The sequence below is a fragment of the Pleurodeles waltl genome, chromosome 3_2, assembly GCF_031143425.1.
Source record: "Pleurodeles waltl isolate 20211129_DDA chromosome 3_2, aPleWal1.hap1.20221129, whole genome shotgun sequence".
NCBI lineage: Eukaryota > Metazoa > Chordata > Amphibia > Caudata > Salamandridae > Pleurodeles > Pleurodeles waltl.
The window spans coordinates 73,875,634-74,163,991 of NC_090441.1; the positions used below are offsets into that span (position 1 = coordinate 73,875,634).

Consider the following 288,358-nt stretch of genomic DNA (forward strand, 5'->3'; position numbering starts at 1 on the left):
TATACGTAGGCAGTCACATCTTGTCCCTTTCCCACTTATGTGTGACAGGAACATAATGTACTTTGGGTGGGAATTGTTTATATAATTTCCACCCCTAGCATGCCTTCTTATCTATTGTTTGGGAATATACCTGTGTCAGGGGTCCTACAAGATCTGTATAAATACATCTCACGCAGATAGGGTAAACATAGGGATTCCTACCAGATGCCATCAACGCTATCTATGCTACACATCGCCTTGATGCAGACCCAGCCTTCGTGCCCCCACGGAGTCTGGTCTAGATACCTCATTCCAAGGTAACAAGGGTTGGGGGGCGCTTCTCATGGACATGGTACTGGCAGATTAGGTTTATCACACCTAGCACTCTTTAGGTTAGAGATTAGGTTCTCCATGCTAGGGGATTAGGGCCTATTTTACATCTCATGTTTATTGCAAGATGGTGGGGGTCTTTGTATGCACGACTCATTTTTACAATTCTGATTCTTGCATTGTTCATTATCCTAATCATTGCAGCTCATTCATTTTTACAGTAGATTGCAGTCTTGTTAATAAAACCTATTCAAAATTGTACTGCATCTCTTTCATTGCCTGTGTGTGACAGACTTGTTGCTCATGTGAGAAAAGGGTACTCTCTATTTAACCACAACTCCCCTGAGATGTTGCACTCTTGAGTCCATGTGTAAAGGCTGCCAGAAATCATCTTTTACTGTTTGGGTTTTGATGAGGTACTGCTTGTAAGCCGGGAGGGTTAGGCTGGCTTGTTGTAGGATTGGACTAGTCGCCTGCAAACAAAAGTGCTGTCATCCCTAAACCAGCAGTCTTGCCTAGAGCAAGAGTCTAACTACGACAGCTGCGTTGCATTATTCCGCGCCAGGGAGGCATTCCATGAGCATTGTGGTGGGTGTTCCCACGCAACACCCCTGGATTTTGACACTGCCCGAGATTTACAAAGTCACATAAACCTGGGGCAGCACCAAAACCTTACACCTCCTCAGAGAAGGCGTAACGAGGAGAAATGCTTTGATTTCTCCTAGTTTTTACTTCTTTCCATGTGTTGCATTCTGGAGCACAAATAGAATGAGGACAGCACTTCCATCGATTATTTTTGTGCGGGAAGGTGTCCTTTCCTCCATAAAAACAATCCTGCCAACAATGCGGAACAAGGGTGCTTGCATTGGCGCTAAGCACTAAAGTGTTCCATGGGTGCTGGCTAAAAGAACAGGAATGCACTGTATCTCGCAGATAGGGTACATTTCTGCCCTTTCGATTTGGTGTAGGGCAGCGCAGCAAAAAGAGCTGTGGCACTGCCCTATGCCAAATCTTTGTAAATGACGTCCTTAGTGCAAGAAAGTGTGGAGAAACCTTCAAGAAGAAGTTCATTGGAATTCGAACCAAGGATTACACTCCACCGCTTCTAAAGGTCATCAACCGCCACTGATAATAATGGGTCACAAACTATGTAGGAAGAGATCAATCTGTTGCACTACTAAGAGTTTGAAAACTGATAGGGAGGCAATTGAAGTTACATTGGAGGTGACAGATAAGGCCTCTAAGCTGAAATAAGTGCTACTAGACCCATTTGGGGCTGAGATGTTTGATCCTTTTTTCAATTAAACACCTTTTGTCTTCAAATTGGACACCACCTCCTCATGTAGCCAAAAACATCAGTGATTGGCTGAGAAAAGAGATTAAAAGAGATTTAAAAAAGAGGTCAAGATTAAGAATTGAGGGCCCACACCCCTCTTTACTAGGTAAAATTCTTTGACTGCCAATTTGGATGCAAAAATATTCGCTTTCCTTTGAAAAAACGGGAGAGACCTGAAGAAGGGTCTATTGCGGGAAAAGACTGAGCCCAACTTGAGAGATCTGGAAAATGAGGAGTTTTGCCAGGTTTGTCTTTTCAGAGATGATTTAACAAAGGAGATGGCTAAATACGTTGAGGTGTTTAACTCTATGCAAAAATCACAAAAAGATATAAAGAGGGTGTTTAAAGACAGAGGGCCCGATTTAGAGTTTGGTGGCGGGGTTACTCCATCACAAATGTGCCGTATATCCCGTCAGCTGTATTACGATTCCCACAGGATATAACGGGATCATAATACGGCAGATGGGATATCTGTCATGCTTGTGACAGTCATCCCATCCACCAAACTCTGAATCAGGGCCACAGCTTTTGGTAGGGTGGGAGAACAAAGGGTCGGCTCCCGGGCCAAGGCCAAGGAACAACCAGATCCTTCATGGGTCACTGCTTTAAACCTTCAAATGGTTAGACAATTCAGCTATAGATCCTCCCAAGGATTCCTTCCACAGAAGCAATGTCCCAGAGGGAAATTAACAAGAGGCAATAGGTCTCAACGAGGAGGATCAGCAGGTATGTGTCAAGACCATTTAGCTATCCCTGTAAAGGTAGGTGGCAGATGAACCCACTTTTAGGGGACAATGGATGGATGTGACGCAAGATCCTTGGGTTTTACAGGCTGTGAGAGGTTTCAAAATAGAGTTTTTAGACTATCAGGTACAAAAGAGAGATCTCTAGGAGATAACTTTCTCAAAAGAAGAAAATAATTTAACAAGCAAGGAATTCGAGGAATTGGCTGTAAAAGAGGTGAAAGTAGAGGTAACTGAAGGTTCACGGGGTGACATTTTAATAATGAGATAGAGCAGAGAGGTTGTTACCTATCACACATTTATAGCCATAAACATGATGCACTTCCTAGGATTCATTGTGACCAACAAGAAATCATGTTTGGTACCAAGTCAGGATACTCAATTAATTGGCTTTGTGGTAGATACAATTCAAACAGGACTGATGTTGTCAAGAAAGAAGTAAAAAAGATTAATAAAGTGAACTACAGAGGTTTTTGAGGTTAGAGGAAACTTCACTGAGAATGTTGGTAAGGATTCTAGGTTTATTGTCATCGACCATTGAGGTAATTTTCCCAGGTCCTCTTCATTATCAGACCATACAGATGCAGTGCATGATAACACTCACTTCATTTGAAAGTCTTCAGTATTCAGCAATATTGGTGCAGACAGTACCGCATATCTCATCTCTAGACACATGTTTTAGGATTGCTGTTCTTCCTCAGTAGAAAGTAAAAAGCCCCAGGCAAGGGCCTGCAAAGATGGCGAGGGCCCTTAACAACCGGTATACCCTTCTGCAGCGAGCTTTAAGGCTATTAGTAAGTTCCACACATTAAGGGTAGAATTTTCTAAATTGAAAAAGGGAAAAACATGAAGACAAAGATTGAAATGTTGGAGCTCTGGGCTTACTCCAGCCATTATAAACACAGAGCTACTCCATTGTCTTCAATGGAGCTCTCAACATTACAGTGTTCTAAAACAATTTAGATTTTCTGCCCATCAGACTATAGAAAATCTACATTTTCACACCTATTGTATTATCTGCATGTTCTCTGTGTTTATAATTTAATGTACTTTGAAGATTGAATTACTAAAACACACCAACAACATAATCTAATGCCAGGAGTGCAGTGTACCCATCCATGATAAGCTGTGGCCCTGAATTGATCTCCTTAACACTTGCAAACAAAACAGGTAAAGTTAACTGTTGCCAGGCAGTGAAAAGGAACTAAAGTTAAGGAGCATAGAGGGGTGCTTTTAAAGAGCCAGTATTTTACATCTAAGGATAAGTACCGGGCTCAGCATGCAGAGTTTTCTGACTACATAATGTTGTTTGCTGGAAGTGAGGGATGTTCAAGATGCTGTCTGATGCCTGTGGAAATTTAAATAAAATAGAAACCTGGATGAAAATGTATTACGTGGAAAAATATCTGTCAGTAACCAAACTGTTGTGAATCACCAGCATATATCAAATTGTGGGCCTTCTGTAAATGTATTAAAGACATTAGTCAGATTTCTCCTTACTCACATAGTGTGCACCAAATAAACAACTCCGTGCCAGTCAGACACAGCTAACTCGTGCTTCTCGTGGCTAGATACAAAAGGAAGGTGAAAATATTATTTCTCGTTGCAGGTAAAGGGAGGGCTGATATACTAATGTTCAGACACAGCTGCTGAAGCACATCATTTGAGTGGGTAGTTAGTGGTACGCAGGGTTATGGGCATGTCTTATTATAGGTATTAGGTATAGCATGGGCAAGGTAAATCATTTTCATGATCAGACATACCTGTAGTAAGATCAGTGGTTCAGGACCCGTTACAGAATGAGAGGATTCCACATAAAATAAGGAAGTCATTCTTGCTTCTCGTCTTCATATGCAGCACTATCAACATAATGGCTCAGAACCTGAAACTCAGACACACCATTAGCAAAGGTGAGGTTGTTGCTTCTCATGTTTGAGAACCAAACTGAAAATGGAGAAACAAATGCTGTGTGTGCTACACAGCTTGCAGAACTACAGTGATGAAGAAGTTGCTTTTAATTTAATGGCTCTGCAATGTAGAACTGTTACTTCTCATGTCAGGCACACTTTGAGGAAGATTGCTTCTAACGAAAATAGATTGCAGTGAAAGACAATTATGTTATTTGTTAAGGATCCCTAAAACACCAAAGAAATACTATGGCGGTCATAATGACTTTGGCGGTCTTCCTTGAAGACCACCAAAGCCACGGGCGCCAGAAGACAGCCACGGGTGCCAGAAGACCGTCAGTGCTAGTGGTCTTCCGCCCACCATATTACGGGTACTGCTGGATTTCCGCCACACTTTGGGTGGAAATCCAGTGGTAGTTGTGCTGGCGGGCGAAAGCGCTGGGGCGGTTCCACCACCGGCCACGCCCCGCCAGAAGGACACTGCCTGCCGTATTATGTGCAATAATGCCGCCTGGCGGTGCCCTGATGGCAGGATGCTGCCGGAGGTGGAAGCGCCTGTTCCCTGCCCGATGACCACCTCCCCCGACCAGTTAAGTCGATCGTCCGACAGGGGTGGGGGTGGGGAGTGCTGTGTTTTGTCTGCGTGTGTGCATGAATGTGTGAAAGCATGGTTGTATGCGTGTCTGAATGTAGAAGTGAGTGCGTGTATGGATGTAAGTGTGTATGCGTGTATGAGAGTTGTGGTGAAGGCATGTTTGGATGGGTGTGAGTATGCATATTTGGATGGGTGTGAGTAATCGTGTTTAAATGGGTGTGTGCATGCGTGGCTGAATGCGTGTAAGAGTGCTGATGTGAATGCAAGTATGGATCCGTGTGAGTGAATGCGTGTATATAAGTGTAGGTGAATGAGTGTATGTGTGGTGATTGTTGGTGTATGTGTGCGTGTGCTAAATACATTATCCTCCTTTTTGTAAAATGCAAGTATAAGATCTATACAAGTTGCTTTCTTGCACTGCTCAGACTAAATGACCCTTTTCCTTTGCCATTCTGGTTTCTATAATTCGGTCTCAACTGAACCCCACACACTGTACATTTCTACATAGCGTGCTCTAACTAGTCGCCAAGATAATCGTGCTACAGTAAACAGTTGTCTGCCGAGTGCCCCCCTGCTCCATGGAGTTAGGTCTATGCTATAACAAATGCCTAAAACAAATCAAGAGGACCAAGACTAAACCATCTATTTCTATTTGCGCACAGAAAGAGCCCCTATGTGCACACTATGAGAGTGCACTGTTAGTCTTCACGTGTTGTGGTAGATCACCTACACAGCTCCATCAGTGGGGACAGTCCTGTGTTAAGAATTGGTAAAATCATAGCATAGTGGGTTTCTGCATCTGATGCTCAAGTACAGTTCTAGCAGTGGGGTGGCTCCTGTATACCTGCTTTTCATGCGAGGCTTAGCTACTGCAAGAGTTTGCCTTTTACATGGATGCGTTGTAGTCAGATGGCAGGAGCTATTTTAAGAAACGGATATCTCTGGTGGCCTGAAAAGGCTCCTCTAGTGGAAGAGCAGTAGACTGGTGCTCCCAGATTTAGGAACTTATACGATCTGCCAGTCGTCTGTGAAAACACACAAAAACTGGGAGGATGGAGTGGGATCCCCCTTTCAAATCTCACTGTGTTGACCACCCCCAGACCTCCAGCTTCAGTGCAATTATGTTTTACCGGGCATAGTTTCTTTTAATAACTTTGCAGGCTCCTATCCGTTTTCGACAGACTCAATATGCATATTAGAAGCTGCCTCCTGCAGGATAATTCAATAAAAATGCTTAAACAAACAGATATTTGCATCTCAATGTTAAGAACAGCTCTAACAATGGAGGAGCTGTTGCTTTTAATAACCAGTCACCATTAGAGAAAGCGAGAGGTTTCCAAGGAACACAACAGAGAGGTTTTGCTTTTCTTGGAAAGGCTTTCACGGTCTCCTAGTATGTCGAAATTTAGCAACATTCAGCACGAGACATGAAATGCCTCCAACTCACTTTTCTTCGTACAGTTTTTCAAGTTCAAAAATATATATTATTTGCATTACAAAAGTGAATAACAATAATGAACCACAAGAGCAAAGGGTTGACATTGCAGTCAAGTGAAAAGACAGGTCAGGTCGATGGGCAGCAGAACTATACCAAACTTAGTTAACTCAAACCAGACATTGGTAAGCATGAAATATCAGCCATTCATAAAGTTTCAACGTTCTATAATCATAAAAAGAAGAATTATAACATAATGGAACTTTGAGGCAACAATCGGAATCCTACACAAAGTACAAGGCAGGTCAGAATTACCCACTAGCTCTTCCGAAGTGAACGTTTCACCAGTCTTGCGTCTAGTGAATAAACATTTGCAGCTGTGTCCAAGAAGCCCTGATAATGGCCCTGCTTCGCACATCATCTTGTATCAACCCGGTATGAGTTTTTAGGCATGGGCATGCATACCCTTTAAAGCCCATGTGTCTATTACTGTGCACAGAACAAGGAAAGGCTTACTGTAACATCTCAAAAGGTTCTAACGTAGTTCTATAGAACCACATTATGGAGATCTATGCGCATCCAAATAACGTCCACTACCACCTTACTGTATGAGAGTCTTGAGACTTCACATTTTTACTGTTAGATGAAGGGCTATGCGTCTTTTTTGTTCTTTTATGAGATGTATTTTGCCATCAAAGTCAGTTGGTTCATTAAAAAGAATTGTCCGACATATGCCTTCTACGTGGGCGATAAATGAAAAAATGGTAATGCTATGACTACATGGATGTGCTCTTTGACAAACAAGTGATGCAGTTAATGAGACAGGAGGAACTCCAACAGCTGGTTCTCTTCTGACTTGTCTTCATGTTGTCATTTGATGGAGAAAATAAAAATAGATTTCAGAGTTCCTGAAGGATGATCAGGTTACACTGTGCCTCTTGAAATTGACTGAAGTATGAACTATGACAGCTTGATGTTGAGGAGAATTGTTAGGAGCCCTCTTCACACCTGACCGGGTGCAACCAATTGATATGGAGAGGATAGTTTTCACACTCACAAGATTTTGTAAAAAGGATCTTTGTTGGCTTGACCCTGTGTTGTGGACTGACAAGCAGAAGTAAAAGTCACAGTATGATTCAAATCCTACAGTGTAATTCCTTCCAACAACAGTCAGTTCGAAAATCTTCAGGATTCTCTGTGCAAACTTCATCTCATGTTTTTGACTGAAGAGCAAATTGTTCAGCAGACAGTGCAGGAGACGTCACACTGGGTTGACACCACCATATTATCTGGGTGATGGGGCATGATACTGTGGTGCTAACCAGCTCACGCAGGAGGCTCTCCTTATACTTGACCTCATGCCACAGACTGATGTACAGTGGATGAGACAGAAGTGTTGAGCAGGTCCTGTGGGAGGCTCTCACGAGCTAACTGCATTCTCTTCCGTGCCCTTTGGAATGCATCTACAAATAAAACAAGACAACATCAGGAAGAATGTCCATATCATGCTGAATAATATTTCTGTACTGCTGACCACTAACACAGATATACACAAAAATCCCAGCTTCTCTCCTACATTCACAATTCACTATCTACACTATTGTAATATATTGTAATGTAAAATGGATTTGTAGAGCGCTGCTTGCCACATGTGAGGGTATCCAGGCACTGAGAAGGGGAGTGTAGGCATGTGGTGAGGCTGGGCCTGAATACAGGCTGTCCCAATGTTTCTATAAGAAGACCAGTAGAAAAACCAGGTCTCCCGCTTCTTGCAGAATTCAAGAAGTGAGGAGGAGGCCCTGATGTGCTGGGGGAGGTTGTTCCAGGATTTGACGGCTTGTTAGGAGAACGATGGACCTCCTCTTCTGCTTCTGTGGATGCAGGGTGTGTGCGAGTGAGGGTGATGTTGATCAAAGTTGTCTGGTGGGTTGGTGGAAGTGAAGCCAGTGATTGAGGTATGTGGGTCCCGTATCGTGTACTGATTTGAATGTGTGTGTGAGAAGTTTGAACTGGCATTATTATTGTGCCTGCTACAAGTTGAAATAGGCTCACATGAGGACTTTCTATTGTCGGACTATGCTCCCTAACTTTGTGCCCTATCAGCGTACTGATGTCCAGGCTCTTCTGCAACATTCAGAACTTGCCTTCCAATCCAGGTCCAGATACAGATCCATTTTGACTTTTGTGACATCTATGATGCTACACCTACCCAAAGCCTACATTTCCTGCATCCTTTACTCACTGCCCTCACCCCATTATCACAGATCAGGGATGTGGAAATGGAGGAAGGAGCATACCAGTAGACGAAAGGTATTAGGTGGCTCACACATTCTGTTTGCTTCCATACATCGATGTCATTCATTTACTATCCTGGCTTCTATGTCCCTCTGGGTCTACTGATTTTTTTATTCTAGTGTAACAGTGAGTCTTTATTTCCTGAGCAAATGCATGTTTAGCAGTAGAACCGTAGTACTTCCTTTTTCTATGAGCTAACACTATTTTCGGTATACTGTAATTTCTTGAGCTTCCAGTGGATTTCCTTTCTTTAATACTAGCTTCCATATTTCTGCTTCCTTAGTTTCCCATTTTTTAGCATGCTGCTTTCCGCTTTGTCGTAGTTAGCTTCCTAGAGCGCTGTGTTGGTTTGTTCTTTGTTGAGTGTTACCTACTTTTTCCCTTTGCTCCAGTTAGGCACACTGCCTCACTTGCCCCTTGCTTATAATGGCTATGTAATAAGTTCTCCACATGCACCTGTAATAGGATTTTTCCTGCAGTGGATAGAAAATGATGCAAAGTGGAACACTGACAATCTCAGGCATTTCGCATAAAAGGTGTAACATGAAATGCTGGAAACTATGCCGGCATTATGAACATTTCACCTGGGCCTAATATTTTGCAGATTATCTATGATAGTAATGGCAAGTGAGGAACTTAGTGAGCTTCAGGTTTAACGTCTGGAACTTTTTAGAGCTTTTACAATGACTCTCTTTCTTACCCTGCATAGGACTTCCTTATTGGTCCCTAATCACCTTTGACTGCCTGGGATCATTGGGCGCTCTCTCGCGCCAGTATTTTTTCTGTCAGATCTTTCACACCCCAAGCATTCAGCACTGTGAAACTAACAGCCAGAAACAACTAACAAACTGCACACCGACCAAAAACCCAACACATCACATCTCCCGTCATAAGTAGGAAAGATTTAACATCCATAAATACACAAGTACTTATCAAACCGTTAGCCCAAACTTTGAGAGGACTCAGCATCCTGTAACACTGTTTACTGTTAAAACATCCCAATAATCATCATCATCCTTGAAGCAACCGATAAGTCACCCAGGTACCTCTTTCTCCTTCGTTTATGGTAAGCCAACCAATGAGAAGCCACACATTATCATAGCAGTGTGGTGGAAGCAGTCAGATCTCCACTGGAATGAATCTGTATGGTGCAATTTATTGTAAAGCTCAAAGATTCCAATTGACAAACTGTGTCTGTGCGAAAATAAAAGGAAAGAAAGTATCGTCGTGGGACCGGCTGCGAAAAGAGGGCACAAAGGAAGAAACATACCCAGAACATTGTGAATTGAAGACTGCTGGCTGAAACCACCCAGCCGGTCCAAAACGCTTTGCATCCTCTTCTTCAGTGAGCTGGAATCCATGAACGCCCTGTGGAGAACATAACAGTGTTTTGAAGACTGAAATTTAGTCCGCTGCCTAGGGCAGGCAACAACTGTACTTTACTATTCAAAACCTATGGAATTAATGATGGAACAGAGATGGTCTTAGGGTTTGAAATCTCAAGATTCAGCCTTGGTATACAGAACAGACACCTCACTAGCCCTTTGTCCCCTCTAGATCAGAGGCAAGCTATTGGAAGAGACACAGCCTCAGATTTCTACATCTTAAAAGCTAAACTAAATCACCGGGGACAGATCCAGTGACAGCAGTATAGCCTTTCAAGAAAGATGCCAAGATTCAAGATTTTCTGAAGAATAATACCAATGCATACCATGCCATTGAACAAGGCATGAACAAAAAACAGAGATCCCTGTCCTTTCAAGACCTGAACCAACACTGGAGTGCCCGACTGCATCAGAGATGTAACCTCGGAGGATCTTAGGAACAGCACAGGTAGTGTAGCTTCCTAAGGTGCAAATACGGTATCCGAAGTACACACAAGCTCAAATCTTTGTACCTGGAAGAGATCCTTAAAGTTCTAATCTCACAACATCTAAAATCGTGGACACAGCTCTAGTGTTGTAGCTCTTTAAAACATGCACTGACCTGCTTGGACAAACACCATGACATACAAATAACTAGTTCTGAGAGATTACAGCAAGACACACGGGGATGGCTGAGAGAGAAGAGTATAATCAACATACCTGGACTGCTGAATACAATACAACTTGAAGGTCACACTTCCGGTTGTTTCAGTTCGAAACCCGTAACGGCTCAAGCGATCCCCCTGTAAATAAATAAAAGAGTATGTTTTCAATCTCAGTCCACAGTGCCCTACAAAACACTGAAAATTGAATACAAAATGAAAATCTGTGGGCTCGTAATCTAGGACTCAGTTGGGAATTTTCTTATTAAGTCCTTCTACACTATTTGGATGTGATGGAGTTAAGCTGTTGGAGCCTTGGATTCCTAAGAAATCCATATAATATTGATTAAACACCAATCCCAGGGCTCTTTCACTCTAGTCTTAGGCTCTTGTCGATACCAATACAACTTCGAAGGAGTTATGGGAAGAATAAAGATTCTTCATCCTACGTAATTAGCGTTCTTAACTTTCACTACATTACCTTTGCACAAATATACATACCTGGGAAAAGACAACTGGTAAATTGTGCTTTCCTTTAGCAGCCAATCGCCACCAAGTGCATTAAAAATACTGCGGCTTATATGCAAATTAGTTCTTCAGATAAATACTAGTTACAGTAGGTTAGCTGGTGTACATGGCACTATAATGTATTATAAGTACATGCTCGCAAATCAGGACAAATAGTGATATTGTCATAAATCCTGCAGTCCTACATGGACTACATAGGTGGGTGTTTTTCTCTATGTAGACGTCAGGCATTCTACATATCCATCATAGTTTTTGGTAGGTCATGCCTCTCCTCTATGGTTCCTCTTTCCAGCCATCTTTAAAGGACACAAGATCAACATGGGGGCCCGAGCAAAGAAGGATGATCTGATCAGGGCCCTCGAAGCTTGGGAGGAGGTCCACAGAGCTCCAACAGTGCTGGAGAAGGAAGTACCCGAAAGCAGAAGGGAAGACAATAAAGAAGAGAAGGATAGCAGAACTGCCATGGAAGCGAGGGGGGATGTCCTCGCAACTGACACCAGGCCAGCAGTGTGAGAAGCTCCTTCAGAAGCAGGACGTCACTGCAAGAGTAGATGGCAGCCGGTGAGATTATTTGGTGTACAATGGTAACTGGGATGCACCTGTGTTACTTTTTCAGTTTCATGGTGCAGTAGTTACATCCAAAAATGATTAACATTTCTTCAGGGGCTAGGTTGTTACTCATCTTCATTTCGATAGGGGGCAGACGTTCTCTGCTAGTATTTTACAATGCAGGATTGTTGCAAAAACACGCTTGTAAAATCATCATTTAAAATACACATTATGGGATACGCTGTGCTTTCTCCAGTCTAAGACTTTTCAAAAGAACTGGGTGTAACAGACGCTAAACTGTAAAAAAAAAGAAAAAAAAAAAAAAAAAAAAGAAAGGGGTGTTGAGTAGTTAATTGCTGAGATTGCAATTTGTGAGCTGTATTGCCAATCCCAAATATCGGTAGCATTTTGTATATAATCAGTCACTCTTTTGCTCATGGTACAAACAGTTTGGTAGATGGCCGCGTTTGCTTTTAAAAGCAGCTCACCAAACTTTTAAACCTTTTTTTGCTTTTCAGAAACGCACTCCTTAAAGTGGGACTTTGTCTCTGAAAGACAAAAAATAATAACCCCTACACATCTTGGAAGTCTCCACTCCAGGTGTTGGGGTCATTAATGTTTTCTTCTGTCCCTCTGTTGGTGATGGATAAAAAATAGGACATTACACTGTCCACCCAAAATAGGGTAGGCAGCGTAATGTCCTTTCTCTGACGGCCCCTACTGTGTTGTGCTGTTGGCAGAATCCATCAACAGAAAGCTTAAGGTCTTCCTATCTCAAAAAGAGGGGGATACTCAGTCACATTTGCAATGGAGTACCCGGTCTATCTAAGTCAGGTCTTTAAGTCATTTTCTCTGATACTACAATAGCCGAAGATAAGTAGTCTGGAGACATAGAGAACTTACAGAGAGATTAATTGAACAAAACCATTGCCAAAGTTCTTTGGAGCTTCAGGACACTGGCAGATTAATACAACAGTTACAGAAGAGGTGGGGCTAGAGGCAATATTGAAAACAAGGATATTTCTGCTTGCAAAGTATAAGAGAAACCTGGGACAACTTAAGGTGACAGCAATATTAACTGCCATAGTACACCATGTACCAGTGCTTAATTTTGAAATAAAAACGTGCTGGTAACCATAGCTCTCCTCTGAAACATGCAGCTGCTGCAATTACATTTTTGCATTTGTCGCCCCAAGTGAGAAGGGTATGCCCAGACGTGGGTCCTGTGCTTGCTATGCCACCAGATTCAAGCTAGCCTGGCTGATGAAGGGTGATACCCTGAAACCAGTCCCAGGATGCTTGTTTCTGGTTCAAGGAGGACCTGGCCTGGACGTTCGGGCTGGACTGTTCCCCTGGGGAACAGGGTCAAGACTGATTTGCATATGGCTGGGTCCAAACTGGAATGGCATGGCAAGCAAAATAACTGATGGATTAAACCCAGATCTGTGACTGGTGGTGAATGTTTGATTTGCTCTGCATTCCGTCCATCATCTGTTGTTTTTTTCAATTAAATGTGCAAGCACAGAATACTGAGGAAGCGTAATCCTGAATCCATCTTGGGCCTCTTTAATTCATTTACAGCCACTCCCTGCCCCTTCAGCTCACTCTTGCAGCTTTCTGCCTTCCCCTTAGTGGCGCCTTTTCATTTTTCTTATCTCCCATGTGTGTCTTTTGCTCGCAGTAAATGCTTGAGGCAGAAAAATAAGTGCTGCTGCCCGCACTGGAAATCACCACCTCAAATTAAGCACTGACCTATACTATTTTGAAGGTAAGAAGGAAGAACCTGAAAAGGACTCAGAACCTTGATAGCAATATCAGGTGCAGGGGAGGCAAAGATTTCATAAAAACATAAATCCAACTTCCACCCAAAATAAGATCATACATTTTTATAGAATGCTTAGACAGTGATCTTACTTTCGAAATGGCTGCAAAAGGGCAGCAATGATGAAGTAAAAGGCAAAATGGGATTTTTGTCTGGGAACAGTTTGCCCAAAGTTTCTAAGGTAATGAATTCAAGCCCTTTAAAAACATAACCACATTTGGCTGAATTCTGTAATCAAAGGGGTTCTGCAGTTACTAGACCAGACATAAATGAACACAGATAGATTTGCCTTTGGGGTGCTAATCTGATGACACTGTCAGTGCCTTAAAATAGTCCCCTGAAGGCCAACACTATACTGAAAGCTAGAATGCTAGCTGCGTTCTCTAGAGGTATGCAAAGTGTTCCAATGATGAGCTTATTTATAGGGGTCTAAGTGGAAGCAAAAGCAAGCATAAGACGCTCTCCCACACACTCAACCACCAATGACTAATCTCACCTGGAAGGACCCAGTTTAGATGTACAGCTAAACTTGCCTGAAAGGTCCCTGGAATTCGCACGTAGGTGATATCCTCCAGCTCCAGAGATCCACCAATGAAGAATCTCCTCAGCTCAGACACTGTACCAAGCACAGAAGGACGCCAGGTTCTAGCAGTCAAGATGTGGAGGCCTGTGACAAAATCAAAAGTACATGAGCAGCTGTCTTTTTTGTGCAGGTATAGGAATGAGTGTTTATGTGTGACAATGCATGTGAGTGCAAAAGAAGGTCATCATGCGGGAACTGAAGCAGGCCCCCAAAAACATCAAAAACAACAGTAAGCCTTCTTGGTCATTACAACCATGACCCCAGGAGACATTACCATATTATTTTAAAAGCACTCAAAGCTAGAGCTCTACACTCTTCAGCTGAAGTGCAGGGCCCTCTTGTGGTTATGGTCATTTTTTGGGCTGAAATTTTTTAAAAGAAAGACCCAAAGATATGTTAAGGCTTTTTAAAAATATAACTTTATACATTTTTTATAATTACTTTTTATTAAACATTGCGCTGTGTGAATTAATGAAATACACATTTGATTATTAATATTGGTGATTCTCTGACAAGGACAATAAGGACCTCATTAGGAGTTTGGCGGGCGACAGAGGCTGCCCGCCAAACTCTTTGGGTTGGAAGACCGCCACTCTGGTCTTCCACTCGCTGGCCCTATTATGAGTTTCCCGCTAGGCCAGCGCACGGAATTAGAGTTCCCGCCTGCTGGCCCAGCAAGAAACTCACCACAACATTGACGCTGGCTCGTAATGGAGCCGGCGGCAATGTTGCATGCGTCGGGTGCAACAGCACCCAATGCGCTTTCCACTGCCTGTAAGTCAGGCAGTGAAAAGCGCAACAGGGCTGTCCACGGGGGCTCCTGCACTGCCCATGCCAAGTGCATGGCCAGTGCAGGGGTCCCCATTGGGCCCCCAGAACCCCGTCTCCGCCAGCCTTTGCATGGCGGTGGAGCCACCATGCAAAAGCTGGCAGACACGGGAGTAGTAATCCCCAGAGCAGTGCCCTGCTTGCAGTGCTGCCCTTGCGGATTCAGGCCACTGGCACTGCCAGGCCATCGGACGGCCTAAATGTGCCAGTGCCAGCAGTCCGACTGTGTCGCTTTTGCCATGGTTGTAATGTGGAGTTCGGATCGCCACTTTGGCGGCGGTCCAATAGCCACTGCAAGTGTGGCTGTCTTAAGACTGCCACACTCGTAATGAGAGCCTAGGTCTGCTTCATATTTATTGATATGTGGACCCCTTCATAAAGCCATTAGGCTCACTTTTTATATTTTGGTGTTCCGATCCTTTGACAAAGTAGGTAGGTTTGTCTTACTTAAAATGACAACCTTGATATTGTAAAATCACAGTCAGCCATAAGCACCAGCGGAGGTTTAGGCATCAGGCCCTGCACCCAACCCCCTGCTGTGCACAGGTGTTGGACACAATACCTAGATTGCTGCGGGTTTGGGCACTAGGCCCAGTGCCAAACTTGCAGCTGCGTACAAGGGTTGGGTGCAGGCCCTGCGGCCAACCACATGCAGTGCATGACAAAAGGAGTGGGCACTGGGGGGTACTGGCAACTTGCAGAGGGTGGCAAGCAGGGCCTGACACAGGGTTAGCATTAGCTATGGTAATAAAATAATACTTTACATTAAAAAAGCCATAAAAAATGTACTAAAAAAAGTAATGTATTCAAGTATAGTGATAATATTGTACTTTGCAGTAATAAAAAATATCTTAGAAATTCAATGAAGAAACCAAAGGTTAAAGGGAGGTTATAGTTAGGTGAAAAAGTCCATTAAAACATACAGTTTTAACCTCACAAAACCACTGAAGTTCACAAGTTACAGTTACCTCAGGTAAATATAACTCATGCTCTAACGAGAACTCACTCTCTCACCATGCACTGCTTATGAACTCACATGATTATTTGACAAAGTATGTATGTCTGTCTTACTTAAAATGACACCCTTTATATTGTAAAATCACAGTCAGCCATGCCAACACTCATGACATGTTCTGTGACATCATTGATAACATTACTAATGACAACCGAAATTGCATCATTGATAACATCACTGTGCATGGCTGGGGCGGGAGTTATAGCTACCCTAGGGGACAAGTTATTGTTACTTAAGATAATTATAACTGGGGAATTTCAGTGATTTTGTTCATTTAAAACAATATGTTTTAACTGACATTTTCACCCAACTATAAAGGTCCTTTAACCCTTTGTTTTTTTCAGTGACTATACATGTATCCATGTACTTAATATTCTTAAGTTCGCATTTAGGTACCTTGACAATATATGTCTTCAAGTTAAGTATAAATAGGTAAGTACAGATTTACAATTCTAACTAGGTATGTAGATGTGGGGTTATGAATGGTTAATCTGTATTTACCTAAATATAGCTGCATTGATGATGTTGGTAGTTTATACTCTGAATACAATGGTATTGGAGGTGGATAATAAAAACACAGTATTTTGACATACAACTGTTATCAGCACAGGAGATTCCAAGACGTAATTGGATAGAGTTTCAATTTATCACAACAAGGTAACACACTTTACTATTAATAATCACAAAGTTTGGCCTCACATGTTGTGCTCACATGGTCCCCCACTAAGAGATCCCCTTTGAGCATACAGACAGGGGCAGCATGGTCGCTATGGTGTACTACTTGCTTGTAGCCACTGAACTCCAGTGGACGGTACAGGCACCAGTTCCTAGAGCTGAATGTTGGAGCCACAGTCCTCTCTACCACAATCAAAAGATATCTGCACTTTCACTGTGATGGTTTCTCAGGTATGGAACAGAAATGCTAACATCCATGTTCTCACAGCACATGTTTGAGAATCATGATAACCAGCTCTAAGCAGTGTATATAAATCCTCAGGGTTCACCGCTGCACAATAGGTTATGTTATGCTCAAGGATAATACCTGTTGTCTTGTTTCTCCTACCTGCCTTTGTGAATTCTTGTCCTCTGCTTGATATTCTGCTACCTCTGATCTTGGGTTGTGATGTTGGTTATGGTATTTGATTCCACTCATTTGCTGAACTTGGCTTTCACGTTTTACTTGATTCTGATTTGGTACCTCGTTTTAGTTCTCACTGTTATAGTCTCCGACTTCATTTTTATTGTTTTTTAATTAATATTTCTTTTTGCTTTTTTTTGGACTGTGAAACACCTTTGTTTTTTATCTTCCTGACTGGATAACAAATAGTTGGATGGTCTCCTGTAATTTATTGTGGAACTTTCATGGGATTGTTGTTGTTTTTTTAGGTTTATCTTTACTTCGGATTTCAAGAAGCATGGAAATGAATTCTTCTATGAGATTAGTGTAGCCTGTGGCCTGCCCGATTAAGGTGCCCCAGGACTGTACATCTTTTTGCAGAACATCTACAGACACTTTGCCTCATATTTGCTGGTCCCCCTGCCCTGGTGTAAGGATATCGGGCCCAAAAATGAGTGGAGGCATCACTTAAAAAATACAGCATGATTGCCCCAATTCTATCGCTCTGCAGAGCAAAACACATTGCGTCTCTATCTGGCCTGAATTAGGCATGTATTGTGCAGATCAGTTGATATATCTTGTGATGCTTTTTTTTAACAAATCCTCTGTCTTTTTTTTGCAACCTTGGAGCAGTTCATAGTTGCTGGCATAGTGCCTTTTTCTGGTAAACACATAGGCCCTCATTATGACATTGGCAGTAAAAACCGCCTACCGCCGCGGCGACGGCCGCCAAAAGACCGTCACCGCAGCTATAAGCCGTCCACCATATTATGACCACAGCCTGATTTCCGCCAGAAGGATGGCGGAAATCCGGCTGTGGCCGTGCCGGCGGACGGCGCCACACCAGTAGTCCGCCACCAGCAGTATTATAAGAATTAATACAGCCTGGCAGTGTTCTGCTGGCGGACGAGGCTGCTGGCAGCAGCGCCCCATCTCCTGCCGGAGGACCCTCTACACAAAGGCAAGTGGGTGCTCCGACAGGGGAGAGCGGCGGGGGTGTTTGTGTGTGTGTGTGTGTGTGTGTATGTCTGTGCATGCGTGCAGGTGTGTGTTGGATGTTGTATGTGTGTGCATGTTTGGGAGTGTGAGTGCGTGTATGTTGAGTTGTGTGAATGCGTGTCAGCCTGTATGTATGTGTGTGTGAATGGATGTATGCATGCGTGGATGAATGTGGGGATGGGTGTGTGTATGCGTGTGTGAAGGGAGGGGAGTGTATGAAGGGGGGGTCTGGAGAGGAAGGGGGTGTTGGGGGCACCTGTGGAAGGGGTGGGGGGTGGGGAAGACCCCTATCAGTGACAGGGAAGGGATTCCCTGTCACTGATAGTGTTTACCGCTATGGTTTTCGTGACGGTAAGGAAGCCACGAAAAGCATGGAGGTAGGCGGGGTCATAATCCCGTAGGTGGTCAAGTGACGGCCGCCGGGCTGGAGACTGATGTCTCCAGCTCAGCGGCTGTTACTGCTGTGGCGATCGGTGTGGTACATTGGCAGTTTGACTTCAGCCAAACCGCCAATGTCATAATATGGAGGAAAGTACCGCCAGCCTGTTGGCAGTACTTTCCTCCATATTACCGCCGGGGTCATAATGACCCCCATAGTGTTTTCTTAACTTATGTTTGTTGGCATTTCTATATAATAATACAGTTACAACAAAAAGTTACTTTCAACAGAGAAAAATAATTTTCAAATATACAATGATTGTACCACTTTGATGTAGTGCACTGGAGCCACATACACTGATATGCTATGCGCCCTTAAAGTACATATGCCACTGATCCCTCTTCTTCACCACGATAAAAAGCCCTACAAAGCCAGTCTTTATGTATCAGTCCTCCCAGCTGCGAGTTGGTGAGTCAACTGGTCCTGCCAATCGTTTAAGCATTTGGGCCTTTTTGCTAAGTCTAGTATATACCTGGGGTGACATTTTAAAAAGGCTCCCAGGGGTGTTTGTAGAGGCCCATGTGTTGAAACCTAAAGAACAAGAAGAAAAAAACATTCTAACTATGCTGTCCTGGGGGTCCATCCAACCCTCTCATGTTTCTGTCTTATAGGAAAGAGGTGTCTGGCGGAGCGCCGGCCGTTAGGGACTGAGGGGGTAACGAGGACAGAGGGCGGACGCCCGGTCAGCGGAATATGTCCAGAGGCAAGTCCCATGTCAGGAGGGGGGGGGGAGGGAGGAAGTGTGAGTTAGAGGGTTGAGCAGGGGTGCAGGCGATGGGATGAAGTTAACGATAACATGGGGGTGCCATCTTTCATGTCTCGTTCTTCAGCCTCCTTGTGCTAGATTATGTATCCCTGTAGACGTAATACTTAATTTCCTCATTAGGGCCTGTCCTCTCCCACTTCGCCGTCTCCTATATGACCAGCACTAGGGCTTCTGGCTGACATTACTGGGCGTCAGCGTATGCCGCAGGCATCTGCTCTAATTAGAGCTCTCTTTTCCGACTGTGCCCAAACTGTGACCTCCTTCACCCATGTTTCAAGTGTTAGCTTGTCCTGGACTTCCACATCAGGGTGATACGTCCTTTAGCTAAGCAAAGGCTAAGTCCAAGAATTTGGTGCCCATTTTCTGCAACTCTGGTCTGGGGAATAGACCTATCAGTCAAGTTTCTAGATTTCAGTTAAGAGTGAAACCAAGGTTTGTGTTGAGTGTGCATGTCACCCCTTCCTAGAACGATCGTAAGTGAGGGCAGCTCCAGGTCATATGTGCAAAGTCAGCGTCCATTATAGTATATCAAGGACAGGGCTTGGGCTCTCCACCACAGATGATCTGTATTCTGTAAGGATTCAAGTTTGCCATGTGCACATAGTTAAGTTGGTTGTACTCGAGTCCCAAATTTCTAGAGATTCTCTTAAGGTACTCAAAACCCCAACCCAGTCTGTGTCTGTGCCCTCCCTACCCAATAATGTCTCCCATTTCTCCCGGATCTTCACTAAGGGCCTTCTGAAAATTTCAACCTGTGACTTATAAAGCCATTTCACGAGATGTCTCTCAGAACCTATAGTTACTGTTAATTTCAAAACTTCGTGTGTCTTAGATTCATCCCGTCTGCTTGACCATAGGTCCCTGAAGGTCCTCACTAATGCTTCATATATTAAAAACTGGCCCGGGGTAAATGCTACCTGTCCAATACATCTTCCAGCGGTGTCAGCGTTCCCATCTGATAGCAGTCCCCTACTGTTGTCAGTCCGGCAACCATCCAGGCTGAGAGTTGGGTTTCTGTGAAGAAGGCAAGCGGGTCTTCGTAAGGAAGTCCCACCAGGGGCAGCGCTGGGGCTGGCAAGCCACCTTTTCCAGCACTTTAAGACTACTGCCAGTTATACACCCGGTTGGGGTACCTCAACTGCTGGACAAAGTAGTTTTGCCACTAATGCTCTCCACCCCCTGCGATTGGCCATCCCCACTGCACCAATTTCCTCTTGGTGGGTCGAGCCACTGGGTGACCCACTGCAACTGTCCAGCCAGGTAATCCAATTCGAAATCTGGGGTCTCCAGGTCTCCCTCTTCTGGGGGGTGCGTAAAAACCTCCAGCGACACCCTGTGGCGACCTCCGTCCCAGATCATTTCTCTCAGTAGTGTATTTTGTTGTCTGAACTAGGAATCCGTTATCTGGACCAGGAAGGGAGTAAATAAATACAGTAACATGACCCAAGCCATGATGGGTAGTTTCAGAGATCGCCAAAAGGGGACACAGGATGTACGGGAGCTAAGAGCATTCTCCAGCTTTTCTTCCCAGAGTTCTTCCAGTGAATGAAAGACATGAATGCCCAAATATTGGATGGTCGATAAAGACCACGTCTGGCTCCCTGGTAAATTTCCTGGCTTTGGAGCACCTGCCTTTAAGGGCAGTAGGTATGTCTTGGAGCTATTAACCCTGAGGCCCGACACAGTTGCAAATTTGCTTAGTAGATTCATTGCAAAGGCTGCTCTTATGATGGTATGTTCACTACCACCCACCTTTATCCCAGCCCCCACTCCCTCCAGTTGGAACAGCTCTGCTAATGTTTTGATGGCCAGGGCAAAGAGGAGTGGGGAACAGCAGGCACCCCAGTCTGGTGCCCCAGTAGACCTTGACTTGTGTGGGAATCAAGTAGCCCTTTTTAACCTAAGCAGTGGCAGCCAGAATATAGCAGTTGAACTAATTTAATAGAGGGTCCTCCAGTCCCAACTTGCACATGGCCTTGAAAGGGAAATTCTACCTCTCAGAATCAAATGCCTTTTCAAGGTCCACTAACATAATGATAGCACAAGGGCAGAGCAGGACATCTGAGTGGTAGAGAATGTGGTATACCCTTTAAAGATTTAGTGAGGTGCTCCGTTCCAGAATAAACTTGTTTTGGTCACTGTGTATAAATGTTGAGCTGTGGGGAAGAAGTCTGAGGGCCATGATCTTACTTAGGATCTTAAAATCCAAGTTTAACATGAATAAAGGGCAGAATGCACATGCGCGGATGCCCGTGTCCTTGGACCTAGGAAGTGAAATCACAGTGTCAACCCTGGAGGGTGCCAGCAGAGAACCCAGTCTCAGTGAACCAGCGAACAGGGCCTTTATCTTGGGAGCCAGGGTCCCAGCGAATGCTGAGCAGAATTCTGCTGGTGGGCCGTCAGGGCCCGGGGTCGTCTCAGTTGCTATTACCCTATTTGCAGACTCCTGTGCTGAGTTTGGGCCTCCTAGGGCTTCCTCAGCCCCTTGGTACAAAACCTGCAGCATGGTTTGGGCCAGGAAGTTGTACAGGGTCTTCGAAGCAAGGGGTTCCTGTTGTCTGTAAAGGGATTCGTAGTATTCCCAAAAAGATGTGATCGCTTTAAGCAAGTAAAGCACTGCATCATCTCCTGACAAATTCTGGGTAATGGGGGTCCCCCGGTTTTCTGGCCTTATGAGCTAAGCTAGGAGCCTGCCTGGTGTACCTTACTCATTGTGCGCCCTAGCAACATATTCTTTATAATCATGGCAGAGCCGACGGTCCAGTAAAACATTACATTGCCTTGGCGTCACACAGGTAGGCTCTTGCACCTTCCTCTGCCCCTACTGCCTTTTCAAGGTTGTGAACTCTATGCTCCAATGTGCTAATTTCTCCATGAAGCTTTCTTCTAACTACCACCAAATGTCCTAGATAGTGACCCCTGACCACTACCTTGAATGCTTCCCATTCAACAAGAACTGATGAGGCTGTGCCCTGATTGTGTGTAAAGTAATCCGTAATAACAGTATGCAGGGAATCCCAAATACTCTGTGTGGGTCACATTTTGGCTGAGTCTGTTGGAACATAGAAACATATCCAATCTGGTGAGTAGCTGATATATATATGTAAGAGAAATACAAGTAATCTCTTGCCTGCCCTTGCTAAACCCACCAAATATCCTATGCCCCCCAGTGTTCCAACCACTCTCTGAACCCTTCCAATATTTTATGAGTCAAGGCTCCAGGCAGGATGGGGTAGAGTGATCAAGTATAACATGTGCATGGTAATCACATAGTGGGTTGTAATGCTAAGCAGAGAGAAAGACTAGCTGATTACCATCATGCATGCTTGCCATATACTGTATAGGATTGTGATCCTTGGAGTCGGTTGCAATATGGGTGCAGGTGTGGCTGATTTAGCTTTAGGTTAAGATAACAGGCACAAAAAACCCTTATTGGAGCTTGCCATTTTTTGAACAGCTGAAAGCTTCACAAAGTCCACACACACACACACACACATTCAATACCCATTCCATTATGGCCATTCCCTTTTTAACATGGGCGTTTCATGATGACCAGAATTGAAGCATTCCCAGACCATAATCACATCTTACATTGTTCTTTTGACCTCACCGTATCCATTTATACATAAAAGGAACAACCTTGTGAATCAGTGCATTACTGCACTTTTGCTTCTCCTATTTGCCAGCAGGTCCTGCATGCATTTGCTTTGTCTTTTTGTACCCCTTTTAGATTCATATATTACACTATCAGTTAACCCCTTTACGGGATTGTTTGTTAAAGCTGTCCCCATTCCAGATTCTGAGGTAGCCTTAACGTGTCACTACTCCACACATCATCATCTTCAAAAAGGTTTAAGAAAAGGTCCTTGCCCACAGCCATTGACATGCTGTTTCATATGCAAACTGTCGCATTAGTGGCCATATGATAGGTGGTCCAGTTGACCTCTGAGAACTCCTGGGTCAGTCAGAGCGCTATTGCCAATTAAGTTTCTTTTTGTGGCTATTGATGGTGAGGGTAGGAAGACCGATTACCACTTATTTTTAATTACCAAGAAAACTAGACATACTACAGGTCTATGATCGAAGCACCACAGCCAACTGTAGACATTCTTCAATAGGTCTACACAACGTAAGATGATCTTCAAAACCTAGATCAATACTTAATGGCACTGCATAGAGTGGAAATGTGACTGGAACTTTGGAGTCTAGAGGCTCCCAAAATTGCAGTGATGAAGAAAAGCACGCTATAGCACCTTTTGTGCGCTAGCTATGCATGAATCAGAGGTACAGGGAGTGCTTAAGAGGAAGCAAAATACTCTTGTGTACCCAGCACACAGGGAAAAAAACACCTAAAAGGACAAGGGCAGAGAAACTAAAAACCGCTTTGTCACATGGTCATTATAGAGCACCCAGTGGCTTGGATTCCTGCCACTGAGCTAAGCCACCTATTGGTATAGCATTCAAAGTTCTATTTTAAAGAGGTAGGTTTTAAACATTTTACAAAATGTCAGATTGCCCCTTTGCATTAGCAGTACCAATGGTACAATCCTAGTTAATGCCTAAATTGAGAAGCCTAAACTAAAGCAAATCATGTGTTACCCACCCTATTGTGACAGAGTCAGGGGTTTCCAAAAGTGACAGGCACAGAGGGGAGAGCAATATTTAAAGTTCATGAAAAATAATGTGACAATCATGACAAATCCAAATTTTATGTCTAAGGTACCAACTGTTTTTCATTTAAGACAGAAGATAACTTTACCAACGTCCTTTGAAAAGCCTGTACCAGTAGCAGAAAAGGCATTACACTCCTTAGACATACAACTGAGTCTAAGATTTTATTTGCAAGCTACCAAGGACATCAGATAAACTGAACAGTTATTTGTTGCATACGGTTTAGGAAACAAAGGAAAGATGGTAGAGAGGTGGATTGGTTCATGTATTACTACAACTCACATGCTGATAACAGGCCACTGACAAGGAGAGTCAGGGCACACTCCACAAGCGCAATGGCAGCTTCAACTGCTTACTTTTCAGGAATGTCCTTGGAGGACGTGTGTAAGGCAGAGACTTGGAAGACAACTCATGCCTTTACAAGGCATTATGTGTGGATTTGCAAGTAAGCATCGGTGGGGCAAGTAGTTTTACAAAATGTAAGATAAGCCTCAGTATAAGGTAAGCCTAATTTGTTAACCCTATCCAAATGTGAACCTTGACACCTGCACTGCTATGTTAATCTGTTAGTCTAGCATGTGAACCTATGAAAGATCTAATGCTGAAGAAGGAAAAAAGTTACTTATCTGTAACTCTGGTTCTCCAGCATTGGTATCTTTCATAGATTCACATGTAGCTCTGCCTCATCCCTTTAAATGTCACAACAAAAATGGTAAGAACTGTGGTTCTGAAAATCTGACAGTTGAGAGGTTCAGTGGGAGATCAGCTGGAGGTAGAGCATTATAATTGGCTGAAGTTTCGGTCAAAGACCATACTGGGTTGCAAAAGATGCCTGTTAGTTTACTATGGTATGTTATAGGTGGAGTATGTGCTGATGGTACCCAGTCTGACAACAGGGAATTAGTCTAACATGTGAATCTATGAAAGATCCAATGCTGGAAAAAGTATGTTATGCCTTTGTTTGGTAGAGTACATACTATTGTTTCAAAATATCTCAGTCAGAAAACACTACCTCACAAATCATTTCTCACACTACATTTCTATAAAGAATGGTCTGAGATACTTTCAGGGTTCTTACCTGGTGATGATGGAAGCACAATGGATCCATAACCCTCCACACGATACCTTTGCCAGAAGTCTAGAGAAAGGACTTCAAAGTACAAAACGGGCCACTGAGGGAGCGAGCCTGGGAGCAAAGTGGTAAGAATAGGTACAGGTAGAGAGACGGAAGGGACAGGAGACACAGTAAAGGTGGATGAGAGCAAGAAAAAGAAGCAAAGTGGAACAAGACATGGACACAGACACAATAAGAAGGAAAAAAATGATTTGAGAGAGGAACAATAAAAATATGAGGATGAGGACAAAGGGTAAATGGAAAATGAATAGGGGAAATCAAAAGGGAAGAAATTAATTGAAGATGAGGACAGAGGTAGGGAAAGGGAAAGAGAATGATGAGATATGAAATAGAACAGAGAATGGAAGGGGAGAGATGAGGATAAAGGAAGGTGAATGTAAAAAGTAAAAGAAAATGGAGAAGCAAGATGAGAGTAGGAATGGGAGAATGACATGCAGAAAAAATAGAGAAAGAGAATTGTGGAAGGGAAATGGAACAGAACATAGACACAGAAGGATAAAATTAAAATGAGAGTAAGAAGAATGTGAAAATGAAGACAGAAGATGGATAAGAAAAGGGTATAGTGAGGAAAGAGGAATAAAGAAGAAAATATAAAATAACAGGTAGAGAAGATAGGAGGCAGGAGAAAAGAAGGGCAGGGCGAAAGCATTAAGAATGTTCAAATCCAGGAAGTGAGAGAGGTTGGTAGGTAAGGTTTATGGAGGAAGAGTGAAGAATGAGGTATAAGGATGAAACAAGCAGTGTGAGAGAGGAAGACAAAATACAACGTTGCTTATACATTATACAGAGGTTTAATACAATTAGGTCAAAGGTAACCTATTCAACAGGAAAGTAATTTGTCAGCTGTGATACAGTTCTTGCATACTCCATGTCCAAAAAGCCCCACATAAGACATCTACCAATTTAAAAAGACCAGAAATATTGCAACTTGACTTTTAGTAGTGACATGGACCAAGAAGCTGCAACTCACGCTAGATATCACTGTTATAAGTGTATGCAGCCACGGTTTGTTTGCTTAGTTCCTTTAAACAGATAACAAGGCCAACAAACTGGGACAAGTGAATAAAAGGAAAAAAAGAAATGGAAGAGCACAGAAGCAGTCAAGCGGATTTACTTTAAAGTCTGCAAACCAAGGTATCTTGTAAAGTATCTTTATTATAGACTAGGTTCCTTTTTTCAGCACTGACTGTCCCACCCCAAAATGTGTTCCCGACTGCAGAGCCAGAACAGTAGCTCTGAAAAGATGTACAAGATCTCAATGAAGGTCATTAGCAGATCTCTCCCAATGGCCCATGCCCTTTAAAAGAATGGAACGTGGTCTCCTGTCTTGGAAACACTGGTACTAAACCCTAATGAAAGAGAATCATACAAAACTGGAGTCAGCTTTAACTTTATAATTAAACTAGTAATTATGCATGGAACATGCCTTGTTTAGCAGTTCTTCTGACATTAAGGAATAGAGGTGGGTTTGGACAGTTTGATTATGGAAGGACTTCTGTGTAAGTCATGCTCTCTTTTGCATGTACTGCAAGCACCAATCAGAAGCCTGTTTCAAATGGTTTGTGCTTCTGAAGATCTGTGTAAACTCTGTGTTGTCACAAACCATTACAGAAAAGTGATATTCTGTGCAAAACAAAAAACAAATGTAGCATAAAAAAAAAGAAGCATGAACACCAGGTCAAATATCTACCTATGGTGATGGGTGCAGGCGGGGAGAATTGATATCTAATATGTAATAAACCCTGTAATCCTGCTTGAGTATCTTCAGGTTAAACCCTTGTATTATCTGTAATATCAATAAGGCACTGTTAATGCCAGGCCCATCTCGTACTCCCCAGCTCTGCCAATGTACCTAAATCCAGATGTGCAAAATCACATTATAACTCTAATGGCATTCAGTACCCCAACATAAACTGGTAGGGGGATGGCCAGGTGTGTCACTTACTTTCAGATTCATCCTGCTGTGTAAAGAAAGCCTCAAACGTGAATGGGTAGCAAAAATAGGACACATTCTCCTGGAAGTGAAAAAACAGAGAATTCTATGAAGAAATCAGTCACACAGCAGTGTTCTAGTTAAAGTGTGACAAACCTCATAACATTTGTTCACGGTGATACCTTATTTATCTAGCTATGCCTTAGTGTTTTTAAGTTGGATCATTTCTTCTCTGTACAGATTATAAGAAACAAAACAAATTGTTCTGTTGTTCCAATGCTCTACAGTACCAGAAACTGGAAAATGACACAAAGAAAACCTTATGCGAAGTACGGAAGGCTAGAAGTCTCTCACTTCAGTCTCAATTAATCAAGGAATACATGTTGGATAAGCCACGTTAAAAATATGATGTCTAAAACCGCATCATTGTTTGCTACTGAACAGGGCATCAAACACAACACAACGCACCTCAAGCGCAGCTAGAACACCACATAATTCCCAGCTTTGATCTTCACTAAGTTCCCAAAATGCAATGCCCTCATTCAGTAATCCCCCACAGTCTAATTGCAACCCCACTGGGAAACCCCTACGGCCAGACAAACACAGAGTAGTCAGAGTGGTAAGATAAGGATAAGTTGCTTACCTGTAAATCCTAGTTCTCTTCCAGGGGAATCGTCAAAAAAGTCATAAGCACTAAATAAGCACTGAATATTCCCGCCCACATGAGGGGATTCCGTTGCATATATAAACACACATGCATATATCTTAAATGTATATGTAAAAGAGAAAATTGCGTAGAGAATTTTAGTATATATATATATGTATATATATTATACACAATCATGCAGTCTACGTTGCCAAACAGGCTAAAAATGTCTTATTTTTGTAAAGTTTTTCTTTAATAAAACTCTTCAACTAGAGTTAACACCTTTCTGCAATCCAAGAAGAAAGCATAGAAAGTATTAGCAATCTCATAAAGAGGGACAAACTGCAGCAAAATTACAAAGGCATTATTAGCCAATAGGCTGCATGCCAATTAACATAGTAGAACCAAAAAACTGGCACTGTGCCTTTAAGGCTCTGAGAACCTCCAGTATCCCACCATGCCTCAGAGGCGAACGTGAAGTGACAGTTGGGCTACAGTTAGGTCAGTACTTTTTTACAGTGATGAGAAGAGTAGAATAGAAGAGTAAACTGCTGAACCTCCTGAATGGCGTCCGGGGTGGAAGGTGAGTTGCTTATGACTTTGATGAGGATTCCCCTTGAAGAAGACTAGGATATATAGTCATGAGCACTGAATAGATTTGCAAGCCCATCCCGCATCCCTGCGGACAAAGAGGTGGAAGCAGAAGCAGCTTAAATCAATTTCTTAAAGAAGCCTGACCCACTTGAGTGTCTGTCTAAGCCTCTGAATCTAGACAGTAATGCCTTGTAAAAGTATGCACCGATATCCATGTTCCCGCTTTGCATATCTCAGACATAGGAACATTCTTCAGAAGGGCTCTTGTTGCCACCTTGCCCCTTGTTGAATGGGCTTTTGGTCTTGCAGTCAATTGTTTGTTAGCCAATTGGTAAGTAAGGATTAGTTACTTACCTGTAAATCCTAGTTCTCTTCCAGGGGTATCCTCATCAAAGTCATAAACATTGAATATTCCCGCCCTTGTGCGGGGACCCCGGAGCATATATATATAAAATACATACATATTATCATGTGTAAAACAGCAATGCAGGCTATAATCATAAATAGGCTAAAATGCTTTATTTCTATGCAAGTTTTTTTTTTTTATTTTTTTTTTTATATTATAAAATCACAATAGATCATAAATATCTACCTAAGCCCCAAAAACTGGACTTAGGGAAGTAAACAGCAGTAAATATCAGAGAAAAATAGAAAAAAACCACATTGAAAAACAATGAAGCATTCTTAGCCAATAGGCTGCATGCAGGTTAACACAGGAGAACCATAAAAACTTTGGCACCGTGCCTTTAAGACCCTGAGCACCTCCAGTATCCCACCATGCCTCAGGGGTGAAGGGAAGGTGACAGTTGGTTCACAGTTAGGTCAGTACTTTTTTACGTGACAATCTGTGTAACTGATCAGAAAGATAATCTGTCCTGCACTTCTAGGAGACTTAAGTCCGGGGAGGAGGGTGGGTTGTTTATGACTTTGATGAGGATACCCCTGGAAGAGAACTAGGATTTACAGGTAAGTAACTAATCCTTCTCTTCCAGGGGATCCTCATCAATAGTAAACATTGAATAGATTAGCAAGCCCATCCCTAAACTCTGCGGACTGTCCGAAAGAAGTGCAGGAAAGAATACATATTCATGCAAATAGATTTCTAAGAGAGGCCTGCCCCACCTGGGCATCCGCTCTTGCATCCGAGTCAAAACAGTAATGCTTAGTAAAGGTATGCACAGACTTCCATGTAGCAGCCTTACAAATCTCGGAAATTGGTACATTGTTAAGGAGGGCAGCAGTAGCCGCTTTTCCCCTTGTGGAATGCGCTTTTGGCCTAGCCAGTAATTGCTTATTAGCCAGTTGGTAAGTGTTAACAATACAAGACACAATCCATCTTGATATCGTTCGTTTAGACGCTGCCTCTCCTGTTCTTAAATGACCATAATTCAGAAACAAATGGTTAGAATGTCTAATCGGTTTTGTTTTGTCCAAATAGAATTTCAGCACTCTTTTTAAGTCTAAAGAATGCAATGCTTTCTCAGCCGGAGTCTCCGGATTGGGAAAGAAAGTCGGTAAAGATATAGTCTGATTGATATGGAATTCTGACACCACCTTCGGAAGGAAAGATGGGTGAGTTCGCAGAACCACTCTATTATCGTGAAAAACCATGTACGGTTCTCTGCAAGACAGAGCCTGAATTTCGCTGACCCTCCTCGCTGAAGTAATGGCCACCAAAAAAGCCGTCTTCCACGTAAGGTGCTGTAAAGAGGCCTTGTGGATAGGTTCAAAAGGAGGGCCCATAAGTTTTGACAGGACTACATTCAGTTCCCATGGAGGAGAAGGTCTCCGAATGGGAGGAAAAACCTTTTTCAAGCCTTCTAAAAAATCCTTGACTACAGGTATCGTAAAGAAGGATTCCTGAGAAGGCGACTTACGATACGCTGTAATTGCAGACAAATGAACCTTAATAGAAGATACCTGCAGACCAGACTTCGCCAGATGAAGTAAATAGGATAGTATGACGTCCTCCTGAGCTCGTATGGGATTTATACCTTGTTGAGAGCACCAGATGTAAAATCTCTTCCACTTAAAAGCGTAAGAACGCCGCGTGGAAGGTCGTTTTGACTCTTTCAAGATGCTCATGCACTCCTGTGAGAGCCCTAGGTGCCCATACTGTAGGAATTCAGGAGCCATGCTGTCAAGCTCAGAGAGGGAAGGTTGGGATGTAGGATTCTGCCTTCCATTCTGCTCAGGAGATCCGGTCTGCACGGCAACCTCCTGTGAGGTCTTTCCGATAAGTTGAGTAGGTCCGTGTACCAGAATTGGCGGGGCCATTGTGGCGCTATCAGAATCATTCTGGTTCTGGAGTTGTAAAATTTGTTGATTACTGCCGGTATGAGGGGAATCGGTGGAAAGGCGTAGAGAAATGTCCCTGACCAGTTGATCAACAGGGCATTCCCTTGAGATCCCGGACGGCAGAACCTGGATGCGAAGTCTGGGCATTTCTTGTTTGTTTCGTCTGCAAAGAGAACCAACTGAGGTCGACCCCATTGACCGAAGATGTCCTCGACGACTTCGTCGTGTAGCACCCAGTCGTGCGCGTCTTCCAGATGTCTGCTCAGGAAATCTGCCTCTACGTTTTGCTGACCTGGCAGGTGTACCGCTGTGATAGATAGACATTCCCCTGGCCAGGAGCCAATGCCATATCGTTTGGGATTCTCGAGATAGAGGTAGTGATCTTGTTCCCCCCTGTTTGTTCAGGTAATACATTGTGGTTGTATTGTCTGTCTGAATTAGGATAGATTTCCCCTGAACCAATGGAGAGAAAGATTTGAGAGCCAGATGGACTGCTCTGAGTTCCAGTAGATTTATGTGATAGTTCTTTTCCTTGTCGGACCACAGACCCTGAGCTTGGAAGGAACCCAGATGAGCACCCCAACCCTGAAGAGACGCATCCGTTACCAGAGTGTCGACTGGAATTGTCTGGTGAAACGGAGAACCTATCGACAGGTGAGGTCTGTGCATCCACCATTGTAGTGATTGAAAAGCCACTGCTGGTAGTCGAACTCTGTCCTCCCAGTGACCAGTCTTTTGGCTCCAATTGTTCTCTAATGCCTCCTGAAGGGGCCTCATGCGTAGCCTGGCATTCGGGACAATGAAGATGCATGAAGCCATGGAGCCCAGAAGCGATGTCACCTGACGAGCTGTAGGTGCATCGGCTGTTAATAGATGTTGACACTTCCTGTGGATTGATAAAAGTCGTTCCTCCGAAGGATACACTCTTTGGAGCTCTGTGTTTAGTATCGCTCCCAGGTAGTGGAGGTTTTGTGTTGGAATCAAGGTTGACTTGTCGTGGTTGATTTGAAGACCTAGAGACTCGAAAGTTCTTAGAACGATATCTCGATGTTTTCTCGCCTGATCCGGAGATGAGGCCTTCACTAGCCAGTCGTCCAGGTAGGGATAGACGAATATTTTTTGTCTTCGAAGGTGTGCCGCTACCACTGCTACACATTTTGAAAAGACTCGGGGTGCAGACTTCAGGCCGAATGGAAGGACTCTGAATTGGTAGTGCTGTGACGCTATCTGGAAACGTAAACATTTCCGATGTTTGGTTGCTATTGGGATGTGAAAATATGCATCCTGTAGGTCGATGGAGCACATCCAGTCTCCCTGATGCAGTTGCGGGACAATCTGGTGAAGGGCTAGCATCCTGAACTTTTGTTTTCTTATGTACTTGTTCAGGAGCCGTAAGTCCAGAATTGGTCTGAAGAGGCCCTGTTGACCTTTTTTCGCCACCAGAAAGTAACGGGAGTACACCCCTTTTCCTTTTTGTGCCGGAGGAACCTTTTCTACAGCTTTCTTTTGTAGGAGTGCGAGAACTTCCTTGCGTAGCAGGCTGAGATGAGAAGGAAAACACCTTGCTGGCGGCAAGTGTGGAGGAGGTTTTTTGAAAAGGAGAGAATAGCCATGTTCGACAATATTGAGCACCCATCTGTCTTTTGTGATTGAGTGCCACTCGCGAAGATGATGCGTAACACTTCCCCCCACCGGAGTGGTGCACAGTGCTGAGGGAAGCAATGCCTCATTGCTTTGATGGTGTCTTTGCTGTAGACTGTTGAGGTCTACTTGACCCTCTGTCTCTTGTGGGTCTACGTGCCTGAAACAGGGGACGTCCCTGTCGTTGTTGTGGCCTTTGAGACCAGTGAGGGGTTTGAACCCTCTGCTGGAATGGTCGTCTGTCATACGGCCTGTACCTCCGCCTGAAGTCTTTTTTACGTTCCAGGCCCACTGCCCTCATCGTGTCGACCTCCGTTTTCATTCGGGCCATCTCTTCATCCGCGTGGGTACCGAACAATGAACTCCCGCTGAATGGGAGGTTCAAAATGCGCTGCTGTGCTTCCTGTTTCAGACCCGTGAGCCGTAGCCAGGAAGACCTCCTAGCGCAGATTCCGTGCGCATACCCATGCGCAGCCAAATCCGCCCCGTCCGCCGCCGCGCTTATGACCTGGTTAGATACTAGGCCCCCTTCCTGCAAGATTTCCTGGAAGTCCTGTCTATCTTCCCTGGGCAACTTTTCTGTAAATCTGTGGAGTGAGTCCCACATAGAGCGGTCATATCTGCCCAGAAGTGCTGAGGCGCTGGAGACCTTCATAGCAGATGCCGCCGTACCGCACATCTTTCTCCCCAGAGAGTCTAGGTGTCTGCTCTCCTTATCCGGGGGGACTGTGGAAGATGATGCCACAGAGTGTGTTTTTCTGGCTGCGGCTAAGATCACAGAGTCCGGTGGCGGATCCTTCCGCAGGAATAAAGGATCTTGTTCCGGAGCTTTGTATTTCTTTTGAATCCTAGCCGGGGCAGACTTGAGAGTGGCTGGAGACAGAAAAGTGTCCATAGTCGGTTGCAGCAAACCCGGTACTAGTGGCAGCAGTTTTCTCGAGACTGATCTGTGTTGTAGGGTCTCAAAGATAACTGAGGATGAGGTGGCCGGCTCCGGTACCTCAATATTTAGCTTCTGCGCTCCCCTTAGAAGAACCTCATTAAAAGTGGTGATATCATCCACCGGGGAAATCCTAGCAGGTGGAGAATCTGTGAGTGTGGGGGAGTAGCGCCCAACAGACGATCCTGAAGAAGACCAAGAAGGTGATCTTCTACGTGGTGTTCGTGACCTGGTTCTCCTTCGGGAACGGGACCTGCTCCGAGAGGCTGTAGCAGAGTGTGCAGGTCTTGTGGTCGGCTGACGAGAAGCAGAACGAGCCCGTCCTGCTCTAGCTGTAGGCGATGGCGTTCTCGGTAATGAGGCAGTAGGAGAATACATCCTAGAGTATTGTGAATCCGGGGATGCTGTGATGGGAGAAACATGCCCCGATGCTCTGGAATGGGATGATGCACTCCTTATAGAGACCACCGGTGAGGGAGCTTTGTCCGCTGGCTCTACTGCCTGTGACACAGCTGAAGGTTGTGTCGACGTCGATTGTATCCTCGACGTCGAAGGTTGCGATGGCTGATCTGTTCTCGACGTCGAAGATCTTGACGTCGGAGGTCTTGCCGTCGAGTGTCTTGACGCCGATCGCCTATCGCGGGACCTGGACCTACTCGCCGTCGTGTGTCTCGACGTTGAGTGGCGAGTGGTCGACGGCGGATGTTCATGCCGTCGAGGTGTTTTTGGTGTCGTGTCCATCGACGCCAAGGGGTGAGACGTTCTCAACGGCGAACGGGAGCGCCGGAGATGACTCGACGCCGAACGGCGGCCTGCCGTCGACGGAGATGTACCCCTGTGTCCATGCTTCGACGTTTTGTCCCTCGACGTCGGTCTGGTCGCCGTCGACGGCGATCTATGCCGGTGAGACGGTGGTGCCGATGACGTCGATGGAGAACAAACAGGTACAATCCTACCTGTCGACGTCGATCGGGCCATTCCTTCTGCTGTAGGTCTGGGAAGTGAAGAGGATGTTGACATTTTCCTCTCCTGAAGCCCATGTAGCCTGATCTTCTCTCTGTCTTTGAGAGTCCTCCTTGACATGTTCTTACAATACTTGCAGGTGTCAGGACAGTGACTCTGTGGCAGGCAGACAATACACAGAGAGTGTGGGTCTGACTGGGCTTTCTTCTTCCCACAAGAAGGACATTTTACAAAAAGAGATGGCATTTTCTGTCAAAAAAGACTTCCAAACTCAGACAAAAGATGTTATCTGTCGAGTAAATAGGAAAAACACTATTTTTAAGGATTTTTCTGAAGAAAAACTCAGAAAAACTGAGAGCTCAATGCTCCAGGATCCTCTCAGAAGAAGCCGGAAAAAAGAACTGACCTAACTGTGAACCAACTGTCACCTTCCCTTCACCCCTGAGGCATGGTGGGATACTGGAGGTGCTCAGGGTCTTAAAGGCACGGTGCCAAAGTTTTTATGGTTCTCCTGTGTTAACCTGCATGCAGCCTATTGGCTAAGAATGCTTCATTGTTTTTCAAAGTGGTTTTTTTCTATTTTTCTCTGATATTTACTGCTGTTTACTTCCCTAAGTCCAGTTTTTGGGGCTTAGGTAGATATTTATGATCTATTGTGATTTTATAATATAAAAAAAAAAAAAAAAAAAAAAACTTGCATAGAAATAAAGCATTTTAGCCTATTTATGATTATAGCCTGCATTGCTGTTTTACACATGATAATATGTATGTATTTTATATATATATGCTCCGGGGTCCCCGCACAAGGGCGGGAATATTCAATGTTTATGACTATTGATGAGGATCCCCTGGAAGAGAAATACAATACAGGAGACAACCCACCTGGAAATAATTTACAAACAATTGATCACACTGTCTTATATCTTTAGTCTTATCCAAATAAAATGTTAGCACTCTTTTTAAATCTAAAGTATGTAAAGTTCTTTCTGCTGGTGTAGCTGGTTTAGGAAAGAATGTCGGACGAGAGATGGTCTGGTTAATATGAAAATCAGACACTACTTTAGGTAGGAAGTCCAGATGGGTCCACATTACCACCCTATTATCATGAAAAACTGTGCAGGGTTCTTTGGAACACAGAGCCTGAATTTTGCGGACTCTTCGGGCTGACGTAATGGTAGCAAGAAAAGCTGTCTTCCATGTAAGATGTTGCAAAGACGCTTTGTGTATGGGCTCAAAGGGGGGACCCATGAGCTTAGACAAAAACAAATTCAATTCCCACGGAGGGGAAGGAGTACAGAATGGTGGGAAAACTTTCCTTAAGCTTTGTAACTACAGGCATGGTAAAAAAAAATGCTGCTTGTGAGGGTGATTTTCAATAAGCAGTAATGGCTGAAAGATGTACCTTAATCGATAAAAACTGCAAACCTGATTTTGATAGGTGAAGGAGGTAGGGTAGTATGACATCCTCCTGACCTAGAATTGGATTGGAGCCATTCTAGATACACTACATGTAGAATCTTTTCCACTTGGATGAATAAGACCGCTGTGTTGAAGGTTTTGTAGACTCCTTTAGGATGTTCATGCATTCCTGAGAGAGATCTAGATGATCATATTGCTAGAATTCAGGAGCCACACTGTCAAGCTCAGCGAGGGAAGGCTGGGATGAAAAACTTTCCCCTCTAGATTGTGGAGAAGATCCAGTCTGCACTGAAGCCTCCTGTGAGGTTTTTCTGATAGGTGGAGGAGATCCGTGTACCATCATTGACGGGGCCATTCTGGGGCTATTAGTATTATTCTGGTTTTGGCCCTGTAGAATTTGTTGATCACTGTGGGAAATGTCCCTGAACAGTATATCAACAGCATTCACCTTTGTCCCTGGTCATTAAAACCTGGATGCGAAGCTTGGACATTTTTTGTTGTTTTCATCAGCAAACAGGTCTACCGGAGGATACCTCCATTCTTGGAAAATGTTTCTTATGACTTTGTCGTGAAGCACCCAGTTGTGTGTGTCTGAGAAGCTTCAGCTGAGAGAGTCCGCTTGTGGGATCTGGACTCCTGGGAGGTGAATAGCTGTGATTGATAACCTTGATCGATCGATGGCCAATGCCAGATGGTCTGCACCTCTCGAGATAGGAGGAGAGATCGTATGCCCCCCTGTTTGTTCAAATAGTACATTGTGGTTGTGTTGTCTGTTTGGACTAATAGAGAGCTGTTCCTGATGCATGGATAAAAGCACTTGAGGGCTAGATGAACTGCTCGCAACTCTACGAAGTTGATTTGGTATTGTTGTTCTTTGTCTGACCACAGGCCCTGAGCTTGGAGAGAGTTCATGTGAGCTCCCCAGCCATGAAGCGATGCATCTGTTACAAGAGTTTGAGTAGGAGTGTTCTGATGAAAAGGAACTCCATCTTAACAGATGCTATCTGTGGGTCCACCACCGCAGTGAGTTCTTTGTTACTGATGACGGAGTCAATTTGTCATCCCATTTGCCTGTGAACTGACTGCTCTGATTCACTAGGTTCTCTTGGAGAAGTCTTATGTGTAACCTGGCATTTGGAGCAATGAAAATGCAGGAGGCCATGGAACCAAGGAGTGAGGCTATTTGTCTGGCCGTTGGTTGCAGGGTGTGAAGGATACTGTGACACTTCTGTGCTATTTATAATAGTCTCTCCTCCGTAGGATACACTTTTGCAAGGTTTGTATTCAACATTGCTCCTAAGTAGTGGAGCCTCCGGGTTGGAGTCTGTATCGATTTTTGTAGATTTACTTGAAGACCGAGATTTCTGAAGGTATTCAAGATGATTTTTAGATGTTGTGTGGTCTGAATTGAAGAGCTGCTTTTCAGCAGCCAATCGTTGAGGTACGGGTAAATTAAAATCTTTCTTCTCCTCAGGTGTGCTGCTACTACTGCTACACACTTGGAAAACGTGCGAGGAGCTGACTTTAGGCCAAAGGGTAGTACCCTGTACTGGTAATGATTGGATGCAACTACAAAGCATAGGAATTTACAGTGTTTCTCTGCCACTGGGATGTGAAAGTAGGCATCCAGCAGATCTATGGTGCACATCCATTCCCCCAACATAGTTGGGGGTAGATTTGATGGAGGGCCAGCATTCTGATTTTTTTTTTTGCAAATGTATTTGTTGAGATGTCTCAGATCTAAGATGGGTCTGAATTCTTTGTTTGGGTCTTTTTTCCACAGCAAATAGAAAATAGCGGTAGTACACCCCTTTTCCTCTCTGCAAAGGTGGTACTTCTTCGATAGCTCTTTTTCGTAGCAGAGTAAGAACTTCGTTTTGCAGGAGAAGTTGCTGATGACAAGAGGTTTTTGTTGGTTTTACTGGAGGAGGTGGAGATTTTAAAAGTAGAGAATACCGATTTTCAACAATATTTAGAACCCATTTGTCTTTGGTTATAGAGCGCCCCTCCCGTATGTGATTGGTGATACTTCCCCCCACTGGAGAGGGTGACAGGATTAGGGGAAGCGAATCCTCGTTGTTTTCCTGATGTCTTTGATGTAGACTGATTTTTTTCTACCTGTTCCTTGGTCCCTTGATTGTTTTCAGGAATGATAGAAGGGTCTTCCTTGCCTTTGTTGCTGCCTTGGGGCAGTGAGGGGTTTGAACCCTCTGCTGGTATGGGCCCCTGTCATAAGGCCTGTATCTTCTGTGGTATTCTTTGCGCTTTTCCAGCCCTACGGCTTTAAGTGTATCTAGTTCAGACTTCATCTTGGCCATCTCTTCATCTGTGTGGGCCCCAAATAGAGAATTGCCGGTGAATGGTAGGTTCATAATGCAATGTTGTGCTTCTGGCTTGGGGCCTGTTTGGCGGAGCCAAGATGATCCTCTGGCACATATACCATGAGCGTACCCATGTGCAGCTGAATCGGAGCCGTCCACAGCTGGGCTAATTATTTGATTGGCTACTAGGCCTCCTTCTTGTAAGATTTCTTCGAAATCATGTCTGTCCTCTTTGGGTAGTTTGTCTACAAATCTGGATAAGGAATCCCAGAGAGATCTGTTGTATCTCCTTAGAAGGACAGATGCACTAGACATTTTCAGAAAGGAAGCAGAGGTGCCACACCTTTTTCTTCCCAATGAGTCTAGATGTTTGCTTTCTTTATCTGGAGGTACTGTTGATGAGGACGCAACTGAATGGGTTTTTCTAGCTGCAGCAAGAATGACCGAGTCCGTAGAAGATCAGATCTGAGAAATAAAGGATCCTGTTCTTGGGCTTTATATTTCTTTAGGATTCTTGCAGGTGCTCCACGTAGAGTTGATAGTGTGAGGAACGTATTCATTGCTGGTTGTAAGAGCCCTGGAACCAGAGGAAGGAGTTGCCATGAAGAAGAATGATGGTGCAGCATTACAAATATTACTGAAGAAGACGCTGTGCGTTCAGTGATATCTATGTTAAATTTATGGGCTCCTCTGACCAACACTTCATTGAAGGTGGTAATGTCGTCTACTGGGGAAACCCTCGCTGGAGGAGTATCCGTTAAAGTAGGCAAATAGTTTTTAATTGACGACGAAGAAGCCAAAGACCATTAAAATGATCTAGGTCTTTGGTGATGAGATCAAGAGCTTCAAGATCTCCTCGAAGGAGAAGGTGATCTTCCGCTGGATGTTTGAGGTGTTCTGCTTCTTGTGCATGAACAAGGAGTTGTATGTCTTTTTTGTGCCGTTGAATGACCTACTGGGGTCTGTGTTGTCGTCATCCTGGTTTGAGGAGTTGGTGATGAGGTCCTTGGAAAGGATCTTGAAGGAGAGTACATCTGAGAGTATTGTGAGTCCAGAGACTGATAATGGGGGCCCTTGTTAAGACTCGCCAGCCATCTTGGTGACAGATTAATAGTGGAGACCTGACGTCTTATGTGAGGAGGCTCTTCAGGATGCCAAAGATGATCTGCTTGGTATAGTTGTTGCAGGATCATGTCTTTGAGCCATTTACATTGTTAAAGAACCAGCAGGTGAAGTTGTTTATGCTGCTGGATAATGTGCGTCGACATCTTATGACGTTGCAAAGAAACGTGATCTGTGTTGTTTCGATGTTAGAGTTTGTTTTTGCGTTGCTGGAGCAAGTGAAGTGTGTCTCGACGACGACGATGTACTGTTGCCGGCAGATAATGGGAATGGCTATATCTCAACATTGAATGTCTTGACGTCGACTGAGATGCCACAGGTAGAGTATGTCTTGACGTCGAGAGGCGTCTGATTGCTGTTAACAGAGAAACAGATCTGTGCCTAGATGTCGATGTTTGTTTGCCTGCCGTTGACATTGTGGTCTTCGGCATTGAGTGTTGTCTCGACGTTGATGGGTCATGCTGTGCCATCGATGGAGTATCAACATGCCGGTGCCAGCTCGATGCTGAGAGGTGAGTGCCCGTTGACAACGACTTCTCTTTAGACATCGATTGTGTGGTTGCCGTCGTGGCCTTTGACGTCAAGTCTCTTGACTTCACGTGTGTTGTCGACGGATGCAGGCTTCTCCATGTTGGTTGGTGACATTGACGGAGCTGTCGACTCTGCCGGAGAACAACTAGGTAATTTCCTACCTCCTGAGGTAGATCTTGCTCGCCGTTTCTCTATTATACCTCTTTCTTTCGATACTTTCTTGTGACAAGAGGTGGATGGTTTCTCTCTCTCTCGTAAGCCATAAAAAATTGAATCCTTTCCCTGTCCTTCAGAGTACTTTTTGAAAGCTTTTGACAGTAACTGCAGGTGTCAGGACAGTGACTTTCAGGCAGACACATTAAGCAGACTGAGTGTGGATCAGTCTGAGTCTTCTTTTTGCCACAAGCAGGACACTTAGGCGTGTCTTAGGCATTCTGCTTTCTCCACTGGAGCACTCTCGGTTGAGGGGCCCTGCGTGCAGAGGCAGCAGGTGGCAGTGAGTCCACATTAGGCACGTCCAAGGAGGGCAGGTGGACCATGTTGGCTCTGGAGGGCAGGTGGACCATGTTGGCACTGTTAGTCCACTTCAACTCAGGCTGGGAAGCACGGGTGCAGTGGTGCTTTCAGGTGTCGGGTTTGCAGCAGTTCAGTGTCCTCTCAGTTCTTCTTGGCGTGCTTGCAAGAGGCAAGGAAACAGCTTCACTGGAGTGCCTGGGTCTTTTTGAAGGCAGGCAGGTCTCCCAAGATTTTGGAGGCACAGCAGGCAGTTTTCCCAGGATGTTGGAGGCACAGAAGCTTGCAGGACGGGTCAACTTTGGTGCAAATTGACAGGAACAGCAGACAGGCCAGTAGGGAAGGGTCCAAGTCAGGTGTTTCTTCCTCGAGTTTGCTTTTGGGGCTCTTGGGTGTCCTACTTTTTCATAGGTCAGCAGGAATCTGAGTTCCTGGTGCCATGGGCTCCCCTAAATACTGAATTTAGGGGTGTTTAGGGGAGTGTATGGCAGTAGCCAATCAGCTACTTATCCCTGAGGTCATTATGCCCCCTATATGACCACTTCCTGTGGGAAGTGGGCATTACCCCGTCCCAGAGTTCCTACTTTTGCCAAAAGCAAGATAACACATTCCTAATGTGGTTTCCACATCTGGCAACTCACCGTAAGGGTGAGACAGACCTGCGGGGTGGACACACCTCTCTGAATACTAAATTTCCCGTCTGTCTCAGTGCCAAATGGGCCCTGGGGCAGGGGGTTCGGCATCTCTCCTTTGAGTAAAGTCAGATCTGCATACCAAGGGCAGTGGGAGTCTTCGAAGCCTCTTGCCTTGGAATGCAGATTTGCTAGTCATCCTGTTGGGTGGGGTGTGCAAAAAACCTCACCCAGGGGCGGCTTTGTTTCTGACCGTAGTGGGCCAGAACCTTGTCTGGTGGTGGCAGGCTGGCTAAAACTAGTAAGTCCCCACACTGGTAGATGGTAGTTTTTCAGGGGGCACCTCTAAGATGCCCTCTGGGTACATGTATTAATAAATCCATCACTGGCATCAGTGAGGGTTTATTCATATGAGATGGTTGATACCAAACTATTTTCAGTGAAGCCATCATGTAGCTGGGGAACACCAGTGTCCAGCACATGTACTCAAATGGTTTGTCTGTTTACTTACTAGGTCTAAGAATCGACAAAGTAAGTAGCAGGGGCATATCTGATCTTGCAGGTATGTACTCACATGCAATATAATGCCTTAGGGCTGTAAGAACTGCTGTAGGGGTGACTTACATATATTGCATGCAGTGTTAGGGGGCATGGCACACAGGCTGTGTGCCATATCTTGTTTTCAATTTTAGCTGCACCAAGACACGCAGCCTGCAATGGCAATCTGCATGTGTTTGGTGAGGGGCCTCTCAGGGTGGCATAATACATGCTGCAGCCCTTGGGGACCCTCTCTGGGTACCCATGCCGTAGGTACAAGGGGTACCATTGACTAGGGACCAACAGGGGGATCAAAGCTATTAGCAAAACAAAATGATGATGGACGGAGTGCTGACAATGCAAACACTCACCCCCAGTCACAGATCTGGGTTTAATCCATCGTTTTTTTGCTGCCCATGCCATTCCAGTTTGGACCCAGCCATATGCAAATCAGTCTTGACCCTGTTCCCTATGGGAACAGTCCAGCCCGATCTGCCAGGCCAGGTCTTCCCTGGACTGGAAACAAGCATCCTGGGACCGGTTTTGGGGTTTCACCCCTCATCAGCCAGGCTAGCTTGAATCCAGTGGCATGGGAAGCACGGGACCCACGTCTGGGCATACCCTTCCCACTTAGGGCGACATTAGCAAAACAAAATGATGATGGACGGAGTGCTGACAATGCAAACACTCACCCTCAGTCACAGATCTGGGTTTAATCCATCGTTTTTTTGCTGCCCATGCCATTCCAGTTTGGACCCAGCCATATGCAAATCAGTCTTAACCCTGTTCCCTATGGGAACAGTCCAGCCCGATCTGCCAGGCCAGTTCTTCCCTGTACTGGAAACAAGCATCCTGGGACCGGTTTCGGGGTTTCACCCCTCATCAGCCAGGCTAGCTTGAATCCAGTGGCATGGGAAGCACGGGACCCACGTCTGGGCATACCCTTCCCACTTAGGGCGACATTAGCAAAACAAAATGATGATGGACGGAGTGCTGACAATGCAAACACTCACCCCCAGTCACAGATCTGGGTTTAATCCATCGTTTTTTTGCTGCCCATGCCATTCCAGTTTGGACCCAGCCATATGCAAATCAGTCTTGACCCTGTTCCCTATGGGAACAGTCCAGCCCGATCTGCCAGGCCAGGTCTTCTCTGGACTGGAAACAAGCATCCTGGGACCGGTTTCGGGGTTTCACCCCTCATCAGCCAGGCTAGCTTGAATCCAGTGGCATGGGAAGCACGGGACCCACGTCTGGGCATACCCTTCCCACTTAGGGCGACATTAGCAAAACAAAATGATGATGGACGGAGTGCTGACAATGCAAACACTCACCCCCAGTCACAGATCTGGGTTTAATCCATCGTTTTTTTGCTGCCCATGCCATTCCAGTTTGGACCCAGCCATATGCAAATCAGTCTTGACCCTGTTCCCTATGGGAACAGTCCAGCCCGATCTGCCAGGCCAGGTCTTCCCTGGACTGGAAACAAGCATACTGGGACCGGTTTCGGGGTTTCACCCCTCATCAGCCAGGCTAGCTTGAATCCAGTGGCATGGGAAGCACGGGACCCACGTCTGGGCATACCCTTCCCACTTAGGGTGACATTAGCAAAACAAAATGATGATGGACGGAGTGCTGACAATGCAAACACTCACCCCCAGTCACAGATCTGGGTTTAATCCATCGTTTTTTTGCTGCCCATGCCATTCCAGTTTGGACCCAGCCATATGCAAATCAGTCTTGCCCCTGTTCCCTATGGGAACAGTCCAGCCCGATCTGCCAGGCCAGGTCTTCCCTGGACTGGAAACAAGCATCCTGGGACCGGTTTCGGGGTTTCACCCCTCATCAGCCAGGCTAGCTTGAATCCAGTGGCATGGGAAGCACAGGACCCACGTCTGGGCATACCCTTCCCACTTAGGGCGACATTAGCAAAACAAAATGATGATGGACGGAGTGCTGACAATGCAAACACTCACCCCCAGTCACACATCTGGGTTTAATCCATCGTTTTTTTGCTGCCCATGCCATTCCAGTTTGGACCCAGCCATATGCAAATCAGTCTTGACCCTGTTCCCTATGGGAACAGTCGAGCCCGATCTGCCAGGCCAGGTCTTCCCTGGACTGGAAACAAGCATCCTGGGACCGGTTTCGGGGTTTCACCCCTCATCAGCCAGGCTAGCTTGAATCCAGTGGCATGGGAAGCATGGGACCCACGTCTGGGCATACCCTTCCCACTTAGGGCGACATTAGCAAAACAAAATGATGATGGACGGAGTGCTGACAATGCAAACACTCAGCCCCAGTCACAGATCTGGGTTTAATCCATCGTTTTTTTGCTGCCCATGCCATTCCAGTTTGGACCCAGCCATATGCAAATCAGTCTTGACCCTGTTCCCTATGGGAACAGTCCAGCCCGATCTGCCAGGCCAGGTCTTCCCTGGACTGGAAACAAGCATCCTGGGACCGGTTTCGGGGTTTCACCCCTCATCAGCCAGGCTAGCTTGAATCCAGTGGCATGGGAAGCACGGGACCCACGTCTGGGCATACCCTTCCCACTTAGGGCGACATTAGCAAAACAAAATGATGATGGACGGAGTGCTGACAATGCAAACACTCACCCCCAGTCACAGATCTGGGTTTAATCCATCGTTTTTTTGCTGCCCATGCCATTCCAGTTTGGACCCAGCCATATGCAAATCAGTCTTGACCCTGTTCCCTATGGGAACAGTCCAGCCCGATGTGCCAGGCCAGGTCTTCCCTGGACTGGAAACAAGCATCCTGGGACCGGTTTCGGGGTTTCACCCCTCATCAGCCAGGCTAGCTTGAATCCAGTGGCATGGGAAGCACGGGACCCATGTCTGGGCATACCCTTCCCACTTAGGGCGACATTAGCAAAACAAAATGATGATGGACGGAGTGCTGACAATGCAAACACTCACCCCCAGTCACAGATCTGGGTTTAATCCATCGTTTTTTTGCTGCCCATGCCATTCCAGTTTGGACCCAGCCATATGCAAATCAGTCTTGACCCTGTTCCCTATGGGAACAGTCCAGCCCGATCTGCCAGGCCAGGTCTTCCCTGGACTGGAAACAAGCATTCTGGGACTGGTTTCGGGGTTTCACCCCTCATCAGCCAGGCTAGCTTGAATCCAGTGGCATGGGAAGCACGGGACCCACGTCTGGGCATACCCTTCCCACTTAGGGCGACATTAGCAAAACAAAATGATGATGGACGGAGTGCTGACAATGCAAACACTCACCCCCAGTCACAGATCTGGGTTTAATCTATCGTTTTTTTGCTGCCCATGCCATTCCAGTTTGGACCCAGCCATATGCAAATCAGTCTTGACCCTGTTCCCTATGGGAACAGTCCAGCCCGATCTGCCAGGCCAGGTCTTCCCTGGACTGGAAACAAGCATCCTGGGACCGGTTTCGGGGTTTCACCCCTCATCAGCCAGGCTAGCTTGAATCCAGTGGCATGGGAAGCACGGGACCCACGTCTGGGCATACCCTTCCCACTTAGGGCGACATTAGCAAAACAAAATGATGATGGACGGAGTGCTGACAATGCAAACACTGGGGTGGCATGGTGAGTAAAAGAACGATGGATTAAACCCAGATCTATGACTGGGGGTGAGTGCTTGACAATGTTCAGCATTCCGTCCATCACTTGCTGTTTTTGCTTTGTCGCCCTAAGTGGGAAGGGTATGCCCAGACGTGGGTCGCGTGCTTCCCATGCCACTGGATTCAAGCTAGCCTGGCTGATGAGGGGTGAAACCCCGAAACCGGTCCCAGGATGCTTGTTTCCGGTCCAGTGCGGACCTGGCTTGGCAGTTCGGTCTGGACTGTTCCCATGAGGAACAGGGTCAAGACTGATTTGCATATGGCTGGGTCCAAACTGGGGTGGCATGGTGAGCAAAAGAACGATGGATTAAACCCAGATCTATGACTGGGGGTGAGTGCTTGACAATGTTCAGCATTCCGTCCATCACTTGTTGTTTTTGCTTTGTCGCCCTAAGTGGGAAGGGTATGCCCAGACGTGGGTCCCGTGCTTCCCATGCCACTGGATTCAAGCTAGCCTGGCTGATGAGGGGTGAAACCCCGAAACCGGTCCAAGGATGCTTGTTTCCGGTCCAGTGAGGACCTGGCTTGGCAGTTCGGTCTGGACTGTTCCCATGAGGAACAGGGTCAAGACTGATTTGCATATGGCTGGGTCCAAACTGGGGTGGCATGGTGAGCAAAAGAACGATGGATTAAACCCAGATCTATGACTGGGGGTGAGTGCTTGACAACGTTCAGCATTCCGTCCATCACTTGTTGTTTTTGCTTTGTCGCCCTAAGTGGGAAGGGTATGCCCAGACGTGGGTCCCGTGCTTCCCATGCCACTGGATTCAAGCTAGCCTGGTGATGAGGGGTGAAACCCCGAAACCGGTCCCAGGATGCTTGTTTCCGGTCCAGTGAGGACCTGGCTTGGCAGTTCGGTCTGGACTGTTCCCATGAGGAACAGGGTCAAGACTGATTTGCATATGGCTGGGTCCAAACTGGGGTGGCATGGTGAGCAAAAGAACGATGGATTAAACCCAGATCTATGACTGAGGGTGAGTGCTTGACAATGTTCAGCATTCCGTTTTGCTTTGTCGCCCTAAGTGGGAAGGGTATGCCCAGACGTGGGTCCCGTGCTTCCCATGCCACTGGATTCAAGCTAGCCTGGCTGATGAGGGGTGAAACCCCGAAACCGGTCCCAGGATGCTTGTTTCCGGTCCAGTGAGGACCTGGCTTGGCAGTTCGGTCTGGACTGTTCCCATGAGGAACAGGGTCAAGACTGATGTGCATATGGCTGGGTCCAAACTGGGGTGGCATGGTGAGCAAAAGAACGATGGATTAAACCCAGATCTATGACTGGGGGTGAGTGCTTGACAATGTTCAGCATTCCGTCCATCACTTGTTGTTTTTGCTTTGTCGCCCTAAGTGGGAAGGGTATGCCCAGACGTGGGTCCCGTGCTTCCCATGCCACTGGATTCAAGCTAGCCTGGCTGATGAGGGGTGAAACCCCGAAACCGGTCCCAGGATGCTTGTTTCCGGTCCAGTGAGGATCTGGCTTGGCAGTTCGGTCTGGACTGTTCCCATGAGGAACAGGGTCAAGACTGATTTGCATATGGCTGGGTCCAAACTGGGGTGGCATGGTGAGCAAAAGAACGATGGATTATACCCAGATCTATGACTGGGGGTGAGTGCTTGACAATGTTCAGCATTCCGTCCATCACTTGGGAAGGGTATGCCCAGACGTGGGTCCCGTGCTTCCCATGCCACTGGATTCAAGCTAGCCTGGCTGATGAGGGGTGAAACCCCGAAACCGGTCCCAGGATGCTTGTTTCCGGTCCAGTGAGGACCTGGCTTGGCAGTTCGGTCTGGACTGTTCCCATGAGGAACAGGGTCAAGACTGATTTGCATATGGCTGGGTCCAAACTGGGGTGGCATGGTGAGCAAAAGAACGATGGATTAAACCCAGATCTATGACTGGGGGTGAGTGCTTGACAATGTTCAGCATTCCGTCCATCACTTGTTGTTTTTGCTTTGTCGCCCTAAGTGGGAAGGGTATGCCCAGACGTGGGTCCCGTGCTTCCCATGCCACTGGATTCAAGATAGCCTGGCTGATGAGGGGTGAAACCCCGAAACCGGTCCCAGGATGCTTGTTTCCGGTCCAGTGAGGACCTGGCTTGGCAGTTCGGTCTGGACTGTTCCCATGAGGAACAGGGTCAAGACTGATTTGCATATGGCTGGGTCCAAACTGGGGTGGCATGGTGAGCAAAAGAACGATGGATTAAACCCAGATCTATGACTGGGGGTGAGTACTTGACAATGTTCAGCATTCCGTCCATCACTTGTTGTTTTTGCTTTGTCGCCCTAAGTGGGAAGGGTATGCCCAGACGTGGGTCCCGTGCTTCCCATGCCACTGGATTCAAGCTAGCCTGGCTGATGAGGGGTAAAACCCCGAAACCGGTCCCAGGATGCTTGTTTCCGGTCCAGTGAGGACCTGGCTTGGCAGTTCGGTCTGGACTGTTCCCATGAGGAACAGGGTCAAGACTGATTTGCATATGGCTGGGTCCAAACTGGGGTGGCATGGTGAGCAAAAGAACGATGGATTAAACCCAGATCTATGACTGGGGGTGAGTGCTTGACAATGTTCAGCATTCCGTCCATCACTTGTTGTTTTTGCTTTGTCGCCCTAAGTGGGAAGGGTATGCCCAGACGTGGGTCCCGTGCTTCCCATGCCACTGGATTCAAGCTAGCCTGGCTGATGAGGGGTGAAACCCCGAAACCGGTCCCAGGATGCTTGTTTCCGGTCCAGTGAGGACCTGGCTTGGCAGTTCGGTCTGGACTGTTCCCATGAGGAACAGGGTCAAGACTGATTTGCATATGGCTGGGTCCAAACTGGGGTGGCATGGTGAGCAAAAGAACGATGGATTAAAACCAGATCTATGACTGGGGGTGAGTGCTTGACAATGTTCAGCATTCCGTCCATCACTTGTTGTTTTTGCTTTGTCGCCCTAAGTGGGAAGGGTATGCCCAGACGTGGGTCCCGTGCTTCCCATGCCACTGGATTCAAGCTAGCCTGGCTGATGAGGGGTGAAACCCCGAAACCGGTCCCAGGATGCTTGTTTCCAGTCCAGTGAGGACCTTGCTTGGCAGTTCGGTCTGGACTGTTCCCATGAGGAACAGGGTCAAGACTGATTTGCATATGGCTGGGTCCAAACTGGGGTGGCATGGTGAGCAAAAGAACGATGGATTAAACCCAGATCTATGACTGGGGGTGAGTGCTTGACAATGTTCAGCATTCCGTCCATCACTTGTTGTTTTTGCTTTGTTGCCCTAAGTGGGAAGGGTATGCCCAGACGTGGGTCCCGTGCTTCCCATGCCACTGGATTCAAGCTAGCCTGGCTGATGAGGGGTGAAACCCCGAAACCGGTCCCAGGATGCTTGTTTCCGGTCCAGTGAGGACCTGGCTTGGCAGTTCGGTCTGGACTGTTCCCATGAGGAACAGGGTCAAGACTGATTTGCATATGGCTGGGTCCAAACTGGGGTGGCATGGTGAGCAAAAGAACGATGGATTAAACCCAGATCTATGACTGGGGGTGAGTGCTTGACAATGTTCAGCATTCCGTCCATCACTTGTTGTTTTTGCTTTGTCGCCCTAAGTGGGAAGGGTATGCCCAGACGTGGGTCCCGTGCTTCCCATGCCACTGGATTCAAGCTAGCCTGGCTGATGAGGGGTTAAACCCCGAAACCGGTCCCAGGATGCTTGTTTCCGGTCCAGTGAGGACCTGGCTTGGCAGTTCGGTCTGGACTGTTCCCATGAGGAACAGGGTCAAGACTGATTTGCATATGGCTGGGTCCAAACTGGGGTGGCATGGTGAGCAAAAGAACGATGGATTAAACCCAGATCTATGACTGGGGGTGAGTGCTTGACAATGTTCAGCATTCCGTCCATCACTTGTTGTTTTTGCTTTGTCGCCCTAAGTGGGAAGGGTATGCCCAGACGTGGGTCCCGTGCTTCCCATGCCACTGGATTCAAGCTAGCCTGGCTGATGAGGGGTGAAACCCCGAAACCGGTCCCAGGATGCTTGTTTCCGGTCCAGTGAGGACCTGGCTTGGCAGTTCGGTCTGGACTGTTCCCATGAGGAACAGGGTCAAGGCTGATTTGCATATGGCTGGGTCCAAACTGGGGTGGCATGGTGAGCAAAAGAACGATGGATTAAACCCAGATCTATGACTGGGGGTGAGTGCTTGACAATGTTCAGCATTCCGTCCATCACTTGTTGTTTTTGCTTTGTCGCCCTAAGTGGGAAGGGTATGCCCAGACGTGGGTCCCGTGCTTCCCATGCCACTGGATTCAAGCTAGCCTGGCTGATGAGGGGTGAAACCCCGAAACCGGTCCCAGGATGCTTGTTTCCGGTCCAGTGAGGACCTGGCTTGGCAGTTCGGTCTGGACTGTTCCCATGAGGAACAGGGTCAAGACTGATTTGCATATGGCTGGGTCCAAACTGGGGTGGCATGGTGAGCAAAAGAACGATGGATTAAACCCAGATCTATGACTGGGGGTGAGTGCTTGACAATGTTCAGCATTCCGTCCATCACTTGTTGTTTTTGCTTTGTCGCCCTAAGTGGGAAGGGTATGCCCAGACGTGGGTCCCGTGCTTCCCATGCCACTGGATTCAAGCTAGCCTGGCTGATGAGGGGTGAAACCCCGAAACCGGTCCCAGGATGCTTGTTTCCGGTCCAGTGAGGACCTGGCTTGGCAGTTCGGTCTGGACTGTTCCCATGAGGAACAGGGTCAAGACTGATTTGCATATGGCTGGGTCCAAACTGGGGTGGCATGGTGAGCAAAAGAACGATGGATTAAACCCAGATCTATGACTGGGGGTGAGTGCTTGACAATGTTCAGCATTCCGTCCATCACTTGTTGTTTTTGCCGGATCAAAGCTATTGCCAATTGGAGAACAATTGCAAAATTTTAGGTAGAGATGTCTGGCACCGGGGACCTGGCTACCAGGAATCCAGTGCACTTTTAGTCACAATTGCATTGAATACCAGGCAAAAAGTGGGGGTGACCATGTCAAAAAGGGCCACTTGCCTAAAATGAGACTTTGCCTCTGTTTCACCTTACTCACCAAATTGCCTTTGTAACAGGAGTTGTTATTTACATGCTTGACTTTGGCCACACAATTTCCACGAATCGTCAAAAAATTACTATCCTGACACAGAGGATATCTGAGTCGGCCACGGGACACAGCACTGATGCAATGTGTTCAAAGAGTGCGGAACCATGTGACCTAGCCTCCTCCTTCATTTGTAGTGCCACAATCACAACATGCTTGTCTTAAAGAACCTACACTGGTTCCTCATCAAGAAAAGCATGCTGTTTAAAGACCATGTATCACTCACAGGGTTATCTACGATCAGATCTCTAGAATCTCTCTACAAGGTACTTCAGCCCTACCACTATGCCACAGACATGAGGGTGGCCACCCAAACCAACTCACCAACCAGATGTAAAAGATTCTTGGACAGATCACTTTGCATACAGCAGTGCTTGCCCGGAATGCCCTCAAAGCACATTTGAGACCATAAGGAGACAGTAATATGGAACAGAGCTATCTCTTCCAAATCACCTCGGATAGGAAGTATGCTAACTACGACAGGTCCTCCATCCTCTTACTACAATGCAGCTATTTATTCTATCTATTCCTGCTCATTTATTGCACAAGGTGCACAGTAAAATGTGGAAAACCAATGCATGCCACTCACTGACCTATATGGGCCAGTACACCATGTTCTAGGATTTTTATATCAGCAAGGGTCAGATTACTAAAATACTGGTCACAAAAAGTGGTTGCAAATTGCAACAAGTAAATAATTTTGTGAACTGACCTATGTGCTAACAGGTCGATTTGTCAAATAAAGAATTTTAGTGGGTTGCAGAACCACCTGCCTAATGAATATTAATTCATATTAATATTTAATGTTAGACCCCCTGTGACTGGCTATAATTCCGGGAATAGCGGCCTGCCAGGAAAACTGGCTGATTTAGAAAATGTTTTCAATGTTTGAAATGTCAGAGAGAGTTGACATTGGACCCCTGAACCACTGTCTATTCCCCTAAAAGTTGACACTGATACACAAAGGGGAAGGGGCCTCAGGGGGGACCCTTTCCTTCTGTGAATTAGTTACCATCCCAACTCTTTGAAAATCTGTTACCGTTCCAACTAGGGCCAGCCGCAGCCCATCCATACAGGTGGAGGGGCCACGCACCCCAAACTTTTTCCCAACAAGAGAGTGTCTCTCAGGCTGAGAAAATATCAGCCTGGCAGACATTCTTAATGTTCAGGTCAGGCAACCTGGAGGCAGCCATGCGCGGTGGGTGTGACCTCCTCTGCCTGGCAAAAGTTCTTTGCGGCCCTCCTCCTCGTGAAGAGGCGATCACATTGCCTAAGACATGGGTGCTTCAGTTTTAAGATCTGAAGTGCCCAGTGCCAAATGTCAATTTGGAGACACATCACAAAGCGGGGTGGGGTCAACAGTCTCAATTACACCATCCCACTCTGTGACAACGTGTGGGACTGCTGCCTCTTCTCAATGGCTGACCTATGGTTAGCAAACAAGAAGAGGCAGAAGTCCTAACCCTCCTGGGACCTCTGAGGAATCCGTCTCCAGGAGCTACAACGCAGGTAAGTTTTATGTTTTTGAATGTTTGGTGCATACTTGCAAGTATGAATTTGTTGTGAGGAATGTTGTGAATGGGTGTGAATGTGCACATGTGTGAATACAAGGATTTGAGTGAGTTTGTGTGTGTGTGAATGTGTGTGTGGCCCACCCGCCCCTTCCCCCGCTAAAGTTACCATACACCACTGATGTAGGCGTCAGTAACTGTTTAACGGTTTGCAAACCACTGATACATATGGAACCAATTTGTAATTTGGAAGGATCGCCCAAAACAAGACCTTGCAAATAGGTAACCATTTGTACACCCACTGTAAGGTATAACTTTACTGACTTGTAAAATAGGTTTGTTAATAAGAAAAATGGATTTTGCAGCTGGAAACCCTGCGATTGTGCTAATCGCAGGTTTTGCAGCCATAAAATCCATTAGTACGTCTGGCCAAAAGAATTCATCAGACCATTATTATGCAGTGATTCTCAAAGAATAATCAGAAAGGGATGGTTAGCACCCACCGGGCAGCATTTCTGAAATTCAAGTACCCGGTGCCTTTACAGAAATTGTAGAATTAAATCACTTGAAAATAGTGATACAAGGAAGCTCTGTCAAATAATGCTTTCTGAAAGAGGTAAAAATTATTATATGACCAGGTGTCTTCAACTTGCCATGGCTGTGTAAGGAAGCAAGGATGATTTCCACACAACAAAGCAGAGCCCCATGGCAGTGTGCCTTGATACCTTATTAACAGGAAAGTGGCAGAGGCCTTGTATTTGCCTATTAATCTTAATAATGGAGGTCAACATCTCCTTCATGATTGATGCACCCTTAATCTTCATGCAAGCCAAGATTGGTGCACCGTCCGCACATACCTTCCAATAATAGTTGCAAATAGAATGGAACTGTCCTCAGAGGCCTATTCCCCAGAGATGCAGAAGTTATCTGAGTCAGCTTCACTACACAATCATGAAGGGATGTACATGGTTTAAAGCTGAAGCATTGCACTGTATGTTACCCAAGCTGATAAGGCATGGGAAAGATTAAAAGAGGAAAAACAATAGTAAGAGACTCAATAGATGCAAAATGTATCAGAGCCTGGATTCTGCATAGGGACCTGCAGCTTGCAAGAAAAAAGTTTACAATTCATACTGTTAGGCAAACAAAAAGTGATGAGTGAGACTGCACATACCTGCAGAAAAAGGATGGGCATTGTGCTGTGCGCACACGCATCCTCTGTACCAGTGCAAAGCTTGGATTACTTGCCAGTCCCACTGCTAGGTGGCAAATGGGAAACAGCCAGGATGCAAACGCATACACGTGAATTAGTAAAAACAGGATAAATGGCATGATATTGGAAACATCCTAAATTGTGAAATTTGTGGGAAACTACAAGCCACACTTTCTTGTTCAACAGATACATTTCTCACAAAGACTCAGATGAGTGGTAGGGTAATGTCTTCACTCCATAATTTTTTTAATACAAAAAAAGAGAAACCGTACAGCTGTCAACCTGGTATTCTGCCTTATTTTCAGTATGTCTGTCCAAGAATTGCAAAAACATCTGACTTGAGAAAGAGGAAGTTCTAAGACAAAAATATACAATATGTGTTTGCAGCCAAATAAATCAGCATGATGGTAAACCCATAGTCACATCTTTTCAGAACCAGAGGCAGCCATCTAACTTTGATAAAAGTAATAATTCCTGGTTGCAGGAAGAATTGACACAAAGAAGGGAAAGTTATGTGGGATAATGAAGAGATGTTTGTCCCAAAGTACGAAAGCTCAACAAATGATTTTAGGGTGAATCTAGCCTGAAAAGCATTGTCAAGGTAAATGAAATCACCCTTCTTTACATTCAACTAAGCTAAATCTAATGACTAAAATAGTCCACCAGCTCCTACTTAACCAATACAGCACGTTCAATAGGTGTTTCATTTAAACTACCAGTCTACCGAGTGTAGTTTCTTTGGACACTGCACACAATATCATTAGTGCGATCCCAGCAAAATATTAGCAGAAATATTTCCTCATCTGCTTATGGAAGAAGACATAAATGATGATGGTTAAAAAGTAGAATGAAAGGAAAAATATGGAATGGAAGGAAGCTTCTTGGGTTCGGATACTGAGACGTTCCTGCATACTGTACGCTGTTCTTAATCTGGAGCATGAACACGCTGGTAAAGTAAACCAGACGAAGTAGAGAGGCAAGCACAGAAATACAATTAGGCACTTTAGCACACTAGTATGGCATGTCCTTTTCCCATTTTCATTATTTCGGAATATAACAATCTCTGGGTAATTCAAATGGGAAACCAAAAATAACAGAGAAAAAAACAGTTAGGATATAGATAAGAAGCTGGTTAAGGAAAAGGGCAGAATACCAATGGAAAGCCACGGTATAAGGGACAGGTTTACTTTAAAATAAAAATGGAAGGGTGACAGATGAAGGGAGAATGGAGGGAGTACAAGAGGTATCCTTCAATGGAGAAAAATAATACAAAGTGGGAAGGGTGGAGTAGAAATAGCTAAGGATAAAGTAATAGGCCAAGTCGAAATTAAGGAATGGTTTACTTTAAAACAAACGTGGAGAGGTAGAGGTCAGGAGAAATAGAATGGTACAGGGAGCTATCTACCTGTGGACAAAAAACTCGAAGTGTACAAGTGAATATTGAGTTTGAGGGGAAAGATGGAAAAATTAAATCGTGTACATTATGGGAAAGGAGGGAGGTATAATCAAGGAGGATCTTCCCAATAAATAAAGGTAAACAAAATAGAACTCTAAGATTTAAGGGGTCATTAAGAGTTTGGTAGCCAAAAAAGCCCGTCCGCCAAACTCCTGCGGTCAGGTTACCGCCAGTGCAGTCCCCTTCCCACGGGCCCCATTACGAGTTTCCTGCTTCGTCACCGGGCAGAAACAAAGTTTCAGCCCACTGGCCCAGCGGGAAACAGCCCACAACATTGACACCGGCTCATAATTGAGCAGCGGCAATGTTGGGGTGCTTAGGATGCACCAGCACCCATTGTGCTTTTCACTGTCTGCAAAGCAGACAGTGAAAAGCACGATGGGGCTGGCCATGGGGGCCACTGCATTGCCCATGCCATGGCTAGCCATGGGGGCCCCTTGCACCCCGTCTCCGTCAGCCTTTACATGGTGGGGCAACCACCACGTAAACACCAGCAGAGAGGGGGGTCGTAATTCCCAGCAGCGCTGCCCTGGCAGATTGGGACCTCCAGGCCATCAGGCGGCTGAAAAGTGGTGGGGCTGGCGGTCCAACCGTGGCGCAACTGCCACGGTCGTAATGTGGCTGCCAGACCACCGCATTGGCGGCGGATGTGGCGGTCCGACTGCCACCGCGGCCTGAAGACTGCCAACGTCATAATGACAGCCTTAGTTCGAAAATCCTGAAAAGAGAGTGATTAATGCATAATTAATCTTTCCTTGACTAATCAAATAGCACAGCATCACAAAATGATTTATCAACCAGAAACAAATCACATGGTCCAGTTGATAAAATTAAACCATGGCACAGTTTTAAGAGGTGGAAACAACGGGTCTGTTGAGGTTGAATGAGTGGATGTTGCAAAGATTCTCTTGGGTTCGGTATCAGGGGGCATCAAAGGTTATTTAGTGACAGAGTTTAGAGGACAGAAGTTGTTTATAGTCATGTATTTATGTGAATTCTTATAATGCTTTAACAGTGTGTATTAGGAGCACTAACAAAATCTCAACTTTCTGTATTTCTTCTAGAAAGGTCAAAGTACTCAGTGATCCTTCTGTGACGAGGAAACTATGGGCTAAAACACTACATGAAGAGCTGTACTATTTGTAGTCTGCATAATCGTGGGGATAGCAGACAGCTTCGCTCTCGCAGAAATGACGGTTCTTAAAATGTGATTGTTACTGAATGTTTTACTGCATACTCGCCTAAGCATGTGGCACTATGGACAATCTACTGCTGGAGAACCACGTTTGGTGATGTTGTTGATTGGTGCCTGATTTAGAGAAAAAGAAAACGATAACCTACATCATAATAACAATTGTGAAAGAACCAGCGAGCAGCAACAATGTTGAGCAGTCTGGTAGACTTAGTGTTACCTTGTGCAGACAAGAGACAGGTGTTGAACTTTTCGCAAGGTATAAACCACCTCTAACGACCCTTGCAAGAAGCCGATATAGTTATAAAACTAAAAAGCCTGAATCCGTTCTGGCTATGGAGATGCTGCACTTCTCTTTAGATCCCTTCTATAAAACATTGTCCTTTCCGTCCCTTTGTATTCTAACTCTTACCCGGCCCAGGGTCTTGCTGGCGCAGGTTTGAGTCACACCAGAAAGCTGCTGGAATGGCGGACTTGTCCAATCTGTCATGGAAGAAAGAAGGAGAGTGAGAAGGTGGGGAAGGAAGTGAAAGACGGGAAACAAAACAAAGACGCATAACAAACTGCATAGGCGGAAATCACATTTCACACCAGCATTATAATATTACTGACACAGAAGAAGACAATAAAAACATTACGATTAAGCAGTTGTGAAAGAACCATAAAAAGATTTTCTTCAATTGTCTTTTGGCCGGAGTGAGGGGAATGTATCTGATGAAAAGAAGTAATTTGTTTCCAGACATAAAATTAATAATTTGGGTGTCTAAAACCTCAGGATATGTTGTCAATTGCAAGTGTTGTTCTCCACCTACCCTTACTGAAGAAGGGTATCTGGGACCAACGTAGCACCAGCGGACAGATGACTTCCAGTAGAGGACAAACTGAGAGAACGAGTTAGAAACAAACTGCTTGTAATAGTTTGTAAGGCTGATCATATGATTCCCCTACAGAGGAGCAGATGATCCAGCAAGGATGCGAGGCAGTAGTGGCATAAATGCAAGGCATGTACCCTCTCCATAGTGGAGATCATATAGGATAAAAGGAAAGAGAATAAACAACGCCTAGAAAGAACAGTGGTTTAGTTGGGACAAACTGAAAAGGATGTAGTCTCTCTTATATAGTATGATAGCCAGTATTAACTTGAAAGTATGTGTCAGCCATTTTGAATTGGAGAAGATAATCATTGCCTCTCTACCAGGCAAAAAAAGTCATCTACATTATCTCCTGCATTGGTGTACTAGGTAAAAAAATATAAGGGTGCAGTTTTGAAAGAACACAAAACATTTTAGTACGGATGTGGAGGTTAGGGGTTATAGAATATGTTTGATATGTTTGTTATTTATGCAAATATCAACACTAAAAGAGAACTACAGGGTGGGTGGTGTTGCAGTTGTGATATTGAGTTGCCCCAAGTGGTTATTAAAAAGACTGAGAAAAAGCATATAAAGAGCTTTAAAAGCACTCGAACCAACAGGAATGCACCAGAGCATGGCATCTAACGTTCTTCATTTTGTCACCAGTCGCTCTGTCGTCTCAAATTTACTAAGAGACTTTGACTCCACAGGCAGACTGATGCGCCACTGTTCTGTTTCACATGGTAGATTTGTTTACACCTTTGCTTTTGAGCTACCTTTACTGCACTTAGGGGGTCATTCTGACCTTGGCGGTCCATGACCGCCATGGCGGAGTGCGGCGGAAGCACCGCCAACAGGCTGGCGGTGCTTCCTGGGCGATTCTGACCGCGGCGGTAAAGCCGCGGTTGGAAAAGGGGAGCCGCCGGTTTCCCGCTGGCCCAGGGAACCCGCCATGGCGGCGCTGCTTGCAGCACCGCCATGGGGATTCCGACCCCCTTACCGCCAGCCTGTTTCTGGCGGTGTCCACCGCCGGAACCAGGATGGCGGGAACGGGTGCCGTGGGGCCCCTGGGGGCCCCTGCACTGCCCATGCCACTGGCATGGGCAGTGCAGGGGCCCCCTAACAGGGCCCCACAAAGATTTTCACTGTCTGCGGTGCAGACAGTGAAAATCGCGACGGGTGCCACTGCACCCGTCGCACCCCTTCAACTCCGTCGGCTCCATTCCGAGCCGGCTTCATTGTTGAAGGGGCTGTCCCGCTGGGCCGGCCGGCGGTCTTCTGGCGGTTGCCCGCCGGCCCAGCGGGAAAGCCGGAATGACCGCCGCGGTCTTTTGACCGCGATGCGGTCTTTCGGCGGGAACCGCTTGGCGGGCGGCGACCGCCGACCGCCGCGGTCAGAATGACCGCCTTAATCTCTAGTTATCATTGCATTAACTACATCTATGTAGTTTTAATGAGGATAGGCACTTTTGCTAAACTGGAATATCCTCATTGCTGGAGAAGGATCATACTAGGGCCTCTTCTAACAGTCGTACGGACCATGGCGGCCACATAATTGACTAACCAACAACAACACCCCACATTGGTCATATTGAAAACCGCACACCTGAGACATATACATACACTTCACACACCGCTATAAAACACACGCCCACAATCCCTAGCTACGCCTACCTGCTGCCACACAACTTCTGGCCAACTGGAAAGGGACACCACAAACTGAAGTCACGTTTTTGTACACCCCACACGCCACATATAACTCACAACCACGCATCCCACAACTGCACTTTCAATTATCACCACACCTGTCACCAACTCACTCACACGCGCCACTACCCCAAACAACATCACCACATCACAGCACGCATCTCCTCACACAACCCACTATGGCACCCCCTAAGAGGCCCTGTTTCACCAACATGGAGTTGCAGACCATGGTGGACGAAATGATCAGGGTGGAGCCACAGCTGTTCGGTGTACACGTCGAGCAGACATCTATTGCCAGGAAGATGGAACTATGGCAGAGGATCGTCAAGAGGGTGAATGCAGTGGGAACCCATTCATGCACAAGGGACGACATCAGGAAGAGGTGGAACGACCTGCGGGGGAAGGTCTGGTCCATGGCATCACGACACCAGATTGCCATCCAGAGGACTGGCGGTGGTCCCCAACCACATCCCCCCAAGTTGACTGAGTGGGAGGAGAAGATCATGGCTATCTTGCATAGTGAGGGTCTCACCGGACTTGAGGACTGGATTCTGATAAGTCGATGACACACCCCTCCCACCACCTGCACCTGAAATGCATGTCACCCCCTCCCCTGTACCGAACCCAAGACACCCTATCCCTTATCAATCCCACCCCATCGACCACCCACACCCACGCCCTGCATGCCCACACCCCACTAACACCTACCCAACCAATGTGTACACAACCACCAGTCCCTGCATGTAATGCTTGAAACACAACAAGTCCCACAATGCATCACCCATACCACTAATTCAATGCTCGTCCCCCGTCCCAATGGAAGTCCTGCATACAGATGTATGGGGATGTAAGGACAAGAAACTGGTTTTAGATGCTGACATGCATATGGCAATAACAGGACAGAGGACAGAAACAGAAGGAAACACATGTCACTGCTAATGTGTGCTTACAATGCACATGTGCAATGTCCACTATGGACATCTAACTGACTGTCAATGCCATATCCCCTGAAACTATTCAACACTACTACCACCCAGATGACGCACAGTCAAACACTCTGCAGGACACACAATATATTTGTTGTTAAACTCCACAGGTACTACTACTCATGGCAGCTGCCAGGAGGTGCCAGGAAGTGCCAGTCCCCCAGCAGAAGAAGGCCCCAGTGAGTGAGTGGGATGTCTGGATCTGGACGACCTCCCCGTCCCATCGGGAACCTCTGGTCAGTCACCCTCCAGAAGCCCCACCTAGCCCACCAGCTACCCAGCCACCACCAACAGCTGTGGCCCAATACCCCCAAACCAGTGTCCCTGGTTCAGCCACTGTGTGCCCACCTGCACAGGGAGCAGAGTCACCACCCATCACCATGCAAGATGATGAAGGTCCTGGTGCAAGTGGGAGTGGGCACACTGTGATGGGGTCACAGGCACAGGGGGCCCGGGCCATTGGGAGGGCTTCTGTGGACCAAGGGGGGAGCCAAACCATGGTAGCGACTGGCCAGGAGGCCATTTCCCAAGTCCTGGCAGCATACCAGCAACCCCAGGACAGATGGGCCAGCTCCTGCCCACTTTGAAGGAGATTCAGAGGCTGCAGAGTGAACACCATCAGGAGGCCATGGTGCAATGGCAGGCGCACAATGCCACTATGGCCTCCATCAAAGGGGTTCTGCAGGACATGACTGCAGTCCTGCGTGAGATCTCCACCCGCATGCAGGCCCCATCCACAAGCCATCCCAGCCCTCCACTCTGCTGCTGGTAGTGGACTGGTGGATCTGCAATGGGAATCACAGGACACCAGCACCCCTTCCTCTGTTGCCCAAGAACCCCCTCGCAAACGTGGCTGGCCAACCAGACATCCCTCAGACACTGTAGCATTGACCAAACCCACTGCCATGAAGGGATCCTCTCCTGAACTGTCTCCCTAGTGTGCCACTGATGCACCTATCTACTGTCTGTGCTCCATGGACTCAGGACCTGTGCTACCAACAGCTGTGAACCCCAAACTGACTATTTTGTCCACCATCTGTCCACTCCTTTATATTTCCCCATCCCTTTTGCTTCACTTAATAAACACTGTACATTCACACCCAATGTATGTTTGCTTTATTCCTAATGCATGCATGTGATGAATAACTTTGTCAATGTAAAATGTTGAAACAGTACAAGAAATAGCCTATGGCAAAGGTTTGCAGGCATGTAACATTCCAAATCAGTGAAATGGTTTTCTAACACTTGCAGCAGGACTGTCCAAATCCTCCTTGTACACGGCATGGCAAAGGGTATCCCGCCATAGGAAGACCTGTGATGAACAGATATGTAGCATACATTTAGGTACAGTTTGTTTAATTACATACGTACCTGCTTTGTGTCCAAAGTTGGACATCATTGCCAGTGTACTGTCACTTCTTGACTGACCAGTATTACCATTTGTCAGTTGCACTACACACCAGTTATGGACTCAAATATGCTGCTTTGCAGATTAATACAACTGCAGGGCCACAACTTCAGCTGAGGTGACCTCCACCCACATTGTGAGGGACACTCGGTTAGTGTGCAAGTACTGAGGAGATGTCGTGTCACAAGTACTGTTAGAAAAACTGGCCCACACCCTCTAGCCACGCAACATGTCCAAACAGTCCATACATGTGAAGGCAGGAAACACATCCAGGAAAACAAAACATCTGTGGGTGAACTAACTTTGAGAGTCATCAAACACATGGAGCAGTAAGGGTTATGTGACAGTACAGACATTGCACCACACACACACACTGCTGTGTCTCCAGCACTGGTTGTACATTTGTGCAATTGTACACAAATCTACGTAGGCAATGCTGTGGGAAACATTAGGCAAAATTTACCTTCAACTCATTGGAAGTATAGCTGAATGAGCTGACTTCTGGAGTCTACATCATTCTACCCTTCTTCATCACTGCCCTCTGTCCCCTCAGCTGCCACCGGCGGATCAGGTCATTCCTCCTCTTACAGTAGGGGTACATGTCTCCTTAGTGCCTAGTTGTGCAGCATACAGCAGGCAACGATGATCTCCGCCTGACAAATGCAGGCACAGGAATCTTGCCTTCAGTAGGCCGAAGGTCCTTACGGTGACTCTTATTGTCCTGCCATGTGCCTCATTGTAGCGAATGCCACCCCGACCTGGGATACCTCACTGGTGTCAACAGCCAGGACAGGTTTGGATAGCCAGAATCACCTGGGAAGAGTGGGAATACATAGCACATGTCACCGCTGTGCAGAGGGTAAAGAGTAAGAAAGGCAGGTTGTTAACTACTGCACTCTCACATATCACTCACCCACAAGCCAGGCTCTCTCTCTTTCTAGTCGTGCCGTTGGGTGTGGGTCACTGCTGTTCCTCAAAATGTAAGAGTCATGCACAGATCCAGGGAATTCGGCAATCACTTGGGAGATGTACTGGTCTGCAAGACACACCACCTGTACATTAATAGAGTGATAGCTTTTCCTATTCCTGTATACTTGTTAATTTACCCTGGGAGGAATCAAGGGAATATGGGTGCCATCTATGGCCCCAATCCCATGTGGAATAGAAATCAGGTTTCACAGTAGGCAAGTCACCAGTTTGGGGAAATGTGATGTAGCTGTGAAGGTGTTTCAGCAAGGCAGTGAGGACATCCCTTAAGATGTTACTGAATATTGGCTGTGACACACCTGCTGCCAAGGCGGCTGCTGCCTGGAATGACCCACTGGCCAAAAAATGTAGCACAGATAGTACCTGCACAGTAGGGGGAATAGCATATGGATTACGTAGAGCTGGCAGTAGATCTGTCTCCAATTAGGCACACAGTTCACGTATGGCCATCGGTTCAGATGGAATGGTTTCTTACCTGTAACTCCAGTTCTCTCGTAGGGGTATTTCCATGATAGTCATAAGCATTGAATAGTTCCGCGCGCCTGCGGGGACCCCGGAGCACTGTTGTGAAGTATATTCTTAAGTGCAATCATCAGCCCCTTGACAAAAAAGGTCTGTGAAAAACACTTAAGAATAACAATGTGCAGCCTATGTGAACAGCTACACAGGCCAAATTGTTAGAAGAAAAAACAGTTGTAGTGTAAATTCACGTTTAAACCTCTATTTATTCTATAAATACATAAATAAATACATTCTCATATTTTATTTACACCTCTCATGAGAATAAAACAATGTAGGGCAGTGTAGCCCGTAGGCTGCCATTATACAGAATGAAAATAGAGCTGTGCCTTTAAGAAAGTAAAGTCTTCCTGTTTCCCATCATGCACAGCAAAAGGCAGTTGCCTCAGTTCTTTTTTGGAGGCTAGTAACCGGACATGAAGAAACAAAAAACATTTGTTGGAGTACCAACCTCAATAATACTCATGTTCTATGTCAACTCCACCGGGGAGGAGGGAGGGTTGCTTATGACTATCATGGAAATACCCCTACGAGAGAACTGGAGTTACAGGTAAGAAACCATTCCTTCTCTCGTAGGGGATTTCCATGTATAGTCATAAGCACTGAATAGAGTAGCAAGCCCATCCCCATAACCGCGGTGGAGTAGACAGAAGAGTACTGAGAAAACATGAATCATGCAAATAAATTCTTGAGCAAGGCCTGTCCAACCTGCGCATCTGCCCTAGCGTCTGTATCAAGGCAGTAATGCTTAGTAAAGGTATGGACCGACTTCCAAGTGGCAGCCTTGCATATTTCTGCCAAAGGGACATTTCTCATCAAGGCTGCAGTAGCTGCCTTCCCTCTGGTAGAGTGGGCTTTTGGCCTACCACCAAGGGATTTGTTTGCTAACTGATAACATAACATTATACATGAAACAATCCACCTGGATAAAGATTGTTTAGACGTGCCCAAACCTGTTCTGATTGGGCCATAGTTAATAAAAAGCTGTTGTGATTTTCTTAAGCTTTTTGTCCTGTCCAAGTAAAATTTCAAGACTCTCTTTACATCCAGAGAGTGCAGAGTTCTCTCAGCAGGAGTAGCTGGATTCTGAAAGAAAGTCGGTAATGAAATTGTTTGGTTCACATGGAAGTCGGAGACTACCTTAGGTAAAAATTTTGGATGAGTTCTCATTACCACTTTCGCAGAATGAAAAACCGTGTAGGGTTCCTGAGCGCAAAGGGCCTGGATTTCGCTGACCCTACGCGCTGAAGTGATTGCCACCAGAAAAGCAGCTTTCCATGTGAGATGCTGCAGCGATGCCTTATGTATCGGCTCGAATGGAGGCAGCATCAGACGTGATAAGACAACGTTCAGTTCCCATGGAGGAGAAGGCTTTCTAATGGGGGGGAAAAACCTTTTTTAAACCTTCTAGGAAGTCCTTAATAATCGGAATCCGAAAAAAGGAAGTTTGTGAAGGACTCTTTCTGTATGCCGTTACAGCCGCCAAGTGAACTTTTATTGATGACAGTTGTAAGCCCGATTTTGCCAAACTTAACAAGTATGGCAGGATCGATTGTTCTCCACAGGAAACCGGGTCAATGTTGTTGTGTAAACACCAAATGCAGAATCTCTTCCACTTGCTTGCATAGGCTGATCGTGTGGAAGGGCGCTTTGCTTCTTTCAGAATTTCCATACAGTCCTGAGGTAGGTTCAAGTGTCCATATTGCACTATCTCAGGAGCCATGCTGCCAAACTCAACGATGAGGGGTTGGGATGAGATATCTGCCCTCTGAACTTCGTGAGCAGGTCCGGACGATATGGTAGCCTGATGTGTGGTTTGAGTGACCGGTGAAGAAGGTCTGGGAACCACCACTGGCGTGGCCACTCCGGAGCAATTAGGATCATTTTGGTCTGAGCATTGGACAGCTTCTGGAGGACCGCCGGAATCAGGGGAAGCGGTGGAAAGGCGTAAAGAAATGCTCCTGACCAGCTTATCCACAGGGCATTCCCCAGTGTCCCTGGATTGTAATATCTGGAGGCGAAGTTTTGGCATTTTTTGTTTTCTGGGGTTGCGAATAGGTCTGTAGAGGGGGTACCCCAGAGTGCGAAAATGGAATGAACGACGTCGTCGTGTAGTACCCATTCGTGGTTCTCATCCATTACCCGACTGAGGGCATCCGCTTGAACATTCTGGATGCCGGGCAGGTGAGTTGCCACTAGTGACAGGTTCGTGGCTAGAAGCCAATGCCAGATTGTCTGAGCCTCTCTGGATAAAATTCTGGACCTGGTGCCTCCTTGTTTGTTCACGTAGTACATAGTGGCCACGTTGTCTGTCTGGAGAAGGAGAGTTCCTGTTCTGAGAGAGGGAAGGAAGGCTTTGAGCGCAAGGTGGACTGCGCGAAGTTCCAGCAGGTTGATGTGATAGAGACTCTCTCTCTGTGACCACTCGCCTTGGACTCGAAGATGTTCCATGTGCGCCCCCCATCTGAGCAGTGACGCATCTGTTACGATGGTTTGAGATGGAGGCCGTTGTTGGAACGGAACCCCCACCAAGAGATTGCTGGGTAAACACCACCACTTGAGGGATTGTAGAGTGTGAGGGGAAAGAAGGACTTTGTTCTCCCAATCGTCCCTCAGTTGACACCACTGATCCTCCAGATTTTCCTGCAATGGTCTCATATGGAGGCGAGCATTGGGAACAAGATGGATACAAGACGCCATCGAGCCCAGTAGAGAAGCTATTAGTCTTGCAGTGGCTTGAGGTCTTTCCTGCAGTTGTTTGCACTTTTGGAGAATCGATAATCGTCGTTCCTCCGAAGGAAACACCTTTCCTAGCTTGGTATCTACAATGGCCCCTAAGTAATGCAACCTCTGAACAGGTGTTGCTGTAGATTTCAGGAGATTGACTTGAAGTCCAAGTTTCTGCAACAGTTGTAGAGTCCATTTGAAATGTTGTTGCGCCTCGAGATAACTGGAGGCCTTTATGAGCCAATCGTCTAGATAGGGGTAGACGAATATTCGCTGTTTCCTCAAGTGGGCGGCTACTACCGCCATGCATTTGGAAAAAGTTCTCGGCGCTGATTTTAGGCCGAAAGGTAGAACTGCAAATTGGAAATGACGTTTTCCGACGGTGAACCTTAGGAATTTTCGATGTTTCTTGGTCACCGGGATATGGAAGTAAGCGTCGTAAAGGTCTATTGCACAGAGCCAGTCGCCCTGACGTAGATGTGGGTAAATTTGGTGCAAGGCTAACATCCTGAATTTTTCTTTGCGAATCCATTTGTTTGCTGTCCTCAGATCTAAAATGGGACGAAACTCTTGTTTGTCTTTTTTCGGTACAAGGAAATATCTCGAATAAATCCCCTTCCCTTGCTGGCTGATCGGAACGGGTTCTATGGCTCTTTTTTGCAATAGGATATTGACCTCTAACTGAAGAGCTTCGAGATGGCGGTTGGCTGTTTTGGGTGGAACAGATGGTGGAGAACTGGTGAATCTGAGAGCGTAACCATGTCTCACAATATTCAATACCCAGGCGTCTGATGTGATGCGTAGCCACTCGTCCAGATGATTTGAGATACTTCCCCCTACCGGAGTGGATAACGGAGGAGGGGGAAGCAAAGATTCAGGGCTTAGACGTGGGAGCCTGTCGAGTTGTCTGAGTTTGGGGTGTTGAACGACCCCTTGTCGACCTTCGCTGTGTGGAGAAACCCTTTTGATGTTGCTGTTGTTGCTGCTGCTGGGGGCGCGAAGACATCCAGTGTGGCGACTGATACCGGTGGGTGAAAAGTCGTCGTTGATATGGCCGGAATACCTTTCTTTGTTCTTTCGGTCTTTCCATGCCTACCGCTTTCAGGGTATCTAGTTCAGCCTTCATTCTAGCCATCTCGTCATCGGCATGAGAACCGAACAAGGTGGAGCCCGAGAAAGGTAAATTCTGTATTCTCTGCTGTGCTTCAGGTTTGAGTGATGTAAGTCTCAACCATGCATGCCTTCTGAGAGCTATCCCGTGAGCATAATTGTGTGCGGATAGCACCGAAGAGTCAGCTGCAGCACTTATAACTTGGTTAGAAACCATGGCTCCCTCACCCACGACCTCCAGGAAATCTTCCCTTTTGTCCTTAGGAAGATGTTCCGCAAACTGCATTAAAGAGTCCCAGAGGGCCCGGTCGTATCGCCCTAATAACGCAGTAGCGCTGGCTGCCTTCATCGTGACGGCTGCAGTAGAACATACTTTTCGTCCTGCAGCATCTATCTTCCTGCTCTCTTTATCTGGGGGCGAAGAAGAAGACGGTGAAGTTGAATGCAGTTTCTTTGCCGCTACTATGACCACCGAATCCGGTGCTGGGTCCGACCTCAAGAATAGAGGATCTTGTTCTGGTGGATGATATTTTTTAATAAGTCTAGAGGGAGCAGACTTCGTTGCGGCCGGTGCAAGGAAAATATCCATTGCTGGTTCAAGGAGACCTGGAACCAGTGGAAGTAAAGGTCTGGAAGATGTCCTGTGATGTAAGGTCTCGAAGATCACTGACGTCGATGGGGCAGGTACCGCCAGCGGGATGTTCAGCTTGGTCGCCCCTCGTACTAAGACCTCCTGGAACGTATTCACATCATCTATGGGGGACACTCTCGGGGACGGTGAGTCCGATAGGGTTGGAGAGTAGTCCTGTGTAGACGAAGAAGAACGCCTGTGATGTGAATGCTGAGATCTCTGTGATTCATGACGGTGGTGCAGAGAGGAAGATGAGCGTCTAGAGGAATGTCCAGAACGTCTTACAGACCGCGTTGGAGTCCTCAAAACAGACTCTGAAGGAGGAGCCGGAAGAGGCGCCGTAGGTGTTACCGGCGTCTGTGGCAATGCGATTGTCGTGGAGAGAGTTGTGGAGACGCTGGAAGTAGGATGAGTGAGGCCGAGGATTCTGACGTTGTATAAACCCTTCTAGGCCTTTTTGATTGTCGTCTCGACGTCGACACACTCCTCGACGTCGAAGTACGGTGACGGCGAGTGCCCTTCGACGTCGATTCTTCTCGCCGGTGAGAATCTCTCGACGACGAGTCTCGACGTCGCCGTGGTGACGGTGAACATCTACGACGTCGAGCACTCCCCCTCGACGTTGATCGCCCTCGCCGTGTCGACGGCGAGTCGGACTCAGATCTCCTCGACGTGGAGCGTCCTCGCCGTGTCGACGGCGACCCAGATCTCGACGGCGAGAGTCCACGTCTTCTCGACGGCGAAATAGTTGTCGACGGTGAGCGATGTCTCTTTCTCGCCGGCGAACCACTCCTCGCCGGCGAGCATGTTGGCGCCGTTCCTTGTCTCGACGTCAACGCCCTCGACGTCGTCGGAGACCTGTGCCGTTTTTGAGCAGGTCTGGTCAGAGTTATAGAGGAAACAGGGTGAGCCCTGGTAGAAGACTGACCTTCTCCTCGCTCTGTGGTAGAATGACCACTTTTCCTCCTGTCCTCTTTCGCCTGGAGTCGGATTTTCTCCCTGTCACGAAGGGTCCTTCTGGAGAAAGTTTTGCAGATGTCACACGACTCCGGTTTGTGGCTGGATGGAAGACAAATGATACAGACCCGATGTGGATCTGTTTTGGCCTTTTTTCTGCCACAAGAAGGGCATTTGTCAAACAGTGAAGGCATTTCTGAAGTAGAAAAACCTCAAAATTCTGTCAGAATTTAACAGAAAAAAGCAAAAAGTGATCACTCAATGTTAAAAACGTCGAGTGAAATTGAAATTCAAAAGATTTTAAATGAATTTCTGTCACAAAAGGATTTTGTGAGGTAGAGCTCAATGCTTCAGGGTCCTGTCAGAAAGGAGCCGGAAAAAAGAACTGAGGCAACTGCCTTTTGCTGTGCATGATGGGAAACAGGAAGACTTTACTTTGTTAAAGGCACAGCTCTATTTTCATTCTGTATAATGGCAGCCTATGGGCTACACTGCCCTACATTGTTTTATTCTCATGAGAGGTGTAAATAAAATATGAGAATGTATTTATTTATGTATTTATAGAATAAATAGAGGTTTAAACGTGAATTTACACTACAACTGTTTTTTCTTCTAACAATTTGGCCTGTGTAGCTGTTCACATAGGCTGCACATTGTTATTCTTAAGTGTTTTTCACAGACCTTTTTTGTCAAGGGGCTGATGATTGCACTTAAGAATATACTTCACAACAGTGCTCCGGGGTCCCCGCAGGCGCGCGGAACTATTCAGTGCTTATGACTATACATGGAAATCCCCTACGAGAGAAGGTAGGTCAGTCGTTCCTCCATGGTTGCCAGGTCAACTAGGGGGTGGTACACCAGTGCATTCCTTAGTCTCTGCCTGGGTCGGTACCTAGGAAGGGCGCCAACACACATATGTCACCACACCAACACATTACAGATGATGTCAAGGCACACGCAACTGCACAAACGTAGCCTTCATATAATGGAAGGGATGTATACAGATAACATTGTGACAATCGACAAGTGATCACGGTGCTATGCAACCTACAAATGCAGCTAACTGATGCCACACATCACATATGGCATGTATTGCCATGTATGACTGATGTGCCTAACATGTACAAGAAGATATGACAGCATGGACGGCGCATAGAGATTGCACTCAAATACATTTTACACTTCAAATGGTGGTCACCTGTTCTACATGCTGAAGACAGATGGCAGTGACATGATTCTGCTGGAGTAAGTTGTCATGGCGTTAGGCGGTCTGTACAGCTGTGCAATTTTTATTGGTTAACACTGGTGTCCATGGGAACAGGGGCCAATCATGATTGCCGCTGGCCGTGACTGTGCGTACCGCCGCGGTCGTCACCACCATTTTGATTTCCCTTTGCCACTTGACTCCTGCACTCACCACGGCCACAACTCCACTGCGTGTGCTGCTGTGGCCTGAATATGGTCACAAAGATGGCATGTGCTACAGGGGAGAGTGCCCCAGCCTTCCCACAGGAGGAGCTGACCAGGCTTGTGGACGGGGCCCTACCCAAGTTGAATGGGTGAACATAGGAGCAGGTGAATGGATTAAGTGTCCTAGCAGTGAATGCGATTGCTTGGGTGCATGCGTGTGTGAACATAGGATTACCAAGCATATAAGAGTAGTGGAGTAGGGTATCAATGTGGACCTGTAGGAAGATGATGGAATGTATGTTGGCCTACTGTTAGTACGATTGTACCCTATATGTCAGCATGCATGTGTTAGGTCTACATTAATGTGAATTCCTATGTGTCTCCCATGCAGGTCAGCGCCCATCAGAAGAAGGGGTTATGGCGAGCCATCGCCAATGACGTGCGGACCCTGGGGGTCTATAGCCGGTGGAGCAACCACTGCAGGAAATGGTGGGAGGACCTGAGACACTTGGCCCAGAAGACTGCAGAGGCCCAGCTGGGGACGGCCTCCCAACAAGGGAACCTGACCCTCCCAATTGCCCGCATACTGGTGGTGACCTACCCAGCCTTGGATGGGCGCTTGACGGCACCACAGCAGCCCCAAGGGGGTGAGTTCTCACACTGTCCTGCATGCCAACTGTATTGGGAGGATGGTAGGCAATGTGGCAAAAGGATGCTGTTAGTGACTCATCGGTGTCAGGGTATGCATGTTTTCAACTTCTTGACTGGGTTGCGTTACCTTGTTGTGTTGGGGGCATGCTACCCAGGTAAGGTGGAAATTGGGTAGTACAGTCATTCAGGTAGTGTTCCTGTTGTCTTGCAAAGTGACGTAGTGGTATTCAAAACATCTGAGCATTAAATGGATACCTCAGTTGGAGTTGCAGGACATGTCCAATTAATCTGTAGGGCACCACTGTCAGTATAGTGTACTCCAAAGAGGCATGTGTAATCCCTATCATTGGAACATTCCTGTAGTGCAAAGGCTATGGTAAGGTGAGGTCTGAGACTGAAGTGTACTGCATGTGTGCCTACCTGCATCATAGTTGATTTGCTCACAGCCTGCATCCCTTTCTTTGTCTCCCCACCTCTCTCTTTTCTTGTGTCCTTGTGTGCATCAGCATCATCAGGCGAAGGAGCAGAGGCACCAGTGAGTGGGGATGCTGCAGCCCACGGGACCCAGGAGGCACAGTCCACTGACGCCGAGGGAACCAGTGGGTTGGAGGGTGAGGGGAGCACCACGGGGAGCCTACTGCCACTGCAACATCAGACTCTGATTCCTCCTCCGATGGCAGCTCCCTCGTGGTGGCGGACCCCTGTGGGACCACCCCAGGAACATCTTCAGCCGCCACCCACCCACCAGCATTGCCCTCCCAGTAGCTCCCCACCGAGTTGTCCCTGCCCGCTCACCCAGGAGGGGGGCTTCTCCTTCGCTGCAGGCACCTCAGCCCTTGTCCCAGTCAGCCCTGCGGCCCTCAATGAGGAGGCTACTGACCTCCTGAAAACCATCTCTGTGGGACAGACAACCATCGTGAATGCCATCCAGGGGCTGGCATCCCAGAAGCAGCAAACTAATGCCTACCTGGAAGGCATTCATGGTGCCTTGTCTGGCCTACAGAGATTGTTTCAGGCTCTGGCCTCCTCTCTGATGGCAGCCAGTGTCCCAAGTACCTCCATCCCCCCTCCAATCACCTGTGTCCCATCCAGCACCCCTCTCCCCTCCCAAGCACACAAGCCAAACAGCATGCACCCAGAACAACACATGGACACACACAGTCATCACTAGTCACACCGCAGCCATGCACACACTCAACAGACAGATGCAAACACGACAACAGCCACATCCTCCACTGTCTCCCCCACCCCGTCCTCCCTTACAGTGACCTCACCACACACACCCAACAAGCACTGCATCCTCACTCCCAGATCCTGCCCCCATTGACACAGTCACCACAACAGCAGTCACCCAGACATGTACCGCAGACACCACACCTGCACTCACTACAACCATAACAGGCACCTGCAGCACACACACCAGACATGCAGACACCACCACAACTTCCATTCACACGACCTGTTTGTCCTCTCCCACCCTTTTCCTCCACCTCCTCCCAAAACACAAACGCACCCACTCAGGCACCCTACATTCATCCACCACACACAAGCAGACTGAGCACCCACCTGTATCCACGTCCAGCACACCCACACTTCCTATGATCACTCCCTCTACTTCTACTCCCAAGCCTGTTTCCACAGCCCCACCACGTGCTCCTAAAAACTTTTCCTTTCCTGTGTTGACCTGTTTGAACCTCTGGCCCACCCAGTCTTGTCCCTGCGCGTTCCTGTGGCCTCCCCAAACCCAGTACCTCCGCTTCACAATCTTCCTTAGACCTTCCTTCCGGTTCCCATGTCCCTTCCCACTCCAAGAACACAGCTGTGAAGAGATCTGATCCCGCTCCCACCCACCGATCAAAACCCACTCCCCCTCCATCAAAAGCTAAGCCCAAGCCCCCCCCAAGCCAAAGCCCAACCACCCTCCACCCAAGCAAAGCCCAAACCCCCTCCTTTCTAACCTGATCCTCACCACCAACCCCTCTGCCTGCACCCTGAGGTGCCTGCTCCATTGATGACCTTGCCCGGTGGAGGCCATTGTCGTGTCAGGAGTCAAGTTGGGGCCTTGTGGAACTGTTTGGCCGGGTGATCATGGACCTCTGAACTGCCCAGTGGGCCTCTTTGTAAATAGTTCCTGTTTCCCCTTTTGTTTTTCACAATAATATATATGGCGAGCCTGCACAGTTGGTGTACTTTGATCAAGTTGTCCTGTGTTTGACTATGGCTGCCTTGTGTGGACATGTATGTGCATCGTTGTCCCCATCTGTCCATGTGTACTGTGCTTGTGGGCGACATCACTTCTGTTCTCCACTTTTGCCCCTGTCTGGATTTGTGTGTGCAATGGTGTTTGTGTGTGATGGGTTTGGAAGTTAGTGTGGATGGTATGTGTGTGGGTAACTGATTGTGATGTGTTTTCAGTTGTGCATGGTGTGCGTAGAGTAAGTGGTATGCACGAAGGCGTGATGGTATGGTACCAGTGTATGTGTGGATGGCACTTGTGGTTGTGTGCCGTATGTGTGTCTGGTATGCTGTCTTCTGTGTCGGCCGTGGTTTTGAGATCAGTTTGTGTGTGGCTGGGTATGAGTATTGAGACGTGTTTACGGTTGGTGCTGTTTGGTGTGTGAGTGACGTGTGTGTAGGCCGTGGTGTGTGTTCTGGTTGTGCGTGAGTGTATTGTGAATGTGTGTGTGTGTGTATGTGTAGGGGTGTTGCTGTGTGTGTGTGTGAGCATGGCAGTTGGTGTTGGGTGGTTGTGTGTGGCATGTGGGTGTGTAATTGTCCCCTTTCCTCTCTTGGGTGGTAGGTAGGGTACTCACCGTTGTTGTCTTCAACGGTGCTGTATGTCCTGGAGGTGGATTGCAAGTACCAGCATTGGGAAGATCTCCAGTTCACGCTCCATGTCGTCGGCGGCCTCCTCTGGGTCCCTACGGTGAGTGTTTCCTTATATACTGTTCCTTTCCGCCAGGCTTTGAGTGGAGGCTGGCTCGCCCCGGAAATCGTGGCAGTGTGCTGATCTGTAATACGGTGGGCGGTAAGGTCCTTTCCGCTGCCCTGTTGATGGCATCCGCCGTCGGCGGCGGTCGACCCGCACTAGCGGTACAGGCAGTATACTGGGTGTGTTCCGGCCTGTTCAACGCAGCAGTCATAATACGGCGGTGTTGGCGGTTGGATCGCCACCGCCGGCGTGGCGGTCCTGTCAACGTCAAACTCACAATGAGGGCCTTAATCTTGTCATTTGCCTTGTCATCCAAATCAGAAACACCTGAAAGTCCCTGTGACCTAGAAGAAGTGACCTTTATAACATATTATTCTTCTGTAGCATGTGCGTCCCTTCTTTTCATTTCATTTCTGTGACTTAGAATATTGGCCTTAAAAATCTGGAGAACCTGCAGGCTTTGAATCATGTTACTGTAACAAGTAAGGCACGAATCATGTCATTAGTTGCCACCTTTCCCTGCAACAACAGCACCTGACCAAAAAACTAGGGATGCAAATTTAGCCACAGGCATTAAGGGAATACGAACAGTACCCTGACATGGCTTAAAACACCTATGTACAAAAAATGAAGGAATTTTCACACATTAAAAAAAAACATAAACAACAACTCTATCAATGGCCAAAAGCATTCAAAGGAGAATGTCCCACATAAGTATCAGGTACAAACACCTTGTTAGCCTTTTGAAAATGAGAAAACAATACAATGTACAGTAAAGTCAGATTTGGGGCAAATACACCCATAGGTCTACAACCCTTGTTCAATGGCTATAGCTTCTAAACGGCAGTCCATAACTGAGCATAGAGATTACCACTATCAGTGTTCAGTGGCAATGACCACACTAGAGTTGCTACTACTTGCAGTCCTGCGGTCAGTTAGCTTGAAATTCTCAGACTGTAACTCACTGTTAAGTAATTCACCCTCAGACCTCCAATGAAAAAAAGTAATTATTCCTTCTGATTCGTATCAATTCCATCAAACTGTTCTGAAGCACACTACTGACAAGTAGACTGAGTTAAGTTTTTATCTCGATTGGTTACCTGTCTTTTGTGTGCCTATCCAAAAAACTGTTTTGCATCCTAAATGAAGTTTTTAGAGTACCTTTGCAGTCTTGGATGTGTGTAGAGGTATAAAACATTAGAACAGGCTGCCCTGTACTAGGAGCAAGATGTGCCCCCAGTATAAGGATGTCCCTCATTTTTTTCCCTGTTAGTGAATCTTTAATACATATTCAAACATTGGAATGTTGAGAGCTCCATTGAAGACAATGGAGTATCTACTGGCTTATAAAGGCTGGTATAAGCCTTCCACTCGAACATTCCAGTGTTTATCTTTATGTTTCTCCCTTTTTCATTTGGAACATTCTACCCTTAGTGGGTGGAATGGTCTAATAGCCCATCTGCCTTGGGATATACCAGTTGTTAAAGGGCTTCGCCCTTTGTTATGGGTCCTTGCCTGTGGCTCGGGTTTCGGGCTTTTAACTACCCGGATAGTTCTTGGCTATAATTTTACTCATCAGTTATTATGTAATCGCTTTTAGGAAATGTCACAACATAGTGATTTGGTAAACATTTGGTGGTTTCTTTCACCAGTTGGAGACTATTCTTAAGAGATACATGTTTTTGCGGTTGCAAACCAGTTACTATCTAGTTTACCAGTCACAAAACATTCATTGATCTGGCCTTACTACAAAAGTGTAAGGTACTACAAAAGTGCAGTTTGGGAGTACCTTAAAGTAGTAAACTTGCCCTGAAGTGTGAATTTACTCATATTTGTAAGTTACCTTTATAAATCAGGCCCAGAAACCATATACAATTAATTCATTCTCATGGTTTGAAATCTACTGAAGTGTTAACAAAATATAAAATGCCAGACAGCACTTCTACAACAAAGTTTGTTCAGAGTATGTGAAACTGCACTGTTCCCTTTAAACCAAGTTGTACTCCATGAAAATATTTTAAGATCAGAAGGGAAAGGAAATGGACATGACAAGCAGAAACAAAGGTGGAGTAGGCATCACAGGTTCATTAATCCTTTAATCCAAGGTAAGAATATATGTAGGTGTGTAATTTCCCAAACAGAGACATTCGTTGGATGCATGTATTGTTATTTTTTACAGGAAGCAATGAAGTGCACTATGCTAGTTGGGTTGCTGGGAGACCATCTACAAGATGGTGCACATTAATTGGGGATTTGTGTGTTAACTTCAAAATGGATCATCTGTATTTAAAAAAACTCAATTTATCAGAAGAATTAAACCAAATGGGGAAATTATTACACATGCACATTAATGCAACCCTGAATTCTCAAATGTGAAGTACCCCATTGAGAGTATAGAAAGATACTATACAGAGCGGTGACATTTTCAGGTTCAGTTCACAGTAACTGGAAGACATTCACATGCCCAGTAACTCTCCACCTCGGACAAAGCAACTGTGTTTAATGCAAATGCAGAAGCAATCACGCTTACTTACGTTTAGGAAATTCAATAAAGAAGTGGACATAGAGGTTCTCAAATTCATATTCCTGAGCTGAAACTGAGGGAACACATGGCAATTAGGAGGAATCAGTGGCAAAAAATAAGATCCATTAGAGGCCACAATTTGGATAGTCAGACAGTAAAGAAAATGCTGTGAGGATGGATCACAGAAGAGTCACGGCAGTAGGAAATAGCCACATTGCTGAGAAGAGATAGGATCACTAAGGAATGGTCACAAAGAAGTATGAAGCTGACGATTTAATGAAAAGAAACCAGTTCCGAGGAGTTCTCATGTGAAGTTAATGAAGGCCCTAAGAAATAGGGAAAAATAGTCAAAACATTGAGGATAACTACCAGTCACGAGGAGGCATCCCAAAGAGAAGACAAGGAATTTGAGGACAAATCACAGAAGTTAGTGATGGGACACGAAGGACATAAGGAGTTAGTGAGGAAAGAGAGAGGCGTGAAGAGGAAAGAGGGACGTCTGGGAGGAGGAGTAATGGAGAGGACACAAAGAGTGACTCTGAATAACCACAATGAGAATACAGCAGTGGTGAGGAGTCTCTGAGAGGAGAAAGAAGTCGTGCTAAGAAGTCACAGAGAAGAGACAGTAGTCTTGATGGTAAAATAAAGAACAAAGAGCGGCTTCTAAGAATCATTCAGCAGGAAGAGGCAGGCTCGAAGGAGGATCTTCCTATAAATTCAATACCCAATTACTCTTTACAGAAACATAATAATAAAGAAGGGAACTCGAATTAGGCAATTCAAACACAGATGCATCATTTTGACCCACAGGATTCACAAACCTACTACACATGAAACAGGATTAAAGCATAAGGACATCATCCAGGATTCACACACCTCATATTTCACATCAATCAAAATAAAATGTAATTATTCAGATACTTACCTACTTCACCATTTATAAGAAGGCGCAGGGTGCCAGGCGGGGGCTGAAGGAGAAAGAGGTACCATGAGCAGAATGTATAGACTAGCACTTCATCATCTGTAGACCATCAACATTTATTCCGCCTTCACCAGCCACCACCACACAACAAGTCACTGAACAAACTGGCTTCCTGAGGCCTAGGGGAATGGTGTAGGAGCACGAGCTGAAGGGACGCAAAAAGGGATCAGACAGCAACGATGGATCATAGGGTGAATATAAATATTATAGGAGTGATAGTGGTTACGGACCTGAAGAGGACATAATTGCAAACTAAGAGAATGTTGAAGAACACTGGCTTTAAAAAACAATGAACGTTTCTGGGGTACTGTCTGTGAGGGTATGTAAAGGAGCAGTGAAACAGTGCTAGTCATGGTGAGGCTGTGAGGAATAATGACGAACTGCTGGTTCTTTGGGGATTCACAGGGGAGCAGATTGCAGAATTTGTGGCTAATGGGCCATGCTATAGTACTGATGGTGCTTGGAAAAAATTGGGAATTTTAGACAAACATGATGGTGGTGGATGAGCAATATGTGGGAAGGTCTTACGACAATGCATTTTCTGATTATGCGTTCCCTGGAGAACAATCCCCTTCCGCCACTGCTACACTGTATTATGGCTGTCCTGTGAATAAACATGCCATTCAAATGACTTCATTGCGGAGTATTGTATTAGAAATTCTCTTGGCATTCAGTCAGTTTTTCTGAATCACATGTGCCACAGAACATGACCATCAGAGTTATACATTATATATATATATATATATATATATATATATATATATATAAATATATGGAAAATGTTACTTACCCAGTGTACATCTGTTCGTGGCATGAGACGCTGCAGATTCACATGCTTTGCACATCACGCCATCTAGTGTTGGGCTCGGAGTGTTACAAGTTGTTTTCCTTCGAAGAAGTCTTTTCGAGTCACAAGATCGAGGGACTCCTCCCCTTTTGGCTCCATTGCGCTTGGGCGTCGACTCCATCTTAGATTGTTTTCCCCGCAGAGGGTGAGGTAGGAGTTGTGTATTATAGTAATAGTGCCCATGCAATGGAGAAAATATGTATGTACATAATGTGGTTTAAAGCAATATATTTACAAATTTACAAATGTTCAAGATCAACTTCAAACGGCTACAGGCTTCCGGGGAGGCGGGTGGGCGCATGTGAATCTGCAGCATCTCATGCCACGAACAGATGTACACTGGGTAAGTGACATTTTCCGTTCGATGGCATGCGTAGCTGCAGATACACATGCTTCGCATAGACTAGTAAGCAGTTATCTCCCCAAAAGCGGTGGTTCAGCCTGTAGGAGTTGAAGTTGTTTGAAACAAAGTTCATAGTACTGCCTGTCCTACTGTGGCTTGTTGTGCTGTAACACATCCACGCAGTAGTGCTTGGTAAACGTATGAGGAGTAGACCATGTGGCTGCCTTACATATTTCAGTCATTGGAATGTTTCCTAGAAAGGCCGTGGTAGCACCTTTCTTTCTAGTTGAGTGTGCCCTTGGTGTAATAGGCAGTTCTCTTTTTGCTTTGAGATAACAGGTTTGAATGCATTTAACTATCCATCTAGCAATGCCTTGTTTGGAAACTGGATTTCCTGTATGAGGTTTTTGGAAAGCAACAAACAATTGTTTTGTTTTCCGAATTTGTTTTGTTCTGTCACAGAATCTGGCTCTGGAAGGAACACTGGTAGTTCTACTGTTTGATTCAAGTGGAACGGTGATATGACTTTTGGTAAGAATTTAGGATTTGTTCATAAAACTACTTTATGCTTGTATATCTGAATAAATGGTTCTTGTATGGTAAATGCTTGTATCTCACTTACTCTTTTTAGAGATGTGATGGCAATTAGAAATGCAACTTTCCATGTCAAGTATTGCATCTCACAAGAGTGCATGGCTTCAAAAGGTGGACCCATGAGTCGTGTTAAGACAATGTTGAGGTTCCACGAAGGAACTGGTAGTGTTCTTGGTGGTATAATTCTCTTTAGGCCTTCCATAAATGCTTTTATGACTGGGATCCTAAATAATGAAGTTGAGTGCGTAATTTGCAGATAAGCTGAAATTGCGGTAAGATGTATTTTAATGGATGAAAAAGCTGGCTTTGACTTTTGCAAATGTAGTAAGTAGCTTACGATGTCTTTAGCAGATGCGCGTAATGGCTGAATTTGATTATTATGGCAATAATAAACAAATCTTTTCCACTTATTTGCATAGCAATGTCTTGTGGTTGGTTTTCTAGCTTGTTTTATGACCTCCATACATTCCTGTGTAAGGTCTAAGTGTCCGAATTCTAAGACTTCAGGAGCCAAATTGCTAGATTCAGTGATGCTGGATTTGGATGCCTGATCTGTTGTTTGTGTTGAGTTAACAGATCTGGTCTGCTTGGAAGCTTGACATGAGGCACTACTGAGAGGTCTAGTAGTGTTGTGTACCAAGGTTGTCTTGCCCAGGTTGGTGCTATAAGTATGAGTTTGTTTTGACTCAATTTGTTTACTAGATACGGAAGGAGTGGGAGAGAGGGAAAAGCGTATGCAAATATCCCTGACCAACTCATCCATAATGCATTGCCCTGAGATTGATCTTGTGGGTACCTGGATGCGAAGTCTTGGCATTTTGCGTTTTCTTTTGTTGCAAATAGGTCTATTTGTGGTGTTCCCCATCTTTGGAAGTAAGTGTTTAGTATTTGGGAGTGAATCTCCCATTCGTGGATCTGTTGGTGATCCCGAGAGAGATTGTCTGCTAACTGATTCTGAATCCCTGGAATAAACTGTGCTATTAGGCAAATGTGGTTGTGAATTGCCCAATGCCATATTCTCTGTGCTAGGAGACACAACTGTGTCGAGTGTGTGCCTCCCTGTTTGTTTAGATAATACATAGTTGTCATGTTGTCTGTTTTGACAAGAATGTGTTTGTCGCTTATTATAGGTTGAAATGCTTTCAACGCTAGAAATACTGCCAGTAGTTCTAAGTGATTTATGTGAAACTGTCTCTGCTGAGTGTCCCATTGTCCTTGGATGCTGTGTTGGTTGAGGTGTGCTCCCCACCCTATCATGGAGGCATCCGTCGTTATTACGTATTGAGGCACTGGGTCTTGGAAAGGCCGCCCTTGGTTTAAATTTATATTGTTCCACCATTGAAGCGAGGTGTATGTTTGGCGGTCTATCAACACTAGATCTAGAAGTTGACCCTGTGCCTGTGACCATTGTGATGCTAGGCACTGTTGTAAGGGCTGCATGTGCAACCTTGCGTTTGGGACAATGGCTATGCGTGAGGACATCATGCCTAGTAGTTTCATCACCATCTTGACTTGTATCTTTTGTTTTGGATACATGCCCTGTTTTACATTGTGAAATGCTTGTACCCTTTGTGGACTTGGTGTGGCAATCCCTTTTGTTGTGTTGATGGTCGCCCCTAAGTATTGCTGTGTTTGACACGGCTGAAGGTGTGACTTTGTGTAGTTGAGTGAGAAACCTAGTTTGTGGAGGGTTTCTATGACATACTTTGTGTGTTGTAAACACCGTTCTTGCGTGTTGGTTTTGATTAACCAATTGTCTAGGTACGGGAACAGATGTATTTGCTGCCTTCTTATATGAGCAGCCACTACTGCCAGGCATTTTGTAAAAACTCTTGGCGCAGTTGTTATCCTGAATGGCAACACCTTGAATTGGTAATGTACCCCTTGGAATACGAACCTTAAGTACTTTCTGTGTGAAGGATGTATCGGTATACGGAAGTATGCATCCTTTAGGTCTAGTGTTGTCATATAGTCTTGCTGTTTGAGCAATGGGATTACATCCTGTAATGTCACCATGTGAAAGTGATCTGATTTGATGTAGATATTTAATGTTCTGAGATCTAATATAGGTCTTAGAGTTTTGTCCTTTTTGGGTATGAGAAAGTACAGCGAGTAAACTCCTGTTCCTCTCTGATGGATTGGTACCAGTTCTATTGCTTCTTTTTGTAACAACGCTTGGACCTCTAGTTGTAGGAGATCTATGTGTTGTTTTGACATATTGTGTGTTTTCGGTGGGACATTTGGAGGGATTTTGAGAAATTCTATGCAATAACCATGCTGGATAATTGCTAGGACCCAAGTGGCTGTTGTTATTTCTTCCCAATGTTTGTAGAACTTGGTTAGTCTCCCCCCCACAGGTGTTATGTGTTGGGGATTTGTGACGTCGAAGTCACTGCTTGTTTGGAGGAGTTTTGGGACTTTGGAACTTCCCTCTACTCTTTTGGAATTGGCCCCCTCTATATTGTCCCCGAAAACTTCCCCGCTGATATTGGTTCTGATAAGTGGGCCTTGTTTGTGAGGTTGTGGGTTCTGTGCTTTGTCCTCGAAACCCCCCTCGAAACTGGGTTTTACGAAATGTGCCTCTGCTCTGTGGGGAGTAGAGTGTGCCCATGGCTTTGGCCGTATCAGTGTCCTTTTTAAGTTTTTCGATAGCAGTGTTCACCTCCGGCCCAAACAACTGCTGTCCGTTAAATGGCATATTCAGCAGGGCTTGTTGAATTTCCGGCTTAAATCCTGACGCACGCAACCATGCGTGTCTCCTTATAGTCACTGCTGTATTTACTGTCCTAGCAGCTGTGTCTGCTGCATCCATTGCCGAGCGTATCTGATTGTTCGAGATACTCTGTCCTTCCTCCACCACTTGTTGTGCCCTTTTCTGGAACTCTTTGGGCAAGTGCTCAATGAAATGTTGCATTTCGTCCCAATGAGCCCTATCATATCTCGCCAGCAATGCCTGTGAGTTGGCAATGCGCCATTGGTTGGCCGCTTGTGCTGCAACCCTTTTCCCCGCAGCGTCGAACTTGCGACTCTCCTTGTCTGGAGGTGGTGCGTCTCCTGAGGTGTGTGAGTTTGCTCTCTTGCGAGCTGCCCCTACTACCACCGAGTCTGGTGTTAATTGCTGCGTGATGTATACAGGGTCTGTTGGCGGCGGCTTGTATTTCTTCTCCACCCTTGGAGTTATGGCCCTGCTCTTCACAGGCTCCTAAAACACCTGTTTGGAGTGTTTTAGCATTCCAGGTAGCATAGGGAGACTTTGGTATTGACTGTGTGTGGAGGATAGTGTGATAAACAAAAAGTCATCCTCAATAGGCTCTGCATGCAGGGTGACATTATGAAACGGCGCTGCTCTTGACACCACCTGTGTGTAGGCTGTACTGTCCTCAGGTGGCGACGGTCTCGCCGGATAACAGTCTGGGCTGTTATCTGATACTGGCGCATCGTAAAGATCCCATGCATCGGGATCATCCTGACTCATTCCAGTATGAGTTGGGGACTGCATCAGTGGTGGAGTGGCTGCCGGTGATGTATGTGTTGAGCGTGGTGGAGATGGTGGCGGGGTTACTTATCTTGCCACCTTTGCCTGTGGCTGCTTGTCTTTCTCTTGGAAGGCAAGTCTTCTTTTCATCCGAATTGGGGGAAGAGTACTTATCTTCCTTGTGTCTTTTTGGATGTGGAGCCTTCTCTGAGTGTAATCTGGCTCCATTGACTCTAGTTCTTGTTCGAACCTATGTCCTTGCATTTGTGAGGACAGTCCCTGTTCCTCTGTGTAGGAACTTGTTTTCGGTTCCAAGACCGGATGTTTCGGTATGGAAACTTTTTTGGCAGTCTTTTTCGGCTCCGACGACACTTTCTTAATTTTCGGCGTTCCAGACTCTCGGTGCCGAGTCGTTTTGGTGCCGCCCTCTCGGTGCCGAACTTGCTCTGACCCGCTGTCTCGGGGTTGAGTCTGCTCTGTGCCGGTATCTCGACCGGAGTCGGATGCCTTCGACACATGCGTGCCCTTTTTCGGTGCCGATGTTCGGTCACCTATTTTTCGGGTTAAGCCATGGCCTGCTGGCGGTGGCGTCCCCTGGGCTTTAGTGGTCTTTCCGTGAGTTTTATGTGTCGACGTCTTACTCACGGTTTTCGGCGTCTGTTCAGGATCGTTCTCATCCGAATCCTCGATGGAGAAGGTTTCTTCCTCTTTCTCCAAGTGTCGTTGTCCTGTCGGCACCGACGCCATTTGCAGTCTTCTTGCTCTTTGGTCTCTTAATGTTTTCCTCGATCGAAACGCTCGACAGGCTTCACAAGTATCTTCCTTGTGTTCTGGAGACAAACACAAGTTACAGACCAGATGCTGATTTGTATACCGATACTTGTTGTGACATCTGGGGCAGAAGCGGAATGGGGTCCGTTCCATTAGCCTTGAAGAGACACGTGGTCGGGCCGACCAGGCCCAGACGGGGATGGAAAACCCCGAAGGGCCACCGGAGCTCTTCAAAATTAGGTGTTGATCTGTTGTAACTAACCCGATACCGAACGCAAACAATACCGTCGAATTTTCTGAGATTCTAACTATCTTTCCGAAACGAAACGCGGAGCGAAAAGGAACACGTCCGAACCCGATGGCGGAAAAAAAACAATCTAAGATGGAGTCGACGCCCATGCGCAATGGAGCCGAAAGGGGAGGAGTCCCTCGATCTCGTGAGTCGAAAAGACTTCTTCGAAGAAAAACAACTTGTAACACTCCGAGCCCAACACTAGATGGCGGGATGTGCAAAGCATGTGTATCTGCAGCTACACATGCCATCGAACATATATATATACATCTCCTTTCATGCGGAGAAACAAGCCATTATAGCCTTAGAACCGCTGTAGCGGGCTCTACCGGCTATTAAAGGCCCGCTCCCGAGTTAAATGCCCGAGCCGAAGGCAATATAAGTTAAGTATAAAAAAGGTGGCACCAGTCTGCATTTTTTCCGCATGGGGCCAGTTAACTCCCTTAAAAAAAAAAACAGGAGAAAGTTTGCACCTCCATAACTACTTCATACCGGACTATTGAGGGTGAAGTAACATATGATTGGGTTTGATCAGAGTAAGTGAACCTAATATGCAGATTAAAAAATCTCAAATGTAAAAAGTTATAAGGGGATCTGTTCTGTCCTGATAAAAGCCAGGTAATGTTTTGGGCACACATTAACTGGCTGAAACATGTTAATACAAGGATGTCAAAGTCAATAAGTAAACTCCCTGTGACATTCCGCATGTGTATTAAGCCTCACGGAAACTGAATCGCCCATCCATAAGAATTTTTTCCCTCTCCCATTTATGAGAGATCACAATCGGTTAGTGTCGACAGATCTTCTAATGACTAAGATTATACAAGGCTCAGTCATGGAGTTTTTGCTAAAATTCAGTGGATCACTGGAAAACTTTTCCTTATAGTCCGTATTATTTGTGTAAATGTCATCCAACATTCAGATCAGCAATTTGAGTATCAAAAGAATTAGCTTGGCTTGACTTCATGGAAGGTGCGATCCTTAAACCAACACTTGGCATGAAAAGTTCTTATTCCTAGCCAAGCTCTCAGACTTTAAGTTTCTCTCGGATTTGCCAGGCTCATACGGTGCACGGAATGAATAGACAGTGATCTGCTATCAAAAAGGCAGACTGGCATTTTACTTCATGTTCTTCAAATAAATGTGACAACCACTCCAGAGACAGCACACATGGTCTCACTGTGAGACTCTGAATAACATCTTGAAAAACTGAGTTCAAATTAAGCCACTCCTTGAGAAAACTATACAAGTGTGATTATATAAGGATGGCGTATATTAGCATGACAATCTTGTATTTTAGTTTTCGAACATACCCTTTGTGTGTAATACCACAGTACAAGACACAGGGACCGTGATTTCAGGGACTGATCATGCTATTTAGACTTAACCAGCTCTCGGTTCAGTCTTTGAAAGCAGATGGCATGATGCAACCTTGGATGATTATTGAGGTAGGCTCTATTTGAGGCGAGTGGAAACCAAACCACTGAGCATGTGTTGCTTGAATGTTATTACATGGTAGAAAAAAATAAGGTATTTTATCACCTCCTGGTTGCCTACTCACTCTATTGTTAATTCTAAGATCATGTTACATTACTTGTATGACCTAAAGAAATAAGTTACCCACATATAATATGGCAAAATATTTGTTCATTGCTTTGAATAAGCCAAAACTATGAATTTCTCATAGTTTATAAAATGTCTTAATCTGTAATAACTGCTTTTGGTGTATATGTATACCAGGTATTTTAAATGGTTTGTTTTTAAAACTAAATACAACTATTCATTAACTTGAAAATAAAATTGGAGCAACAATTTCCCCTATTTGTTTTTGATGTAAGTAAATGGTACAGAACTAGCATCTATAAGAAACGATGTAAAGATGCAGGAAACACTGGTTAAAACGAATGCCACTGGGTCCCACTGAATAGTACTGTGGGACAAAGTGGGATAGTTTTTAACAAGAAAAAAAAGAAACTATAAATATGTAACTAAAACTACCAATGCAACGCATACCAACAAAATTAGTCACAATAAAAGCTAGTAACATTTCAGTAAAGAGGGCAGAAGGGTAGAAAAACACTCAATGGACCCTAATCCATCTCTTCTACTTCTCTTCCTAGTAAAAAAAAAATTGATGTTTAAGGGATATTTGTGGGGGTATGTGAGAGTGGCGGGGCAAGGTTCTAGCATTCCAGGAAATAAATACAATATTAAATAAAACATAAAATGCTATAATAATTTTACAGTTGCAACGAAAAGGTTGCACTATTGATATATCCTATGTGGTTACAGGACAAAGTAGGCCAATGTTAAAGCTCTGGGCCTCGACAGAGTGGAAAGAAACAGTGAAGTAAACCTGGGTGTGTGAAAAACTGTAAGGAATGGCACTGAAAAGTTCACGGTGGTATGACTGTGGCAATAGCTATATGGAATAGTGAAGAAGCCCTGGCTTGGGGGCGAACTGTGTGGAGCGATGCTTGAGCAATGACTTCGGGAAGCTGTAACAGTGCTTACAATTGGCATATTGGCAGATGTAAGCTGTACATTGCCGTCATAGAGAGGTCCTCTTTAGTAGGACATCTTGGAATGTGTGATATAGTTACCAAATGCAAAAGAAACAGATAAGATTTCGAGGTTTCCCCTATGTTGGAACATTGAGAGTATAATGTGCTACAGTTTGCAGTCTGTGTTGTGCTGCACTGTACACACAGGATGTGACATGCTACATGAGCTGTACCCAGGGACACAGCTTGTGCTGAACACTGTCTATATATTTGTGAACATTATACTTCTTTGCACAGTACATAATCTACTATTACGTGGCCAGGGAGGAGGGCAGATGACCACTGTGCTTTCAGCATGTGAGGCTGCTGGGTCCATAAACAAATATTTCTCTAACTCTGTATTTCACCAACTTGCCAAAGTCCACATAACAAAATGAATGTCATTATTTCTACAATGCCCGGGGAGCTAGCTTGTTAAATGCACGCTGGCTGGCAGAAGATGCACTGATGTAGAGGAATGTTACCAGAAAGAGTAAAATGGGCCACTGTCAGAATGTAGTGGAATTCTGTGGAATTATTGCAAAAATGTTTATGGCTGAAATGACGAGGCATACCCCTGGAAAACATAGCGCGTAAAAGCAGTCTGTACACACCTTATGAAAAGCTGTGGCCATCTGTTTCTCTACATTGGCTGGAATTCATTACTAATGGAGTGGCCAAAGTCTTCAAAATAGCACATTACAGAACCATCATGCAAAGTGAGCCGCAATACATTGTTTTGCCTTTTGTTTAAATAATTCTTATTTTATCAAATTGCACATAACAATAGATTATTATGATTTACAAGCAAGCAGCCAATGGTGATAGCAGTACATGTTTAACTAAAGACGTAGCACAACAGTGTCTATTACATTATGATATGGCAATATATGGACAGATATTCAATTTGTAGCAAACACCATTTTCCACTTAATTGACAATTACAAGAAATGAAAGAGAGAACCATCGATACAAGTTAGACACTCACCATTTCAAAGTCGGTGCCCACCAGACTGTTTAAATATTCTCTGTGTCGATTATATAGCTAGAAAGAGAAGACGTAATGAGTGATGAGAATCAAACACTTCTTTAATCAGACAATACGAGTGGGCTCTAGTTGGGTTTACTCCGCATGGCCAGGTCTAGATGCAGGGTGGCAACTGCATCTTGTCTACAAATCAACAATTATGCTTTCAGCAGTGGCAGCACAATGTTCTTTATGCATCTCTAAGAGTTTCTAGTTCCTAACGCCCATTAGTTACTGTATATTCTATGGTGTAAAGATCACATCCGAACTCCGGGCGAGCATCCAGGAACACTCCATTTAATTCAGTGATGGCTAAGTGACTCTCAAGAAGGCTGAGTGCATAACAGCTCTGCTTGACAGTGATGGAGGATGAACATAGCAGGAATGAGTCTATAAACATGGCGGGTGATGGAACTGATAAAAGAAGCAGTGTGGCTTTGCTCTTTTTCTTTACGTTGGTTTGTCCCTTTCCTGGGTCCTTCTACTTCAACCTCCGTTCTTCAGTCTGTTGCAGATGATAGTATTGTCAAGATGGTAACACTGCTGTGTTATCCTGAAATAGTACCTCTAGTTCTACGGCCTTTGTCTCCGTCCTCCCTGATTCATTTTTTGCTGATGCCAGAACTATCAAGATGCGGACAGCGGGTACCATTCAATATTGATATTTTACCGTATGTATTGTAAAGTGAAAAGAAGGGATAATTGTAAAAATATATACATATATATATATATATATATATATATATATATATATATATATATATATAAATATATATGGATAAAAACACACACACACTTTAAAACTACCTCCCAACCATATGGCTTTTGCATGAAGCTATACTAGTGCTTTTCTGACTGACTTACATTAAGTGACCTCTATAGAACCACTTCTGCCTGTATAATTTGTGTTAACTAAACTGCCTTTCAAGCCCTTTGCTTGTACGAATGAAATTCCCTGTTCTGTAAGGTGGGCAGCAGTGAGCCCCCGGCGCAACCAGTGTACACTTGATTTACTTGACTGAATGAACAGTCGCCCAGCAGACAGCATTCACGCTCATTCCCTAACTCTGTGCTCTTTTATGAAGAAAAGGGGCTACTCTTCAACCAATAAGTCAGCATGGCTGCTATGACTGGCATGTGTCCTATGCTCGGAAGTCCCCAGGATCATTACTGGGGCAATCTGTATGTCTGCTGATGACATCGTGGCTTCTCAGGCTGATATTTGTGAGACCTTTGCTCAGTGTTATGGGCAGCTCTACTCTCTCCCCCTCCCGACCCTCCCTGTGAGCATCTCCGGCATTACATTGCTGGTGTCGCCCTACCCAGACTTGATCCCCTCCAGTCACAGGAACTTGAACAACCATTACAACATGAGGGGTTGCGTTACTATATGCCAGCTAGTCCGTAACAGGATTCCGTGCACGGACCGGTTTCGCGTTGATTATTATGCAACATTTAGAGCAACCGTTGCTCCCAAATTGCTCGCGTTCTACCAGGAGGCACATCAGCAAGGCAGGCTCCCTGCCTCCCTTTGTGAGGCTCTCATAGTAGTCGTACTCAAGGCAGATTGGTACCCCCTGGAGATGACTTCCTATCGCCCTCTGTCAATGCTCAACATTGACTTTAAAGTACCGAGCAAGGTGCTGACTACTCCTTTGCTCCTGATGCTTCACATCCTGGTACAACCAGACCAATGTGGGTTTTTCCCACACAGGGCCACTTTGCACAATACGCGCACTTATGCCACATCATGGGCGCATTTGCAGGTCTATGGAGCTCTTAGTGGCAATCACCCAAGACCAATAGTTCCCAATCTGTGCGCCACGGCACCCCAGTGCGCCATCAAAACTAGCCAGGGGCACCACGCACCAAGATCACAGTTTGGTAATCATTGATGCATCTGGGGGACGTGATCAACATGGCGGCCGGAGCAGACATGTGATACACTTATCACCGAAATCCTGGTGTCCCTGCAGTCGTCTAAAGACCAGAATCGGCTGCGTGGGGACCTCGGACACCAGTCGTCAATCTGACCGAAGATCGGGACAATCAAAGGAAGTGGCACGGCGCGCGAACTGTGCTGAAAGGCCTTCCCCCCTCGACGAGGCCCAGCGCCGTACCCCCGGAGAGGCCGAGAGAAGCCGCATCGGACCACAGAGGGGTGCAGAGTCGGAGCAGCAGCCCCACCCCACCACCTACAGGTATGGCCCCAATCTTGTGGACCACGAGGCGCTCGAGATGAACCCCGCGCGTGAACTGTGCTGAGGGGGGAGAGGCCTTCCCCTCCTCGACGAGGCCCAGCGCCGGACCCCGGAGAGGCCGGGAGAAGCCGCATCGGACTGCGGAGGGGTGCCGAGTCGGAGCGGCAGCCCTCCCCCACTCCTGTGGACCGTGAGGCGCTGGAGGCGAACCTCGCACCCGGCGGCACAGGGAGCGCGCGGCAATCGAACCGCTGCACCGCGAATGGGGATGCCGTAGCTGGAAGACAGAGGAGGATTCCCCCGGCGTATCCCCCCACTGAAGGGCGCGGCTCCCAGGAAAAATAGAAGAGCAGCGGCGAAAGAGAAAAAAAAGGAAAAATAAATAAATAAATAAAAACATAAAATGAAAGAAAGAAAATAAACAGCACAACTATCTCCCCTAAGGATAAGTGGTGCATTGGCACTACTTATAGGGAGAAGTAATTGGAAGGGTACCCGAGGAAGAGACGGCTGTTTTTGCAATCCGAGAACAGCACACTGAGGCGCAAAGACGTAAAAGGGCCCCACTGACATTTTCCTTCACCGGTGAACAGACTTCCAAACAAGCAACGGATGGAAAAGAGGAGAACACTGTAGCGCAGGAAGGAAAACGGGCAAAGCGAGAGGGGGAAGGGTGAGCGGTGAAGGAGAGAATAGGTCAAAAGCAGGGGAAGGGGGAGCAGCGAAGTAAGGAAAGGCGAAAGCTAGACGAGCGCAAATATGGGCAAAACAAAACCCCCGAAGACACATTCAAATACAGAAGCTGAGATCAACTCTCTCGAAGGAGAAACAGGAACTCAAACTGACGCTCTGCAAAAAATGGCTGGAACCTTGGCCGCCCACTCAACACAGTTCGACAAAGTATTGCAGGCGGTACTAGACACGAAGACCTCACTAGAGGGAAAAATAGACTCAGTGGTATTGGAAGTTAATCTCCTCCGCACAGACCAACGGAAGTTAACAGAGAGAGTCACCATCACTGAATCGGAACTCGAATCGGCCCTGCCGACAATAGTAGAGCTGAAGGCCCAAATCCAACAAATGGAAAGCGACAAAACATCGCTACAACGCAGAGCTGAAGAAGCCGAGAGCCGCTCACGCAGAAATAATGTAAGGTTCCTGGGGGTCCCGGAACGCACAGAACTTCCGAATGCTGAACACTACCTGGAAAACTGGCTCAGTGACACGATGCTACCTCAAGCCACACCACAAACGTTAGTAATAGAACGTGCACACAGGATCCCGGGGTGGACCGCCCCGACCAGGCGCTCCACCCCGTCCACTGATAGCAAGGTTCCTAAACTACAGGGACCGCGACCTAGTGCTGCAAAGCTTCCGTAATAAATGCCCTGTCTGCATGGAGAATGCCGAAATAACAGCATATTCTGATTACACGATGGAAGTCCAGCGCAAACGAGCCACCTTCATTAAAATGAAACAGATACCCCGTGACAAGAATATTGCTTACTCTCTTATGTTCCCGGCTAGACTGAGAGTAATAGATGGTGACAGGACTCTCTTCTTCCCGTCGGCAGAAGACACGTGGACATGGCTACATGCCAAAGGTCTGGTAGACCCAGTGACGGAACCCGATGGACATGGCGAGTGGTTGGTACAACGGCCTGGAAGAAAGAAAAAAAAAACAACTCCAGGATCAAAACTCGACCATCAAAATCTCAGGCTGCAGATGCGCAAGCACAGGTCCTTAAAGTAGCAACAACATTTGCATCAACGCAATCACCGACCAGAACCGAAAACAAAGACTTGGACTCAAATTCTTTGCAGGGTCACCCAAGTCCCCCCTCTTTGCCGCTCATGTTCGGCTCCGCTCTGACCCCACGCGCAGCAGATGACTTATGAAACCGTGCAGGCAAACTATGAAAAATCAAGACACTATACTAATAGCGACACAATAGAACAACTTGAAGCGCAATTAGAACACGACTGCCTGGGCTAACAGGACTCAATATGCACAGCACATACTAAATCCTATCGGAAGCAAGAATAGCAGATGATTGCCTGGAATGATAGGCAATAACAGACTGGCTTCAAGGTGTCGGAAGCAAATATGAGGCCGGATGACCAAAAGGAGCAGGGATACAGGAATATCCAGGTGGGCCACGGACAGCGGTAAGCCCGGGTCTCCCATGACCACACCTTCACATCCAGTAGGATTACCGAACGGACTTGAGATTGAGCAATGTAAAGAACGGCACAGGTTGTGCCACACAGTTAATCATAGCTATGGTTTTTGTTAGTATTAGTTCGCCAACACACACATTCTATAAGGGGTCACAGATAATGTGCCTAGGAGAGAGGGGAATCAAGGGGAAGATGCAGAATAGAAGGGGATCTATAATCATTGCAGTGAAGCCACTGTGGGAAGTAAAACTAACTCTATGGCCACTTACAATATCTTAACCTGGAACGTGCGAGGGATGGCCAACATAAATAAATGCAATAGAATTTATAGTTATCTTAAGCGACATAAAACTCATATAGCAATATTGCAGGAAACACACCTCACAGCAGAAGAAGAACTAAGCAAATTAGATAGGAAGTGGTCAGGAAAGATATACGGCACTGACATATCGACATACACAAGAGGCGTACTAATATGGATAGCTCCTAATGTTCCATACACAGTAAAGCACAAACAAATAGACAAAGATGGTAGATATGTCCATTTAAGAGGGGAACTAGACGGGAAACAATTGTGCATCACAGGTATATATGCACCTAATATTAAACAGACGGATTATCTACTGTCCACTTATGCAACACTAACATGGGACCCACTGATACCCAGCATATGGGGAGGAGATTTCAATTTCGTACCCGATGCAAACATGGACAGATCCCACCCCCCACTAGAATGCGCACCAAGTAGAAGGTTATCCCAAGCACTACGAAACTGGATGACAGATAGAAGACTACATGATGTATGGCGATGCCTACACCCCACGGACAGAGAGTATTCTTTCTTCTCCCCTGTGCACAAACTACATACTTGTATAGACTTGCAACTATACACAAGTGAGCTTACTCAATCACTAATAAAGGCATTCTATCTAGCTAAAACAATATCAGATCACTACCCCTTAGTAACTGTAGTGTGCTGGGGCAGAGCGCATGCACGCACACCCACCTGGAGATTACAGCCGTCCCTACTACGTGACCACCCCCTTCCGAGTAGAGCTAGCAAAGGGAATAGACTCATATTTTAAAACAAACACAAACACGGCATCGTCAAAAGCAATAGAATGGGACGGCCACAAGGTCGTGATAAGAAGCCTATGTATGGCTGCATCAGGCGGAGTCCGCAAGATATTACATAAAGAGTTATGCGATGTTGAGAGAGGACTTAGGGAAGCGGAGAGGACGGCGGGACAAAATGGGGAGGGCGAGGGAAATATCACTGAGCTGAAAAAACAATGGGCTGAAACTGATGCACGCTTACGAAAATATGATTACCGGCACTACACAGCGCGAATACACGCTGAAGGTGACCGATCCAGTAGGTTGCTGTCCTGGCTATTAAGAGGCGGACAACAACACTCCAATATAAATGCCATTCGAACAGAGGAAGGCAACATAGTTAACACACAGTTAGAAATCAATAAGACCTTCAAACAATATTATGCCACCCTATACGAAGCAAAAACTCCCCCGCCCGAACAGCAAATAAATGAATTCTTTCAGACACCTCAATTAACCAAGCTGACAGAAGAACAGCAGTCAGAATTAGACAAACCCATCGCACTGGAGGAAATCCAGCAGGCGCTGAAACAAATAGCGCATAATAAAGCACCAGGTGGGGATGGATTTCCAGCAGAGTATTACCAGGCGTTCGCTACGCAAATAACAGCACCATATTTAGCAATGCTACAAGAAGCATTAGAAAAAGGTCACCTACCAGAATCACAGCGTGAAGCAATTATAGTGGTCCTACACAAAAAAGGACGCGATCCACTAGATGTTCGATCCTGCCGTCCATTGTCCCTCCTAAACTCGGACTGTAAAATACTAGGGAAGGTGCTGGCAAACCGCCTTCTCCCACTAATGCCAATACTAATCCACCCAGATCAATCCGGTTTCATACCAGGCCGCAGTACACACACAAATATCAGATGCCTCCTTCGGCTAATAACCGAAACCCCAAAATTAGATTATACAAGGACGGCGGTTTCACTGGATATAGAAAAGGCATTCGACACACTGGGCTGGCCATACCTGATGAGGTCCCTAAACAGTATGGGCTTCGGTAAAATATTCATAAGATGGATAAAAACACTATATACAGATCTGAAAGCAAGAGTGAAGACGGGAGAAACTATATCGGAGAGTTTTGTAATAGGCATAGGTACTAGACAGGGATGCCCATTGTCACCGCTACTGTTTGCACTAGCAATAGAGCCACTGGCAGCACGACTGCGGCAAGAGGCTCCAAAGTGGGGCATCCCTGACGGAAACACACACAAGATCGTCTCTAAATACGCAGATGATGCACTGATATATTTGCGCAATCGTTCGGAATCCCTGTCAGACCTATTACACCTGTTAAATACATTTGGAGATATATCGGGCCTACAGATAAACTGGACGAAATCATGCCTATTTCCAATGCAATCAATACCAGACCCTCATAGGGAAATAATCTCTACACATAAGTTGCAATGGTGGTATACCACTTTCAAATACCTAGGGGTACAAATATATCACGATGAGAAGGACCTCAGAGAAGGTAATTTAGACCGAACGATCAGGTCCATAAGAAGTTCCATGCCCTTCTGGTGCTCACTCCCACTATCACCAATGGGAAGAGTAGCAATAGCAAAAATGATCATACTACCACGAATACTGTACTACTTCTCGGCATTACCACTCAAGCTCCCCAAGAGCTACTTTACACCCCTAACTAGCCTGCTGACGGACCTGATCTGGAACACAGGTCGCCGTCGAGTGGCCTTGACCAAGATCTATCTACCACTGGAGAGGGGCGGGATGGGAGAACCCCAATTTGAACTATACTATGCAGCGGCACAAATACACTGGGTAATGGACTGGTCAAGCAACCCAAATGGCTCGGAGGGGCGAATGGTAGGCACTCTGCTGGGACAATCGGATGCGATACAATGGCCCATTGGCCGGGACAAACCAGAGCATAACGGCAATATCTTGTTGGAAGTGGTGGACTGGATATGGTGCCGATACGTGACTTTGACAGGGCGGACACCACCATACTCACCCAGAATCCCACTACTAGCTATCCCTGGGCTACACAATATTACTCGACAATTCAAACTAGTAAACTGGGTTGATAAAGGTATCAACACAATTGGCGACATATTTAAGGAGGGACACGTCTTAGCATATGAAGCGCTAGCAGACAGGTTCAATCTAGGCAAGGGCGAATTCCTCCCATATAGGGCACTACTACAAGTGGTACGCAAAACATGGAGAAATGGCAGAAATGAACCTAAAACCGCTCCAGTACTCCATGACTTATTGACAGGGGCAGGCACACAAACAGACATATCCTGGATATACCGGACACTACAGGATCACCCAGAAGAGGCCCAAACACAAGCAAAAAGCAGATGGGAGGCGGCGCTACTAACGCCGTTGCCCACCAAAAAATGGAATACGGCACTGGCAAACACAAAAGATATATCGCGAAATGCCCGCTTCCGATACACACAATTAAATTATTTACACCAGCCCTACCTCACTCCAGCTAAAATAAAACGCATGTTCCCACATTCTAACTCGGAATGCCCGAGATGCGGGACACCGGAGGCAGACTTTCTACACATGACGTGGAGTTGTCCACCGATACATCGCACATGGCAGGAAGCAACAACACAAACAGCTAGCTGGTCGGGACTACCGCTCCTCCCCTCTCCAGAGTCCTGCCTACTAGGGATATGCACGCGAAAAGGGGAAGACAAACAAAAACACAGATGTGTTGATTTCGCGTTCATCTTACTCAAACGCTTAATCGCTACACAGTAGAAATCACCCTGCGCACCAAACATACACCGCTGGACGCAAGAGATGTTACACTGGACTAAAGCGGAAACACAAGTACTACGTACATTAAGCGACAGTGGAGTGGTAATTAAGGGGGCAGGCATATGGGACTCTATCATAGAACAGCTGGAAAAAAAGGATGACACCCGACCCCCCTGAGTCGGACATACATCTGCTCTAAGAGTAGACACACTTGTATACCATTAATTATGAAACCTAGATGACATAAAAACAGAAGACTCATCCCCACAACTGAACATGGCCCGCAGGCTTCCCTCCCCCAGATACCAGCCCCCTACCATCTTCCCCCATCTGGACAACCCCTCTCTCCCTCTGGGTTAAATCTTTACACTCGCTGGACATAGACCGTTACCACATATGAGCAATATAACTTATCCATGGCGTCATTTGTTATTGTTAAATGCTTGTTTTCTTTTTTCTCTTTGTTCTATTTTCTAATTGAATACACACACAGAAAGATCTGTTGATACGTCATGTACATACCGGTGATTCATCAAATGCAATGATAAACTGATGTAACAATATGGAGATATGATCAACCAAATGTAAACAACGATAAAAATTAATAAACAGATTTTTTTTAAAAATCATTGATGCATCTTATGTTGAAGGTTAGTTAGCTTCAGTTAAACTAATTAGACTTAGGTATGTGGCTTACAAATCATTGACATCATGCGTTTAACGCTGGAAACGTAGTGTGTAATTGATGGCATGTCGAGAGAGGTGACCTCCATAGTTCACTGGATGCCCACGTTTCAACACTCCCAAAGTAAGCAGAAGACACATGATTTATTTTGTTAGACTCGTTGATCGTTTAGTTTTTTTCCGAATGTATTTTACACCAATGCAAGTTACTAGGAAAGGAATGGTTTCTTACCTGTAACTCCAGTTCTCTCGTAGGGGTATTTCCATGATAGTCATAAGCACTGAATAGTTCCGCGCGCCTGCGGGGACCCCGGAGCACTGGTGTGAAGTATATTCTTAAGTGCAAATACCAACCCTTTGAAAAAAGGTTTGTCAAAAAACACTTAAGAATAACACTGTGCAGCCTATGTGAACAGCTACACAGGCCAAATTGTTAAAGAAAAAACAATTATAGTGTAAATTCACGTTTAAACATCTATTTATTTTATAAATATATTAACAAATACATTCTCATATTTTATTTACACCTCTCATGAGAATAAAACAATGCAGGGCAGTGTAGCCCATAGGCTGCCATTATACAGAATGAAAATAGAGCTGTGCCTTTAAGAAAGTAAAGTCTTCCTGTTTCCCATTATGCACAGCAAAAGGCAGTTGCCTCAGTTCTTTTTTGGAGGCTTGTAACCTGACATGAAGAAACAAAACATTTGTTGGAGTACCAACCTCGATAATATTCATGTTCTATGTCAACTCCACCGGGGAGGAGGGAGGGTTGCTTATGACTATCATGGAAATACCCCTACGAGAGAACTGGAGTTACAGGTAAGAAACCATTCCTTCTCTCGTAGGGGATTTCCATGTATAGTCATAAGCACTGAATAGAGTAGCAAGCCCATCCCCATAACCGCGGTGGAGTAGACAGAAGAATACTGAGAAAACATGAATCATGCAAATAAATTCTTGAGCAAGGCCTGTCCAACCTGCGCATCTGCCCTAGCGTCTGTGTCAAGGCAGTAATGCTTAGTAAAGGTATGGACCGACTTCCAAGTGGCAGCCTTGCATATTTCTGCCAAAGGGACATTTCTCATCAAGGCTGCAGTAGCTGCCTTCCCTCTAGTAGAGTGGGCTTTTGGCCTACCACCAAGGGATTTGTTTGCTAACTGATAACATAACATTATACATGAAACAATCCACCTGGATAAGGATTGTTTAGACGTGCCCAACCCTGTTCTAACTGGGCCATAGTTAATAAAAAGCTGTTGTGATTTCCGTAAGCTTTTTGTCCTGTCCAAGTAAAATTTCAAGACTCTCTTTACATCCAGAGAGTGCAGAGTTCTCTCAGCAGGAGTAGTTGGATTTTGAAAGAAAGTCGGTAATGAAATTGTTTGGTTCACATGGAAGTCAGAGACTACCTTAGGTAAAAATTTTGGATGAGTTCTCATTACCACTTTCGCAGAATGAAAAACCGTGTAGGGTTCTTGAGCGCAAAAGGCCTGGATTTCGCTGACCCTACGCGCTGAAGTGATTGCCACTAGAAAAGAAGTTTTCCATGTGAGATGCTGAAGTGATGCCTTATGTATTGGGTCGAATGGAGGTAGCATCAGACGCGATAGGACAACATTCAGTTCCCATGGAGGAGATGTTCTTCTAATGGGAGGAAAAACCTTTTTTAAACCCTCCAGGAAGTCCTTAATAACTGGGATTCGAAAAAAGGAAGTTTGTGAGGGGCTCTTTCTGTATGCTGTTAGAGCCGCCAAATGTACCTTTATTGATGACAATTGTAAGCCCGATTTTGCCAAACTTAACAAGTATGGCAGAATAGACTCCTCTCCGCAGGATATCGGGTCAATGTTGTTGTCTAAGCACCACACGCAGAATCTCTTCCACTTGCTTGCATAAGTGGATCGTGTGGAAGGGCGCTTTGCTTCTTTCAGGATTTCCATACAATCCTGAGGTAAGTTCAAGTGTCCATATTGCACTAGCTCAGGAGCCATGCGGCCAAACTCAACGATGAGAGGTTGGGATGGGATATCTGCCCTCTGAACTTCGTGAGCAGGTCCGGACGATAAGGGAGCCTGATGTGTGGTTTGAGTGACCAGTGAAGAAGGTCTGGGAACCACCATTGGCGTGGCCATTCCGGAACAATCAGGATAATTTTGGACTGAGCATTGGATAACTTCTGGAGGACCGCCGGAATCAGGGGAAGCGGCGGAAAGGCGGAAAGAAATGCTCCTGACCAGCTTATCCACAGGGCATTCCCCAGTGTCCCTGGATGGTAATATCTGGAGGCAAGTTTTGGCATTTTTTGTTTTCTGGGGTTGCGAATAGATCTATAGAGGGGGTACCCCATAGTGCGAAAATGGAATGAACGACGTCGTCGTGTAGAACCCACTTGTGGTTCTCGTCCATTACGCGGCTGAGAGCATCCGCTTGAACATTCTGGATGCCAGGCAGGTGAGTTGCTACTAGTGACATGTTCCTGGCTAGAAGCCAATGCCAGATTGTCTGAGCCTCTCTGGATAAAATCCTGGACCTGGTGCCTCCTTGTTTGTTTACGTAGTACATAGTGGCCAAGTTGTCCGTCTGGAGAAGGAGAGTTTCCGCTCTCAGAGAGGGAAGGAAAGCTTTGAGCGCAAGGTGGACTGCGCGAAGCTCCAGCAGGTTGATATGATAGAGACTCTCTTTCTGTGACCACTTGCCTTGGACTCGAAGATGTTCCATGTGCGCTCCCCATCCGAGCAGTGACGCATCTGTTACGATGGTTTGAGCTGGAGGCCGATGTTGGAACGGAATCCCCACCAAGAGATTGTCGGGTAGACACCACCACTTGAGGGACTGTAGGGCGTGGGGAGAAAGGAGGACTTTGCTCTCCCATTCGTTCATTAGTTGACTCCATTGATCCTCCAGGTTTTCCTGTAATGGTCTCATATGGAGGCGAGCATTGGGAACGAGATGGATACAAGACGCCATCGAGCCCAGTAGAGAAGCTATTACTCTTGCAGTGGTCTGTGGAGTCTCTTGCAGTTGTTTGCACTTTTGGAGAATCCATAATCGTCGTTCCTCCGAAGGAAACACCTTTCCTAGATTGGTATCTATAATGGCCCCTAAGTAATGCAACCTCTGAACAGGTGTTGCTGTGGATTTCAGGAGATTTACTTGAAGACCTAGCTTCTGCAACAGCTGTAGAGTCCATTTGAAATGTTGTTGTGCCTCTAGATAACTGGAGGCCTTTATGAGCCAATCGTCTAGATAGGGGTAGACAAATATTCGATGTTTCCTCAAGTGGGCGGCTACCACCGCCATGCATTTGGAAAAAGTCCTCGGTGCTGATTTGAGGCCGAAGGGCAGAACCGCAAATTGGTAATGACGTTTTCCCACGGTGAACCTTAGGAATTTTCGATGTTTCTTGGTCACCGGAATATGAAAGTAAGCGTCGCAAAGGTCTATTGCACAGAGCCAGTCGCCCTGACGAAGATGTGGGTAAATTTGGTGCAAGGATAGCATCCTGAATTTCTCTTTGCGAATCCACTTGTTGCTGTCCTTAGATCTAAAATGGAACGAAACTCTTGCTTGTCTTTTTTGGGCACAAGGAAATACCTCAAATAAATCCCCTTCCCTTGTTGGCTGATCGGGACGGGTTCTATGGCTCTTTTTTGTAATAGAATGGTGACTTCTAACTGAAGAGCTTCGAGGTGTCGGCTGGTTGTTTTGGGTGGAACAGATGGTGGAGGACTGGTGAATCTGAGAACGTAACCATGTCTCACAATATTCAATACCCAGGCGTCTGTTGTGATGCGTAGCCACTCGTCCAGATGATTTGAGATACTTCCCCCTACCGGAGTGGATAACGGAGGAGGGGGAAGCGAAGATTCAGGGCTTAGACGCGGGAGCTTGTCGAGTTGCCTGAGTTTGAGGTGTTGAACGACCCCTTGTCGACCTTCATTGTGTGGAGAAACCCCTATGATGCTGCTGCTGTTGCTGGGGACGTGAAGACATCCAATGTGGAGTCTGATACCTGTGGGTGAACAGTCTTCGTTGATATGGGCGGACTACCTTTCGCTCGTTCCATGCCTACTGCTTTCAGGGTATCCAGCTCAGACTTCATTCTGGCCATCTCGTCATCGGCATGAGAGCCGAACAAAGTGGAGCCTGAGAAAGGTAAATTTTGTATTCTCTGCTGTGCTTCAGGTTTAAGCGATGTAAGTCGCAGCCATGCATGTCTCCTGAGCGCTATTCCGTGAGCATAGTTATGTGCGGATACTATCGAAGAATCCGCCGCAGCACATATAACTTGGTTAGAAACCATAGCTCCCTCGCCCACGACCTCCAGGAAATCTTCCCTTTTGTCCTTAGGAAGATGCTCCGCAAACTGCAGTACAGAGTCCCAGAGGGCTCGATCATATCTCCCTAATAAAGCAGTGGCACTGGCTGCTTTCATGGTGATGGATGCAGTAGAGTATACTTTTCTTCCTGCAGCATCGATCTTTCTGCTCTCTTTATCTGGAGGTGAAGAGGAAGACGGTGACGTAGAATGCAATTTCTTTGCTGCCACTATAACCACCGAGTCCGGTACTGGGTCCGACCTCAAGAATTGAGGATCTTGTTCTGGTGGACGGTATTTTTTAATAAGTCTGGAAGGAGCAGACTTTGTTGCAGCCGGTGTAAGAAAAATGTCCATTGCCGGTTCAATAAGACCCGGAACCAGTGGAAGCAAAGGTCTTGAAGATGTCCTGTGATGCAAGGTCTCGAAGATTACTGACGTCGATGGAGCCGGCACCGCCAGCGGGATATTCAGTTTGGTTGCCCCTCGCACTAAGACCTCCTGGAATGTATTCACATCATCTATGGGGGACACTCTCGGGGACGGTGAGTCCGATAGGGTTGGAGAGTAGTCCTGTGTAGACGAAGAAGAATGTCTATGATGTGAATGCTGAGTTCTCTGTCGTGATTCATGACGATGGTGCCGAGAGGAAGAAGAACGTCTAGAAGAATGTCCAGAACGCCTTACAGATCGCGTTGGAGTCCTCGGAACAGACTCTGAAGGAGGAGCCGGAAGAGGAGCCGTAGGTGTTACCGGTGTCTGCGGCAACAGCGACTGCCGAGGCGAGAGCTGTGGAGACGCTGGAAGCAGGATAAGTGAGGCCGAGGATTCCGATGTTGTATAAACCCTTCTAGGCCTCTTTGATTGTCGTCTCCACGTCGACACACTCCTCGACGTCGAAGAGCGGTGACGGCGACCTCTGGACGTCGATTCCTCTCGCCGTGGAGAACCTCTCGACGACGACCCTCGACGAACGTCTCCGACGGCGAGTACTCTCTCTCGACGTCGATCGTCCTCGCCGTCTCGACGGCGTGTCTGGCTCGGATCTCCTCGACGTGGAACGTCCTTGCCGTGTCGACGGCGACCCAGATCCTTTCGACGTCGTGTGTCCACGTCGTCTCGACGGCGAAATGGTTGTCGACGGCGAACAATGTCTTTTCCTCGCCGGCGAACCACTCCTCGACGGCGAACATGTTGGTGTCGTTCCCTGTTTCGACGTCGACGCCCTCGACGTCGTCGGAGACCTGTGCCGTTTTTCAGCAGGTCTGGTAGGAGTTATAGAGGAAACAGATTGAGCCCTGGTAGAAGCCTGACCTTCTCCTCGCTCTGTGGTGGAATGGCCACTTTTTCTTCTGTCCTCTCTCGCCTGAAGTCGGATTTTCTCCCTATCACGAAGAGTTCTTCTGGAGAAGGTTTTACAGATGTCACACGACTCTGGTTTGTGGCTGGATGGAAGACAAATTATGCAGACCCTATGTGGATCTGTTTTAGCCTTTTTTCTGCCACAAGAAGGACATTTGTCAAAAAGTGAAGGCATTTCTAAACTGGAAAAACCTCAAAATTCTGTCAGAATTTAACAGAAACTAGAAGGAAATGATCACTCAATGTTAAAAACGTCGAGTGAAATTGAAATTCAAAAAGATTTTAAATGAATTTCTGTCACAAAAAACTTTGTGAGGTAGAGCTCAATGCTTCAGGGTCCTGTCAGAAGGAGCCGGAAAAAAGAACTGAGGCAACTGCCTTTTGCTGTGCATGATGGGAAACAGGAAGACTTTACTTTCTTAAAGGCACAGCTCTATTTTCATTCTGTATAATGGCAGCCTATGGGCTACACTGCCCTGCATTGTTTTATTCTCATGAGAGGTGTAAATAAAATATGAGAATGTATTTGTTAATATATTTATAAAATAAATAGATGTTTAAATGTGAATTTACACTATAACTGTTTTTTCTTTAACAATTTGGCCTGTGTAGCTGTTCACATAGGCTGCACAGTGTTATTCTTAAGTGTTTTTTGACAAACCTTTTTTCAAAGGGTTAGTATTTGCACTTAAGAATATACTTCACACCAGTGCTCCGGGGTCCCCGCAGGCGCGCAGAACTATTCAGTGCTTATGACTATACATGGAAATCCCCTACGAGAGAAGTAAAGTCTCCTATCTCATAAGTTCACTAAGTATTATCAAGTATTGATGCATGTGCTTGAACATAGGCAATTCCAATACACATTTCTTCCGGAGCACACACATTTCTAGACAGGCCTCCTCTCTCCGTGTGCACAGGGCAGTAAACCAGCATATGCATAATGCCAACATTTGGAAACAAGAAAGAGGGATGTGAAAAAAAAAAAAAAAAGAAAAACAGGAAAATGTATTTGACTTGCATTGTATTGGAGGCAATTGTAGATAGGAGACAGCCAAAATAAATCTTTATTTGGTTTAAAAAATCGTGAGTCACCCGGCTCAGACAGGTTTGTTGGCACATGACATGGGTACAAATGGAAGTGTATGCAAATATTACTCAAAAGCAGAAACGCGTTGACAATGGGGCCAACCTGAATATAGGTGCTAACTAGTAATGAAGGGGGGATGACAAAGTATGAAGGGGTGCTCTAAAAAGGCATGGGCAAAGAAGTGTATTTAGGACTGCTCTATTAGATGCGCTGCCTTAGCAATACTACACATCCTACACCAAACGTCCTTGACTGGGACACAAGCACTCAATAGACTCTCAAAGAATTACTCTGTTGTTACAAAACCTGCGGATAAGGGATGGGAACTCGTCAGCATGGACTGCTCAGCTTATGACAAAGAAATTCTGAAAGAACTCAGTAATACTTTACATTATCACGAGAGTCCTGCCACAGAGGCGAGCTTGTGCAGTAGGCATGCGTTCCGCTCACAGACTTGTTTGTTACTTTACCCAGCCTGTGTGTGAATCTGGGCTGTGCCTTCCGGTGAACACTGAGTGACCTTGTTTCTAATCAGAGAGGCACGCTGTGATTTGAGTGCCCCTGCCCCTTGCACATATTGTACGTTTGATTTGGACATGATTTTGAGTGCGTGCCTGACGCAGAGTAAGGGCCTGTGAATTCCACAATTGCACGTCTTGCATAGTCACTGGTTCAAGGCCTTGCTAATAGCAATGTAGCGCTGCACAGTTATCTGTTACATAAAACTTCAGTTCTGCCTCAGCAAAAGGCTGAAGGCATCTTTGGCAACATCCAGGGTTCTGTGGTCGCTGTGTTCTGTATGCAACACCTGTGTCTGGCAATTCAAAGCGACCCACCTCTTCCGGTGTGTCCTGTCAAATCACCTTTATTCTTTCTCTCCAAAGGCTGCCACCTCTTGCCAAGTCAACATGCACCCTATTCCAGGCAGGTCATTCTTTGCCACCCCCCATCCCACAGCTTCCCACCCAGCATGTGACAGTCACTCAGCCGTCCAACCACAATCCAAAGCCATGTACGTCTCCCCAGTACCCAACCTCGGCACTGCAGAGCGCTGGACAAAGAGTAATGGATGCTGTGGCCTAGAAGTGCTGCAGTGTTTTGTTTCTTGCCAATAATCAATGTTGATTGGTCTTCTCTAAGGTAGCTTTCATGGCTTTAGTAGTCCTTGCCTTCTGCATGTGCTTCAAGAATTTCTAAAACGCTAGACCACATCATAAAAAACAATTACAAAGGGAACAATATCCTCTGTGCAAGGGAAATTCCACTGGCCCTTGCTCTACAGGGTAGCAGCTGAATTAAATTGTGACAGCAGTGTTTAGAATGGCTCTTTGGCAAATAAATGTATGACATCAAATCATCATCTCATAGCCACACCCAAGCGTTATGAAGTCTGCGGCAGGTCAGATGGGAAACCTATGATCAACAGTAGCTTTCCAGCAACATCACTAGGCAGTGTCCTCCCTGGAGACACCGCAGTTGTTAACAACCGGCAGCGGAGTTTCAATGCTTGGCCAAGGGATAAAGGTGGCCCTGCTGTGCTGGCTGGTGATTCTTTAGACAACTCTCCTAGTCTTTCAAGCAAACGTGGACCAAGGATGCCGAACATCAAGATATTCAGAGGCAGTTCTTGCCAGGACCTATCCCAGAAGATCTGTGACCACCAGGGGCAAGAGTTGGGCAAGGTGGTGACCAAGATGTTCAGTAATCAAGAGACCTGGTAGTGCGAGAGCAAAACTGTGCAAACTGGGAGCTGCCAAGAGCAACTTGCTGTGTTATCGGGAAATGTAGCCTTTTTTTCTCCTCGCATGTACTGTCTGGAAGGAGGCAGCTGCAGCAGGGTACTACATGCAGGAGCTGAGAGGCGCGTAAAGAGATGGCTGCTGATAAACATAGGCTGTGGGCTTTTCTATCTTATATCACTAATTTAGGGTTTTACTGCCCTCTGAAAAAGCGCTTTGATGCCTCGTTAGGGACAATAAGCACTGTAGTATTTACAGTATAGCTACTACAAAGTAAACAACACTGACTTTGAGAAGACGGCACGTTTAAGAGGAGGCGGGACCAGGTGGATGGTTATCCAAAGAGCCACAGAATTGGGTGCTGTTGGCTTCTACTTCGTCGGCCTGTGGGTTGGACCGGTATAAGACTAGACACTAGTTTCCTGTGGGCGTGGTCTTAGATTTGTGTGCATAGTACTGGGGCAATGGGCATGTTTCTAGGCTTTCAGGCCATATATGATTATTATCGTCTTCATCCCAATTATTTCCATGGAGAAAAATGGAAGTACTCCAGAGGCCGGTCTTACATCTCCTTCACCCACCCAAATAAAGTAACATAATGGGGAGCAGCAGCCAATGGGCAATAGGTCAAGGCAGCTGCAGTCAAAAACGTTTGGGAACCACTGCCCTAGACTTGAAAGAAGAAAAAAAATGTTGACACCCTAGGGTGGTCGTATTTGATGTTGGAAGCCCTGGGGATGGGTCACTAATTCTTGAAGTGGGTCAAGCTACTCTTCATGGCACCACAGGTCAGAGTCCAGACGGGACATCAGAGTTCTCGATTGCTTGATAACGGCAGAGGCATGCGGCAAGGGTGGCTCCCTCTCGCCTGTGATTTTCACTCTGGCCATGGAGCTGCTGGTTGTCGAGTATCTATCTGGATACTCCAGCGCCCACTCACTTGGGTGTGCCAGACCTCAAGCTTTACTTTGTGGCACACAGTTGCAGTGCACCATGCGGTGGCTGGTAGGAGACGTGATGGGCAAAAGCCAAATAAACAGTGAAGAGCTTGACGGGATAGGAATGCTAGATTAGCTACTGCGGCCAGGAGGCCTGACTCAATACACAAGCAGGCTAGCAAGGGTCGCCGTGCTGTACTAGAATAGATGAATTCATCCTTGCCATGGTGCGCCCCCATACTCACCACAATTGCCAAACTTTAGCATGCACAAGATACGTCCTCTTTTGGAGAGGTATTATCCGGAGCCTTGGTGGGAATTGGGGGTGACCTGTTTAGGGGACGTGTACAATGATGGGGAGCTGCACTTCTTTCAGGACCTGCAGGATGGCAATGGTTTGGGAGCTTGCCAAATTTTAGCTTATAACGTCCTTGTCCTGGCAGTCAAGACCACCTGGAGGGTGGAGAGAGAAGACCCCACACACTACATCATGGGTTGCAAGGTATAATAACCCATGGTTTGAGCCGCAGAGCAATTACAGTACTATATGCAGCCTTACAGACTGCAGATGCGGACCTCGAGTTACTTGCCAAACCCATATGACGCATGTTTGGGGGCGGACCTGACAGTTAAACAATGGGGGATGGCGTTTGAGCAGGTGAAGCGAGTATCTCGCAACGCTCGACTGAAGTTCACCCAATTCAACTAATTACAAAACACTTAACACTGCACCGCCTCCACAGGATGTTCCTAAGACTGATTCCAGTGGGCCCTAGATGTGGGGACCATGACACCACTTTCCTATACATGTTATGGGATTGGTACATGCTTGCACGGATGTGGGGGCAGGTTATGGCACATATCTCGGCAATAGTGGATGTGCAGCTATCACGTGACCGCCTACTCTGTCTACTGGGTATTAAAAAATGCCAAAACACACTAAACAACTACCTTAAACTGTGCAACCGGCCTATGACCCTCTTCAAGCGCCTGATACCTGTGGTGTGGAAGGCAGCGCATCTGCCCTCCATCAATTGCTGGCTTCAGACGGTAATTCGTCAGCCGACTGCTAAGGACGACTTTATACAACACAAATTGGGAAGAGGAGGAGGGGCGGCGCTCCCACCACGTGGGACATGTATGTGCTTCACCTGCAGGAGAAAACAGATGCCAATGTATGATCAATAGTGTGAGCGGGAGGTGCTGCCAGAGATGGTCAGCCTTGGGTTGGTCACTGAGCTACTCGTCCTGGAAAGCCTAAATATGAGTCCCTATAATGCCCTCTACACACAGGTCAAGGCATTGCCCTCCCATATACAGTGATACGACAAATGGAGAACGTTTGCTCTTTGGTGGACCTGTATCACTGATCCTGTACTTTCACCTGCATTCCTCTCTCCCTGGTGACACCTAGATGATGCTTGCGAACTCGGCTACCGCTCTCACCAACCAGATTGTTTATTTAGGGTTTTTTGAATGTTTACTTCTTGTGCATTATCATGAGAATGACTTTATCTGATTGGCATCCTGTTGAAGAAAACTCACCCGCTTGCCTTGCAGAGCAGTTCATCCGATCAGGAGACATCTAAGTAACTCATGTGATATGTTTTCTCGCCCTGACACTTGCTACCTTGATGTAATGTTATTGTGTTCTGGACTCTGCTCCGAAAGTTGATAGGTTTGCTTTCATGCAATCAGGATCCTAATCACTAGTGTATTGCTCTGAAAACGCCAATAAAGATATATGGAAAAAAAGAAACAAAAGTCTGTATGACGTTAGATAAAAAAGGTATGAAAAGCAAGGAGCGACTCATAGCTGTCACTATCATTGAATTACTTTCACCTTCTTTCTCTAACCTACCACATTTTATTTACCACCCCCAGATCAATTCAGTACTAAGAATGCTTGTTGTAAAAGAAGATTTCCCAATGTGGAAAGCAGCTCTCTCTCAAAACCAACCTCTCTGTGTACCAAACTATGGCTTCGTTGAGGGGGATCGAGGGGTGAGTATGTGCTAGGGTGTCCCTATGTGCCACATTGGAAAACCCTGTTCTAGCTCTGAAGACTATCTGTTCACTGTAGGAAAGTACCATCTTGCCTGGCATGTTACCCCCATATTTCACTGTATATATGTTGTTTTAGTTGTATGTGTCACTGGGACCCTGCCAGCCAGGGCCCCAGTGCTCATAAGTGTGCCCTGTATGTGTTACCTGTGTTATGACTAACTGCCTCACTGAGGCTCTGCTAATCAGAACCTCAGTGGTTATGCTCTCTCATTTCTTTCCAAATTGTCACTAACAGGCTAGTGACCAATTTCACCAATTTACATTGGCATACTGGAACACCCTTATAATTCCCTAGTATATGGTACTGAGGTACCCAGGGTATTGGGGTTCCAGGAGATCCCTATGGGCTGCAGCATTTCTTTTGCCACCCATAGGGAGCTCTGACAATTCTTACACAGGCCTGCCACTGCAGCCTGAGAGAAATAACGTCCACGTTATTTCACAGCCATTTACCACTGCACTTAAGTAACTTATAAGTCACCTATATGTCTAACCTTTACCTGGTAAAGGTTAGGTGCAAAGTTACTTAGTGTGTGGGCACCCTGGCACTAGCCAAGGTGCCCCCACATAGTTCAGGGCAAATTCCCCGGACTTTGTGAGTGCGGGGACACCATTACAGGCGTGCAATATACATAGGTCATTACCTATGTATAGCTTCACAATGGTAACTCCGAATATGGCCATGTAACATGTCTATGATCATGGAATTGCCCCCTCTATGCCATCCTGGCATTGTTGGCACAATCCCATGATCCCACGGGTCTCTAGCATAGACCCGGGTACTGCCAAACTGCCTTTTCAGGGGTTTCACTGCAGCTGCTGCTGCTGCCAACCCCTAAGACAGGTTTCTGCCCTCCTGGGGTCCAGCCAGGCTTGGCCCAGGAAGGCAGAACAAAGGACTTCCTCAGAGAGAGGGTGTTACACCCTCTCCCTTTGGAAAAGGGTGTTAAGGCAGGGGAGGAGTAGCCTCCCCCAGCCTCTGGAAATGCTTTCATGGGCACAGATGGTGCCCATTTCTGCATAAGCCAGTCTACACCGGTTCAGGGATCCCTCAGCCCTGCTCTGGCGTGAAACTGGACAAAGGAAAGGGGAGTGACCACTCCCCTGACCTGCACCTCCCCTGGGAGGTGCCCAGAGCTCCTCCAGTGTGCTCCAGACCTCTGCCATCTTGGAATCAGAGGTGCTGCTGGCACACTGGACTGCTCTGAGTGGCCAGGGCCAGCAGGTGACGTCAGAGACTCCTTCTGATAGGCTCCTTCAGGTGTTGCTAGCCTATCCTCTCTCCTAAGTAGCCAAACCCTCTTTTCTGGCTATTTAGGGTCTCTGCTTTGGGGAATTCCTTAAATAACGAATGCAAGAGCTCATCAGAGTTCCTCTGCATCTCTCTCTTCACCTTCTGCCAAGGAATCGACTGCTGACCGCGCTGGAAGCCTGCAAAACTGCAACAAAGTAGCAACGACGACTACTGCGACACTGTAACGCTGATCCAGCCGCCTTCTCGACTGTTTTCCTGGTGGTGCATGCTGTGGGGGTAGTCTGCCTCCTCTCTGCACTAGAAGCTCCGAAGAAATCTCCCGTGGGTCGACGGAATCTTCCCCCTGCAACCGCAGGCACCAAAGAACTGCATCACCGGTCCTCTGGGTCTCCTCTCAGCACGACGAGCGAGGTCCCTTGAACTCAGCAACTCTGTCCAAGTGACTCCCACAGTCCAGTGACTCTTCAGTCCATGTTTGGTGGAGGTAGGTCCTTGCCTCCCCACGCTAGACTGCATTGCTGGGAACCGCGTGTTTTGCAGCTACTCCGGCTCCTGTGCACTCCACGAAGATTTCCTTTGTGCACAGCCAAGCCTGGGTCCACAGCACTCTAACCTGCATTGCACGACCTCCTGAGTTGTCCTCCGGCGGCGTGGGACTCTCTTGTGCAACTTCGGGTGAGCACCATTTCACTCCACTTCGTAGTGCCTGTTCCGGCACTTCTGCAGGTGCTGCCTGCTTCTGAGAGGGCTCCTTGTCTTGCTGGACGCCCCCTCTGTCCCCTCACGCAATTGGTGACATCCTGGTCCCTCCTGGGCCACAGCAGCATCCAAAAACCCTAACCGCGGGCTTTGCAGCTAGCAAGGCTTGTTTGCGGTCTTTCTGCGGGAAAACACTTCTGCACGACTCTTCACGACGTGGGACATCTATCCTCCAAAGGGGAAGTTTCTAGCCCTTGTCGTTCTTGCAGAATCCTCAGCTTCTACTGTCCAGTAGCAGCTTCTTTGCACCCACAGCTGGCATTTCCTGGGCATCTGCCCACTCTCGACTTGATCGTGACTTTTGGACTTGGTCCCCTTGTTCCACAGGTACCCTCGTCTGGAAATCCATCGTTGTTGCATTGCTGGTTTTGGTCTTTCCTGCAGAATTCCCCTATCACGACTTCTGTGCTCTTTGGGGAACTTTTAGTGCACTTTGCACTCACTTTTCAGGGTCTTGAGGTGGGCTATTTTTCTAACCCTCACTGTTTTCTTACAGTCCCAGCGACCCTCTACAAGGTCACATAGGTTTGGGGTCCATTCGTGGTTCGCATTCCACTTTTGGAGTATATGGTTTGTGTTGCCCCTATCCCTATGTGTCCCCATTGCATCCTATTGTAACTATACATTGTTTGCACTGTTTTCTATTGCTATACTGCATATTTTTGGTATTGTGTACATATATCTTGTGTATATTGGCTATCCTCATACTGAGAGTACTCACTGAGATACTTTGGCATATTGTCATAAAAATAAAGTACCTTTATTTTTAGTATATCTGTGTATTGTGTTTTCTTATGATATTGTGCAAGTGACACTAGTGATACTGTAGGAGCTTCACTCGTCTCCTAGTTCAGCCTAATCTGCTCTGCTAAGCTACCTTTTCTATCAGCCTAAGCTGCTAGACACCCCTATACACTAATAAGGGATACCTGGGCCTGGTGCAAGGTGTAAGTACCCCTTGGTACTCACTACAAGCCAGTCCAGCCTCCTACACTCACAAAGAGGTAGACATATCCTCCAACAAGTGGATCTTGTAAAAAGGCGAAAAGAACAAGTTACTTACCTTCGGTAACGCTTTTTCTGGTGGATACACTAGCTACCTGTGGATTCCTCACCTTATGAATTTGTCCTTGCATCAGCATCCGACGGAAAGCCTTCTTCCTAGCTATTCACGTCGACGAGGACGTCATAATGGCACGGCTCCACGTGACTCCGTCTGACGTCAACATGCCAATAAGAGGTCCTCGTCGGCGTACTGACGTCAGTTTCACCTCATTTTTTTCGTGCCTTTGAGGCGAACAGGTGAATACCGACCCATCAAAAACCATAAATGTATATATATATATGCAGACACAATAACATTGTCCATTAAACTCATATATTTACATAGTCACCTTAAAATACATGTATATACAAATATATAAAGAAACATATTTCCAGTTACTGCAAGATAACTGTGAAATCAGGCAGGCAACGGGGAGGCAGGAGGGACCATGAGGAATCCACATTGTAGCTAGTGTATCCACCAGAAAAAGAGTTACCGAAGGTAAATAACTTGTTCTTCTGATGGATACAACTACCTGTGGATTCCTCACCTTATGAATAGAGTCCCAAGCAGTACTGCACTCGGTGGTGGGTGCCTGCCTGATTACACCAAGAAATATTGCAATACCGAACGAGCAAAATGACCGTCCCTCCTCACTTCATAGTCTAGACAATAATGTTTTACGAAGGTATGGAGGGACGCCCAAGTTGCCGCTTTGCATATATCTACTAACGGAACTCCTCTCGCTAGGGCCGAGGATGCAGACTTAGCCCTAGTAGAATGGGCCCTGATACCTTCAGGAGGAACTTTGTTCGCCAGAGAGTAACAAATCTTAATACACAAGATGACCCACCTGGAGAGTGTACGCTTCTGGACCGCTCTGCCCTTTCGCTGTCCAACATACCCAACAAACAGCTGATCATCCAGGCGAAAGTCTTTAGTCCTCTCCAGGTAGAAGCTCAGCGCCCTTTTAGGATCCAGCCTATGTAGCCTCTCTTCATCTTTAGAAGGGTGGGGAGGAGGGTAGAACGAGGATAGGGTAATAGACTGCCCTATATGAAAAGGAGTGACAACTTTCAGCAGAAAAGCAGCTCTGGGTTTCAGTACCACTTTATCAGGGAAAAACATGGTAAAAGGAGGTTTAACTGAAAGGGCTTGAAGCTCTCCAATTCTCCTAGCAGATGTGATCGCAATTAAGAAAACAGTCTTTAAGACCAAATATCTCAATGGACATGAGTGCATGGGCTCGAAAGGTGAACCCATCAAGAATGTCAATGCCAGATTCAAGTCCCATTGAGGCATGTGAAAGGGCACAGGAGGAAATTTATTCACCAAACCTTTAAGAAACCTATTTACAATTGGAGACTTAAACAAAGAAGGCTGGTCCGGAAGGCAAAGAAACGCCGACAGAGCCCCCAAATAGCCCTTAACCGTAGTCACCGTACAGCCTTTCTTTGCCAAACTAAGAGCAAATAAAAGAATATCAGAAAGGTGGGCCTTCAAGGGATCTTTTTGATTCTCTCCACACCAAACCACAAATTTTGCCCACCTGCCGGCATAAATGGATTTAGTGGAGTGTCGCCTGGACGATAGAATAACATCCACTACATCAGGTGGGAGAGAAAACGAACTCAGGTTGCCCGGTTCAATCTCCAGGCATGAAGGTGCAGGCTCTGGAGGTGGGGGTATAGAACCTGCCCCTGTGACTGTAAGAGTAGGTCTGCCCTGAGCGGGAGACGGAGCGGAGGGCACTGCGAGAGTTGAAGAAGGTCTGTATACCATACCCTTCTCGGCCAGTCTGGAGCCACCAAGATGACTTGGGCCCGATCTTGACGAACCTTCCTCAGAACCCGAGGAATCAAGGGTATGGGGGGAAACGCATAAAGCAACTGGCCGCTCCAGGACATCTGAAACGCATCCCCCAATGCTCCTTGCAACAGATACTGGAGGCTGCAGAACAACGGGCAATGCGTGTTCTCTTGAGTGGCGAATAAATCCACCTGAGGAGTGCCCCGCATCCCGAAGATTTGGAGGACCAGGTCTGGATGGAGATGCCACTCGTGATCTATCAAGAAGTGACGACTGAGACCGTCCGCACGTACATTCAGAACTCCGGCCAAATGATTTGCTATTAAGCAAATCTGCAAGGCTTCTCTGCAAAGAAGGTACAACCCCACTCCTTCCTGCTTGTTTATATACCACATCGCGGTAGTATTGTCTGTCAAGATCTGAACTGACTGACCGCGAAGGGTAGGGAGGAAGGCCTTGAGCGCCAAACGTACTGCCCGCAATTCCAACAGATTGATATGCAACATCTGTTCCGCTGGAGACCAAAGACCCTTGACCTCCAGGTCCCCCAGATGAGCTCCCCACCCTAGAGTGGAAGCATCCGATATTACTGTGGCCACAGGAGGTGGTAGTGAAAACGGTTTTCCTTGGGAAAGGTTGCCGTCCACTGTCCACCAATGAAGATCCGCTACAGCGTCCTTGGAGATCTTTATTGAATCCCGGAGATCCCCTTTGTGCTGGAACCACTGAAGAGCCCTCATATGCCAGCGAGCGTGAGTGACCAACAGAATGCAAGAAGCAAACAGACCTAGCAGGCATAAGACCTTGAGGACTGGAACTGCCGCTCCAACCTGAAACAATGGAATCAGCGCCTAAATGTCCTGAACCCACTGAGGCGGGGGGTAGGCCCGAAACATTGTTGTGTCCAGTACTGCCCCTATGAACAGGAGGCATTGAGAGGGCTCCAGGTGAGATTTGGGTACATTTACTGAAAAGCCCAGATCGAACAACAACTGTGTTGTCATTCGCAGATGAGACAACACAAGCTCTGGAGACTTGGCTTTGATCAACCAATCGTCCAGGTAGGGAAAAACCGCTACTTCCCTCTTTCTGAGATGTGCTGCAACAACTGCCATCACCTTTGTGAAAACCCGAGGTGCTGAAGTAAGTCCAAACAGAAGGACCGCAAACTGGTAGTGTTGCGTTCCGACCACAAACCGGAGATACTTCCTGTGCGACTTGATTATCGGGACATGAAAGTACGCGTCCTGCAAGTCGACAGACACCATCCAGTCTCCTTCGTTCAACGCTAAAAGAACCTGCGCTAGGGTCAGCATTTTGAATTTTTCCTGCTTGAGGAATAAATTCAAAATCCTCAAGTCTAGGATCGGCCGTAAACGACCGTCCACTTTGCGAATCAGGAAATATCTTGAATAACACCCCTGACCCCTTTCCTGCAACGGCACCAACTCTATAGCACCTTTTGCCAACATGGTGACAACCTCCTGTTGTAACAACAGAAGATGGTCTTCTGAACAAAAGGAGGGATGGGGGGAAAGGGAGGGGGGAACTCCTGAAAGGGGAGAGCATAGCCCTTTTCCACAATTCCTAGCACACACGAGTCTGTTGTAATCGACTTCCATTTCTGCAGAAAAAGACTTAATCTTCCCCCTACAGGAGAAGAATGGTTGATAAAGTGGGGAAAACTAGGGCTGCTTCTGCTGTTGTCCACCAGAGGAGGATGAAGAAGATGACAGCTGCTGGGCTGGACCTCTAGCTCTACCCCTACCCCGCCCTCTAAAGGCACGATAGGGCGGATTGGCAGGTTGCTGGGCGTAGGACTGCGACCTCCGAAAGACAGAGCCTTGAGTAAACCCCCGAAACCTACGAAAAGGTCTATAAGGCATTGCAGTCGATGTCTGTAAGCCCAAGGACTTAGCTGTCACCCGACAGTCCTTAAACCGTTCAAGGGCAGAGTCCGCCTGGTCCCCAAACAACTTCTCTCCATCGAATGGTAGATCCATTAGGGTGGATTGAACATCTGAAGAAAAACCAGAGGACCTTAACCATGCATGCCTCCTAGTAGCCACAGATGTTCCCATGGACCTGGCTATGGAATCTGAAGTGTCCAGGCCAGATTGTATTATTTGCTGAGCAGCTGCCTGCGCATCCATAAAAAGGGAACCAAACGATTTCTACATCTCTTGTGGCAGTTCTTTCGCCATCGCTTTAGAGGAGTCCATAAGGGCGTGGACGTTTCTGCCCAGCACACAGGTAGAATTAGTAGCCTTAAGCGCCATACTACAAGATGAAAAGATCTTTTTTGAAGACTGCTCCATCCTTTTGGAATCCCTATCAGTAGGGACTCCAGGGAAAGTCCCAGGAGCAGACCTTGCAGAACATGACACTTGTACTACTAAGCTTTCCGGAGTTGGATGTCATGATAGAAAAAACGGATCTGTTGGTGCGCCCCTATGTCTCCTCGTCACTGCCCTGTTCACAGCCGGAGTTGTTACCGGCTTCTTCCACAAGTCTAGAATAGGCTCCGTTAAAGCCTCATTGAAAGGCAACAAAGGGTCAGCACTGGACGAGGAGGGATGTAGTATCTCTGTGAGCAGGTTAGTTTTCACCTCTGCCACAGACAAAGGTAAATCCAGGTACTCCGCTGCCTTCTTCACCACTGAATGGAAGGAAGCGGCCTCTTCAGTAAACTCCCCCGGAGACGCAATGTCCCACTCTGGGGAAGTATCCAGACCACTTGCAGTGGCAAGACCCTGAAACTCATCCGAAGGCTCAATCTCGCCTTCCTCCAACTGTCTATATTCCTCTTCCTCCAAAAGTCTCAAAGCCTTCCTCCGAGATCGAAGATGCGTCTCTAAGGCCGACGTCGACAAAGAATCCATCGACGCGACGACTTCGAATGCCGAAAGTGCCCAGGAGGAGATGGACGACTCCTAGACTCACCCGACGCCGGAGCCGGCGTCGACACGGAGTCGACCGATGACCTTCTCGGAGTCGGTTGGCAGGAAGGTGATGGAGCCGCTCTGGATGGGGACAACAACGACGTCGGATGATGCGGAGAAGCATCCACCGTCACCAGAGGAGGACTCCTGCCAGGGGATACCCTCGGCGCCGAACCGCCAGTCTCTGAAGGGCAGAAGGGCATGAATAGAGCAGCCTTGTACGGCGCCGGAGAACCCAAATTAAACGGCAATGGTCCCGTGGGACCCGCCGGTGCACCAGCAGGGGCCATGGATTGGAACATGGCATACATTGCATTCAGAAATGCAACCGGATCCGTCCCTGGAGCCAGGAAAGCCGGGTACTGTTGAGCAGAGGTCTGCTGTACATCAGGCTCCCTCGACGCCGGCGAAAACTGAGGGCTACCCTGAACGACCTCAAATACGGATGGCGCCGGCGACAACTCCGGACTCTCGGGTTGAGGCGTGACAGTAGGGCTCATCTCCCATGTCTTCTGACATCGAGAAGATCGAGACCTCGATCGGCTCCGCTCCGAACGGCGGCGAGAGTCATGACGGCGCCGAGAGTCATGATGACGCCGCTTTTTATGCCTTTTGGGAGAAGAATGGGAGGAATCCTTCTTATGGCCCTTCTTCTTCGCTTTTGCCAAGAAGAGCTTCACCTCACGCTCCTTCAGAGCTTTCGGATTCATGCTCTGGCACGAAGAGCATCCTTCTACATCATGCTCCGAACTAAGGCACCAAATACAATCCGAATGGGGGTCGGTCACTGACATTCGACCCCCACATTCTCTACACGGCTTGAAACCGGACTTTTTTGGAGTCGACATTGTAACCACCAAAAAGCGCTACAGTTATCAACGAGCCAGGAAGAAAAACCGTTGACGTCGAAGGCACGGAAAAAAGGAAAACTGACGTCAGTACGCCGACGAGGACCTCTTATTGGCACGTTGACGTCAGACGGAGTCACGTGGAACCGTGCCATTAAGACGTCCTCGTCGACGTGAACAGCTAGGAAGAAGACTTTCCGTCGGATGCTGACGCAAGGACGAATTCATAAGGCGAGGAATCCACAGGTAGTTGTATCCATCAGAAGTGGCATGTTTTAGATTTTAACTCCACTCCAAGACATTGTCCACAAAAAGACATATATTAGTGAACAAACTCCTTCGTCAAACAGAAAAGTGAGTGGTAATGCTCCTCTTAACTTTTGAGAAAGGTGGACAATCAGAGACACTAGGAAACAGAGCTTCTAACTCGCAGGGACTGAATAATAACACAAACCAAAATGTGATCGTTTTCAATCAGATGGTTCTAAACAAAGGAGCATGAATTTGTCTAAGCTGTGCCGAAAGAGTGTTCACAAACTTGAGGGCCCTGCCTGCTACTCAGTTTACCAAAATAGGAATTATGTTGTTTGCTTATTTGGATGAAAGTCTCCTAAAGATTCTTTCATTGGAAAAGAATCATTTTGAGAGCCAAGATGTGGTTTAAAAATTGAGACTACCGGTGTCATAATTGGGACTACCGGTGTCCAAACGGAAAGCTTCTTCATACTAAATTGCTAACTTTTAGTAGGGCAAGACTGGACACAACACTGGCAACACATTTCTTACAAAACAAGATATTCATTAAACAGTTTTAGAATGTTCGACCTAAAGGGCATATTACCTATTCCTAATGTTATCTGAACAAAGAAGTGATTATTTGTGAGACCAAGAACCTAAGGACATGGTCACAACAGAAGAATTTCAATAATTTCTTACATATAGTTCTCCTTATTGTAAGGATGGCAATAAGAATGATTTAGTATAGGTTACAAACATGAAGTATCCTCACTATATCATCATATAACAGATTTTAAATGCACTCTAGGGGATTGGCATAGAGTTGCTCTTGCCAAACTGCTTTTTCTAACAGACAAAGGGGGACTATTGTTCCAGACTTCCAAATATAATACTTAGAGACTCCACTCCAATGGGTGATATCCTGTGGTTGATGGCAGGCAGTAACCCAGAAGTACAAATATGTTATGCCCACCCTAAAAGGAGTGAGTGTGCCTTATTGTTCCTAGGAACGTGACACTTATACTCAGATACCCCACTTTTGCTATACACAGCCAAATACTGCTGGCATAGATACCTGCAAAAACCTAAGCAACAGGACGTGCATGCCTCAGGAATTTTTACTTGGTTCCTTCCGTTATTCAAATGTTCAAAGTTGTGGCTATTGTAAAGCAATGGCACAATGATGTGATCACACAGATAGATGTATGGTTCCAGATCATTTATGGCATTTCAATAACTGAAGCAGGCATACAACCTACCTCCTGACCAAATCATGACACACACAAAAGACTATGCAAAGCAGCAGGGTCGACTTGGGGTCAATCCCCAGATGAATCAGAGACTGACAGAACATCGTAAATACTGGTAATACCAGAGGCTGCTCCGCTTGAGGATCGTTTACTGGTGGAACCCATAATGGATAATGCAACCTCCACTGTATAAACAAAACTTGTTAATAACTCCCCTGACCCCACAAGTGGTACTGAAGAAGGCCTGGAAGGGAGACCTGGGAAAACTAGATGATGATGATTGGGCTGAAGCCCTGCAAAGTCCCCAGGAAGTAGTGGTTTGTGCCCATAGCTGGTTGATACAGCTTAGAATCCTCCATAGGTCGTATTAATCTAGGATGCTACTCCAGAAAATGGGGAGACCAGACTCTATACTGTGCGTCCGGAGATGTGGGCAAGATGGCACGTCATTCCTCATACTTTGGGAGTACCCAGTGCTGCAACTCTTTTGGGGAGAGGTGGTACAGAAAATGACTTGGAACTAACAGCAGAAGTACCTATAGATGCGGCAACTTCAACACTGTGTCCGTAATGTCCAATAAGGCAGTGTCTGTTCTGTGACATAGATGGAAATTAGATTGGCAGTGCTGAAGAAACTCATGTTTGCTAAAGTGAAGCTTGAGCAACTGGTGACTATTTATTCAAGCACTCTACTGGTAATATCTTCTTTGACTTTCTGAAATAACTCACACCCTCACCATGCACTGCTTATGACCTCACATCTTACATCACTCATGACATCTGAAATTCTGTTGTTTTTTTTTGTTCAAAATGTTACATGTAAACCACATTTTCACCTAACTAGATCGTCACTTTAACCTTTGTTTTTACCAGTGAGAATATATGTGTGTGTATCTCCCCGAAACAAACAATTGAAAACCATTTTAAAGTTGCACTCCAGGAAAGTTTATTCAGCATACACCACCACCTACGCGTTTCGACCACTTGATGCAAGACCGAGTGGTCAAAACGCGTAGGTGGTGGTGTTTGGTGAAGTACACTATTGGATGAAGTGAATAAATTCTCCTGGCGTGCAACATTACAATTGTTTGTTTTGGTGATTGAAGAGGAATGGTCCGTTCCTTACATGTGCACCAGTGAGAAATGTGCGCTGCAATTAGGACCGTTTGATGGATTATATATATATACCCCCTTTCATCATATATAATTATTGCAACTTCAAGGGGCAGAGAGGGGCTGTGTACCTTTATGTGACTGCATGCTATGCATTTCTGTGTACTCATTGTGAGGAGGGAGCTGCTTCTTATCCCCATAACTGAATGATTTGTTTTCTTCAAACCTTACACTTTCACAGTTTATGTGAATTTTTGTACAAACACTATGGGGGTCATTATGAAGACCGCCAGGGTAAAGGTGGCGGTCCCACCGCCAATAGGCTGGTGATGAAGACCGCCACATTATGAGTGTGGCGAGTTGGTGGCTGCCAACCCGCCACATCTCCACTCATACCGCTGGGCCAGAGATGATCACCTCCGAACTGGTGGTCCACAGAAGACTGCCGGCGGTATTAGGAGCAGCATTTCCACCAGGGTTTCTGCAGCGGTAGCACCGTCATGAAAACTATGGCGGAAAGGCTACCGGTGACAAGGAATTTCTTCCCTGTCACTGGTAGATGCCTCCCCCAGCAAGCCCTAATACCCCCCTCCCCTCCATACATAGCGCCCCCCTCCCCGCATACATGCACAGACACTTACACGTACCACGCATACACTTATTCACCTACACTTACATACACGCATTCACTCACACGCATCCATACTCACATTCACCTCAGCACTCATACATGCATTCAACCATGCATACTCACACGCAAGAACGCATACATGCAAAAAATACATGCACACACGCACTCACTTCAACACTTAGACACAAATACAACCACGCATACACACATTCATGCACACACGCAGACACCACACACTCACACACAACACCCTCCCACCCCCAGCATCGGACAATCAACTTACCTGGTTCACGGAGGAGGTTGTCCGGTAGAGAACGGGTAGGGCCGCTTCCACCGCCGGCAGTGCCCCACCAGCAGGAGACCGCCAGGCCATGTTATTGTACATAATAGGGCTGGTGGAGTCATACTGGCGGGGCGGGGCCGGTGGTGGAATCGCCACAGCGCCTCCGACTACCAGCATGACTACTGCTGGATTTCCGCCCAAAATGTGGCAGAAATCCAGCAATACTCTTAATATGGTGGTCGGAAGACCGCCAGCACTGCGGTCTTCTGGCGCCCACGGCTTTGGCGGTCTTGTAAAAAGACTGCCTAAGTCATAATGAAGGCCATAGTTTCTTAACACCATATATTTCCCCAACTAAGTCTTGCAATCCCTACCAGGTTGGTCATACCATGTAATGATCTCTATGAAGGCAATTGTTCGTTATCACCTTTCAGTGCAATCACTTCATACCGGTTCCAGCACTTTTATCACACCCCCAGTCAGCTCTTTCAACATTTGAACACACTGTAATCTCTCAGTGAAACAGTTTCATCAATAACTTGCAATCCATTCACTACTGCTTCATGCATCTAAATAAAGCCTGCAAATCCCTTTTCAGACACTAAATCTTCTCACACAAGCCCTTACATGCAAGTATGTTCAGTAATCCCTACTTAGACAGTAATCGTTGGTAAGAGCAGACACTGTACATAAACCAGTGTGCATCACAGACTGCTCTGAAATTACTGCACAAGCCTTACGGGGTGAAATCCTGCACTGACTATCTTTGTCTAACAATTATTATTGTACAATGTTTATAGAGGGGTAGTAGGGACAAGAGACAAGTGTCTGCTGGTGCCAATAATTTCTACGGTCAAAAATTATTATAGCTGTGAACTGGCACAATGATTGCTACCCTCAGTAATTAATGACATCAGTAGGCCTTGTTTCAGCAAGCCAGAGGAAACCGCATGAGCAATCACTGACAACAGCAGGCACTGTGCCAGAAATAACTGTCCTGAGAAGACAATGTGGGAGATACTCTTACCCTTATCACTGTGCTTGTAAGCACTGATACAGTAGACACAGTGCATCAATAATGATTACCCCCAGTAGCAATATTAGTAAACAGTCAGTAATGAATGTACCTCCTCAAACAGTGTCATTCAGTATAGCCCTAGTACTCCGTAATAGACTGGCAACAATTAGAACTGACCCAACACAGACCGTGCCAATACTTGTATTCATAGCAAACGTTAATCCCACCAATAAATATAATCGGGCACCACAAACATGGCTGCCTACCCTGTCCGACAGATTGCTGGCTCATCAGTGCTGTTTAGAGTTGGCAAACTGTCATGTTTCCACCAGAAACCTTTAACTTGCCACCCCACAGACAGCAGGCTATCGGTCCAAGTATCTCAGTTTATCGGCCTTATGTAGTTTGGCAGCCCCTAACAACAACAAATATAAATAAACTACTATTCTGTGAATTTGATATAGAAAACCAAAAACCTTCAGCAAAGCAACAGTGCCTTCAGAGGAGCCTGCTTGGAGATGATCTCTGAATATGGCAGGCAGTCATTCACCAGGGTGGTGAAGGACATCGCCGATTCATAAATAAAGCCCAATGTCTTCAACATGCATTGCATCGGTAAGCACATCCTGCTAGCGATCGCTATTCTGAAATCTGGACCCCAGCAGACATATCAGTAATCATCCTCCATGACAGCACCCCACCCTGGTATTACTGAGTCCCACTGTAAGACTGCACAGTAGTTGCTGCCCCCAGGGGAGACACTGCTCATTTGCTTGAGAGTACTGCCCCCTACTCAGAATAGGTCTCACAACAATTCATTCCTGCCCTCAGTACATAACGAGCACTTATATATGCCATTAGTGAGACAAAGAAGGAGCTAGCTATCTCGTGGGTATGCCTCTATGTGCAGGCAACTTGGATACGAACGAGGGGCTGTGTTCCTTGTCAAAATGCAGCAAGTGGAACAGACAGGCCCTCATTGTCCACCTAATGCCTTTGTAGACAATTTCCTGTTAGCTCCCAAATTAACCAAACACAGCTGCCTGTAGACAACAGCAGGGTGCTTAGGGCAGAGCCTCAGGTTACGAAACTAGGGACAGATGTCTAACCATGCATTTTTTTCAAGCCAATTAATGTAATTACTCATTAGGCTGAATAATTTATCTTCTTGTTGCTATCAACTTCCAAAGGTCACTCTAGAAAGGTACAAGGGTAAGGAGGCACAAAATAGTTACAGCAGATCATCTGCCGGATCCTAATTGACAGACTGCCAAGGCTGGCATTCATAGACAACACTTTGGGTGACCCGAAGACTCAGAAAACAGAAAATTCAGTCTTCAGTTCAAATTAACAGTTCATAGGAATGGTCATGATTACAAAATCCATGACTCATGTGGATGTTCAGTTAGCTACCTTATATAGTTTCTCTGTATTCGTCCTTAGTCTCATACACAGCTGAGTGGTCACTCTCTCATCACATATTATAATACCTTACAAGGGGATTCTTACATCCTTATATATGTGTTGCTCCCGCTCTTGCTCGTCTTTCTGCACTGCCACAGATGCATTTTCAAGAGTGTATTTCCAGAGTTCCCGCTTCTCACCTTCCGTCTCGATCCTGGTTACCAAGTCCCACAACAACATAGAAGAGCAAAAAAGTAAATTAGTGCAGTCTGCAATTAACGCAATATACCCTTCGTTTTCCAAATGCCCCTTTAAACACTAAGACTTGCAAGGCATTGTAAACTTCATAATAACTTTTACACATGCTCAAAGGTTCCTCTAATATTATTTCTTTCCAGCTGCAAGCAATCAAGTGGCATTGGTGTGTATGGAGTGACTGTGTCTTCATGGCGAAGTGGTTTCCTAGTAAGGAAGGTTGGGAGCCTAGGAAATGAAGTCGGTCTAGACATCAGTGGATGCATAAGAGTTTTGCTTTACTGGAACTAATAACCTGCTGATCTAATCTCCTGTTATATACTCGTCAACCCAAATAAAATAATAAACAGAAACGGAGTTAGACAGTTAAATCTGAAATTCTTTCATCGTCCTCCAAGGAGTATCAGGTAGGCATAAAAGGAGGAAGTGGAACCGCAGAAGGGCAAAAGAGTTTTTGGGCTGCATGTGGATGGGGTCATCGGACAAGGCAGAAGAGGACCACAAACGAGACAAATAACAGCTGAGAAATGTGGGCATGTTCAAAGGAGGAGGTTGGCAATGCCACAAAAAAGGACATGGAGTAGAATGAGCAGCATGGAATGTTAAAACAGGTAACACTTCCTGGTGGATATTCTAACCGTTGATTCCCCAGGCAACAGACTGGATCAGCTGTGCTCCCGCATGCCACTACATGGTGCAGAGATACTCCACATTGGCTTTGTTCTACCCCAGAAACGAGGGAGCACAGTCGCACATCAGCACCGCTCCTGCACGCCAATGGCAGTTTCTGAGTTCACTCTTTCCCCCTGAGATAGAGCACAAAATAATTGTCACCATCAGAGTGCAGATCGCTGATTTAGGACCTTTTTAGATAGTAAAAACAGACCATCTAAAGAATGGGGAGGTAGGAGGGCAGTGAGAAGTTTGCGGTTAGATAGAGCATTTACCAGAAAGAGCATTACAGTAGAGAAGTAACTTGGTCTTCTGATGGATACTTCTCACTGCAGATTCCTCACCTTAGAATAGATACCAAAGCAGTACTTCCCAACGTGGAGGAAGAGACCAAGAGGGCCTGCAAATCTGAACAGGCAAAATTCACTTTCAGGTGAACCTGGCTGTAAAGGCATTAGTAGTTTGCACACATATCCACTGACCTCCATGTCCCGGCCCGGCACATGTCAAGGACAGGCACTCCATGTGCTAATGCAGTGATGGTAGTATTAGCCCTGGTGGAATGAGTCCTCAGTGCTTCCAAAGGGGGCTTCTTCACCAATGCGCAGCAGATCTTAATGCAAAGGACTATCCAGCTTGACAGAGTTCTTTTCTGCACCGCCTTCCTTTTCTTTGCCCCAGAGAGTCCTATAGAAAGCTGATTGTCCACCCAATGCTGCAAAAGAAGGTCCTCTAGAAGTGGTTGTTTAATGAGAAGACAGATACTCCTGCCCAGATGTTCCAGGTGGCAAACTCTCCTGCTCAAATCCAGAGCCAAATGAATGACTTAGGCTGGTTTATTCTTGATTGTCTTCGGAACTCAGGGCAGGAGAGGCAGAAAGGAGTCTCATGCACACTCTAGCTGGAATGTGTCTATGGCTACCATCCAGTCGCCCAGGTTCAGGAGAGATAGAACCTTGTCCACCATAAGCATTTTAAATCTGTCCTTCCTTAACAAGGAACTCCGAGAGTGAAGATCTAAAAGAGAACAAAGGCCTCCATCCTTCTTAGGCACAAGGAAGTAGCCGAAGTAACAACCCATAACAACCCATCCCTATCTCCGAGGATTAAACCCTTCGATTGCACTTTTGGAAAGTAAAGCACACACTATTTGCAGCAAGAAGGAAAGGTGTTCCTCTGAAAGACACTCTGATGTGAGAGGAAGTGGTGGTGGGTTGGAAAGGAATGGAAGAGAAAAGCCTGAAGAACCTGTTTGTGATGGATTGCCACCCTGCGAGAAAGTGATGGAAGCAGTTTCCCAAAGAGTGGTAATGCAACACTAAGTACAAACTAAAGTGGCTTTGCAGCTGATGCCACGGGGTAGGGATCTGGGAAGATCTGTGCCCTTGAAGACCTGTATGGTACCTGCTTGCTCCCTTCCGCGGTCACAAAATACCTGGGTGGTGACTGCTGCAGGGGCGACGGGGCCTGATGTGACCTGTATTCCAACTCTCTTGAGTAGCATCAGAATGGCTGAAGCTGGTGGGAGGGGTGGAGAAGCCAGAAGAAGAAGGAGAAGAACCTCATCCACATATGGCAACAGAGTACCACACTGATGCAGACTGCTTTATTCCAACAATTAGTCGTATCCAGACCAGCACAAATTACGTATTTGACCACATCCTGAACACTTTGAGACACAAAGGCCCTAAATTCCTCCAGGATCACCAACAAAATTTTGCTAGCCATGTCCCAGAGGGCGGTCTACATCAGCTTAGTAGACACACTGTGCAGACTAACCTCAAGGCCAAGTACACCCAAGTGAACAATAGTTCCCCGAATACGTCAATCCTCTCTAACTCCCTGTCTTGGGTGAGGGAGGGTCCTAGGGAAAGATAGGGGGTTCATCTTGGTGATGGAAGTCTGGAGCACAAGACTATCAGGAGTAGGATGCTATGTCAGAAAGACCGGTCTGCATTACAATGGTTTGTGGCATTTGGCCACCTGTTTGTTTATTACAGGGCATCAGAATGATGGCTTTGTTAAATGGAAGTAAGGGCTCAGATGAAGCAGGAGAAAGCCGCAGAACCTCTGTGAGGACTCCATTTCAGGCTCAACAGAAGTCTGCCAGCTGTAGGTCCAAGCCCTCTGCAGCATGTCAAATAAGCACATCAAAAGAACCAATCACTTCTACTGGAGACCCAATGGGAGAGAAGAACCCTGCACTGGAGGAAGTTTCAATCCCACTGCCTCTTGTAGATATATATATATATATATATATATATATATACATATACTGTCACCATCATAATGTGGCAGACATCGTCCCCAATGTGATCTCCAGTGTAGGAAAGTGCCCCTTTTGAACATGGTCACCCCCACTTTTTGCTCACTGGTACCGAGATTTTTCGACTGAGGTGCACTGAGTTCCTACTAAACATGTCCCCAATGCCAGTGCTCTTTCCCTAAAACAAGGTCAAATGTCTGATTGTACACAATTGTCACCTACTCTAGTAACTGTAAGTCCCTAGTAAATGGTACCCCTGGTACCTAGAGCCTGGGTACCAGAAAGGGTCCCTGAGGGCTGCAGCATGTGTTGTGCCACCCTAAGGGACCCCCCTACAAATTGCACCTAGCCTGTCATCGCAGACTGCGTGTCATGGTGCAAACCATGAGTGAAAACACAACATGGCATACACATTGTGTGCCATGCCCCAGTCACTGCATCTAAATATATGTAAGTCAGCACTAAAGCAGAGCATGAACAGATATGCCCCTGTGATGTCTAGTTCAACACTGCAAGTGATCAGGGAAGACATCTTAGGGTACATACTGGGCACTGGTCAACACAAGTGACCCAGCAACATAATGGTTTCACTGAAACCTATGGTGTTTGGTATCAAACAGTCGTCTTAATAAATCCAGAATGATGCCAGTCTTGGACTTATTATGACATGCACCCAGAGGGCACCTTAGAGGTGCCCCTAAAACCTATTAATCCTCTAGTGTGCTAGCTGAATGGCATCAAACATCCTGCCACTACAGACATGTTTCTGGCCTCCTAAATGTGAGAGCTCACGCTCTTAGAAACCAGAAACAATGCATGCTCCAGAGGAAGGTGTTATCACGTCTCCCAGCAGGATGGCTAATGAATATGCATACCAAGGCCAGGGAATTCAAAGACCCTGCCGCCTTTGGTATGAAAGCCCAGCTTTCTCCAGACCTTGGAGTTGCCACCCCCTGCCCTGGGGCCCACTTGGCACAAGGACAGGCAGGAGATTAGCTATGCAGGTAGACGTGGTGCACTACCAGGCTAGCCACACTCCTAAGGTGGGCAGCCCGATGTGCTCCACGAAAAAATGGTGCCACAATCTTGTTTTTGGCAGAACTAGGAACTCTGGGACAGGGTTATGCCCACTTCCCACAGGAAGTGGTCATATAGGCGGTGTAGTCACCCCAGTGTTAAATAGCCCATTGGCTACTACCCTAAAAGCCCTTGAATTCAGTATTTAGGCGGCCCCCTGACACCAGAAGAACAGATTCGTCCAACAAAAAGAAGAAGAAGGACCACAAAGAGCTGAAAATGTGAGAACTATGGACATCTGGTGGACTTTGGCACAAAACCCTGCCTGCTTATCTGCTCCTGTCCCAACAATCATGACAACCCAACCTGTCCTGCATCTGTGCATCCTCCAAAAGCCTCAGAGAGCCTCCAGCACTTCGTCAAGCTGTGAGCATCTTCTTTGAACTGGAGGAGCCACTTCCCCACACCCTGAAGGCACCAACTGCAAAATTCGCTTCACTGTTCTATGGTCCACCAATGCAGCAGCCGCCCAGGAGGGGGTCACCAAGCTCCAGCAGGACCAACCCGTCTCCATACCAAGTGAGAAGACCCCAACACCTTCCGGAGCCGAACTGCCCCAATACCCGGGGCAGCAGAACCCTTGCAGCAACCAACGTTTGAGTCCAGACCAGACTCCAATGGCCTGACCAGAGACCAGCCGTTGAGGGCATTGCAGAGGCCATCACCAAGAGTGGACCGGATGCTCTGTTTTTGTCCCCTCTTAGCAGGTCCACCTAATAATTATGGGTGCCTTGATGCAGGAGCACCCAGCGACCAAACCCTGCTGCACCCGAGCTCCACAGCCCGGGTCTATGACAACCAACTGTGTTCATTTCCCCCAGGACCTCCACTGACTCAGCCGCCCGTTGGGAGCTCCTGGACTTGTACCCCTCTGCAGCTTGTTTCTAGGGGATTGGGTGGCCCTCCTCTTCACCAACTGTGCAGTGCGCAAGGCACCCGGCTCGTCCAGCACCACAGCACCCAGACACCCCAGGGCAGGTAAAACTGTACTACTGGTGGTGTAAATGACCTTGCTCCCATGGCACCCCACAATGAAAGAGGACACCGAGAACTCTCTGCAAGGAATCCCGTTGCAGTAAAAGTACTTGTAAGCCTTTACCGAGTAACAGCAAATTTGAGTAAAACTGCTACTTACTTGCAAATCAATATACAGCACAGTACTTACCTTCTTTGAAGTTTTTCTGGTGTTGAAAAAGTATTTGAATTTTTACTAAAATTGTTTTTGTGTTTCTTCATGAGTGTGTGTCTTATTTATTGACTCTGTGTTCAACAAATGCTTAACACTACCCTCTGATAAGCCTAGACTGCTCGCCTACACTACCAGACCAATAACAGTCGTCTGGACTATCTGCATATTGTCCCCTAACAATGGTACACTACATAAATAGCCAGCTTCCTACATCCAAGATGTAAACTTTGGTGTGAATCAGAGCCAAAAACGTGATGGAGCCTCTCAGAATAGCTCTGTGGTAGTGGTGTCATAAAGCTCTCAAAGCCAGACTCACCTTTGGTCCATATGATGCATGTCATTATCTTTCACAGGACTCTCGAAAGTGTCAATTTATCCAAACAATGTCTTGCTAACACCTAGAGTGGCCATGCTTTCTGATGTATACATTTCAAGGTATGATGAGCTGACTTATACTCATCATGCTGGTTCATACCGGTTATGTCTCGGATTAATGGGAAGACCCCCGTGTAGGGGAAAAGTCAGTGCTCAATCCTACATAATCCTCTGAAGGAGAAAGGTCTTCACCCTAGGTTATCTCAGAATGTCTGCCAAACTGCTGAAGCATCCATTTCTATGCTGAAAGCAGATTCAGAGCCAAGAGAGAGAGGAGGGGATGCAAGTCCAGCTTAGGTGTTCTCATTTCAAAGGCACACTCTCCCCTCGCTGAACTCAGATAATCACAGCTTCTCTGCTGTGAAAAGGTATGCAATGCGCTGAATTAAAAGAAAATCTAGAGGGAAGTCGGCTACTCCATTCTCTCATAGTGTAGAACACAGAAAACATCTTAAGGGTGTTAGGCTGCTAGGAATATTTCATTTATGTTAGAAATTTTCATATTATTGCTGCTGCTAGTAACATGCATCAATGCAGTTCTAATTATAACCTGTACTAAACAATAGGACGAGCCTGTTGAAATAAACACTTTAAATTATATATAGTGTCTTCTTAGTACAGTACTTGTGTGTGCTATACTAAAGAATGCAATTGGGTTTGAATTACCACTGCATCCCTGACCTCTTTTCAGAACTGTTGGTAATCCAGAAAGCACACCACATTGACAAGTATGTCGAGTGGGGTTGCATGGAGCTACAATAACTTGGACTTTCACACTCAAGCCCTGGGGCACTGAACTAAGTCCAAGCACTTGTGCGTAGGAAAGCAACCCTTGTACAACTAGGCCATAGCCTCAGTTTAGACAACATAGCGTCCAATGTGGGGAATTTGGATTTTTGGACCTTTGCATTGTCTTTGAATATGCACACTCAAGAGAACCATCATTAAATATATATGAAGAAGCATGTAGTAATCATGGTTTCCTCCTACAGGGAATAAGGAAGCACCTATTACTGTGGGTTTGTCAAGCGTGACTCAAAAGATTATTTCTATCAGTGGTTTTATATGTTTATGAAACTCATGTTTTATTGAGTTTGTTCAATTAAAATAGCAGCTCCTCCAGTTGTGATAGGAGTAAATTATCAAGAGACAGTTACACAACTTCAAGAATAGAGGTGTCCGTTATACTGGGGAGAGGGGGAAGTTACAATTTTAACACCTACACACACAGCGCATGCCTGTGACACATTTTACTCATGGGTGGAATTCAAGTCTATAGATGCTGACTCTGGGCAGTTGTAGAATTATACACCAAGAGCACTGCCTGCACACTACAGTGCAAGCTAGTATCTGGAATTCCCTTTAACTCACCAATAACACTAAAATCAGTTTGCTGGTGAGTTACCACACATACAACCAGGTTGGATTGGGTCTCTTGAATAATGAGAGGGCAACATGGGCAGTAAAAGCTGCATATACACCCCTTCCACGTCCTGAGAACCAACCACTTGCTGACGTTGTAGGAATCAAATTATAGTCTCCTTATACATGAAACTAATACAATAAGTGCTACAAACCATGAGCACTAGACTAGCAGGATCAGTAGTGCAGTTGCAGGTTACCATTCAAGTAATCAGTCCACAGACAAACAATAAGATAGGAAAGATGCCCACGAAGCGTGATGAAATTGTCTTCTGGACAGCTCGCAAGACCAATCATTTGGAAGTGGTTTACCTTCACACAACACCCCAAGACAAGCACAGAACAATGACTACATGTCTTCACCTTGAAAGTGTATTTGCATGCGTTAACACTAACATGCATGACACACCATCACTAGCAGTTCTTCTTGAGTTATTAAAAAAAAGTATAAAATGTGCGTGCGGTTGCATCGCCTCTGGATTTGGGTATGAAGTTAATGAGAACCTTCTCTACAGTTTTCTCAACCATCCTAAGTAACACTAATGGAGAAGTGACATCTCTGGCTATAAGAAGGTTGGACCAAGTAAGGAAGAAAAGAAGAATATAGCAAGCAAAAAGGTGAAAAAGGACGAGAGACTGAGATCAGCGTAAAGAGGGAAGAGAATGGTTTGGACTTTTAAAAATCAATTAACATAGTAGTCGTACTTTCTAAGAAAAATGCTGTACCAGTTACCTATACTTCTGCGGAACAGGTCTTGGGAGCGCGCGCTTCTAGACAGTGCATCAGACTCTACAAGGTTTCCTGTGGAGAGTCCAACTGATGATTTCATACAGATTTAGACTCCATATAAACATTTAAATCCTCCTGATAAGGTTTATAACTTAGGTATATGGATTGAGGGAGCTATGCCACGTACAATTAAAGCAGTCTTCTGGTCGCATTATTCTGAAGATTGGATAAGTTACTTACCTGTAAATCCTAGTTCTCTTCCAGGGGTATCCTCATCAAAGTCATAAACATTGAATATTCCCGCCCTTGTGCGGGGACCCCGGAGCATATATAAAATATACACATATTATACATGTGTAACAAACAGTCATGCAGGCTATCATGTTAAAAACAGGATAAAATGCTTTATTTCTATGAAGTTTTTTTTTTTTATATTAAATACTACAATAGAGCATAAATATGTACCCAAGCTCCTAAAACTAGGCTTAGGGGAGTAAGCAGTAGCAAACTCTAGAGAAAAAATAGAAAAAACTGCATTGAAAAACAATGAAGCATTCTTAGCCAATAGGCTGCATGCAGGTTAACACAGGAGAACCATAAAAACTTTGGCACCGTGCCTTTAAGACCCTGAGCACCTCCAGTATCCCACCATGCCTCAGGGGTGAAGGAAAGGTGACAGTTGGTTCACAGTTAGGTCAGTTCTTTTTACGGTGACAATTTGTATAACTGATTCCAGACACAGTCTGTCCTGCACTTCTAGGAGACGTGCGTCCGGGGAGGAGGGTGGGTTGTTTATGACTTTGATGAGGATACCCCTGGAAGAGAACTAGGATTTACAGGTAAGTAACTTATCCTTCTCTTCCAGGGGATCCTCATCAATAGTCATAAACATTGAATAGATTAGCAAGCCCATCCCTCAACCCAGCGGACTGTCCGATAGAAGTGCAGGAATAGATATGTCTTACGCAAATAGATTTCTTAGAGAGGCCTGCCCCACTTGGGCATCCGCTCTTGCATCTGAGTCTAAACAATAATGTCTTGTAAACGTATGGACAGACTTCCATGTAGCAGCCTTACAAATCTCAGATATCGGAACATTGTTAAGGAGAGCAGCAGTAGCCGCTTTACCCCTTGTGGAATGCGCTCTAGGCCGCGCTAGTAATTGTTTATTAGCTAGCTGGTAAGTATTAACAATACAAGAAACTATCCATCTTGATATTGTTCGCTTAGATGCTGCCTCTCCTTTCCTTAAATGACCATAATTTACAAACAAGCGGTTAGAGTGTCTAATCGATTTTGTCTTGTCCAGATAAAATTTCAGCACTCTTTTCAAGTCTAATGAGTGCAATGCTTTCTCTGCCGGAGTCTCCGGATTGGGAAAGAACGTCGGTAAAGATATGGTCTGATTAATATGGAATTCTGACACCACCTTCGGAAGGAAAGATGGGTGAGTTCGAAGAACCACTCTATTGTCATGAAAAACCGTGTACGGTTCTTTTGAAGACAAGGCCTGGATTTCACTGACCCTCCTCGCTGAAGTAATGGCCACTAGAAAAGCCGTCTTGCACGTAAGGTGTTGTAAAGAGGCCTTATGTATAGGCTCGAAAGGAGGGCCCATAAGTTTTGCCAGGACTATGTTCAGTTCCCATGGAGGAGAAGGCCTCCGAATTGGCGGAAAAACTTTCTTCAAACCCTCTAAGAAATCCTTGACTGCAGGTTTTGTAAAGAAGGATTCCTGAGAAGGTGACTTGCGATAGGCTGTAATAGCAGACAAATGTACCTTAATAGATGATACCTGCAGACCGGACTTCGCTAGATGAAGCAAATAGGACAGTATGACATCCTCCTGCGCCCGTATGGGATTATGACCTTTCTGACAGCACCATATGTAGAATCTCTTCCACTTAAAAGCGTAAGAACGCCGCGTGGAAGGCCGTTTGGACTCTTTCAAGATGTTCATGCACTCCTGCGAGAGCCCTAGGTGCCCATACTGCAGGAATTCAGGAGCCATGCTGTTAAGCTCAGAGAGGGTAGGTTGGGATGCAGAATCCTGCCCTCCATTCTGCTCAGAAGATCCGGTCTGCACGGCAGCCTCCTGTGAGGTTTTTCCGACAGGTTGAAGAGATCCGTGTACCAGAACTGTCGGGCCATTGTGGCGCTGTAAGAATCATTCTGGTCCTGGATCTGTAAAGTTTGCTGATCACTGCCGGAATGAGGGGAATCGGCGGAAAAGCGTAAAGAAATATCCCTGACCAGTCGATCAACAGGGCATTCCCTCGAGATCCCGGACGGTAGAACCTGGATGCGAAGTCTGGGCATTTCTTGTTTACTTCGTCTGCGAAGAGATCCAGTTGAGGCCGACCCCATTGCGCGAAGATGTATTCTGCGACTTCGCCGTGTAGGACCCAATCGTGAACGTCCTCCAGGTGTCTGCTTAGAAAGTCTGCTTCCACGTTCTGCTGACCTGGCAGGTGAACTGCTGTAATTGACATTCCTCTGGCCAGGAGCCAATGCCATATCGCTTGGGACTCTCGCGATAGGGGTAGGGACCTCGTTCCCCCTTGTTTGTTCAAGTAATACATCGTGGTTGTATTGTCCGTCTGTATCAAGAGAGTTTTCCCCTGAATTAGCGGTATGAAAGACTTGAGAGCCAGATGGACCGCTCTGAGTTCTAGCAGATTGATGTGGTACTGCATTTCCTTGTCTGACCACAGACCCTGCGCTTGAAAAGGACCCAAATGAGCCCCCCATCCCTGAAGAGATGCATCCGTTACTAGGGTGTCGGATGGAAGCACCTGGTGAAACGGAGCACCCACTGACAGGTGAGGTCTGTGCATCCACCATCTCAATGACTGAAGTGCTACCGCCGGTAGAAGCACTGTGTCCTCCCAGCGACCTGTTCTTTGGCTCCAATTGGTCTCCAATGCCTCTTGGAGGGGTCTCATGTGGAGTCTGGCATTTGGGACAATAAAAATGCACGATGCCCTGGAGCCCAGCAGTGATGTCACCTGACGTGCCGTAGGTGCGCTGGCTCTCAACAGGTCCTGGCACTTCCTGTCTATTGAGGATAGTCGTTCCTCCGAAGGATACACTTTTTGGAGTTCTGTGTTTATGATAGCTCCTAGGTAGTGAAGATTCTGCGTTGGAATCAAAGTTGACTTCTGGTAATTGACCTGAAGACCTAGAGCTTCGCAAACTCCTAGTACAATGTCCCGATGGCTTCTCGCCTGCTCCGGAGAAGAAGCCTTTAGTAGCCAGTCGTCTAGGTATGGATTTATGTATATCCTTTGTCTTCGGAGATGTGCCGCCACCACTGCCATACATTTCGAGAAAACTCTTGGGGCAGATTTCAGGCCAAAGGGTAGAACTCTGAACTGGTAATGCTGTAACGCTACTCGGAAGCGCAGGAATTTTCGATGTTTGGGAGCTATCGGGATGTGAAAGTACGCATCCTGTAGGTCGATGGAGCACATCCAGTCTCCCTGATGCAGTTGAGGGAAAATCTGGTGAAGCGCTAGCATTCTGAACTTCTGCTTCCTTATGTATTTGTTCAGCAGCCGTAGGTCCAGAATTGGCCTGAAAACGCCCTCTTGACCCTTCTTTGCCACTAGAAAGTAACGGGAGTAGACCCCCTGTCCTCTGTGTGCAGGTGGAACCTTTTCTATGGCATTCTTTTTTAGGAGGGCGAGAGCCTCCTTGCGTAGCAAGCTGAGATGAGATGGATTGTCTTTGGTTGGTGGCAAGCGTGGTGGAGGCTGTTTGAAAAGAAGAGAATAGCCATGTTCGACAATATTGAGCACCCATTTGTCTCTTGTGATAGAGTGCCACTCGTGAAGATAAGCCATAATACTTCCCCCCACCAGAGTGGTGTACAGTGTCGAGGGAAGCGAGATTTCATTGCTTGGTGGGTGCTTTCGGAGTGGACTGTTGAGGTCTACTTGACCCTCGCTCCCTTGTGTTTCTCCTTTGAAAAAGAGGGCGTCCCTGTCGTTGCTGTGACCTTTGCGACCAATGAGGGGTTTGAACCCTCTGCTGGAAAGGGCGCCTGTCATACGGCCTGTACCTCCGCCTGAAATCTTTCTTTCTTTCGAGGCCCACCGCCTTCATGGTATCCACCTCGGTCTTCATGCGGGCCATCTCTTCGTCTGCATGGGAACCGAATAGAGAGTTCCCGGCAAATGGGAGATTCAGGATGCGTTGTTGTGCTTCCTGTTTCAAGCCAGTGAGCCTCAGCCAGGAAGATCTCCTCGCACAGATACCATGTGCGTATCCATGAGCAGCCAAATCCGCCCCATCTGCTGCCGCGCTGATAACCTGGTTGGATACCAGGCATCCTTCTTGTAGTATCTCCTGGAAATCTTGTCTGTCTTCTCTGGGCAATTTTTCTGTAAATCTACTGAGGGAGTCCCACAGAGAACGATCATACCTGCCCAGGAGCGCAGACGCACTGGAGACCTTCATTGCTGAAGCCGCTGTCCCGCATATCTTTCTCCCCAGAGAGTCTAGATGCCTGCTCTCTTTATCCGGTGGTACCGTAGATGAAGATGCCACCGAGTGGGTCTTTCGGGCGGCAGCTATGATAACCGAGTCCGGTGGCGGATCCTTTCTAAGGAATAAAGGGTCCTGTTCTGGAGCCTTGTATTTTTTGAGAATTCTAGCCAGGGCAGACTTAAGCGAGGCTGGGGCCAGAAAAGTGTCCATGGTTGGCTGCAACAAGCCAGGCACTAGAGGCAGCAACTTTTTTGACGCTGATCTCTGTTGTAGAGTCTCAAAGATGACCGATGAGGAGGTAGATGGTTCTGGAACCTCTATGTTTAGTTTCTGCGCTCCTCTTAGCAACACTTCGTTGAATGTGGTAATGTCATCCACCGGTGAGACTCTAGCAGTTGGTGAATCTGTTAGGGTGGGTGAGTAACGCCCGACAGATGAACCTGATGAAGACCAAGAGGGTGATCTTCTTCTTGACCGCGACCTGGATCTTCGTTGAGAGCGAGACCTGCTGCGAGACGCTGTAGCCGAGCGTCTAGGCCTCGCGGTCGGTTGGCGAGGTGCTGAACGAGCCCGTTCTGCCCTGGCTGTCGGTGATGGCGTTCTTGGCAGGGAGGCAGTAGGTGAATACATTCGCGAATATTGCGAATCTGGGGAGGCCGCTGGTCTGTTGAGGCTCTCCAGCCATCTCGGAGATAGGTTGATGGGCGAGACATGCCCAGAAGATGCCGCTCTTGACCGAGAAGAGTCGCTCGGTATGGAGACCACTGGAGATGGCGCCTTGTCTGGCGTGGGGCGATGTTCTGCTCCCTGTGGGACAGGTAAAACCTGTGTCGACGTCGATGGCTGTTTCGACGTCGAAGGACGCCCAGCCGGTTGCTCATGCCTCGACGTTGAGTGCCTTGACGTCGAACGGCGATCCTTGGACCTCGACCTGCCCGCCGTCGTGTGCCTCGACGTGGAGCGATGGGAGGTCGACGGCGGATGTCTCTCGTGCCATCGTGGCGATTTCGACGTCGTGTGTCCTGACGTCGGGGGGCGCACAGCCTTTGGCGGCGACCGGGCACGCCGGCGATGGCTCGACGTCGATCGGCGGGCTGCCGGCGACGGAGACCTGCCCCTGCTCTGATGTCCCTCCGACGCCGTTCCCTTCGACGTCGGGCGTGTCGCCGTCGACGGCGATCTATGCCGGTGAGACGGTGGTAGCGACGACGTCGACGGTGAACAAACAGGTACTTTCCTACCTGTCGACGTCGACCGGGCCATTCTCTCCTGAGAATGGCCTTCTGGCTGTCTGGGAAGTGAGGAGGACGATGTTCTTTTCCTCTCCTGAAGCCCATGTAGCCGGATCTTCTCTCTGTCTTTCAGAGTCCTCCTAGACATGTTCTTGCAGTACTTACAAGTGTCAGGGCAGTGACTCTGAGGCAGGCACACTATGCACAGAGAGTGGGGATCTGACTGGGCATTCTTCTTCCCACAAGCAGGGCATTTGACAAAAAGTGAAGGCATTTTTCTGTCAGAAAAAACCTGCCTAGCTCAGACAAAGGTGTTATTTGTCGAGTGAAAAGTGAAAAAACGCTTTTTTAAAGAATTTTTCTGAGAGCTCAATGCTCCAGGATCCTCTCAGAAGAAGCCGGAAAAAAGAACTGACCTAACTGTGAACCAACTGTCACCTTTCCTTCACCCCTGAGGCATGGTGGGATACTGGAGGTGCTCAGGGTCTTAAAGGCATGGTGCCAAAGTTTTTATGGTTCTCCTGTGTTAACCTGCATGCAGCCTATTGGCTAAGAATGCTTCATTGTTTTTCAATGCAGTTTTTTCTATTTTTTCTCTAGAGTTTGCTACTGCTTACTCCCCTAAGCCTAGTTTTAGGAGCTTGGGTACATATTTTGCTCTATTGTAGTATTTAATATAAAAAAATAAAATAAAATAAAAACTTCATAGAAATAAAGCATTTTAGCCTGTTTTTAACATGATAGCCTGCATGACTGTTTGTTACACATGTATAATATGTGTATATTTTATATATGCTCCGGGGTCCCCGCACAAGGGCGGGAATATTCAATGTTTATGACTATTGATGAGGATCCCCTGGAAGAGAAATAAGATAATACTAACAGAAGATGACTGGCTCCCAGTCCTCATTAGGGAAGGACCCATAGGAGAGGAGGTAATGTGAGTAGCTTTTCCCTCCATAATGCCTGGGAATATCTGGGAAATGTACCCAAGCGAATGATATGTTAAGCAACATCCAGCATTATACAGAAACCAAATGGGGTGGGATACAAACTCTACTGCATATACCATTCGCTTACAAAGTGAACTTCAAGCAGGCTCAGATCCCTTGAAGCTAGAAACAAAGTACGATATAAAGGCAATGCGAAATCAATTACAATACTAGGGCATTATAATGCCTTGTCTTTCACATATAGAGACTGTTATTTTTCCTGTTTTAAAGCCAGATGGATCCTATAGAATAGTTTTGGGTTATAAAAACCTAAACAAACAAATAAATCAAACAAACACACACACACACACACACACTTCAAAATGCACAGAGCACAGGTTTAAAGCCAAACCTATTACGCTAAAGACGAAATAGTTACAAACTCGGAATAACAAGATGAACCTTGTATTAAGTCGTAAGAAGCTATTCGGGTAACACATATGTAATCTAAAATGAGGGCCAGATGATTCCCATAGCATACAAGTCACATTTGTATTCAACAGCTGAAGCCAGTTTTGCTTCCATAAAGAAAATTCTTGCGGTTGCGCAGACAGCTATTTGGAAAGAGCGCTCATTAGTGAAGGCAAAACAAATAAATGTGGTTTCTCCCTTTAATGCTCTACAGGAGGCAACTAAGGCAAGCATTCCCAATGCTCGAGCTCTATACCTGAGATGGGTGCAAATGGCCTTTTTGTTAAGTACAGTGGATGTAAAGTGTCAGTATCATTTGTCCTTTTGAACACAAGCTTTTCTTTAGTATGATCAGAATGTCACGGTTCTACACTAGCTATGACTGGGACTAAACAAATGTACTCCACAGCCTACGCAACAGTGCAGATTGTAGTTAAAGATGGTGAGTTCCACCAACAGCACAACCACACCACAGGCCTGAACGACATGCATAAATTCATGCCTTGGTACTTGCTTCAAAGAAAGCTGACCCGTCAGTTTCCACACTAATAGTGTAAAATTCATCCTTCTGTGTTCAAGTTTACAACATAGATCTAAGACACTGGCACCTAACTGGATTCAAGATTCAAAAGGGAAACTGATTAAAATAGCTCCGGGAAAAGGTAGTTATCTTACAAGATAAGCTTTCATTGGTCCATGTGATGCACACTTTGGGCCGTCAGCGTGATGGGATTCAAGCCAAAATGGGCTCTGTGGCTGACAGTTAAATTAGCAGTCTTAACCCGATCTCAAAGGAAGATCAACACACCAGTGATATAGAGAATAGTGAGAGCGAAACTCGGTGTTTACCATACCTGGAATGGGAGATAGGATAATTTCTAATTAATTGTCTAGATGAGACTTAATCAAAGCGGCCCATGAGGGGTTGGCATCAACCGTACCAATGCTACAACAACAATGGGCATGTTAATATACACAGGTCAAGAGAATATGTTTGACAATGAGATGTTTGGCATAAGGCTTCTAATGTTAGAAGACCAAAGCAGACTCCCCTTACAGTCTCTAATATACCATTTAGGATTTTATATTTGGATCATGTTGGGCCAATAAATTCTGTTAGCAGATATAAATACATATTGGTGGCAACTGATTCATTTTCTTGATTTCTACGGGTGTGACCTTGGAGAAATGCAGGTGCACAAGCAGTCGTAAATGACTTGCAGTGTTTAATAGCTATGTAGCAGTTTATACGTTTAATCAGACAATAGTCCTGTGTTCCCCTTAAAGGATGAAAGGGATGCTATGCCTTCTCTGGCAGAATGGCCCTCATTACAAAACTAGTACGCCATCTGACCACCAGTGCGGCCAGAACGCCACCGGCCCTATTACAAGTTTCCCATTGCCAGCCCAACAGGAAGCAGGGCCTTAACATTGACGCCGGCTTGTAATCAAGCCGGTGGCAATGTGGCACTGCGGTGGGTGCAGCAGTACCCGCTGCACTTTCCACTGCCCGTAATTCGGGCAGTGAAAAGTGCAACGGGGCTGTCCATGGGTGCCCCTGCAAGTCGCTGGGGTCCCCTGCACTGCCACTTGGCGGAATGGGGAGTCGTAATCTTAACACCGCCAGACTCATAATGAGGGCCAATGTCTGTAAATCAGCAATCCATTTTGAGCAGAGAGTAACTGGTTAATCGAGCACGCTAATGGCATGCACTAACAAGCCCTGGCTGCTTGGGTATTTAGTTCAGGTCCTAGTTGGTATCATCACCTCTACAGAGTTCAGACAGTTTTAAATAACTTGCCTAGATGAGTACTGGAGGGCGCACGCCATACAAAGTACTCTTTGGAGTACACATGTACGTACCTGGGCTAGATACTCCTGGGAAGGTGGCAGAACAAAATTAATTTGACCTGGATCAGTGCTTAAATGTCTTACAGAATGTCTGACTAATAAGCTAATTTATTGAGAGGAGTTTAATCATAATTTGGCCATATAGGAGCAAATATTGGCAAGTTGTGTTACATCAAACACACAAGAGGAGATTAGAGGATGCTTGCAATAAGTCTAACCACTGACAATCACTCGGGTATCATTCCAACCCATGGTTCTTTTGCCCAACATCCTACCTCGGTATAGGCCTAGCCTTAGGCAAATCAGCCTTGACAGTGGTCGGAATGCTACCCCGAGTGATTTACAGTGGTTAGACAAATTGCATTCCTCCCACCACCTTTTGTGTATTCTGTCAACATCAGGGCAGTGCGCGCTCTACGGGAGACTGGACTGCAAAAACCCAGCACTTATGAGATAAAGTAAATCATGCATTATGCTGATATGCTGTTGTTTAACCTTTTGCATTGCAGAGTTTAATCCTGAAGACTTATATTCAAGTTGCTTATAAATACTGTTCATTTGCAATGTATCGCTGCAGGCTTTCAGAGTGTGTCAGGGTGTGGTCCCTTTCCAGGGCTTTCTAGAAGCTTTCTCTGCAGCATGACTGGGTGTGGTTTGTGAGCTGGGCCAGACTCTATATGAGGGAGCCAGCCCAGCTCCACGTGCTCAATATTCAGAGGTGCCCATGCAGAGCAGCAGCAACTTCCTGAGCTCCTGTTCCTGAGGCCTACTTTGATCTGCCAGGCATTTGCCCTTCATTACATTGGTGATCCTTGATCAGGGCGGTAAGACTGAGGTCGGGCTGGGCCCCCAATCCCGTTTTCGAAGGCATTCGAGTTCCTGGGCCTAATTTTCATGTTGAGAGATTTGACCTTGTGCGTGTGAATGTGCTCTTGGTTTTTCTGGCATTTACATGTTGATATTCGAATCGGCAAGACGCACGATTCATTCCTCGTGGTTAACTCTTGATATTCATTGTGCGCTACCATTTCTTGGCAGTTACATGGTGGCATTCGAATCGGCGAGACGTGCGATTCATTCCTCGTGTTTAACGTTTGATACTCATTGTGTGCAACCATTTCTTGGCATTTACATGGTGGCGTTCTAATCGGCAAGACGAGCGATTCATTCCTTGTGTTTAACGTTTGATACTCATTGTGCGCAACCATTTCTTGCCATTTACATGGTGGCGTTCGAATCGGCAAGACGCGCAATTCATTTTTCCTTGCATTTAACTCTGGATACACATTGCGCGCAAGAATTTCTTGGCATTTACAAGGTGACATTCGAATCGGCAAGACGCGCGATTCACTCCTGCAATTAAAACTTGATGTTTCAGATCGCTTGCAGTGTACGCAATCATTTCATGGCATTTGCATATTCTTGTTGAAATCAGAAATGTGCGCGATTCATGTTTCTATATTTAGAACTAAGTGTTAAAATTCTAAATGTTACATTATATGTGCATAATAAGTCCCTTAATACAACTCCTATTGTGATCCAGAAAACGTTCAGATTATTTTCTTGTCCTCATGCAAAAAGACCATGTTTGATTTTGAAAACATCATTCTAGAGGGTTCCTAGTCAATGTGTAACATTTCATTAATAGGTTCATTGAGAAGTTGTATTAATCATTCTTGCTTCCTTCCCAGGTAACCAGACGTCTGGTTACAGTATGACATTGCTTAGACTCATAGTCTAGTAAAGATTAATATGATATAATCTTGATATTGTGTGTTTTAACCTTTTGCTTCCTACAGGTCTCCTTCCCAGCTGTTCCCTACCTAATCCCCTTTTCCCCACTTGGACTCTCTTAGACTCTGTGACATTCTAATCAGAGTATTGGAGCTGTCTTGTGGTGGACATGTTGGGAACGTGCGCAGACCCCGAGGATCTGGTGACTCTGACAATTCTATATTTGGTGTTTCCCTTGTTCTGGACATCATGTCCACTATCTCTTTGTTTAGTTCCCACTAGTGGACCATCCCTCTTTGTCTGCCTCTGTGTTTTATGTGGCTGCATGGGGACTGCTAATAGCCACATGTTTTTCTTGGTTGTCCTTATCCATATTTCTAGAGCGGGTTTCGAGAGCAAGCAGGATTTGTTAATCTCTGTTGATACAGATAACTGTGGTGCTGTCCTTTTTGGATTTGAACAGCCATCCCTTCTTCTTGTGAATGAAAGGCTTTCATATGAAGGAGGATGATGTGTTCACAGGCTCCTGTTGTGTCCACCGTTTTGATTTTGACTTTACCCATTTGTGCATCATGCCTACCCTGTGTGTGATTCACCTGTGATGATTGCAGAACCAATCCTATTCTGACAAAGTGCTTGCCTTTTGCCATATTTTGCTGTCAACACCATTTCAGCCCCTTTTGCACTACTTACATAACAACCACTTGATTATGCCAATCACTAGTTGACAATGGCCACTGATTTGCAAGCGTGTCCTGTAAGGATATCTGATGTAGTCTTGCCAATGAAGTCAAGGATATACAAGATGTTATTATACTCAGCATTTTCATTATTTTACTCACTTTCAGAGGCTGTGACTTATGGTAAAGGCAATCTTGTTCAGTCAGTGCAAGAGTCTAGTTCTGACCCAAGGGTGTTCTTTCTTGAGAAGGAAGGGGTGAAGATTTTTCCCTGCTGAGTGTGAAGCCCAGTGTACAAGTTGTTGATGACCTTGTTTATTCTGTTCTGTCAGTGTTGTAATGAGTTCTCCTTAATCAGCCTGTTGTCCAGAAATGGATACACACAGTTCATGTGGTGTCTCAGATGAGCTGAGACGACTGCTAAGCATTTTGTACAGCCCTTGATACTGATTTTATCACAAAGCGTAAGAATGAATTGATATGTTTGTCCCCTTCACAAACCCCATCTTTTGAGCTCTACTGTCACTAGGTAAACTCTTTGCTCCAGTATTGGAATGGCATCTGATAGAGTTGTCATCTTGAAATTTATTTTCATGAAATATCTGTGAAAGACCTTGGATCTGGACTGGATTTTAAAATTAAGCCTTGCTTTGGAATCAGATAGTAAAGAAAGTAAATTCCTTTACTGTGTTCCTCTTTGGGTACTGCAGCACATTTTGCCAATATGTCCTGCATCTTCTTTAGGAAAAGGTCCGTGTGGCATTTTTTGTACCACTGTTTCTTTGGTAGCATGGCCTGGGGTTTCTTTTACAATTCTATATAAATACAAGGTATTGTTATCTTTAGAACCCACTTGTCTGATGTTTGTCCTGGTTGAAAGTGTGATCACCCCTGACTTTTTCTATTTAGTCATAACCATTCTAAAAGGAGGGTTGCTTTGCAAGTCTTCCAGCTGCTCTGGCAGTGTTACTAGCTTTTTTATTTTTTTTCCTTAGTTCCAAAACCTGTTCGCCTCTGGATGGTTTATCGATAATGTTAGACTACTTCAGGCTTGAAGACAGATATTATCAATGAGGAGCGTCTTCTGAGTATTGTGCCTGGGCAAGCTGCATTCTTAATCAGGTATTTGACATTCCCTTCCCTCCTTGTATAACTGCTTGTGCGCTGTTCTTGAATTCTTCTGAAAGGTGTTTCATTATCTTCCCATTGCTGATTTCCATAAAGATGAAGGAGGGGGTTAGAGTTTACAATTTTCCATTGTCTGTTGGCTGACCTCTCCATTTCAATCAGCATCTAGTCGCTTGCTGTCTTCATCTGAAAGAGGGCCTGAACATGCTGTTACATTCACCTTTTTCCTGGCAGTAGAGACAATGACTGAATCAGCTGGCATGTTACCTCTAATGTAGGTTGGGTCTTGTGGAAATTGTTTATATAATCTGTCCACCCTAGGGGTCACTGCTTTTGATGATGGTGGCTCCTTGAAGCCTCCCTCCTGTGCAAGGTAGCCTACAAAGGTTTAGTTATTCCTCTGCATTGGGGATATTTCCTCAAGCAGAAAACAAGTTTCTTCCTGTTCTCCTTCCAACAACACCCCATATGTATTAGCAATCAGGAAAAAAGATGGCTTTCATGGATATCCTTTGGAGGAGAATCTGTATCTATGTCCTGCCAGATCTTTTCCAGGGTCAGAGTTCTCTTGAATAGGCATGCGAGAGTCTTCTTCAAACTGTGTCTGTTCCTCTTTCTGTTATAAGGCGATGCATGCTGTGTTCTCCTCCCTCCTCTGAGTCGTTTATTCGTTGTTTTAGGTGGTGCTTTATTTTTATTCTCAAAAGTATGTCATCAGATTCTGTCTTTTTAGTATTAGGGCTGCAACCTCAGCCTCAAGGCATTGTTTTCTCTTTGTGACACTAACAGATTTTTCTTTTTCTTCAACATCATGTGTAGACCTTGTCTTTTACTTAGGAAGTGCAGGAGTGTCCTTATCTCTCCTCTGATCATGATGGCCCTTTTGGGTCAAGACAGAGTCTGAAGGTTTTCTGCATCGTTGCCTTTTTCTATCCACTCAGAGGGCACAATTTTTTTCTTATTTGCTTCCCTCAATTGCCATGTGTTTTTCCTTTGGAGTTGAGTGAACTTTCTTCCCCACTGACTTGGATGATCCTACCCGCTCTCAGAGGCTTTTCCTCCGAGGTGAGTTGAGATAAATGTTTTAGCACCAACTCAGAGTATTGAACATCTACCAATGCTGAAACCGTGACTCACTGTTCCACCTGAGTCTCTTCAGGTTCTTCCAGCACATTTGAGTGTTCTCCCTAAAATAGCTACAGGTCCCTAAGAGAAACATCTTCAGTCGATGCTAAAGCATTATGTTCCAACCTTTAATTGTCCCTTGTTTTTAAGATCTTTGGTTGGAAAGCTGCACCTGCTAGGCTCCCTTTGGAACTATGGTCTTTGGGCAGAAGGCACAAATTACACACTTTATGCAAGTTGTTCCTAGCCACCTTATGATGGCACTTGGGGAAAAATCAAAAGACTGTTTTTTCCATCACACCCTTCTTCAATGTCATGAAAATACCCAGAGACAGCCTCCTAATAACTATTCTCTGTCCCCCTCAAGTTGAATTTTCCTGAGAATAACCTATTTCCTTTGGCTTTTGATAAAACGCAAAGTTCACTCCTAGTGGTGGTAGTTCTTTTGAGCTCAAACTCTGGTCATAAGTGGCATCATAGTCAATTCATGACAAATACTTTGAGTTCTCAGGCTCCAGGATTTCTCCTCAATGACATTTCAAAGGTCTTCTATGGCTTGGAGAATATCTTATGATTTCAATCCCAATGGCAGAAAAAAAGATTTAAAGATGGTAATTATGCACTAGGACAGTGTAGGCTTAGGTTCAATGTCATATTGAAATTATATGGGTTAACACACAAGGAACAAGTTTTAGTGTTACACACAGTTTCCTGTCCCAACTGTTATATTGCGGATGTAGGAAGTTGGCAATCTATGTAGTGTACATAGATTATAAGGGGACACTATGCAGATAGACCAAGGCGACCCTTATTAGTTGAAGGGACTAAAATAATAATCTCAAAAGCTCTCTTTTATGGTAGTGTGGGCGAGCAGTTAGGCTTATCAGAGGATAGTGTTAAGCATTTATTGCACACACAGAGCCAGGAATCAAATCAAATCAAATCATTAACATTTATAAAGCGCGCTACTCACCCGTGCGGGTCTCAAGGCGCTAGGGGGGGAAGGGGGGGTTATCGCTGCTCGAACAGCCAAGTCTTTAGGAGTCTCCGGAAAGCGGAGTGGTCCTGGGTGGTCCTGAGGCTGGTGGGGAGGGAGTTCCAGGTCTTGGCCGCCAGGAAGGAGAAAGATCTCCCACCCGCCGTGGAGCGGCGGGTGCGAGGGACGGCAGCAAGTGCGAGGCCAGCGGAGCGGAGGGGGCGGTGAGGACGTAGAAGCTGAGGCGTCTGTTGAGGTATTCCGGTCCCTTGTTGTGGAGGGCTTTGTGTGCGTGGGTGAGAAGACGGAAGGTGATCCTTTTGCTGACTGGGAGCCAATGCAGGTGTCTCAGGTGTGCGGAGATGTGGCTGTTGCGGGGTACGTCGAGGATGAGGCGGGCCGAGGCGTTTTGGATGCGTTGCAGGCGGTTTTGGAGTTTGGCTGTGGTCCCGGCGTAGAGGGTGTTGCCGTAGTCCAGGCGGCTCGTGACGAGGGCGTGGGTCACGGTTTTTCTGGTGTCGGCGGGGATCCAGCGGAAGATCTTACGGAGCATGCGGAGAGTGAGGAAGCAGGCGGAGGACACAGCGTTGACTTGCTTGGTCATGGTGAGAAGAGGGTCCAAGATGAAGCCGAGGTTGCGGGCGTGGTCTGCGGGGGTCGGTGCGGTGCCGAGGGCCGTGGGCCACCAGGAGTCGTCCCAGGCGGACGGGGTGTTGCCGAGGATGAGGACTTCCGTTTTTTCAGAGTTCAGCTTTAGGCGGCTGAGCCTCATCCAATCTGTGACGTCCTTCATACCCTCTTGTAGGTTGGTCTTGGCGCTGGCGGGGTCCTTGGTGAGGGAGAGTACAAGTTGGGTGTCGTCGGCGTAGGAGGTGATGATGATGTCGTGCTTGCGTACGATGTCGGCGAGGGGGCTCATGTAGACATTGAAGAGTGTCGGGCTGAGCGATGAGCCTTGAGGTACGCCGCAGATGATCTTGGTGAGTTCTGAGCGAAACGGAGGGAGGTAAACTCTTTGGGAGCGGTTAGCGAGGAAGGAGGCGATCCAGTCCAGGGCCTGGCCTTGGATCCCGGTGGAGCGTAGGCGGGTGATTAGGGTGCGGTGACAGACGGTGTCAAAGGCAGCCGAGAGGTCGAGGAGAATGAGGGCGACTGTTTCACCGTTGTCCATCAGGGTTCTGATGTCGTCTGTGACTGAGATGAGGGCGGTTTCCGTGCTGTGGTTGGTTCGGAATCCGGTTTGTGAAGGGTCGAGCAGGTTGTTGTCTTCCAGGAAGGTGGTCAGCTGTTTGTTGACGGTCTTTTCTATTACCTTGGCTGGGAAAGGTAGAAGAGAGATGGGGCGGAAGTTTTTCAGGTCGCTTGGGTCAGCCGTAGGTTTCTTTAGTAGGGCGTTGACTTCAGCGTGCTTCCAGCATTCGGGGAAGGTAGCAGAAGAAAAAGAAGAGTTGATGACGGTCTGGAGGTGCGGGGCGATGATGTCGTCGGCTTTGTTAAAGATGAAGTGCGGGCAGGGGTCCGAAGGGGCGCCGGAGTGGATAGAGTTCATGATGGATTTGGTTTCTTCCGTGTTGATGTGGGTCCAGTTGTTGAGGGTGATGTCCGGGGAAGTGAAACATACACTCAATAAAGAAATCCAACTCCAATTTATAAAAATAACACAGATTTTTTTATGAGTTTAGACACCAAGCTCATCATAATTGGGTAGGTACTTTTCGAGTTATCGATTTTTAATTCACAGTAATATACACTTATACTGTGAGCTTCAAGCAGTAATGTTATCCTAAGGAGGAATAAACATATATTGCATGGACCAAAGTTCAGGAGTTAAGATGAGCAAGGGGTAAGGTCTGATGCAGCACCAAGAATTCACTTCAGGAGGCACTGGGGCATCCGGGTGCAGAGGTGCGTTACAGTGTCGGGTGTTACATTCACTTTAATGAGAAACAGTCCTGGGGAAAGGAGGCTGTAACTGGGTGACCAGCCCAGCTGAGACCAAAAGGGGGCTCAGATCTTGAGGGTCTTGAGCATGAAGGGACACCGTCGGTCCACTCGAACTCGGGCTGTGGGGCTTGTGTGCTGTGGTGCTTTGAGGCGTTGGGTCACGTTGCTGAAGGCTCTCATGGTTCTCAGTCCCTGCAGAAAGAGGATGCAGTCTGCGACCATGGGACCAGTTTGGCCAAACCCAAGGGTGGGTTCAGCTTCAGACGGTCTCAGGACTCCATGGGCACTGTCGCCTCCCTCGGGCTCCGGCTGTGGGGCTTGGGTGCAGTACTGCTTGGAGGCGTCAGGTCTCGGTGGTCAGAGACTTACTCTGGGTCTTGGTGACGAAGTGAAGAGGGGAAAAAGGGCAGTGGGCCACTCTCCTGACTAGCCTTGTGGATTTTGATGTCTCTCAACAGTAGGTCTGCTTTGGTGCTGCTGGAGTCCGGACTGGACCACCAACAAGCCTTGATTGTTGCAAGGGGTACCCCAGGTGTAGGTGCAGGGAAGACTCCGGGAGGGAACAGCGTCTTGGGACTTCGTGAAGTGGTGGGGCTGAGCTCCAAGCAATCTTCTCCTAGCTCGTTGTTCCCTCAGTGGGCCCGATGGCCAACGCGACAGAGTACCGGATTTTGCAAACAGTGCCTGCAGATGCAGGGAAGCAGCTCCTCTGATCCAAGGGAGATCTTTCCCGGTTGTTGTGCAGCTGGGCAGTCCTCCAAGGGGTTAGAGGAGGGTGTCCAGTTTTTAGCAAAGTCGGCCCAGCATTGGTCGAAGTGCATGCAGCCTGGAGGGGTTTTGTGTCAAACTTTGGTGCAGGTCTTCAGTGCTCGCTGTCTTCGGTCTGTCTTCTTCCCTCTTTGGTTCCCAGTAGTCAAGTCTTGACTTGATATGCTTTCCTGGCGTCAAGGGGCCTGCCAAATACTCAATTTAGGGGCGTAAAAGGGAGTGAAGGTTAGTAGTCAATGGGTCACTTCCCCATGGGATCCCTACACCCTCTAGATGAGCACTTCCTTTGGAGGGTGGGCATCACCCTGTCCCAGAGTTTATAATTCCACCACACACAAGATAGTGGAATTTTCCTTATTGTGTTTACTTCAGGCTGCCCAACCTGAAAGTGTGACACACCTCCTGACTAGTTAATGTTCCTGCCAGTCCTGGTGCCCAATGGGCCAGAGGGCGGGGGGGGTGCCTCTCCCAGGTCTGAGGGAAGCTGGAGTCACAAAGGTGGAAAGGTATTTGAAGTCCCTGGCCTTGGTATGCAGATTCACTAGCCATCCTGCTGGCACAGATGACAACACCTCCTGCCAGAGCAGGCATTGTTTCTGACCTCTGAGATCAGGAGCTCTCACCTCCCGGGGGTCATAAATTTGTCTGTGGTGGCAGGCTACTCGATACCAGTCCAGTCACCCAGCACACTAAAGAAACAGTAGGTTTCAGGGGGCACCTCTAAGGTGCCCTCTGGGTGTATGCCATAATAAATCCAATACTGGCATCTGTACTGATTTATTAAGACATGGTGTTTGATACAAAACACCATAGGTTTCAGTGAAGCCATTATGTAGCTGGGTAACTCATGGTGACCAGTGCCCTGCATTTACCTTAAAATGGTTTCCCTGTTCACTTGCAAAATCGAACAATAGAACTAGACATCACAGGGGCATATCTGCTCGTGCAGGCATGCCCGCATATGTATGAAAATGCACCCTGCCTTAGGGCTATTTAGGCCTACTTAGGGGTGACTTACATATAATACATACAGTGCCTTAGGCATGGCACACAAGTGTGCTATGCTGGGTTCTCACTCAGGGCTTGCACCCTGACATGCAGTCTGCAATGGCAGGCTGTGTGCAATTTGTGCGTGGGTCTCTTAAAATATGCTGCAGCCCCTAGGGACCCTTCTTTAGTACCCATGCCCTAGGTACCGGAGGTACCGTTTACTAGGGCCTTGCAGGGATGCTAAAGTCCTGTGCTAATTGTAAAACAATCAGACATACTTTGTTTTAAAGGAAAGAGCACTTGCACTGAGGTCTGATTAGCAGGCCTCAATGCACTGTCAGAGTCGAAACCAGCTTCTAGTAGTTGTAAAGGGGACACACATGGGGGACATCTGCAAAGAAGTCCCGTTTCCTATAGTAGAATAATGGACATCCTGTGAATGTAGAGCAAATTTGTGCTGCAAAAATATCTTTGCTTGTGTCTGATCAAAAAACTAAAGTGATCGAGCTTTCAATAAAATGTTCCCAGGAAACTAGTGGGTACTTGTTGCTCTTAGTTTCTGATTTAGTATCCATTTCAATGGTGTGTAAGTTCAGCCACCTCACTGTGAGGAGGATTCAGCAATACTTTTAAAGAGAGAAAGAATCAGAGTGAATTCAAAGCACAGTGACATTATTTTTTATAACAGAAGGGGGAATTTAACCACATCTTTGAGGAACAGAAAGATATATTAGATGTAAAGGATTTTGTGGCACATCTAAAACTGACTCTACCCCCACATAATGTAGGTGCTGACAGTTAAAGAGATTACAACCATTTTCTGGATTTGGAGCACTTACCAAAAAGATGATGCTGATACCATCACGTATCAGAAGTGCATTATGAAAAGAATATTAACTTAGTTCATTAAATATACAAATGATATTTTTGTCTTCAAGAACCAAGCAAAAGCATCAATGACAAGTTAGGAGTTCTGTGTGAAAACTGTGATTAAGACGTTTAGCACGACAGAGTCTTACATGACAAAGTTTGAATGAGAATCAATGAAAAATGTTTAAAGGAAGGTCGTGTGCACAAAGAGACATTTATAGGGCACTGTGACCGCAACATTGAATAGTCAAAAAGCTGTGTGGATGAAATCTGTGGAAAGGAAGAAAGTGAAGTGTGTACTGAAGAAGACAGGGAAACAGAGAAAAGAGCTGAGACAATCTGAGGATACATCATGTTAACGTAGTAGTGAGCAATTCTTCCCTCCATCCCCAAGGGACCAAAGATCTTCACTATACTTCAACACTATAGTAGCTAGTGACTCAACTCAAAACACACACACTCACCACCCGCCCCTACCCCCGTACATCATAACACAGCACTGTATAAGCTACACCTTTACAAGCATATAAAGTGTCATGCCAATAACATGCTTGGGAGAAAGAGATCATGTTTAAGGATAGACACTGTAACAAGAAGATGTATTCTAGAATGGAAAGGTTACTTTTTCTAGGCATGTGTAAGGAAGCGGACGCTGGAATCAAATTGACACTTCACAAGAACTAAGTGAAAACAATTAAATCACTTCAGATGAGCTTTTAGGAACCAACTAGGAAATTGTAAAAATGTCAAATGACATACATCCTGCTAAAAGTAGTTGCAGTGCTCACGTGACATGTTGGGGAAGGTTCCACTACTACAGGTGGAAGTATAGCGAAATGTTCCAAGATATATGTAGGAAGGAGATCAATATTCCTGTTAGAATAGCTAGCACCAAGTTCTAAAATGCATGGAAATAGGAACTTGTATCTGCCTCCACATCAGAAATTTAAATGGAAATATATGAATGAATGAATAGCTGATATAGCCCACTTAAAATGCGGGAGACTGCAGTGATTTCGACATTCGACTTGAGTTGGGGTACAACATCACTTCGCTTCAGACAAAAAAAATAATCATAAATACACAAAACAGTGTTCGTAACTGCTGGTGGTTCCCGTTTACATGTATACAATCTGAGGTAGCCTGTGAGTTACCACTGTACCAGAAAATGTTTAATGTATCAGGTCAGTTGCTTCACAGGGCAAAATACTTAAGCACAAAAGCATCAAGCAGAAAAGGAATGCAGAGAGTTAGAGAACACACAGGAGCATGGCTATTGCTGGGACAATTAAGTCAACTGGGACTCCCCCAACCATAACAGTCTTCATTTTCTCCCTTACCTTCCACTCCTACCTCTCTTTTTACACTCTTTCTCTCCTTGCTCCTCCCTAATCATCCAACCTTCCTATCCATTCTACAACACACCCCCTTCCACTGTTTTCCTCACTCATTCTACCATTTTCTCTTTCCGATTGTTCTCTCCCTCTCACCTTCTCCCACCCTTTCCTGTCCTTTTTCACTTCTTTTCTTTATTTCTCACCATCCACTCCTTCCTATGTCTGCATGCCTCCTGCATCTTCCTCAACTTCTATATCGTTCATCATTCTCTATGCTCTAAACTTCTCCAGGTCTCTTATTGTCCCTCTATTCTCCTCCTCATTCTACATCTCTTTCATTCCATTCTCAGTTTTTTTTAGGGCCTTTGAGTCACCGCTGTAAAGCACATCTATTCCTGTCAGTACCAATGCCCTATATAATTTTGCTAAATTGCTAAATTAATAACGTAACTGTGAGAAAGCCACTGAAGATGCCAGGAGCTACCAAAAAGACAAAGCAAATTACTTTATAAACATTTCAGAAAAAAAAAATCTGTCACTAAAGCAATTGTTAAAAGCACAATGTGTGGTCTCTTTTGGAAGTAACATGATGTAAAAGCTTCTTTGGCACAAAGAAATTAGGCAGCTATAACATTAATCGATAACCTGCATTTTAAGGTCACAGGTAACGCTCACCTAATCCCAGGTCAGCACTGAAATACTAGCATGGACACAGGATGTAGAAGTGCCTCTTTCCCCCCATCTACTGGGGCAACCGCAAAGCTCCAACCTGCTCTCCAGGGTGGTGCCACATACAGAGACCCCTCAATGCACTCATGCCTCTATTCAGCCTGAGTACGGGCCAGACTCACCAGGTGCTTACAGCTGCCCGGTGAAGGGATGTTCCAGAGTATGAGTTGGAGTGCTTACACACAAGAACAGGGTATGCCCTTATGAGATGGTACTGCTAATCTGCTGCAGTTGTAATCAGCATGATCAGCCCAGTGACCCAAATTTATTGATCAATCAATAGGAGAAGGAAGTAACTTTGTGTTTCTGTGATAGAAGTGAGCTTAAGATTCATTTTTTTTTTATAAGTACCTTTTCATTGCCTTGTTGCTATCGATGACATTTTTGGAGGGTTTCAGAATTCCAACACTATTTCAGGGAAGATGTGGTTGCTCATATTTCACCTCGATTCTTGATTAAATCTCTTCTAAAGACTATTCTGCTTTCAGCATGCAGCTACAAGCCACATTAAATCATAATCCTTTACTCTGAATGTGAGATCAGCTGCTTGTTATTAAGATGTTGTCCCATGGATAAGTTTTTACCTGAACCTTGAGTTCACCTCAATATTACTTATTTATCCCTAATCCGAGATAAACGCATATCCTCCCTGTAGGAAGTTGGCTCTGTATGTACTATTTCAAAGTAAGAAATAGTGTGCACAGAGTCCAAGAGTTCCCCTTAGAGGTAAGATAGTGGCAAAAAGAGATAATTCTAATGCTCTATTTTGTGGTAGTGTGGTTGAGCAGTAGGCTTATCAGAGGGTAGTGTTAAGCATTTGTTGTACACACACAGGCAATAAATGAGGAACACACACTCAAAGACAATTCCAGGCCAATAGGTTTTTATATAGAAAAATATATTTTCTTAGTTTATTTTAAGAACCACAGGTTCAAGATTTACAAACAATACTTTAAATGAAAGGTATTTCACTCAGGTATCTTAGGAACTTTGAATCATCACAATAACATGTGCAGTTTTGGCAAAAATGGCAATAAGCTATTTTACAAATGGATACTTCGTGCAAAAATCAACAGTTCCTGGGGGAGGTAAGTATTTGTTAGGTTCACAGATAAGTAAAGCACTTACAGGGTTCAAAGTTGGGTCCAAGGTAGCCCACCTTAGGGGGTTCAAGGCAACCCCAAAGTTACCACACCAGCAGCTCAGGGCCGGTCAGGTGCAGAGGTCAAAGTGGTGCCCAAAACACATAGGCTTCAATGGAAATAGGGGTGCCCCGGTTCCAGTCTGCCAGCAGGTAAGTCCCCGCAACTTCGGAGGGCAGACCAGGGGGGTTATGTAGGGCACCTGGGGGGACACAAGCAGGCACAGAAAGTACACCCTCAGCGGCACAGGGGCGGCCGGGTGCAGTGTGCAACAGGCGTCGGGTTTGCAATAGGTTTCAATGGGAGACCTAGGGGTCTCTTCAGCGATGCAGGCAGGCAAGGGGGGGGGGCTCCTCGGGGTAGCCACCACCTGGGCTAGGAAGAGGGCCTCCTGGGAGTCGCTCCTGCACTGGAGTTCGGTTCCTTCAGGTCCTGGGGGCTGCGGGTGCAGTGTCTTTACCAGGTGTCGGGTTCCTGGAAGCAGGCAGTCGCGGTCAGGGGGAGCCTCTGGATTCCCTCCGCAGGTGTCGCTGTGGGGCTCAGGGGGTCAACTCTGGCTACTCACGGGCTCGCAGTCGCAAGGGAGTCCTCCCTGTAGAGTTAGTTTTCCGCAGGTCGAGCCGGGGGCGTCGGGTGCAGAGTGGAAAGTCTCACGCTTCCGGCGGGAAACGTGTGGTCTTTAAAAGTTGCTTCTTTGTTGCAAAGTTGCAGTTTCTTTGGAACAGGGCCGCTGTCCTCGGGAGTTCTTGGTCCTTTTAGATGCAGGGTAGTCCTCTGAGGCTTCAGAGGTCGCTGGACCCTGGGGTATGAGTCGCTGTTGAAGTTGAAGTGGGGAGACAGGCCGGTGGTAGGGCTGGGGCCAAAGCAGTTGGTGTCTCCGTCTTCTCTGCAGGGCTTCAGGTCAGTAGTCCTTCTTCGTCTTCAGGTTGCAGGAATCTAGTTTCCTAGGTTCTGGGGAGTCCCTAAATACTGAATTTAGGGGGGTGTTTAGGTCTGGGAGGGCAGTAGCCAATGGCTACTGTCCTTGAGGGTGGCTACACCCTCTTTGTGCCTCCTCCCTGAGGGGAGGGGGGCACATCCCTATTCCTATTGGGGGAATCCTCCAAAATCAAGATGGAGGATTTCTAAAGGCAGGGGTCACCTCAGCTCAGGACACCTTAGGGGCTGTCCTGACTGCTGGGTGACTCCTCCTTGTTTTTCTCATTATCTCCCCTGGACTTGCCGCCAAAAGTGGGGGCTGTGTCCAGGGGGCGGGCATCTCCAACTAGCTGGAGTGCCCTGGGGCATTGTAACACGAAGCCTGAGCCTTTGAGGCTCACTGCTAGGTGTTACAGTTCCTGCAGAGGGGAGGTGTGAAGCAACTCCACCCAGAGCAGGCTTTTGTTTCTGTCCTCAGAGAGCACAAAGGCCCTCACCACATGGGGTCAGAAACTCGTCTCTCAGCAGCAGGCTGGCACAGACCAGTCAGTCCTGCACTGAACAATTGTGTAAAATACAGGGGGCATCTCTAAGATGCCCTCTGTGTGTATTTTTTGATAAATCCAACACTGGCATCAGTGTGGGTTTATTATTCTGAGAAGTTTGATACCAAACTTCCCAGTATTCAGTGTAGCCATTATGGAGCTGTGGAGTTCGTTTTTGACAAACTCCCAGACCATATACTTAATATGGCCACACTGTACTTACAATGTCTGAGAATAGACTTAGACACTGTAGGGGCATATTGCTCATGCAGCTATGCCCTCACTTGTGGTATAGTGCACCCTGCCTTAGGGCTGTAAGGCCTGCTAGAGGGGTGGCTTACCTATGCCACAGGCAGTATTTTGTGTGCATGGCATCCTGAGGGGGATGCCATGTCGACTTTGCCTTTTTCTCCCTACCAACACACACAATCTGCAATGGTAGTGTGCATGTGTTAGGTGAGGGGTCCCTTAGGGTGGCACAACATATGCTGCAGCCCTTAGGGACCTTCACTGGTCAGAGGGCCCTTGGTACCACTGGTACCTTTTACAAAGGACTTATCTGTGTGCCAGGGGTGTGCCAACTGTGGAAACAATGGTACATTTTAGGTGAAAGAACACTGGTGCTTGGGCCGGTTAGCAGGGTCCCAGCATACTTCTCAGTCAAGTCAGCTTCAGTATCAGGCAAAAAGTGGGGGGGAACTGCAACAGGGAGCCATTTCCTTACACTCCCTTCATCTGGAGGTAGAGGTGTCATCATTGTTAATTGAGTTCCCAATGTAAGAGCTAGCCTGAAAATTAAGACTTGCATTCTTTGAAAAAATCTGTGGAAATGAGCACACCTACCTGTAGGGTCCATTAGTGCCTGTCATATCTGGTTTCATGGTGATGACCCCATTGCTATCAATCTTGATTGTGCAAAGAACCTGTTCATTTTCCCTGTGGCCGACCCTGAGAAGGGAACCAAGGAAGGAAGGAAGACATCAGAGGTATCAGTGATGGAACCAATGAAAGTATGACAACTTTAACAAACCTTCTGGTGAAAAAAGAACATAGTGATTGCATAAACTGGAATTACAGGCAACGCCATAAATGAAAAACATTAATGAATGAAGAACAACTTTACAACATCCTGAAGGGAAAATCAAATAAGCAGGATCTTCCCATGCGCTAAAGTTCAGAAAAGAAATGGTTATTAGATTCTCATCTCTAAACTAAAACAAATAAAAATAAAGGCTTCTTAAGGAAAGAGCAAGGAAAGAGTAAAGACACTGTTAGTGTGATCAGAAAAGAAGGAAACCTTTAATGAGACCAAGGCCAGACACTGCAGGATACAAACAACTGTAAACACATTACAGGAGCAACAGAGAAAGTTAAAGAAGGAAGGAAGACATCTGACAACTTGTGTTGGAGACCAATTAATGCAAAAAGAAGTTAATTTGGAGATACAAATGAAGGAAATGAGTGAGATGTGATGATAGTCTAAAGAACATATGAAGATTATGCACAGAAGATTAAAAGGCGAGCGGTCAAAAAGGCTGAGAAAAAACCTTTGCGGTGATTTTGTGAACAAACCATTGTACTAATAGGCAGTTCACAAAATTCCAGATTCGTAGTCCAACCTACCTCATCAATATTAATTAGGTAGGTAGCAAATTGAGACTTAATCTGGAAGCCATCACAGGGATAGTGGCCTGCTTGAGTCAGCAGAACATCATGTCTTTCAATAAACAAAATATATATTTTTTATGAAATGCAGCTTGCTTTCCTTAAAGACAATAGGGCTGCATTTAAAAAGAAAGGTTTACCTTTAAAAAAAAAAAAAGGTTTGTTTCAGAATTGGCAGTGATCATTGGTCCCGTGGACTTCTACCTAATCCCCTACAAACCCTCTTTGTGATGGTTAAAAAAAAAAGAAGGGGCCCCAAAGAGAACTCCCTCCCTTCCCTTCTGCGAATGAGTAAGCATCTTCTTTGAGTGTTAAGTTTTCAATGGTTTTGGAATTGCAGTTGCAAACCACTAATACATCTGATACCAAATGGCAACTTGGAATAGATGCCCTAAACACAGCCTTTCCAAATTGAAATTCTATATCAGTTTGTAAATCTATTTTGAGATTCGGTAATCCCTTTCCAAATCACAAAATGGGTTTCATGAATACCAGAAAGCAATTATACAGTTGAAAATATGCGGTTTGCAATTGCAAAATGTCTTATAACATCTGACCCTAAATTTCCTGGCCATAGTCTATCTTGCTGAAGGTTAGAAAACACTGAAGTAGAACATTTTAAAGAGAGTGTCATTTGGGGTGTGGAAGGATCAGTCGGACCAACCCCGGGTCGAAATGCATAGTTTACCCAAAAAAGGGTAACACTGAACCCAAGGAAAAGTTGGAGGTTGAATGGGTATCTTGAAATATTTGGTCCTTCCCAGGCAACATCCAGCACTCTTGTGAAGAAAGAGAGGCTAAGCGTTGTACAAGGGCCACTGAGTCTTTAGAGCATCCCTGTAGGTTGTGCCCCTGAGATCTGAAAGGTCAAATCTAGGAAGGGGCAGAGCCAGCTGGGCCCTGAGACAGCCACATGCCTACAGTACTCTGGCACAGCTCCATTCCGTGGCTCAGTGGTGGGACTGGGGTTGTGTGAAGTCCTGTGAATGGGGTTTTCCTAGCAGCCTGCCCACTGAGCTGTGGGGACCACTACAGATCATTACTGTAATAGAGAGGCCCCAAAACGTATGGGTGTCCTGGTAAATGGGTCGGGTTTTCCCAACTTCTAGTGGTACCCATACCAGCGATACTGGAGACTCCAGGGATGAGTAAAGCCAGCCCATTACAAGTTGGACCACTAAGAAAGGAGTAATTACCAGGGTTAATCAGTATTTATGGGTCCCATTCAGCCAGGAATTCCTCATTTTGGGATTTTAGCAGCTGTCATCTCCGGGATCTGCAGTCTTTCTGCAGATCTCATAATTCAAAATGGAATTAAGAGTCTTGAAAAGACAGAGGCCCTTATTACGACCCTGGCGGTCGGCAGTAATATGGTGGAAAGTACTGCCAACAGGCTGGCGGTACTTTCCACCATATTATGACATTGGCTGAAGCCAAACCGCCAATGTACCACACGGTGCTAAAGGCCGTCACTGTACCACCTGCGGGATTATGACCCCACCTACCGCCATGGTTTTCATGGCTTCCTTACCGCCTCGAAAACCATGGTGGTAGGCACTATCAGTGACAGGGAATCCCTTCCCCGTCACTGATAGAGGTCTTTCCCGCCCCCAACCCCCTCCCCAGAGTCCCCCCACCCCACTTCCTCTCCAAACCCCCCTACATTCATGCCTCCCCTTCACACATGCAGGCACGCATTCACAGAACACAACATACACGCACTAACACCTCCATACATGCACACACATTCAACACGCAATGCACACACATTCAACACGCAACACACACCCGCATACACGCACGCACAAACACACCCCCACACCCCCCCACACAACACCCCCTGCCCCCCTCCCCTGTCGGAGCCCCCACTTAGCTGTGTTTAGGGGTCCTCCGGCAGGAGATGGGACGAGGCACTGCTGCCAGCAGCGGCGTCCGCCAGCAGAACACTGCCAGGCCGTATTATTGGTCATAATACGGCTAGCGGCGGTCTATTGGTGTGGCGCTGCTGTTGGCAGCACGCCACCTTACCGCCATCTGCCGGCATGGCCACAGCCGGATTTCCGCCAACCTTTTGGTGGAAATCCAGCTGTGGTCATAATACGGAGGATGGCTGATAGCTGCGGCCATCGCCACGGCGTTAGGCGTTTTTTACCGCCACTGTCATAATGAGGGCCAGAGTCTGAGGGTCCCACTGATGTTGGGTGGAGTGTGGCAGGAGAAGAGCTAGTAACCACCTGCTTTGCGGGTGCAAGAAAAATTAATATTAATGAGCAGTTAGAGAGAGTTTTTGCAGTGACAGCTAATGGAGTAACAGCGATGAAACATGCTGAACCTTACCAATACTAACATTCTCACCCTTAGAAGAAGGAGTTTATTTGCTGTGCCAGCCTGAGCAGTAGGTTAGACAAGGAAAAACTGGACCTATGAAAGTAAAGCAGAAACAGGAGAATGCTGAAGATGACTTTTTTAAAAGCCAGCAGCTGAGGAAATGCGTGAGGGGCTGGACTTACAATGGTGAACCTTAATAAGTGAAAGGGTATGATGGCGGCAATGATGCATAAATTATAGTCCAGTGAAGAGTGCCCAGATGACATTATGGTCCAAGTGAGAAAGAATGAAGCAGACACCGGAAATGAAGCTCAACAATAAAAACATTCTTTATCCAGCCTGGAAAGAGGAAGGCATTTTAATGAATAAAGATATAGAACTCAAGCGGTGGGTCATTTTCCTTTCTGGGAGTGCAAACTATGCATTCACTTCTCAATATAAAGTTCTACAAATTCTTTCAACTAAAAACCAAAGTTTCAAATCTTGGTAAATAGAAAAGCACACATTCACCCAACCTTACCCACCTTTCGCCACATACTAAATACACCTGGGTCCCTACTGTAAAAAATCTGTAGGGTTATTACTTGGACAATAAACAGTCTCCCCTGCATTCCAAGTAAAACAAAGAGCCTTTTGCCATAAACAGATACTCCTTATCGAATGAGGACTGGTGGCTGGCTGTGAAAATACTAGCAACAATAAAAATTCCACTACTAACCAAACATAAGCTTTTCTGTGTGCATCTGCTAAACTAGCCAAATTAGGTCTGGCCTTGTCAGAGAAATGTTGGAACTGTAACGAAGGAATAGGCTTTGCTCCAACGCATTCTCTTTAGTTGTAAACTCATATGTCCCTTCTAGGGCAGTGACTGCATGCATCTTAATGACAAATTTAAAGTTAATTTTGATACCAACTTTGTGGGATATATGAAGCACCCCAAAACCTGTTTTGAATTCCACAGGCCTGTCACTCATACAGCTCATGTTAACTAACCCTAAATAAAATCATCCTCTCAGTGTCGAAATCTCTGCTGCACATATCTATCCATAGTGGTGTGCTTGGCTTACTTACCTAAGAGTTGCCCACCAAACAATACACTCTGTGTAAGAGAAATCATGCTATTCAACACACATGTGATAAATATTGTCAGAAGATATAATTCTTAGGACTCCAACTACCTTAATAAGTTTTAACATGCTCAACATTCCCCACTCTAATTGCCAACTGGTTGTTTTTCTAACTCCGTTCAAAAAGAGTACCAAAAAGTGGTACACAAAAAAGGTACCAAAAATGTCATTTAGAGGCTTGCCAATGATAATATTAATAATGTTAATTGGCAGGTTTCGTAAATGAATTTATGGGTTTTTCCACCAATTCATGTTGGTAGAATTTAGAGGTAAATTGTGTGTTTTTGTGCAATTGTAACAAAATGTGGTTGAATTTAAATGTCTGTATTCACTGATATTTATATAACAACAAAACATGGTGTCTTGTGCACTACGGAGACTTCTCTTTGAAGTTTGCCTACTTCAAAGGCAGAAGTACTGGACCTCTGACACCACATAGTCAGATCTCTTCTGGGCTGAGGACATTCTGCCAGGAAGATGAGCTGGAAGCTGTAGGAGGCACTGCCACTCTGCCTACTGCTTTGTTGCCCTGGCCTGCTGCTTGCTGCTTCTGTCCTGTGAGTGAAAGGCCTGGACTTTGATTTCTACATCCTACTTTCCAAGGTTCTCCCAGGGCTTGAACTAAGCTTGTCTTCTGTTGAGAATTCTCAGGGCCATCAAAGACTTCACCTGTCAGCATCAGGGCTCTTTTGCTGAGAGTCCTGACTTGCCCATTGGTGCCTTGGAAGTGAGTTCTGGTGATTCTAAGGAGAAAATCCATGCATAGATTCAAAGTGCCCTGTAAATTGACACATCTCTGGAATGGTCTGATGCAGCCCCTGCTTCACCACTGGGGGTCAACACATCGCTGTACAGATCGGGCGCAGCGCTTGCTCTGCCGCTGCAAATCGACGCAGTGCCTGCATCATTTATGCAGCACCTGCTTCACCTGGTGTAGACTAACACAGCATGTCTGTATTTTTAACGTGTCATCCCTGGGTGCCACTTTCTTCATCAACATTGCACCGCAGTAAGAAACCGAGGCTGGGTGTCCCATGTAAGTCTGTGGGGATCAGCCCGGTCACAAAGATGTTGCAGGGGTGGGATGTCAGTCCAGTAGAACCACCAAGGGGGTTTAGTTCTTGCGATGCTCTGGGACATAGGAACACCAGTGGTCCTGATCTCCTCAGTCCGGGGTGTCTGGGTGCAGAGGTGGTTTGGACTGTTGGGTCACCATGGCAGTTGCGGTGAAGGGGGCCCACAGAAACAGTCTGCAGGTGTGGACTGGGGTCTGGGCTGACTGAACCAACAAGTGGGCTCAGGTCTTACAGCCTGGGGAACATATGGACACCAGTAGTCCTCTTCTCATTAGTACGGGATGTTTGGATGAAGAGGTGCATCAGACCATCGGGTATTCGTCACCAGAGGTAGTTCAAGTGATGGGGCGGTCTAAAGAAACAGGCTGTAGATGCTGTTGGGAATTCCACAGTGGGCGAACTGAAGGTAGGCTTTGCTTATATAGGGCTTGGGGACCACGTGGACACTGTTGGCCCACTTCAATTCGGACTAGGAGGCTTGGGTGCAGTAGTGATGTCCGACGCTGGCTCACAGTTCTTTCTTGGGTTGCCTGCAGAAGCAGGGAAGCAGCTCCTCTGCTACACGGGTATTCTTCTTGGCAATTTGCGAAGCACCAGCAGTTCTCCTGGTTTCTTGAAGGCTGCAGCGGCAAGACAGGTCAGTTGTTCCTCGAGGGTCAGGTGCAGCAGGCAGGTTGGCAGGGATGGCGCCAAGTCAGTTGTGCTCCTTGGTTCTTGGGTTCAGCAAGCTTCTTGTCCACTCTTTCCTTTCCATGAGGAATCCACAGGTAGCTAATTTATCCACCAGAAAGGCGTTACCGAAGGTAAGTAACTTGTTCTTCTGATGGATACAACTACCTGTGGATTCCTCACCTAAAGAATAGAGTCCCAAAGCAGTACCACCTCTGGAGGTGGGTGCCTGAATGGTCAAACCACGACATCCTGCAGCACTGAGCGGGCAAAATGGCCATCCCTCCTGACCTCAGAGTCCAAAGGATAATGTTTGACAAAAGTATGGAGGGACGCCCAAGTTGACGCTTTGCAGATGTCAACCACAGGAACACCCCTAGCTAAGGCCGATGTAGCAGCCTTAGCCTTGGTGGAATGAGCTCAAAGCCCTACAGGGGGTTCTTTCTTTGCTAAGGAATAACAAAGTTTGATACAGAGAATGACCCACCTGGACAGCGTTCTTTTGTGGACTGCTCTGCCTCTCCTCTTCCCCACGTATCCAACGAAGAGCTGGTCGTCTTGTCTGAACTCCCTCGTCCTGTCGACAAAGAAGCTCAATGCTCTTCGTGGATCCAACCAGTGAAGCCTCTGTTCCTCCTTGGATGGATGAGGTGGAGGGAAAAAGGAAGAGAGAGTAATGGACTGCCCCAAATGAAAGGGTGTAACAACCTTCAGGAGGAAAGCCGCCTTGGTCCTTAACACCACTTTGTCTCTAAAAAAGGAAAGATATGGGGACTCTACACTAAGAGCCTGGAGCTCACTCACTCTTCTAGCCGATGTTATGGCCACTAGAAACACAGTCTTTAAAACTAAGAACCGTAAGGAACAAGAGTGCATCGGCTCAAATAGCGATCCCATAAGAAAGGTCAATACTAAATTAAGATCCCACTGTGGCATAACAAACGGATTGGGTGGAAACATATTAGTGAGACCCTTAATGAACCTCAATACCAAAGGTGACCTGAACAGAGAGGGTTGGTCTGGAAGGCACAGAAAAGCCAACAGCGCTGATAAATAGCCCTTAACTGTGGCAACTGCACAACCCTTCTGTGCCAAGGTTAAAGCAAATAACAATACATCAGACAAATGGGCCTTCAAGGGATCAATTTGGTTCTCTCCACACCAACTGACAAATCTGTCCCACCTGCTTGCATAGATCGATTTGGTGGAGTGTCGCCTGGCCGATAAAACAACATTCACCACCTCCGGCGGGAAAGAAAAGGTACTCAGATTGCCCGTTCGATCTCCAGGCATGAAGGTGCAGGCTCTGGAGGTGGGGGTGTAGAACCTGCCCCTGCGACTGCGAGAGGAGGTCTGCCCTGTAAGGGAGACGGAGCGGAGGGCACACAGAGAGTTTGAGAAGGTCTGAATACCACACCCTTCTTGGCCAATCCAGGCTATCAAGGTGACTTGGGCCCGGTCTTGGTGGATCTTCCTCAGAACCCGAGGAATCAAGGGTATGGGGGGAAACGCGTAAAGCAACTGACCCTTCCAGGACATCTGAAACGCGTCCCCCAAAGCTTCTTGCACCGGATACTGGAGGCTGCAAAACAACGAGCAGTGTGTGTTCTCCTGAGTGGCAAACTAATCTATCTGTGGATACCCCCACATCTGGAAGATGTAAAGAACCAGATCCGGATGAGGACGCCACTCGTGATGGGTCGAGATGAGCCGACAGACCGTCCGCACGCACGCTCAGAACTCTGGCTAACTGATTTGCTACCAAGCAAATCTTGTGGTCCTGAAGCCAGGACCAGAGTCGAAGAGCTTCTCTGCAGAGAAGATATGACCCCACTCCTCCCTGCTTGTTTATATACCACATCGCAGTAGTGTTGTCTGTCAGGACCTGAACCGACTGACCGTGAAGGGAAGGGACGAAGGCCTTGAGAGCCAGACGTATCGCCCGCAATTCCAACAGATTGATGTGAAACCTCTGTTCCACTGGAGACCAACAACCTTTGATCTCCAGGTCCCCCAGATGAGCTCCCCACCCTAGAGTGGAAGCATCCGTCACAACTGTGGCCACTGGGGGAGGCAGCGAGAACGGCCTTCCTTGCGACAGGTTGCCGACCACAGCCCACCATCGAAGATCCGATGCAGCGTCTCTGGAGATCCTTATCGAATCCTCGAGATCTCCTTTGTGTTGAAACCACTGCCTGCAGACATACCACTGAAGAGCCCTCATGTGCCAGCGTGCATTCATGACCAGCAGAATGCATGAAGCGAACAAACCGTGCAGACGAAGGACCTTGAGGACTGGGACGACCGCTCTATCTTGAAACACTGGAATCAACTCCTGAATGTCCTGAATCCGCTGCGGCGGAAGAAAGGCCCAATTCAATGTTGTGTCCAGTACTGTCCCTATGAACAGGAGGCGTTGAGAGGGCTCCAGGTGAGATTTGGGCACATTCACTGAGAATCCCAGGTCGAACAACAACTGAGTTGTCAACTGCAGGTGACACCGCAAGAGCTCCGGATACTAGGCTTTTATCAACCAATCGTCCAGATAAGGAAATACTGCTATTCCCTTTCTTCTGAGCTCCGCTGCTACCACCGCCATCATCTTCGTAAAGACTCGAGGTGCCGAAGTAAGACCAAACGGAAGGACCGCAAACTGATAGTGCTGCGACCCCACCACAAATCGGAGATACTTCCTGTGCAACTTGAGGATCGGAATATAGAAGTACGCATCCTGCAAGTCGACAGACACCATCCAATCTCCTTCGTTCAACGCCAAAAGAACCTGTGACACAGTCAGCATTTTGAACTTTTCCTGCTTGAGGAACCAATTCAAAATCCTCAGGTCCAGGATTGGTCTCAACCGACCATCCTTTTTGGGGGATCAGGAAGTACCTGGAATAGCAGCCCTGACCCCTCTCCTGCTCTGGAACCAACTCCACTGCACCTTTTGACAAAAGGGACATCACCTCCTGTTGCAATAACAGAAGATGGTCGTCCGAACAGAAGGAGGGGCGGGGAGGGAAGGGAGGAGGAAATTCCCGAAAGGGAAGAGCATACCCCTTCTCCACAATGCCGGTGACCCAGGAGTCTGATGTTATGGATTCCCACATGCAAAGAAAGTGAGTAAGTCTCCCCCCTACCGGAGATGTGTGACCAGGGAGTGGTGGAGGACTAAGGCTGCTTTCCCTGCTGCACCCCTCCGGAGAAAGAGGAAGAGGCAGAGTGCTGCTGGGTGGCACCTCTAGTGCGTACTCTACCCCTGCCCCTGAAGGACCTGTAAGGAAGAGTTCCTGCAGATTGTTGTCCTGCCGCATGGAGCCTGCCACGAAAGGAAGTGTCACGACCAAAACCTCTAAACCTCCTAAAAGATCTGAAAGCAGAGGAAGTGGCTGCCTGTAGACCAAATGACCTCGCCGTGGCTCTACTCTCTTTAAAACGTTCTAGAGCAGAGTCGGCCTTTGATCCAAAAAGATTGTCTCCATCAAATGGCAGGTCCAGAAGAGTAGTCTGAACATCAGGGGAGAACCCTGACGATCGCAGCCAGGCCTGCAGTCTCGTCGCTATGGATGTGCCCATAGCTCTGGCCACCCAATCCGAGGTGTCCAGCCCAGATTGAATTACCTGGGTCGCCGCCGCCTGAGCGTCCGACAACAGGTTCAACACCTCCTGTGATAAACCAGGGTGGCCCTTAGCCTCATCCATAAGGGCATGAATATACCGGCCCAAAATGCAAGTCGCATTGGTAGACTTTAAAGCCATGCTACAAGAAGAGAAGGCCTTTTAAGCTGCCTGGTCCATCTTCTTAGACTCCCTGTCCGCAGGGGCCCCGGGGGAACAAACCAGGAGCAGAACGGGAGGAGCACGACGCTTGGACAACCAAACTCTCCGGAGTTGGGTACTTGGTCAGAAAGCCCGGATCACCTGGTGCTACACAATAGCATCTTGCCACCGCCCTGTTCACGGCCGCCGAAGTCACTGGCTTTTTCCAAATGCCTTTAATAGGGTCCAAAAGAGCCTCATTGAAAGGCAAAGAGGCTCCGCCACAGCTGACGCTGGATGCAGCACTTCAGTCAGGAGGTTTGTCTTCACCTCTGCAGCAGGAAGTGGAAGGTCCAAAAAGTCTGCTGCCTTCCTCACCACAGCATGAAAAGAAGCAGCCTCTTCCGTATACTCCCCCGGGGAAGCCAGGTCCCATTCCTGGGAAGTGTCCAGGCGTCTTGCCGTACCCAAGCCTTGCAGGTCCCCTGAAGGCTCCACGATTTCACCTTCCTCCAAATGCTGCCTCTCATATTCCTCTTTTTCCAGCACCCTTAAAGCCAACCTCCTGGATCAGAGCCTGGACTCGAGCCCCGGCATCGATAAGGCATCGGCCGACGCCGAAGATCTTCGATGGCGCTGACCCTCGGAGCCATCCGACGCGGGACCCTCCGGCGCCACAGGTAATTTCACAGTCGAATGGATCTGTGGCGAATCCATCGGCGCCGGAACAGTGGACGTCGTCGGCGTCACCGGCCTTCTGGGCGACGCCAAAGGCATTGGCGCCGAAGCAGTACCTCCAGAAGGAAGAAAGGGCATAAAGGGTGTCGGCTTGTAAGGAGCCGGAGCACCCAAGTCAAAGGCCAAAGGACCTGACGGACCTGCATGCCCACCACCAGGCGCCATGGTGGCAAACATATTAAACATAGCATTCAAAAATGCTGCGGGTCCGTGCCCGACGCCGGGAAAGCCGGATAACCTTGAGGAACCAGCACCGGAGGGGAAGCCGATGACGGCCCAGGCATCTCCTGCTCTGGAGAAGCCCTCCGCTCCTGATGTGGATCCACTTCATATACCAACAGTGGAGACGTCGGAGAAGCTGGAGTCGTCGGAGGAGGAGGCGAGACAGTCGAGCTGATCTCCCACGTCGGTCGGCGCCGAACTGATGGCGACCTCGAACTGGAGCATTCTCTGCTCGATCGGCGCCGTGAGTCATGAGGACGCCGAGAGTCCCGATGGCGCCGATGAGTCTTCGAGGACCTTGAAGAAGACTCTCTTCGATGATGCTTCTCCTTCCTCTTCTTAGAACAAGCAAGAAACAATTTTGCCTTTCGTTCTTTCAGGGCCTTAGGATTCATGCGTTGGCATGAACCGCATGACTCGACCTCATGTTCGAAACTAATGCACCATAAGCAATTTTCATGGGGGTCCGTGACCGACATGCGACCTCCACACTGTTTATAGGGTTTAAAACCCGACTTCCTCGGTTGTGACATCGTTACACCGGAGTGAAACTGTAGCTCCCTGGTAGCCTCGAAGAAAAACCGTTGCTTGAAGGCATGGAAAAAAGGGAACTGACGTCTGCACGTCGGTGAGGGCTTCTTATTGCCTGGATAACATCATACAGCATCCTGTGGAGTCGGGCGATTGTGACGTCATCGTCGACGTGCAGAGCTAGAAGAAAATTTCCATCAAGGCTGGCGCGTGGGGGAAAATTCTTTAGGTGAGGAATCCACAGGTAGTTGTATCCATCAGAATACTCAATTTAGGGGGCACTAAGGGGAGTGAAGGGTAGTAGCCAATGGGCTACATAAGCTTGGGGTCACTACACCCCCTAAGTTACCACTTCCTGTGGGGAGGTGGCATCACCCTCTTCAGAGTGCCTAAATTCCACTACAAAAAAAACATGGCAGAATTCCTGAGGCTGTGTCCACTTCTGGCTGGCCACTGTAGGGGTGTGTACAGCCTGGAAATGCGACACACATCCTGCATAGCTATTTTTCCCGCCTGTCCAGGTACCCTTTGAAGCTCCCTGCTTTGGAGTGCAGATTTGTTGGTCATCCTGTTGGGAAGGGTGGGTTAACACCCCTGCCAGTGCCGGCTTTTGTTTCTGACCTCCACAGAGCAAAGACTCTCACCCTTGGGGGTCAGGTTCTTGTCTGTTGGTGGCAGGCTGGATGGAACTAGCCCAAGAGCCAACCAGCAGTTGGTAAGTTTTCAGGGGGAACCTCTAAGGTGCCCTCTGGGTGCTTGTATTAATAAATCCATCACTGATACCAAACATCCCTAGTTTCAGTGAAGCCATCATGTAGCTGGGGAACTCGTACCAGTGTCCAGCACATGTATTAAAATGGCTTCACTGCGCACTTACTATGTCCAAGAATCGACAAAGACATAGCAGGGGCATATCTGGTCTTGCAGATATGCCCACACATGTAATATAATGTACCTTGCCTTAGGGCTGTAAGGCCTGCTGTAGGAGTGGCTTACAAATATTACAGGCAGTGTTTTAGGGTACATGACACAGTGTGTGTGTCACGTCATGTTGTCAAGGAAACACCTTGTCATGCAACTTGCAAAGGCAGTCTGCATGAGGTTGGTACTGGGTCCATTAGAGTGGCACATGTGCTACAGCTCTTAGGGGCCCTTTTCAGTATCCATGCCCTAGATAACAGGGAGGCCTTTACAAAGGTGCTAAAGGGCCTGACCACTTGGGGATCAAGTGACACAGTGTCTTGTTTTGGGGAACGAACAGTGGCACTGGGGACCTGGTTAGCAGGAACCCAGTGCACATCAGCCAAAGTTGCAACAAAAACCAGGCAACTGGTGGTGGTGTTTGGGGGTGGGGGTTAGAGGGGAGTACTGCAACCAGAACCTGGCTTCCTATAATTGTGATACATTATGTATGTTATGACTAAGCCATGTATAGCAGAAGTATGGTATTGTGTCTCAATAAATATATTTTGATAATACCAGTTGACTCCAAACAAAATAGGTCTATGGTAAGAAGCAGGTGTTAGTATACAATGACTGTATGGCAAGTCTCATTATTTCAAGGGGAGGCAGGTTGTTTTTTGTTTGTACTGGGATTTATACAGCACAACTCTAGCTGAGTGCATTTGAATTTCACAATAACATTACCTGTCACATGTTTAATTCACTTATATTTCGCATATATTTACAATTTTCGGAACAGGGAGATTAAGTGAATTACTGAGTATCACACTATTTCCAAACAAATATTGTAGTTAGGATTTGAACCCAGGTCTCTAGGTTACAAAATCAGCATCTTAGCTACGAGACTATGTGAGACAACTATGGCCAGCATGGCTGCCACAAACCAATGTTTTTCAAAGGGTACATAGTATTTACCACAAGTATGTACAATAAAAAGATTGTCACAATGTATGTAGTGGATCAATAGAACAGCATTGGCAATAGGACTCTAAGGGTAACAAAAATATGGTATTTCCTGTATGCAGTCAATACATTTTCAAGGCTCAAGTTTCATAATGTGTATATTCACATACTCCACCCTGGAAGCTTCAGTAATTAAAAATGAAGTGTAATTACGCCTGCATACGCAGCACTTTACACGTTTTCCAAGAGCCTTTATAAGCATGGTTTAAGTTTCTGGTATCCCCAGCTAATAGGCTTTGCAGTTTTCGTTATTGCCTAATTTCAATAATTCTAAAGTCAACAAACTTTATTTTCAAGTTCCATAGTGTGTCATCTATCACATTTTGCTGTTTTCCATAAAGCTGCTGGTAGGCACGAGTGGCAAATTAAAAAATGATGCAGTCAACAGAACGCAAGAAAATTGAGTAACACTCCTTGAGGCTTACATTCATACAATCAGTCAGTCAGTATCAGTGACACATATTCTTGTTTACAGAGAGACATGAAATGGAGCATCATAGTCTTATTGGCTCCGAACTGATGGATCTTACTAACATTATATGATTCTTTGAAAAGTTTTGGTTCCCTTAAAACGATCACAATTAACCACTATAAAGGTTGCAGAATACTCTCAAGAGCCCAGTGATACTGGAAAACTGTTTCGGCCTTGCCATGCACCTTGGGAACAGGTATTAGAGAGGCCATTGAAAGGACGAAATCTGGAAGGCTCCCTGTTCTCACTTTCAGAAAACACATCTGTCCTCTGTAGCACTAGCAAAATAAAGCTGAGTTATGGAACCACAACATTGTAGGGTGCAGAGAACAACATGCTGCTCACATGTAACAGGTTGGGGACCAATGGTTTATAAAGTGGGGCCTTTTTTGCTAGCAGTAAACGTAGTGCAAACAGTAAATGTAAAGAAGCAGGTAATACTTACTGTTATTAAAAAAAAGAGGTAGCTGGAAGAAGAGAATGGGACTTCCTACTAAACTCCCTTGAGACCCTTTAAATAACAAGAATAAAACCAAAATATCACAAGACAATACAGGATTAAATACTGGTCCTTTTTCAGGGAATGCCAACAGAGTATTTCTCCGAGTGGACATTGTGACCCAAATTGCTGCTGAAAGTGCCCAATCTGTTACGACTCTGTCGTCCCATTTCTAGGGGGCACTGTAAGGGGTCTCTCAGTAGCCTGGGAATCACCTTGAACACTTATCTAGAGTCCCTTGCCGACTCCTGTTTGTTTCTCTTTTCATCATGGTACACTTGTGTAGTACTACATTTGCTTCCTGGGACTGCAAATCCCATAATGCACAGCCTGATAGTCAGGAAAGCCTGGATTCTGTTTCCCATTGTTTTCCATGGGAAAAGTCCAGTTGCTCCTTTTCACCTAATCCTCTCCTCCAGGACTTGCAAGTGTCTGAAACTACACACAACTGAGACCTCTTCTGTGCAGCCCAGCTTGGAACTGCTTATAAGCAGCCATTTCCTCAAGATCCTCATTGTGCATTGGAGTTTGATTCCTTTGTGTTACAGACCCTTTATCAGACGGTGTTCCAGTTTTGTTCCTCTTCCTGTTCCTGATCTGTTCCAGCTTGAACCGGTTTCCTGTTTCTCTGCCCTGCTTCTGATTGTTCAAGCCAGTGTCTGCTCCCTATCTCTTAGCCTTGTACCTGTTTGTTTCCTCCAGAGCCTGCTCCCTGTTTCTTTGTCCTGCTCCTGCCTTATTTCAGCCTGAACCTGCTCTCTGTTTCTCAGTCCTGTTTACTGCTTTTTCCTACTCCCTGTATTCCAGCCCTGTCCTTGCCTGTTCCAGCCAGAGCCTGCTCTCAGTTTCCCAGTACTGTCTCTGTTTGTCCCACCCAGAAGTTTGCGCCCTGTTTTCCAGTCCTAGTCCTGCCTTTGCTTCAGCCTGAGCCTGTTCCCAGTTCCTGCCTCTGTCTCTTAGTTTGTCTCTTCTGTTTCTGTTTCCTCTCTGTATTTGTGTCTGGTGAGTGTTCTATCAGTCTTCACCAGTGTATAAGTGTCCTCCTTTGTACTGGGGTTGGCTCTTGGTTTCCAGGAGGCAATACCAGCCCCCATCCTTGTCTAGTGTTATATGTTGTCTTTCGTGCCTAACAGTGACAGTGTGCTATTGCTGTTGTTTCAGGAATCGCCACTGTGTTTCCAGCTGGACCCACAAGAGCTTGTTGTGTGTATGTAAGTACTATCCTTGTTTGTGCTCTAGGGTCCGGAGGCAGAATCACTTCTGCTGCCTCCTTTCTATAGGGCTGGCAGGGTGACTATCTCTAAGAGCAAACTGCACAGAGGCATTGATATTCCCTGTCACTGTGGGAGGTTCTGCGCCCTACTCTGTGTACAACCCCAGCGTGTTTGTCCATTAGTAATCCGTTTCCTGTTGTTCACACAAGGGTTGCTCTGCTTTTCCTTTCCTGTTTCCAGTGCCTGTCCATAGCTGTCCTTTCCGTGTATGCCTTTAGCTGCTCTTCTGCCCCAGTACACTACCTCTTTAGGATATTCGGTGACCTCAAAGGGTATCCCAGCCAGAGTCCTGATCAGACCCGCCCAGAACCGTGACACAATCATCTTGGGAGGACTCAAATCATTTTATAGCTGATCCGGGAGAATGACTGCAGAGGCTGGGTGTAACAAGAGTATGGAACAGGAAGTTCATGGGGCACAAAAAGAAGTGAAAGACAACCGAACTCTAGAACACTGCATCAGAGTTCTGGGTATTCGGTGTCCATCTGGCGGACCAAAATGAAAGGCCACTTAGCGACCAGAACAACTGACACACAGGCAAGCACTGTTCATCTCCAGGGTCTGCATAGTGGTGTAATCCAGGACCTTTGTGCAAAGCATGAAACACCAGAGAATTCCTCGACACTGGGCCCTTGACTTGAGAAATTAGGCAATGCAACACAGTCTTGGGAAATCAATGTGGGCTGCTGCCACAAAGAAAGGGAGCTGTAGAGGGCACAAAAATAGCTGGAAGGTAGTCACATTTTCCCTCATTTTGCATTACAGATCAACAAAGAAATCTCAACTGAACTGGCAAACTTTGTCATGTCACACATTTTTAGTCTACAAGTAGACTGGTGCACACAAGTGGGTGCATTGGGGACAATGAAAGGGAGAAAACACTGGTGGTGAGGATTAAGATTAAAGAGTTGATTAGTCTCCTTCTGCACCTACAAGAGAATGGATTAAGGGCAGTGGAAAGATCTGGCATACAAATTGATAACTTGTCTACAATGTAGGGGTAAGGTGAATTAGTGAGTGGCAAGTGAACAGTTGAAGACTGATGTTGTGGATGTTATCAAGGCTGCAGTGTTTGCATCTTTGTCAGATATGCACAGACTACAAAAATGCATCACTGAAGAGTAGACATACTGAAGCCATGGCAAGCATTACTACTGAGAAGCCCGCACAAGACTCACAAAAGTGTAGGATAGATGTATGAACATTGGAAAATGCTAATTCTTTTAAAGTTCATAATGCCTTAGCAAATAAATTAAAGCAAGAAGGGGTATCAGCAATCTCCAGAGGACATATACTTGAGGAAATACAAAACAGTCGGCGGCCATGTGAAAGATACATATAAGAGGTGGGATTGAAAACTGAGCTGCAAAGACTAGACATGCTCATTGAAACTAGAAATAGAACAGTGACAAAAGGAAGAATTGCTGAAGTTTAAAAATAAATAAAGACCTTGATACTAAACCTATATGTTCATACCATAGAAGCACCTACAATAGGGCCGAAGACATGGAGGGGAACCCAGAACATTTAAGTGGTACACATACCAGAAACAGCCAATAAGAAGAAAAGCAAACAATTTCTAGAAAACTGACTAAAGTGGATGGATAAAGAACTGACATCCACATGGTTAGTTGTAGAGTGCCTACCACAATACCCTGCTGCCACCCAATCCTATCTGGGCAGAACAAGTAAGTTGTAAGACAATGAATTACCAGGACAAAGTTGTCATTCTGAGATAAGCAGTGGTAGGATAATCTGGGTTGTTTACAACTCCACAGGGACTTGGGAATGGGCTGAAAAAAGTGAAACCACAACATGGCAATATGACCACAAAATTCCAAGGAGGAGACCATATAAATTTTAAAGAATTACATATCACTCAACCGATATGTGGAGAGGCAGATCAGCCAAATTGATCAAAGTACAAAGATAACTGGAAAATGGCAATGAGCAACATATCGAGTTGCAGAGCCATATGTCTATAGATGTGCTGGACAAGGTGTCACTGACCAACTTGGGTAAGCACTGTTGAGTCCGGAAGTGGACCAAGTTCACTGAAGTGGCATGTGGCAAAGGATAGATCCACAAATTCAGTTTACCTGGGTGATCTACAAGCTGAAGAACGGCTAGAGGAACTACCTGAACATTTATTTTGTTCCTAACCAAATCGAGTTGTGACAGAGAGATGCGTAGAGTGCATAACCAGTTTGGGAAATCTACATGTCATGTTTGGGACGTCTACATGTCAGGCTCAGTGACATCACAACCTGTGCTGGACCAGGTGCTGTACTGTGGGGTTAGTTGCTGGAGTAGATGAAAGAGAAATGGAACCTTTACTTCACCAGCAATGTTATAATGTAGATGCACACTTTTAGGCAGAAATGTTATGTGTTAGTCTGCACATCCACAAAACCAAGGGGCACTGTAACAGAATAGAAAATGAGAGGCAAAATCTTGCATAGTAAACAGGCAGAAGCTAACCACAATACCAAGACTAATTAGAAGCTTTAAAGGGTGGTAAGGGTTTCTACGAGAACTATTGCCAAGGGAGTTTACAAATGTGTTATAAATGCACTAACCGGTGACTGGGTAATTAAGGGAGCTACAGTGTAATAAATCCATGAGGAATGCTCATAAAAGTTACCAAGCATTGGCACAGCCAATAGGTCTCAGCAATCCAAGAGCAATAGGCGTTGGCAATGTTAATGCATTTGTGTATATCAGTAGAAACAGCTCCAGAGTGGTACACAAATACATTTACTTTGCGAATGCCTATGGCGTGCGGATTGCTGAGTTCTATTGGCTTTGCCAATGCTTGTTTGCTCTGTCATGGTTACACTCTGCTGCGCAGTTAGTTGCTTTAGGGCGCTCCGCCATCTCCTCCTGCTAGGTTCTGGTGCACTTCACAGGGCGCTGGTTCGCGGCCCGCAGCTGGCTCATCAGGTATGGCTTCTCTTTAATGAACCGCGAGGGAGAGCGGCCCCAGCAGCCCTGTGTCTCCATCTGTCTTCAGACTCATGCCTAATTAAGGCACCTGTTTTCACTCAACTGTCTGTGAGCCAACAGCACGTCTTAATAACTTGCAGGAAAATGAATTACACGCATCCCCAGGCACATGCAAATAACAAATCAAATTTTTCATTTCTATACCTATACCAAACACCACTCTGCAAGCGAGAGAAAAGGGCTTCGCTCAATGATTAGTGAGGTGGGGGACGGCTGAAGCCCAGGACTCAATTGCCCCAGACAGGGACCCCATCCTGCCAAAAAACAGTACAACGTTTACAGTCGTGAAGTAGGCAAACAAATTGATAGCGAGAAGGCGGGTGAAGAAATATGGCATTGCAAACATGCCTTTGCAATGTGACTGGGCTGAAAGTGCACATATAAATGAGTCTTTCTAAGCAACATGTTTTTTGGTTGAGGGGAGGAGCAGACCGAATGGCCCGCTCAGTTTCATGTGCGAAGTGCACTCAAGAATACGGTGAGACCGCAGCTAAATTATGTGCAGTTAAAAAACAAGGAAAAGCATGACTTGCACACTGACTGATAGACCGGAGTGAAAATATGGAGTGTGCTGTAAATGAACCTTCTTCCCGGTCAAGTATGAGTACAGATTACTTGAGATTCTAGGTTATATATATATATATATATATATATATATATATATATATATATATATATATATATATATATATATATATATCCGGGGACAGCTTTGCCTTGTTTACTTTAGCAGATACCTGTTACTTGGGCAGATACACGCAAGGTCACTTATTAAAAAAAAAAGTAGTCCTGAAACAATGGCTGAAAAGGGCTGCTGCTAAGGTTTACAAGTAGTTGGGTGGTGCTCTCGGGGAGGGCTAAATACCGGAAGAAGCATGACGTTTGCATGCAGTTGACAAATGGGGAGAACCAAAAATGGAGCGACGATATTGCCAACAAATGGGAGCCAATGGGCCAGTTGTTAACAAACAGTAGATGCAGCATGTCTCTACTGAAGACAGCGCATGCGCCGTCTAGATCCGACACCTGATAAAAAGGAAAAGAGTCATAAGCAGTTAACTTTTGAGTAACAATACCTCGCAGACACAGTTTGCATACCGATCGCAGACTCGAGTTTTTTTGCACAATGAGTGAGAAGGTATCACAAAGGTGTAGTAGAATGTTGATGTAAACCGCTATTTTTGAAAACAGATGGTGAGCGGGACAAGCATAGATCACACCAAGCAGTCAGTCGCTGGCAGAAGACAGTTTGAGTCAAGTACAATCAGCGGTAGTACCAAATCCAGATGAGAATGAAATGAGCCAGGCACGAGCAACAAGATCCAAATTAGCAAGTGGACTAAGGTATGGAATATTTCTGGGCCAAAAGTGCATGAATACGAGTCCAAGTTAGCAAGCAAGCAGGTAGGGAACAATTGTAGTCTCCGGTACCAGAAAACCCCTTCAGCAAAAGAAATTAAGCAGTACTGAATAAAAGTAGTCTGGTTTTTAGGTCGAGCATAGCAGCGCGCAAGTGCTGCGCTTCTCGACATGTTGTAATCTATTCTGTGGGCTTTAACCATGCCCATCACTTATACTGGTCCCTGGGCCTGCCTTTCAAAAATCCCTTGATGTCATTGGAAATACTTTACTTTTGTCCCGCCTTGAGCCTGGTTTATTTCCGCCTTGGAGACTGACCCTGCTACATGGATTACTGCACAATCAGGCATGTAACTTAGTGTGGAACACTATTTTTCTCTTTGCCTTGCCGCTTCACGCTGCATGGCAATATGTTGTTTCTTCCTCTTCCTTGTTTTAGGGCATAGTGCTGTTTCTTTGCGATGTCTGCGGGGTCATTTTTATTTATTTTTGGAAGTTTTATGTAGCATGAATTCAACACAAATGTATTACATTGTTTTACATGAGCACCGTTTACATTACACAAGAACACCTTCCTTTTTGGTTGCAAGGGGAGATTAAGTGATTTGCCCAAAATCACAGGATGTTGAGCAGGCACCGAGACACTGATCGAGTTCCCAAGCTCCAAAGTCAGCAGCTCTTGCCCTTATGCCACATCCTCTCCCCCGGGGTTCTTTGTCTGGTGCATGTTTAGGCAGTCTAAGAATAACTTGCAGTTTTTACATAGCACTTCGTATTACAGGTTCTGCCATTTCATAGCGTTGCAAAGCAGGTGCCATTCTTAACAAAATAGTTATAATTCATTTGTATCGACCTTGCAGAGATGAAGAGGTGAAAAAGCGATGTCAGGATTGTAATCTGTGACATTCTCGTTCTGTCAAGACCTCTGCAGTGGATGCATTAACCAAGTGACTAGAGTAGAGCTTTACAATAGGCGATAACACGTGCTCTTGATAACCTCCGGAGGGTTACTCACCAAGCACATAGGATAGTTCTTGGCAAGAAGATGGCAAAAGATGTTGTCTCCAAAATGGTGAAAAAGGAGTTGTGACTCCAGACCCAAGCACTTCACAGCCTCAAGCTTGATAGCATACAACATCTAGCCTTTGGATGTAAATTGGGCCTCTACAAATAGAGTTCAGTTAGCAGAGGCAGCCATTTTCCTAACCCGGTAGCACAAAGAAGCAAATACAAGGCTGCCACAGTGAGAGGAGCAGTGTATCATAGGGCACAAACGTGAAGCAAACTCCATCACTTCCTCCTCTCGGAAGTCACTGGTGTCATGCCTTTGACAGTCCCCTCACAGCCACAGTGACCTAGCAGATGCCACTTCTGGAAGTGCTGTCTAAAACAGTGCTCAAATAGCACTGCTTCCTGTTTGAAGAGGCCCCACTCAAAAAAAAAACAATGGTTGTATCACAGGTGCAGAGCGCCTCCCCATCACTCTCTGGACTCCTATGTCTAATATCAGAGCCAGTCTGTAGAAATGAGTCAAAAACACACCCAAGATAGTGGCCTTGTTGTGTCCTATCTCCTGCAGCGACAGGCCTGGTAGGGTTGCTGTGGCACCTGGCATACATCCACTACACTCCAAACCAAAACACATAGGTTAAAGACGTCGTCATTTACAACGCCAATAGTGCTAACTCTCCCGAATGCAAGACCTATTGCATTGCAAATGCTTGTTATCTGCTATGCTGACTCAACTCGTCTGGCATCACCACTATCCCACGTTGCTGTGAGTTGTAATCCTCTGGCATGTGGCCCTATCTGATGCCCATGCTCACCTACCTAGTGGCATCATCAATAACCTCTGAGGGCACACCAGCTAATTGGACAATCATAAAGGTGTCTCTGAACAGCTGGTCACAACAGAAACTCCCTTTAAAGTCACAGACCACATGAGGTTGTTGAGGCGTGGAACACCCAAATTCCTTCAGCAGCATTAAAAGAACCCCATGAACCTTGTCAGGACAGAGAATGACTATGCTCTTAGTCTTTGAGAAGACAAGCTTTATGAGAGAGACACAGACAACATGGTCTCATAGGCGATGGACCTAGGATTGCAGAGGTGCTGCAGCACCCCCAAAAAACATTATCAAGTTCTGAAGGTGAATGAAGAATAAAAATGCCTTTAAGTTTTGTTCTTATCGCATCACATTTGCTATGCTTCAAAGACAGAAGTCAAATGTCAGGCAGCATCATGTGGCAAATTGCTGCTTATTCTTTTATCATTGGGAAGGGTATTTACTTTCTCTGACTGCAAGGTAAGAGGATTTTGTAAAGTGAACTATGTGACACTCTTGCAGGAGTACAGGAAGTGTGAAAGAAAATACTGTATGGTTATTTTTTGTCTAACACACAACAGAATTTAAATACCTGTAAATTAACTCTACAAGTATTTCAGAATATATCAGCAGTTAGGAAAGCAAAAATGAAGCTTATTTGTTTGTAATTATGAATTGTGAAAGAAAGAAAAAGATTTAAATTGGATCAACACAAATTAAGGCACTTGTGTAAATGATAAAACTTGCTAAAACATTGTCGTTTGGGTGCTATATCGTATCAGTAAAACTGTACATTTGTTCAAATGTAGTGGCCATTTCAATGGAAAGCATGCCGTCTGTTAATAACACTATGGGGGTTATTACAACTTTGGAGGAGGTGTTAATCCGTCCCAAAAGTGACGGTAAAGTGACGGATATACCACCAGCCGTATTACGAGTCCATTATATCCTATGGAACTCGTAATACGGCTGGTGGTATATCCGTCACATTTGGGACGGATTAACACCTCCTCCAAAGTTGTAATAACCCCCTATATTTTAGTAATGTATTTTTAATAATATCTCCAAAATGTACAACCAGCTATATACTACACCTGTATCACTCTCTTGCTGAAAACATTTACTACGCTTGTTTTCCGTAAGATGGTTGGAATTTTCTCAATCTCTAGGACTTCTGTGATGCAACATTCCCACTCTGAAATGTGTTCCAGAACCACTGCATGGTCAATGTTCTTTTGGCCAAAACATCTAAGTAGACTAAGTCTAAGTCTAAGCACTTCAACTGAATGAGATCCTTTGTATCCAAGTAAGAGTTACTCAGATCCAGACAATTTAAAGTCATTTGTGTACAATTAGAACATGACACCATGACAATCCACTGGGCTTATGGTCGTAAATGGTTTAGGACACCTTTTCTGCCTCCAACTAATCTTTCAGGAGGAATGCATAAAAGTGGTGTAGTTTTACATCATACTGAGTAGTAGCTGAAGCAGCATAAGTGAAAGGAGCTCTTCATGCACACCATACCTAGACCACCCAGAATTGTATAGGTGTTGTGTACCCAGGCACAGCTACTACATGACCTGCTGCAGTGACCCAATGGCGGGCTTCTACCATATGGCGTGGCAGGTCCCAGAGATAAAGCATTTTTGGGAAAACGTATTCAGATATGTAGGAGAAATTATTAATGGCCTCCTCCTCCTCCTGGACCCCAAACAGTGTCTACTAGATGTGCAACCCATTCCGAAAAAGAAGAAACACACTTATAGGCTTATTAGTTGGACACTACAAATGGCGAATTGTCATGATCTGGAAATCAACTTGCATCCCATTGCTGTCAATTTTTGGTCTTAGGCACAGAGGGATGGGGGGGGGGGGGGGGGGAATGAAGGCATATGCAAAATGGAGTGAGATCATTGAAAAAGTGGAGGCTAAATTAGATGTATGTCCACCCTAATTAGAAGACCAGTGAGTTAGGTTGAGTCCTGGGTCGGATGAAGATGTGGCCGGTGACTGCATGGTCGCTGAGAGGGAAGGAATGCGCCATATGTGCCATCCCTTGGACAGCTGGGAATCCCACATTCCTTTGGATCCAATGTAGAAAATGAACTGTAGTATTGTACTTTGCACTACACTGAAAGACAAGATTGTGAATTACGAAGATACTTGTCACGTTACTCATCAGTTTACTTATACTATTGTTTGCACTGCTGTTTCGAATGATGATTTTTGTATCTCTCTGTCCTACTACGGCTCCCAGGTAATAACGATCACTATGTCACAGTATGCCTTCATCAGGCCTTGAAAGGATGGCAATCAATTACTCTGTGTGGGGCGGGAAGGCAGGCACATTATATGCCTGTGTAAGATGTACAGAGAAACAGACAATAGCGATTTGTAAGTTTTGTGCACAAACCCAAATAAGAAATATATATATCAAAAAAAGAGGGAAAGGGGTTCTTCCAGCAACATTCATAGGTCAATGCCATAGGTAGCAAAGAAGGACAATATGGATGATGAAGAGTGTGGATGCCTCATATATATATATATATATATATATATATATATATATATATATATATATACACGTGTATGTGTGATGTTTGAAGCACAAACATAGCCAGAAGGCAGCAGAGCTCTGTATGAGGTCAAAGGCAAAATTATAGTCATCATGTCCTAGGAGGGGTAGCTAGTTTCTAACAGCAAACATGGACTGTTACAGCATCATGATGTAGTGTTTTTAAAGAGGCACGTCTTCAGCTTCTTATAAATTGGAGTAGGGTTGGTGCAGTCCTAATGGATGTGGGTAAGTCATTTCCAGCTGCATATGTGTCAAAAGCCAGCAGAGATGGTGAGTTTGACAGCCAGGTTAGAAGGCATGTGGGCCATGGTGGCTTTGTAGATGATGCAGCTGGTTTTGAAGATGGTGCAGGCTGCCGCTGATGTTCAATCAGGCTCGGGTGATTTGTCATATTTCTTCAAGCTCTTGACGAGTGTTGGACCATGGAGCAGTGTACTGCCACCATCCATATGGGAGAGTACAATGGCCTGAACAGCAGCTCTGTAGTCCTTTTCTGTAAGGCAGGGTTTCAGTTTCTTTAGTACAGAACTGGTACCAGGTCGTCTTGGGCTTCCTTGGTGATGAGGGTGCCCAGGAAAAAAATCAAAGACTTGACATTAGGTGAAAGTTGGAGTTCAAATCCATCCACGTTTATGTTGATGAACTAGTAGGATTGGACTAGCTTTTGCTTGTTCTTGGTGAATAACAGGAATTCTGTTTTGGTTAACCATATGGTAAGTGCTGGACATATGGGTGGCTGGTCGAAATGTGAGCAACGTTTGCAGCGTTGGATGTCAGGAGGCGATGGTATCTTTTGATGTCTTTATCTTTAAACTGAATTATAATCAAATTCTACTCTCTTCTGTAGAGGATATCAATTATCTTCATAGAGGCAATATATTGTTTTGTAGTAGGATTGGGTGTTCAATCTGACTGTCAGTTCCAAGATGGTATTCAGTTTAAAATTAAACTGCAAAGGCCAATTACTTTGTGAAGGCACACCAAAAGTGGGATACGAGTTGTGTTCGTGGATACACTGGAGGCCATATAATTCCAAAACATTGCACATAAAAAATGCAGTAACTCAGACTTTCTGCAGGATCAGTTTGGCCTACTGGTGCATAGAAGAAATCCCTTTAAAAGAATAAAATGACCCATTTAGGTGAAGGAATGGAATATGACTAATCTGTTTGTATTCCCGGGCTAGGTAGAATTCAAGAATAAGGTTAATTACTGCTGAATGCCACAGGCAGAGTGTCTAGGGCATGCTGAAGGAATTCAGCTGGCTTCATGTTGCGGTTCTGACACTGGGCACAGATTACAAAGCTTCACACATATTACTGTTGTTTCACATGGAGCAACATACACTACAGCTTCAGTAGCAGTGGGATTTTGAGTTGTCTTGACTAACTGGCTAACTTGTTGTCCTTATACCATTGCAATGCTTCCGTTCGACCACTGATAAGGGCAGAAACAAATGATAATCATGAAAAAGGAGAATGTGGTAATTGTCACATTAGATGACAGAGTCAATATTCCATGACTCAGGACATCTGAAAGCACGTTTCCTTTCTGCTGCTCACCTTGTACCTTTCTGGGGCTCTGAACGTTTTAATACGAGTACTATTTTATAGTGCATATCTGTATTCCTTTTCTACAGGGGTTAGCTGCAGGATTCCAGGAGGAAGCCGCTGCCCCCATCCTTGTGTTACTTCCAGGTGGACATAGAGGTGCTTGTCTCCTATATGTAAGTACAATCCTTGTTTGTGCAATAGAGACCAGAAACAGAGTAGCTTCTTCTGTCCTCTTTATACAGGGGCTGCAAAGTGAATATCTGCAAGAATAATATGCACAGAGATATTATGTTTCTCTATTGCTGTGGGAAGTTCTAATTCTTACCTGGGAACTACACTTGTGATAACCTAGTACGCTAGTACAGTTTGTGGTTGCTTTCTCAGTATGTACATACTAGAGTTGCTTTGCGTTCTCAATCTTGTTCCTGTTCACTATCCTGCTTTTTTCCTGGTGTATGCCATCTCCTCCTTCTCTGCCTCTGTACACCATCTCCCTCCTTCTACTCTCATAATTCCGGACCATATGGAGTGCTCCACTCTTACCCCATAACACTAGATGCCCATTCTTTTAAAGTGACATTTTCATGCACAGTGTCAAAGAGAGTGAAGGACTGTTCTGCTCTGTACACAATCCATATGATAAAAGGTTAAACCTCATGATCTTCTAATTACACTTGCTTTCGTCTCACTAATATATAAATTTGATCTTGCAAACAAGCAACCTCCTAGTGGATATGGCAGCATGAGCAAACACAAATACATACATACGCATACACTTTCATTATTTGATTACATTATGGACTGGGCTCCATGTTATCATAGTCTTACTCTACAGTTACTTTCCTTAGTGATGGATTCATATGAAACTGTCTAGATGTCCAACCCAGGACGCAGTCAGAGAGGTTCAGTTGCCCCAGGATGCTGCCCAACAAGGGTCACTTACTTGCCATATGGTGACAGGTCCGCCATGATATACATGGTCTGCACTGGTGTGTTGATCACATGGTTGTTCTTGATAAACTCCTCTGATGGGTTCCAAGTGATGATGCGAGATTTGAATCCACCTCCATCCCTACAAACAATACATAGGAGACACAAGAGAAAGGTCATGGCAAGTGTTTTGTAGTGATGAAATGTTAAGTGGAGTGTGAGTGTTTAGGAGAAGATGGTATAAGGAACTGAAAATATGGAGAGAGTGAGAAAGACCAACACTGAAGATTGAATCTAAGTCAATATACCACAGGAAGGTAACAGCAGCATACACTATGCTTGACAGGCTTCTGTAGTGTATTCCTTACATGCCCCCATACCCACTCACCCACCTCACCCATCCTGTGCTGCTTTTGATTTTGTTTTTATCTGCTGCTTCGACCCCGGTATACTCTGCCCGAAGGGAATGAGTGTGATCATGGAAGTGGGTGATGACCAAGAAACTCCAGTGTGCACAACTGTTTACCCCCACTGAATGAGTGCGGAGAGAAAAAGCTGATCAGAGTCACAGAGAGTGGTGTACAAGTGTAGCAATTTGTGGCTACTCCATTTCTCCATCATGAAAGAATACATCACACTGCACCAATAAACCTGTGCACCTAGAGATTTCAATGAGAACTGGAAGGTATTTCAGCAAGTGGCTGCAATCATTTACGAGCTAGTATCGAGGGTGGCCAATTACTACACACTGCCAGAAGCCAGCTATTCATATCATCACAAAGCCCTACTAAAGAAGTAACCTTAATTTTAACTTTTTTAAATTGTTGTTTAAGAGCTAGTTATTTTTAACAGGATACACAGCATTTTCAAGTACAAAGAAAAAAACCAGCCTCATTCTACATAGCACTCAAAAGGCACAGAGTTATCACTGTGATATTGTCTAATGCATAGATCACAGCAAAAAGGGTTTAATTAAAACAAACTCAGAAATATTAACTTTCCCAGAAGGCATATTCCAATTTCTACAGTTGACAAACACTTTATGGCCCTCATGTATAAAAATTCCATTTAAGGAATCGGAAATTGTAACAACTAACAATTTGCAATACCTTAAATGAAATGTACAACATGGATGTTAGAAGTGGTCGCAGTTTGCACACTGACTTTTAGCGAACCCATTGGTATTTTGAGAACCAACCTAGGTATTAATAGGTAGGTTCGACCTACCTTCTTTATATACATGAGGTAGATCGTACTTTGATACTCGCTATGATTCACTGCAATGAGTGGCATGGTGGCCTGCTAGGGCCAGCAGACCACCAGCTCGGTGACTGCTTTTAAATACATCAATCTTTAATAGGATGCATTTAAGAAAACATTACCCACACCTTTTTATAAGCAGATAGTAGTTTCACGGACCACTGCCTGCTCACAAAAAACTTTTTTGTGAACAGCCGCAAAAGGTAAGGGGTCCCATGGAGATCCATTCCCATTTTCAAATAGCTTACCATTTCCTTTGAGGAGGTGGTAAAATACTAATGTTTTGCGACCGGATTTTGAATGCAAAACATTAATACACCTCTAAGGGAATCAGTATTTGGAATGGGCATTCTTAACACGCCCCTCCCAAGTACCGATTAGGTATGTATTCCCAAACCCAATTAACATATTACCGAAACACTAATTGGGTTTGGTGACTAATAAAATGTCATTTTGTGGTCTGAAAGGCATTCTACAGTCGGAAGAGCTCAGATTTTACAAATCAGACCCTTACCGACTGTAAAATGGCACGACAGAGGAGGACCTAACAATTTTATCAAAAGATGTTTGTTTTTGTTCATCAATGGAAACAACATAGCTGTATATTCAGCTACAGCTAGAGAAAGACAGAACACTGGATTGCCTTTGAAGCTAAACTTGAGACACTGTTTACTGAATAAACCTTTTTACCCCCACAGTATTTCTTTATCCTGCATGTATAACAATTGCTACCTACAGTCAAGAATATTCGCCATAAGAACAGGGTAAATGGATGCAGCTTTTCGGGTAATGCATTACTGTTAACATTAAAGATAATACCGAGGTGTTGTATTTCTTAAATATTTGTAGCCAAACAAATCAAAGTTAGATAATCCGTGTGGAATGAAAGAGATCGGATGGGTGAAGGATGATGACAGTGCACTGGACGACATTTTTAGGCGTGCCTTCTTCACATGTTGTTATGATGAGGCTCTAAGCTGCTGCCTGACAAATGGGAGGGGTAGTGTGGTGAGTGGTATCTATGTGGCGAGAAGCGGCAACCGCCGCAAATCTCAAGGTGTTGGTCGGGGGGATTGGGATTGGGGAGAAAATAAAAAACAATAACATTAAACAAATATATATATATATATATATTTTTTTTTTTAACTTTCCTTCATGGGCGTCGCCTCCAGCCTCGTGCTCCACTTCTCTTCTGGAGTCCCAGCATTCACTGGGACACCAGAACAGGCTCCCCAGCAATCCTGGCACTGCTTTCATGCTAAACCTAGCATGAAAGCAGCGTCAGGATTGGTCTGAGTGGCTTGGACTGCCGCTCAGACACAACCCTGGGGTCTTCGCAGTTTCTCCAGCACAGCTATTCATCACAGCCGGTTTGGAGAAACCTAAGTGCGCATGTGTGTTTAGCCAGCCTAAGACAGCTGGCCAAACACACATGCACACTTAGGTGCACTCTCTCCTCCTCTTTCTCCCCTTCCGTGGCCCAGCTCCACCCCTCCCCTGCACTGCTGATGACTGAGTCAACAGCTGTAAAATCAAACAATAATTTAAAATCGTTTTATTTTACAGCTCTTGGCTCTTAGCTAGGGGGGTAATGCTCCTTCTCCATTGGGAAGGAGCTGCCCCTGGTGGCGAGCATAGTATGAGACAGACAACAGTTGTCTGTCTCGGCGCAATGTCTCATCTGTTATAGCCTTTAAGGCAGGGGTCTTCAACCTGGGGGCGGGCACAACTTAGGGGGCCCTCAAGTGATCACAGGGGATTTGGGGGGGGTAGTTCCAGGCTCTGGCCAAGAGAAGCATTATGCTGATAACAGGACTTTGTTTTAGGCTGAAAAACTGAGCAGCAGTAAACTGTAATGGGCCATCACTAACATATTTTGTCATTTATATCCAAGTTGGGGAGTATGTGTCAAAAGGGAAGGGACTCTAAATACTCTTCAAAACCCCCACCACTTCTCCTAATAATCACACTGTGGATACTTTCACATGTTAGTAAGGCCTGCCTGATCAAAACAGTGTGTTTGGCGTCATGTATTTGATTGGATTTTTAAAACTGTAACAGAACTTAACTGCAATTTTTAAATAAGTCTAGACATATTTAAACAATGGCAATTTAAGAGAAGAATTGTGAAAAAGTCTGAGGGGGTCCCGATATTTTTTTTCCCCACAGAGGAGGGCATGGCATTAAAACGTTTGAAGAACACTGCTGTAAGGTGTTAACTACCCTTCCCATGGCAGAGAATTTGGGTCTATACAGTACTGTGGGTGCATTGAGTGGGCCTCAATTTCTGCATATGCGCCTTTCTTTAAGTCATGAAGCCAGGAGAGGACTTCCACGTCATGGAGATTCGCTGTTTGGCAAGTGGCAGGGCATATTTTGGGTACGTTGCGAGCACTTGGTTAGCTCTAAGAAGAATGTGGTGCCACCCGGGGGAACTGCGTCACCACTATGTCGGATTTATGGCCCATGGCCACCTCCAAATAGTCTGAGATTATCGGGTAGTGCCACACTATATAAAGTCTGCGCTGCGGCGAGTGGGTATGGACCCCAGAAACATACGTTCTATCCGTGTAAGCAAGCATTGTGCCCACTGGGTGTTGATGAGCTCCAGGCCAACATCGGGAGCTCATCAACCATTAGGGCTGAGACTGGTGGGTCTGTCTTGAGTATAGATGCGTGTCACTGCGTGTCTGGCACGTCCGTGCGTGAGAAGTGCTTTTAATGGTTGAGAAATGTTTGGCATATTGCGTGTGTTCTATTCCAAAGTGTGTTTAGTAGGTGTGCCTTTGATGCATAGAAGAAATAGTCTCAGTGTGCAGCCCATTGGTTTCGACTAATTTGCTGTTCAGCCTTAATAGGCCATCTGCAAACAGGTCCCCCAGGTGAGAAGGATGGCTTCTGTCCATGGTCCAGTGTTAACTCTAAGTCAGAAATTCCTACAGCCAGGCATCACCCGCAGCAGGAGGCCAGGGGCATACGGTGCTGGTACCTTCTCAGTGTAGATGCCCCTCGTCCAGTTGTGTCTAGCTACCACTATTACTGCACTGCCCTCCATTGCTGGGGCGCTCGGATTCGATCCCAGAAGCCATCCCAGAATACGGTTTGGATGTGTCCCCAGAAATCAATTTTCTAGTAACTGAAAGCAGTCACTACTGAAGAAATATTTTTCATTAACCAAATGACTGGTCTGTTTAGTTTCTTTATGATTATGGAACACATTTAGAAAGAATTAGGTTATTTAAGTAAATATTTATTTTTCTGCATAGCTGAGCCAAAAGCAACCTTATCTATGACTGGACAGGAAGCCCAGCAGGAGACAAAGGTTCTTATCCATTAAACACTTGTATTAACAGTGGATGAAGACTATGTGCCTCCTCCCTCCTGGTCCTTCCCAAAAACGCCACAGCCCGCACTTGTATTGCTGATTATTTACATCCCAGAAGTTATTTATGGAAAAGGTAGATCATGCTATAAAATGAATCATTTGAAGACCTTAGTTTAGGCACTTTACAAGCTGGGGGGTCTGGTTCGATATACCAACAGTCCCATAACCCTAATTTTGTTACATCACTTCTAAACCTAGGATTGACTTTCACCACCGACCTACTTTAGTGGTAGGATACAATATATGGTGAAAGGGTGCTAACAGAATATAACAGAGCAGTTAGCATTCCAGAGGGGAACATGGGGAATGACAGTATTTCTGTAGGGGAGTGGATGGAGAGGGAATGTTACTTGCATGTCACAAACATTCGCCCACATGAGCATAATTTTTAAATTCACAGTTCTTCAAAACATTCAATGAAGCTGGAGTGGATCTCCAACAGCCAGGAAAGATGGAAGAGCTGTAAATCGGATAAGGATACCCAGAAAGGAGTACTGATAAATGTCTTGGAAAAAATAACCATCTACACATCACCACTGAGGTCGAAACGCATCATCTACACCCTTAGAGTTAAGGAAAAACACAATGAATTTGATCCATTGGATCGTGAAAAAGAAATGAGGGATAGCTAAATAGATACTAAGGGTTGAATGAAATGAAAAGAGGATGGATGGTCTTGCTGGAATAAAAGTGAGCCCATCTAAGCCTTCAGTACCTTGAAACGGAGTCAGTTGAGGCCACAGTGAGTTAAGCCACAGCCACCTGGCACCCCAGTACTTTAAATTAGAATCTAAGCACTGACTGCCTCAAAGTGGAGCCTGCCGGAGCCTCGTTACATGATGAACTGTTAGTACTCTCCACTCACATGGGCTTGCGCTCCTGCCGTCGCCTCCTCACATTGGCCATTCTTTCTGCAAGGTATGAAGACGTTTCTTGGGTGGAACTGGTGACTGTCTGGCAATGCTGGAAATCAGAGACGAGATATTCAAAGGTTAGCAGTGAAGCATGGAATCAGGGCACAGCCTGAGTCTCTGGAGAACACATCTACGACGGCTAAGTATAGCGGAATCAATGTGAGGCTCGCCACCCCATGTCGCGAGAAGTGGAGAGCCATACACCCTGACACTGCCAGCCAAACACTGACCTCCCGCTCAAGCCTCCTTACTGAGAGGGTGGGGGGAGCAAGCAGTGAATATATGGCAAGGGTCACTCCGGCTTCATTGGTAAATGCAATGGCCCAGAGATACCAGAACGATGGATGGAGGAGGTGAATTAGCTACAAGTATAAGTAGCATTCCCAAAGACAAACAATGATACTCATACACAGAGGAGGACTTGCTTCTTTGCCAGGAGATATTAGCTTCTTCTAGGATGAAAGCGAGAAAGCAGCTGAACATCTCAAGATGGAGGGAGCTGCTAGGGTTCTTCCTCCTGCTTAAGGGAGCAACAGCAGTTGCAGACATAACAACAAGCATGTAGTCCTGGAATCACTGAACAGACCCTCGCTCGGTCGCTATACATATAAAGTGCCATAAACAGAGTGCCATTGTTTTGCAACGTTTTGTCTACATATAAAGAATGGCATATAGCCAATCCACTGTTTTCTATGGAAATAACCAAGCTTGTGTTAGCTACCTCCCTCCATGCCATCACAGGCATCGTTTCCAGTCCAGGGCTTTAATGCACTACCCAAATGTATTATGGATGTTGCAGGATATGTTTGCTTCCATTAAGTTAATTAGACTACATAGCTGAGACCAGTGATTTGTGGGTTTAAAGTGCAGGACTGCAAACAATGTCCTTGACAACATGGAACGAGGCAGTCACCAATAAAGAGATATTTGTACGTATATTTACTACCCGCAGCCAAAGAAGTACATCTAAGAATAGGTTTATTTATCCAGGGACATATTCAAATGTTAAAGCATTTCAATAACAATAAATGTGACTCTTCATTTTGACTTCAGACCACTGAAGTGGAATGTACACACCCACTTTAGGCATTCAGTTGTTGGGACTTGGTTAGATTGTTTTCTTTTCTTTTACTACTTCAAATGCCAGTGAGGAGCCACTCTCCTGTACTAATATTCTTCATTTTGCCTGACATCTTACTGCCAGCCACGAGGTTAGTACCCTCTACCTTTTAATTAACAAATATAGGAGAAATTTACTTTTCATACTCATTTCACAGAACTCTGTCTCTCCACCTCTGATTGTGGATTCCCCTCCAAGAGGAGTGGGAGGCGGGGGAGAGGCTTAGGGGGTGGAGAGAAGGTGATGGGGCCCTGCTGCCTTCTGGGGCTTACCATTTTGCTAACATCGGTTGTTCTGACAATTAAGTGGCATGTGACAGCGTTATATGGCTCAAATGGAAATGCTAATGGCTGCAAGTATCCCATCCAACATTTGCCACCTCTGTCTTTTCTTTTGTGTAAATCATAAACTGCAAACTCCAAGTCAGAAAAAGGGCCAAGCTGCAACCTAACATTGAAATACAACGGCCTGAAATGACAACGATAAAAGGTTAAACGAAGAAAACATGACACGTCTTACCATTATAAATAGTGATAATTGAAAGGTCATTTTACATCCTTTCAGTTAGTTACTTTACTGAGTGAGTAAGGGCTGAGGAGAGTTGGAAAAGGCAGTGGATCTAAAGGATCTAAGGGAAAGCTTTCTTGAAAGAATATGTATTCAATTTATTCTAGACCAAATGAGGAAGACCTATTGAAAGCAAATGTCTCTAATCAATCATTTTTTTTCATTGGGAGGCAACATAGCCTCCTGCTGACTCTAGGTGATCAAAGAGCGTGACTTCCAGGAGTAGTCAGGCTACACTACTTCATGAGGTGCAATTGATCAACTTAAAATAAGGAGTACTGGTCTCAATCAGCACTGTGATTATGGTTTGAGGGAATAAGGGTGTTGTGTTTACTCACTGAAAGGGACCATTTACCTATTGGACCCCAGACCTGCTGCCTGTAAACACAATAAGAATTTCCAACACATCAGAGACTGATTTAGTTTATCTACACAATGACAGCCACAGAACCTTCAATTAAGGCTTCTCTGTGACCCTATTTGACAGAAGACTAGACTGATACCTAATCCTGTTCATAGACTAGACACCCTTATTTAGCAGCTGAAGAACACGCCATTCTACTGGTAAAAATACTAATGTCACACAAGGTAGTCTCTAAAACCTGAATAATGGAGGCACAAGGAGACAGTGATCTGCCCACGCCCCTAAAACTTTAAGCAGGTGAGGACTTGTTTCTTATAGAACCCAGTGCCTCATCATATGGACCACACCTACTGGAGTGATTCAGTAAGAACACGTCAATCAACGAACTAGCAATAAGCTGGGCACGTTTGGAGCCAACAGGTGTGGTAGAGGAAGGAAGCAGCTAGCCAGGTACAGACATGAGGCGAGAACAAGAAATCACAAAGAAAGTGAAACCCAGGCAGAAGGCCCAGGACCTTAGGTGTTTGCAGACACCAGCCTCCTACAGCCATGCAGGTACCTCCTCCAGGTTGGTGTAGCGATCGTAGTCTGTGTAAGTGAAAATCCTGCAGTTCTTCCTCCCACCTGCTTTTTCCAACTTCAAGATTTCCTGGTGGTACTGGCGATCCAGTGGGTTCTGGCATACTGCCTCGTTCTGGTATAGGTCAAACTCAAACTGCAACAATAGGAAACAAGGGAATGTAACCACTGAGCCAAATGAGTAAAAGAAAAATGACAAAGAGAGATGGTCCTTAACATCCACGGACTGACCTAAAGAGAAAGATTGGCATAGCAACAAACTACTAAAGAAAGGAAGATCTTGTCATTGATGAAATGTCAACACACAAAGAAAGCACTTTCCTTCCAGAGCACAGAGATGATTGTAGTTGTCTGCTTGGTACTGTGCACTCACATGAAGGGTGTCGCATCAGACAGGAAAGAACCTTCCAACCTAGTAATTAACTAACCAGGGAGAAAGCATGTTCTTTGCAGGCTGGCACTGACCAGGGAAAGAGAGAGAGAAGGAAAGAGTAGAGAGCAAAAAAGGCTATAAATGGGGGAAGAGACAGGGGAGGACAAAGAGAGAGGAAAAGAGAAGAGTGAGCGGCTAAGAAATGAAAGAGTAGCAGATGGAGAAAAGAGAGGAAAATATATAGAGAGTGAAAAACAGGAGGAGGCAAAGCAAAGATATGTGCAGGGAGAAAAAAAGGAAATAGCCTGAAGACAAAGAGTGAGGGGATGGGAATGTTCCCTGTGTGGTGTACAGACGGGTTCCACTACCCAGAGTAACCAACATAATCTGAGCTCCTGGTTTTGTAGCATGTATGCAAAAGCCTAGGTTTGTTCCTTGAGGTCCTGGGCCTGTTGTTTGACATAGAGGGGTGTACCAAGCATGCCCTCATTTGACTGACAGTGGACTACTATCCCAGTCATGTGGTTAGCATGTAGATCAGTGATGGCAACACACTATGCAGGTCCTAGAGTTAATATCTCAAGTGTATGTCAAAGTGAAACATGAATTTATTCAGTTGTATATGGCAACTATAAAAATACATTAAAAATAAGTTCACCAGTGCCAAAACTATCACAACATTCTCATAAAAGAGCAAACAGTAAGTGAATAAAATCTCATCCATCAATTAATAACTCATTGATCATTCTAGCAAACAGTTCATTCGCAACAATTCAGTGAGAAAACCTGGTTCATCAATAGCATCACAGTCTTAAAGTGCATATATAAAAAAACAAAATGCAAAGAAAGAAAATTGGAAGCATTGGTGGATACATGATCAAATAATTTATAAACACTCTGATGAAGAACTAACTAAGTGTTTTCTTTAGATTAATGGCACGCTGGAGAAATCTCGCCACAGCCCAGCAGAAATGTGTTTATGGTAAGGTTTGTATGAAAATCAGAGCTTCCTTACATTGCCTACAGTTATAATGTTTCAAAATAGGCAACAGGAAGCAGCATCTAAAAAGTACAAAACATTTACAAAAAAACTAAAATGCAGTGTGGATTGAGTGGATTGATGATCACAAGAACAAAGTGGTACAATCACATGATATAAAAAGAGAAACGGGAAAACCCACCATAAAATACACTATTTAAGTCTCAAACGTTTCAAGAAATACCCATGGTAGGAAAAAGGAATCCAGACAAGCTATGAATCTGTCAGTGGACTGGTAGGCTGCAGAGTAAAATTCCTCACTGAAACTTTCTTAATTTCTTTATGCATTGTCAGAGATCAGCACAATTCTAAAAAGTTCTCATTGGGATCATGCTTAAAAGAAGCAGACAAACCTCTAGGGTTATCAAACAATTCAGGGATACCAAAACAACAGCATAATTCCATCATACGTCAGCTATGGATTTTGTTCACCAACACATAGGCAGTCTTCCAATATCAGTTGTGTGAGAGTATTCTGAGTATTAGACCAAACAGACAAACCTAATAGGGCCAGACAAAGTCTAATAATATCATTAATAATGTAATCCAACCCCAATTCAGTGTGACACAAAAAGGTAAAGGTACTGTGGGGGGCTGATAACAGACATCTCATAGGAAAATGTTATTTACCCAGTAAGCATCTGTTTGTGGCATGCTGTGCTGTAGATTCACATGATTTGCATACTCCTGCCATCTAGTGTTTGGTATGGTGTGTTGCAAGTTGTTTTTCTTTGAAGAAGCATTTTCGAGTCACGGGATAAGTGACTCTTCATTCTCAGTGATACTGCGCATGGGCATCAACTCCTGTGTTAGATTATTTTCCCATTGGCAGGTGAGAAAAGAAGTGTAGAGAAAGTATAGAGAAAGAGATGTCCATGCACATGTAACAACATATGTACAAGAGTTTATACAAATATAAAGTAACTGGAATGGCTACAGGCGTCCGGGGGAGCAGGAAGGGTGCATGTGAATCTACAGCACTTCATGCCACAAACAGATGCTTACTGGGCAAGTAGAATCTTTGGTTCGCTGGCATGTGTGGCTGTAGATACACATCCTCTACATAGACTGTAAAGCAGTCTCTCCATAAAAGTGGTGGCTAGCCTGTGGGAGCTGCAATTGACTGGAAAAGTGTTTGTAGCACAGCTTGAGCTACATAGACTTGCTGACATGCCAGTACATCCACACAATAATGCTTTGTAAATGTATATGGTGTAGGCCATGTAGCTGTCTTACAAATGTCAGCTATAGGTATGTTTCCAAGGAAAGCACTGGTGGCTCCTTTTTCTCCTAGTAGAATGTGCTCTAGTAGTAACAGGTAACTGTCTCTTTGCTTTAGCATAGCACGTTTGTATACACTTTACTATCCATCTAGCTATGCTGCTTTTGGATATTGGACTGCCTTTATGAGGTAGAGAAAAAGCTGCAAAGAGCTGTTTAGTTTCTCTAAATTCTTTGGTTCTGTCAAAGTGCGTGTTTAACATCTAGAGTGTGGAGAGCTCTTTCTACTGCTGAATCAGGCTGCGGAAAGATGGCAACTCAATGGATTGGTTGAAAGGGGATTGGGAAACCACTTTAGGAAGGAACTTTCGGTTTGTGCGAAGGACCACTGTGTCTCTATGAATTTGGAAGAAAGGTTCTTCTAAGGTTAGGGCCTTGAGTGCACCAACATGTCTGAGTGATGCAATGATGGCTAAGAATGCCACTTTCTAAGAAAGATACTGAAGAGGGCATGAATGGAGTGGCTCTAAAAGAGGGCCTATGAGCCTGGTAAGCAGAATATTGAGGTCCCAAGATGGTGCAGGAGGCACTCTGGGTGGAATAACCCTTTTAAGGCCTTCCATGAAAGCTTTAATGACTGGGATTCTGAACAAGGAAGTATGTTGTCTGTTCTGTAGAAATGCAGATGTAAGCAATAGGAAGTGTAAGCTAAATTTGCTTTCTGTAAATGAAGCAAATAACAAACAATGTCTTGGACAGTAGCTTTAATTGGAATAATACATTAGGGTTGGCAGTAGCATACAAAAGGTTTCCATTTTGCAGCATAACATGCTCTGGTTGTGGGTCTGTGAGCTTCTCCGAGGATGTCCATACATTCCACAGGCAATTCTAAGTAATCAAACTCAATGACTTCAGGAGCCATATCGCAAGGTTGAGTGACTTGGGGTTTGGATGTCTGATCTGTCCTTGATTTTGAGTGAGGAGGTCTGGCTTGTTGGGGAGCTTCTTGTGGGGCTACTGAGAATTTCCGAAGTGTGGTGATCCATGCTGATGCACCCAAGTGGGAGCTACAAGGATTATGGTGAGAGATGTTTGCCTTATCCTCAGAACCAGACGTGAAATGAGAGGGAGAGGTGGAAAAGCGTAAGCAAATATCCCTGATCAGTTCATCCTTAGAGCATTACCCGAGGATTGAGGGTGCGGATACCTGGAGGCGAAGCTTGGGCATTTTGCAATTTTTGCTGTGGAAAAAGGTCTATCTGAGGAGTTCCCCAATTTAAGAAGTATTTTTGATTGACTTGCGGGTGGAGTTCCCATTCGCGGACTTGTTGCTGCATCCTGCTGAGCAGGTCTGCAGCCATTCACTGTTCATGGGAGATACTCTGCCACCAGGTGAATGTGGTTGTAGAGAGCCCACTTCCATACTGTCTGATAGAGTTGTGACAATTGGGATGACCACGTACCCCTTTGTTTTTGTAGGTAATAAATGGCTGTCATGTTGCCCGTGCGGACTATGGCAAACTTGTGAGAGAGGTGATGGAGAAATGCTTTCAGGGCTAGAAAGGCTGCCTGAAGCTTGAGGTGACTGATTTGTAGGGACTGCTGTTGGACATCCCAAAGGCCCTGTACTGTGAGGTCTTGAAGATGAGTATCCCAGCCAGTCAGTGATGCATCTGGGGTCAGAATGACCTGAGGCACAGGGTCCAGAAATGGCCGCCATTTCAACAAGTAGGTAGTATTCCACCATTACCGAAAGTAGCGAATGTGGCGGTCTAACAACACTAGATCTTCCAGGTTCTCTGTGACTGACACCACTGACGAGACAGGCACTGCTGTAGGAGACGCATGTGGCGTCTGGCATGGGGAACAATGGCAATGCAGGAGACCATCATTCCTAACATGTGCATGAGAGCCCCGACTGTGTATGTACAATTCTCCTGAAACTGGGGGAGAAGAGAATGACAAATGGAGCTGGATTGGGGTATACTAGACCCAACTCTGCATTGAAAATAGCTCCTAAATAGGACTGTATCTGATGAGGTTGAAGATGGGATTTGACAATGTTGACTGTGAATCTCAGCATGTGAAGCAGGTCCACTGTCACCTGAGTGTGAGATTCGCACTGTGGTAGTATGCTGGTTTGATGAGCAAGTCATCTAGGTAAGCGAACATGTGCATGCTTTGTCTTTTGAGGTGTGCAGCGACTACTGCTAAGCACTTTGTGAAGAGTCTGGGAGCAGTTGTGACTCCAAAAGGAAGGACTTTGAACTGGTAATGTTTGCCTGCAATCACCAATCGTGGGTATTTTCTGTGTGCAGGGTGGATGGAAATAGGCGTACTTTAGATCTAGGGCGGTCATAAAGTCACTGTGTTGTAGAAGTGGAATAACGTCTTGAAGAGTAACCATTTGAAAGTGTTCTAAGAGAATGTTGTAGTTTAATGGTCTGAGGTCCAGAAAAGGCCTGGGAGAGCCGTCCTTTTGGGAAGGGAGAAGTATTGGGAGTATACTCCTGATTCCTGGTGTTGTAAAGGTACAGGCTCAATGGCCCCTTTGAGAAGAAGTGATTGAACCTCTTGTTTGAGAAGGGTGAGGGTCTTGTGGGACAGTCTGTGAGATCGAGGGAGAATGTTTGAAGGAGTGGTAATGATTTCCAGACAATAACCATGTTGGATAATGGAAAAGACCCATTAGTCCGTGGTGATGTTGACCAATTCTGAATGAAAATTTTGAAGTTGTCCCTCGACAAGTGTGGAGTGGGCTGGGGGACGATGGAGGTAGGTAGTCACTGCTTTGCTGTGAAGGTAGAGCCTCAGGAGGCTGTGCTCTTACCTCTGCCCTTGTTTTGAATGCCTCTGTAGGACTCCCAAAGAAACCCCCTGGAGTAGAAGGGTGAAGGCTCTCTGGGTTGGGAGGTAGACTACTCTGAGGTTGTGGATCCGTAACCACCTCTGAAGGTGGGGTGCTGAAAACTGCTCCTTTGTGCGGCATCCATGGCTTTTGCTGTGTCTGTGTCTTTTTACAGCTTCTCAGGGGTAGAATCCACTTGATGGCCGAAAAGATGCTCCTGTCCAAAGGGCATGTTAAGTACCGCTTGCTGGACCTCTGGTTTACACACAGAGCATCAATACCACACGTACCTCCTTATCAAGACACTGGTATCAATGCTGAAAGCAGCTGTATCTGCGGCATCTAGGGCACAGTGCATGGAGTTATTAGTAATGGTTTGACCCTCAACAACAATTTGCTGCCCTCTTTTGCTCTTCTAGGAGAAACTGGAGGAGCTCCTCCATTTCATCCCAGTGAGCCTGGTCATACCGGACTAGTAAGGCCTGTGAATTGGCGATACGCCAAAGGTTAGCTGTCTGTGTAGCCACCCTTTTGCCAGCAGCATCTAACTTTTTAGTCTCCTTGTCAGGAGGAGGAGAGTCCCCCGTGGCCGGACTATTGGCACATTTTTGTGCATTGATTGCTACTATAGAGCCTGGAGGCACCTGTGACCTATGTAAACTGGATCTGAGGGAGCAGGCTTATATTTTTTATCTACTCTAGAAGTGACAACCCTAGAGCAAACTGGCTCTTTGAAAATTTCATCAGCGTGACAAAGCAAGCCTGGGAGCTTAGAGAGAAACTGGATATCCCTAAGGGTAGCTGTAAAAGTATCGAACAGGAAGTCATGCATGATGGGTCCCTGTGTAGCTCTACATTGTGGAGGGCCGCTGCCCTTGCCATTACCTGCAGGTAGGATGTACTCTTGTGGGGAAGGATGTGTGGGGTACAAATCTGGGTCATTGATCAATATAAGGTCAGGGTCATGTGTGTCCCATAGATCTGGGTCCTGCTGTGTCCCACCCAAATCTTCCCAAGTATATACAGGGGATTCCTGAGGTGTCAAATCTCCTGTAGTAGGCGAGGCAGGTGAATGAGGAGGGGAGGGAAGTGGAGGAGAAGCAGGGGGTGGAGGAGGTGGAGAAGGCTTGTGAGATGTGCTGGTAGCCTTGTCCTTGGTAACCTTCTTTGGAGGTGAAGGGTCCAAAGCCTCTTGGAAGGACAGTTTCCTCTTCAAAAAGTACAGGGGGAGAAGCAATAATGTGCCCTGTATCCTCCTGGATATGGAGGCCGCACTGCCAAGTGTCCATTGTCTCCAGAATAGGTTCTACAGGTGAAGGCTGTGGTTTTTGGCACCACAATTTTTGGTCGGCACTGAGGCAGAGGTGGTAAGTGGTCGGCTTGGAGCTGAAGTACTCAGAGTCAAAGTTCGGACCAAGATGGCAACGATGTCTCGAAACAAGGTGCCGGAGTTTGAAGCCTAAGACATTGTTTTGGTCTTGGATATTTGTGGGCCGAGCCTGTGGGCAGGGCAGCAGAAACTGTTTTTCAGATCCGCCCAGTCCGGTGACCTCCGCAAGGGGCTTTTTATTAGTCTTAGGGTGGGCATGAAGGGGCCAAGGTACTCACGGGTTGAGCAGATGTTACCTTGTGTTGTTCGATATCCAATTGCACGTCAGAGTCCTGGATCAAAAGGCCTCCTCTTGTTCCAGCTCCTCATGGGCGTGTTGCTCCCCAAAGATGTCTGGGGTGTCGTCCAGAGTCATCTCCAACTGACAAGCTCTTCAGGTCTGAAGGGCCTTCTTCAACCAGAAGGATTTTCAGGCGTTGCAGGTAGCTTCCTAATGAGCGGGGGAGAGGCACAAGTTACACACCAGATGCTGGTCAGTGAGGGGAAATTTTGCGTGGCACAGAGGACAGAAATGAAAGAGCATTAGTTCCATCAGCTCAGCATAATGGTCGGTGCTGCATGGTGAATTAGGCCAGAAACTGGCAAGGACACCTTGGAGGGCACGTGGTCGGGGCCCAGACAGACGAGTTGAGACATATGTGAAGATGGAAATATGGGATCAAGAAACAATACCGTCGATAAAGAGAAGACGGAAGATTTCGCACTGCAGCGAGTCAAAAGACGTAGCAAAGACACACACCTACAAACCTGACGGCGGAGGGAAAACAAACTAACAAATGAGTCAATGTCCATGCACAGTATCACCGAGAAGGAGGAGTCACTCGATCCAGTGACTCGAAAATGCTTCTTTGAACAAAAACAGCTTGCAACACTCCAAACCCAACACTAGATGATGGCAGGAGTATGCAGAGCATGTGTATCTAGAGCCACACATGACAGCTAACATCTATTTTTCATTTTCTGAATTGCATCATACTCCCCCAGGTCCCATAGCCCTTCACCATATATGGCAATACAAAGACTTAGATTTATACAACAAGACAAGTTCTCTAATTGGTTTGTTGCCCGGCTTTAAAGCAAATTTAAAAAGCACCTCTGTGCTTCTAGCAGACAAGCCTACCTGACTGCAGCCTACAACAGACCAACCACAAGAGTCATGAAAGAGGACTCCCAAATAAAGAAAAGGTAGGGACAGGGCTAATCTTGGTATGGTTAACAGTAAATTACTTATTCTTCACCTTTTTGGACCGAAAGCCATTATGTTTGCCTTTGCCTGATTTATGGGAATAGCAAGATTTGTCATAAAATTTTCAAATCTATCCAGCAGGCTATGAAGACCAAGCGGGGTCTGAGTAATGAGGACAAAATCATCTGCATACCATAGTGCGGAATAGGGCGGGTGCCAACATACGGTACATTAATGGGGGAATTAGGAAGATGTTTTTCCAGCTGTTGATGCACATGATAAACAAAATGGGGGCCAGGACACAGCCTTGTCTGACTCCCCTAACGATTTGAAAAGGATTGCTTGTCTCCACATTTTTGCCATATCTAACACTGGCCATTACTGCGCTATGTAGTTGCCTTAAAAATTTAATAATATCAACCTCAACCCCCAAACTAGTCATAATGGTCCAGAGTTTATTACAATTCACAAGCCCAAAGGCCGAACTAGGATCCATGAATGCAATATATACAGATCTGCTTTTCTCCACCGAACACTCATTTATTAAAAGATGAATGTTGAGACATTGCTCCATTATGCACACACCTGGCCTGAAACCAAACCGTAAATCAGAAATAATCTCATTGTCCTTTTACCAATATTCAACCTACCAATAGGATTCTGCCTATCAACTTTGGCAGTAGAATCAATCAAAGAAATAGGACAGTTACATTTCAGGGCGCCTTTGTCACCTTTTTTAAAATCAGTACAATTATGGTGTGTAACCAAGACCTTGGGGACCTGTGGTGATGACTGACCACAATATGTTGGTAAGGAGGGGTGCCCACAGGTCGATATTTGCGTTTAAAAAAAATCAGCCGGGACCCCATTCAGGCTGCGAGCCATGCCCAAGCATTTGTATCCATTTGTGTAGCCTGTGTGAGGCATTTTTTTACATGAACGAGTGAACCAAAATAATGGAGACCTGCGGATTCCGTTTTGGAAGGCCCTGGCCTACCCATGTGCACAAGATGGAGGTGAGGTTGTTTCCCCAGTGGAAGTGTATTGCTGACATTCCTGAAGCTGGAGCAAGGAAACCAAGACACTAAATGGAGAAAACGGAGAAAGGGATCCCTTTGAAAATTCAAATAAGCCCTTTTGCTGAGAGGGACTTCTAAATTAGTGTTCTTGAGTAGTGCCTTTTGTTAGGTGGTGGGGTAAGGGGTGGGACTATTGGCCCTGTTATTCAGAGGGTGGAGGCTCCTTTAGGTGAGACCAGGCTTTTGTCTATTTACTGATTACTGCCAGGTGCAAACTGTACATGTCTCTTTGTGTCTCTGTTGTGGGTGCTCCTAACTGGAAATTACCCTGATGAGGAGCATCACTCTACACAAAGGCTGTGTCTGGAAGACAGCCTGGAAAGGACACAAGAAAGGCGGACCCGCCCAACCAGTTTTGAAAGCACAGAGATTACATATACCTTATCTGGTTTGAGTGTATAAAAGTGGGAGCTGTGGACACTCTTGTTCTTCAGTTCCAAGTACCTTTTGGTTAGGGAAGGAAGTGCTTCACAGAGTACTCAGAGAATTGCTAAGAAGTCAGAGCCGGTACATGTTCGACATCAAGCTTTCCAAAGGTGAGCGGATCTGTAAGGAGGGGCCGTCTTCCTATCCCAAAGTGTCTGGAGGCGGACCTGACTGAGGAGGTAGGAAAGCACCATCCTACAGGAGGTGGCATCGACCATCGCAAGCAGAAGCGCCCGACCCTGGAGCTGAGAGTCCAAGGGAGAGCAATAAGTGTTGCACCCATAACTGGAGCACAGACAGTTGCTCCTGCCCATGCGGCCTGCACAGTGGCACCATGACCCGGAGTGTGCCCGAGAAGATGGGGCCACCATGGTCCTTAGGTTCCCTACACTGCGGCACAGTCTGTAGGGAGCCCAAGTGGACTGTGTCACTGTGACCATGAACACTGGGCCCAAGTGGGCCGGGCGACTGTAAGTCTGCAAGTTGTTGCCGAAGCAGATTGCGCCGCTGTGAGGACTGCCTAGACCTGTGCGGGTTGCACTACTGCTGCGCTGCTGTGAGCTGAGCCTATAATAAAGTGCCTGCAGTGGCCCTGTGACCTCTGACCCCAGAACTCACTGCCTAGCTCTCCCAAAGCCCAGAAGCGGGCCTGTGACGAGCTACAAAGCACTGATGCCGGAGACTGCCTGCCAGAACAGACTCTGGGTGGCGGCCACGGCTGCTGCTCACAAAGGCAGCATCTAAGTGCTGAAGCACTCGCACTCGGCGTGTCAACCCGACTGACGCGCAGGTCCCAGCCACTACACCCGAACAGCTTGCGTTGGTGAAATATGAACACTGGGACTGAAGACTGTTAACTGAGCTAACACTCTAAAAGAAGGAGGTACAAATGCAACTGTGCCTGAAATCGACTATACCAACCACTAATTTAGAAGAAGAGAGAAGATGGAAGGGAAATGGTGGGAACAAGGAAACCCTTATCCCAGTAGATGCCCGTATATTGTGGCGTGTAGTAAGACAAGCACTGTGCTGGATAATCAATTATTGAGTTACTAGGCGATGGTGACTTCTGAGCTTGCAGCCCCCCCACTCTACCTCCCCAATAAGCCGGTGACTGCTCGCATCAGACAGTCAAGTGGTGAGGGGGTTGAAGTGGCCCAGTTTGCAGAGCTGTTTGCAAAGCTACATTAGAGTGGACCCCATAATATCAGGTGCAAAGGACTCCAGCTCCCGCAGCTGAGATCCAGCACCCCCTGCTTGCCCCGTAGCCCCCGTTATTGGGTTTGGAACGGGGGTGGCATAGGGAAGAAGAGATAAGGAGTAAAAGATGAAGGAAAGAGGGTGACAGAGGGGGTGTGGGAAAGAGGACAGGGACAGAGAGAGGAGATAGAATATTTTGGAGAGAGATAGGTAAAGTAAACTTAACAAGAGCTAAAGAGGCAAGGAGGGAATAAAGACAGGTACAGATTTAAAATGAAAATATGTACTTTGAGGGAGGAAGTCAAAGAGAGGAAGCAGAGGGAGGCAGGGGGAAAACTGATGACTACGAATGCCTTACTGTTGCCTTGGGACAAGTTAATGTTCACATTCAAAAAGCAGTTGTAGTGCATTGAATTAAAGAAGCGGCAACCAGAAAGCAACACTTATCGGCTGTGTAATACTCCTTGTGTAATTCTAAGTACTCCTGATAAGACCTAGCAGAAGTCACCTGCTCCATGTGTGCTGAATACATGGGAGAGAAAGACAATTCCTTGATGAGTTGGTCATTCAACCTTTTCCATAGAACCATATAGTCAGGCCGAATGCTGAAGGAGCGAGTTTTAAGGATGGATGAGTTTCTCACTACTAATATCTCTAACGAGTACCCTCTAGTCTTATCACTGTTATTCACATCAAACAACGAATGTCGAGAGGATGTAAAATATCTTATTACTCTGCATATCAATTGCTCAAGAACCATCAATTGAGAAAACCAGAAACATAATTATATCTTAACACCAAAGGTCTGTGGTGTGGTGAGGTGTGGTGGAGGGCAAGAGAAAGAGTTAGCTGATGGAAACCCGTTTTCTACTTATTTTACCAGTAACATGGGATAGTGCTAGAAAAAATATGTTTTCTATACCCTTAATAGTCCTGCTGTTAAGGATTCTCATTTTGATCTTAATCTTTTGGTGATGATGCCATATACATATTGTTGCAGTAAATAGTGATGTGCTATACAATTGGCATAACTGTATTTTATTTGATCTATAAGCATAAATTAAAATAAGTATACGTGTGTGTGTGTGTGTGTGTGTGTGTGTGTGTGTGTAGATTGAATAGCACTATGAAGATGATGCATTATCATTTATTTGATTATTATGTATATATTTGTAGTAGGATTGCCCCTCTGTTAACATGCCCCAAAAATCTATGTGACACATTTGTCCGTATGATGGCTGCTGAAAAATGTTGTACACTAAATAAAAGAAGTTAAGTATAAAGTGGGCATCAATAATTGTAATTTATAGTATCTGATAGGTAAGAGTTTTGTCATTGGTAGAAAATATCAAGTTGTAGCTAATTCAATGGGCGGGAAACACAACTGAATATATTTTTATGCATGTACACATATAATTATATGTATTTTGAGAATGTTAGGCTTACAAGAGTAAAATGAAATCTGATGAGAAGCTTTGAATTGTAGTCCGACACATTCAGCAGTTTTTTGTTGTGAATGACGGTGACAAGAGTGTGCTAAATAAAAGAATTAACATCCTTCACCATTCAAGTCAATTCAGGAGTAGCCTTTATTATACCAAAAAAATTCTCACTACAAAAGGTGGGTATGTTTTACCAGACTTACGTGGTTTATTGATTGTAGCAGTGTAGGAGGCTGGCCTGGCTTGTAGTGGGTACCAGAGGTACTTACACCTTGTGCCAGGTCCAGTTATTCCTTATTAGTGTAGAAGAGGTGTTTCTAGCAGCTTAGGCTGATAGAAGGTAGCTATAGCAGAGCAGCTTAGGCTGAACTAGGAGACATGCAAAGCTCCTACTATACTACTGGTGTCATATGCACAATATCATAAGAAAACACAATACACAGATATACTAAAAATAAAGGTACTTTATTTTTATGACAATATGCCAAAAGTATCTCAGTGAGTACCCTCAGTATGAGGATGCCAAATATACACAAGATATATGTACACAATACCAAAAACATGCAGTAATAGCAAAATGAAGTAATGCAAGCAGTGTAAAGTTACAATGGATTGCAATAGGAGCACATAGGTATAGGGGCAACACAAACCATATACTCCAAAAGTGGAATGCGAACCACGAATGATCCCCAAACCTATGTGAGCTTGTAGAGGGTCGCTGGGACTGGAAGAAAACAGTGAGGGTTAGAAAAATAGCCCACCCCAAGACCCTGTAAGGTAGGTGTAAAGTGCACCTGCAACCCCCAGAGAGCACAGAAGTCGTGATAGGGGGATTCTGCAAGGAAAACCAACACCAGCAATGCAACAACAGTGGATTTCCGGACCTGAGTACCTGTAAGACAAGGGGACCAAGTCCAAGAGTCGCGACAGTGTCGAGAGTGGGCAGATGCCCAGGAAAATGCCAGCTGAGGGTGCAAGGAAGCTGCCACCGGATGGAAGAAGCTTTGTGTTCTGCAAGAACGAAGAGGACTAGGAACTTCCCCTTTGGAGGATTGATGTCCCACGTCATGAAGAAGCTTGCAGAGGTGTTCCCACGCAGAAAGACCGCAAACAAGCCTTGCTAGCTGCAAGGGTCGCGGCTAAGGTTTTTGGATGCTGCAGTGGCCCAGGAGGGACCAGGATGTCGCCTCTTGGATGAGGAGACAGAGGGGGCGCCCAGCAAGTCAGGGAGCCCTCACAGAAGCAGGCAGCACCCACAGAAGTACCGGAACAGGCACTTAGAAGAGGAGTGAACCGGAGTCCACCCGAAGTCAGAAAAGGGAGTCCCACAACGCCAGAGGACAATTCAGAAGGTTGTGCACTGCAGGTTAGAGTGTCGGGGACCCAGGCTTGGCTGTGCACGAAGGAAATCCTGGAAGAGTGCACAGGAGCCGGAGCAGCTGCAAATCACGCGGTACCCAGCAATGCAGTCTAGCGTGGGGAGGCAAGGACTTACCTCCACAAAACTTGGACTGAAGAGTCACTGGACTGTGGGAGTCACTTGGACAGAGTTGCTGAGTTCCAGGGACCACGCTCGTCGTGCTGAGAGGGGACCCAGAGGACTGTTGATGCAGTCTTTTGTTGCCTGCGTTTGCAGGGGGAAGATTCCGTCGACCCACGGGAGATTTCTTCAGAGCTCCTGGTGCAGAAAGGAGGCAGGCTACCCCAGAGCATGCACCACCTGGAAATAGTCGAGAAAGCCAGCAGGATGAAGCGATACAAGGTTGCAGTAGTCGTCTTTGCTACTTTGTTGCGGTTTTGCAGGCGTCCTGAGCAGTCAGCGGTCGATCCTTTGGCAGAAGGTGAAGAGGGAGATGCAGAGGAACTCTGGTGAGCTCTTGCATTCGGTATCTGAAGAATTCCCCAAAGCAGAGACCCTAAATAGCCAGAAAAGGAGGTTTGGCTACCTAGGAAGGAGGATAGGCTAGTAAGAAAGGTAAGAGCCTATCAGAAGGAGTCTCTGATGTCACCTGCTGGCACTGGCCACTCAGAGCAGTCCAGTGTGCCAGCAACACCTCTGTTTCCAAGATGGCAGAGGTCTGGGGCACACTGGAGGAGCTCTGGGCACCTCCCCTGGGAGGTGCAGGTCAGGGGAGTGGTCACTCCCCTTTCCTTTGTCCAGTTTCGCGCCAGAGCAGGGCTGGGGGATCCCTAAACCGGTGTAGACTGGCTTATGCAGAGATGGGCAGCATCTGTGCCCATCAAAGCATTTCCAGAGGCTGGGGGAGGCTACTCCTCCCCAGCCATCACACCTATTTCCAAAGGGAGAGGGTGTAACACCCTCTCTCAGAGGAAATCCTTTGTTCTGCCTTCCTGGGCCAGGGCTGCCTGGACCCCAGGGGGGCAGAAACCTGTCTGAGGGGTTGGCAGCAGCTGCAGTGCAAACCCTGAAAAGGCAGTTTGGCAGTACCCGGGTTCTGTGCTAGAGACCCGGGGGATCATGGAATTGTCCCCCCAATGCCAGAATGGCATTGGGGTGACAATTCCATGATCTTAGACATGTTACATGGCCATGTTCGGAGTTACCATTGTGACGCCATACGTAGGTAGTGACCTATGTATAGTGCAGACGTGTAATGGTGTCCCCGCACTCACAAAGTCCGGGGAATTTGCCCTGAACGATATGGGGGCACCTTGGCTAGTGTCAGGGTGCCCACACACTAAGTAACTTTGCACCCAACCTTCACCAGGTGAAGGTTAGACATATAGGTGACTTATAAGTTACTTAAGTGCAGTTATAAATGGCTGTGAAATAACGTGGACGTTATTTCACTCAGGCTGCACTGGCAGGCCTGTGTAAGAATTGTCAGATCTCCCTATGGGTGGCAAAAGAAATGCTGCAGCCCATAGGGATCTCCTGGAACCCCAATACCCTGGGTACCTCAGTACCATATACTAGGGAAATATAAGGGTGTTCTAGTATGCCAATGTGAATTGGTGAAATTGGTCACTAGCCTGTTAGTGACAATTTGTAAAGAGAGAGCATAACCACTGAGGTTCTGGTTAGCAGAGCCTCAGTGAGACAGTTAGGCATCACACAGGGAACACATACATATAGGCCACAAACTTATGAGCACTGGGGTCCTGGCTAGCAGGGTCCCAGTGACACATAACAACCATACTGACAACATAGGGTTTTCACTATGAGCACTGGGCCCTGGCTAGCAAGATCCCAGTGAGACAGTGAAAACACCCTGACATATACTCACAAACAGGCCAAAAGTGGGGGTAACAAGGCTAGAAAGAGGCTACTTTCTCACAAGCAGATCAGTATTTAAAACAATGACAAGACATATTAAGCTCCACTCTACCCTATTAGCACCGGAATTCAGACATCAAACAGGTACACGTATAAAAATATATAAAAATAGGAAATAACTTTGAAAAAGAGATTGGGATTAATATGGATGCAAATGCACAGTGTTACACAGCATGTGTTCCAATAACAATGCAAGACTGAGCTGTTGTGCATGGCTTTCAACACACGCCTCTATACTCAATCCCAGCTCTGAAATCCCAATTTCAATGCCCTGACATAAAGGCAGTGAGAAACAATTTGCTATCACTGTTCATACATCTGAGATCCTGTGATCTGTTGAATGACACGTGAATGTACTCTGTGGAAAATAACCTATAATTGATAATTACAATATAAAATTCCGTCCATATATTTACATGAGGTGTTTGGGAAACAATAGAACAAGAGTCTTGGAAGTGCTGCAAATAAGAATACAAGTATCAAAGATAATAAAAAGCAAAGTTGTCACCATTATTGATTTTACCAGGTGTTTCTTGAGCCCTTGGCTTATTAGGTTGGCAACACTCTAGAAGTGAAGGTGGGACTTTGAGCCACCCACAATCACCCATACCCAACATTAGTAAATAGGGTGATTTGGCAACATATTCACAGTGAGTTGTTTACCTGGCTGAAGAGCTTCTCCTGCCAACCGATCACAGCCTCCTCATCTTCATCCGGGCGGTATCCACCTGAAACAACACATGTCAAAACGCTTTACAGAGAGTCGCGCCATCCGACTGAATGATCGGGCGGAAAGGCTTTTTAGAATCCTACACCTTATGCATTGCACATGGTTATTTCCACCAGAAGGTCCCGCCTTTCTAAATCTCCCAATCTCGTGCTTATATTCCAGATCTCCAGTATTTTTCAAAAGCATTAAAGGTACAGTGTATTTTAAGCACTTGCAGGTAATCTTTCACATTTCCATCTTTACACCAAATGTAGAACTGACGGTGATCTGGTCTTAGTAAAGCAGCTGGAAGTGGGTTCTGTCCGAACAGAACTGAATATTCACAATAAATGTGTGTAAAAGTGTAATGTTTTACAGTGCCAAACGGACATTTAGGTGGCAAACATAACCTTAAGAAAGAAAGAACGAAAAAAGAAAGAAATACCACGCAATGATGTGGGGAGGTCTGTACATGTCCTAGAAAAACGACAGGAGTGTTTGCTGTCCTTATTGGCACAATGGGATGCTTGTTTGCATCCATGGTCACAGGTTCAAATCCATTGGATCTACTCTGCCTTTCAATTTCCGTAGAAGATCTATAAACCCTAATTGGGGAACAATAAACATCCATTTTCTGTAAGCAGAACCAGATGAGTTCCAAAGGGTTGAACGTGCACTCTACAAATATACTTGTCATGCTATGTAATGCCAGGCCAGACATCATGCTGCAGGAAGCAGATCTCGGGGAAGAGCTCTTGTCATACTGCTGAACACCACACAAGAAGGGTGTCCTTGACACCACTCTTTCAGTGAGAGCGGCCCAAGTGCACACACGTACACCCCTCCAACGACAACCCCAGAGCAGTAGGGGCTGCAATTAGGAATGCAGGCTCCTGACAACAATCAGAATGTACACTCCAAAGTTCTTTACTATTCTAAATTAAAAACCTACTTTGTAGATCTCTTGCTAAAACACGGAATGTAATATCTAGACTATCTCTCCTAAACGGTAAATTACATGATTATTTAACTTGTGTTGAATTATCCTACTAACACCTGAAATGTGACACGTTCTCTGTAAAGCACACTTACACCAGCACGTGCAATAATGCTATATTAAGAAGTTGGTGCACCTGGGAAGTGCACATCGTTTCTGCAATATATCCATTAATATAAATCCAGACATATTATTGTTAAGTGGTCACTGCATGCCCTAGACAGAATCTTAAATTCGAGTTTAATCTTTTCACAACTGCTTCTATCACAGTTTTCCAGACACTGATTAACGAATAACATGACATTCAGCAAGAGTGAATTCAGCATGAGATATTCATTTACACTCACCGCACATTGTATGCCACCCACTTTCACCCAGAAGAGTAGGAGCTACGAAGGTTTTGGCATTGTGAGTCAGTGCTGTCCGGCATCTAGAGGGCTCAAGAGCCAGTGGTCACCCCTGACTTTCCAGTACCTGGTTCCGATTTATATTTCAGCGGATGGCCCGTTGTTACGCCAGGGGGACGGAGTAGATTACTCTTTGTTTCTTGTGTAATGTCTGGAATAAGCCAGGGAAATCATGTGTGGCTGAAACTAGTCAACAGTCATTAAAGAGGTAAAAGGCTAAAAAGGGATTATTACCAAGATCCCTCTCCAGATGTTGTGGAAATGTACTGGGTATAAGGACATACATGCCAAGTTTTGGCTCACCCTTTCGAAAAGCTTTTCCAAAATCCGATTCTAATAAATTAGGTACTGTTGCTTAGCAATGAATATCTTTAAAGATGTTTGACATTATTAATCGAGGTAATATATATCTATATACGTATACATTAGATACAATGTACAATGTTTGCATTTAGAGGGTTATATGCTTCATGGCAAACCAAAGGACAAAATTGTGTCTAAAGCTTCCAAATATTTTTTTCAAAGAAATGTGTAGGTTGCAATACTGACTTATTGTACATTGTGTATAACAAATTGTGTCTATCCTAAGAGGAGGATTTTTAATTTGAGATAGTTTATACTCAGGTCTTGATGGGTATTTCTCTTTGTTCTATAAAAAGGCTATACCAGCGTGCTCACAGGTCTAAGAAGTAGTGGTCACTGCATGAATATTTATCTCTTCCTCTTGCACGCATGCTTATAATATTGCATTCCTTTACCCAAGAAATATGACATTACTACCAGTCCTAATAAAGAGGTGCTACAATATTAAAAATACTTGGCTGTACAATGAGGCTATCCATTTAATTGTTTGGGTGCTTCTAAGAAATTGGATTACTACCCACTTCAAAGAACAATTAGAACCCTTGTCAGGGTGAACCCTCAAAGTCACTAAATTTACCAGAGATGAACCATTTGGTAGCGATGGTACAGAGCAGAAAGGCTTAACTTAGTGCAATGTGTAAGGTATTTATGCAGTACCAAAAACAGCAATAAAGTCAAAAAACAAAACAATAAAAATCCAAAACCGAATTAGAAAAATAGAGTAAAAGTTAATTACAATATTACACCAAATGACATAAATCCAGGAACGAGAACCAGAGATGTGTTTTTTACGTTTTCAGTCGAAATAGTGCTATAAAGCAGATGCGGGTGTGCGTTATGATAAACTATGTGCCCTCTCACATCTATCACTAAATTCTAGTTTGAGGCAGCCACTGTACTCACAACAAAGGCAGAGACATAAGTCTGGGTAGGAGAAGTGCAGAGTCCTTCAGCAACCAGACAGTGGATCTACAAGAATCGTTTTAGTGTACTGTTTTCTCCCCTTTCAAGTATGCCCAATTGTTGCATGTGGACGCAGAATACTTGCCAAGCAGGATTTGACCCTGTAGTGTCAAAAAGGATGCCCTCAGCCCCCACCCTGTATATTCTGTGAGGTTCAGAGGAGTCATCTTTGCCAGTTCAGATCAGCTTATTGTTTGCTCCTCAGAGGCATTTCACACCTATTCAAAGGCTTATTACTGGCTGGGAAATGCTGGAAAGCCACTGCAAATTAGCCTTCAGGACTTCAGGCAGGAAAAGGTGGTTTTCTAACAGGTATTTTTCCTTAACATTTAATACAAATTCAACTTCACCTTTGAATTAGATTCTGAATAACTATTATTAATAGCTGTTTCAATTTTTTGTCTAGCTAATGTCCTTCTAGAGATACAGTTTTTCAACCTGTACTCTGGTTTTCTACATAGGACAGCTAGGCCTGCCACAGTGAAAATAGCTTTTGGGTACGAATTACAGTAAGAACATGTTAACAATACATTTCTATATGTCATGCACCCTGAATTATGAGCTACAATGCCTATAGAGGGGTGAACTACTAATATTAAAAGGCCTGAATTGGCTGGGTCCAAACTGGGGTGACAGGCGAGCAAAATAACAATGAGTTAAACCCAGATCTGTAACTGGAGGTAAGTTTTTGCAAAGTTTCAACACTCTGTCCATCATTTTATTTTGTGGTGTTGCTATGTTCGCCCTAAGTGGCTAGGTATGCCCAGACATGGGTGTCTTGCGCGTTGTGCCACTTGGATTCAAGATAGCCTGGCTGAAGAGGGGTGATACCCTGAAACCAGTACCAGGATGCTTATTTCTGGTCCAGGGCAGACCTTGGCACTTTGGGATGGACTTTTTTCCATGGGGAGCAGGGGTGAGATGGCGAGCAAAATAACAACGGATTAAACCCAGATCTGTGACTGGTGGTGATAAATTTTAAAAAAGCTCTTCATGCAACCAGTCATGCAAAGCATCACAAGAACGTTTTTAAAATGTGCCTACATCCTACCAGCGTGAACAACACAGGAAAAAAATCTGAGACAATGCTCCGGGGAGCAGAACACATAAGTCAAGCATTATCAATAGATTACAGTCTTGTCGCATTCAATTGCCCTTTTTTGCTTAACAAAGCAGACATTTGATCATTCGAACACATATTTTAAAGTCTTTTTCACATAATAAAAGGGGGTGATGGCATAGTTCTAGTCTGAACTTCTTTGATACTAAAGCTAAAACAACCAACATAGAGACCCAAATCAAAATCTGGAGATAAACGTGCCGACTTATCCACACCTCATCTCAGGCTCTTGAAAAGATATCAAACAGTGGCTGCACTGTTAAACAGCAATAGGATTCAGTGTTCTATTCCATAAGAAAAAACAGTCATAGCCTCTGGGAATGCAAGAAGAGTTGAGCCAAAGTAAATAGCTATTCTATGCACAGTCCATTGCCCTAGGTTATACTACCTGCCTGGACTATTCTTGTAGAAGCACACGTTGCCTTTAATAAAGTCTTGAGATTTAGTCTATGTCAACATTCAAAAAAGCTAAGATTCGGGGGTAACGTAAGCAGCACACCTACTTGCTGCATTGGGGTGGGAGGTGAAAGTAGAGAGTTCCAGCATGCCCTTCCCATGCTGCACCACTGGCTCCTGCACCTTCTTCAGAAGGATGCTTGTAGACGTTACACGCTGCAGGTGAACCCTACAAAAAATTAAAACAACAATAAGAACATATATCAAATCTGCATTATAGGATCCCAATGAATTTAGCAAGTCTGATTATTATATCAACAAAACTTCAAAATCTAGAGACTTAGGGCCTGATTTAGAATACGGCAGAGGGGGGTTACTTCACCACAAATGTGACTGATATCCTGTCTTTCTTATTATGATCCCATTACAGTCTATGGAAATCGTAAAACGGCGGACAGGAAATCTGTCGTGTTTGTGACGCAGTAACCCATCCACAAAACTCTAAATCAGGCCCTTAGTCTACTTATATCATCAGCACATGTTGGTTTGTTTTGGCTAGCTCACAGTGCCACATATAAAACTCCAAACCTTTTACGGTGATAGATGTTGTCGGTAACCGCAAATATGACCACTCTAATTCCCAAGGACTTTGTGGAAACAAATCTAACGTTTTCGTTTGTTACTTTTGCATGCCCAGGCATCAACAAGAAAAGATATAAAAATACATTTTCAAATATTTACTGAAGAGATCATATTCTTCTAAATAAAACAAAAGCTGTGATTATTAAGCAGATGAGACACAACATTGTAATAAGAATTATTAGAATGGTGAAAAATACAAACAATTCAACATGTTAATTGTTTCTAATGTTACTTTTAACTGTCACTAGTACCTATACAATAAAGAGAGCATAGTGGAGCATCCTTCTGCCGGACCTGTTGGAATGATCTAACCCACATACCTTGGTATTATGTGTCAGGAAGTCAGCCCCAGTGTATTCCCAAATGTACCTGTCTAAGCATGCAACCTATCTTCCTTCTCAGAATGAAGGTCGGAGGCTGCATCTCAGTCACAGCTCACAGCAGTTCCATGATAATCTCAGCATGAAGCGCTCTTCTCACTGAGCTCAGCATGGGCGATGTTTATATAATAAAAAAACACCATCCTTATCGCTCTGTGCCAGAGGTACAGAACAGCGTTTTTAGTTTGTCTAGGTGTCTAGGGAGAAGGAGTTGTCTCCTACGAACACAGAAAATATAAGTAGGGCATTGCGTTCCAACTGTCCAATCTTGGAACTAGATGTGCAGAGTACAGGGTGAAAATGCCTAAATGTTTCTTTCATATTCTTGTGTTAAAGAAAAACATGTAAAAATCACAATTAGAAAAATATGTAAAGTTAAAAAGGAAAGCTAAAATGGAGACTAAATGCAGGCCTTACAACAGCTTAAACACATGACATACAACTTGGCACATCACACTCATACCCATCCCTGGTGTCCAACACACATCTCTGCCATTTTGCATCTACCACCTGCGCCATATTAATCACAAGTAATCTATAACCATTCAATCACAATTTGGTGACCCACATCCATTCTAGTCTCCAAATCCCTCATTGATGTCACAGTCATCTCCCCATGTCTATTACGGACATTCTGCATTCATCCCCATTTATCATAGCATCCAGAATTAATCAATAACCACATCCAACATGCTTTACTAATCTACCCCCAGCTCCACCTCCCTCATTGACAACTCACCTCCACCTCCCTCATTGACAACTCACATTGTGGTCTGACTCTATGCAGTTCTGCATAAATCCCACTGCAGGAGGGGTAGGGAAGTTCATATCTTGGGGTGACCCTATCCCCATTTTTCCAACTGAATTATCTAGTATGTTTGGCTTTGGGCAAAGGTGAACTGTTAAACCCCTCCCAGTGCATGTGCTCTGACCCTTAAAACATGTTTTCACTGATTAATTCTAATTGGCATACACTGCTTAGTAAGGCAATGAAAATACAGCACAAAAGGTACCAGCAACATAATGGTCAGATGATACATGTAGACTGCAGTGTGCCCTTACCCCCAGCACGTGTGATGATAAAAGCACGGTTACAGGACTTGTACAGCAGGCTTGAACTACCGTAGTCATAAAGCTGCCATTAGCACAAGTCAAAATAAACAGTTTCTGACACGCTCAAAACTCAACTTTATTGTATTAGGAAAGGCACCCATAAGATGTGCTTGAAGCCCAATTGGCCCAATGGATAAACAGGAGTGATGTAAAATATGGAACTGGCATACCTCTGCACTAGGGTGCTAAAACGCCTTGTCTGCAAAAAGCTCAAAAAAGGTTTCCAATTGAACCATGGCCTATTTGAAGTTTAAGTCACTCTGTCAAAGGTTGATTTTGGAGAGAGCTACACAAACCAGCTTTGCAGCATGGTAATATTTATAAAACATGCAATTCATTGGTGACAAATGATTTTAAAAAACAAAGTTAGTTTACAGATAAAATGGGAACAAGTGCTGGGAGCCTGACAAGTCTTGAAATTGGTTCCCCTATGCTTTCTTTCCTTCAGTGAGTGATCACGCTGCACCCCCAGCCAATCCAGAAATGACCTGGAATTGGTTTAAATGTCCCTTTTCAGGGCCCAATGGAAAAGCAATGGACCTTTGCAGGTTGCTGGCTTGCTAGGGATCTGGCAGGAAACAGGGCTAGGTGAAGCACTGAAACACTCATAATTCTTAACCAAAGAATGTGAGGGGAGGGGAGAGCAGTAGAGATTAATTGGTAGAAACAAGCACAGGAAGGAACTTTGGAAGGTTCCATGATTATACTGTAATAGAGTTATAGTGTGGGACTGCCTTTGAGGTGGGCCTGGTCTTGGCCAGGTTAGCATCTCTTCGTCAAGGGAGTGCGACTGGAACAGAACCTTTTTAGATGGGTTGCCCAGTGGTATGCCTGGAAAGGTACATCATTTTAATAGACTTACCTGTACGTAGACTGACAGAGCACCTACAGTAGAAGCAGTGTGTTGCCATTTTGAAACCCCTCTGGAATAGGGAAGCCACGCTTCTTTATTTACCATAAATTGGGAGAACTGCTGAAAAGTAGGAAGAGCTGAGTATGATATTGGCTAAGGGCCCTCCACCATCACAACTGAGGGAGTGAGATATTTGAGTTAAGATCGAGTGTGTTCACTAAAAGAGGATAGGTTGGTGAGCCATTGTATTTAATGTAAACCAAGCTGGTTTCTGTTATGCTGGACATTCCAGGACCTTCATGCACCTCTCTGGTCTTGCAGGAAGTTGGTGGACTGGGGAAGGAAACAGCCCTCAAATGTTTTCGGCTCAGGCTTTCCTTCTGCCAGGTGATGGTCAGGACCACCTGGCCCTAGAGTTAATAAACATTCCTCCCTCGGTATATCAAAACAGGTACCAAGAGACAAAGGAGAAGGGCAGCAGGCTCACCTCAAAAGCTGCTCATGCAGTGAACATGTTGGAAATATGCCCCAGGAGTGGAGCAGTATCCATGATGCACAAGTAGCAGACCTCCTGAATGAATCAGCCCATCCATCAGGGAATGATAAAAGAGTAGCTTCATCAGCCAGTGGATTATTCTATATTTCACCTGTCTTCGGAGAGGAAGCAGATATCTAGGAGTGGGAGCTCTTGGATTGTCACTCTCCCAGTCAGATCTAGGAACAGGGTCTAGGCTTCAGAAGGTGCATCTGTGATGGATTGCCTGTAGAAGAGATTTACCAGTCCGACAAAAAGGAGTTTGGCTTCGGCACATCAGAGAAAAGATTTGTGGCATCCCAGCAGACAGCAAGCTATCTGTGAGGATTACTGAGGGGGTTGGAGAGGATCAAGTACTTTGAAGCACAAGGAGACTCAAGATAAGGGAACTTGCTGTACATCAACAACAAGGGAGACAGGGGAAGTTCTTTACTGTTATTTCAGATGAGACCCTCCCCTGTGCTGTGGGAGCCAGAGGGTGCTTTCGGTTACCATCTGCAGCTGGCAAAGATTGCCCTGTTGAAGAACTTACCATTTGTACTCTTGGTCCCTGCCCTGGGACTTGCATAGTCTCCAGCTTTTGTCCTTGCTTCTTCTGCACTAGTAACAAGTAGCGCGTTCCTGTGGGCGCCCTACTATTATAAACTCTAGACTGCAAAATGTGGATGCTGTAGTACAGGTCTCATCCCTTTTGTGCTATCTAAAGGTATCATGGTGTAATGGCACCTTGGCCAGCCACTACCTTACTACAGCAAGCCCAGGGGCTACTGGACTTAGTGGGACTCCAATAACTTTACCGAGATACCAGGCAACCTTATCTGGTCCTGATCTCCTCTCCAAGCAAGGATGAGCAACTCTGTTACTTTGGGTATTGTCTTCCTTGGATTTGGAGGGTAAAGACTATCTCCAGACCTGACCCCATTCTATGCTGCCAACCAGAGTTTCTTTTTCTCAAGGGCTATCCACACCTTCTTAAATTCCCTATCTCCCTTTCTCCTGCCGCTCCCTCTGCAGTTCCTTCTCTTTCCAGGGCCACCTTTCATGTCTGTCCCATCACTGCTCCTCGTCTACCTGTCGGGTCATTCTTAATTTCCGTCTCTAAAATTCCCTTGCCTTCGCCGCTGCTAAACCCTTCTAGAATTGTCAATTGGAGTTTCAATGTCTTTGAAGGTCTGTAGCAACAATGTTTTTTTCTGAGTTTTCTAAAACTTCCTCCCCCAAAGGAAACTATAAAAAGCCTAGGAGTATGGCTGGAATCCCATCTATCAATGGAACAGCATGCAAAAAAATTAGCAGCCACTTGCTTCAATCTTCTGGAGATGTTTAGAAACAATTTCAAATCTCTCCCCTATCTTGCCAAAAGACTTATCATTCAAGGCCTCATACTATCCCGCTTAGACTGTGAGAATGTGCTGTTCCTAAGTTCTCCCATCTGAATATTAAGGAAACTGTAGATTGTGCAGAATATGGCAGCCCGGCTACTCACGGCCACCCCAGAATTGCATCGGTCAAACCAGCCCTAGCCTCACTCCATAGGCTTCCTATCCAGCAAATTATGAATTTCAAAGCTCTGTGTACGGTAAATCAAGCAGTTCATGATAGGGGATCCTCTTTTATTAAGGGCATGATCACACCCTACACCCCCAAAAGAGCCCTCAGATCCTTATCTGCTGCTCAAATTAACACCTGCTGTGGTAAAAAAAAACAACAAGATGGGAGGTAGATCCTTCACATTCAAAGAAGCGAATCTATGGAATTCCCTCCCCCTGTCACTTCGAATGGACAATTCCGAACTCTCTTTTCAAGGTAAATTGAAGACTCTACTCTTTCCAGCATAAATTCTCACTGTGATGAGCTCTTCCTCTTTCGGCGCTGGGAGGCCTTTGGGCAGCTGTGCGCTTTATAAATCTATTAAACTAAACAAACTAAACTATTGCCTCATCACCCTATGGCTAATTGAGAGGTCCCTGTCCCTAAACACTGAAGCCTTCCACACCCTGTCAGAAGACATCTGCTTTAACTCATCTGGGGTCAGGTCCTGCAGTTAAGTTTCTTCCCCAGTGTCCAATTTGTTTTTAGTATAAGGTTTGATCCCTATATCATATTTCCTTCATGTTTGCAACATCATTTACATTTTTGTGGCCAGGTTATGTGGGTTTTTGGCAAGCTCAGTCACAGCTCACGGCAAACCTGTGGCCTCTCTCATATAGATTAACAATCAGATTTCTTGCACACACCACTCACATTACTCTGGTGCTTTCCTCCCCAGTACACCTCAGGCCCTCTGTGGTTCTTATGCAGTTTCAGTGCCTCTCAATTGTTCTTGGGCACTTCTTATCGGTCTTCCTCAGGAACCCACACCTATTTGATCCTCATTCCCCCAGACACTATTTATTTATTTTTATTTTATTAAAGTGTTATGTAACTGTGTAAGGAAATGCCACCTTGGCATGGTTACCCCCTGACTTTTTGCCTTTGCTGATGCTATGTTTTGAATTGAAAGTGTGCTGAGGCCTGCTAACCAGGCCCCAGCACCAGTGTTCTTTCCCTAACCTGTACTTTTGATTCCACAATTGGCACCCCCTGGCATCCAGGTAAGTCCCTTGTAACTGGTACCCCTGGTACCAAGGGCCCTGATGCCAGGGAACGTCTCTAAGGGCTGCAGCATATCTTATGCCACCCTGGGGACCCCTCACTCAGCACAGACACACTGCTTACCAGCTTGTGTGTGCTGGTGAGAACAAAACGAGTAAGTCGACATGGCACTCCCCTCAGGGTGCCATGCCAGCCTCTCACTGCCTATGCAGGTATAGATAAGTCACCCCTCTAGCAGGCCTTACAGCCCTAAGGCAGGGTGCACTATACCATAGGTGAGGGCACCAGTGCATGAGCACTGTGCCCCTACAGTGTCTAAGCAATACCTTAGACATTGTAAGTGCAGGGTAGCCATAAGAGTATATGGTCTGGGAGTCTGTTTTACACGAACTCCACAGTACCATAATGGCTACACTGAAAACTGGGAAGTTTGGTATCAAACTTCTCAGCACAAAAAATGCACACTGATGCCAGTGTACATTTTATTGTAAAATACACCCCAGAGGGCACCTTAGAGGTGCCCCCTGAAACCTTAACCAACTATCTGTGTAGGCTGACTGGTTCCAGCAGCCTGCCACACTAGAGACATGTTGCTGGCCCCATGGGGAGAGTGCCTTTGTCACTCTGAGGCCAGTAATAAAGCCTGCACTGGGTGGAGATGCTAACACCTCCCCCAGGCAGGAGCTGTCACACCTGGCGGTGAGCCTCAAAGGCTCACCCCTTTGTGCCAGCACCGCAGGACACTCCAGCTAGTGGAGTTGCCCGCCCCCTCCGGCCCCGGCCCCCACTTTTGGCGGCAAGGCCGGAGAAAATAATGAGAAAAACAAGGAGGAGTCACTGGCCAGTCAGGACAGCCCCTAAGGTGTCCTGAGCTGAAGTGACTTTAGGGATGGGACCCCCTCCCCTTGGGAGGAGGCACAAAGAGGGTGTACCCACCCTCAGGGCTAGTAGCCATTGGCTACTAACCCCCCAGACCTAAACACGCCCTTAAATTTAGTATTTAAGGGCTCCCCTGAACCTAAGAATTTAGATTCCTGAAACTACAAGAAGAAGAGGACTGCTGAGCTGAAAAACCCCTGCAGAGGAAGAACAGAAGACACCAACTGCTTTGGCTCCAGACTTACCGGCCTGTCTCCTGCCTTCCAAAGAAACCTGCTCCAGCGACGCTTTCCAAGGGACCAGCGACCTCTGAATCCTCTGAGGACTGCCCTGCTTCGAGAAAGACAAGAAACTCCCGAGGACAGCGGCCCTGCTCCAAAAGAACTGCAACTTTGTTTCAAGTAGCAGATTTAAAGACCCCTGCAACTCCCCGCAAGAAGCGTGAGACTTGCAACACTGCACCCGGCGACCCCGACTCGACTGGTGGAGAAACAACGCTTCAGGGAGGACCCTCCGGCGACTCTACGACTGTGAGTAACCAAAGTTGTCCCCCCTGAGCCCCCACAGCAACGCCTGCAGAGGGAATCCCGAGGCTCCCCCTGACCGCGACTGCCTGAACTCCCTTTCCCGACGGCTGGAAAAGACTCTGCACCCGCAGCCCCCAGCACCTAAAGAAACGGAACTCCTGTGCTGGAGTGACCCCCCAGGAGGCCCTCTCCCTTGCCTAGGTGGTGGCTACCCCGAGGAGCCCCCCCCTTGCCTGCCTGCAACGCTGAAGAGATCCCTTGATCTCTCATTGAAAACCATTACAAACCCGACGCGTGTTTGCACACTGCACCCGGCCGCCCCCGCGCTGCTGAGGGTGTACTTTTTGTGCTGACCTGTGTCCCCCCCCCGGTGCCCTACAAAACCCCCCTGGTCTGCCCTCCGAAGACGCGGGTACTTACCTGCTGGCAGACCGGAACCGGGGCACCCCCCTTCTCTCCATTGAAGCCTATGTGTTTTGGGCACTTCTGTGACCTCTGCACCTGACCGGCCCTGAGCTGCTGGTGTGGTAACTTTGGGGTTGCTCTGAACCCCCAACGGTGGGCTACCTTGGACCAAAAACTGAAACCTGTAAGTGACTTACTTACCTGTGAAAACTAACATTACTTTACCTCCCCCAGGAACTGCGAAAATTGCACTAAGTGTCCACTTTTAAAACAGCTTATTGTGTTTTATATGAAAAGTATACATGCTAATGAAATGATTCAAAGTTCCTAAAGTACTTACCTGCAATACCTTTCAAATGAGATATTACATGTAAAATTTGAACCTGTGGTTCTTAAAATAAACTAAGAAAAGATATTTTTCTATAACAAAACCTATTGGCTGGATTTGTCTCTGAGTGTATGTTCCTCATTTATTGCCTGTGTGTATGTACAACAAATGCTTAACACTACTCCTTTGATAAGCCTACTGCTCGACCACACTACCACAAAATAGAGCATTAGCATTATCTCTTTTTGCCACTATCTTACCTCTAAGGGGAACCCTTGGACTCTGTGCATACTATTCCTTACTTTGAAATAGTGCATACAGAGCCAACTTCCTACATTGGTGGATCAGCGGTGGGGTACAAGACTTTGCATTTGCTGGACTACTCAGCCAATACCTGATCACACGACAAATTCCAAAAATTGTCATTAGAAATTGTTTTTCCAATTTGAAATTTTTCTAAATTCTTAAAAGACCTGCTAGGGCCTTGTGTTAGATCCTGTTTAGCATTTCTTTTAGAGTTTAAAAGTTTGGTAAAAGTTTGAATTAGATCCTAGAACTAGTTTTAGTTTCTTAAAAAGTATTCTAACTTTTAGAAGCATAATGTCTAGTGCAGAGATGAATGTGGTGGAACTCGACACCACACCTTACCTCCATCTTAAGATGAGGGAGCTAAGGTCACTCTGTAAAATAAAGAAAATAGTAATGGGCCCCAGACCTTCCAAACTACAGCTCCAGGAGCTGTTGGCAGAGTTTGAAAAGGCCAACCCCTCTGAGAATGGCAACTCAGAGGATGATGAGTGACTTGGAGGGTGATTCCCCCCTACCAGTCCTATCTAGGGAGGACAGGGCCTCTCAAGCCCTGACTCCAAGCATAATAGTCAGAGATGCTGGCTCCCTCACAGGAGGGACCAACCTCTCTGAAATCACTGAGGATAACTCCAGTGAAGAGGACATCCAGTTAGCCAGGATGGCCAAAAGATTGGCTTTGGAAAGACAGATCCTAGACATAGAAAGGGAAAGACAAGAGATGGGCCTAGGACCCATCAATGGTGGCAGCAACATAAATAGGGTCAGAGATTCTCCTGACATGTTGAAAATCCCTAAAGGGATTGTAACTAAATATGAAGATGGTGATGACATCACCAAATGGTTCACAGCTTTTGAGAGGGCTTGTGTAACCAGAAAAGTGAACAAATCTCACTGGGGTGCTCTCCTTTGGGAAATGTTCACAGGAAAGTGTAGGGATAGACTCCTCACACTCTCTGGAAAAGATGCAGAATCTTATGACCTCATGAAGGGTACCCTGATTGAGGGCTTTGGATTCTCCACTGAGGAGTATAGGATTAGATTCAGGGGGGCTCAAAAATCCTCGAGCCAGACCTGGGTTGACTTTGTAGACTACTCAGTAAAAACACTAGATGGTTGGATTCAAGGCAGTGGTGTAAGTAATTATGATGGGCTGTACAATTTATTTGTGAAAGAACACCTATTAAGTAATTGTTTCAATGATAAACTGCATCAGCATCTGGTAGACCTAGGACAAATTTCTCCCCAAGAATTGGGAAAGAAGGCGGACCATTGGGTCAAGACTAGGGTGTCCAAAACTTCCACAGGGGGTGACCAAAAGAAAGGGGTCACAAAACCTCCCCAGGGGAAAGGTGGTGAGACAACCAAAAACAAAAATAGTAAAGAGTCTTCTACAGGCCCCCAAAAACCTGCACAGGAGGGTGGGCCCAGAGCCTCTTCACAAAACAATTCTGGGTACAAGGGTAAAAACTTTGATCCCAAAAAGGCCTGGTGTCGTAGCTGTAGTCAGCCTGGACACCAAACTGGAGACAAGGTCTGTCCCAAGAAAGATACCACTTCTAACTCCACTCCAGCTAAAACTGGAATGGCCAGTCTCCAAGTGGGATCAACAGTGTGCCCAGAGCAAATCAGGTGTCACACTGAAGCTACATTAGTCTCTGAGGGTGGGGTGGATTTAGCCACAATGGCTGCCTGGCCCCCTAACATGCAAAAATACAGGCAGCAGCTCTTAATTAATGGGACAAGTGTAGAGGGCCTGAGGGATACAGGTGCCAGTGTCACTATGGTGACAGAGAAACTGGTTTCCCCTGGCCAATACCTGGCTGGACAAACTTATCCAGTCACCAACGCTGACAATCAGACTAAAGTACATCCCATGGCTATGGTAACTTTAGAGTGGGGAGGGGTCAATGGCCTGAAACAGGTGGTGGTCTCCTCAAATATCCCAGTAGACTGTTTGCTTGGAAATGACCTGGAGTCCTCAGCATGGGCTGAGGTAGAACTGAAAACCCATGCAGCCATGCTGGGTATCCCTGAACTGGTGTGTGTCAAGACAAGGGCACAGTGCAAGGCACAGGGTGAAAAAGTAGAGCTGGAGTCTGGAAGAAAGGCCCAGCCTACCAAGAGAAAAGGAAAGTCAGCTGGGAACCCAGCTGCAACACAGCAAGAAAAAGAGAACCTCTCTTCTCAGGAAGAAGTTCTGCCCTCTGAGGGAACTGAGCCTATGGAGCTGGAACCTTATCAGGTTGAGCTCTTAGGCCCAGGGGGACCCTCAAGGGAAGAGCTGTGTAAGGGACAAGAAACCTGTCCCTCTCTTGAAGGCCTTAGGCAGCAAGCTGCTGAAGAGTCCAAGCGCAAGAAAAATGGAACACATAGGGTCTATTGGGAAGATGGACTCCTGTACACTGAGGCAAGAGATCCCAAACCTGGTGCCACTAGGAGAGTGGTAGTGCCTCGGGGTTTCAGAGAGTTCATTCTGACCTTAGCCCATGATATTCCCCTTGCTGGGCATTTGGGACAAACCAAGACGTGGGAGAGGTTAGTCAACCACTTCTACTGGCCCAATATGTCCCAGAAGGTTAAGGAGTTTTGCCTCTCCTGCCCCACCTGTCAAGCCAGTGGTAAGACAGGTGGGCATCCAAAGGCCCCCCTCATTCCACTTCCAGTGGTGGGGGTCCCCTTTGAAAGAGTGGGTGTGGACATAGTTGGTCCACTAGAACCTCCCACAGCCTCAGGAAATATGTACATCCTAGTAGTAGTGGATCATGCTACTAGGTATCCTGAAGCCATTCCCCTTAGGTCGACTACTGCCCCTGCAGTAGCCAAGGCCCTCATTGGTATCTTTACCAGAGTGGGCTTCCCTAAGGAGGTGGTGTCTGACAGAGGTACCAACTTCATGTCAGCATACCTAAAACACATGTGGAATGAGTGTGGAGTGACTTATAAATTCACTACACCATATCATCCACAAACTAATGGCCTTGTTGAGAGATTCAACAAGACATTAAAGGGCATGATCATGGGGCTCCCAGAAAAACTCAAAAGGAGATGGGATGTCCTCCTGCCATGTTTGCTTTTCGCTTACAGAGAGGTGCCTCAGAAGGGAGTAGGATTCTCACCCTTTGAACTTCTGTTTGGCCACCCTGTAAGGGGACCACTTGCTCTTGTTAAAGAAGGCTGGGAGAGACCTCTTCATGAGCCTAAACAAGACATAGTGGACTATGTACTTGGCCTTCGCTCAAGGATGGCAGAGTACATGGAAAAGGCAAGCAAAAACCTTGAGGCCAGCCAACAGCTCCAGAAGTGTTGGTATGACCAAAAGGCTGCACTGGTTGAATTTCAACCAGGGCAGAAAGTATGGGTTTTGGAGCCTGTGGCTCCCAGGGCACTTCAGGACAAATGGAGTGGCCCTTACCCAATCCTGGAAAAGAAGAGTCAGGTCACCTACCTGGTGGACCTAGGCACAAGCAGGAGCCCCAAGAGGGTGATCCATGTAAACCGCCTAAAACTCTTCCATGACAGGGCTGATGTAAATCTGTTGATGGTAACAGATGAGGACCAGGAAGCTGAGAGTGAGCCTCTCCCTGATCTCCTCTCATCAGACCCTAAAGATGGCTCAGTGGATGGAGTGATCTATTCCGACACCCTCTCTGGCCAACAGCAAGCTGACTGTAGGAAGGTCCTGCAACAGTTTGCTGAGCTCTTTTCCCTAACCCCTGGTCAGACACACCTGTGTACCCATGATGTGGACACAGGAGACAGCATGCCTGTCAAAAACAAAATCTTCCAACAGTCTGACCAAGTTAAGGAAAGCATCAAGATGGAAGTCCACAAGATGCTGGAATTGGGAGTAATTGAGTACTCTGACAGCCCCTGGGCTAGCCCAGTGGTCTTAGTCCCCAAACCTCACACCAAAGAAGGAAAGAGAGAGATGAGGTTTTGTGTGGACTACAGAGGTCTCAACTCTGTCACCAAGACAGATGCTCATCCCATTCCTAGAGCTGATGAGCTAATAGACAAATTAGGGGCTGCCAAATTCTTAAGTACCTTTGACTTAACAGCAGGGTACTGGCAAATCAAAATGGCCCCTGGAGCAAAAGAAAAGACAGCATTCTCCACACCTGATGGGCATTATCAGTTCACTGTTATGCCCTTTGGTTTAAAGAATGCCCCTGCCACCTTCCAAAGGTTGGTGAATCAAGTCCTTGCTGGGTTGGAATCCTTTAGTGCAGCTTATCTTGATGATATTGCTGTCTTCAGCTCCACCTGGCAGGATCACCTGGTCCACCTGAAGAAGGTTTTGAAGGCCCTGCAATCTGCAGGCCTCTCTATCAAGGCATCCAAATGCCAAATAGGGCAGGGAACTGTGGTTTACTTGGGACACCTTGTAGGTGGAGGCCAAGTTCAGCCACTCCAGCCTAAGATCCAGACTATTCTGGACTGGGCAGCTCCAAAAACCCAGACCCAAGTCAGGGCATTCCTTGGCTTGACTGGGTACTATAGGAGGTTTGTGAAGGGATATGGATCCATTGTGACAGCCCTCACAGAACTCACCTCCAAGAAAATGCCCAAGAAAGTAAACTGGACTATAGAATGCCAACAGGCCTTTGACACCCTGAAACAAGCTATGTGCACAGCACCAGTTCTAAAAGCTCCAGATTACTCCAAGCAGTTCATTGTGCAGACAGATGCCTCTGAACATGGGATAGGGGCAGTTTTGTCCCAAACAAATGATGATGGCCTTGACCAGCCTGTTGCTTTCATTAGCAGGAGGTTACTCCCCAGGGAGCAGCGTTGGAGTGCCATTGAGAGGGAGGCCTTTGCTGTGGTTTGGTCCCTGAAGAAGTTGAGACCATACCTCTTTGGTACTCACTTCCTAGTTCAGACTGACCACAGACCTCTCAGATGGCTGATGCAAATGAAAGGTGAAAATCCAAAACTGTTGAGGTGGTCCATCTCCCTACAGGGAATGGACTTTATAGTGGAACACAGACCTGGGACTGCCCATGCCAATGCAGATGGCCTTTCCAGGTTCTTCCACTTAGAAAATGAAGACTCTCTTGGGAAAGGTTAGTCTCATCCTCTTTCGTTTGGGGGGGGTTGTGTAAGGAAATGCCTCCTTGGCATGGTTACCCCCTGACTTTTTGCCTTTGCTGATGCTATGTTTTGAATTGAAAGTGTGCTGAGGCCTGCTAACCAGGCCCCAGCACCAGTGTTCTTTCCCTAACCTGTACTTTTGATTCCACAATTGGCACCCCCTGGCATCCAGGTAAGTCCCTTGTAACTGGTACCCCTGGTACCAAGGGCCCTGATGCCAGGGAACGTCTCTAAGGGCTGCAGCATATCTTATGCCACCCTGGGGACCTCTCACTCAGCACAGACACACTGCTTACCAGCTTGTGTGTGCTGGTGAGAACAAAACGAGTAAGTCGACATGGCACTCCCCTCAGGGTGCCATGCCAGCCTCTCACTGCCTATGCAGGTATAGATAAGTCACCCCTCTAGCAGGCCTTACAGCCCTAAGGCAGGGTGCACTATACCATAGGTGAGGGCACCAGTGCATGAGCACTGTGCCCCTACAGTGTCTAAGCAATACCTTAGACATTGTAAGTGCAGGGTAGCCATAAGAGTATATGTCTGGGAGTCTGTTTTACACGAACTCCACAGTACCATAATGGCTACACTGAAAACTGGGAAGTTTGGTATCAAACTTCTCAGCACAAAAAATGCACACTGATGCCAGTGTACATTTTATTGTAAAATACACCCCAGAGGGCACCTTAGAGGTGCCCCCTGAAACCTTAACCAACTATCTGTGTAGGCTGACTGGTTCCAGCAGCCTGCCACACTAGAGACATGTTGCTGGCCCCATGGGGAGAGTGCCTTTGTCACTCTGAGGCCAGTAACAAAGCCTGCACTGGGTGGAGATGCTAACACCTCCCCCAGGCAGGAGCTGTCACACCTGGCGGTGAGCCTCAAAGGCTCACCCCTTTGTGCCAGCACCGCAGGACACTCCAGCTAGTGGAGTTGCTCGCCCCCTCCGGCCCCGGCCCCCACTTTTGGCGGCAAGGCCGGAGAAAATAATGAGAAAAACAAGGAGGAGTCACTGGCCAGTCAGGACAGCCCCTAAGGTGTCCTGAGCTGAAGTGACTCCAACTTTTAGAAATCCTCCATCTTGCAGATGGAGGATTCCCCAATAGGATTAGGGATGTGACCCCCTCCCCTTGGGAGGAGGCACAAAGAGGGTGTACCCACCCTCAGGGCTAGTAGCCATTGGCTACTAACCCCCCCAGACCTAAACACGCCCTTAAATTTAGTATTTATGGGCTCCCCTGAACCTAAGAATTTAGATTCCTGAAACTACAAGAAGAAGAGGACTGCTGAGCTGAAAAACCCCTGCAGAGGAAGAACAGAAGACACCAACTGCTTTGGCTCCAGACTTACCGGCCTGTCTCCTGCCTTCCAAAGAAACCTGCTCCAGCGACGCTTTCCAAGGGACCAGCGACCTCTGAATCCTCTGAGGACTGCCCTGCTTCGAGAAAGACAAGAAACTCCCGAGGACAGCGGCCCTGCTCCAAAAGAACTGCAACTTTGTTTCAAGTAGCAGATTAAAAGACCTCTGCAACTCCCCGCAAGAAGCGTGAGACTTGCAACACTGCACCCGGCGACCCCGACTCGACTGGTGGAGAAACAACGCTTCAGGGAGGACCCTCCGGCGACTCTACGACTGTGAGTAACCAAAGTTGTCCCCCCTGAGCCCCCACAGCGACGCCTGCAGAGGGAATCCCGAGGCTCCCCCTGACCGCGACTGCCTGAACTCCCTTTCCCGACGGCTGGAAAAGACTCTGCACCCGCAGCCCCCAGCACCTAAAGAAACGGAACTCCTGTGCAGGAGTGACCCCCAGGAGGCCCTCTCCCTTGCCTAGGTGGTGGCTACCCCGAGGAGCCCCCCCCTTGCCTGCCTGCAACGCTGAAGAGATCCCTTGATCTCTCATTGAAAACCATTACAAACCCGACGCGTGTTTGCACACTGCACCCGGCCGCCCCCGCGCTGCTGAGGGTGTACTTTTTGTGCTGACCTGTGTGTCCCCCCTGGTGCCCTACAAAACCCCCCTGGTCTGCCCTCCGAAGACGCGGGTACTTACCTGCTGGCAGACCGGAACCGGGGCACCCCCCTTCTCTCCATTGAAGCCTATGTGTTTTGGGCACCTCTGTGACCTCTGCACCTGACCGGCCCTGAGCTGCTGGTGTGGTAACTTTGGGGTTGCTCTGAACCCCCAACGGTGGGCTACCTTGGACCAAAAACTGAAACCTGTAAGTGACTTACTTACCTGTGAAAACTAACATTACTTTACCTCCCCCAGGAACTGCGAAAATTGCACTGTGTCCACTTTTAAAACAGCTTATTGTGTTTTATATGAAAAGTATACATGCTAATGAAATGATTCAAAGTTCCTAAAGTACTTACCTGCAATACCTTTCAAATGAGATATTACATGTAAAATTTGAACCTGTGGTTCTTAAAATAAACTAAGAAAATATATTTTTCTATAACAAAACCTATTGGCTGGATTTGTCTCTGAGTGTGTGTTCCTCATTTATTGCCTGTGTGTATGTACAACAAATGCTTAACACTACTCCTTTGATAAGCCTACTGCTCGACCACACTACCACAAAATAGAGCATTAGTATTATCTCTTTTTGCCACTATCTTACCTCTAATGGGAACCCTTAGACTCTGTGCATACTATTCCTTACTTTGAAATAGTGCATACAGAGCCAACTTCCTACAAACTGCATTTAAATAGCGCTTACTACCCCCTCACAAGGCGTTGAAACACTTTACAACAAGTAGCACGCTGCACCAGAACCAAGACTTAGTGGTTAGTCTAGTGTTATTGGTTGTGTTACTGAAATTAATATTAGGCTCTCTGGGGAACCATTCCATGCATTTTCCTAAGTTTCTCTGTGGTAGGTGAAGTTAATATGACTTGGTTGAAATCATTAGTAGAGGGTATGTGAATTCATGCAGATGATTGGTGGGGTTAATAAGTGAGTTAGGACAAATTAGTATTGATCTTCGAAAGGAGGTGTGGGCAATTTGCAGAAATGGCAATTAAACAGATTAAAGCAGATGTGTTTCATGAAAGAATGTGTGCATGTATAGAAGGTAGGAAAGTGCCACTGAAAGAAAAAAGAGAGGTGACAGAAGTTTTGAGAGAAGGTCAGTTGTCAGGCAGGGTTTTAGGAACACAGAGGAGGCTTTTTCAGACAGCATGCAATCTGGGAATGCAACACTGTAGAAAGAAACAACATTATTTGCATATGATATAGTGCTTTATTAGATAATTTTGATTGGCACTAGACTCAAATGAACAGTATGTCCACTGCTCTTATACCACTGCACCAGCAAGGGCAACGGTTGGAAGTGTAAAGTAAAGCCTGGCAGCATATGTTGCGAAATATCAAAGATTTAAAGGCAGCGCTTGAAAAAACTGTATTCTTGTGAAAAAATAAAGGAAAATAATAAAGGGAGAAATAATGCAAATGCTGAAAGGATATTATGCACGTGCTTAATCAGATTTATTTTAATGTTCACCCTTGACGTTTGGCTCACAGAATTAAAGGGGATCCATTTGGTTACCCCTCGTTTGGCATGGCACAAGATGAGGGAGAGATGAGACTTCTCGGATATTGAAAATGTATTGCCTGCATTCCTGTGGGTGGAAGGTGGTGATCCAGAAACTGAAGAGGGAGGGGTGGCGACAGGACTGCCTTTACAAATTTCTTCTGGACCTTGTTAGCGAGGGGCTGCAGGTTAGTTCTTCCTGAGCCCTGCCTCTCTTTCCTCCCTTGTATGTGCAGGGATGAAGGTGGTGGGGCAGCAGTTTCCATAGCTAGAGGTGAGGAAGTTTCCCCGGCCAGGCCTTTTCGCCTGTCTGTCCCCAACTGCTGTGTCAGGAAGGTTGGGATGCAGATATTTTGCACCTCCATGTGGCTCTGTTGTGGGCACTCCTGTCTGGAGCCAGCCCCAGCACTCCCCGCTGTGAGAAGCATGTTCTTCACAAAGGCTGTCTCTTTGGGATGAGAGGCACCCAAAAAGGATACCAAAAGAGAATACTACCAAACGTGTTCAGAATTAGGTGACAATGGGTGCAATCTCCACTGAAGAATCTGCCCGATTAAGAGGTTTTATATGGCATGTGTGATGATTCACCTTGTATTCCACAATGTCTAACCCCTCCTTGTGAACGTGAGGCCCTCTTATGCTCCTGTGCTCCTTAGATCTCCTTGCCCCTCCTCATTTCTCAGATTTCCTCAGCCACACATACTCCTCAGACTGCCTACACCACCCATGCCATTTGCTCATCACAGTTCATGACTGTTCTGGCCTGGTCCGCCTGGGTCTCAGACCCAGCAGCAATTAAAAACGGACATTGGAACTGCTTCCTATCATAATGTCTTTAACCTTGCTACTAAATACACTGATCGATTTCTAAACAATGAATGTAAAAAAAAAAGTTTAGCTGATCTATGTCATCCATTTAGTTTCTGATTATATTTCAAATGTTTAACACTTTTAGGGAATGCGAGCTTAAGTAAGCTATTTCCAAGCTTTTGTGATCCTGTATTTGTTAATGTGGCATATTGCTCTAGTATAGCACGTACTCTGAACTAGGTTGCCAGCAGGTGGTTATAACAGGCCACAATTGAGAGATCTGGAGATGAGGCTGAAGGCATTGTCAGTTTCTTCCTCACAGTGCACGTCAGCTATCAAAACAGCAGTTCAGCCTACATGATCCTCCAATCCTTGGCCTCTCTGCAGAGCTCACAGAGCAATGGTCACCAACTCCAGTTCCTATTGTGATTCTGTGCAAATGTGTGTGAAGAAAGTAAAAGAAAATGCAGCGCGTGTAAGTGAGTAGGTGTGTTGTGTGTCTGCGGGGTGGTGAAAAGAAGGAGATACGAGGAAGTGCATTCAAGAGAGAGTGAAAAGAGGGTGCTGAAGAGGAAAGGGGTGACGTTTAAAATTTACAGGTAGAAGAGATGTGGAGACAAAATGATGTACATGTCTAACATTACGTGAATACAACATGAGTGACTGAAACACTTAGAAGACAACTACCCCCTCCACAGATCTCAGTAATGTTTAAATCACAGTTCCAATTTCCCAATTGAAACATTTTCTATATTATTTACAGCAAAGTTATTGTTGTTGCTCATTTATCTTAAACAGCTAGCAACCACTGATGAAGCTAATGGTCCTGGCTATTTTTATTGTGTTACATATCTGGCTGCAATAATGGAAAGCTTCAGAAAGGCACCAAAATACTGGTCAGGTGGTTGGCTACGGGTAGGGCCACTGAAATTATGAGGTTTTGTGGCCACAGCAATTTTCGCATAATTGTAGTTTTGCCACATTTGCAACATAATCCATCATCTGCCGCATAATCGGCAGTTGTTAACAAAATTAATTTTGTTTCTAGCTCAAACAGTTCTAAAGTTAGTAAACACGCAGCAACACGTTGCCGTGCAGAAGAAGGGCCTTTGGAAAGGTTAACTGATTACCTTTCTGTAGCTTATTGCTATATTTGGGTGTTATACTGGTACTAAAGAGATACAATTAAGGCACAGTGTTAACAGGATTGAAGAACTGGCAAAATAATGAAGTAATACTATCATAAAATGTACTGCATAATGCCACAAAATGTGCCTTTTCTTGTTGCATAATTTACTCAACCCTGCCGCATAATTTGACTCTCCTCTGCTGCATAATTTTAGTGGCCCTGGCTATGGGAATCACATAAACATTTTGTGTTTAAGCCACGCTCTTACTTACACGAGCCCCTCTCCATTTAGAGACCCTCTATTTTTTTCATCCCACGGAAGCCCTGCTTGCATGGCTATTCTTTATTAACATTATGCACCTCTACAGGGAGTGCAGAATTATTAGGCAAGTTGTATTTTTGAGGATTAATTTTATTATTGAACAACAACCATGTTCTCAATGAACCCAAAAAACTCATTAATATCAAAGCTGAATATTTTTGGAAGTAGTTTTTAGTTTGTTTTTTGTTTTAGCTATGTTAGGGGGATATCTGTGTGTGCAGGTGACTATTACTGTGCATAATTATTAGGCAACTTAACAAAAAAAAATATATACCCATTTCAATTATTTATTATTACCAGTGAAACCAATATAACATCTCAACATTCACAAATATACATTTCTGACATTCAAAAACAAAACAAAAACAAATCAGTGACCAATATAGCCACCTTTCTTTGCAAGGACACTCAAAAGCCTGCCATCCATGGATTCTGTCAGTGTTTTGATCTGTTCACCATCAACATTGCGTGCAGCAGCAACCACAGCCTCCCAGACACTGTTCAGAGAGGTGTACTGTTTTCCCTCCTTGTAAATCTCACATTTGATGATGGACCACAGGTTCTCAATGGGGTTCAGATCAGGTGAACAAGGAGGCCATGTCATTAGATTTCCTTCTTTTATACCCTTTCTTGCCAGCCACGCTGTGGAGTACTTGGACGCGTGTGATGGAGCATTGTCCTGCATGAAAATCATGTTTTTCTTGAAGGATGCAGACTTCTACCTGTACCACTGCTTGAAGAAGGTGTCTACCAGGAACTGGCAGTAGGACTGGGAGTTGAGCTTGACTCCATCCTCAACCCGAAAAGGCCCCACAAGCTCATCTTTGATGATACCAGCCCAAACCAGTACTCCACCTCCACCTTGCTGGCGTCTGAGTCGGACTGGAGCTCTCTGCCCTTTACCAATCCAGCCACGGGCCCATCCATCTGGCCCATCAAGACTCACTCTCATTTCATCAGTCCATAAAACCTTAGAAAATCAGTCTTGAGATATTTCTTGGCCCAGTCTTGACGTTTCAGCTTGTGTGTCTTGTTCAGTGGTGGTCGTCTTTCAGCCTTTCTTACCTTGGCCATGTCTCTGAGTATTGCACACCTTGTGCTTTTGGGCACTCCAGTGATGTTGCAGCTCTGAAATATGGCCAAATTGGTGGCAAGTGGCATCGTGTCAGCTGCACGCTTGACTTTTCTCAGTTCATGGGCAGTTATTTTGCCCCTTGGTTTTTCCACACGCTTCTTGCGACCCTGTTGACTATTTTGAATGAAACGCTTGATTGTTCGATGATCACGCTTCAGAAGTTTTGCAATTTTAAGAGTGCTGCATCCCTCTGCAAGATATCTCACTATTTTTGACTTTTCTGAGCCGGTCAAGTCCTTCTTTTGACCCATTTTGCCAAAGGAAAGGAAGTTGCCTAATAATTATGCACACCTGATATAGGGTGTTGATGTCATTAGACCACACCCCTTCTCATTACAGAGATGCACATCACCTAATATGCTTAATTGGTAGTAGGCTTTCGAGCCTATACAGCTTGGAGTAAGACAACATGCATAAAGAGGATGATGTGGTCAAAATACTCATTTGCCTAATAATTCTGCACTCCCTGTATGTCCTACGTAGCACTGCACTTCTCATGTGTTTACCTGCCCAAGTGGTGATCCTAAAGGCCTCTCACCTTATGTGCGCTTGAGCTTCTTATGCCCTCTCAGTGCTCCAGAATGTCACGCGCTGTGTTCTGTAGGCCACCTTAAAATTCCCTGAATCCTTCACGCTCACGTTCCGGACTTTGTTCTTCGGGCCCCATTACAACCCACACACTTTAAGTCTCATCCTCCTGTTTCCTCGGGTCTTCCCAGACTCTACGACTGTGCTTCGCAGGCTTTCCAAGCCACCTTTCCTATTTAGTCACCCCTTCTGTACTGCAACTTCAACAGACTCATCCATGAGTCCGTCGAGCTGGCTAAACCTCTTCACTTCGCAGTGCGATAAGTGAAATAAAAACCAAGTTTGGAGGGAGTGTTCAAAAAGGCCTATGTAATTAAAGATGTGGTTTAAAACATGAAAACTAAAGCCTGTGCTTCACAGTGTGCCACCGGGACAGTATGTGGGTGCCTCTCTAGAAGTCTTCTGTCGTGGAATTCAGCTATATCACACAAAACAACAAACAAAAGCCTGAAACAAGCCAGACCTATCTGGCTTTGCCAGTGATTGTTAGCAGTTTGACCTAAATAAGTAATAGCGATTTTGTTGTGAATACTTACAGTGTTGCACTTATAGATGGCACATATGCCCCTCACTCTGCAGAGAAGGCAAACATGTACGAGCATGTAGTTTGAACACTATTTTGACCCACTGAAATGCACTGTGAGAAACTCGTACTGCTTTCAGCCTCAACTCAAGCGATCTCAGGGGTGATCGGTCATAAACACCTTTCCACTAGTGTATTCAACCAGACACCAGATGGAGACAGTACACTATACAAGAGGACTAATGTTGCATTAAAAACCCGACAATTACATAACAACTTTAAAAAGATCATACCAGCGGAATGCAAGATTGTAAAGCATGCGAAATGTGAACTGGGATTACATTTTGCATGCTTCACAAGGGCATTTACAGTCATTGCTGAGGAATCGGTCAGTGTTTTTCGTCTGTAAAGTTAAAGACCGGAACATAGGGCCCAACTGTGACCCTTTTTAAAAGTCAATTACTGCGGTGAGTGTGACACGTCAGTAACAGATCTATTTAAAGCCCTGCGAGTACCACTACCCCTTACACAATTTGTACTCTTTGGTCCTCTGAGGCTTATTCATATACCCCGTGCTCAACTCCTTGCACTTATCTGTCGCCACTTACCCCATGCTCGTTTGGTCTCGTATGTCCATTTCTCCTCATGACCCTGCTTTAGCCCTTTGTATTTCTAACATTCAAGTTCCCTCAGACCACAGCACCAACTTCGCATCTCAGGCTCAGCCTCTTAACGCCTCCTAATCTCCCATCACTCTGTGCCCCCTTTGCCATTACGCTCTTCAGACGCGCTCTGACGCCTGTTGTACTTCTCAGATGAGCGCATCATCCCTATCTTTACCGAATTTTTAGATTCTTCACGGGATCCCTTGACCTGTAGACGGCCTCCCCGGTGTCCCGGCTCCATTGCTCAGCCATCCCGGGTCCACGACACTACCGTAAAGTGAAATATCGACCCTCAGGGCAACAGCGTCCCATGTTACCACAGCAACGCACGAGCCACTATTCTCTCATTAGAAAGGGACAAACGAAGGCGGGATTAAACTCGAGACGAGGCTTGGAACGCGATACTCCTTCCAGCCAGTACCTACAGTTTGACCATGCGCGCGCGCGATATTTGCCCAATTGTACAATTCCATGTCAGAAGAGGCGGGGATTATGCATATCTTTCCTCACTCTTTACTAAACAGACAACACCGCGTATTGTAGGCTTTTTTTTTTTGCCCCAGCGCAGATTCAGATCACGGTGACACATCGGGTCCACCAGAGGGCGCTCTTCTGCACGTCTCACATCGCTTTTCCTTCGTGATTCGAGCCTGGCTTGTGCTGGTTGCTATTGGAATAGCACAACAGGGGTTCTAGCGTTTGGGCTCCTTTTGTTAATCCCTCCAATCCCCCTTTTGTTAACCCCCGTGAGACACCGCATTTGCGGTGAGGTAGACTCCAGGCTTGGGAGCAGTGACTGCTGGGTTTTACTCAAGACACAAACGCGTGGTGGACTAACCCTTATATTATTTCAGGGTGTTTTCCTGTCTTGTGCTTGCCTGCTGTGTCCACCCTAGACGCAGTCCATGCAGGACCACGATTTCTTCCCCACCCTGTCCCCGGGGGAGGGCCCTTCTCAGTGCACTCTGCCTCCTGAGGTGGATGTGCTAATCTCACAGGCCATTGCCAAGGCCCTGGCTCCCCTAAATGAAAGAGTGGCAAAATTATCAGAAGTTGCTAAGGGGACAGGTATGTTTGGGGGGACAGGAGCGAACTCAAAGACATCAGTGAATGTCATGGCTCCCAAGAAATTGCGCAAGCGCAACGCAGGGCACCTGGAGGGTTTTGACCATCTTACCAAAACCTTTCATAAGAATACGCGTGAGCTCAAGCGACTACCCTTCCAGGAGGGACTTTTGCCCAGAGAGACCGGTGAGGAGGCTCATCACATATGGGGCCCAGATGTGGGCTTACCCAAGTGGGTTGAGGGGGACACAGAGGGGGATTTCTCCTCCGGCAAAGAGCAGGAGTCTGGTCAACCATGGCATCCGGTTCCCCCCCCCCCAGACCAGCAGGAGGCGGAAGATTCCAGTTCGGATATGTCTGATCCCGAGGGATTCTACCATCTGAGATCCTCGGAATGGCGACCAGAACAGAAGGTTGCTGAGTATGTTGCCAGCAAGATTCGGCAACCTCTTGATAAGTTGGTTTGGGCCCGCCTGAAAGCTGAATGCCCTCGGCCTACACTACCAGGCAAAGTAGCGGCAACTCCGGAGTTAGATCCGAAGATGTGTACCTTCTTCGCAAAGTACGTGAAAGATCCGAAAAAGGGCATCGATCGGTCCTGGAGGGCATGCCAGGACAAATTGTTAGATGTGTTAGGACCCCTAACTCAGATTATTCAATTGGCTGAGCATGCAAGGCGTACAGACACTCCTCTGCCGACGGATATCGTGGCGGGATGGGCCCAGAGGGCGGTTTGCCTTCTTGGCAATGCCAACTGCGCTATCTCTACTGAGAGGCGCCGTTCTCTTCTTATTAAGATAGATCCCAATCTGGAGGAACTCTCTGGCTCGGAGGCAGGGGCGGTCGCCCAGGGAAACCTGTTTGGCGACCCATTCTTTAAAAAACTGGGCAAATTTGTGGCCACTTTATCGGCTCTTGATAAGGCACAGACTTCCATTAAAAGAATCTTTCCACAGAAGGTTTTCGGTGGGGCCGGAAGAGGCAGGGTTCGCTCCTCTGGCCACCTCTATCAACAAGGCCCCAGTACCTACGCCAACAGGAACAACGGATGGTGCGACGGCCGCCAAGGTGCCTTCTTCCCCAACCGGGGTAGAGGAAAAGGCAGAACAGGCAGAGGCCCGTGGTGAAACGAACGCTCCAGGAAGCCATAGCGGTAAGAATTACCCTTTCTTCCCCTCAAATTCTCAGTGGGAGACTGCGTTTGTTCACGCACGTGTGGGCACAGTTAACCTCAGATACCTGGGTTTTAAATAATATAAATGTGGCAACAAAAAACCTTATGATGGCTGCATACTCCTATAATGAATAAAGGCAATAAAGGTGCTCATACACACATGAACATATTTGTTGCCGAACATGTATACTGGGATAAGGTACACCTAAACCAGTAAATATGACTATACATAGAAAAACAGGTGGCGCATTCAAGAACTATACATAATTTACTGTCACATATACTGGATTCACAAAAATTTATACTTCATATAGTTATGGCATAACAATCCTGAAAGAAACTGATACAGCGGCTTGTATGTGGCAAACAAATATACACAATCTTTTAATAGATATATACATGCACATTAAAAAATACAATCCATTGAAACCAAATATCTAGGTTCAATACAGAAAACAAATCGTTTCAGCACCCTATACAACAATTAGACATAAACCTCATAATACACATTACTTGCACATAATTCAAAACAACGACAAGAAAGAATAGTATCCATAGTAAGTCCATCAAGAAATAGTCCTGCTTGTGGTCGTAGAATTCAGTCCAGTTGTAGGATTCAACCAGGAATAATCCTGCTTGTAGTTGTAAAGTTCAGTCTAATTTGAAAATACAGCCAGAAAATTCAGCCAACACGTGTTTCGTCCTATTACGGACTTTATCAAGGCTCTTAAGAAAATATTCCTCCATATCCCATTAACGAAACCCTGTATGCGTAAATTTGTTTGTATGTTGATTAATTATAATATGTAAACCAAAACAAAAAATCATGTGGAACACCACTCATCTTGCAAAGCTCCTCAAAAAGTCTCACATGGAGTAACTCATATATAACTTCCAAGAGTCCCACGCAGACTGACAGCATGCCTGAGTTTTACAGACGGCAACATGTTTTCACATAGAATTCTGGGGTAAACAAATATACACAATCTTTTAATAGATATATACATGCACATTAAAAAATACAATCCATTGAAACCAAATATCTAGGTTCAATACAGAAAACAAATCGTTTCAGCACCCTATACAACAATTAGAACATAAACCTCATAATACACATTACTTACACATAATTCAAAACAACGACAAGAAACAATAGTATCCATAGTAAGTCCATCAAGAAATAGTCCTGCTTGTGGTAGTAGAATTCAGTCCAGTTGTAGGATTCAACCAGGAATAATCCTACTTGTAGTTGTAAAGTTCAGTCTAATTTGAAAATACAGCCAGAAAATTCAGCCAACACGTGTTTCGTCCTATTACGGACTTTATCAAGGCTCTTAAGAAAATATTCCTCCATATCCCATTAACAAAACCCTGTATGCGTAAATTTGTTTGTATGTTGATTAATTATAATATGTAACCAAAACACAAAATCATGTGGAACACCACTCATCTTGCAAAGCTCCTCAAAAAGTCTCACATGGAGTAACTCATATATAACTTCCAAGAGTCCCACGCAGACCGACAGCATGCCTGAGTTTTACAGACGGCAACAGGTTTTCACATAGAATTCTGGGGTACACTGATCCAAGACGATTTTCCAAGACTTTTGTTTTTTTCGGATGTGGATTCGGAACTGATATATTCGGAGGTTCAGGATCTCCTGCGAAAAGATGCCATCCACAGATCTATCCTTCATCCCAGGGGTTTTGTGAGCAATATATTCGTGGTAGAGATAAAGGTCAAAGGCTTCCGCCCGGTGATCAACCTCAAGGCTTTCAACGAATGGGTGGTATATAGACACTTCAAGATGGAGGGCATCCACATGCTCAGAGACCTCCTCTTACAGGGGGATTGGATGATTCGTCTGGACCTCAAGGATGCTTACCTGACGGTCCTGATTTTCCCTCTGCATTGCAGGTTTCTGCAATTTCTGTGGAGGGGGGAGATGTTCACGTCCCTTCCCTTCAGCCTGTCTTCGGCACCGTGGTGCTTCACGAAACTACCCCACCAGTGGTGGAGTACCTCTGGTCTCGGCGATTAGTCTGATAATTTATCTTGACGATATCCTTCTGATGGATCAATCCCAGGCACAGCTTCTGTCCAATGCAACCATGACTATTGCGCTCCTCCAGGGCTTGGGGTTCATAATAAACCAACAAAAATTGGACCTCCATCCCTCGCAGTATATTACTTTTCTGGGCTTCCTCATAGATTCCAAGTCAGTCTCTCTCAGTCTTCCGATCTCGAAAATATCCAAGATCCGGAAGGAATTGACGAAGGTCATGAGGCGCGACAGAATCTCCCTCAGACAGTTTTCCGGAGTGGTGGGACTTCTCTCATCCTCAATTCAGGCTATCTTCCCGGGCCCTCTTTATTACAGGGCTCTGCAACGCCTGAAGGCTCATCACCTTCAACACGGAGTGACTTACTCCAAATTGATATCTCTTCCCCAGGAGGTGAGAACAGAGCTTCAATGGTGGTTAGACCACAGGAAGGCTTGGAATGGCAGGCGATCTTTGGCTCCTCACCGGACCTGATAATCAAATCGGATGCCAGCCATCAGGGATGGGGAGCCCGGTGTGGGGACGTCTCGTTCGGCGGATATTGGACCCCACCAGAACTCAATCTGCACATCAGTTGTCTGGAGCTCCTAGCAGGGTCGTTTGTGGTCCGGTCTCTGATACGAGACAAGGTTTCTTGCAGTGTCCTTCTGAGGATGGACAACTTGTTCGCCGTACAATATATAAATCACTCTCAGGGCACTCGCTCAAGAGCCCTAGCGGAATTGGCGAGGACTTTTGGCATTTTTGCCTTCAGCACCAGATATCGGTGACGGCAGAGTATCTCCCGGGCTTTCAGAATGCACTGGCGGATCGGAACTCCAGATTTCTGGAGGATACCAGCGATTGGCAGATGGACAAGGGTGTATTTTCGGCACTCATGGAACATTTGGGTCTGTGTTTAGTAGATCCCTTTGCTTCCAGGTGGAACACCTACTTACCGAGGTACTTCAGCTGACGCCCAGATCCAGGCGCGGCAGCAGAGGACGCGTGTTTGCAGGATTGGGGAGAGAGCAGGGTTACGCTTCCCCCCCCCTTGTGGCTGATTAAGAGAGTGTCAGCCCAAGTGCGTCGTCAGTGAGATACAGTGATGTTGATAACCCCACTGTGGAGGTCACAGGTGTGGTTCCCAACCCTGTGGGAGCTCTCTTGCGACTTTCCAATACTCCTTCCGGTCTTCCCTGAGATACTCTTGGACCCTATGGGGCATTACCATCCCCTGGTCCTGCAAGGCCACCTCAAACTGATGGCTTGGAGGATTTCCGGAATCGCTGGGAAGACAGCAGACTTTCTAAGGAAGCTGAGAACTTCTTCTGACAGGCCTGGGCTCTGGGCACATGCAAACGATATAGGTCCGTCTGGAACCTCTAGGTGCGTTGTTCTGTGGCAAGAAACATTGATCCCATGGGGGCCCAGGTTACAGACATCATAAATTTTTTGGCTGAGATGGCGGATGCCGGTTTGTGTTATTGTTCTATCAACTCTTTTAGATCGGCAATTTCGGCGAGTCATCCTCCTTTGAACAACAATCCAGTGGGGGAACACCCATGGGTATGCAAATTGCTTAAAGGTATCGGGCTGTCCAAAGCCCCGAAACCCAGGTATTCGGAACTGTGGGACGTCAATCAGGTTCTACGTCTTTTGTCCGCAGGAGCTGTCAGCAAAACTGGCCATGTTGTTATGTCTCATTTTGTGCAAGAGGGTTTTGGACGTGAGAGCCCTTGACATTTCGGCACGGGTTTTCTCTCCCAAGGGGGTACCCTTTGCGGTTTCCAGACAAACTAAATGTAATACCAGGTTGGTAACCTATCCAGCTTTCAAACCTGCGCCCAGGTTATGTGTAGTCAGATGTCTAAAGGCATATGAGGAGTCTGAACTCCGACCCCCCTGGGGAGAGACAATTGTTGATATCGATGAAGAAACGCTTTAGAGCAGTTTCATCCCGTTCGATTGCTAGGTGGATCAAATGGCTTCTTATAGAAGCGGGTATCAATGTAAAGATTTTTGGGGCACACTCCACTCTGGTTGCCATGGCTTCCAAGGCCATCCAGGTAGGTTGGAAGATATTATGAATACGGCTGATTGGTCGTCAGAGTCGACCTTCATATTTTTTTCCTTTAAACCTATTCACAAAGCAGCCTCTTTGGTGGTAAGTAAGCTTTAAACATGCATAATCCTTGGCTCCGGTCCTGACATAGAATGAGAAATTTCCTAGCTATCGAGAAGGAAAGTTTCAATTCTATTAAGGACACGGAGGTGAGGATTATCCTGCCCGACACAAGGGATGTGTCTCCCACCCAAGAGGTGTTCCGACACAGCGTCATGTGGAGGTAGTATCTGTGGTTACAATGGTCATATGTTGAGCCCTTGGTTTGGATTGTCTAATGCTTGTTGGGGGCTTTATTCGTTTATTTATCCTTGTAGGGGAATTCTGCAGTACAACGTGTAGCTATGTAAACTGATCATGCCTTTTGGGGGGCATGTCCAACTTTGCTGATCATTTTGCGTTGTTTTTTTAGGACTGGATACTGTGGCAACTTGAGGATGCCTTAACTTCTAATCGCAGTGAAGTCAAGGAAGGATGGGGCGATCACAGCATATACATATATACGGACTGTTGGAGAAGGATTGATTGGACATTGGTTACCATGGAGATGGCTTCATGGGTGTTGTAGTTTGTGTTAATTGAACTTTGAACTGGCTGTTTAATAAAGAGTAAGGAAAGATATGCATAATCCTCGCCTCCGTGTCCTTAATAGAATTGAAACTTTCCTTCTCGATAGCTAGGAAATTTCTCATTCTACTCAAAGAAAGAATGTTCTTTCACTGAACACCAGAAATAGTTATTTAACTTCACTAGCAGTTGCAAATTGTGCAGTTTTCGATATTAATTGGCTTGCAAAGACTTGCTTGTATTTTACTTCATGCGTAGGGTGGTTGGTTTCTCTACCTAACCATTTCGATCCGCAGAATTCCCAAGAACAACCGGATGACTTAGAGGAACTTGTAGGATGTAGTTTGCCAAAAAATATATAGTCAGCCTCCAAAATCAGCAAGGGTGACACTTACGGAGTGGAACCAACAGAGTTCCAGTCACCTTTTTGGAGTGGAATTTCAACAATTCCATACCTACCATTTGGGAAGTCATTTCACTTTTTTGGAAGTCTGCATGCTTCTGTTCTGAATAATTTGCAGCAAATTACTTAAACGTCAAAATTGAGGTCACAAACGTATGCCACTGTTGGGGAATATCTACATTTTCAAAACAAGAAATTTAGAAAATGCTGTACTCATTAGCAAGAGGAAGAAGTGTTAGCGCGTCTGTCCTTATTTGGTCTTTTATTATTAATTTATAAGGGGATGCGTTAGAGGTTCGAGCGACCTTTTGTCTACGCTTAGAGGGATTCCGCCATAAGTCTCAAATTCAATGTCAATATATCATCATAATAAAAGTATATATATATATATATATGTGTGTGTGTATATATATATATATAGATATGTGTATATATATATATATATATATATATATATATACATAAATATATATATATATATATATATATACAATTATAATAAATAAAAATAATATAAATTTACTCTCTTTAAGCTTTGTCTACCCATCACCATATGACATGTCTCTATCAATCTACTTTTGTCTCCAAAAATAATCCTGCCTAAGCTTCCCTCCTCTTCCTCATCTAGCTCTCCCAAACCTCACTTTACTACCATGATCTCCCAAACAACCCTATTAAATTGTCCCTCATTTATCTCACCTTTGACTCATCCAAAACCCCTCCTGCTACTATGATCTCTCTAACCCTTTCCACAGACTCTTCCCTCCTCCATCTCTCCTTTACTCATCCCAAGCCTCATCCTATTACAATAAACTCCCCATTAACACTTCTGGATTCTTCCTTCCTCTATCCCTCTTTTACTCTAGTCAATCCAACTAATAAACTCAAATATCCTCTGCTCCAATTAACTCATAAAAATACTAAAACTGAACTTATATTTCCCTATACTAATCCACCACTAATTCCTCTTGCATTCTGGAGTAGTGTGCTACTCGCCGAAAAGCGATTCGACGCCTCGTCTGGGGTGGTAGTAAGATCTATATAAATACGATTAAAATTACAATAATTGATAAACATCATCAACTATACTTTGGAGTCAGTAATCTTCACACTCCATGACCCATTTGGCCATGAATTACCTCACCTTTATGTAAAAGTTAGAAAGTTTATTTCCCTATATTAACAATGCTAATATCACATACGTTAGTCTCAAAACCAAATGGTATAGATGCAAGGACAACACTTGTTGACCAAATCTTCTAAAGAATCTCAATTTAACTAGTACATTGATCAGTAAACATTCAAGAGACACAGTACAAATCAATAGCAAAAATAACTGCATAATAGATTCAGCAACTGAGCAACATCAATTATCTATTAATAACAACCTGTTAACATTTCCCAGTCTCCCTAAACTAATCTACCAATTAGAATAGTATGTTTGGACTTCATGCAAAACAATTTAGTCAACATAAATTTGGAAAACATCGAGCTGTTACTCTATCAAAATAGCGGTTGGTACATAGAAACAAAAGACATAGGTGGTCATTATGAGTTTGGCGGTGTTGGACCGCCGTATTATGAGTGTGGTGGTGTACTGTGAGCAACACAGCCACTTCACCACCTGTACCAGCAGTGCAGTACGACCGACGCCGGTGGCCGTCTTCAGGCCGGCGGAAAGGCCCATCCTGCCCACCTATTACGATTCACCACATCGCCACGATTTCGGGGGCGGAACCACGCCACACAAAGCCTGGCGGAAAGGAACCATGTAAAAGCAAGCACTCTCTGTAGGAACACAGATGAGGCTGACGACGACATGGAGTGGGAACTCATGATCTTTTCAGTGCTAATCCCTGCAATTTTTCTCCAGGACAGTGACTGCTGATGAAGACGACAGCGGTGAGTACATGCGCCTAGCACACAAGGGAGGGAAGGGGACAATTACACATCCGCATGCCACACGCATAACCCACGGCAACTACCATGCACACATTCACGCACACCAACACCCCTACACACACACACCCTTCCCACCAACACCCTAACGCGCATACACACACACACACAGGCCAAATAACATATACATTCCGTACAGAAATATACTTACCTGACACATGAAGAGAAATAAATTAATGGATGCACATACCTGTGTACATGACACTCCCATATTAAAACGCGGGACAACGGAATATCATTGCACCAACATGCCTGTTGGCCAGATATACTAAATGATAATGAGAACTAAAAATAAACTATGTACAAACAAGGCCACGGGCCAGTCCATAGTAAATGTCCGATTGTGCCAACAAGGCACATACTTGACTTCTACGACGACCATGGCCTCCACAGCGCAGGGACATCAATGAGGCAGGCAGTACCTCAAGGGGCAGGGGGAGGAGGTGGCGGGGTGGGAACTCACGTTTGGAAGGGGGGGACTTGGGCTTAGGAGTCAGAAGGGTGGGTGTTTGGGCTTGCCTTTGGAAGGAGTAGGAGTGGTCTTGGACCGGGGGGGGGTGGGAGAGGGATCAGGTCTCTTACACACTTTATTTCTCACTGGAGAAGGGGCAGGGGACTGGGAAGGGAGGACTGGGGAGGAGCTTGAAGGGGAAGGACTGGATTTGGGGAGGTTACAGGAGCGTTTGGGGACGAGACGGAGTGGGCCAGTGGGTTCAAATAGGTCTACACTGGGAAGGAAAACCTTTTTAGGTGCAGGTGGAGGGGCTTTGGAGACAGGTTTGGGAGTGGAGGTTTGGAGACTGGTTGTAGGTGGTGTAGGTTTGCTGTGGGTGGATGCAGGTGCATGCTGAGTCTGCTTATGTCTGGTGGATGAGTGTGAGCGTTTGTGTGTTTGGGGAGGGGGTAGAAAGAGTGGGAGAAGGCAGGCAGCTAGTGTAGATGGATGTTGTGGTGGGGTCTGTTGGTGTGGTGAGTGTTCTGCAAGTGTCTCTGAAGGTTGTGAGTGCGGGTGTAGTGTCTGTGGTGCATGTGTGGATGACTGCTGTTGTGGTGAATGTGCTAATGGGGGCAGCAGCAGCGACTGAGGGTGCAGTGCATGTGTGTGTGTATTGAGGTGACAGACATGGAGGAGGGGGTGGGTGAGAAGTGGATGTTGTGTTTGTAGTTGTAAGTGTAGTGTGTGCATGCTTGTTGGGACATGTGGTGCTTTTGTTTCTCATTGTGTATTTTGTGTGTTGTTTTGGGTGCATGCTTGTCTGCATGTGTGCTTGGGATGGGTGAGGGGTGCTGGAAGGGGCAGAGATGGTGGGAGGGGGGGCGGAAAGACCAAGGACACTGCCGTCAAAGAGGAGGCCAGATCCTGAAAAGATCTCTGTAGGCCAGATATGGTACTGTGAATGCCTTCCAGGTAGGCATGGCATTTTGCTGCATCTGGGATGCCCGCCCCTGGATGGCATTCACAATGGTTTTCTGCCTTACAGAGATGGATTTCAAGAGGTCAATAGCCTCCTCAGTGAGGACAGCAGGGCTGACTAGGGCTGGGGCAGAGGTGCCTGCGGCAAAGGAGACGCCCACCCTCCTGGGTGAGTGGGCACTGGCAACTCGGGGGGGCTACTGGGAGGGCAGTGCTGGTATGGGGGGGTGGCAGAAGGTGACAAAGATTGGGTGGTCCCTGAAGGGTCTGCCTCCACCAGGGAGCTGCCACCGGAGGAGGTATTTGAGTCACTACCAGCAGTTGTAATCGCCTCCCCTGTGGTGCTTCCCTTACACTCTAACCCACTGGTCCCCTCGGCACCGGTGGACTCTGTCTCCTGGGTCCTGTGTGCTGCAACATCCCTACTCGCCGGTGCCCCTTCTCCTTCGCCTGATGATGCTAATGCACACAAGGAGACAAGATGACAGAAAGGGTGGGGTGGAACAAGAAAGGGATGCATGCTGTCAATAACTGCACATATATAATGTCGGCACAAATGTAGTCATTCACATCCCAAAACCTATCCCTCACCCTTACCAACTCCATGAAGGTAAGTACCTATGATAGGAAATCCAGCTCCCACACTACACTGACATACTGACGCTATACTGGCCAACCACATCACCATCCAGTCCCTACATCACCATCCAGGGAGACTATGGCAATCTGGGAGTGATCCAGTTCCACTACAATGTGACAAATCGAAGAGATTGTACATCAGATCCACAGGCCTACCCATAAGACCAGTTACTTGGCTACATTCACACCCATACCCAGATTACTGTACAATCCCAGTGACTTAGGGGGCCAGCTGCATGCCCACACCTGTCTATGACCCTGAAGCTAGCTGCTACCCACCGTATTGCACCAAGCTACACTGTCCAAAGATGAATCGGAACAGTGGTGGTACTCACCCCGTAGTGGCTTCTGTGCTGCCTTCAAGCGCCCATCCGACTCCGGATTGGCCACCGCCAGAATGTAGGCCATTAGGGGGGTCAGAGTCTGACGTGCACTCCTTCCTCGTTGGGAGGTTATCCCCAGCTGGGCCTCTGCAGTCTTCCGGGCTGAGCGTCTCAGGTCCTCCCACCGCTTCCTGCAGTGGGCTTCTTCTGATGGGCGCTAACCTGCATGGGAGACACATAAAAGAAAATTACTGTAGGTTTAGCTGCTGCATTAACACTTGGGATACAACACGACTTGTATCTGTACCTCTAACAATGACTCCCAATCATGCCCCTACACACATACAGCCTCTAACACTACACCTATCCATTGGGACATCCAACAGTCACACTCACATGCATCCGCTGCATTGGCACCCACTTCTAGGATGCTATAGTGCCACTCACCTGGTCCTCTGATCGCCCATACAGCTTTGCATACAGGGGTAGGACCCCGTCCACAAGCATCTCCAACTCCTCCGAGGTGAAGGCTGGGGCCCGTTCCCCTGTAGCACTTGCCATTACTTTAACCAGAGGCAGGACACAGCAGCACACTTAGTAGAGTAATGGCCGTCTCAAGGTGCAGGAGTCAAGTGGCAAGGGCTACACAAAATGGCGGTGAGGACCGCAGTGGTGTGCACCGTCACCACCGGCGGTAATCATGATTGGCCCCTGTTCCTCATAGACACCAATGTTAACCAGTGAGGAGTTGCTCGGCGGTTCTGACCTCCTGCCCCCATGATGACTAACGCCAATGGAATGATGTCACTTCCAACTGTCCTCCACATGTAGGACAGGTGGCTGCCATTTTAAGAGGTTAACTTGTGAATATGCAGTTCAGGGACAGTGTTAACAGTGGCATAGTAAAACCTATGAGTGTGCAAATGGTGAAGTTACACATGCCATGACCAATATAATGGTAGCACGTATGCCTACAGGTGTATATGTCCCTGGCACACCAATCTCTACACATGTCATATATGTGGGCAATGGCTGCCCTCAACATTCATCAGTAATATGTGTGCAGAGTTGTGTATGAATGTATGTGTTACCTGTATATAGACAGTTGACCTCTACACATAATTTGTGTTTTTCATAGCAATCGACCCATGTGGAGAGGGAGGGCTACACCAGTGTACAGACCCCTTGTTGACCTGGCTACCTTGAAAGAGTGCCACATTATCATCAGCTATCGGCTGATCTGTGCCACAATTTGTGAGCTGTTTTCCCAATTGGAGTCTGATCTACTGCCTTCCAGACGAAACCTTTTATATGCTATCTCTCCCACAGTACAAGTACTATCTGTCCTACATTTTTTGGCTACTGGGTCCTTTCAGGTGACTGTGGGCATGGCATCCAGTGTGTCTCAACCAATGTTCAGCAACATCTTGGCAAATGTCCTGACTGCCTTGTTGCAACACCTCCAGAGTTACATACAATTTCCACAAAGGACTGATTTTACTGCTGTTAAGTCTGATTTCTATGCTATAGCCTACATCCCTCATGTGATTGGTGACCATTGATGGCACACAGACTCCCCTTATAGCCCCTAGAACCACTTAGAAAGTGTTTCAGAATTGCAAAAACTTCCTGTGACAGGTTAGTAATAAGTCAGGATACTAGTTAAGGGTCTTTTGGTATTCGTCTTTATTTCTTTCTCTATATCGTTTATTGTTCTTTCCTTATCCCCATAGGTCAGAACATTCTCCAGTCTTTATATATGTCCTTAGGGTATTCCTTTTCCTCTAATAAGTCTCTCACGTATCTTCCTTTGGTTCTTCTTCCCGGTACTGTTGTTCCAACGCTCCGGAACGTCATCCAGACCAAGAGTGGGAGAAAGGAAAGAAAATACGAGGCCTTTAGTAGGTAAGTATAGGGCTATTTGCTACTTTCTTTATACTTATTTCCCCCAAAGGATTTCTTTAATCCTTTTTTGTGCCTTTGGGTAGTTGTGCACGAGTTAATTCCTTTATTTTCCTTATTTTCTCTATGTTAGTAATATACAGTGAATTGTTTATTATTCTTTCTTATCTTTGTTTTCTTTCCACACGTGTATCACCTTTCTTCCATCACCTCATGCCCTTGTGTTCTTATCCTTTTCTTTAGTTCATAGTGCCCAGTGCGTTCCCCACCCCTCCCAGGTCTCCTTCTCCTTCCCTTCCGATAATTTACCTCCTTACCCTGCCCGTCCTTGTACCTGGATAAGCTACGCTCCTCCAGGAACGTGGCTGGCTTCCTCATCCACAACTCTCCCTCTCAGCCTCCTCTCGATGAACGCACTCTGTTCTGTGTGTCATCCTCCTTCAGTCGCTTCTTCCTTCTGCTCGCCTTCCATCCTCTCCGGCCCGACTGCACCACGCTGTGTCTCATCCCGTTCCTCCAGGACGCGCGTCCTCCTCCTCACTCTCCCTTCGCCAGCTTTGCTCCTTCTGGGTCTGGGTGTGTCTCCTCCCAGCACCTCGCTCCCGTCAGGCCGTGCTGTATGTAAACAAGGTCTGGCATTAAGCAGAGTGCCCCAGGGATACTTTACGTCCGCCCCCGTTACCTGTGCCCTGTCACACTTCCATTCTATAAACGTGCAGGTGGTGTGTCTTGCTGATCAATACATTTCACAGGTGGCAGCAAGATTCCCTGGATCAGTCCATGACTCCCTACATTTTGAGGAACAGCAGTGTCACACAACTCATGGCACAACTACATGGACAGAGGGCCTGGCTAGTAGGTGAATGTGCATGTGACAGATTTGCAGTGCTACCTGACTTTCTCATGTTTGGTTTCGTACAACTGTGTGTAGTGCTATATTTCTTCCCTTTTCCCAGATGATTCTGGCTATCCTAACATGCAGTGGCTGCTGACACCTGTGAGAAATCCCAGGACGGGAGGAAAACCGGTACAATGATGTCCATGGTCCTACCAGAAGAGTGATTGAGAGGACCTTTGGGCTCCTAAAGGGCAGATTCATGTGCATGCATATGTCCGGAGGATCCTTGTGCTAATCCCCAAACAAGGTGTGTCAGATCATTGTAGCCTGCTGTATGCTGCACAATTTGGTCCTGGGGAGACATGTTCCACTACTGGAAGTGGAGAATGGAGCACTGCCATCCGTGGGACCCCAGGGGATGGAGAACAGTGATGGAGAAGGAGAGGGGGTAGAAGTGGACACCAGGAATCAGCTGATTCAGCTCTACTCCCAATGAGTCTCAGGAAAATGTTGCACTGTGAATCTGACTACACTGGGCAGGATTTCAGTTGCTGGTGGACATTGTACCTACACTGTGGTGTGTGGGCAGGAGTGTGTGTATGTCAGATTTTGTGGGGACCAACTGTTGGCCATCTGCTGAATGATATTCAGACTGCTTACTGTTGTTTTACACAGCAACAATTGCTGCACGAGACAGTATACATTATTTTACCATGTACTTATGACAAGGGTTTTGTGTGGAGGTATTATGTATATAGTTGCTATGGGTACAATACTTGTGGTCGAGCAAAGGGTGACAGTAATATTCACTTACTAGAATGGCTAGACAGTATTGTGGTTGTTGATATGTTTAATTTTCTACTGCCCTTTGTACCTGATTATGTTTGGCAAAGTGTAATGTAACAGGTTTGAGTAGTGAGTAGGGCACAATTGTGAGCGTTACTACAAATCTTCTAACATCAGATGCTGCAATGGGAGGTGTGTTTATTTTGTACTACATATGTGGCTTATGTTGTATGAGTATTGTGCCTTAAATATGTGTTACATGTCTGTTGCTGACAGGTGTTGAAGTGGTGCCTACCCCTTTGCTATGGCTACATTGTGGAGGAAAAGGTGATGTGAGTGGACCTGCCTGGCCAAAGCTGTGACAAGAACTTACCATACCCCTCTCTGAACATTGGATTCCTGCAACATTTCCCTGCATATGTACATATTTGATAATGTATGATACTTTACAATTGCATGCATTTTGAATAAATGACAACATCTGTTGGTGTGATCAAACAGTGTTTATTAAAGGAGTGTAACAAAAGTGATGGGACAGTGCAAGGGAGGGGGCAGATGGGGTACGATACACTCAGTTTAATGTTCACAGCTGCTGGTAAGAGGGGCAGAGTCCATGGGGCCATAGAAAAATTGAGATATGGCAGTAGATAGTCAACAAGGTGGCTCAGTGGCACACAAGGGAGACAGTTCAGGGCAGAGTCACTTCCTGGCAGTGGGCTTGGTCTTGGCTACAGTGTAACTGGGATGTCTGTGTCTCCGGCCACGTTTGCGAGGGGGTTCCTGGGCTACAGGGGAAGGCATAGTGGTGACCTCTGAGTCCTCTGGTAGGGCAACCATTCCACTAGCTGCTGCTGATGTTGAGGGCTGCGCTGTATCCTGGCTAGTGGAAGGGGCCTGCTGGTGGGTGGAGGACTCGGGCATGATGTTGGGCATCCTCAGCAGCACCCCTGCAATGAAGGCCATGCTGGCATTCAGTTGTTTCCATTGCTCCATGGCCTCCTGCTGGTGTGCAGCCTCTGGTTCTCCTGCAACATGGCCAGGATCTGGCCCATCCTGTCCTCGGAGTGGTTGCATGCCCCAGGACCTCTCAGATGGCCTCATGGGCAGCCGAGTCCCTCCTTGAACCAACCCCCTGGGCCACTGACACCCTCCCTGCGGCCCTAGCCCCCTGTGCCTGTGTCCCCAGCACAGGTCTCCCAGTCCCACTTGCACTGGGACCTTCATCATCCTGCCTTGGCGGGGGTGGTGACTCCGGTCCCTGTATAGGTGGGCAGGCAGTTAGTGGCCTGGAGACACTGGTGTAGGGGCGTTTGGCCACAGCTGATGGTGGTGGCTGAGTGGTGGGGGTGTCAGTGGTGTCCTGGGAGGGGCTTCTGGAGGGTGACTGTCCAGGGCTGTGGGATGGGCCAGGGTAGTCATCTGGGTTCAGCCATCCAGCTGGACTGTCGTCACTGGGGCCTTTTTCTGCTGGTGGACTGGTACTTCTTGGCACTTGTGTGGTAGTAATTATATTGTTTTGTGACTCCTGCAATGTATGGGCATTGTGGCTAGTGGATGATAGTGTTGTGGTAGTGCTAGAGGGGTATGGCATTTATAGCACTGTTCCTTTGTATCATAGACGTTGTATATGTGTTTATGTAATAGTTGTTGTCATTGGCATGTAAATCTCCTGTCTTCTGCTCCCTATCCTGTCATTGCCATATCCCTTCCAGCACTTGCCACCTGTTTGGTGTGGTTACATCCCCAATAATCTGCATGCAGCGGCCCTTAGGGATGGGTGTCATGCGTTGTTAGTTGAGGGCTTGGTGGTGCATTGTGGGTAATGTAGTGTAGCCTACATTACATGCCAGGGATGGTCATTGTGCATACAGGGATGGTTTGGGAGTTAGTGGGGAGGTGTGGGCATGCAGGGGATATGGGTATGGGGGCTGTGTATAGGACAGGGTGTTTAGTGGTAGTGACCTGGGTAGCTTGAGATATGCATTACAGACATAGCAAATGGTAGGAGACTATAAATGACTTACCAGAGTCCAATTCTCCGGTAAGTCCAGTGAGACCCTCCAGGTACAGAATAGCCAAGACATTCTCCTCCCAGTCGCTGTATTCGGGTGGAGGAAGGGGAGACCACCACCAGTCCTCTGTACTGCAAGTTGGTGTTGTGATGCCATGGAACTTACCTTCCCAGCAGGTTGTTCCACCTCTTCCTTATGCCGTCCCTTGGGTGTCGATGGTTTCCCATTGTGTTGGCCTTATTGACAATCCTCTGCCATAGACCCATTTTCCAGGCGATGGATGTCTGCCTTACCTGTGCTCCAAACAGCTGTGGCTCGACCCTGAGTATTTCATCCACCATGGCCTGCAGCTCCCTGTCAGTGAAGCGGGGGTGCATAGGGGGTGCCATGGTGTGTGATGTGAGTGGTGTGGTGAAGGAGAGTTAGTGGAGGCTGTGCAGTGTGTGTGTACGTGTGGTTCCAGATTGTAGGTGGTTGGTTGTTGTGTAGAGTGTGTTGATTTGTGTGTGAGACTTGTGTGATACGCGTGTGGTGTGCACTTGTGTGTGATGGGTTTATGGTCTGTGGGCATAATGAGTGTCCGGTAGTTGGCTGGCATCAAATTGGCATTGCAAAGGATGGTGGGATATATGTGTGTTTTATGGTGGCATGTGTGGGTGTGTCGAGTGTGTGTATGTGTCTCAGGTGTGAGGATTTCGTAATGTCCTATGTGTGCAGTTGTTGGTGGGTGCCATTATTGACCTTGGTGGTCCCTACCGCCAATGGAGGACTGCCGTTGAATGACCATGGTGCTGATTTGTTGGTCATAATTTGGTGGGTGGTCTGTTGTTAGTGTGGCGGTGGAAGGTTACTGACCTCTGGCTTTCCGCCGACGATGGCCCTGTCGGTTTAAAAAAATTGGCAGTTTTTTGGCGGGTTGTGTTTTTGTACTCATAATACAGCGGTATGGTTACCACCGCCACTAGAGGTCTTTTGACGGGCGCCAGCACGTTGAGCGGCTATAATTACAGACAAACTCATAGTGAGGGCCATAATCTATAACAAGCACCATAGCATTTTGTTATACCTCTCCTCATATGGATCAGCAAGCTGCAGTTATCTTCGTCATTTGGTCATCAGTTAAGTCAGCATCAGCAGCGGACCATAAAAGGGAATGGTTCAGATACGGGGACTCAAAGCTATCCGAACCATTAAGCAGAAATATCCAAGGGATCAGCATTCAGAATTATTTCTGTGACATATTTCTCACAATTTATTTAAACAGTACAGTTTAATATGAGGCAGTGTAACTATGCCCAAACCCCACTAACTTAAGGTCTACAATTTATAAAGTAAATACATACTGCAAACTTATTAGTACATGCTACTATTGCATTTTCTTAGCGCGGATACTTCAATTAATATCAATAATCCTATTAATAAAGACACTTAGAGATTGATAGCGGCCAATCAAGTGGGCACATTTTCAAGTCAGACATTATTTTTCTATGTTGATTGATTCTATGCAGAATCATAAAATTCAGCGTTCACAATCCCTCCTCTGATGACTAAATATGTCATCACGTTTGCATCTTCACCCACAAATGTTTGCTCTGCTACAATTTTTGTCCTCTTTATAATTCATTTTCTTCTTTCCCTGTTTAAATTTTCCCTAAAAAAATGGTTTCATTTTAATTTCTTCCCTCCTCTGATCCTTTTTCAATCTTTTCATTTTAATCACATGAAATAATTTTCGTATTCCCCATGCTCCAATTATGCAAAGTGCAACAATCAATAACCCTTGTATTATCTTCACTATTATCCCTTTCCCCAGGTTACCAAACCAATTCCCCACAGAAGTAAATCCTTTGCCAACATTTTCCCACATTCGTTCTAGTCTTAGGTCTATATACACACAGCTTTCCTAAGTGTTGTGCATCTAAAGCTAACCTCCCTTGTGTCTTTATGTCACTAAAGGCATGATCATTTCTAAATGTCCTTTTCTCTAAGCCCTTTCTAATTTTTCCTTCAATGTTTTTCTTGTGTCATCTGTTTGATCTAGAAAACTCTTTTCTATGAGTGTAAGCAAACATGTTAAACTATTCCTGTGCGTGTAAGCAGTGCCAAATGTCAATGTAGGTAATGATAATGTGTCTGTCCTCCATTGTCGCAAGGTCCACCAGGCGTCTGTACACGGGAGGATGCCGTCATCTCATATTCATCCTCAGGGGTTGAAGCCTATGTAAGAAACGGTGAGCAGAGGGTCATATTCCCACATCTATTGCACTAATGATGATTTGTTTTCTTTACAGAAACAAGATGTGAATCCGACAGTTGCTGTGCCAATGTCTGCTGTGACGCAGTTAGGTGTCATGCCCTGTGCCCCCCTGAAATGGCGGCTGCCTGACCTGTGAGGAGGGACAAGTGGAAATGAGGTAATTTCGCTGGCGTTCTGCGCCGTCGTGGTAGGTGGTCGAAGACCGCCGCGCAACTTCACATTGGTTATCATTGGGCCCTATGGGTTCCAGGAGCCAATGGCAATGTACGCCGGCGGTGACGTTACGCACCGCAGCGGACGTCACTGCCATTTTCTATATGTTCACTCACTTGCTACCTGACCTTCAACAGGAGAGGACCTACACTGCAAGTGCTGCTATGACCTGTGTCTGGAAGCGACAATGGCTCATGTGGCTGGGGAAAGGGCCCCTGCCTTCACTGTGGAGGAGTTGGAGAAACTGGTGGATGGGGTCCTACCCCAGTACACATTACTCTACGGTCCTCCAGACAAAACAGGTGAGTACACTGTGAGCATGATGCGTGGGCCATGAATGTATGGGGTGCTGTGTATGTAAGCCACATGTGGGAGGGGGGTGTCAGCGGCATCCTGGCCAGAGTGCTGCATGTAAGGTGGTCAATGTATGTGCATCAAAGGATGGGAGGGATATGGTGGGCCATGAGTGTGACGGTCCGGACGGTTGACTAATTCCCTTTTCTGCTGCCTTTTCCATGCAGGTCAGCGCCCACCAGAAAAAGGGTATTTGGCGTGCCATCGCCAAGGAGGTGCAGACCCTAAGGGTCTTTGACAGGCGGAGCACCCACTGCTGCAAGATGTGGAAGCGCCTGCGCCACTGGGCAAAGAAGACAGCGGAGGCCCAGCTGGGGCTGGCCTCCAACAAGGAAGGGGTGCCTTTCGCACCATGACCCCCCTGATGTTCCGCATCCTGGCGGTGGCCGACCCGGAGTTGGATGGGCGCTTGAAGGCATCACAGCAGCCACAAGGGGGTGAGTACACATTCTGAATCCTGACTTTGCACACGTTAATAGGTACCTGGGTGGGGTATGTGGGCTTTGGGTGTCCCTAGGCCAAGGCGAAAATGGCAAGGTAGGTCCCTTGTTGTACAGGCTCTGAAGCACTCCTACCCCAATAGTGTTAGTGGGCATCTACTACTGGGCAGGGTCCTGTGGGTTTCAGGTGTGCAGCTAATGGCTTTAGGCATTGTACCCCATGGGTTGGTGACTATCTTAGTAAATGGTTGGGCATGGCTAATGCATAGGGCTGCTCCCTGTGTGTTGTGTACGCCAACGGTAGTGGTGTTGCTGGCATTGACCAAGTGTATCCTCTGGTTCTCCCCCCCCTTTTTGTTTTGTCACCCTGTCCTTGTGTGCATTATCATCATCTGGCGGAGGAGCAGAGGCACTGGCGACGGAGGGAGCTGCATCCCACATGAGCCTGGAGGCTGAATCTACCGAGGGTGAGGGCACCAGTGGGACGGAGGGCGAGGGGAGCACGACGACGGGGACAGGAGGGGAGGCCACAGACAGCGACGACTCCTCCGATGGAAGCTCCCTTGTGGTGGCGGACACTTCTGTGCCCACCCCAACAACAGGTACAGCCGTCACCCCCCTACCAGCACCGCCCTACCAGCAGCCCCTCAGCGTGTTTCCCGTGCCCGCTCACCCAGGAGGGTGGGCATCTTCTTCGCCCCAAGCACCTCAGGCCCTGGCCCATTTAGCCCTGCTGCCCTCAGTGAGGAGGCTATTGACCTCTTGAGATCCCTCACTGTTTGGCAGTCAACCATTATGAATGCCATCCAGGGTGTCGAGAGGCATTTGCAACAAACAAATGCATACCTGGAGAACATTCACTCTGGCGTGGCGACCCAACAGAGAGCATTTCAGGCTCTGGCCTCTGCACTAATGACAGCTATTGTCCCTGTCTCTAGCCTCCCCCCTCCAACTTCCTCTGCCCAGTCCCAATCCCCTCAACCCCAGCCGACCCCAAGCACACCTTCAGACCAGCATTCACCCAAATCAACACACAGAAGTGGCTCAGGCAAACACAGGCACCACACATCATCCCACAGGCACTCACACAAGCACCATCCCCATGCAGGCACACCAACATCCACTGCCTCCACTGTGTCCCCCTCCTCCTCCTCGTCCACCTCCATCCCAGTAGCATCTCCACTCACACTTGCATGCACTACATCCTCATCCACTACCTCCATCATCAGCACGCCCTTCAATACTCACCCTCACTGGCAGTCACCACCCTCACATCGTTGCACAAGGCCCCATGTGTCCTCTCCCAGTGTGTCCGTGACCCCTCCTCCCAAAGTACACAAACTCAAGCACCCACTCACCGAACAGCCATCCACCTTACAACAGCATCCAGCCCATGCACCTTCACCCAAACTCAGCAGACAGACACAGTGGCGTAGCGTGGGTTGTCAGCACCCGGGGCAAGGCAAGTAATTTGCGCCCCCTAACCCGGGGCAAGGCAAGTAATTTGCGCCCCCTAACCCGTGGATTTTAGCACTCAAGTCTCTTCCAAGATGTTGCGCCCGGTGCGGCCGGCCCCCCCTGCATCCCCCATGCTACGCCACTGGAAAGACACCTCCTACAACCACTCCCTCTTCCTCCACTCCCAAATCCTCACCCTCTTCCTGCCCCAGTGTGTTTAAAAAACGTTTCCTGGCAACATTGACCTCTTCCATACCCCTCCCCTTCCCGTCCTTCCCCTCGGGCCAAGGTGTCCAGAACCCAGGCCAGCACCTCAGCCACCAAGTCGGCGTCCGCTGTGGTACCTGCAACTCACAAAGGCTCAAAGGGGGCAACCGTAAGCCCAGCCAGTGTGCCACCAACCCCTGCAAAGGACAAAACCTTTCCGCCACCTGCCAAGGTGAAGAAGGGAACAGCATGCAGCAAGGGCAAGGAGCACGACGCACCCAGCAAGGCCTCCTCCAAAACTCCAGCTGCCAGAGCCAAGGTCACAACAGCAACTGCCAAGGTGAGGAAGGGGCAGAAAACCCAAGGCAAGGCACTTCAGCTGTTGGAGCCTGCAGGTGAGCGCCTGGTGCCCACCAGCACAACCGCCATCCCCGCCACCTGCACCGCGGGCAGCACCGCCAGCACCGCCACCGCCACAAGCACCGCCGCTAGCACCACTACTGTCAGCAGCAGCATCCCCAGTGGGCAGCCCTCCGCGGCTGCAGGAGAAGGGCTGGAGCCTCCCTCCACGACTGGCATCACCGGCACCTGCACCACGGCCAGCACCGCCAGCAGCCCCGCCACAAGCACCGCCGCAACCACTGCCACCTATACAGCTGACAGTAGGACCACTACCAGCAGCAGCAGCCCCAGTGGGCAGCCGTCCGCGGCTGCAGGAGACGGGCTGGAGCCTCCCACCACCACTGGCAGCACCCCCACCAGCACCGACAGTACCTCCAGTTTGCAGCCTTAGCCGCCGCAGGATGGAGTCTAGCCCGTGCCTCAGTGGACTATCATGCAACCTGTTCCCTGCAAATTTCGTGCCTCAGACACCAAGGTGAGGGAATGTGAACTGCCACACCTCAAGTGCTGCATCACTGGGCACAAGGCCCCCTCCAGACCCAGTGGAGATATGCATCCACTCACCCCCTCCTTGGCAGGATGAAGCACACTGGGCACAAGGCCCCCTCCAGCACCAGTGGAGAAACCATCCACTAGAGAGACTGTGGCTTTGCACTTCCCAGGACCAAGCAGTGGGCAAACCACCCACTAGAGAGACTGTGGCTTTGCACTTCCCAGTACCAAGCAGTGGGCAAACCACCCACTAGAGAGACTGTGACTTTGCACTCCCAGGACCAAGCAGTAGGCAAACCACCCACTAGAGAGACTGTGGCTTTGCACTCCCCAGGACATCGCTGTGGGCATGAGCCCCCTCCAGGAGCAGTGGTGTTGTCCCCCCTTCCGCGTCCCCCAGAGGTGTCTGTGTCTTTTCGACCTGATGCCCCTGTAGTGTTCTCTCCGTATTAAGGCAGGAGTCAAGTGCGGGCTTGGCCCATGATTTTCGGCCCAGTGGCCCACGGACATTTGGGAAGGATAATGTACGGCCTTATGTACATATTGTATATTTTTGTAAATACTGTTTTTCTATTCATTACGTATATCTGCCTATTTCTAATATATCACTGATTTGACTCACTTAATTTTGTCGTTGCGTTCTACCAGGGGGTTACGGGGTGTAAATGTAATGTTGTTGCATGTGTTTGTGTGTATGGTGGTGAGGGTGGGGTGGGGGGGTGGCGTGTTGCATGTGTGTGTCACTCTCTTTTTCCTCCCCTCCACCCCTGTGTACTAGGTGCAGTACTCACCGTGGTCGTCGCCGCCGCCTTTGGTATTCCTGGTAGATGAGGAGGTAGACCAGCATGGGCAGGACCTGTAACTCAGGCTCCATGGCGTTCTGGTTCTTCGTTGAGTGTCGAGAGGAGAGTGGTTTCCCTTCTGTGTTCTGTTTCCGCCGTGCTTTTGATAGCGTTGGTACCACCCTGGAAAAGCTGGCGGATTGGTGGGTTAGATGGGGTGCGCGGTACATTGTCTTCCGCCTGTCTGTTGGCGGTTACCGCCACGGTGTTTGTCGCTACCGCCGTGGCGGTCCGAGTGTGAAAGTGGCTGTCTGTGTTGGCGGTTTCCGCCGTGGTCGTGATCCCATTTTTTTTACTGCCGGCCTGTTGGCGGTATTACTGCTGCTTTAACACCGACCGCCAGGGTTGTAATGAGGGCCTTTATGCCCATTCTTCCCTAAATGATTTGCATGCCTCACTTGTTTTTTATACAATCAACAAATCATCAATGTACTGTACCAATGTTGATTGGAAAGGCATGTCCAATGACTCCAGGTTCTTCTTCAGGATCTGGTTGAAAATGGACAATGACTATGAAATGCCCTTGAGGAATACTTGCCCTTGAGGAATACTATACCAACAATAGACTTGATCCAAAAAATTTAAACAGAAAATAAATTTGCTATCCTCATGAAGAGGCACCGAAAAGAAGGCTTGTGACAGGTCCACTATAGTGAACCATTCAGCATCACATGGGGCTTGAAACAAAATCACTGCTGGATTAGGCACTACCGGACAACATTTAGGCCCTCAGTATAACTTTGGCGGCCATGGCTACCAGCCGTCTACGCGTATGATGACCGCCGACGGTCATGGCAGCGGACGACGGTAAGGCAGTGCTGCTGACAGTAGCACCGCCACGCCAGCAAATCACCGCCGACCGTATCATGACCAATGATATGGCCTGGCGGTATTTTGCTGGTGGACGCTGCTGCTGACCGCAGCACCACGGATCGTCTCCAGCAGGAGGACCCCCTGCAAGCATGTAAGTCAGGCTCTCCGACAAGAGAGGGGGTGGGGGGCTGTTGTGTGTATGTGGGGGGGTGTTTATGTTTTGGTATGCGTGCATGCAGGTGTGAGTCACGTTGAATGCGTGCATGAATGACTGAATGCGAGTGTATGTTGTGTGTTATGAATGCGTGTGTGCGACAAGGTATGTTGGTGTGTGTTGTGGTGTGTGGGTATGTATGTGTGCATGCGTGGGTGGTGGTGGGTATGCGTGTGTGCATGTGTGTATATGGGTGTGTGTGTAGGTGTGTACATGTGCGGGGGGCAGGCAAGGGAGGGGGAGGGTGGAGGAGGCCTCTGGGGAGGGGGAGGTGGGAAGGGGAGACCCCTATCAGTGCCAGGGAAGGGATTCCCTGGCATGATAGTGCCTACCGCCATGCTTTTCGTGGAGGTAAGATTGGCACGAAAACCATGGTGGTAGGCCGGGTCGTAATCCTGAGGGTGGGATTGTGACGTTCGCCGGGCTGGAGACCGAAGTCTCCAAGCCAGCGGCCATTACCACCCTGGCGGTCGGTGTGTTAAAGTGGCTGTCTGTGATGGCGGTTACCGCCAGGGTCAAAATCCAATTGTTTTTACTGCTGGCCTGTTGGCGGTATTAAAACCGCTTTAACACCGACCGCCAGGGTTGTAATGAGGGCCTAAGTTATAATGTCATTTACTTTCCTCAAATCCTGCACAATTCAGCATTTCCCACATGGCTTTCGCAATTCCATTATCGGTGAATTACATAGGCTGCTCAGCACTTCTTTTAAAACACCTTGGTTTACGACTTCTGCAATTATGGGTTCAATCCCTTCAATTGTGTTTTACATCATGTGGTACTGAGAAATCTGGGGAAAAATCGCATTTGGGTTGACTGGGATCTTAACTGGCTCCACTCCTTTTATTAGACCAATGTCTTTTCCTGTAAAATCCCACACTTTTATTTTAACTGTTCCCTGTAATTCAGAAGGAAGATCACACACTGTAAAGACTGGAAATAAACCAATCAATGGGTACTCCTCATTTACTGTGTCACAATCTGTTTCGGGGTCAGGTCATCATCATCACTGTTTGTCTGGATGGCAATTCCATTATTTGACCAAGTAACTGACCATCTGGTTTTGCATAGCAGGTCCCTTCCTAGTAAGGATAGCGGACTCGAGTCACAAACTATGAATTTGTGTAATCCTTTAAAGTTGCCAATTTCAAACTGAACTGGTTCTGTAATTGGGTTGGTCAAAAACTGGTTTGCCACTCCTACAATTTGGACTGTTTTACCTGAAAGGGGCAGGTTTGGAACTTCTTCACTGTAGAGCATGTAGCTCCTGTGTTGACTAAAAATGAGACTTTGTGACCCATTGCCTTTCCCTTGACATTCAGACCTTTCTGATCTACCTCTAGTGAAACTGCTAACATGCATTCTTCTTCATCCGAACTCTCACGCACCCAATCATCATTTATTCCATCCTCACTGTGTACCGGCAATTGGTGTACTGTGTTATTATTCTGATTAAATGTTTGACCTGTGACCTGCGAGGGAAGCATCACATGCTGCTGCTCCATTGGGGCTTGAGGTATTTGAATTTGCTGCCTAGGTACCATTTGAACTTGCGGTTGCATTTGCTGCGACTGGGGTATCTGTAAACGTGGCGTTTGCACCTGATTCATATTGCTTTGAAAATTTGGATTGTGACCCCTTATTCTTGGTCCCCTCAAATTTGGGAAAGAATTCATTTTGCCAGTTGACTGAACAACACCTTCCTCCACTAACATCGGACACTCCGGTTTCCAATGTCCGAGGCCTCCGCAAGCGTGACATGGCAACAATCTCTTCATTCCTTGCACATCATTCTGAACGACCACAGCATTCAAATCAGGACTACGGTTCACACTTCCCATTCCACCATGACCTCTACCTCTTGCTTGATTCTGAAACAACATGTTTCCCTGCTACTGCTGTTATGGAAAACTTCCCTGCCTCCTGCTTTAATCTGCATCACCATTGCCTTCTCTTTTAACTTTCTCTGCTTCAACTCAATCTTATCACTACAGTACTTTGCATACTGCAATACTTCATTGATCGTGTTTGCTTGCCAACAAATCAAATGACTCTTAATCTTCTGGCTGATTTTGGGTCTCAATCCTTCAACAAATCTGAACACAAAATGAATCATTTCTTTCGGCTCAATTGTCTCTGTCCCACTGTAATGTTTAAACACCTGTAATAGTCTCTCATAGTATGCATGTATTGACTCTTTCGTTTCCTGGGCTGTCCTGTCTATTCTCTGCCAGTCAGTGTTATTGGGCGAAATCTTTGTTTTCAAAAATTCAATCACCTTAGCGTAATATTTCATTACGTCAGGAGATGGTGCACCTGTTGCTGGATCTTTCCGAGGTCCTCTTGTTGGCCAATCTACACTTCTTTTTCACTCAGCCCATAAGTCTGCTGAAATTACTATCTCTAACAGGGTGTTCATATCGTCCCACAGGCATTTTGCGAGTCTCACAAACCTATCTGTTTGCTGGATCCACTCTACTGGCTTCGCTCTTATCCTGGGATAATCATTTGTAAATGACAAAATGTCACTTCTGCTCCAAGGGACATGGACAAAATTCCCTCTGAATTAATTCTCGAATGTGGATTTTCATTCCCAGGACTTTCAGGTTTCCAAAATCCTTTGAGTGAAAATCTAATCTGTAACTCCTCTTTAGGTGCTTAGTGTTCTCAATTTCTATGCCATATTTCTCTGCCAAGTCTGCTAATTTCTGATGTGCTATTCCTGCTTTGTTAGTAACCAGTTTGCACAAGTAACACAATTCATCTTCTCTGTATGAGTCAATTCTGTCTAACCCCATAGTTCCTTCAATCAGGTCTTCTGCTTCTAGTCTAGGCCTGGTCAAATTCAATGCACTTCTTCGGCTAGAATCTCCTTGACTGCTATTCAACTTCTCTAACCATTCAGTTAACTGTTGAGCTGTCAGCCTTGTAACGAAACGTTGTTATGGCTATGGCCCTTGCTGTAATGTTAGGTTTAGGGTCTCTGGTGTCACCTTGCTTGGGTTATGACCTATGTATGATCTCACCTCATTATTTGGAGGAGTCCTGAAAGGACTTAAATCAATCAACGTGCCTGTTCCCTCAAATGTTGGTCTCATGGGATTTATCATTCTTGCGTTTGCGTTATATTTCTCCCTTTCTATACCTGGGTTCGGGGTTCCCTGCTCACTGTTCCCCTTATTTCCCTGGGCGAACAGTGGTATAACTGGACCTATGGTACCTGGTACTGACACTGCATCTGGACTTGATAGGGCATTTGGGTCTTGTGGGTGCATTGCTCCTGTATTCTGACACATCAGCGCAGACATTTCTGTCTGTGATCCTATTATAGGGGTGTACCTCGGGATCATCTGTGTCTGTAACAGGGACATCAGGTTCGGGGTTGACTCTAGATCCAAGTAGATTCGGGACATAGTGTCACTGCAAAGGCCGAGATTAATGGGGCCTTCCATACCTATTATGCGGGAATGTACAAAAGTAAATCGCATGTCACTCCTTCTGAAATTGCAGAATTTCTGCAACCGCTGGCCTTCCCTAGACTAGGGCTAGAGGAGGCAGAATCATTGGGGGGGAGGAATAACACTCCCACAAGTATGGGCAGCCATATTGCATTTATCAAGAGGGAAAACACCGGGGTCAGATGGGATCCCAGTGGAGTTTTATGCTAACTTTATGGAGCAAATGACACCTAAGTTGGTATCCGTTACAGTGAAGCCAGACAACTGCAGACTCTCTCTCTCACGACCAGAGAGGCCTTGATGGTCCCCCTGATAAAACCAGGGAAACCATTGCATGATATGAAGGCCTACCGCCCTGTGTCCATTCTCAACACAGACTACAAAATTCTTAGTAGAATCTTAGCCTCTCGGCTGCTAGCTCATATGCCACAGTTGGTACACAGAGACCAGCCGGCCTTTATCCCATATCGTAACACAGCCCAAAACATCCGGCAGCTATTGTTAATATTGGAGAAAGCCCCGACCATTGCACCACTGGCAGCAGTCTTAACCACTGACATCGAAAAAGCTTTTGACAGCTTAGAATGAAACTTCCTGGGGGAGGTATTACTAAGGTTTGGGCTGGGCAGTGGATTCTTACACTGGGTGAAACTCTTATACGCGGAAGCGAACGCAAGAGTTAAAACGGGTACTTTCGTATTGCCGAGTTTTACAATAAAGCGAGGCACACGGCAGGGCTGCCCACTGTCTCCCTTATTATTTGCTCTGGCGGTAGAACCTTTGGCCATCCGTGCTTGCTTGGGGAATGATTATAGGGGTCCGACCATAGAGGCGGAGCACCAACAGATCACGTTGTACACGGATGACATTTTAATATCTTTACGGGATCCGGAGAGGGACCTGACAGGGGCCCAATTATTACTACGCTCATATGGGGAGACGTCCAGTCTGCGAGTAAACTGGGAGAAAGCTACCTGTTCCCGGGCTGTCCTGGTGCCCTCCCCCGACGGCCCAGGACCTCATACCCTGGGATGACCACGATGATATGTTACACAGTAACATCGGCAGGGCAATGGGTTCCCTAAGACAGACCATAGACTTTTGGAAAACACTGCTGCTATCCGTCATGGGGCGAGTGGCCCTATTAAAAATGGTGGCGCTGCCGCGTTTGCTTTATTACTTTGGTGCATTACCAATTAAAATCCTGCAGGCCATGTTTAAAGAATTAGATGGGATGGCACTATCTCTCTTATGGGGCACAAAAGAGTTGCACTAACCACTTTGCAATGTCCCACTTCTGATGGGGGTTTAGCAGCACCAAACTTTGAGGACTACTACTTATCAACACAGCTGCAATACCTCATGCAGTGGCAGTGGAACCAGCAGAGCCTGCTGAACGAAAGGCGGATGGGCACTCCCTCAGGGACTGGGCTCGCCCGACTCCTTCTGGGGTTCCCTAATCAAGAGCAGTGGGAGACGAGGGAGAAAAGGGTGGTGGCCTCCTGCTGGATAAGATGTCTCTGAAAAACTAGCACTAGACGTCCCTACTCGGCGGACCTTCCACTTGTTTCTTTGGTTACGTTAGTCCACAGTGCTCAGAAGGGGGGAATCCATCGGCTTCAGCGGGTGGGGGTGCACCGGCTGGGGGACCTTTATAGAGACGGGGCGCTGCTTTGGTTTCGTGAACTGCAGGCGGAGTGGGACATTAGTTCTCAGTACTTTCTAGTACATAGGGCCATTCTGTCTGCAATCAGGCAACACTGATGGCCGGGGGAGTCGAACCCTCCTCGCATCCATGCTGCACATACATAGCGACGGCAGTGGACACAGGGAAAGCAGTCACTAGCCTATATTGCAGGATACACTGCCACCAAATACCGCCCCTAACGCAAATACAACAGAAATGGGAAGCAGATATGGATGGCCCCTTTACAGAAGCATGTTGGGAGGCCTTAGTGGACAGGGTACCCAAAATTTCACACAAAGCCAGGTTCAAATCAATACACTTCTACATCTTTCTCAGAGTGTACCTCACACCACACAGGTTGAATAAGATGTTTAGAACATTGGAGGCTGCATGCCCTAGATCAGGATAGGAAGGGGCAAGATTTCTGCAAATGTTCTGGAGTTGCCCACAGTTAGAAGGATACTGTATAAAATTCTAGATACCCCTCTATATTAGTTGAAAAGGAGATCCCCAGGGACCCTGCTTACTATCTGCTGAGCAACTTCTAACATACGGCCAAGTCCAGGGTCACAAGCAGCTTCCTAGACTTGGGGTTCATTCTGGCCAAGCTGGAGATTACCCGTAACTGGAAAGCACCACATGGCCCGCGTGTACTAGTTTGACGTAAAGAACTCCTACGGTGAGCAGATTACGAAGGGGCGGTACTGACCCTAGCAGCACAAAGGCTTGGCGCCATGTCAGAGAGGGCTCGTGGCTGGTCGGTCCTGGTGGAGGAGGTCAGATGCTTGCTATCCCGGCCGGATGACTCTTCTGTGGGATGCCCTTAAAAGAAAACTAAGGGGCAGGGAAAAGGATTGCCAGAAGAGTAACAGAACAGTCATATGAGGCTCATGCGGGGCAGGGACTGGGCTGGGTGCGTGATAATGCTTGCTATGTGATTATGCTGCACAACTGGGATGTAGGAGGGGGAATGTCAGTTGGGGGTGAGTTAAGGATGAATATTGGATCGGGGGATTTGATGTACATACAGCCAACAAATTAATGACTTTACAATGTGAAATTCATACCGATTTCAGACCATGTTGGTCACTGTCTGACGATGTTGGTTATAAAAAAAAGCAATAAAATATGTTTTTAAAAAAAGTTCTGGGTTGGCTCTATCTGGACTAAAGTCGGCTTCTGGCAAACTTGTCCTGTTGGTACTACTAGGTTTGTTGCGGTATCGAATCTACAATAGGTACATCTGGATAAATTCTGAGAATATCCACCTGCGGCATAGGCCTTTGAACCCTTGACATAGCTGGAATATTATGACTAACTGGAATCTAGCTGAGTGGATTCAATTGATATCGGGGGTTTTAGGGTCTATACTGGTATTTGAGCTTCTCTCATGTCCTGCATATAATGGGGGACGATTTCTCAATAACTGTAAAATAAACTCATCATCATCTGACTCTTCATCACATGTTAAAGTCTTCCTACTCTCTGTGGATTTCTGCTCTCAGTCTTCTTAGTATTCTTCCTAGCCTCATTCCCATTCTCTTGTGTAATGGCTGGAAACAGCTTAATTTCCTGTAAAGTCTCAGTTCTCCAAAGTTTCTGCTCAATATCCCATCTAGTCTCTGCTAGTGTCTTCTCAGCTTTCCTCATTCTCCTCTCAAATTTCAATTGTTGTTGCTCTCTAGCTACTAGTTCCCAAATCGCTAATGCTTCGAACTGTGCTGGTCTCGGAGGAGGTTTCAGATCATACAGTGCTCTCTACAAATTCTCTAAAATCCTCAAATTAAATGTTCCATGGCAGGAAACGCTAAGCTCCCATCTCTCTCTGTTTCTTTGTACCATTGTTTCGGCCAAAGACATGCCGAAGCACCTTGTTCTTCAAATACAATATAGATGGATGTACCTTCTGGCAGTGTAATTTCTCCTATTCTAGTTGGAATGAATGTATCTCCCCTTAGGGCACCCTTTAAAGCTTTAAAAAATTTAATCTTCAGTAATTTACGCTACTTTCAATCAAACCAGGAAGGGACTTTCTATCCCAAAATCCTTTTCGCCGACCTTCTCAACCAATTACGCTTCAGGGTTGTCCACCAATCTGTTTGCAACCCTTCTCACTAACCGACCTATCCCAGTGCGGCTCCAATGACATCACACTCACACGTACAGTGGCTGACAAAGCCCTTCAGCTTGCCCTCCTCAACTCAAATTCACGTAAAACTAACTGCAAATATTGCGAGCACTAAGTAAAAACCAATACACACATTTATCTGCTTACTACAGCTAGGTAACACAATCGCTTCATAAACATTACAGATTTTTCATTGTGGCATTTCGCTCTAACAGATACTCCTTCTATCTCAGTTTCCCTGACTCACAAGCAAAATTCGACCAGCAAATTTCACACTCATCTGAACATTGTGTCTGTCCTGGTGCACACAGGACTCGCCAAATCTCGGTCGAAATCCTTTCACTCACCTTAACACGCACTCTTGAGTTTGTCAACCATGCCCAATTGACCTATTAAGCAGACAAATTACAATATAAACCAAGTGTCTCACACACTTATTCAATACTCCGGAGTCTTAGACCACGCAGGGTCCATATACCACCAACCATGTGGACAATTTTTGGGAACAAAGCGCCACACACATGTGAAGTTCGACAACTTCCCTACTCTCACACTTTGGAGTATGCAAACTCCTTCAACAACTTCATTTGGAGTACGCAAGCTCCCTACACAACCTCATTTGGAATACGCAGACTCCCTAAACCCTCACAAGCATTACAATTCACCTGCGATTCACTCAAGCTGTGCAAGCGCAAAGCCTAACTCATTCAAACTGTCACCGAAACACCGAGAACATCCTCAAACAAGCATTGGCAAGCTCCAAGATTCTGGGAAAGTCATAGTAGGTTCTTAGGGAAACATTTTCTCTCCAACTTGTATCATGGAATCTGAAAATCTTAACGTTCACCAATTTCCCTTACCCGATCTGCGAATTATTTTGACCTCTTAAGGAGACTACCCATCCAACTGTCTTACCGGGAAAAGGACCTTATGATGGGCTATTTCTAGAGAGCAAAAGACTTAGGGGCATATTTATACTCTGTCTGCGCCGAATGTGCGTCAAAAATTTTGATGCACATTCAGCGCAAACCTTGCCCTATATTTAAACTTTGACGCCCGAGCCTGCGGATGTCAAAATCCCGCCGTGTGCGTCATTTTTTGGATGCGGCAACCCGTCTTGCGTTAACCATATGCAAGGTAGGCGTTACCGTCAAAAAAATGACTTAAACGGCCGTGCATCGTATTTATGCTTTCAGTAAAAAATGCCGCACGGCTGGGAGGCGGAGCCAGAAAATGACGCACAGCCTGATTTGCGTCAAAATTTAACACCTGGGTCAGGGCAGGCGTTAAAATGGGGCAAACACACCTGTATTTAATCAGAACACACAGAAGCAACAGCAGAGCAGCAGAGCAGCAAAAGGGAGACATGGAGGTGCTTCTCATCCAGAGTGCACGCAGACGCAGAGCCCAGCAACAACAACAGCAGCTACCACAACACAAGCAGGGACCCCAAAGGCAGCGTAGAAGGCAGGAGAGGATATTCCGCACCAGAACAACCCTTCATGGCCTCAGGGAACTTGACATCATCCAGAGGTACAGGTTGAACTGGCAGGCCATTCAGCAGCTGCTGCGCAACATAGAGCCACAGTTGGCACCCACCTTGCTGACACCCCGCACCATCCCAACAAAAACCAAGCTGCTTGCCGTCCTCCACATGCTGGCAAGTGGCTCTTTTCAAACAACTGTTGTCCTGGTTGCTGGACTATCACAGCCATCATTCTCTGCCTTTTTGCCCAAAGTACTGGGTGCCATCATTGGACTCACACCCCACCACATCTGCTTCCCTAACACACTGCAGAAGCAGCAGGAAACAAAACAGGAGTTTTACCTCATTAGTGGCTTCCCACATGTCCTTGGTGCAGTCGACTGCACACATGTACGTCTTGTGCCACCTGCTGCAACTGAACACCTCTACCGCAACAGGAAGCACACACATTCCATCAATGTGCAGCCCATTGTCGATCACCAAGGATTGATCACCAACATCGTGGCAAAATATCCTAGGAGTGTCCATGACTCATTCATCTTCCATCACAGCACCATAAATCAACACTTCCAGGATGGACGGTATGGCAATGGACTACTTGTTGGTAAGTACAGAAACCTACTTACATACACACTGCACAGCAACCCTTTAGGACACACAACACATACACCACAACAGCAACATGTCGACAGGAACACACTGAGGTCGTGACATCGCTAGCCATGTTTCATAGGTCACCATTGAACCTGTCACAATTTGAAATTAGTGTACAGTCTAGTGTTAAGACGTCAATCATCACAACGTTTGGAGTGGTTTGCCTAATTGTCACCTTGCAAAATGTAAGGGTCTCAATGATGTTTAAATTAATCCATTTCATAAGGCTAAAGGATTGGGATGTCCAGGGTACATTGATGTGAACGTGTTAACAACACTGTCAAACTGAACCTGTGTATGGTATCATCTCACCCCCAGTGAAGACACAGGGGCACCTGTATCACAAGTCACAATGCTAGGGAGTGCACACTGTACTGCAAATCCCAAAACATACTGCTGACAACCGGTCAGCAGCCAAACACTCGTTCAGCCAAGGAAACAACACAATACAGATGGTACATCCTACTAGCCTAGGATGCAACACAATAACACAAGAGTCACAGACAACACAAGACACCTACTGCCATGCAAGGTGATATCAGTGGGGCAAGCTACATCAACATGATCCCATTCATTTTCTCTTTCAGCTGAGCAGGGGTATGGGATCCAGCCACGGATAATGACACCATTTGGCATCCAAGCACTGCAGCAGAGCGTGCCTACAATGACGCACATAGGAGGACACGCAGCATAGTCGAGAGGACCTTTGGCATCCTCAAGTCGAGATTCAGGTGCCTCGACATCACTGGTGGTAGCCTCCTATATTCCCCTGAAATGGTCTGTAAGATCATTCTAACATGTGCCATCCTGCACAACATTTTCATAAGAAGGAACATTCCCCTCTTGGAACCAGAGCCACACATCCCTGAAGAGAATGGTGGCCTGCAACATGAGGGGGAACAACAAAACACGGCTGCTGGATTGCGTACGTGCCAACATATTGTGAACAATTTCTTTTAAAAATAATCACCATCACCACTGTATGAACTAATGTAAATAAACACCGTTAATAATCACCATAGCATGGTCTGGCTAATCATTTTTGTTCACCTTTATCTCTAACTATCAAATAAGAGTGTAGCCTCATGGAGCATTGCTGATATACCGATCAGGACACAGAAAATCCCAGAGCAATTGTGATGCGTATCATACAACGGTCACATACACAAACACTGTAAATTACATATATCCTGTACATTTCACCTTTGAAGGGCAATAGCAGAGGACCACACCTATTTCACACATAGATGTTGGAAACATGGTTCTTCGCAGCATATGGCACACAACTAAGACACCATCACTCAATAAGGGGAAAGCAAGCCTCATACATGAGGCAGTTGATGTGCTATTGCATTGGTAACAGGAATGTATGACCAGACCCTTGACAGCAGTAAGTCCAACTGCATCCAATTTTTGCAAGGACTAACTGTGACTAGAGTTCCATATAAGAAGAATATAGACAGCACTAGTGCCACACATATGACAAGCATTGCGCACATGACATTCCATGTACATGTCAGCCCATTTCCTAACTCCTGACACACCCATGCTCCTGGTCACAACCCACCGGGAAACGTCCTCTACGCCGACTCTTTAATAACGAAGTCCTGGTTAACGAAAGCGGAACAACGCTTTCTTTAACCACAACTTTGTTATTTTGTGCCTAAACCACGCATGTCCTGAACAACGAACATGCGTGGTTAAGGCACAAACAAGGGAGTCGGCTGAGGAGGACGACGCGGATGACGAGGTGACGACTCAGGTAAGTGGGGGGTTTTAGGTTTTGGGGTGGGGTTGGGGGGGTCGGGGGGTTTTAGGTTTTGGGGCAGGGGTGGAGGGTCGGGGTTTTAGGTTTTGGGGTGGGGGTGGGGCGTTTTAGGTTTTGGGACGGGGTATGGGCGGGGGTTTTAGGTTTTGGGGCAGGGTTCGGGGCGGGCGTATTAGGTTTTGGGGCAGGGGTGGGGGGGTTTTAGGTTTTGGGGAGGGGTGGGGGGTCGGGGGGTTCTAGGTTTTTGGGTGGGATGGGGGGGCGGAGCGTTTTAGGCTTTGGGGCGGGGGTGGGGGGTTTTAGGTTTTGGGGCAGGGTGGAGGGTGGAGGGTCGGGAGGTTTAGTGTTTTGGGGCGGGTTTGGGGGGGGCGGGGCGTTTAGGTTTTGGGGTGGGGGTCGGGGTTCTAGGTTTTGGGGTGGGGTTGGGGAGGTTGGCGTTTTAGGTTTTGGGGCGGGTGGGGGTCGGGGGGTTTCGTGTTTTGGGGTGGGGTTGGGGGGGCGGGGCACTTTAGGTTTTGGGGTGGGGTTGGGGGGTCAGGGTGACGCATGCAGGATCAATGGGTGCCTATTACTAATGCCTTTACCAGGAATGCCTTTACAACGAAATATCGTTGTTAAGGCAGTCGTGGTAAAGGCATTAGTGGTAACACCGAGGTCGGTGTTCCGACCTCGTTGTTCAGGCACTCGCTGTTTCGGCAGGCGGCGTTCCGACATACAACCCAACCAACCTGTCTGAAGAGGTCCCTGGAATAGTAATATGTGTACCCCGATATTCCCTCCTCTACACACACAGACAAACAATAGTAATCCAGTGTGCTACACCCTTTCCTATGGCATACCATTGTCACAGTACATCTGACTGCATGGATGTCAGGTCAATTAATACACTGGCTTGTAGTTACTAAGCCCTGTTAGCACCTGTAGATTGCTTCCCATGTGAAAGGTACTGTTGGCTATTTGAATGCAAATCTCACATACAGGACTTGTGAGAAACAGATGCAGCACACACCTGTGATCACCTCCATGCACACCACCCATCTGAACATGCACTGCCCCTGCTGATGCCTGGAACAGCATAGAAGTTGCCATTTTGTCAAATACACCGTTATGCATTGCTAGTAATTAAGCCGTGTAACACAGCCCTTGGGTTCATGTGTCACCTTCAAAAACACAGGACATACACAGTTTTACATGTCAACTGTCTTGTTCTTCCTCCGACCAGTCTTAGTCAGACCACTGATGTAACTTGTGAAATTGTTGGTTCCTGATTGACCCTGCATCCTGTCAGCCTGACTGGCACCTGTCTGTGCGTTACCCTAAAGATTCCTTGTGGCTACATATGTACCACACTTGCTTTACCAAACCTCTCATTCCTCATAGGGTATTTTGTCATGTGCTTCATCAATGCATACCCAAATACATTGTATAGCATCATCTGCCTTTTAATTGTACCATATTTGTTAAATTGTCTTTGAATACCAAAATCATGGCCCATCCCTTGTCTGGGTCTCATGTATGCATGAACGACAAAGTGTGACAGTGTCCCAGGGCCGTATGCAGGGATTGGGTACGGTGCCTCCAGCAGAACCAGCTAGCTCTGATAATGTCCATGAAAAGTCCACACATGTTAGGATCCTGACAGTTCACACGCTGAATCACATTGCTCACAACATATCGATGGGCCGTGTGTGGTGAAAAGCTGCGAAAATAATCAGCACAGAGGCTATGATGTTCCCAGATGCAGTGGGAATTTTAGAGGCCAACCTGTGTACAAATGTTATAATGACACCTGCCGGAACATGACACCTTAGACATTATCTCACTCAGCACACCAAGGTTGCCCTGTTGACAGTCTCATAACACATCTTCAGTGACAGGGTGGGACCATCCCCATGTAGGTTCTCATTTCCTCATTGACTTTACTCACATTGATCTCTGAAGGATACTCAGTAGATACAGGAATAGCTGCCACTGACTCATGATGAGACCTGGACGAAACTGTGACAACGTACACCCCTAAAAATATACAGGATCAACATTGGACCACACACATGAACAAGACATCTCTGTGTAATTGAACACTGGAAAAATGTGGACACGTGCTGCCTCGTCTGCTGGTCCACCACAGCCACTGGGGAGTTGTGGCTCAGTTATATGACCTCAACTGTGGCGTCATATTACATTTGTGGTTCACCTTTGGCTGTCTGGGCCAATTACATGGTACTCACTTAGTCTATGCATGTGCCTGACTCACTGTGGGATTCACCAACAAGTGCCTGGGAAGCAGTTACCAAAAATCTAGGACATGGGATGGCCAAATTGTGGACCATTGACATGAACAAGCGTCTGCCATCTATCTGGTGCATGCTTTGTCGTTTGTGGTGTCTACGTTACCCAAAATCTTGGAAGTGCACACAACGGATGTTGCTACATGTATGACTAACACATGTCCTCTCTCATTTCCACAATGACTTGCATCTAAGGTTTGGACACATTGACTTCACATTCATACAAGCTTATTTGCAATAATGCATCTTGTGATGCACACACACTGGGTCGACTAATACATTAGTAGCCACTGCATACACATTGAGCCATAGGCATTGAGGTATTGTACAGTATGATGTCTCACATGTAAACATACACCATCAACACCAAAGTGGGTGCAATCAGCCTATTTCAGTTGTGTCCCAAATGTAACATAACATTAAAATGGAAAAAATCCCCAAAACCAGTTCATGCCCTGGAATTTCAACGTTTTTATTGTTATGCGTCATATTTTTTCACGCATACAGATTGTGCGTCATATTTTTCGACGCACAGGAGTGAAAATTAGGCCACATCCAAATAACTGTAAAGACTATTTACTATTATTTGGATGCGGCCTAATTTTCACTCCTGTGCGTCGAAAAATATGACACACAATCTGTATGCGTGAAAAAATATTACGCATAACGATAAAAACGGCAGCCATTTTATGCAGGAAGTGATGTAATAGGATATCCTGTTTACAGAATATGTACAGTGGGTATACTTTCACTTTCACTTTGCAGTCTGTGAATCTTCTAGACTGTGTGGCTGTGTTCAGAGTGTTGTCCAGTGATTTTGTGCTTTTGTGTCCTGTGTGCTATCTTACTTGTTTCTTTGTGAAATAAATATTGTTGTTGTATACTTGCTGAGTGTGTTTTGTTTACAATTGTCCGGTATTGTATTGTATTTGTTGTTTGTGGGAGTCTGTTGTGGGTACTGCTAGTTTGGGGATAGTTGGGCTCTTTTAGTTGTTAAGTTTACTTTTTTTTGTACTTCTACTTTCCCCCTTTTCTCCTTTCTTCTTCTTTATCCCCTATTCCCCTTTTCGGTGCTGAGATGTTGGGTAGGCCACGTCTTGGCAGGATGGGTGAGGAGGAGCTTGGGGGGTTTAAATGGCTGGTGTGCCATTTCCTCCCACTCATGATCAAGGCAGGGGGCAGGGTGATACAGGGGTATCACACTGAGGCGCAGCGAATCCGGTGGGTAAAGGTGCTGCATCACTTGCAGCGCATGTATGGGAGCCAGAGGAATGATCACCAGCTGAAGCACCGCTGGGCTGACCTCATCACCAGGGAGCAAGATCTGCTGGACCACCTGGGAATAGTGATTGGTGGCATTGTTGGTGAGTACAAATCATGTAAATCCGCACAATTAAAAGCTCTGTAGTGACATCAGATGATTTGTACAATATCTGCTGGCTACGTTGCTGACTGTGTGGAATGCTGCGGAAACATACAGGGTCATTGATGGACTATGTGAAGGACCACAATTGCTAGCTGTCAGGAAGCACGTGCTCTGCAAACTTACAGAATACTTTTGCTTAATGTAATTTGGTTCCGCCTTTGTGTCATACAGCAACACAAAATAGGAGCCAATTATGTCTATATTGGTCACATTTGCCAGTGAAGTATAGATTTACTAAAATATTGGCAACCTTTGTTGATGCAATAGCTAGACTGACTTTAGAAACACTGCATGATGCACAAAATGAGTGCTGGCTTCACGTCAATTGATGATAGCAATGTGGCCCAGACATATGTCTTATGTGTGTCTGGTGAGTATGTAAGGAAAGCGTTTTTGGAAGTTCTATGAATGTTATGGATTATTGTGGTCCTTCATCTTTTTGGATAAATGTCAGATCTGGATTTGAAAACATCGGGAAAAGGTGTAAGGTGCCCTCAGCTAACATCTTACACTGGTATTTGGAGTTTGTTGTGCCACATTCCAATTAGGGATGGCAGTCCAAAGGTATGCACATGGGTTCATATCTCTATGTTTGGTGCAAATCACCATTGCTGGGCCACATCAAATGAAGAAACTGTAACAACATGAGGGCCTACAAAAGTCCCTGTCCCTCTGTACATTGTACCTATGTGTCATAAATGTGTCATGGCCACATAGGCTGTTTGACTGGTAATGCAGACCTCAAGTAACCAGGCTTTGGATGTCTCTCTTGGATGCACATGATGAGACGATTACAGACCATTATTATTTCTGCTCACTAATGAAGGAGCATGTTTGCCACCACATGATAGTTAAGGCCACTGCATGTGTGCAGATATGTGTGTAATTGTCACAGGAGACCCATGCTATGTACATGTTAGACGTGATATATCAGATGCAGTATCATCATGTCTGAATGGCTTTCATTACTAATGTCATCTTACACATTGTTTTTGTCTTTGGAATTGTTGGTCAGTGCACAGATTTTGAGCACATTTCTTCCTTCCATGCATTACAGGGGGACTGGCACCCTACACTGTGGGAGAGGTGGCTACATTTGAGGACCCCGACCACTCCAGTAAGTGTTTATATGTCTGTTATGTGTTGTGTTTGCTGGTGATGTGTGATGGACTCCTGTGTGTCGAACACATAGCAAGGTGTGATGCGCTGGCCAATCATTTGTCTTGTTCCGTGAGTGGGATTTCAGTTTCTCACCATTTTTGAGTTGGCCAATGCTTATCCTATTGTATTATCTAGGGATTGTAGGTCATTCCTGTAGGCCCCGCAATGAGAACTGGGGTGAGTCATGTGGATAACACTTGTATCAACAAGAGTCGCACTGGAACTCATCTCAGATTTAGTCTGCCTGTCAGACCCACATTCTCCCAGATTGGGACTGCAAATCGCTTTCCAACAGACTTCTGCTTCCCTATTCACCAAAGTACTTATTAAAATGTAGGTAGAACTTCCTAGCAGCATGTAGTTCCACATGTAGTGCTACAAGTATGTGGCACTTGAGTGCAGTGGCCTAGGTGTGCATGCAAATCATGATTATGGGTGTTCTTGCAACTCTGTGTCTGTTGTAAGTCATGCCTTACTGGAAGTATATGATGTGGACAAAGGTCTGCATTTCCTGACATGTGCGCCACTAGGATTAGTCAAGGGTTTGCTGTCTCCTATTTGTTGATAGACCTTACATGTGGTGTGTGTGTAGAGCCAAACACATGTCCAGCTTTCTACAGACTCCTGGGTGTCCATGTTGTTTGGAATTGTTCGTTGTTTCTCCACACCCCACCCTCAAACACAGGCATGGGTTTGTGAATAGGGTACCTAGGACTGATGCTACCAGTATGTTACACAGACATGTGAATGTTTGGTCGGAACCTAGTATACACACTCAGGTATGGCACATGAGTACTATACTAACAAGTCCAATTACAACTTGCAGATCATGTGGCTTTAGATTTCCATCCCATACACTGACATCTGTAGCCCTGGCATTGGCGGAGGATGTGCAGCATGATTGTTAGCTGACAACTGGCAGACCTCAGATGCCAAATTAATGCCAGTTGTTACCCATAATGTAGGGTTTGGATGTGCTATGTGTGCTATGTGTAGGCTGCCCTGCCATGTACTTCCTCAGGGACATTCAATGATCTGTATGATGATATGAGCTGTTACAAGTACAGTAGATGTAATGTCTGATTTACTTCTTGTGCCATTTCACACAATGCAGTTCCTAATGTAAATTGTTTGCCTTTGTCTTCACAGCTGCGAACATGACACCCATCCAGGTTCGTGAGCTCCAGAGGCGGGCTATGAGGTACCAGCATATCCTGCTGGTAGAGTCGGGGTTCAGACGGATGGCCCGAAGATACTGGAATGAACGGGCCCCCGGAGCATGGAGGGCTTTCCCACAGGGTGGCCCTACTTTGCCCACCACAGCCACCACCAGCAAACCACCACTTCCACCCAGGTGGCACCACCCATAGCTGGGACTGTTGTCCCAACGTCTGCAGTTGCTCCAGGCCCCAGCAGTGGAACACCTTCAGGGCAGCCCACAGGCATTGACTCTACACGCCCGCACACATCCTCCGCCAGTACCCAGACTGCCCCAGCTGCTACAGTTGACGCTGCTGCTTTTCATGCAATGGAAAGAAAAATGGACCGTGTGCTACGGAAAATCAGTCACCTGCAGCGGGATGTTCGACATATGAACAGGCATGTGCGGTCCATAAAGCGGACCCTCCGGAGGGCCAACCTCTAGACATTTGATATGGACATGATTCCCTCCCCTCCCTCCTCTTTCCTTGTTCTTATACTTAGTGGGCTTAGGGGGCTTAGTGTTAGGTTAGTATAGGCTGTTAGTTTAGTTAGTGTTAGTGGGTGGGGGTCCTGATTCTTTCTATTTTTACTTTTTAAGTGTGTGGGTGAGTGGGTGTGGGGCTATGTTGGGGTTCTTGTGTGTTTGCAAAAAAAAAACATATATATTTTTTTTTAAATATCAAAAAAATACAAAAATAAATATTTTTGTTTAGGATAGTATAGTATGTGTTTAGGTTAGTATCTGTTGTTCTCCATGTGTCCCGTCTCATAATGGGGGGTGAGGGTTGATGTTTAGAACGTTTCATTACATGTGATAAGTAAGTTTAGGTCAGGTTAGTTAGGGACAGTTGTGGGTAATGAGTAGTTAGTGTAGATTAGGGTAGGTAAGACTTTTCCTCTTCTGTGATTACCGTTTAATAAATATATAGTGAACCCTTTACAGTATGTGTTAAATGCTTGTTGATCAGAGCCTTGGCATTAGTGTACATTAATTTTGTTCTATTACATTTGTGTCCTATGCTACGACCAAATCCGAACTGAGCTGTAAGATTGGCAGCTACCCCAGAGCTACCTTGCAAAGATTCCACCATTCATTGCAACCACCAATCACAATTAATATGGATCCCAAAGTGTTTTTGTCAATAAGTATGTTTTCAAAGTCACGAACAGTGCTTCCAGATTTGGTATTGGGGGAACTGTTTTAGGTGTGACTGCAGTGTGATGTTCAAGGACATCCTTATAAGGTGAGTTGTCGTAAGCACTCTTGTAGTACCGTCTTCATGACTCACAGACATAATTTGTGACACTGTTCAGCATGATTACTTATTTGGATGTAAACTCAGACACCTTCATTCATGCAGTTTTTGGAGTGTTTGCTTAGATTTGTGTGCACTGTTATATGTGTTAGTATTGCACTGTGACAACATTTTGCTGCCACTATTTGAAGACTTAGATATCCCTTGAGGAAGCATTATTCTGTCCAACACAGCATGATGGTGTATGGTTTCTCACTTCATCAGATATTACCCTCAGGAATATGATGCAATCCTGGCCAGTGTGCAAATTTATCTGACTACATAATTTCAGGACAGTTGTATTGTCAAGCTATGTAATTTGACAGGAGTCACATTTCAGTTATCTACTGCACAGTTGATGTGTCACATTACACAGAGACAAATTTGTTGTGTAAGTGCTATTTATTGAAAAGTGCTGTAGTGCTATATGTACATTGTCCATGATTGCGAGTCCATTATAGTGACATCTTCCATTGTGATCCTACACAAGTGGTAAAGGAAAATGCTTTTGACATGCTGGGGTGATGTGTCAGACAGTGCAGAGGGACAGGATTTGCCAATGAGTAAGTGAGAGACAATCACTGGGCAGGATGACAAGATTAACCGTGGTTTGCAGAACAGTCATTTAGTACAGTTGTTGTAAGACTGGCATGTTACAAAGCGCTGGACCTTGGTAATAGTTGGCCATGTGGCAGGGACTAGTGCTTCCGGGTACTTTTCCGTGTGAAGGTGATCTGTTCCATGTCTTCTTCTTCTGAAGTGTGTGTTGCCTCCTCTGTCCTTTGTGGTGGTGGTTGTGAAGGGGCAACACACAACTCAGTGTTAGAAGATGTGGAGTCAGATAGCCCGGTCACTGCTACCTGTGAAGGTCTTAAGGGCAGTACTGCTGCAAGGAGGATCTGCTGATTCTTAAGAATAGCAGCCACATCACAATGGTAGGCAGCCAGGTCAGCCCTGAGGGGGTCATGATTGCATTCGTGCATGCAGTGGAAGGTTTGGGGTGTGAGGTGTTGTGGCAACTCCCTTACTGCAGTGGTGAATTCTTTGACAGTTTCTTGTAGTCCTTGCAGGATGGATGTTAGGGCTTGCACAGCTGCTGCCTGATCTGCAGATGACATCATGCACCAACGCACCCCCTCTAGGCTGGCTGCCATAGTTTGCATCCCCACCCACACCTCCTTGGCCAGCTCCCGCTGTACTCCAACTACAGTTCTCTCAAAGCTGGTGCCTGTGTCGTCTGAGTCCTCAGCTTTATTGGAGCTGGCAGGTCTTACAATTGGGGTGGTGGGTGGATCCTCTGCCATGGCTGCTTGTTCTGTGCTCCTCCTTGTGACTGAAGGTCGGGTCTGGAGGGTTCCAAGGACATCTTGGATGGTCTGCTGGGGAATGTTTTGTCAGCTCGTCATCCATGTCATCAGGGTATTTTGGGACAGGCATATCCGCAGGAGATCCATCGTCCTCTGAAATGAAATGGGGTACAATTAGTGTGTGTGTGTTGTGGCATTTGTGATGTGACATGCCTGCCTTGTGATGATTTCCCATTGTGATCTTGTTTCCTGTTCATTGCTCCAGACTTTCAGATGGGCATTCTCCCAGGCCTATGGCCCACCTACATGTCATATTAAGTTATTGGACTTGTCAGCATCATCTCCTCTAGTGTTGTTTTAGGCCAAATAATGAATTGCCACCTTCTTGTCCTACTCAGGCCTCTGCCTACATCCATTCTCATGGTGAGACCTTTCACTGGCTGTGGGTGCTCTGATGGCACTGGCACCACACTTAACAATCTGGACCTGCCCCAGTCTCTGATCTTTCACATCCACATGTATGTAGTTGACATGTAGTGCATCCAATGCTTAGCATTGTTATGGCACGATATGGATGTTGGCATTGGTAATGTGTGCAGCTGATGTTAGGGAATGTGTGGTACATTGGATTGTCCTGATAGTCATAGCAGTGTCCTACTTCCGCCTCTGACTGTGCAGGTGTATGTCAGTGACCAGTTACATGTGTCCTCCCCCTCAATGCTGTTGTCTGAGCAGTATGCCATTTGGGATGTTGCAGTGTGACCCAGGCGCAGGATGGACCCTGACATACGCAGCATGGGTGTGACCAGTGCGGTGTAGCTCCTAATGTGGATGACATTGGCTGATGTTTGCGACAACTATGGGCATTCACATTTGACAGGACTGGAGCCTTTGTCTTGTTTCAGGTGATAATTGAAGTTGTCATCCTCAACCCTTTAATTTAGGTGTGTATGATCCATGGGGATGTTACTGCCATTGGCTACTTGAGCTGCACACAGAGCAGAGGTGGTAGTGGCAACTGTTGCCACTGTTACATTCCATTTGTCGGTATGACTAGAGGTTGTTAATTGGGCCCTAGTTATTGTAGGGGGTATAGTGGCTGACATGTGGCAGGATGTCAGTTTGACGTTGTGCCCTTCCCTCCTGGCGTAAGTTTACTCCATCGTTGGCATGGCAGCATGCCCCCATGGGACTGTTGTTGGTGTAGTGTTATGGTGTGCCCCAGCTTCTCTCTGTGCAGGCCATGCCCCCATGCCATACCCCTTTACCCATGCCACTCCATGTATGTGATGACTTTCATGCATTTTGTGGTCCGTATCCCCCCTCCTGCTTACAGTTGACATTAGTGCATTATAATTCCCCATGCGACTTACCATGCATGGGTGTTGTCTCCTGGTAGTCTGGGCTGTCCTGTCCTTGAATCCCTGTGACAATCTCCTCAGGGATGACGGCTGCGACCATCTCCTCCATGTGGTCCAGGGCCTCGTGGTGTGCCAGACTCCCACCTCCGGTCTGCAGTGCTGCCTTCCTGTTCCTGGCTATCTTTTCCTTGGTCCTGCACTGGCAGTCATGCCAGCGTTTCTTGCATTTGATGACTGTTCTGCGTACTTCTGCCACACTGTTAATCTTGTCAAAAATGTGTTGCCATATTGCCTCTCTCCTACTGATTGGCAACTTTGAGGTGACAAACAGTTGGTGCTGGTGTTCTGTCACCTCTTTAGCCAGAATTTCCTGCTCCTCTGCACTGAAGCGACACTTTCTTTTTTGTTTAAAAGTGTCCTGGTTCTTGTGTTAGTCCTCCTGACTGGTTCCTGGTCTGTTGTCATCTTCCTGGGGTCTGTACAGCCACCTGGGATCCATTTTGGCTCTCCTCTGCTGAAATGGCTGTGTTCGCGGGGAATTTTGACGCTATTGCGTCAAAAAACGCCGCATATCCGGTGTGCGGTGTTGTAAATCGACCCACAGTCATTTCCGCCGTGTTAACGTCGTTTTGCTTTACGACTTGACGCTGCGATGTGCGTAAAAAGAAATGACTTACACCTGTGGTTTGCGCTGCCGTGTGTCAAAGTATAAATTTGCCACCTGCACGGCGCACCAAATTGGCTTTAGCCGGTGGTAATATTTTCTACGCAAAACTGCACCGGCGCAGTTTTGCGTCAAAAAGTATAAATATGGGCCTTAACCTTTCTTTATGATGGCCTCTTAAAGAGATGTAACCATGTGGAAAACTTTATGATGGTACCCCAAGGAGACAAACCATCCTACTCTGCTACCATTTCTGTTAGCACGTCTGTCCTTATTTGCTCTTTTATTATTAATTTATAAGGGAACGCGTTAGCGGGTCGATGGACCTTTTGACTATGCTTAGAGTGATTCCACCATAAGTCTCAAATTCGATGTCAATATATCATCATAATTGATAAACATAATCAATTATACTTTGGAGTCAGTAATCTCCACACTCCATGACCCACTTGGCCATGAATAACCACACCTTTATGTAAAAGTTAGAAAGTTTATTTCCCTATATTAACAAAGCTAATATGACGTAAATTAGTCCCAAAACCAGATGGTATAGATACAAGAACAACACTGGTTGACCCAATCTTCCAAAGAATCTCAATTTAACGAGTGCATTGATCACTAAACATTTGAGAGACACAGTACAAATCAGTAGCAAAAATAACTGTGTAATAGAAATAGCATACATCTGGATTCATCAACTGAGCAACATCAATCATCTATTAATAGCAACCTGCTAACATTTCCGGGTCTCCCTAAACTAACCTTCCAATTAGAATAGCATGTTTGGACTTCATGCAAAACAATTTAGTCAACATAAATTTGGAAAACATCGAGCTATGACACTATCAAAATAGCAATTGGTACCTAGAAACAAAAAGCATAGGCCCTCATTATAACATTGGCGGTGTACTGTTAAAGTGGTGTTAATACCGCCAACAGGCTGGCGATAATTACCGCCAGATTATGACCATGGCAGTGAGACCTCCCATAGACAGCCAATGTACCACAGCAACAGCCAGGGCGTTAACACCACTGACCACAGTAGTAGCCACCTACAGCCACCTACAGCCAGGCGGAAGTCAAGGTACCGCCCACCATATTATGACAGCAAACCGCCAGGATTTCTGGGGCGTTAGCAATGCCATCAAAAGCCTGGCGGAAAGATATTACAGAAAAGGAAAGACTCACCCTCAGGGACACAGAGGACTCTGCGGCTGCCATGGAACTGGAACTCCAAGTCTTCCTGGTGCACTACCACGCCATGGCTGACCTGGAGCACCAACACAGACGAAGATGATGACGGGGAGTACAGCCGCCTAGCACACAAGGGAGGAAGGGAGGAAAAGGAGAGTGACACACACACAACCAGCAGCACAGTATATCGACACTTACACTGTAATTTGTTTACAACAGCCACCATAATGAATAAATAAATAACTATATACATGCCTATGTACAGATTGGGCCAGTGGCCAGTCTAAAGTACTAAAGGGCCACATGGCCACAGGCCATTGTCCAAGCCGCAACTTGACTCCTGACATCATCCGGACTCCAGTGTTCAGGGGCATCATGTTGGAAATGGGTTGGCACCTCGGGGGAAGGGGGGTTTGGGGGACACCTCAGCTGGAGTGGGTATCATGCCCACTGGTTCTGAAGAGGGATCCTTGCCCACTGGTTCTGGAGGAGGCCCCTTGCCCACTGTCCCTGGAGGGGAGTCATAGGCCACAGTCTCTGGAGGTGGCTCCTTGCCCACTGTCCCTTGAGGGGAATCGTAGGCCACAGTGTCTGGAGGGGGCTCCTTTCCACTAGTTCTGGAGGGGGCTCCTTGCCCACTGTCCCTGGAAGGGAGTCATAGGCCACAGTCTCTCGAGGGGGCTCCTTGCCCACTGGTTCTGGAGGGGGCTCCTTGCCCACTGGTTCTGGAGGGGGCTCCTTGCCCACTGTCCCTGGAGACGAGCCACAGTGTCTGTTTGTGTGAGTGCTTGTGGCTTGAAGTGTGGTGTCTGTGTTTGTCTGTGCCACTCTTGTGTGATATTATGTGTGCATGGGATGGGTTGGAGTTTAGGAGACTGGGACTGGGAAGAAGTAGTTGGAGGAGGGACAGTAGGACCAGGGACCAGGGACAGAGCCTGAAATGATCTCTGTAGGGCCGCCAAGCCACCGTAAATGCCCTCCAGGAAGGCACTGTATGCTGAATCTGGGATGCCAGCCCCTGGATGGCATTCGCTATGGTTGACTGCCCTACAGAGATGGATCTCAGGAGGTCAATAGCCTCCTCATTAAGGGCAGCAGGGCTCGGTGGGGCAGGACCTGATGTGCCTGGGGTGAAGGAGATACCCACCCTCCTGGGTGAGCGGACACGGGCAACTCGTGGGGAGCTACTGGGAGGGTGGTGCTGGTACGGGGGTGGCAGTTGTACCTGTAGCTGGGGTGGTTCCAAAGGTGTACACCACCACCAAGGAGCTCCCATTGGAGGAGGTTTCAGAGTCAGTGTTGTCACCTCCTGTCTCCGCCGTGGTGCTCCTCTCGCCCTTCTGTGCCACTGGTTCCCTCAGCGTCAGTGGACTCTGCCTCCTGGGTCCCGTGGGCTGCAGCTCCCGCACTCATCGGTGCCCCTGCTCCTTCGCCAGATGATGCTAATGTACACATGGACAGGATACCAGAAGAAAATGGGGTGGTATAAAGAAAGGGAGCACAGGGTCAATTACAGCACCAACACCACAGATGGCATACACATCACCATCACACACAGGGACCAAGATTGAGCAGTATGCACCACACTAGCATACCATTGGCTAGGTAACACAGCAGGTAAGAGCCAAGCACTGCCATCTGCACCCCTCCTGGGACCTACTAAGCTCTGTTTGACATGGAAAGGCACCTAGCTAGCTATCCAGATTTTTGCTATTCACACAATAACCCTGACCTGGACCACGTAGCAATAAACTGACATAAAGGGGCATCCACTGACTAAAACCCTCCACCAGAATCCCATGCCAGGCAACAAAGATGGTTGACACACATGCTAGACTTACCCCCTTGTGCCTGCTGTGTTGGCTTCAAGCACCCATCCAGCTCTGGATAGGCCACCACCAGTATGAGGGCCATCAGGAGGGTCAGGTTCTGATGGGCACCCCTTTCTCATTAGGAGGCCATTCCCTTCTGGGTCTCTGCGGTATTACGGGCCCAGCGTCTCAGGTCTTCCCACTGTTTCCTGCAGTGGGTGCTCCACTGGCTATAAACCCCCAGGTTCCGCACCTCCTTGGCGATGGCACACCACAAGCCCTTCTTCTGATGGGCACTGACCTTGCAGGAAAACACAAACAGAGGAACATCATGAATCCGAATATCCAGTCAGTCACACATATGGCGTTCAGACATCATTTGCCCCTCAAATGGCACACACATCACCCAGAGCCCTGCATGTACACTACCACCAGCCATACCCCCCCCCCAAATGACACACTGCCAGCACACACATCTGCATGTAGCCTTGTCGCATGCAACCTCCCCATGGTGTACTTACCTGTTGGTCTGGAGACCCATACAGCTGTCCATACAGGGGTAGGACACCATCCACCAGGTGCTCTATCTTCTCCGAAGTGAAGGCTGGGGCCTTTTCTCCTGTTGCACAAGCCATGTCAGGTTCCAAACACAGGTCACAGCAGCACACGCAGTGAAGGTGTTGTCCTGTGGAAATTCAGGAATCAAGTGCAGTCAAAGTAAGAAAAATGGCGGTCACATCCGATACTGTAGTCTATAAAGCCCCACCCCATGTTAGCCAATGAGGAATTGCACGGCGGTGGAGACCGCCTTCTGCCATGACACCCAACGCCGGTGGAGTGAGATCACTTCTACCTGTCCCTACATACAGGACAGGCGGCTGCCATGTTATCGTGCTGGTACACAATTTAAGAATAAAAACTGCGTCATTGGTGTTGTTTGTACATACATGGCCTTTTACAGTGTCCAGATACATACATGCTCTATGTACACTGAAGTGGTGGATCCATTTTTCATGCTGTCACTCCCTTCTCACTCTTCTGTCCCTTAGGAACCTACCACTGTGGAGGAAAAGGAGGAGGAGGCAATCCCCCGTGTACAGACCCCTTGTGGACTTGGCAACACTGGAGGACAGGCACCTAGACCACAATCACAGAGCTGTGTGCTCAGCCTGAACTTATATCTGCTATCCGTCATCCCACTGGGATCCCCCCTCTTGTGCAGGTCCTATCAGTGCTCCATTTCCTGGCAACAGGCTCTTTCCAAGTGACAGTGGGCTTGGCTGCAGGACTGTCACAGCCAATGTTCTCAATAGTGCTGGCAAGGGTTTTGACTGGCTTTCTCAAACAAATGGGCAGCTACATCGCTTTCCCCCAAATAGAAGATTTGGCCACTGTGAAGGCTGGATTCTATACAATGGGACATATTCGACATAGTATTGGGGCCATTGACGGAACACATATAGGATTTGTCCCGCTACCCCCGGGCCAATGAACAGGTGTTCAGGAATAGGAAGAGTTTCCACTCACTCAATGTCCAGATGGTGTGCCTTGCTGACCAGTACATCTCACACGTCACTGCCAAGTATCCTGGGTCGGTGCATGACGCCTTCGTCCTGAGGAATAGCAGCGTCCCACAGCTTATGGCACAACTACAGAGGCACATGTGGCTTATAGGTGATCCTGAGTCCCCAACCAATGTATGTCAGTGTATTCCTTCAGGAGTCATACCCCATGCCATTGTGCAAGGCTAATGTTTGTCCCTCACTTCTTGCAGGTGACTCTGGCTATACAAACCTGTCCTGGCTCTTGACCCCTGTAAGGAATCTGATGACAGGGGCTGAGATTAGGTACAATGATGCTCATGGGTGTACTAGGAGGATTATTGAAAGGACCTTCGGTCTCCAGAAGGCCAGGTTCAGGTGCATCCATCTTACAGGTGGATCCCTCTGCTACTCCCCTGAGAAGGTCTGCCAGATAGTTGTTGTATGCTGCATGTTGCATAACCTGGCAGACGACATGTGCCCTATCTGCAGGAGGAGGAGGGTGAAAATGTTCCTGTGGCAGCAGTGGACCCTGAGGACAGTGAGGAGGAGGAGGAAGAGGAAGAGGATATGGACAACAGGACATCAGTTATACAGCAGTACTTCCAATGACACACAGGTAAGACAGTAGAACTGACCATTCTTCTAATAAATTATTTCTCTGTGTGTTGTAGCATGATGGCATTATGCAACATGTCTGTGACATATTCTGCATCCCTAGCTTCCCCTATTTTGTTGCTGCCACCTTTGTTTGTGTATGTTGATGTAGTGTGGGATTGTTAGTTCTCCATGCTGTGCATGCATTGTGGTGGGTGTACATGCAGGGCTGGGAGGGATTTGCATGCAGTGAGTATGGCATGCAGGGCTTGACATTTAGGTTAGTGAACTGTGGTAGTGCACTGTGTGGGATGGAGTGGAGTGATGGATGTCAAGGTGAGTAGTGGTGGTGGCATGCAGGTATGGGGGATAGGTAGTGAATATTGAATCACCAGTGTCCAGTCCTCGGGCAACTACAGTGAGTCCCTCAAGCGCAGGATTGCCAAGACGTGCTCCTCCCATGCAGTCAGCTGTGGGGGAGGAGGTGAGGGTCCACTGCCAGTCCTCTGGATAGCAAGCTGGTGCCTTGCTGCTAAGGAAAGTACCTTCCCCCATAGGTTGTTACAATTCTTCCTGATTCACGATTGTCCACCATAGCTCCATTTCCCTGGAAAGAGAGATCTACTGGATCTGTGCTCCAAACAGCTGTGACTCTACCCTGTCTACTTCCTCAACCATGACTTGCAACTCCTCATCAGTGAAATGGGGGTGCCTTTGTGGGGACATGGGTGTTGTGTGGTATGTGTTGTGCAGAGGGTGTTGAGTAATTTGGTTGGGTTTGGGGTGTGGGGTGTGTGATGGATGAATGGGTCTGTTGATGAGGGTGTGGTGGGAGACGCTGTTGAAAACGGCTGATAGGTCGAGGAGGATCAGGGCAGTGGTTTCCGAGTGGTCGTGGAGTGCTCTGATGTCAATGTCAGAGAAGAGTGTGGTCTCGGTGCTGTGGTTAGAACGAAAACCTGATTGAGAGGTGTCCAGTAGGTTGTGTCTTCCAGATAGCTGGTGAGCTGTTGATTGATGGCATTTTCTAGTACTTTGCCCGGTAGGGAAGTAGAGAAACGGGTCAGTAATTCTTAAGTTTGTTGGGGTCAAAGGAGGGTTTTTTCAGAAGGGTTTTCATTTTCACATGTTTTTTTTTGCCCGGAAAAACTTCTGAGGTGATGGAGTTGTGAGGATGCTGGTGAGTCCCATGTTGATAGGTTGGTTCCAGATGGTGGGGGCATGGGTCAGTGGGTGCCCGGAGTGAATGGATGGCATGGTGGCTGAAGTTGATTGAATGGTGAGCGGTGGAGATCGTGCTGTTGGTGTGCACTGGGGGGGTTGAGAGAGCTGAGGTTGGAGATCGTGGGTTAGGGGTCAATCTTGTTGTAGATGGTGGCAATTTTGCGGTAGGAGTAGTCTGAGAGGATATTGCAAAGTTCTTGGGAGGGGTGGATGGTGTTTTCTGTGGCTTCTGAGTTGGAGTATTCTTTGACTATTTTGAAAAGTTATTTTGTGAAGTTGGATGCTCACGCACGCTGCAGCCTCCGTTAAGTAGGTTATGGGGAGGGCGGGGCACCGGGTGGTGGGTGGTAGGAGGTGGGAAACTGTGGAAGGAGGGAAATGGGGAAGAGAGTAGAAACAGCACAAAAGGCAAGCAAGGCAAGAACGATCAGAAAAGAGGGGAAAAGTGCAGAAAACAAGCAGCAGAGAGGGAGAAAAAGGTGCAGAAAAGAGGGGGAATAGGTGCTGAAAGCAAGCAGAAAAGAGTGAAAAACAGAGCAAAAATTAGCAGAACAGAGGAAACAAGGAGCAGACAACGAACAGAAACCAGGCAGCAGAAGGTGACAGATGTCAGGCTGGACTGGAGACTGTCACTGGGGAGCTGTCATGAGGACCAATCTATGCCAATGCACTCTACACCAGTCCATTCTACTTTATGCCACTCCAGTGCATGCCACTATACCAGATTCCACACTATGCCACTCCAAAATGCAACACTCTCCACCACTACACTCTATACGACACTCAGTGCTCCTCTACACCACTAAGTTTTAGGAATGCTGAACAGCAGCCACGCTTGTGTAAAAAATTGATAAAATACATTGGCAAAGCCAATAGCTCTTGCATAGACGTGACCTATTGACTTTGCAAATGCTTGTTTCTTCAATGCTTGTTCCAAAGTTAAGTCACCCCTTTCGCCTTTTGATTCTAGTGTTGTAATTGATAGTAATTGTTATCTTGTGATATTGCTAGCATACAAGCCGATAGCCCCAATTCAAATGGGAGGATTTACAATTTTTTAAGAAATAAAAGACTTTATTTAGGCTGTTTCCTGCCTAAATTTGCCTCTGCTTCAATGGAATTCAATGGGCGAAATACATTCTCTGAATTATTTTTTTAAATTTTTCCACTTTCCTCTTCTAAAAAGTGAGCATGTATGTGCTAGGGTTTCCACCTTTAAAAAGGATACTGGCCATTTGTACATGTTTTAAGAGTTTGTAAAAGCCTGGATATGATATTTAAGGAATAGTATGAAATAACACCTAATTTAATATAATTTTGGGAGACTTAGATTTATATTAAAAGGTTTTGAGTACTGATTAATTGATGTGGATAATGAGTCAACATTGCATTTGATAGCAGAAGTACTAAACTTTTAATTTTTAATTTATTAATTTTCAATTTATAAATTTTAATTTCCAGTTATTATAATTAGATTTATGTCAAAAAGTATGCAGGAAATAGATATATGTTCCTTTGCTGATTTCAGCTAGTAAATGTTTTGTAGTTTGGCACTTTTCGTTTTTTCCTTTCCTTTCCTCCATTGCTTAGTTAATACTACGAGTCCCAGCCTGCATTGCTTGAGTACAAATGTAAATGGCTATAAATAGAATGGGAATGGAATCATGAAATGTTTGAACTTGACAAAGACCGTAACGGTTGAAACGCATTGTTCTTTTCTTTTTTCACAGTCAATAAATAATTGAATTATCATTCTTGGTGGAGTGCTCAACCGAACGTTGTTTTGGAATATGATATTTAAATACAACTTCTTATAAAATCATCCATATTCATTTGCTGCATGACTTTTCTGTTTGGTTGTCTACTTATCAGTCAGGGATCACTAGGGCAACTCGACTGCACGTTTTATATTTTCTGTATGAAGTATGTACTGATAGGGGAAAAGTACCTTCTTACAGTGATTTACATATTTTTTGTACAGGCCAAAAGATTAAAATACTGTTCATGCTGGTAAATAACTGGCTAGGTAGCAACCCTAGATATTGATAAGGACCACTCTTGTGGCCTTACACAGTTCTATATTAGTGTACGGTAGGCATTCTCTGCTGGAATCACAGAGCATGGCGAGCTTCGCCCGCAAAGAGGGCTGCAGCTAGAGGGCATCGCACTGATGTGTACCAGCCTCTCTGCTTGTCAGTAGGTGTAGTGAAGCTGAGCTAGTGGAAGAAGATCTCCACTGGGACGTGTGAGCATTTGGAGATGCATCTCCATAGAGGGCAGCGCAGCCAGGCATGCTCTTCACTAAAAGCACTTGCTTCCTCACAGAACACCGCCAGTGGGTAGACAGACCCCACTGGGCTGTTGGCTCATATTTAATAAAGGCACCAGTGAGCATAGTGGGCCAATAGAACTGAGGAGCATATTTAAGATTCTATCACTCTCATATTTAGCCTAGTGAAAACTATTCACAACTAATTAGTGCAAGCATGCAGACCTTTCATGATCTCTGTATGAAATCCACCCTTTATGCGTGGTCATCCCAGCTTTTTCACCTTTTGCTGGACCCTATATTTTTGCTAGCTTTAATCCACTGTGCACTTTCCCCCTGCTAACCAGTAGTAAAGTGCCTGTACTCCCATTTTAAACATTGTCAAATTGGCATACTCCTAATAGGTATATTTAACTTGCCTATAGGTCCCTAGTATATGGTACGAAATGTACCCAAGGTCAGCAGTTTAATACCACTAGTAGACTGCAGTACATGTTTTGCCATCCATTACAGCAACAGTGCAAACATGATTTCAGGCTTACCATTGTAGCCACACTGTAGCAGTCTGAAAAACGCAAATTGACCTGTCAAAATAAACTCTTCTGACAGTTACAAATCTTCCTTATAAATATTTATGTCACCTATAGCCAGGCCATGTAACCCACAAGGCAGCATGCATTCTATTTAACAGTAAAACATGTAGACATTTAGGGACTGATTTAGAAATCTAAATCCCGTTGCATATAATGGGATTTAGATTTCGGCTGATGTGATATTCATCACTGTTGTGATGGAGTAACCTGTCCACTGAGTTCTAAATCAGGCCCTTAATGTTGGTGTCCTTGAAGTATCCATAATGAAATGCCTCTTTTTGTATGGCCCCCCCTTAGTTTTTCAACTGGTGCTGCTTTTCTTTTTCACTCTGTCAGCGCAAGGGAGGCCTGCTAACAAGACCTCAGTGCAAGTGCCCTGAATCTAGAGTGTATGTTGAATTAGCTTTTCTCAATTGAAAATGGCCAACATACCTGTAAGTCCCTGGTAAGTTGTACACTTGTACCCATGTAATTTAGAGGGGTACCCCAAGGCTTGCAGCACTGATTGTGGCATCCTGGATGTCCCCCAAGTAAAACAAGCCCCTCAGTCCGCCATTGCAGACTGGTAGAGCAATTGTGAACTGCTAGCCCGACTTTGCCATTGGAAGCAGTGGCAAAACCACCACTTCCCCTGGACATGTGTGTAAGTCACCCCTCTGGCAGGCCTACTGAGTTGTAAAGGCAGAGTGCAACATACAACAGAGGGCAGAACATGTACTTCACATGTCCTGACTGTAAAATATGTAAAACTGCCATTTTTACTATGGAAAGACTTGGTTGTCAAATTGGAGAGTACAGAGTTACATGCTGACCTCTTAGCTGTGCTACGACCTGAACTGTGTGACCAAAGTAGTACGCCAAGGTATCACACAACTTGTTACAGTAAGCCCAACTTGCATCTTAAGTCGAAATTAATGTAACTTGTTGTAGTGTGCAGCTTTAGCAAAACTGCCATTTTGTTGGCCTTAAAAATCCTGTGCCTTCCCAGGCACACATGGAGCCACCTGCACGAGACAGCTTTCTGCCCTCCTGGAGTGACATGCCATCAACTCTCAGGAAGGAGAACAATGAGGGATTGCAGGCCAGGGAGGTGCCACCTCCTGCAGGAAGCCATTTGGGTAGTAGCTCCAAAAGGCAAGCTTCGAACTTAAAGCTCCCTTCGAAAAGCAGATGTGTAACAGATGTGTAACACCAGGGGGTAGGGCTGCCCCATTGTTGAGGTAGACAGGCTGGCATGGGCGCAGAGAGGGGAAACCAGTTGCCAAACTAGTTTTCCTACAGGTGTGGAGCCCTTAGG

General features: G+C 46.2%; 2 protein-coding genes across 2 annotated transcripts; one reads left to right on the top strand and one right to left on the bottom strand.

Annotated features, from left to right (window-relative positions):
- Nucleotides 1–6,147: 6,147 nt before the first annotated feature.
- On the bottom strand, nt 6,148–231,349 carry MKS1 (MKS transition zone complex subunit 1). Its single transcript, XM_069226780.1, has 18 exons — nt 231,181–231,349; nt 208,749–208,870; nt 204,350–204,414; nt 188,165–188,320; nt 185,506–185,603; nt 180,009–180,137; nt 153,298–153,402; nt 120,710–120,818; nt 85,516–85,572; nt 75,606–75,648; nt 74,691–74,753; nt 55,690–55,760; nt 27,044–27,113; nt 25,042–25,149; nt 14,079–14,212; nt 10,705–10,787; nt 9,891–9,988; nt 6,148–7,788 (listed from the first exon to the last, which is right to left on the bottom strand). The coding sequence occupies exons 1-18, from the start codon at nt 231,255–231,257 to the stop codon at nt 7,682–7,684; spliced, it is 1,695 nt and encodes a 564-aa protein (XP_069082881.1). The 5' UTR covers nt 231,258–231,349; the 3' UTR covers nt 6,148–7,681.
- Nucleotides 231,350–231,497: 148 nt separating this feature from the next.
- On the top strand, nt 231,498–238,039 carry LOC138286485 (uncharacterized). The gene is made up of 2 exons (XM_069226781.1): nt 231,498–233,223; nt 237,824–238,039. The coding sequence occupies exon 1, from the start codon at nt 231,911–231,913 to the stop codon at nt 233,195–233,197; it is 1,287 nt and encodes a 428-aa protein (XP_069082882.1). The 5' UTR covers nt 231,498–231,910; the 3' UTR covers nt 233,198–233,223; nt 237,824–238,039.
- The last annotated feature ends 50,319 nt before the right edge of the window (nt 238,040–288,358 follow it).

Coding starts and splice junctions, on each gene's coding strand:
- MKS1 (XM_069226780.1), bottom strand. CDS start 231,257: ATGGCTGAGCAATGGAGCCGGGACACCGGGGAGGCCGTCTACAGGTCA. Junction 25,150..27,043: donor ACAGCAGGATGAATCTGAAA/GTAAGTGACACA, acceptor CTTTGCTCCCAG/GCTCGCTCCCTCAGTGGCCC. Junction 9,989..10,704: donor TATTGTATTCAGCAGTCCAG/GTATGTTGATTA, acceptor TGTTCTCCACAG/GGCGTTCATGGATTCCAGCT.
- LOC138286485 (XM_069226781.1), top strand. CDS start 231,911: ATGCAGGACCACGATTTCTTCCCCACCCTGTCCCCGGGGGAGGGCCCT.